Genomic DNA, 288,358 nt, shown 5'->3' on the forward strand with positions numbered 1-288,358 from the left:
AAATTCAGTCTGAACAACAGGCCAGGGAACCCAGCCCAACAACCAGGTGTTTCTCTGTGTGACAAACAACCTTTTGATATTTGTTTTGGTTTTCCCTCCAAGCTGTTGCTCTGTCCTGTTGAATGAAGTTGAGCCCATTTGGATATCTTATCCTTGAAAAATATGGCAACACAGAAATACACCAGCGCACTCCCCTGGGGTCTGCGAGCTCTCTTCCCCTTTACCTAGAAAGTAATGCAGGCTCGACCTCTAAAAAGGAAGGGATTTACCACCAAGACTGTCAAACAGGCTACCTGTGATTTCTGATTCCTGCAGTGATCCCAGCCCAGATCTCGCTGGCAACATGACACTGCCCTCTGTTTAGAAAGAGAATAAACAAGCCGAAGGCACGAAGGCACGAGGCAGCTCGTGTCTCCTTCGTGTTCATCGGGGAAAGGACGTGTTTTAGGAAGCCAGCTTAAAGGGAATAAGAAAACCCGAGGCTTCATTCTGTAATTCTCATTCGCTGCGAAAGCCATGAGGCCAGGATGTGTGTTTAAAGCCTCTTTAATTCAAAGACCTGTTATCTTTACTTGACCTTATTTCCTGTCATTGGCAAGATTCAAGCTGCTCCCATTCCCCTAATAGCCATATAGTATAACTCTTGCTGAGAACAGCCGCTGTGTGTGCCTTCCTTTGTGGCAGGCCGCAATCTTGGGCCGTAATATGTCTGTTTTGAAAAGACTCCTTTACAGCCTGCTGTTTGACCTAAGGGATCCAGGAGCCCACCCTTTTCTGGCCTCACACACTGTATTTCCGTCCTGGGTTTTTCGCAGGTTTAATGCAGCACAGGTGGTGGTGTGTTTCCAAACCAGGTGTCTGAGGCTAAAGACATTCGCTCAAATATCTGGCTTCGTGTTTTTCTTTTGGGCTTGGAATGTAGCACCATGAACTGCAGAGCCCTGGTGATGACTTCATTTTTTTATAACATTTTTGACTGTCCTTCACACAGCTTTTCCTCCCTGCAGTTTAACACTCTCTAGAGATGCTATAAAATCCCCACAGTTTACTGAACAACACTTTTCAATGTCACGTTGATCACACACACACACACACACACACACACACACACCCTGGCTGCTCTTCAATTGATTGGCTGTGAGGCTGGGGCTGCAGCTACCTGATCTGGTCACAGAAGGGCTGGCCACAGAGGAGAAACACCTGGATCGGTGTGGGCTGGAGACAGAGCAGGTCACTGTGCCGGTCACACTGTCTAGTGATCCTCCTACACATATCACCGTAAAGCATCCAAAGCCCAGATTTTTTAATATATATATTTTTTACTAATTTCAGAGAGAAAGGGAGAGGAAAAGAGAGATGGGAACATCAATGATGAGAGAGAATCATTGATCAGCTGCCTTCGGCACGCCCCACACTGGGATCGGGCATGAACCCTGACCCGGAATCGAACCATAACCGCTCAACCACTGAGCCACACCAACCTGGCTAGCGTTCATCTTTTGAAGCTATTTCCCATCCTTCTGGTAACAGCACCTCAATGTTTCTTGAGGGATCCTCCTGCCCCATATGATTTAAGTAGCCCAAGGTGGCTAATTAATATTCTGAATTCTCCTGGCCACGGCAATCAATTCAAAGCTGAGCATGCGGCCCACACTGGCCAATGAGGGTAGACGGAGGTGGCCTTCATTTCCCAGGAAGGTTGCTGGGCTGGTGGAGTGTAAGCCTAGAGTTGTTGGCGGCCACACCATGAGGAACATGTGCCAGACAAGGAAGCAGCGCAGACAATAGAACTGAGAAGTGGCAAGCATCCTGATGGTACTGCCTGGGTCCCTGGCCTGGAGCCAGATATATGCAGGGACTGCTTAAAGGTACTAAATTTCCCTGTTTGCACAAGCTAGTTTGACTTGGGTTCTGTCACTTGCCACTGAAGGAGGGCTGACTATAAAGAAGTGGTTGGATTAGAGCATTTCAGGGCTGGCATGTCAGGCTCCCCTGGAGAAATAAATTCACACATGCACACACGCACACACGCAGAATCACATATCGCTCCAGCCCCGCCGAGGAAACCCAGGCATTGCTCACCCAGGTCTCCCTTGGTTTGGTAATGCTTAGAAGAACATCAACCATTACCCGATCCAGTGGTTTCCTGACTGCTGCATGGAGACCTGGGTTCTAAAGATGCGTCTCAGTGTATGTCCTCAGCGGTGCCAGGGCAGGCATGAAAATTAGGGATAGACAAGGAGATGGGGGTGGGCTCAGCAGCTGTCCCCTTCTTCACCCAGGGGAACTCCACCGTTACCTGGCTTATATAGTAGAATTCGGCATGAGAGAGCATGTAAGGGAGATAAAAGAATTCCGTTGCTCTAAGAAGATTAAAAAAGTACTTATAGCATCAAAGCCTATCATTTTAAAGATACCAGAGTCCAGAGATAGTAATGGTCAGGCCGCCTCCCACCCTTATCCCTCCTCCCCTTCAAGCCCACCCCACACACTGTCACATATAATTGGTATGTGAGGGAAGACCTAAAGTTTGTCTGGTTCTCTTTGACATTGCAAATGGTTTCTTTGGTTTAACAGAAAACCTTTCACTTCACAATGTTATAAAGACCAAATGGAGTTGTATTTATATCATAAGCAATACATACCTATATGTTATGTAAATATAAGATAAGTAAAATTTCCTACCTGTTTGCTTGCTTAGTGTCTGGGCCCCTCACTGGATTCTAAGCTTGATATGTGCTAGAAGCAAGTGGATGAGAACCCAGCCCCTTAAACACAGTAGAAGCTCTTAAAATGTTTTTTTTTTTTAAAGTAAATAACCACTTTACATATGCTAAAGATATGTGGGAAAGAAATAATCAAAATCCAGATTGCAGGAAATTCTACAGGAAAAAAAACCACTTTTTTTTTTTCAACAAATAAATCTCAAGAAAAAAAATGAAGAAATTTATAGAATAAGAGAGATCCAAGGAATATACAAATCAATGCAATGTGCGGATTTGATTCAAACCAACCAAATGTTAAAATTATGAGATACTCTGGAAAATTGCAAAGACTGTATGAATGTTGATTCATTTTGTTATCTTATTTTAGGTGTAAGAGGGACTTACGTAAACACAACCACAATATCACTGTCTTTTATAAATACACACTAACATATTTACAGCTGAGATGATACAACACCAGGAATTTTGTGCAAATGATCTGCAGGCGGAGGGATGATTAGAGGTAGAGATGAAATAAGATTGGCCTCAAGTTGATTTTTTTTTCAAGTTGATTCTTTTTTGAAATTAAGAAAGCCTATCTGGGGGTTCATGAAAAAATATATATACTAGAGACCCAGTGCACGAAATTCGTGCACTTGGGGGGGGGGGGTCCCTCAGCCAAGCCTGTGCCCTCTCGCAGTCCAGGAGCCCTCGGGAGATGTCCAACTGATGACTTAGGCACACTCCCTGTCCTTAGTGCTGCCACGGAGGCAGGAAAAACTCCCGCCACCACCTCTGCGCTCACCAGCCATGAGCCCAGCTTCTGGCTGAGCAGTGCTCCCCCTGTGGGAGCACACTGACCACCAGGGGGCAGTTCCTGCGTTGAGCGTCTATCCCCTGGTGGTTAGTGCGCGTCATAGCAACCGGTCATTCCACTGTTCAGTTGATTTGCATATTAGCCTTTTATTATATAGGGTTTGAGATTTTTGTGTAAAATTTCAAAAGAAGAAAGCAAAAGAAAAGGAAAGGAAAGGAGAAAGCTTCTAGCCTTTGCAGTCAAACCAGGATTCAAATCTTGGCTCTTCCACTTTCCAGCTGTAAGACTCAAGGTTACCACTTATCATCAGTTTCCTTATCTATGATGGGACTTAAAATAGCATTTGTCTCCTAGTGTGAGTTGTAAAAATCAAATAAAACTGCATTTGTAAAGTGTGTCTAAAAAATGGTATGTAATAAATGGTAACTGCTATCATGAGCAAATGTTAAACATGTTATCCAAGTATAATTGGTGCTAAAAAATTAAACTTTAATAACAATAATAACTAAAATTGCAGAGTACTGGTCTATATGTTTTACATGTAAAAACTCATTTAATTATCATACTTAAAGTGAATCCTCTTTAAACATTATTAAAAAGTTCCTAGTAAATAATGACATAATAAAGAGTGACCATAACTGATTTTAAAAATAAAACTATGACCCTAGCTGGTTGGCTCAGTTGGTAGAGTATCAGCTTGTGGACTCAAGGGTCCTGGGTTCAATTCCAGTCAAGGGCACATGCCCAGGTTGCAGGCTCCATCCCTAATAGGGGGCGTGCAGGAGGCAAGCTGATCAATGATTCTCTCATCATTGATGTTTCTATCTCTCTCCCCCTCTCCCTTCCTCTCTGAAATCAAACTAAAAGAAATGAAACTATGAACCACATTTGTAAAATAATAATGTGTGCTCTAATTCATAGAGCAAACAACAAATGACTAAGTTTCAGGGGGTTGGGTGCATTTTTCTGACAACATGACACGATAGGATAGTGGTAATATCCTTCACATTTTATTTTGCAGCATAATCATTAAAAATAGTCATTCTCGTTCGGCCCGTGTGGCTCCGTGGTTGAGCATTGACCCATGCCCCAAGAGATTGCCAGTTCAATTCTTGGTTAGGGCACATGCTGGGGTTGTGGGCTCAACCCCCAGTAGGGGATGTGCAGGAGGTAGCCCATCAATGTTTCTATCTCTCTATTTCTCTCCCTCCCTCTAAAATCAATTTTAAAAAATTAGACACAACCAAGCTGCATTGCGCCAGTGCTGCCACCTGGTGACAGGTATGAAGAACTGGTCCTCTCTTTCCCCTGCAGGGGCTCAAACCCATACAGCAATCCCCCCTTTTTTCCTGTAACCACTTCCCCTTCTATTGCTAGGAACAGGCCTTGTCTTTCATGAAACCTCTCACTTCTCTTTCCTTTCTTTACTCAGAAACCTCTGAAAACTCTTCCTCTTACCTCCCCCATCACTCTCCATCTGTGTTCCATCTTGGTGCCAAAACCAACCTCAATAGAGGCTGATGAGCATAAGGGTAGCTCTAGGGGCTCTCCTAGCTGCAGCACAGAACAGAAAAGCCATCTGCTCCAAAGTGAAATTGGAATAAAACGCATTGCTATCAACCTGGGAAGTCTTGAAGGTGCCCAGAAGTTCTCTGCAGAATCGCTCCCGAAACTTTCTTAACCTTTAAGAAAAACTTTCTCAAATACCAACACTCACAATCAGTCACAAGCAATTTCTTTTTTCATTTTTTATTGCTGCTCTTGGAGAGAAAACACCCTTGTCCAGGCTCACGCTGGAACCCTTGAAGCCCACATATGGGAAGGCAGTGCTCTTTCCCCTCCTGCAAATTGCTTCTTGGCACCCCATTGTGGTGCTCTCTTCGGAGTGGAGAGAACCCTGCGGTTACTGATTACTGGCGCCTGCTCATACCCACATTGGGTTTCTCCCTTTTTTGTCTTTCTTTTCTCTCCTCCCAGTTATTGCTTTTCCTGCTCCCCAACTTAGCACCATCAGCTGTGGGTCTGAATTCTGACAGTACCACTAGGTGTGCGATATGGGGCACACTACCCTTTTGGGTCTTGGGATCCTCGTTTTAAAATGGGAGTCACAACAGTACCAACTTCATAAGATCACTGTGAGGATTAGATGCATCAACAAATTCAGGAGACGGGGGTGGGTGGTACATAACACCATGGCTGGTACAGAGCAGCACTCAATGTCAGCATTGCTTTTTCAGTCCCTTTCCGTCTTTCCCCTACACTAGTGTGGGCTGGCCAGCAGGCCTGGGGAGATACTCCGTGGCTCTTCAGCGCGGACTCTCCCACTGCCGCCAGAAGATGTGTGCGTAGCAGCAGAGAAGGAACAAGCCTTCACGGGGTTCAGAGCCCGCAGAGCTTTTCCTGAGGGAGATTCACTTTTCCCCTTTCCTTTTTTCCAAGCCTCGACAACTTCAGGTTAGGAACTAGCAGAGCAGTATAACCAGTGAACACATTTTTTAATAAACCTAAAACCAGGTTTTAAGTGTCTTTCTTCTGATTGAAATGATTATTGAGGATAATTTGGGAAAACACAAAAAGGTTTAAAGAAGATGAAAATCACCTGACTCCCTCCTCCCAGAGAACCACTAATAACATTTGCAATCTTTTCCATAGGCATAGATCCCTGTTTGTTAAAAAAAAAAAAAATACCATTTTTATTGTTTTTGTTATATTTTAATGTTTTGCATTTGAAACTGAACTTATACAGTGAACATTTACCAGGATTCGATATACATCAAAAATGTCCCATAGCCCACCAGCAAGCTGAGTGGTTGAGCATTGACCTATGAACAAGGAGGTCACAGTTCAATTCCTGGTGAGGACACATGACCGGCTTGTGGGCTTGATGCCCAGTAGGGGGCGTGCAGGAGGCAGCCAATCAATGATTTTCAATCATCATTGAGGTTTCTATCTCTTGCTTCCTCTCCCTTCCTATACGAAATCAATAAAAATATACGTATATTTTTAAATGTACCATAATCCATCATAAAAATATACCATAATTATTTACATAGTTCCCATTGTTTCCAATTTTATATCACTTAAACAATCCTGAAGTGAACATTTTTATCAGCAATCTTTTGTCCTCAATTCTGAGTATTTGGGGGGATTATTATCCAGAGGGAGATTGCTGGGCTCAGAAAGGATTGCCGTTAGACTCCTGGTAGATATTGGGAAACTTTAGCAAAAAGGTTGCACCACTTTACAATCGCATCAGTAAAATCTGAGGCACCAAAGAGGTCCATTTTTATCTCAGAGTTCTGGTGAAACCACCCCTTTGGTGTCGCAGTAGAGGTTGTGAAGGGGTACTTACCAGAGCATTGGAGGGATCAACACTGCTTCCTGCTGCTTACTTTCTTCAAGAGAAACTCCAGTGTGTTAAAGAGGCATCCTGCTTCAAATTACTCCTATGCACTGACATTACTCCACATTTCTCCATCGTTTCAGTAAAATTCCAAAGCCACGAGCACTGAAACTGGAGCAACATCCTGAAATCCACCATCACCACCCTCTTAGCTAACTGAGCTCCTCATGTGTTGCCTTTATAACTCTAATCACAAATAACAACTTTTTGCTCACGTGTTTCTAGTTTGTGTCCCCCACAATAATGAAAGCTCCAATAGGAACCATCCTGTCTTATTCATCATTGTAAGCCTAGCCCCTGGCCCTCTGCCTGGCACAGAGAGGGTGCAATAAATACTGTTGGATGACTGAATGACTTGTGTTTGTTCTTCAAAGAGTTTTCCAGACTACACCTATTCATAAACAGATATAAATTTTTAATAGTGGTTTACAATATAGCTACTTATATCACCAAAGAGATTGGAGTTTCTGGACTGATGTAGCCAACTTTGTCAACAAAGTCCACTGTTATTCGCAACGTGCCCAGGTTAGAAAGTCCCTCAGAGGAGTGCCACCAGCAAGGGGTGATAGCTTTATCGCTGCCTCCCTGGGCTGCAGTTCAGTGCTGGCTTACAGAGCTCATATCCGGCTAGGGGTCACCTCTGGGATTCCAACTCCCGTGGGACATCTTAGCCCAAGCACGTCAAACCCGCAGCAATGCTGGCCCGGGGGCCATTAGTGATTTACTCTGGACCACATGGGAAAGAGGGCAGAGCCTGAAACAGTCTTTCACGCTCGTGTTGTGAATTCAGATCCTGGCTTCAAAGATGGTGCCGAAATGTTGGTCACCCAAAGTCAAGGGGCCTAGGTTTTGTTTTCCAGGGCAAAGGGACACCATCACTGATGGGAGAGTTCTGTGGAGGTGCCCCAGGGGAGGCTTCCCAGCCATCACTCCCCTTGTCGGGTCTGTTGGCCTAGACAGAGTATGGGACATAAAAGATGTCAGTGGCCCCAATGCTCGGTCAATCACTGGATGTGAACCCAGCTTGTGTGGGTGACAGCCTTCAGGGAACCTTTCTCCTGGAGGCCAAGCCCAGCAGCCCCCACACTCAGTGCCCCATCGATGGGTCTCCAGCCGTGTGAGATCAGCCGGGCTGCTCAGTCACCAGAAGGGACTTTTTCCAGGGTTAGAAAGAGGTGACGGATGAAGAGTCCTCATTCCCCCAAAGAAATGGTCTCAACTATCTGATTGGGTGGAAATTGCAGGTGATAGAGCTTTCAAAAAGAACACCACATGCTGATGCTGACAATTTAATCATCTCCAGTGCTTCCCGGACCTCAGGCTTTATGCCAGGAATTGCACTACTGGGAAGGAAGGAAGGGAGGAAGAAAGAAAGGAAGGAAGGAAGGGAGGAAGGAAGGGAGGGAGGGAGGGAAGAAAGAAAGAGTAAGGAAGAAAACACTTATTTCAGAATTAAAAAGACCAAGGGGGCTTGGAGGGGAGTGGAGACTGTATTTGAAACCAACATTAAAGTCATCCATCAACATCTCCCATCTATTAAGGGAATACTTGATCCCATTATTTACATTGTGAGGTAAATATGATTAGAATTGGCATTTTACAGGAAAGCAAGTTCCAAAAATTCACCCACAATCTCATAACTAGCTGCACTTACTTCTTTTTAAAATATATTTTATTGATATTTTACAGAGAGGAAGGGAGAGGGATAGAGAGCCAGAAACATCGATGAGAGAGAAACACTGATCAGCTGCCTCCTGCACACCCCCCACTGGGGATGTGCCCACAATCAAGGCACATGCCCCTGACTGGAATCGAACCTGGGACCCCTCAGTCCGCAGGCTGACGCTCCATCCACCGAGCCAAACCAGTCAGGGCTTAAAAAGAGTTCTTAGTAGAGAAACAGTAAGTAAGACGTACTTATACCAAACATAGTACACAACAAACAACTTTATGCCTCAGTTGTACAATCTAAAAGTTAAAGGTCCCGGGAATGCAATCCTGAACTTGGAATGTATAACCTTCAGAGGTAGTTTCTGGCACAACATTTTGATCTTCCTCTTCCTGTACAGAAAAATATTTCTCAATCAAGTTTAGTGACGCTTTGTACACAGACTCATTTTCATGGTTTTGTAGAGCTTCAATTTTGTCCAAACCTCCACACTCTTCAATCATTATACTTAGTTTTTCAGTTTCACCTAGTTTCTCAGCAGCCTGAAATATATCTGAAATGGCTTCCAGAATAATCAGAATAAGTTTGGTATCTTTCGCGGTTAAGAGGTTCATCAGTGGTTCTACTACGCCACAATGTACGAGGTATACAATTTGTTCAACTGTTCCACCACTTGTATAGTTGGCCACAGCCCAAACAGCTTCCTTTTGTGTCTTAAAGTCTGCCTTAGCAAGAAGAACAATGAGGAATGGGACTAATCCATGATTCACAACTTGCTGTATCTGGTCCTGGCGGCCAGCTGTGATGTTTGACATTATCCATGTAGCTTCCTCCTGAATATTAGCTTTGGAGTTCATTAGTAGGCTGGGAAAGATGGCAAGTGCTCCTGCATCGATTACAACCTGCGTCTGTTCATATGTCCCAGCGGCAATATTTCCTATGGCTCTTAGCACAGGAGTCACAGTTGGCAATTCAGTAGCTCCTAGGAGCTTCACAAGTTGGGGTACAACTCCTGATTTCACAACCATTTCAATCCGTTCATTTGGACCACGAGTGAGGTAGAAAATGGCCCAGCAGCTTTCTGCTAATACTTCTGGATCATCATGATGCAGGAGACGAACTAAAGTAGGAAGAATCTGCTCAACAGCATCTAATGGGGGTACAGGATTCTTGTTGCGACAAAGGTTTGAAAGTGTCCAGGTCAGATTACGTAAGTAACCACATGCTAAAGATGACATATCAGGAACTGCAAGAAGAGCCAACAGTGGGCCAACAGCACCATACTTGATAACCAAGTCTCGGAAAACCGAACCGTCACCTGCAATATTTCCTAGAGCCCGTACGGCTTGTTCACGGATGTGAGCGTGGGGAGATGCCAACAGAGAAATGAATGCTGGAATCGCACCTCCATCTACTACAGCCTTGGTCTGTCCCAAAGTGCCGGAAGCAATGTTAGTGAGGGCCCAAGCAGATTCATACTGGATGGCACTACAATCAGTTCTGCCCAAGAAGTGCACAAATTTTGGGATCAAACCGGCCTGGATTATGTTGTCTATGGGAGGCTGTTTTTCCCTACACAGCAGCTCCCTTGCAGCCTGAGTAGCTTGGAGCTGGCTTCCCAAATTGTTGCTATTTATGCCTTTGACAATGTCCTCAACAGACCAATTTAAAGTGCCCTGCTTCTTGCGGTTTTCCTGCACTGGAGACGTAGCATCATCGGGAAAGGAGCTCAGATTTCTCCTTTTCAGCATCTGGTCATCCTTCTTAGCTTTCCTCAGCTCCACATTAACTTCTATTCGGCGCCGCCTCATTTCTATACTGTCTTTCCCCTTGTTCTTGAATCTGTTAAGGCGGACAGCTGGCCAATTAGCATTCTCGTCGGTGGACATGGTTGTGAGACAAAGGGAGAAGCTACACACGGCCACTCAGGCTTTCACAGGAGACCCGTGAGTGGAGGACAGGCTGCGGTTCGGTTGCTCCGAGAACGTCTACAGCGGCTCAGCTCTCAGACGGTGTGTTGGGGTCCAACCCCAGCAGGTCCAGGGGTTCCCAAAGGTGTGGACGGAATCAGCGAAGAATGAAAGACACAGGAATGAAGGACACAGAGACAGCGTTCAGTTGATCAGCAGCCTAGCCAGGATCTCCTGCCAGGTTCTGTGTTTTATTGTCTGGTTACATCTGTATTTATACCAGTTGATTTTAATCCTATCCATTTCTATTCCAAAGGTTAGGGTGTTTCTTATCTCCATTCCAGGGAGTAAAGATTATGTAGCTTAAGCGTGATTGTTCAGAGTTAAAGTGATTAACTACCCACCTGGCACTTAGTTAAGGGGTTTTATTCCCTCCCTAACTTCAGGGAAAATTCCCTACCTGGGGAAACAACCTTTCTTGGAGAGATGACCTTGGGTAAAACACATAGCCTCAAGATGTGGAACTATCGTATTAAGAACAGTAGGCCATATACACCAGGTCCCTTGAAACACTGCAACAAGTCCTGTTGCAGTGCGAGGGCAGCTGCTGTCAGCCAGTCTCTGTCTTTACCTGGGTCCCGATCTGAGCTGGGTGTGGGAAGTGAAGCAGTCATGGGGGCAGGAGACCTCCCTCAGAAGGGGTGAGGGTTCAGGTCTCTGCAAAGTTGGGGGGTGAGGGTCTGTGCCCCACCTCTGTTGACCCCCAAGTTGTCTCCTGATGGCCCCTCTGAGACTGTGCCTGTCTTAGGTTGTGCCTTCTCTGAGGAATCTTACCCGTCTCTGGCTAACCAGCCATCCTCTGGGGCCAAGCAGGGTGATGTGAGGTATGGGAATGAGGGAGGAGGCAGTGGCCCCCTACAAGAGGTTCAGTTCTATCTCCTTGGAAGCTGCACTTACTTTTATATTACACTGCCACATTAGCTTATATTTTATAAACTTAGAATTGGGTGTAGTGCCTTTACACTGAGTGATCAGGCATTTTCAGCAAAAAGAACAGGTGTTTTAACCATTTTTATACATTTAAAGAAATGTCGTTCTCTTTATTTTATTGGATGTAGTAGAGAAAAAAGGTTGCCACGACCTTCATCTTAAGCTAGGTACTTATTAAATGGGCCAAGTTACAAACCAGCTGGTGGCTCCAGGAGGCCCAGGGGAGTGGGAGGCCTGGGGTCATGTACCTGCTGGGTGACCTTAGTCAAGTCTCTTCCCCTTTCTGCAGGGATCTTCAGGTTCATCTTCCTAAGGTGAGGAGGCTTATCTCTCAGGCTCCCCTCACCCCAGCTCCAAAGTTTGGGTTTTCATTGGTGCACCGGGGAGGGTAGCCTGCCATATGGACACCTCCATATGGACACTCCCAGGTGAAGTTCTCCGGGACCCTTTATGCTTTATCTTGCCTCGCTGCCTGTGGAGCTAGTTTTGCGCTATATGGTGACTATAGAAGAGCCTTCAGTTTTATGTAGCACAAGCTTTGGTCACTCCATGGCCCTAATGCTCCAGTCCAGGGATGCCACATAGGTTTTATTTTGTTTGCATTATACCCATCAGGCTCCAGTTAGGGGACAGAAATCATACCAGCTGTTTTAATTGACAGAATTTCATATAAAGAATTGCTAACTGCCCAGCAGGTGTGGCTCACTGGTTGAGTGTTGACTCATGAACCAGGAGGTTACCAGTTTGATTCCTGGTAACATGCCCAGGTTGTGGGCTCAATCCCTAGTGGAGGGCATTCAGGAGGCAGCCAATCGATTATTCTCTCTCATCATTGATGTTTCTGTCTCTCTCTCTCTCCTTCCCTCACTAAAATCAATAAAATATATACTTTTAAAAAAGAATTGCTAACCAGGTAACCAAAAGGGTAAAAAAAAAAAAAGAACTCTAAGCTATCATGGAGGTAACAACTGGAGGAAGCAGCTACCACCCTGACAGGGAGGGCCCAAAGGGAATGATTAAAACATGGAAGCTTGGTCAAGGGGCCCACAGGGGCAAGTCTCCGACGTCTGAACAAGGGGCTGGCAGGCTGGTGCCCTGTCTCTTAAGGGGCACAAGGAAGCTGGGGTTACAAGTGTGTTGGAAAAACTACAAACTGTGTTTGGCTTTTGCTACAGGAAGAAACAGCTGCTGCCCAAGTGAAGGGATGCTCACACCACCAGCAGCAGGAAGGAGCAAGTCCCTTCCTTGTCCTCCAGCCTGGCAGCCTCCCTCTGGCTCCCCCTGGTGGGCAGAGTCTCAGCCCCAGCATCACAAAGCGGGTGTAGAAGGGTGCGGCTGGAGGTGAGACAGGCATTTGAGCTTATTAAGTGGCCCCCATCACCTTCAATAAGTTCAGTAATTGCTTCCTGGAAAGCAACATTGAGGTTTATGAGGCCTATTCTGGGCTCAGCAGAAAAAAATCTTGTGATTAATTGGTGATATCAGCCATACGACTAGAGAAGAGAAATGGTGGCATGAATGCCACATATTTGGCCTTTCCCTGGCAATTAAATTACCTGCACAGTGAACATGAGAAGTGAGCGCTGCTTCCCAGTTTCCAAAAGCAAGGACAGCTGAGCAGGCAAAGTGAGCTGCAGAGCCAAGATGAGAATCCACAGAACCCCACCCCACCCCATCCTAGCCAACAATCACTTGCCTAAAGTTCATAAATTAGGTGGTCATGTCTGGAATCTGAAAGTAACTGGCCCAGTAATTTCCAGGGAATTGTTGATTAGAGCATAGCGTGGGATGATTGAAAAGGATGCCCCTGTCTGCTGCCTTACCCCCAGCCAAGGATATTCTTCTCATAGGACCATGGAAGGGCAAGAGCGGGAGATGGGGGTAGAATCTCAGACAGCACAGGCCAAGCACCCCCCCCTCCCCCGACCACCACCACCACCACCCACCCAGTGCCTCAGCCTAGAGAATAGAGTCCATCAGAAGGCTAGCAAAGCCAGGTAACCCTGGGTTCAGATCCCAGGTCAGACATTTTCTTGGTGTTTAGATTAAGTAACAGATACAACTCTGTCCATAAATCAGGTGGGCAAGAAAAACAAATTAGAATGTGTTTTGAAGCACAATTTCTGGTCTTTCCAAGGGGATTTCTGGGAGGATTTCAGGGGTGTTTCAGAGCCAGCTCAAAGGATGCACACAGATCCTCCCAACTCTGCGTTTTGTGAGGTGACCTCACCTTGCTTGCTTGAAAGCAGCCCAGTGGGTGTAATTACACCACAGGATCAGCAAGTGCTATGACTCAGGGCTTCTTTTTTCCTTTTCCTTTTTATTTTTTTTACTAGAAGCCCATTGCATGAAGATTCACGCAATAGGCCTTCCTTCCCCTGGCTGCCGGCACTGGCTTTCCTCCAGCACCTGGGACCCAGGCCTTTGGTCCGGCCGCAGCGGAGAAGCCAAGCCTCTTCAATCTTCAGCCTTTAGTCTTCAGTCTTCACTCCACCCAGAGCCTTCAGTCTTTGCTCCTTGCCTGCGTATGCAAATTAATCGCCATCTTTGTTGGGTTAATTTGCATAGTTGCTGATTGGCTGGTGGGTGTAACAGAATGACACCAATTTGCATGTTTCTCTTTTATTAGTGTAGATTTTTTGCAAGCCACCTCAGCAGACACCACTGGTCCCTTTCCCTTCCTGGGGCCCATGTTGGAAGGAGAAGAAGATGGAGGGCAAATGTGGGAATGGAGTTGAGCCCATCAGTCTCAGTTGTGGTTCCACCCAGATCACCGGCTAATCCATGTTCTTGTCCACAAGATTATCTGCAGAATGCCTCTCCCTCCCCCTTCTGGGCCACCTTTGGAGCAGGGACCCACAGTAAGGCCCTTTCTTTGTAGCTCTGGTGGGAAAGAGTGCTACTTCCAACCTTGGGGCGTTCGGTTTCCTTGTAGGGTTTGTTGTAGTTGTTGTTTCTTTGTTTTTTTTGTTGAGGGTGTTTTTGGTTTATTTGTTTTTTGTGTGTGTGTTTTGTTTTGGGTTTTGCTTTTTTGTTTGTTTGGGTTTTAGTATGAATAAAACCCTTCCTTTCTCAAATCTCAAATACTGTTCTTAACGTTTTAAAGCTTTTGGAAACAAAAAACCAGAAAGCTCTGTCTCAAATCTACCTTAACCTCAGGAGCAAACGGCAGATTTTTTGTTTAAGTGGGAGAAAGAAGGGGGCAGAAATGCTAAAAAGGAGGTGGGTGGGGAAAGTTAATACGGAAAAGAATTTAGGCCACAAGCGCAATCCCTTAAATTAATTTTATGTCATCTCTGATGTACTTCTTGTAGGCTTCTTTGGTGAAGCTGGTTTCCTGTCAATGATGGTTCCTGACAACCTCAACACCAGTGATGACTGTGATTTCACCTTGTGGGTCTTCACTGGAGGCATTTTCACCAATGAGTCATCAAGGCTACCCTCTGTCCTACTGACCATCTTCCCTTCTACCTCCAGAAACGGCCCATCTGCGATCTCCCGATCTTGTAGATATCAGAGAACATCTCATCATCGCTGATGAGGTCCTTGTAGATGATCACGATGGCGGCTGGAAGGAGACAACCGCGGCCACAAGAGCCCGGAGCCAGGAGCCAGGAGCCAGCGTGGTGCAGCCCAGCGGCACTTGCGGGAAGAGAGGAGCAGGTGGAAAAAGCTTTTGTTTCTTAATAAATAAATGGCTTAAAATCAATATCCCCAAAAGCAAAACTTTTGGTCCCCTTCAGAATACTATCTAAGATGCCTTGAGGTATCTAAAGATGTCAGTTCTCCTCAGATTGATCTTTAAATTCAACACAATCGCCCTAACCGGTTTGGCTCAGTGGATTGAGTATCAGCCTGCGAACTGAGGGGTCCCAGGTTCAATTCCAGTCAAGGGCATGTACCTTGGTTTCGGGCACATCCCCAGCAATGGGTGTGCAGGAGGCAGCTGATAGATGTTTCTCTCTCATTGATGTTTCTAACTCTCCCTCTCCCTTCCTCTCTATAAAAAAATCAATAAAATATATTTTAAAAATAAATAAATAAATTCAACACAATCCCCATCAAAATCTCAGTAGACTTTCTCAGAAATTGAAAAGTTAATTCTAAAAGACATATAGAAATACAAAGGGCTTAAAATAATCAAAGCAACTTTGAAAAACAAAAACAATATTAGAGTACTACACTACCTGATTTCAAGACTTATTCTTAAACTCCACTAGTAAGATAGTGTGGTATTGGTGTAAAAACAGACAAATCGATTAATGGAATAGAATAGAGAATACAGAAATAGACTCACACATATATGGACAACTGATTTTTTTTTTTTTTAACAAAGGTGCAAAGGCAATTCAGGAAAGAAAAATGAAATTTGCCCCATATGTTATGCCACAAACAGACATTAATTAAATGTAGAACCTAACACTATAAAAATTCTAGAAGAAAATATAAAGAACACCTTATGACTAAGGGTTAAGCAAAGTTTTCATAGATAATGCACCAAAAGCCTGATCCATTCAAGAAAAACTTTATAATGTGGATGCCAACAAAATTAAAACTCCTCTCTTGCTCTTGCGCACTTGCTCTCTCTTGCTCTGTGACCCGCACGTGCCCATGTGTTTGCACATTCTCTCTCCATAGCCATGTGGCTTTAAGCAGACCATGGCCCTGCGGACCACACACGCAAAGAACTACAGCTGGAAACACAATGAATGGACTGTACTGTACTATGGAACAAAAATTCTGGGCAGTGGCCTTAATTCTGGCCCTGCTGAAGACAAGACTGGACTTCTTCCATGGCGAGATGGACAGAGATGGGCCCTTGGAGGGAAACTCCCTTAATTTTACATCATCAATAAAGCTTTCCACGAAACCCCATCCTCCCATGGGGGCCTCAGGAAATTATTTTCTTCAAATCATCCCCAAGAACTCCATTTCCACTGATAACAATGCCACTGCACATCTATCAGAATGTCTAAAATCAAAAAGAGTGACCATACCAAGTGTTGGAGAGGATGTGGAGCAAGTGGAATTCTCTTATACTTGCTGGTGGGAATGTAAAATGGAACACCACTTTGGAAGGTTGTTGTTGTTGTTGTTTTAGTTAAACATATGCTCACTATATTAACACAGGAGAGGGGTATGAGAATTATATAAATTAACTAAAATCAAAGACAGGGGCCTGCTCCGTGCTGCCTGACATGGAACCCAGCTGTCCAGAGATGCAAACAGACCACGAAGAGCCTCTGGACAAAGAAAATTCCTGCAAAGATTGATCAGTAGCTACTCAACCACCCCTTTAGCATTGACCCATATCATAAAGGGAAATCACAAGGCCACAAAATATCCCTTGTACATTTCCTGTAAAGGTTCATCTCAACCCTCTCCCAGTCTCTACTTCCCCATACCAGCAATTTTTCATGGAAATTACAAACAGACATAAGCTCAACTTCTAGAGATGATTGGGATCTCTCTTCCTTTTCTTGTGAGAGTCTCTACTCTGCCTGTGGAGTGACTTTTCTTGCTTGTCCCCTCAGCTCAATGAAACCTGCTTTTCCACTTTAACCTCTTGTCTGCCTCAAATCTTGAATTCTTTCCTGCCTCGGAACTCACCCCTCAGGCATCAATATGACCTAGCTATTCCACTGAAGGGACCAACAGTTTTGCCTTTGGGGATATTGATTTTAAGTTGGTTATTAAGAAACAAAGACTCAGAAAGAACCTTTGATTCCCTGCCCCCGCCCCCTGCCCTCTTCCTACCCAAGAGATGCAGATAGAAAAACAAGCTTCAGGAAGGAAATCTTAGGATGTTCCCCTTAGCCTAATTTGAATTAAGTATGATAAACAAGAGGCTTCAGACTGGGCCCATTAGCTAGATACCCCTAGTTCCATTGTTTGAGTCACCTAACAAGAATTTGCCTGACCTGATTCCCTCTTCCTCAACTACCTGTAAATCACCCATTCTCACTTCTGAAATCTAATATCCCCATCCTCCATTTTCCCCTTTGTCTAAAATGTCTTATATAATCAGTTACCTCAATGTCTTTGGAATTTTCATGCTTATGTAAATTCCCCATGTGCCTGCATTAAAACTTTTATTTTCTCCTGTTAATTGGATTATTAGTCGAGCCAGAATTTAGAAAGTGGGAGGAAAGGTATTATTTTTAGTATTTATCCAAGATACATGAAAGCGTATGTTCATACAAAGACTTATACATGAATGTTCATAGCATTTTTATTTTTAATGGCCAAAAACTGGAACCTAAATATCCATCAACAGGTGATTAAGTAAACAAATGGTGGTATATCCATATAATGGAGCAATACTCAGCAATAAAAAAGAACAAGTGATCACATAATAACACGACTGATCTCAAAATAATCATGAGACTGAAAGAAGCCAACAATAGAGAGAGTATACTGCATGAATCTATTTCTAGAAAATTCTAGACAATGCAAAGTAATCTACAATGATAGACTGGGGACCTCCTGGGAATGAGAAGAGCAGTGAGGAACAGACTGCAAAAGGTACAGGGAAACTTCTGTGGGTGACAGATCTGTTGTTCCCTCTCATGACTGTGGTGATGGTTTCGTGGGCGCATAAAAATGTCAACTTTTATGAAATTGTATATTTTTAATAGGTGCCATTTATTGTATGTGAGTTATTCCTGAAGTGTCAAAATAGTCAATATATACATAATATATTTTCAAAATCTGCCCAGAATCAGCATGCTCCCCTCAGAATTTCCTGTGGCACTGTTTCTGGGCTCTTCCCCTTCGTGCGCCTGGAGCAGCTGTGGTCAGCAGCAAACCAGGCTCCACCCCAACCCTGTCTCTTACCAATCCAGGCTCCAGCCCAATCCAGGCTCCGGTGCCTTTTCCGGTTCCTCCCACACAGCCTGCCCGCAGATTCACTGGAAAGGAAAAGCTGGCCCCTCATCTCTACTTTTGCCCCTGCCCTACCGCCCTTCACAGTGTGTGGCTCCAACTGCCCTCCCCAGCTTATCAGCTGTCCCCAACCAACCGCTGGAGTGTGGGCAGTGGGGACCCGCCCCCTTCACCTACTCAAGGCCCTTCTCTCACCTTTCTACCTGAGGACAGCACCTCCAGGACCCTCTCTGACCCCTCAAAGCCCCAACCCAGCCCCCTCTGTCAGTCAGTTCTGGGCAAGTCCCCTGCGGTCATTCCAAAGAGATTGAAACGCTTTGGTTCTGCTTAAAGCTTCTGTTTGCATTGAGGAGTTTGTCACACATGCTAACGAATAATCAGGCTGCAGGAGCAGACACAAGGGCAGAACAGGGGTGGGGTGGGGCCTGTGATGGCTTCTTCCTGGCTGCCAGGCTGATAAGATGCAGACAAACAAATGGCCTCTCCTGTCTCCTGGATTTAGGTCAGTTTACTTCCCTGAGCAGCTAAGCTCCCTGGCCTGTGCCCGTCTGGGGCCCTCCTAGGGAGGATGGTTGGACCCTCCAAGTGTGGCCAGTGGGTGGGTCTGGAGGGCTGGCAGGGCCCAATTCCTGCCCGTTCTCCCTACCCTGCCCAGTCTCAGGTGCTCCTGAGGAGTAGCTAAGCAACTTATCTGAAGGCATCAACAACCCAAAACAACTCTCTTCTCCCTCCTTTGTTCTCAATGACCCTTTTCCTATGAATTATAGAACAATCTGAAAATAAGGAAAGAGAAGAAAATTAAACCACATGTGATCCCATCATCCAGAGATAACCATTCTCATTTTGCTTTCATTTCTTCCTTACCTTTGTAAAGCATATTATGGGGGCAAAAAAAAAAAAAAAGAAGAAGAATTTTCCTCCCACTTTCTTAATTCTTCTGGCTGAGCTAATAATCAAATTGACAGATTAACAGGAGAAAAATCAAATTTTAATACATGTGCGTGGGCAATTCACATTAGCATGAAAATTCCAAAGACAGTGAGACAACATTGGATATAGAAGACATTTTGGACAAAGGAGCAAAGGGAGGGCGGGAATGGAATCTTAGATTTCAGAAGTGAGAAAGGGCAATTTACAGGTAGTTGAGGAAGAAGAAATGCGTAGGACAGGCAAATTCTTACTAGGCAACTCAGAAACAATGGGACACAGGGGGCATCGAGCCAACAGGCCCTTCCTAAAGCCCTCCTGTTTACCATTCTTTATGCAAATTAGGCTAAGGCAACACCCTAAGATTCCCTTCCTAGAGGAGGTTTTTCCATCTGAGTCTCTTAGGCAGGAAGGGAAAGGGCCAACGACTCTAAGTCTTTTGTTTTTTAATAAACAACTTCAAGTCAATATCCCAAAAGGCAGCTCCAGGGTAGCAAAACTTTGGGCCCTTCAATATGTCTTTAAAAGCAAAAGTGCTATCAAAATAATAATAATGTTTATTGAGCAAGTGCTGACTATTGTGCGGATCCAGAGAGTGGCCCCAAGATGTGCCTGTGTGGAACTAGGCCGTGCTAAGCACTTCATGTGGATTATCTCGTGTCATTTACACAATAACTCCGAGTGATGATGTAACTATTATCCCCGTTTAAGAAGTTAAGTAGCTCATCCAATGTCATCCAGCCAATGAACCAGTGGGGCTGGGATTCCAGCCCAGGAGATCTGATTTCAGAACCGACATTCTCACTGCTTTGAAACTAAATGTCCTGTAAATATCTTTCTGAGCTTTTCGCCTTCTGTGTCATTTTTAATGATTAGAATGATTCAAGTACTCCATTGTTCAGAACTACCTATCAGTGGACATTAGGTTATTTTCAATGTTTTCTATAAGTCATTCTCCAATGAACATTTTTATAGTTAAATATTTGCTCAAAAACTAAAATTAAAACTCCTGGGTCAAGCATATTTCTAATTTAAGGCTTTTGATACCTGGCTGCCAAGATTATCCTCCAAAAATAATGGACCAAATTATACTTCCTACATCCTCATCCGCACCAGACTACAAAGCATTCTTCATCCAAGTGACTAGATGCAGCTCAAGTTCTGCCACATGAATAAGACTTAGATTAATTAGGGGCTCAGATTAGCCCAATCTTTTCCAGTGGAAATTCCATCCTCTCTTTAGCAGAAGAACCAGCACCAGACATTGGACAAAAAAGAGTCTGAGGCAGAGGGCGGAAGACCAACTTCTGATTGATTGAATCAGCTCACTAATTCTACGTTTCTCAGAAATGCCCGGCTTTAATGATTGTCACTGAGTGGTCACTGTCAATGACCAAGAGAGAGGACAGGATGTGGAAGGCCTCTAAGTCCTGTCGGCCAGGGAAACAGCCCCCTTACCCCTTTCAGTGCTTCTGGCTGGTCGAATAATCCAAACAACATACAGCAGGTTAAGCGGACAAAATAAAAAAATTAACACATGCACACCGGGAATTCACATAAACATAACAATTCCAAAGACAGTGGGAACATCGGGTATATCAGACATTTGGGGACAAAGGAGAAAAGTGGAGGTGGCGTTTTAGATTTCAGAAGTGAGAATGGGCAATTTACAGGTAATCCAGGAAGAGGGAACACACAGGGCAGGCAAATTCTTGTTGGGCAACTCAGAAACAGGGGACCCAAAGGCGTGGGGGAGTATCTAGCTGGCTGCTTGGAGTCTTCCCGACTAGCTGGGGTATAAATTCTTAAGGTGATGTTGCCCAGGTTCCCTTCTGAGGCAGGTTTTGTTTTTTAAGCTGAAACTCTTTTTTTAAAAGGAGGAAGTAAACAAACAAAAAAAAACCTAGCCGAAACCGGTTTGGCTCAGTGGATTGAGCTTCGGCCTGCGGACTGAGAGGTCCCGGGTTCGATTCCGGTCAAGGGCATGTACCTGGGTTGCGGGCACATCCCCGGTGGGGATGTGCAGGAGGCAGCTGATCGATGTTTCTCTCTCATCGATGTTTCTAGCTCTCTCTATCTCTCTCCCTTCCTCTCTGTGAAAAATCAATAAAATATATTAAAAAAAAAACAAAAAAAAAAAAACCTCTTCCTGAGTTGGTTGGGCTCCAATTGCTTTCAGTTGGAAATAATCTGCCTGCCAGGGTGGCACATTCTGGGGATGCTTGCTCCCGACCCCCACAGTCCCACCCACAGTCCCGTGGCTACTGAGTCCAGCTGACGGCAGCTTGGAGCAGGGAGAGGCCAGAGACCCGGGCGTCAGGACCCACGTTCTCGCCCTGGCGCTGGCATTCTTATAAGCACCAACAAGACACACCAAGCCTCATTTTCTCCCTCTGCTGAGAGAGAGGGTGGAATAGGGACCTGGGATTCCCACCCACTCCGACTCCATATGTCCCAGAACAGGATATTAATAAACACCAGCCAACCTTTCCTGTGCTCCTACTAGATACCAGGCACAAACTAAGCCCTTGGCTGACGTTTTCCCATTTAATTCCCGCCCGCCCCCTCCCCCGAGTCTTTGTCGAATATTTGGTAGCACAACTTTTCCCCTTACTTGGCAGATGAGAAAACTGAGGCACAGGAAGCTTACGTCATTTGCCCAAGGTTGGACCGGGGGCAAAAGGCAGAGTCAGAATTTGAACCCGGGACAACCTGACTCCTGTCCGCTTGGCCTGCACTTCACACTGTGGGCACTGTCCCCTGATCAGAAAACAAGCTCCCTGGGGGAGAGCCGCGCCTGCGCTGTCTCTCATCTGTCCCCAGCTCCAAGCCCAAGTCCGCGGTGGGCAGTAAGGACTTGTGAGTTGTCTGTGGCTGCATAACAAATCATCAAAAACGTAGTGACTTGGAACAGCTCCCACATACTAGTTCACAGAAGTCCAGACGCAGTGAAGGGACCGAAGTTCTGCCACCCTAGAGCTACCTTTCTGAGATATTGATTTTTAAGCTGTTTATTAAGAAACACGACTCAAAGGGAGCCTTTGACCCTTCCCGCTTCGCAGAGACTCACAGGGGAAAACCTGCTTTAGGAAGGGAATCGGGAGGTCGCCTTAGCCTTAGCGCAGAGGAGGGGGAATAGAGGGCTTCAGGCAGGGGTCTGTTTACTAGATGACCCGCCGTGTCCCAGTGTTTCTGAGTCACTCCGCAAGAATGTGCCTGCCTTATGTCTTCCCCTCTTTCTCAACTGCCTGTAAATTGCCCATTCTCACTTCTGAGATCTGATACCCACTCCCCCTCTTTTGTCCAACTCGTCTTGTAGACCCAATGCTGCCTCACTGGCTTTGGAGTTTTCAGGCCTGTGCGAGTTCCCCATGGGCATGGGTTTTCTCCTGTTAATGTGTCTCTGTTACCTTGGTGGTTAGCCAGAAGAACTTAGAAGGCGGGAGAAAAGTATTAATAGTTTTTAGCCTCCACAGCAGCAGCACTAGGTGCTCGGCTCAGTGTGCTCACCTGGAGCTCAGGACCCTCGTTCAGGATCACTCAGACTATTGACAGAACTCAGTTTCTTGCTCTAGTGCAGTGATTCTCAACCTTCCTAATGCCGCGACCCTTTAATACAGTTCCTCAGGTTGTGGTGACCCCCAACCATAAAATTGTTTTTGTTGCTACTTCATAACTGTAATTTTGCTACTGTTATGAATCGTAATGTAAATATCTGATATGCAGGATGTATTTTCATTGTTACAAATTGAACATAATTAAAGCATAGTGATTAATCACAAAAACAATATGTAATTATATATGTGTTTTCTGATGGTCTTAGGCAGCCCCTGTGAAAGGGTCGTTCGACCCCCAGAGGGGTCGAGACCCACAGGTTGAGAACCGCTGCTCTAGTGTGACTGAGGTCCCCATCTTCTTCCTGTCAACCCAAGACCGCTCTCAGCTCCCAAGGGCTGCCCCTCAAGTCCTCCCCAGGTGCCCCCCTGCCCATGTGCCCTCTCACACTGTCATCCATCAACTCTCCTGTTGCAGGAATGGTCCGGTCCCTTTTAAGGGCCTTCCTGGTTAGGCCAGACCCACCCAGGATAATCTTTCTTTTAACTAAATCAAAGTCAGCCATATAATGTGATATAATTGCAAGAGTGATGGCTCATCATAATCACAAGTCCCTGTCACATTTGCAGATGAAAAGGGGGCCACACAGTAAACCTGATAAGCTCAGAGGAGGCCTACATGACGGCTTTACAAACTCAGAGCCCTACAGTAACCACGTAAGATGGCCTGAGATTAAACCTGCCTAACCAAAAGCAGTTCATAGCGGGTAGTCACGTCCTAGGGAAGTACTTTTCCCTAACAAAGGTCAGTCTTCACCGTAATTGAGCCTGTCCATTGTCTTTCCAGACCTGATAACATACCTTTGGAATATCCAAGTAATTTTCTCAATCCGTTGAGATTTTGCTACCCAGCAATTTGTCATCAGTTTGGCTCGAATAAACTCAGAAAAATTCTTACAGGTTTGGGTGTTTCTCACGTTGACACTTTCAAAGGGTGGGGATTATACAAAATGTGCACAACCAAAGTAGGAATCCCGGAACCTTTTTTGGATTCTGTTCACAAAGTGGATGGGAGAATAAGTGCTCAATGAGTTAATGCATAAATGAATCAATGCATAAGGAATGAAGTGCTCGCCTGTGCAGAGGGAAGTGGAGAGTGGGATATACCCTACACATCTTTGATAGGTCCCAGGCTCACTTCACTCTTTAAGAAGCAGGAACACACCTGGCCAGTGTGGCTCAGTGGTTGAGCATCAACCTAGGAACCAGGAGGTTATGGTTCCATTCCCGGTCAGGGCACATGCCAGGTTTGCAGGCTTGATCCCCAGTGCAGGGCATGCAGGAGGCAACCGATTAATGATCCTCTCTCATCATGGATGTTCCTATCTCTCCCTTTCCCTTCCTCTCTCTCTGAAATCAAGAAAAATATTTTTTTAAAAAGAAGCAGTGACTCCGCAGGATAAGTTTATATAGAAGTTGAATGTATGAACTGTTCTCTGAAGCTTGGAGCAGGGTTAAGTAATAATCCAGGAAACAGTAAAGACCAAAAGGCCCTGCTTTTCCATTGGAACGACAAACTTTCATTCCATTTCCCCTTCGCTTCCCATCTCTCACCTGTGGGTGTTTACACCCCCCCCCCCCCCCCCCCTCTGAGGCGCTCCCTTCACAGGGTCCCACTCAGCCTGCTCGCCTGCTCCGAGAAGGCGACCTGGGAAAGCTGAACACATTCACGAGGGATTAGTCTATCCAGGAAGCTGCCACTGCCAGGCCCCACACGAGCTGGGTCCATGAAGAAGGGCATGGACCTCAGCTCCATTTTCCCTGGTCTCCTCTTTCTAGCCCATAAAATCCCCCTAATGCATGACCACATGGGCCCAGCGAGTTGGACAGGAGCTCTTCCCAGAGGAGAGAGACTAAGACCATCTCCGTGTTCGGTTGCCTTCCAGCCTGAATTGATGAACTCAAGTCCTCCAGGGTCTGGCGGTGACCATCTCAGGTTCCCCAGTATATATATAACTCAGGACACTTCATCTGGGGGAGGAGGTAGATGGCCATCCGGCCTGCAACTGGCAAAAACTTCACCTCACTGCCACTTTAAGCATTCTACCAGAGGCAAAGGACTTCTGCCTGTTTCTGGGGTGCCTTTTGGCTGAAATGCAGACTCATTCTTTCTTTCTTCCTTCCTTTCTTTCTTTCTTTCTTTCTTTCTTTCTTTCATTCATTCAACAATGTTTTGAAGGCCTATAATGATCAGGGACTTTGTTCCAGGTGCCAAGGGTGCAGTGGTATATTAAAAAATTCTTATCCTTAAGGATCTTACATTCAGCGAGGAAGATAGACTGTATACAAGATAAATAAATAAATTATTTATCATATTAGATGGTGAGAAAGTGCTCTGGAGGAAAACAAGGCCAGGAATGGAAGGCGGGAAGGCCCAGGGAGGAAGGAAGCAATGTTAGATAGGGTAGGTGGGAAAACCCACTGAGAAGGTGGCATGTGAACCAAATTAAGAGTTAGTTGTGATAAAAGGGTGGGTCAGCTGGGTATTTGAGAAGTTGCAAGTGCAAAAAGCCTGGAGGCAGTCGTGTGACCTGTGTGTTTGCAGAACAGCAAGGGGCCATGCAGAGATGGAGCAAGAGGAAAAGAAATAGGAGATCAGGACCTAGGGGCAAGGAGGGCAGGGGCTGAGAATCATTCCAGCTGCTGCTGTGTGGAGAGGAAACTGTGGGGGTACATAGGGGTTGGCTGCCTCATTGGGCCAGAAACATCGAGTCAGGCCCATGGGGCCTTGGATATAAAATATTGGCCTTCAACGAACATCTCTTGAGTAAGTGAATTGAATGTCTGGGACTCGGGTCAGCTGACGGTCTGTGAAAAGATAAGGGAGAACGGGGACAAGGGGACATGGTCCTCAGGAAGTTGGGACTGTGGCTAATAGATCAGCCAGGTAGAAGGAAGAAGGGGGTGTGGTAGGGAATCTAGCTGGCGAGGAAGCCAGCAAAGCCCACTCAGGCGCCTGCCTTCAGGCAGATGGTGTTGGCCCTCCTCCCAAACACTTTCCACTCACCAAATCCTCACTGAGCTCCTATTGTGTAGCAGGGGCCTTGAACACGGGACAGTAAACAAGACAATCAAGAGCCTGCCACTTAGTGGGGCATATGGTCAAGCAATTATATAAATAAGAAATAAAGTAACCAGGGGTTATAGTAAGTGCTGTGAAGGGTAGTGCTAATATAAAATAATTGGAGCCCTGGCCGGTGTGGCTCAGTTGGTTGGATTGTCGTCTTGTACACGGAAAGGTCGTGGGTTTGAACTGAAAGGTCATGGGCTTGATTCCAGGTCAGGGCACATACTTAGGTTTGGGGTTCAGTCCCCAGTTGGGGCACATATGAGACATGAGAGGCAATAGATCCGTGTTTCTTTCTCTCTCAAAAAAAAAAAAAATTCAACGAATGTATTCTCAGACGAGGGAAGAGAAAAATAAAAATTGATTGATTGATTGGAAAGGTCTCTAAGGAGACGATAGTTCAGGTGAACCTGACCAAAGACCCAACCACCCAAAGCATGGTGGGAAGACAAGTATTTCAGACAGAGGAGGCCCGGAGTGGGGGAAATCCAAAGTGGGTCTAAGAACCAGAGGGAGAACCCCATGGGTTAGAAAGTTCATCAGGGGTCTTGGCCTTCCTGCCCTGTGGTCAGGACTGTGAAGGAAGGAGCGGGAGTGCAGCTGCCAGGATGCTGCGCGTAGCAGCTACAGGTGAGTCCTGAGCTCAGGGAATGCTCACTCCCCAGAGAGACCCCAGGTAACCAGCAGTTCCTGGACTCGCTCATAACTTCAAAGAGCACCCATAACCCTTGTTAAGTGGTCCAAGCTTTTAAATAAAGTTTATACCTGAGAATGTGATAGGAAGGCGGAGGGGCTTGCTTACTGTGTTAGTTCTTTGTGAGAATTTCATTTCAGCTTAAATACGGAAAGAGAGAATAAAAATACTGTATTCCTTCCAGGTATCTCCCCCTAAAATAAAGAATGCTATGCCCATATACCCATATTTTTAGCTCAATTCTTGGGTTAAAGTAGAAAACAGAAAAACAAAATCCATGCAAATACCCATTAAAATGCTTTGCCATACATTGTTTAAAATTACACAAACATGCCAGTTCAATTCCAGCTAATATGAAAAATGTATAATTGAATTTATAATATCCCACTAAGGGAAAGATCCTACTTCTTCTTCTCAAAAATAATAGGAAAAACATGCTAGAACTCTTGTAGATAATAAACGCAGGCAAACAAGAAAAATCAAATCCTCTCTTAATAATTCTGAAGTAACGTTGGCAGCATCTGCCCAACTCCCAATACTTCTGGGGTTTCTCCTCTAGAAACCCCAGAAGCCCCACTCCTACCATGTCCACAGGGGGACACCTGACCCCAGCTGGACCAATGAAACTTTCACCAGGAATTTGGATTTCAGCTGACAGACAGTTTGTGAGTCTTGCTGGTGGGTGGAATGAGGGCTAGATCTACCCAGTAGCTCCCACGCAGCCATGTCCTGCCATATGCCCCTCGGTGTCTGTTACTCTAATCACCTCGTCTGTGGTATTTTGTTATAGCAGCCACATTGACTAGGACACCACCTCTTCCTCAACACTGAGCAGAGGGGGCTCTTCTATGATGCCAGTGGCCCAGTAGCACCCCCTGAAAGCCTCCTGAACACGCACAGCATACTGCAGAGGACAGCAGTCACCAGCATCCCAAGAGATATGAGCAGGAAGGTTCTTTGGGACCCAAAACCTGACCAACTCTCAACCCTTAGCCACCTCACTACCAGGATCCAGAAGCTGACGGAATTCATGCCAGTCCCTCTGGGCATCCAGCCAGCCTCCTCTGGTGCATTCCTGCTGCTTTCTTGCTGGCCAGAGGAAGCCCCATTTGGCAAAAGGACAGCCTTGGCTGCAGGAGGCACAACCCAAGACTGAGTGGCCAAGGACAACTGGCCCCTCCTGACTTGTCCCCCAAGGCTGTCCTGCTGGGATATGAGGAAAGTGCCAGACAGGCCCCCATCGGTTGTTGGGGACTGGATGACCCCAGCCCCTTCCTCCAACCAGGCTGCAATCACCCAGGATAACACAGAGACTCCTCTCCTCTCTTTTCTCTTCCTTTATATCAGTTGACGCATTGCCTCCCTGAAGCTCACAAAATTCCATTGTGTTTCCATTCATGCGGGAAGACCGCCATGATCATTAAGATGGAAGATACAGACAGCAAAGCACATTTTCATCTTGTTTGCTTGTTTTAATAGTGAAAGCTTAGTTCCTCAAAATCTGATTTTTATGTGTTTTTAAAAATATTTTTTAATTGATTTCAGAGAGGAAGGGAAAAGGCGAAAGAGATAGAAGCATCAATGGTGAGAGAGAATCATTGATCAGCTGCCTCCTGCACACCCCACACTGGAGATTGAGCCCGCAACCTGGGCATGTGCCCTGACCAGGAATCAAACCGTGACCTCTTGGTTCATAGGTTGACACTCAACCACTGAGCCATGCCAGCTGGGCATATATATTTTTTAATGTCTGAAATTTATAGTTCTTTCTCTCTCTCTTAGAAATACATCATGCTCTGTGCCCTCTGGAGTTACCTCCTGAAGAGTCTTTAAGAAACTACAACAAAAAAACACCTTGGCTGGTTTTGCTCAGTGGTTAGAGTGTTGGTCCATGGATCAAGGGTCGCAGGTTTGATTTCCAGAAAAGAGCATGTATCTCAGTTGCAGGTTTGATCCCTGGCCTTGGTTGGGGCATGTATGGGAGGCAACCAATCGATGTGGTTCTCTCACATCTCTCTCTCTCTCTCTCTCTCTCTCAACCTCCCCCTCTCTCCAGTCTTCCTTCTACTCTCTCTAAAAATCAATGGAAAAAATATCATCAGATGGGGATTGAAACACACACATACAATCCTCTCTCTCTCTCCTTCTTGACTTCCTAGTTCCCTAGTGCATCTCTGACTCATCTCCCTCCTCCCAAGTCCTTAATACCCTCCCTTCCTACCCTCAGTACCCAACTGACATCATTTTCTCTCTTCACAAGCCAAGCTCTCCTGAGAAGCAGATCTGGGGCCAGCCTGGGGACACCTCCACCTGGTGTCCCATGGGTCTCCACACCACAAACCCAACCATCCCTTGCCCAAACCAATGCCTGGTCTCCTTCCCTCTCAGGAACCTCACATGTGGCTCCCAAGCTTGGGCTCCTCCTGGAGAGCATCACTGAGCCCTGTCACACCAACCTCCCCAACGTCTCTGGCTTCTGTCCCCTCCTTGACGCACCCAATCATGTCCTCACTTCCTCTTGTCTGAACTTGTCTGGGCCAAGTCACTCTACTTTCTCGAGCTTTAGTTATTCCCCCTGCAAGAATGGGTATAATAATGCTCACTGCTATGGGAGGATGAACTGTGGAAACATATAAATCACTTAGCACAGTGCTCAGCATGGACCAAACAAATGTTAATTCATCCCTCCTTCCCCCACTTCTTCAGCCCTGTTCTCCATCGTGTGGTTTATCCTCTCGAGACAAATCTGATTTCTAGAGCCATAGTTTGCCAAACACACCCTGCAATTTTCTGCTTCCAATCATCCAGCTGCAAGAGTATTGAGTGTCTTTTTTCCATCTTAAACCAAGTTGATACTGTATAAAATTATCTGCTTATTTTGATTTATCTAAAATATGCCGATCAGGAGGATACCTGAATTTTTAAAAATAATTATGATTTCTTAAGGCTTGTCTCAGGAAGTTTTTATAAAACAAAGTAGAAAGAACTCATTCCCTTTAGGCATTTTCCTTCCTTCCCACTTTGCTTTTGCAAGGATTTGCAATTCAGATTGAGGATAAACTGTATTTTCACTTAGAAAAACACATTTCCTCTAGCAATAAAATTCTCCTTTGAATAAATTGCCCAGAAAAGAGCTATATCTTTATACTTTATATGTGCAACAATTTAACAAGAAAATGCTATTGATCTCTTTTCCCTTCCTTATTATTTCCCATCATTTCTCTAGTGATGGAAATTTAGAACTGCACAATTACACACACACACCCACTCCTCCTTTGTCTTTTCAGACTTTCCCCCAACAAATCCTCACAAATGACAGTGGTCAGCTTTAATTTAAATTATTTTAGCTGACATCAGCTTGGGGCCAGATTCTCAGCATCAAGATGAAATGAAAAACTGAAATAAAACCCATGACTTCAGCTGAATTATCCTGAAGTTCTATATCCCCCAAGCGAACTGCTTTCAGATCAATCTAGAAGAAAAAGTATGTTGGTGTGTTGATAACTAGAAGGACAGATGGTTCTGGAGTGTTGAGTTGAGTGTGTGGGCTCTGGAGACAGACGCTCTGGGCTGGAACCCTGACTGAGCCCTTTCCCAGCTGAGGGACCCGGGGTGAACTGCTGATACCTCTGAGTTTCAGTTTTCTCATCTGGGGTTGTGAGAATTAAATTAATTATAGACGTATAGAAGTGAGGACAGTACCTGGCACATACTAAGTGATCAGTGACAGTAGGTACCATTATTATTCCAGATAAAATCAGTGCCACTTCTAGGTACTAAAATCCTGGAGGCAGTATAATGTAATGATCAGAACCTTTTCCACAGCCAGCCTGGGTTCCAATCCTGACTGTACAGCTTGCCAGCTGTGTGACTCTGGGCAAGTCACATAGCCATTCTGTTCCTCAGTGGCTCCATTTATAAAACGGGTATTAAAACTTGTACCTGCATCATCGAAATGTTGTCAGAGTGAAAGAAACAATGCGAAGTACTTAGCACGTACAGCAAATGCTCAGTGAACTTCGGCTGTTGCTTTTCCTTGCGCCCCACAAAAATACATGTAGTTAATGAACTCCGAACTGCTTCCCCAATCACTGGGAGGTTTTCAAAAGGCTGTGAGATTTCCCACTTCAGTTGCTGATAAGGGGTCAAGTTGCATCACAGCACACCTCCTATAAGGGGGCTTTCCCAGTAAGGTGGGTGGAAAGGCCCCTTAGACCAAAGCAGATCAGACGTACCCTCTCCTTGAACTCGGCAGCCAGAGCACCAGCAAGTGACCTGAGCTCAGCCAAACAGATGCTCACACCTGGCCACGGGGCCACTGTTTCCAAAGGCAGAGGAGCGGGGAGGCGGGCGGTGGGAAGGGCTGGAAGAAAGGGGAGAGCGGCCTGTGGGGGCCTCATTCCCTTCAGCCACGGCACATTCACTTTTTCTCTAAAATTCCTAATTACGAAATCAACGCTTCGTTTTAGAACTAGAAGACGCATCCATAAATGCACTCAGAATGTGGGGTAAATCTCTTTGCAAAATATTCCCCTCAATTCTCCTCCCCAATCAGCTAAGTCCCTCTGCAGCTCATTCTCCCTACTTAACAGTATATCAGAGCCATTTTCCAAGGTCGACGAATGTCTACTGTATCCACACCATCATGGCTCCACCATTTTCCATAGTATAAATGCACTACTATTTTTTTTTTTTTTTCAAACACTCGTCTTTGGACAGACACCTGTTTGGATATCCATTACAATTTTAAATGCACTTCCTTGCTGACCCAGCAACCTCACTTTTGAGAATCAATACAACAGAAATAAAGCACTAGTTTGTACGTATGGCTGCGCATACGAGGGTACGTACTTAGCACACATTGCTTCGGGTATCTTGAAACTGGAAATAACCTAAATGCCCAGCAGTCTCCCCTGATCTGTGCTGTTTATAGCATTTTGTTTGGGGAGTGGCTCTAGAAACCACCACTCAAGCCCAGGTGAGAATGGGACTTTTAGGTTCCTTCCAACAACGAAATTATAGACAGGTGCATTTTATTTGGGGAATCAGGGGAGGCAGGGAGAAAAAGTAAGATGTGCATATCAAGGTCAGATTGCTACAATAGAAGTGGGTCATTGTTACTCACGTGGACAGCAAATCTGAAGCTTCAGCAAGCCCACATCCAGGGTTTGCTCCAATCCAGAGACGCTCAGACTGCAATGTAGGTCAGGCTCACCTGGGACTCTTGTTAGACTGCAGGTTGATTCAGGTGGCCTGGGGTGGAGCCTGCGCTGTTACATCTCTCACAGGTGATGCAATTGCTGCTGGTTCATGGACCACACTTTGAGTTCTAAGGCTCTCATCCATTCACATCTGCTGTCTGAACTGAATTTTCCTCATTTGTCAAATACCATGGTTAATGAAGGTGACCGGGCATCTGAGTTTTCCCAGGACTGTCCCAGTTTTTCCACTGAAACCCCTGAGTCCCAGGAAACCAGGATGGTTGGGTTAGATTGGGGTCAGATACTCAGAGGCCTGAAAAGTAATATAAATGGGTGAAGTGGGCTAGTTGGAGACTTTGGCAAACTGGGGAGTTTGAACACCCAGTTTACCAGGCTCCACCCAACTTTTCCAACTTACAACTTGGTCCAGATGACCCCTCAGACTCTATCCACCCGAGAAATTCTGTAACAGATTTTTCTGATGTCAGCTGTAAATGCCCATAGGTGATAGGTCACAATGAAAATACTAGAAATTAGAAATTATTAATTTATTAGATAATATCATCTGATTATATTATTACTAGAGGCCCCATGCATGAAATTCGTGCAAGAGTAGGCCTTCCTTCCCCTAGCTGCCAGCACCGGCTTCCTCTGTCACCCGGGACCCGGGCTTCCCTCACAGGCCCGGCTTCATCCGGAGGGTTGTCCGGAAGGACATCCAGAAGGACGTCTGGTCTAATTAGCATATTACGCTTTTATTATTATAGATATAATGTTAGATAATATCAAATTTATTACATAATATTAGAGATACTTATTGGGTAGTATTAGAAAATATTACACTGCCCAGCAAAGAGATAAAAAGGTTTAAAGAGAGGGCAGGAAAAGAGTCTACCCATGTACTCAGGAACTGATATGGCAGCCAGCCTCCGAGATAAGCCCAAATAATTCTCGCCTCCTCGTATTCACATCCTCGTGTGGCTCTCCTTTACACTAGCTAGTGTAACCTGTGTAATCAATAGGATGTTGTGGGAATGATGGAGAACAACTCCAAGGCCAGGTCATAAAAGAAATTGAGGCCCTGGCCGGTGTGGCTCAGTTGATTGAGCACTGTCCCATGCACCAAGAGGTCAGGGTTCAATTCCCAGTCAGGGCACATGCCTGGGTTGCAGGCTCCAGCTCCAGTAAGGGGTGTGCAGGGGGCAGCCAATTGATGTTTCTCTCTCTCCCTCTCCCTCTCTCTCTCTCCCACTCTCAAATCAATAAAAGCATATTTTTTAAAAAGGAAGAAAAGAAATTGAGGCCTCTGTCTTACTGGTTTTGCAAACCACCTGCTCTAGGGGAAGCCAGTTGCCATGTTGTGAGGACACCCAAGCAGTCCTATAAAGAGATTCGTATAGCAAGGTCCTGAGGCCTCCAGCCAACAGCTGGGTGAGGGAGCCAACCTGGAAGTGGATCCTCTAGCTTCAGTCAAGCCTTCAGATGATGCAGCCCCAGCCACCATCCTGACTGCAACCTGATGAGAGACTCTGAGAAGGAACCACCCAGTGAAGCCACCCTCAGTCAAGCACTCTGGAAACTCCCCAATGATCAAAGACCCAAGAAGTTGACAGCCAGCAGGCCACAAACAAGTGTGGTGGTGTTGTGTTTTTTTGGCTGGATAATTTTTTAAAAACTGAATTAGTTTAGAAAACAAGATACTTCCATGTAAATCTGAATTTTCAGCATCTTCTAAACATTGGTAGGGCTTTCATTCTACAGGTCAAGGATAGGCAGGGGCCGACCAGCACCTGCCCCTTCAGAAGGGACTGGTACGCCCTGCATTAGCACACCCAGCACCTCCAGACGTCTCTCTCCCTGGCGCATGTCCCTTGTTAACATTACCTGCTGGCCCTCCTGAATCTGTGGTCCTTGACTTAGAGATAGGAAGCCTTTCCACCAGCGGTTCTCAAACTATGGTCTCAGGACCAGCCTCATTAGCATCAACATCACCTGGCAATGTGGTCTATCCAAAAACTCTGGAGGGGAACCCAGGGGATTCTGATACATGTTAAAGTTTGAGAATCACTGTTTCTCACAAATAAGGTTCCTTGCCTTTGGGAACTGAATTAGTTTCCTGTGGCTGCCATAAAAAAAGTACCATAAACTGGGAACCAACAACAGAAATGTATTGTCTCACAGTTCTGAGAGGTTCTGGGGGCTAAACAATCAAGGTGTTGGTTCCCTCTAAAACCTAGAGTGGAATCTTCCTTGACTCTTCCTGGTTTCCAGTGGTTTGTGGGGAACCTTGGCCCTCCTGGAATTGTAAATACAGCCCTGCAGCCCTCCATCTGCACATGGCGTTTTTCTTGTATGTCTTATCATCTTCCCTCTGTGCTTGTCTGTCCCTGTGTCCAGTTTCCCCTTTTTATAGGGAGTCCCGTCAGACCCTAAGAACTCAGTTTGACTTGATTACCTCTGTGAAGACCCTATTTCAAAATAAGGTCACATTCTGATGTGCCAAGGGTTAGGATGTCAACATATTGCAGGGGGGAGGGGGAGGGGGAGGGGGAGGGGAAACAATTGAACCCATAACAGAAATCATTTTTTCTGATGTTCAGCAGAAGGAGCTCTAAATGCCTGAGGGTCCAGCTCTACCAACATGCAGACCCAGCCCCAACCCCGCCAGAAATGCCATCAGTCTGTACCTCTCTCTGCCAGGCTTTGTATCAAATCCTGTGGTGGGCCCTAACCGGTTTGGCTCAGTGGATAGAGCGTCGGCCTGCGGACTGAAAGGTCCCAGGTTCGATTCCGGTCAAGAGCATGTACCTTGGTTACGGGCACATCCCTAGTGGGGGGTGTGCAGGAGGCAGCTGATCGATGTTTCTCTCTCATCGATGTTTCTAACTCTCTATCCCTCTCCCTTCCTCTCTGTAAAAAATCAATAAAAAATATATATGTATTTTTAAAAATCCTGTGGCGAGCTACACAACTCACAGGCACAGTGGGGAGCAAGAACCTGGAAGCAATCTGGTCTCAAATAATCTGCTCACCTGCCCATATTCTCCTGACACGTATATAAGTAAACAATATAGTGAGTTGTTGTTGTTTTTTTAAATTAAGGGCTAATCCTACAATGTATTGGACACCAGATAGCCAGTCCCGATGATTCTCCAATTTGACCTTAAATTTCTCTGAGCCTCAGATTTCTCAGGTGTAGACCACAGGGCATTGGTGATCTCTCTTCTAGTTCTAAAAGTCCGTGATTAATTGACACTAAACAAACTTTCCATTTCAGAATACGGAATCCCTCCTCTATCATTAAATAAGTCACTGTTACACTGGACTGGACTGAATAAATCAGTCAATGTGTTTAGTCAAATATCTATTATAAGCAAAACACCTTGTACTCTTTTGAAATGTATTTGAGTTAAGTGACCCCACTGGTGTCTTCAGGTAAAAATCTTGAAGCATCTATGGTCAGAAATGAGAACAGATTTCTAACCTCTCCATGGAGCAGCGAGGGGGTGGGCAGCGGTGAGAAACCGTACAGTGTGGCTCAGCTTCTGTGTTGTGGGTAGGTGGTTATGAACATTGCAACACGATAACTCTCACCCAGAAAACCCACCGCGTAACCCAGGGCTAAGTTTCCACCCTGTCCCAGGGTTCTAACTCAAGTTGACTCTACTTCAAACGAAGGAAATCTTGTTTGGCCAAATACCCATGGAGCATTGGTTTCAGGAATGTGACATGCTGTTAAACCACAGCCGTGTAAGCTTGCGGCCACTGAGATTTTCCAAGGGTGAAAGTTTCACTTTTCAAAGAAAAATATGGCACCGCAAAGCTGGAGACACATAAGCTGAATGGTGTGGCTGAGCCCAGGACTCTTTCTCTCTCAAAGAACACCTACTATGTGCGAGTCTGTCCAGGGAGAAGGCAGGGAGGCATGTGAGAATAGGCTGTTACAAGATTCCAATGATGAGATACAGTTCCTGCCTTTGAGTCTTTTCAGGAGGCGGACAGAAAGGACAGTCGGGATACGTCCAATGTCAACTTGTGGCATCTCAGAGACCGGGGAGCAGGAGCACTGGGAATGTTGCCGGGTGTTACCCCAGAAGCCAGGTCAAGTGGATGGTCAGTATGGCCCAGCTGGGGGGCGGGGGGGGGGGGGGGGGGGGGGCGCACAGAGTGGTGCTGGAGCAGATGCTGAAGCTGGAAGCCCCAGGGCACCAGGCAGGGAGAGGTTCCCTAGCAATCAACACAGGGACTTGGGCGTCTGAGGTCATGGGTCAGGCCCCTGGGCTCTCACCACACATCTGCCTGGGAGGTTTGGCAGAATGGTCACCAAGAACTGCTGAACACCGCCCAAAGAGGATGTGGGAATGTCCTGTCTCCCTAGATTGGAGTTGATTAGCATTTCAATGTAAAGGAGGTATGTGAGGGACTGAATTCATACAGAATCAGCTCTCAGAGAATCACAGTAATCATCCTAACCCAGCTCTCCCTCCGTGTCAGAGTCCCTGCGGCGGTTTAGTTATCCAGCTCCTATTCGGATGCCCCCAGTGACAGGGAGCTTGCTCTCTCACAGGTAGCTGTGCCACCACCGAAGGGCTCCAGTTTTTCTTTACATGGTGCTCACATCTCCTTCTTCTCACTGACCCTCCTAAGTGCATGCTCTGTCCTTCAGAACAGGCCCGAACCCAGATTTTCTGCAACAGCCCTTGATTTGAAGGTGGGGCCACCAAAATACTCCTAAACACCCCTAATTCTTCACACCATGTTTGGGGGGATAACTCCTCGACCTGGTTAATGTCACCTGAACACTGACTAGTGTGCTCATGTCCTTTGAAAAACATGCTTCCCGCCTCCCCCACACCGAGAGCCGTCTTCCAAGGGCAGTGAGAGCCACACAGGTCAGAGCATGGGCAGAATGTGGGCAACACTGGAAACAGGAGCCAGCTGACTCGGAGCCCCAGTGGACGGGGCTGAATGATGATCCAGAGCAGCGGTTCTCCCGATCCTGTGGGTCGGGACCCCTTTGGGAGTCGAACGACCCTTTCACAGGGGTCGCCTAAGACCTTCGGAAAACACATATATAATTACATATTGTTTTTGTGACTAATCACTATGCTTTAATTATGTTCAATTTGTAACAATGAAAATACATCCTGCATATAGATATTTACATTACGATTCATAACAGTAGCAAAATTACAGTTATGAAGTAGCAACAAAAATAATTTTATGGTTGGGGGTCACCACAACATGAGGAACTGTATTAAAGGGTCGCGGCATTAGGAAGGTTGAGAACCACTGATCCAGATCCACCCAGCCTGGGGTGACCCTTCCAGAGAGGCCAGGCAGCCTTGAGCAGACCTGAGGCGGAGTATTTGTTAAGCCCTAAGTGATCTGTAGCTTCTCACTGTCTCGGGTAAACGCAGGACCCTGGGCCAGAGTCTGTGGACGTCGGATTTCACGGACACTGGTGGGGAAAACCACTGGGACCTGCACTTGGCATAGAAGGGAGAAGCCCGCCCCCTTGTGGACCTCTGGAGGGTGGCAAGGTACGAAAAGCACCCTGAAACCTCTCAGGAGATTAGAGATCTGGGGGCGTAGCCACTCCCTGTCACTGCTCCCATTTCACCAGTTGCCTCTGGTGGCCTGTAAGAGAATTGATCAGGCTGTCACAGGGCAGGGGCCTGGTGGCAGGGGATATGAAGGGAAGTTAGGTGGTGTAGTTGTCCGCAACAGAAAGTTGGAGAGAAATTAGGCAGGTGTTATTAGCCGTTGAGAAAAAGAAAGGGCGGATGGGTGGGGAAGCAGCAGGAGGCCTGTCCTTGCTCTGCCACTCCCTGGTGGCCCCAGGCAAATCACAGTCCCTCTCTGGGCCTCCAAGGGCTCAGTGAGGTGAAGACTACAATCCCTCTGAATGCAAATTATAGACCCAGCTGAAGGCTTTCACAGGCCAGCCTGGACAATGGTCCATCATTGTTGGCACCACACCCCTGATTGCAGATCAGGGGATGAGAGGTGGCCAGCGCAAAGGGCATGTGTGAAGGGGAGGCAGAGGGCACCAACCTCACCAGCGTGGCCGATCCACCCGTCCCTGCCATGTGCCCTTCCATCGTGTGCCATACCCCTGGGAGCTCCAACGTGTCATTTTCCACAGTGGTCTCCCCGCCTCCCGCAACTTTGGCCAAGCCTAACTCTAGCAGCACGACCTCCTCCCAAAACACTTCTCCATGGGGTGGAGGTGCCTGTGCCATTAAACATGCGTGCCCCAGACAGATGTGACCCAGGCCCATTTAGTACACAATACGACAGCCCACCAGCATTGATTCTGCCTCACACTCTCAACTGCCTTGACTCAGCACTAAGCACATTAACACAGATTATATTTTTAACGTATTTTCAAGGTGAATTCTGCAGCGCTCTGTAATCAATGAGTGTAATTGGGCTTAATGTAGCCCTGAGAAATGCAAGCGAGAGCACTTTCCTCAAAGCTCTCCAGATAAAAAAATAAAGCTGGATTTTAAAAATTGAATTATATGCTAAAATGGTTCAAATTTTTTTCTACTCTCTGCTCTAAAGAGACAGGCAGTCATGGAGTCACCAAAAACGTTTTGAAAGGCTAACTGTATGCTGGCAAAATAAAAAGTATGGAAGCCCTTAACAACTGGCCTTGTATAAATTATCTGAGATAATGTCCTTCAGCCACTGTGCTCCTGGCTGGAATGATCCATGGCGACGGCTATCGGGGGAGGGGTCACCTCTGGGCAGCACAGTCTCTCCTTTTTGAATAAAGGTATTATAAGGTTATTGTGGGCACTATAAGTTATGTAAACACCCCTTAAAAATCAAAGGGTTCCAACAGTAAGTACAATAGAAGTTCTACCTAAAACCCTAAAGTCAGGTAGAACATGTAACTCTAATTGTAGACAGACCCTTTTCAAACACCTATTTAGACCACCCAGTTTCTGTAGCATTGCCAAATCCTAAAATTGCAATGAAAACTTTAAAGTCCAAAACCTACAAGCCATCAGAGGTTCAGTAAGCAGAATGTGCCATTTCAAAACGGAAAATGTGCTTGCATAAGCAAGTCACCGGGGCTAACCTTTCTGGATGGAGTCTGGCCTTCAGCTCAGAACATGGCTATGCCAGGGTCAGAAATGTGACAAAACTGTGCTTTCACGGGGGTTAGCCAAGGTTCACAGGGTCATGACTGGGCCATTTTATCAGTCATGTCAGGCTCACACCCTATTGCCCAGCATAGATAAAAACTTTATCTGTCAGTTTGCTAAATCTGCTCCTCCTGCCGTACTTTCAATAAAGAAAACCTGGACTCACTTATCTGAACCAGAGACTGGCCTTTCCCAATATGGCTTTTATGGCAACTTCTGAGTAAAGGAAACACACCGGTGATTTTTGGTCTCACTTTAGTCAATAACTGGAGTGACTGGCTTTGTTTTACCTAAAACCTTGACTTCAAGAACCAGTGACAACATGGAAACGTTATTAAACATGGAGTTTATGGCTGAAGGTGTTATATTAGAATATGGTTGTTCTCAAAAGTGTTATCTTTTCAAAGTCATCTTTCTCTAAAGTAAAACAAACCCCCCCAAATCTAAAATTAACTTTGATAGACAGGGAAAGTTACCTTTAGACTAACACACACAGCCACATAAATATTTTCTAATAACTGTTAAAAGAAAAAACAGCTAATGTGTCTTCCTCACAGAAAGCAGATATGCACAGATGACAAATAAAGCCATGCGTGTAGACATTTAGAAATCTGGTAAAAAATATAATACGTACAAATATTAAACCCATGAGTTTTCCCACACAAGAATCTTAAATAAAAGACAAGCACCTTCAAATTTTACTTTATTTGGAAACTATACAAAATTCATTATTTTAATATTTAAAGATTGTGGTACTGTAGTAGAGACACATAAATATTATAATATACATTTAGAATTAAATATAATAGAATCAACATGACACTATGTAAAAACTCATAGGTACATTTCCATTAAGGCCGAGGCCTAGGCATTCCCACCATCAGATTTCCCCCTGGAAACGGGTGAACCTTGCAGGGAGATTGTCCACAGGGTACACGGTGGGACAGGTTTTCATTGTAGGAGGTCCATTGAGAAGCCTCCAGTCACAATGCCTGGCCAGCTCCACTATAAATATTTTGAGAAGAATTTTTGCAAACTCCTTCCCTACACAGCTCCTAAGGCCTCCTCCAAATGGAATGAAGCTAAACCTGGATGCATCCTCAGGGTGTGGCAGCATAAATCGGTCAGGATTAAATTCCTCCTTGTTGGTGAAGATGTCTGCCACATCGTGGGTATCACAGATACTGTAGATAACATTCCAGCCCTTGGGAATCTGGTATCCCTGCAAAAGATGAAGAAGTCCTGAAGGGCTGGCAAACTGAAATCAAACTTTCAACAACAAAAAGTTATCACCGATATCTGGGAAAGAGCTATGAGTTAAAAGGAAAGGTGGGAGGGAAAGACAGGCAGACAAACATTCAGGTTGCTGAAATGTGTCCACTTGGGGCAGGACACTGTTATCAAAAGCATGAAGGAATTTAAGCCAATGCGCAGGGAAGCAAGGGGAGATGTAAAACCACAACAAAAGGGGGGGGAGAGAACTTTTAACTTACATTTAATTCAAAAGTCTTAAGGGCAACCCGAAACCCCCCTGGAACTGGGGGATTCAGTCGAAGGGTCTCTTTAATAACACACCCAGTGTATTTAAGCTCTTCCAAAGTTTCTATGTCCAACCTGTTGTCTTGATCGCTCTTGCAAAGTAAACCCTATCAAAACAGTCATGCAGAGGTGAACGGTTATTTTGTGCTCCAATAAAATCAGCTCAACAGACGTAAACAGGGCTTATGTGGAGACTAGACCCCAAGGGCCCCCTGATGGGAAAGGGGAGGGGGAAACACTGAGCAGCTAGTGACCATTTGCCTCCACCCCTTGGCCCAAATCCACTATCTATTTACAATTCCAAGAGACTGTTGCTCACCAGTTAGAACCACCAAGCTTCTTCCCCACCCCATCACCACCACCTGCTGCTACCTACCTAGAAGTCCCCTAATTCATGCCCTTGAACACACAAATCCAAGAAAGTGGAACCTATCTGAAAATCTCCAAGGTTCTGCAAGAGGTGGCGATAGGGTAGGAACACAAGGTCAAACCCTGCCTGAGCGGGATCAGAGCTCAAGATTCCTCCCTTCTTATTCACAAAGAGAATTCTCCCCCACCCCCTCACCCCCCACCCCTGTTCACCCACCACCCCTGGGACCCACACTTTACAATACTCAGCAAAGGCAGCACACTTACTTATTGGGAAGTTAGCTAGGGGGGCAGCAGGATTTCTTAAAGTAATAAGAACCCCCTAGAACCCCCTACCTTACTCTTCAGTTCCTCTCGCACTTTCTGGAGAACATGAGGGTAGAGCCCCAGGTAAGTGATCAGAGAAGTGGCTGCACTGGCGGTGGTTTCGTGTCCTCCAAAGAGGAGTTCGGTGGAAGATTGCTTTAGTGCCTGAAAGTGGATGGAATAAGATGAACATTTGTACACGTCTGCGTGTAATTGTACAGAGGGGTTAATTACTCAGAACCCAACTGAGGGTTCTGGAGGGAATCGGAGAAGGGCTAAGTTTTGCTGACAGAAAGTCAAGGAACGCAACATTTTTTTTTTTTTTAAAGAAAATGCAACATCCTATTAGTTTAGCTGAAGCAGGAAGGCCAGTAAAATCCCACTCTACCGGGAACTCTTGCATTAAAGCCTTAATTGTATTAAACTCGCCAAAGATTCTTTATTTACATTTGGCAAATTCCAACTTTCCCTTTAACACCTGGAAGGGTTAGGGGATGCTCCCTGTTCCTCTCCTACCCCGTGTCTCAACTTCCCCTACCCCATGGGGGGTGGGGGGTGTGTGTGCGTCTGTGAAGGCTGCCCACTCCAGGAAGCTGGGCCCCAGGCCAGCGCTTTGGGGGTCCCAGGAATCGCACTTGGAAAACCTGGAGCCCAAACTCCGCAGTGCTCCTTCCGAAGCTGCCACTCGCCTGCATGTCCAGCCTCTCTCCCCGCTCCCACGAGTGCTCAATCAACAGCTGCAGAGCATCTTTGTAGCCTGCGCCAGCCTCGGCCGCGCGCAGCCCGCAGATCTTGGCGCGAATGTTCTCCTCGATGCGCGCGTGGATGAGGTTCCGCGCCTTCAAGCCCTGCGCGCAGAGAGCGCACCGCGGTGAGCTAGGACGGGCACCCGCGCCCCCACCCCCTAGCTCCGCACCCTGCGTGCCGCCATTACCCGGTACAGCCCGCTGAAGGGCACGTCGATGGGCAATGAGAAGAGATTGCGGGTCATTTCCTCGAAGGCCTCCACGAGCTGCTGCTCGGCGTCCCCGCCGCTGGCCAGTCGGGACTCGCAGCCCAGCAGAATGCGCATGGCGATGCGGAACATTAGGCGCTTCACCTGGGGGTAGACCAGGAGGCCCCGCTCGCCGCAGCTCAGCCATTGCTCCAAGCAGTTGCCCACTTCTTCGGCGATCACCGGCACGTAGCACTGGAGCGCCTCACGACTGAAGGCCTGCATAATTACCTGAGCCCCAAGGAGGGGAGAATGTTAAAACCAGGTCCCATTCCTCTCATCTTCCGGGGACCCCTTCCAGACACCCCAGCTCCGCCAGACCCGAGGCACTTCCTGGCTGTGAAAGCTAAACTGGGCTGGAGAGGGTCTTAGCCGACGCCTCCTGCAGCTAGCGTTCGCCCAGCATCTCTCTGCAGGAGCCCCTCCGGCGACTGGGGTCCCCTTTCCAGTCCGGGAGCCTTCACCTCGACCCTCACCTTCTTGCGCTGCTTGTGCGAGGAGTCGTGTAGGTTGGAAAGGCAGCCGGAGCCCAGGATGGTGCGCACCGACGCGGGCCAGTGGACCGACACCAGCCGGTGCTCCCCGAGCAAGATGCGCCGCACGTTGTCTGCACCCATCACCCGAACCGTGGGCCGCCCAAACAGATGCGTCTTGTAGATGAAGCCGTATTTCCTGCGCTTCATCTGCAGGAACTTCCTTCGCTGCGAAAGGAAAGCGGTGGAGAGGCGGGCGTGAGGGGGCGCCGGGGAGCTCCGCGCCTCGGGCTCGCCCGGATCCCAGCCGTAATCACGTCCTCCCGTGCGCGCTTGCCCGGGCTTCGGTGGCAGAGAATCGCCCTGTCCCGCCCCAAGCTCCCTTACCTGTAGCACCATCTGCAATGTTTCCCCAAAGAAGGGAAAGCCCATGGTTCCGGGGGGCAAAGGGAGGGCGCAGCTGCGGTCGCGGCTGCTCACGCAGTACAGGTCCCAGAGCTTGATCGCCGCCAGGAAGAGCAGCAGCGGCAGCACGAAGGTGCAGAGAGCACTGGCCAGCAGCGCCGGGAGCCCCATAGCGCGCCGCGACCGCCCGCGCCACCTGCCGCCGCCGCCAGCACTCCGAGCCCAACCACGCGCCCGCTTTATAGGCGGCCCAGGTTGCTGCCCACGTTACCTTGGTCAGACAAATTAGTTCACCCAAAGTTCATCTTTAATTGCGGATTGGGTCCCTGGCTCCTCCCCCCGCGAGGCGCTGCCCAAAATCTTTAACCGTTTGTTCCGCGCGGAGGCGGCGAGGTGGCGGCTACCCCCGGCGCGGGCCTCCTGGGGCGCGGACTTAGGAGCAGCCCGCCTCCCCCATCCAAGGTGTGTGTAGCTCCGAGGTGGCGACTGGTGCCGACCCGAGCTCGGGGCGCGCGAACTCCAGCCCTGGGCTTCCTGGCAGTCCCTCTGGCATCCCTCCTGTCGGGTCCGACGGGCGGTCCCAGAACAGAGCTGCCTTCCCCGATTTTCCAATTACGGGCGCCACGTGGGCTCCCTCCCACCTGCTAGGGAAGCAAAGGGAAGTGCGTGCAGGGATCGTCAAGCTGCTTCATCCCACGGATGGGGAAACTGAGGTCCCTAAGCCAAGCAAAAACGGAGGCTTCCCTACTCTTCGGGAGATCCGGCCAGGACCCCCGGGAGAGCCTCGGGGAATCAGGCACAACCGCAGGATCCTGGATTCCGGTTACCCAAACCCCTCAAGGGGAGTCACGGAGGTCCCATTTAAGGGTACAAAACAGCCTCCAGGTCCCTCGGGTGCAAACCTGCACCAGTCAGCCCCACCCTGGGAGAGCGCAGGGCAATTCCTCCACGGCCCGGCGACCGGCGCTCTGCGATCTGGCCACAGCCGGCGGGATCCCGAGGACCCGAGGCGTGCAGCCCCGGCTGGGCAGAGGGGAATGGGGGCTTTAGCCCCAGCAGGATAACGAGACGGAGACGGTGGAAGGAAAGCCCAGGGGTCTGGACCCGAGGCCTGGCTCCATCTCTCGTTGCATCGCTTTGGGCAAGTCACCACACATCCCTGCGCCTGCTCCTCCTCCTTCATTTGGAGGCGATCACTCCCGACCGTTCCACACCTCGGGGTAGTTTGTGAGTTTCCCAAAGGGGCTTTGAGTTGCAAATACTGTTTCCAGCTCCAGACACGCTAGGCTACACAGGACACCGGTGACCTCGGCTACCGTCCCTGGAGCCTTCCTCGGCTCTGCGGGCTCCTACCCTGCGTAAAGCCACCCACCGGGTGAGATGGGTACTCTGCCGGCCGCGAATGGGAGTGTTGGAATCCCAACTGGGGAGCGAGTCTGCCGGGCTTTGCCCAAATACCTTGGTACCCAGTGCTGCCGATGCCTGGAGCTCCGACCCTGCGGGAAGCGCACGTGCGATCCCCACTTCCCACCCGGCCAAGCCGCACAGCTCCCCACTAGGCCGGGGCACACGCTCCATTGGTTTGGGAGCGGAACGCACCCAGCGGGGCCAAAAACAAAACAGAATATCGTACATTTCTTTAAAACTGAACACCGGCTCTCGCACGAGCCCACCTCACGCTTTGGAAAGCGTCCCAGGCAGATGAGAAACTTTATTCTTGAGAGCTGGGAAGTACGTGCCCCTCCCGCGGCGGTCCCCAGAGCCAGCGGGATCGGAAACCATCTGCGGACTCAGGGACCGCGCAGACCCCGCACCGCTCCAGGCCCGGGTCGCCGCGTGTTTGGAAGAGACAGCGTTTCCCCATCATCCTACTTGGCCATTTCAGAAGCTCTAGAAAAGGGTCTCTCCCACTGCCATTTCCTCTAACGACCTGGCGACTGTCCCTGGCGCGCCAGCCGACTTCTGGACTCTGGCAGGAGCCTAGATTTCTGGAGGTAACGCTGATATCTCGGGGCCGCCCCGTTCTGAACAGTGCCTGTGGCCGGTGAGCGACGCTGGCGAGCGGGGGCGTGACCAGGGGCCCAGCCCCAATCCTCAGGCCTGACCCGCCTGTGACCCCGGCAGGCCGGACCGTGACATCCGCGTGAACTCTGCTGGGCCGCCTCGCCAAGTTCAGCGAGCGCCGGGTCACAAGATGAGCAGAGCCTTCGGGCTGGAAATTGCCAGAGGGGTAGGGGAGTGTTTTAATCTATCTGCCCATCGAGAACCCTGGGGGCGTCAGGCGGGGCCGGTGATCCGGGCAGAAAGGATTCAATGGGAGAGTGAAGATCATTAAACAACATCTTGAAGGGGGGAAGGGCTCAATAAATTACCAGCCCAATAAGAACTTTGATCTAGGAACCTTGCCAGAGTTTCTTGGGTGGCGGTGGGCGGTTCGTTGGAAAACAAAATGTTTCCAAATTGTTTATAAAAGTCTCCCTGTGGCTCAGGGTTGGGGTGGGTGCGGGGAGTAGTTTTTGCTGGGGGAAGGGAGCCAGGTGAGGTAGGGCAGCAGAAGCACCCCTCCTTCCTCTTCTCCCTCAACCCCTTCTTCCCGTCTTTGAACATTCTGTCCTGTCTCAGGGTTCTACACCTGCTGTGCCCTCTGCCTGGGGTGCCCTCCTCCAGGTCACCACTGGCTGGTTCCTTGCAAAGTCCAATGGCCTCCCCTGAGAGAAGCCTTCCTGGCCCACCCTGGTGAGTGTAGCCCCCCAGGCACTCAGCATTACAGGCCTGATTTTCTTGCCAGCACTTATCACCATGGGACATATTCTTGCTCTTTTGTTTGCTAGTTTATTTACTGTCCACTTCCTTTGTGAGCATACCCATCCAGAAGGGCAAGATCCATGTCTGCTCCTTTCTTGGGGGAATCTGGAGCTACTAACAAAGGAGCTCAGGTATCCCGTGAAATTACTGAAAATAACGGGTTAATGGAAAATTAGAGTAAGATTGGAGCTGCCCCCTACAGGGGCTTGTAGTTAGTACAGAATCCAGAGCAGGTAAACCAGGTCTTTTGGCACCAGCTACACTCGCAGGGCTCCTGAGAACCCCCTGCCCCATATTTCTCTTCTCTCCCCAAATCAGAATCAACCCCCAAACCTGGTCCTCCTGCCACCTCACCCTGGTGGGGCTTCTCAGGCCCCGCTGTTGTCTCTGCAGCCTCTGAGCACCCTGAGGGCAGGCCTCAGTCCCTCTACATTTGCTGGCTCTGGTGCCTGCGGAGCCCACGGCCTGGCGCTGGCCCTGTGGTCAGCAGTGGGTGATGAATTGCCCTGAATGGGGTTATGGTGGTGTCAGCCTGACTCGGAAAGGCCCGCTGCGCTCTTGAGCTACTGGCCCTGCTCACGCCTGCTGCTTCCCCCTTTCCTCCTGGCCCAGGGATCCACCTTAAGCATAAGGTCAGGAGGGCACCAGCTTCCTTCTGGTTCACTAAGGGGTCAGCTGGGGCCTCAGCGGCAACTTTCCTGGCTCACCCATCCCGTCCAGCTGCCCCCGCCTGTCTGAAGATGAGTGGCAGATTGAGGCTGTTGGGAATGAAGACATTGGAGGCTCCTGGCTTTGGTTTAAACGCTGATAGGAACCTCTGTGTTGGAAAGGTCCAGAGAGAGTAAGTGCTTAAGCCAACCTAGGGATCACTATGAAAGGACCGAAGGGCTGAGTTCTACCTACATGGTGGCCACAGGCTCAGAAGCTGAAGGGGGAGGAAGGGTTGGAGGGAGGTGTGTGTGTGTGTGTAAGGGATGGGGTAAAGGAAAGCACTGGTCAGCAGTCCAGAGCTCATTGCTGGCTTCTCAAGGGGTCTTTCACCTCAGTTTCTAATCTATAATAAAGGAGGTGGAGGTGGTTTGGTTCAGTGGATAGACCATTGGCCTGCGAACTGAAGAGTCCCAGGTTCGATTCTGATCAAGGGCACATGCTTGGGTTGCAGGCTTGATCCCCAGTAGGATGGAGATTGGATGCAAGAGGCAGCCAATCAATGATTCTCTCTCATCATTGATGTTTCTATCTCTCCAAAATCAATAAAAATATTTTTTTTTTTAAAAAAAGGTGTTAGAGGTATTGACCCTGCAGCCATCTATCATGGAGCTAATTGGCAGCCCAGCTCCTGGGGCTATCCTATGCTCTGTCTGCAGTCTTGGCCCCAGATCCAGGCCCCTCTCTGGGTGTATGCTGGGATGGGTCATTGGGGGGGGGGGTGGTCTTTCCTGGGTGTCCCCCAACCTCTACTCCATACCTATCCACAGGGAGCAGCTAGCTGCCCAGCTAAGCCCTCGCCTCCTCACTCAACTGCTGCCAGGAAACTATTTCTTGGCCTTCCTGTTTTGGGTACAAATATCCCAAACCTGAGTATGTCTCAACCTCCCATGAAAATAATCCATTCTTAGAGAATAGGTGTGCCTATTCTCCCTTATAAATGGGAAGATTAAACAAGTTCTTGAAGAAGGAATTTTTCTTTTAAGAAGTCGCCAGCAGAATCCGGTGATGTTGAGCCGTTTAGAGCCCTGGAAACACCCGAAGAGTGGCCATGGCTGCCTGGGGGCCTTCCGTTGGACGCCTTCTCGGTGTCTTCCCATGGCCCAACGCCAGGGATGTGCTGCCGGCGTCCCCTTCTGCCCAAGGGTCGCAGGTCCAGCCGTGCCCGCCAAGTCTCTGGCAGGGTCCACAAGGCGGCCCCCCGATGCAATCACCCTCCCAGGGGTGGCACAGAAAGGTGAGACCGCGCAGCTCCAATGGAAATCCGTTCCTTCCATCCCTGCTTCGGGGTCCTGGGAAGGGCTTAAGGAGCGTGGCCCCCGACCGTTCCTTCCTAAGGGCGCGGAGCGCGCCAGAGGCGCCGCCTCACGGGCCTGAGCCTTCTCCGGGGCTGTGGCGGTGGCTCGCGCTCGCCCTCCCTCAGAGCCCCGCACAGAGCCTCATTCGGTGGCCGTTTGTTGAACGAGTATAAAGAGCGCACGACCTGGGAAGCGCAGATGGGTGTCGCCAAGCCACTGATCGTGTCCCACAGCGCAGCGGATCAGAGGCAGAGCCCATCTCGCGCCGCCGAATGCGCGAGCGGGTGGAAAAAGAGGCGCAGCCCGTCCACCGGGTGCACGATGGGCACGGTCTGCATGGCGGGGAAGGCAGGCGTGGCCAGTTCCCAGCGCGCCGTGCGCACCAGTTCCACCGCGAGCAGCTGGAGCACCGCCTGCGCCAGCTCCTGACCGAGGCAGCTGCGCGCACCGCCGCCGAAAGGGATGTAATGGAAGCGGCCGGATGCCCCCCGCGCCTCCTCGCCCGAGGCACCGAAGCGCTCGGGATCAAACCCCTCGGGCGGGCTGCGGTACACCGCGGCCGTCTCGTGCGTGTCCCGGATGCTATACATCACGCTCCAGCCCTTGGGGATCTGGTAGCCCTGCGGGGAGATGAGACCTGCCTGACTACGAGGCACCAGGGAACCGGGCCTGAACCGACCCTCCACCCCGGTGCATCACACAGAATTCTCAAAACTAGCAGGAACTTGGTGCTAGCCCAGAAGCTAGGAGACCCCTCTGTGTTCCAATCGCAGGTCCTTCTCTGGTGACCTTGGGCTAGCTTTTCAATCTCTCTGAGTCTCAATTTCTTAATTGTAAAATAAGAACAAAAATGCCCATTTTGTTGTGAGGATAAAATAAACGGGTCTGGCATATATGTTCGTGGTCAGTAAAAGTGATGTTATGTAAAAGTGTTATGTTTCAATGTTTTGTTTTTGTTTTTTCGTTTTTCTTCTGACATTAGATCAGGAAACCTAAATTCTAGTCCTGTACCTACCAGCTGCCTGGGCTGGAACAACGCAATGACAGGGACCCCCATTTCTCTATGATCAGCTCAATTATAAAGCTCTTCTTTGCACTGAACTAAAAAGTGCCTCCCTGTCCTTCCATCCATCAGCTGCACAATGATAATGTTCAGGCCTGGTAGTTACACTTTTAAAGGTGCACATGAGAATTAAACTGGAGAGCCCTTAAAATGTTGGAAACAGCTTTCATAGTCCCTCTGTGCACCTCTGGCTTTTACAACTGTCCTGCTTTTTGATATGTCTTTCTAGCATCATATGTCTGACTATCCTGCTTCCCTCGCCTGAACAGGCTCTAGGTGTCTACTAGGAGGCGCTCAGACAGGCAGGGAGAAACTCTTAAAATCGGGGCCGCCCCGTTCTGAACAGAGCTCTCTCTTTCTCCTCCCTGGGCCCTGCAGACTGGGGGATGGCTAAGAGCCCTGAGAGCTGCTCACCCTGGTGGGCCTGTGGTTTCCCTGTGGTCTTGTAGGGCACCCTGACACCTGCAGAATGAAGTCTGAGTTCCAAGATACAGCATCCAAGATCCTTCTAATCCACCCACCTTTGAGGGGGGCTGTCCTCTCTCTGTGGTGTGCTGTCCCCATCCTAACCCTTCACTTCTCCAGCTCAAATCCCAACCCTCCAAAATGTTTTGCTGTCATCCAGGACTAAAGATCACTCTCTTCCTCTCACCCCATTCGGGATGAGGTGTCTGTCGGGCGGCCCCCTTTCTCTCCATGATAATCTCCTCCAGGGCAGAATCCCAGTCCCCATGGTGCCTGGATTCCTGGTATGCAATGACCAGGGATGTCTGCAGTTTAAAGTAAGGGTCAGGAGAGGAGGTGCCCATTCCGCCTGCAGCCTCCGGGGACTGAGCTGGGGAAAGAGAGAACGGCAGCCACAGCTGGATCCCGCAAACACCCTGTTTGGCCAGGTAGGGCTCCACTCCTGGATGCTGCCACTGTGCAGCACAGCCCTGCCCACCTGGGGTGTAGGAGCAGGAAGAGATCGAGAGCGCTTCCTTCCAGAGAGTAGCCGGAAGCCTGGAGTGAGGTGGAAAGTGCCCAAGGTCTTGCAGAAATGGAGCCAGGCCTAGACCTTAAACTTCTTGCCCAGCCCAAGCCAGCCTGCTCAGACCATTAGGAGATGCCAACCCACATTTCCATTGTCCTGTTCTTCCGGAAACTGGCCTTAGCAGAGCCCTGGACAGGTAACAATGATGGTTCCTTAATCTTGTGAGGGAGTCAGAGGGGTGAGGTAGGGGACATTGTGGGGTGGGGTGTGGGACATTGTGTGTTGAGGGGGGGTCTCTTTGTTCTCCACCCAGATCCACTGGCTAAGGGGGGAAGGGAGCGGGTGCTGAGGGGGGGGGGGCGGGGAGGTTATTGTCAAACTTGGCTCTAATTTAGTTGACGGACCCATACAGCTGCCAAAAGCAGAGTATATGGGGTCCCTAACCTGTGGCTTCGCCAGGCACTAGGCTTGCGCCCCTTAAACGTGGATCTGGGGAAATGGAACAGAGCTCAGCCAACTTCACAGGTAGGAGAGTGGCAGGTCCGACAGGGGAAGGGTAGACCTAGCCGGCCTAATCTCCCCACCCTACCCCCACCCCCACTCCCCACCAGCCCCAGCACCGAAGCGGCAGGGGGCGGAGCAGGGGGAGGTGTGGGCGCACTTACGTCAAGCTCGAAGGTGCGCAGTGCAGTGCGGTAGCCCCCGGACACGGGCGGCAGGAGGCGCAGCACCTCCTTGACCACGCAGTCGACGTAGGGCAGACCGCCCAGCGCGGCGAGGCTGAGGTCTGGCGCGCAGCCACAGTCTGACCAGTGCCCCGCGCCATCCCCTGCGGCCCCCGGCCCGCAGCTGCACGCCCGCCCCAGCCCCTGGGCCTCCAGCTCCTGCCGGATCTTGGCGATGGCCGCCGGGTGCTGCAGCAACAGCAGGACCAGGGATGTGCTGGCGCTGGCGGTGGTGAAGAAGGCGGCGAAGAGGAGCTCCACAGCCGACTCCTGCAAGACAGCCCGGCGGCGCTGAGTCTCCGTCAGCGGCCCCGCCCTGGCCTCGCGGCGGATGAGGTGTGAAGGGCCCAAACTGACCTTTGAGCAAAGGCCAGGGAGCTGGGATGTGCCCCTGTGGCAGCTACGTGCGAGGGGCCGGGAGTCGATCCTGTCTGCCGCTTGGGCAAGCCGCAGTAGCAACTGGCAAAGCCAGGATCTAGCCACTTGCCTTGGAGGTTCCCAGAGATAATGCCAGGAACTGATTCCGTGCGCTGTTCTTAGTGCTTTAGGTATATTAGCTCATCCCATTCTCCCCTCCCTCCCGCCCACGTCCTGCGAGGAGGCACAATTGCTGCCCTCGTCTTCCCGGGTTGGATCGGTCCCTACAGCCCGGCATCCCAGTAGTAGGACTCGGAGCCCAGTGCTCTTAGCCGTGTGGGTGCTGCCTGCGGCCCAGCTGGGGCTCCTGAGAAGACCGCAGTGGAACTGGAGAAGGCGCCTGCAGCAGCAGCGCCAGCCTTGCACCAAAGCTGGCCTGGAGGTGTCTTCCTCCCGCTTAGTGGAGCGGTCCCAGGGAGGGACTACATCTCCTCCCGGTCTGCACTGCCGAGGAAAGCAGGAGGAGCCTGTGGTTTCACCCTCCAGATCTAGCCCTCGCTGCCTGCCTTCCCCTCCCAGCTCCCTGTCTTCCTTCCTGGCAGCACCCACAGTGTGCTGATACACTGATTTGTGTGATCACAAGATTAAGGTGGACTCCACCCCTCCTGCACCTCAAGGGCCAGGGCTGTGTTTTGATCGCTGCTAAATCCCGTCCTGGCAAAAGCCTGACACCGACGAGGTACATCACATTTGTGGAATGAATGATTCCACCCAAGGCTCACTGTCTGCCCTGAACAAGATGGAGAGCCAGGACAGAGACCTTGCAGCCCCAACCTCTTCCCTGGACAGGCCTAGCCTGGCTCACCTGCCCTGAATCCCAGACCAGAACGGAAGATCCTGGCAGAGGCAGCGGGTTTCTTCCAGAGAAGCTGAGACACCTCCTCCCCACCCCTGTCAAGGCAGTGGGACCATCACTCCTTTCCACACGCTCCGCTTCACTGCCCAGAACTGGCCCTACCCTTAGGTTCCCCAGGACTCGGGGCCCACTGCTCATCTATTTCTGACACCCTGGCTCTTCCAGACTTCACAGCCACCCAGGAGTCAGGGTGGGGATTATCGGCCCCACTTTCAGAGAAGAAACTTAAGGCTGGGACACACTCTGAGGCTGGAGGAAAGGGGCAATTGAGCCCCAGAGAAAGGATGGGAGTTGCTTTCAGAAGGGCTGAGGTGTTTCCATTTCTCACTGTCTCCTGCTCCCCGACCTCTCCACTCTTTGTGGGGGGCTGTCAAGCATGTCCTGGGGGCCATCCCCCCACCTCCACCGCATGCGCTGTATGGGTACATCCAGTTCACACAGTGGACATACAAAACAGGTAGTAGTGTCAGGTGCCAAGGTGCCTTATGGGAAGAGAGTATTGGTTTTTGGGAAGAGGGGAGCTTCCAGGAGGATGTGGAGTTTGACCCTGAGCCCTTAGGATTTGTAGAGAAAAGGAGTGAAGAGGGTTTGGTGGTCAGGACGACAGCGGAGGTAAAGGTAGGGAGTGACAGAGAACGGGGAGGGAAGTGGAGCTGTTTGTGTCCAGAAGAGCCTAGGACTCAAGCCTTCAAGGCTCCTACTGAGAGTGGGTAGGGTTGAGCCATGGCTGGAAGCCTGGTCTTTAACCCTTCACCCCGAAGAGTGATTGAGGCTTAAAGTGGAGACACACCCTCTAGGACTGCAAGAGGGGAGCAGAGACCGTGCCCCACCTACCTTCAGCTCCTGCACTGAGAGCTCACGGCCCAGCTCCCTAGTGCTGTGGATAATCATGGCCAGGGCATCACCTGGCTCCCCAGCCATGTCTTCATGGAGCTTCTCTGCAATGGCCTCCTCCAGGTGCCGATGTAGCTGGTCCCTTGCCCGGATGCCCTGATGGGCAGGGAGAGAGGGAGGTGGGGCAGGAAGGTTGAGGGGGCCAGGCCTGGGCACCTCCCCCGCCCCCAAATCTTCCCAAGGCTGCTCTGCTGAGTTCCTAACGTTAAGTGTCCCAGCTTAGTTTCATGCCTGGCACATAGTAGGTGCTTAATAAATACTCAAAGTTTGTTCACTTTTCCAATACATCATTCTCTCTTGTTTATCAGCTCCCTTTGAGGTAGGCAAACAGTTTCTTTGGTCCTTATGGGAGGATGCCGAGGTTCAGAGGGGTCAAGCAATTGCCTAGAGTCGCACAGCGGTCAGTGCCCATTCCTGGCACAAAGTTGTGGAGGTGGAACCAGCCCATTGCCTTTCCCCTGCATGGGTAGGGACACTGGGCACCAGTGCAGAGAGGAAGGGACAGACACCTTGATGCACCCAGAAAAGCTCTTGCTTAGAGGACACGATGGCTGTTTTAAGCATTAGCCTCTGTAAGGAGATAGGCAAGAGGGCCAGGGTGTCCCTTCAGAGTTCAGGGAGCAAGTACAGCAAAAGCACTTGAGCGCCTGAGTTTTGTAGTTAGACTAGATCAGGTTCAAATCCTGCCTCTCTGCCCCTCTCCTAGCTGTGTGATCTTGGGTAAATCATTTAACCTGTCTGAGCTTCAATTTCTTCATCAACAAAACGTGAGTAACACTTTGCAGGTTGAGAGGATTAAATCGGGAAATGTATCCAAGGTGACCAGCCAGTATAATGCCCCTTTATACATAACTATTATTTTCATTCAGGTGACTGAAAACCGCTGCATTGGCACAGGAGAAGCCCCAGCTCAGTGCGAAGGGAAAGGCGGGACGGGGATTCCTAACTGCTCCCTGGGCCTGGCCCTACGCTCTGAAGTCGGAAGAGGCCGCGGTTCTCTAATCCGGAAACTAGTGGGCCCGGGGCCGCGGGCGGGGAGCCGGCACCCACCCCTCTCCAACCCGGGCTGGCGCCGAGCTGGGCCAGGGGCGTGTCTGCGGCCCATCCGTTCCGCAGCCGTCCGGGCTTCTAAAGGGGGCTGGAGGCCCGGCCAGGAGGCGCCGCTCTGGGGAGGGGCTGAGCCGACTGGCCCGGCGCCTGCCACGGAGTATCCAAAGGGAGGCCCCGCGGCTGCTGGGACTGGAACACATCCCATCTGGCATGGCTCAGAGAGGGTGTGTGGCCCGCCGCGGGTCACACAGAGAGTCAGGGCAGACCGAGGGCACCACCACACCACGCTGCCTCCCCTTCCTGGGCGCACTGTGCCTCTGTCGCTCAACAGAAGTGACCTGTGGGGGCGTCTAGGGAGCCTCAAGAGGAAGGTCGGGGCTGGGTGGCAGTACCTTGCGCAGGCCGCTGAAGGGCACGTCCAAGGGCAGCGAGAAGAGGTTCTCCACAAACTGCTCGAAGGTTCGGGACAGTTCCGCGCATTGCGCCTCGTCCAGCCGCAGTCCCAATAGGATGCGCGCGGCCATGCGGAAGGTTAGGGCTTTGGCAGCATCGTAGACCGCCACGGGCCGGCGGGCTGTGCACCAGGAGCGCACCTCGCGCCGCAGCGCCCCCTGCAGGCGTGGCACGTAGCGCTCCAGCGCCGCGCGGCTGAACACTCGAGCCAGAACCTGTAGGGAGCGCGAGCGGTGAGCCCTGGCCGCGGTCCGGCCTCCTCTGCTCCGCAAGTGCAGAGGAGCCAAAAGGCCAATTTTGGGACCTTCCTCTTCTAAGTGGCCCGGACCTACATATGATGGTTCTTGCTCTCGCCATTCCCTCTAGTTCTTTTCTGATGTACAGTCCGCCCCTCCCCCACCCCCCACCCCCGCATGCATCCAGGCTCCCTCCAGCTGCCTCCCCCTCGAGGAAGTCGTCCCTAACTCCTCTCCAAGGCTGTTTCCAGCGCTTCTGGTATCTCAGTTACAGAAGATCGGAGATGAAAGGGCCTTGAAGTCCTAGTCCTGGCCTTAAAAACCGAAGTCAGAGAAGGTAAGGAATTGGTCCGAGGCCACCCCATGGTTGGCCAAGGGTTCGGGCTAGATTCGTAGTGCACCCCTAACAATTAGTCCGGGCCTACCCCACAACAGGTGCCCGAGGAACCGCGGACCTGAGGTCCCGACGGCCCCTTCTCTGGTTTTGGCTCACCTTGCGCCGCTGCCGGTGTGGCTCGCCAACCGCGCCGAGCAGTGTGTGCGAGCCCAGTAGGATGTGCGCGCTCTGTGGCCACTGGCTGCGCACAATGCGGTGTTCGCCCAGCAGTATTGTGCGCACATTCTCGGCGCCGCTCACGCGGATCACCGGCCTGCCCAGCAGGTGTGTCTTGAACACGGTCCCATAGCGCTCCCGGCGGGAGCTGTGGAAGCGCGAGCCCTGCAGCAGGCGCAGCGAAGAGGGCTGGGACCGCTGGGGACCTGGCCCAGACCTCCCAACCGCCCCTGGGTAACAAATCCCTGCTCCAGGCTGGTGCTTTACTTTCTAAAAAGTCTCAAATGGGCCTCGTGACTACCCTACAGGAGTTTAGATGCCCCTGCTCCCATTGGTGAAATGAGGAAGAACTTAGAATTCGGACGGTGAAAGCCAAAGGGCTCACGGCTGAGATGCCCCCTGACTCCTGATTCTATGCTTGCAGTTCATAGATGGCATGCTCCTCAGGCTCCTTCCTAGAACCCTTCTGTTCACCCCACGAGTGTAAGTAGCGTGATGGCAGTCCTTTCGAGGGAGCAGCTGGACGAAGGCGAGGACAATGTATGCTCCGTGGGCAACGGGAAGGACAGGCTACGAACCCTGGGAGGGTCCAGTGGGAGCCAGGGGAGAAGGGGCCATATCGGGGTGTGGGGAAAGCCAACTGCTCACCTGAACTAACCAGTGCAGCGTCTCGCCGAAGAAGGGCCAGCCCATAGAGCCCTTGGGCAGGGGCAGGGCGGAGGCCCGGTCCCGGCTCAGCATCCAGCGGAGGGTCCAGAGGTGCTGGGCCAGGCTGAGCAGGAGGCCGGCGCACAGGAGAGCGGTGCCAGCCGCCCCCAGCACAGACAGGCAGCTCAGACCGCAGGGGAACATGGTGAGCATGCAGGGGCCAGGCCGCTCTGAGCTCAGGGCGCAAGAGCTGGGGAGCAGGCAGCGCGCAGTGCTCACCAGTTCTGTCCGGAAAGGTCGCTTGGGGGCCAAGACCGAGAGCTATAACCTCGGACAAGGATTTCGCTCTCAAGCAGACGGGCAGTGTAAGGCAGCCGTGAGCACACGCCTTAGGGAATGTGCTTTCCCCAAGGCGCGCACACTCAGGACTTTTCCTCTCGGGATGCTCACGCCTAGCATCTGCGGGCACCTCCCACCTCCTCCCAAGGCCAGCACTCCCTCCTCTGATAGAAGCAGCAAGGGCGGGCAAAGAGGGGAGCAACTCACCGGTGTAGCCAACCTGGGCTTCAATCACCAGGGCTGTAGACCCCCTCCCCACCTCTCCCTCCCCCAGTCTGTTAACTCTTCTCGGCCCATCCCGGACACATTTATATAGACACTGGCTCCCTCCCTACGGACTGATCCAGAAACACACGACGTGACGCGCCCATGCATATTTAAAGCGCTCTATGCGGAGTACTGATTGGAGGCGGTGGGCTGCGGCGGGCTCGCCGGGGGCAAGGAGCAGGGCGTGGCAGCCGCAGCGGCACCACGGAGGGACCGGCCGAAATACTCGGGCGGGGTCTTCGGGTTCAAGCCAGAACTTGCCGGCGGGAGCTCAGCGGTGGGCAAACCGCGCGCACTGAGCTTTCGCGCTCTCTCTCTCTGGGGTCCGCACCCTCCAGCTTCTAAGTGCCCTTTCCCCTCCCAGTGCTCAAAGCTGAGGTCTGGATTTCTCCCATTTGCTGTTTCCCTTTCGGGAAATTGCGGACCTCGGACGTCAACCTAGGCTTCGCACGCGCCTACAAAGAAGATAGCCGGGGTCGAGATTCTCCGATATCCCCACTCCTTCCTGGTCTTTGATCTACCACTTCAGGAATCCTTCAAAAGATGGTCGGGTTTCTAGGTGGTTAGAGCCCATGCCCGCGCACCCAAGGGTCTCAGGTTAGATTCCCGGTCAAGGGCACAGACCAGGGTTTTAGGGGGCGTGTGGGAGGCAACCAGTTGATGTGTCTGTTTCACATCGATGTTTCTCTTTCTTTCTTTCTCCCTCTCTCCCTTCCACTCTCTAAAAATCAAAGGAAAAAATATTTTCGGGTGAGGATTAAAAAAAAAATGATGGTTGCGGCATTGTTGCCCATCATTGTTGCCCGAAGCCAAAGAGAAGCAGATGTCCGAGGGCTCCTTTCGGATCTCAGGGACCACATTCACCATCTCCTTCCCCTTTGGAGGGCCCCCGCCCCAGTCTACACAGTTGTTTTTGCTTTGCATCACAGGGCTTCAAATGCCCCAGGACGCGCGCGCACGTCCCTGTCCCGACAGCAACCAGAGGGTGGGGAGGTAAAGCACAGAGTTCCTGTGTTACTGAGAAGAGTGGGGTGAACTCCGAAAGCCTGTTCCGGCTGTGCACGGCAGCCGCTCTCCGAATTTGGGACACCTCGCCCAAGCCGATGCCCTGGAGGGCTGGGTAAGGCACACCAGCGACAACCACATTCCACAGTCTTCCAAGAGAGCTAGCTAGCTGTTCACCCTCCTGTAGCAACTTCTAAGAATTACCATGTTTTCCATGTAAAGTTTTAAAAGTGTGAAAAACCTTTGGATAAGAGATGGTCAAAAGAACGTTTATTTTCTTTGTTTTAGTGACACCCCATTTCAATAACTAGGGAATAATACCCTTTCTAAATGAAGCAGTTGTTTTAAATCAGGAAGCTCTGAATAGATGCTAGAGCAGCTTATTTTCAAGAACTTGCTCAACCTCTTTTATATTTCATCACAAAATCAAGAAATGTACATATAATTTTTTACACTTATTTTACAGAGTCAAGTAGTTTTTTACAGGCATAAATCCTGAAAATGCAAAAGGAGCATTCAGCATAAATACAATGAAGAGAACATAAGGATCAGACTGCTGTTTCCATTTGGACTGCAGTAATTTACACAAAGGAAAATGTACATTGTTCTAGGTTTTCCAGAGTTCGTTTGGTTTGGCTTGTTTCCAAGTGAGGGTACGGTAAGGGGCCTGCTATTTGAAGGAAGTAACCTGACCCCTGTGGTACCTCGTGTGCAGGAACATAGCTACTGTGGCACAAGCTGCACCTGAAGTGGTTACCCCACTTACTTCCTGTCCTCTCTTTTAACTTGACCCAAACCAAATAAATTCTAGAATAGGGTCAGCTACAAACAATATAGTTAGAAATATTACCCCTGCCGAACACAAACATTGCATCTTTAGAAAATCTAACACTTGTCTTCATATTCAGAATGGTTACATTAAACCACCCAAAGAGAACAAATAATTCACATTCTTATGGAGTTAAATCAAGGTTGATTTCAGGGACCTTTAAAGATTTACCTATTTCCCCTTCAGAGTCAGCAGAATTAGAAAATTTTTGTCTACTTAAATCATATTTAGGTGAAAGTAAAAGCTAAAAGTCAGAAAATGACAGTGAAATAGTCCCATATCAGACATGATTGCATTCCAAAACCAGATACTGATGAAAAAACAAAACCACCATTCAAGTCTGAATAAAAAAAGATATGTATAGGCATAAGTTTTTCTAATGTATTAACAATCAGTTTCATATACAATTTTTGACCTGATTTACATATATTTTTATAAGTGAAAAATTAATGTTACATTTTCCATATACAAAATAGTATTCAATTATTTAAAAATCCATACAAATGATATTTATTACTGTCTCTCATTTCAGCTCTCATCAGCGTCTTTCCTCTTTTGTGTTTTTTAATTCTGCAAACTGCCGCTACCATAGAGATAACTATTCAGTCACAAATTTGGTGTCACTGAGTGCATGGGACGTGAAGTCTATGTGTGCTGGGACATACCATTCACCAAACTTCGCAGCTGTTTCATGACTGTCTCTATCAACTTCTGTTTATCTCGATCATTCTTCCTGAACTGAGCAAATATATTGTTCTTTTTGCTAGTATCCTTCATCCTAGGAACATATGTGAATGAAGAAGCTTAGTAAAAGAAATTATAACTTATGCTGTCACAAGTAAAGAATCTTGGGGTGCTCTGAATTATCTAACATTAAGCCTATGCTTGAAAAATATATTTCAAAGAAAATAAGTACTAATAGAATTAGGGAAATAGGTACCACACAAAAAAATTAGCAGCTTTATTCTACATTCTCTTTAAAGGGGTATTTTTGCATTAGTATATAAATCTAAAGTATATTATTTTCTAATATCATTCCATAAGTATGTTAAAATACATACCCTCTATTAACTGCAAATTATATTCATAACAAGACAAGGTAAAAGGAAAAATAACATTAGAAAATTTAAAGCAGCAATTTTTTTTTTTTTTTGCCTCAGTGGTGTTTCATGGTATTGTAAAATAAATTTACATGTATTTTAAACAGTTCTTTTTCTTCCCAAGTAAAATACACAATAGACATTTTGAAATGTGGGGAAATAATATACACTTTTAATTTAACAATTAAAATTTTTAATAGTGATACTTAAAATGAAAAATGATTGAGTAAAAAAAATCTGGCACATAATTTGACAGAAACCAACACCTACACTTGTATTATTTTTAATTGGACAAGATACACCAGCAAGTGTCCTGTTATTCCAGTTTTTACTGTATTATTTTCTAAATCACATGCTTCTCTGCTACAAAGAACCCAGGCCCATAACGGTGGGGTTTGATAGCACTCGCTGGTGGCAGCCATTCCAATTCTGAGCCACATTTTACAAAATAACTTCTTTCCTATGTTACAGCATAAAATATAGTTCCAGTTCTCCCTTGTCTCAAGTAAACACATTTCTAAGGCCAATGAAGCCTGCTACTGAGAGTACAGTAGGAAAAATGTTTTGTTCCTATTAACATAAATAGCAATCTCATACACCAACACTGAAGGGCAAAAAAGAGGCTTATGTTTTGGTTATTAAAATGGACTGAGCCTTTAAGCTCCCTTTAGACATTTCTCTTTTGATGAAAATCTCTAGTTCTTTAATCACTGAATCACAAAATGCTAAAATATTATGTAAAAAAGTTTTCAGAATATACTCACTTCTCCAAAAGAGTAAGGGCTGTGTTTGGATTCACCCGGAGGTACTTAGAAGCTGGCAGTCCATAATCAGCTAGATAAGTAGACCAATCCCAAACCATAAACAGGTCAAGGAGCTGAGAAAAATGGGGAAATGTTAAACCAACTTTTAGCTACTTACCTACAGCTAATACATAAGTATATGCCACTCTAGATCCACTGTAACATGACCTGCTTCTTAGATAAAACAGAATAAGGAAATTCCTTTTTGAAACTTCATTAACTGCACTTTATAATTAAAATAGTATTTACTGTCTTTTTACTTTTGAAGTCATTAAAATTGTCAGGGGTTGCTTTTCTAATAAAATACTTGATTGCATTTTCAAATAAGTATAAAATGAAAACAGTTAATATTAACTATATTAGGTATAGAGATTTAAACTTTACATATTATTCAGTTCACAAATTTAATAAGGGTTGGTGCTACTAATTGAAGAATGTTAAAGAACTTAAATTTAACCTTTTCTCTTAAAGGTTAAGTATGTTTACCTTTCTAAGAAGCCATTTGCATCTAGACTTTCCCAAAGTAATTTAAACCAAAAGCTCGGATAATCTCAATTAAGTGCATTAAACAACCTCTGCTGGATTCTCCCTGGTGATAGATCCTCAGTAGTCTTATGAAAGGAGGGCTTCAGGACTCAGCATGTTAACTCTAGGCAATCATTTTGTATAAACAAACAACAACAAAAAAGAAACCCTCTTGTTTTCTGTAATGTTTTAAAATCGACTATTTGCTTTATAATCTCCAGTTAGAACTGTTGTCAAATATGGAAGTAATCTTTTAAAAGCAATGCCATGCCTAAACCAAAGCACCAAACTCCTTATCCAACTTTAAAACCCTAATCCCCTTTAAGCCATTTAAAACCAACTTCCTATCCCCATTTGAATTGTTTCAGAAAGCTAAATGCTTTACTTACTACCTTCCTTCAGTTTTTATATTATTCCTTCTTTTTTGTTTTAACTAAGAAGTATACTGCTTTTGCTTTCAAATGAATGAAGCATTTACATTTACTCATACGCTATTCGAGCCACTAAATGTGAAAGGAATAAAACTTCTGGGGTGGTTCAAACCTAAAGAAAGGTTACAAGAAACTAACTCTTCCTTTGGAAGATAATGGACTTGTTTGACTTTTCCCATCCAACAAACAGCTATTAATAGAGAATTTCTTTGTAAAAGGAGGAAAATTCTATCATGAAAATATTAAGTACCAATATTAAAAGCCACTCTATTTTTTTTTTCAGACAACATTCTAGGCCATACCAAAATTTAAAACATTGGTACAGAAACTACATTGACACAAAATTAAAATAATATACTATATTTTTTAAAAAAGGGAACTTATTTAAAGTTCTGTGTAATTTTTGACTGTTGCAGCAAGTATTTTTTTTCCTTCCTTTCACAAGGAGAAAAAGTTACTTTCATATTCTCCTGTGGTGAAAATGTAAATTTGTGACACTTCTCTGCAATGTGATTTTGTTATATGTTTAAGAACCTTATAAAAATGGTCATTCTCTTTGACTCAGTAATCATACTTATAGGAATCTAACTCCAGGAAACAATAATAAAGGTGGACAAAAAAGTATGAGCAAAGATATTAATCTCAAAAATGTTATTTGTGTTATCAAAAAACTGAAGAGAAAAAAAAAACCCGAAAATAGCCTAAATCTCAATATTAAGATAATGATTAAATAGGAAGATATATCTACAAGACTATTATGCTGTTATTAAAATTGGTCTACACAGAATTTTAAATAGCTTAGGAAGATGCTTATAATAACTGTTGCTACTGAAATTATATAAAAACCCATCAAAAAAGACTGGAAGAAAATTTGAGAAAATGTTCTGAATGGCTGTTATTTGTGTGATGGGATTATGGGTAATGTATTGTCTTCTTTATTTTCATAATATTTCACAATGGACATGTATTAACTCTAGAGTTAGAAATAAGGTTTGCATATTTATATATTAAATTTCGATAATGACTACTCCTCACAGAGTCGTTAACAAAAGCCTCATTTTGAAGGATTCCTCTTCAGGTTAGGTATGTGTTTGCACAAGTGTGTGTGGGCATGCGCACAGTCAGCAGAAAGTAACACTTAATAACTGTATACTGGCTGTAATCTCCTTTTCTTTCCAAAAGGCATTAGCAACATGACCTTTGGGATTTGCAAGAGGAAGAGGCCTTAACAAAAGTCTGTTTTTCTCTTGTGCAGATCTACCCCCAGGTGGGAAAGGAGGAGCCCACTTAATTAATTAAAAACCTACACCAACTCCAACTGTGAATATAGAACTGGTTCTTCTACGGCACCAACACAGACTTTCCTAGATAAAGAAATATTATGCTTACAATTTTCACATATGGCCAGACAATCCTATGCAAATCTCTTACCTCTAGACATTACAGGACCACAAAATTTAACCTACCTGCCCACATGTAGACAAATCTCATTGACATGCTTTCAATTTTACACTAATACTTTATAGAACTACATATAGTGCAGAGCTAACTTGAAGATAGCTATGGAATGCATTGCCAATGTGGATAAAAGGGCTAAGCACCTAGATAACATTCATTTATTCATTCAACAAATATTGACGGCTCACCTACAAGGAGGCAGCGAAGTAGCATCTGTATTAGGCACTAGGATATAGTATTGAACAAGACAAAGTCCCTGACCTCAAAGAGTTTACATTATAGGTGGAAAAGGTGGAGAGGCAGACAGATAACAAGGAAACAAGTAATATTTTGATGTTAACATGACAAAATTATCTTAAAAAAACTATTTACACAAAACCCTAGTATTTTAAACTACCATAACATATAAGGAAGCTACTATCAATTTAATATTAAGTAAGATAGAAACTAATGATTTATGTAGGAGCCAGTGACTGCTTGCTCATTGTTCTCAGCCCATGAATCCAGTGGCTGTAAACTTGAGCACCACTTCAGTGTCTATGTCCTAAAGTATACATGGACGTGGGTGGAGGAGATATGGGGCCAGCAAGCATGCCGATCTCATATTCTGATTTCTCATTTTCATGAGTGTAAGGATTTTTCAAATGCACCATACTGCATCAATAAGTAAATAGAAACAAACTTCACAAAACGAGACAGGAAAACGCATAAAATGTGTCCAACAGAAGTGTAACTACTCAGTAGATATTCAAGAAATAACTGGGTGATTGATGATCCCAGACCACTATTCCAAGTTTACTTAGGCTTTTTTCTTAGGCTTCATGAGTACAAAAAATGAGCACCCTCCAGATCCCTTTGGCTATGCTGACAGCTCTCTGAAAAAGGCCAATGTTGGCCTGCAGGCAAATGAGGGCCAGTGAACGCAGTCAACTGACTTCCCCCATCTCTCCCAGGATTTGACTGGAGCATTGGTAAAGCCAGATTCCCTCACAAGAAAGCACTGGGTCTAATGCTGAATGCATTAAACGTTCTTCCTAGAGAAAGAAGCACTAATATTTCTGAATGGTCTTCTGGTATCCCTTATCCATAATTATAAGGTCCTTTTTCATTTTTAAAAAATTTTAAACTGAAGTGAAAGATGTAACACAAAACGAGAATGTTATGGAACAAACACTATACCAGGCCGAGTGATGGACTGAACCCATTTCTGTAGGCTGCTACCCATGCCTGCTTTGACTAAGATGCATGATCTCTGATCTTTGGGATGGTTTAAAGAGAACATGACTGCTCTGGAGCCAGAGTGTGACAGGAAGAGATGAGGAAACTGGAGTGATGACAGGTACAACCACTGACACTCACCTTCACTCCACACAAACAGCCAGTGCCTTGGGACCTGCCTCTCACATTCGGTCAAGTTTCATGGGATGCTCTATGTCCTTAATAGTAAAACCTTATTATGGAAAACCTCATTTCTCTATCTCAAGTTTTGCTTCCTTAAGATGGCAATACATAAACAATACATTTACTATTAATCACACCAAATCTCTCTCAGTCTTTTAAATAAACAGTAAGACATAGTCTCAACAGGTGAATTTATTATTTAACATATATACCTAAAATTCAAAGATGTAGATCAAATATGAACAAAAACAAAAATCTTCCCTAGATTATCCAAGAGCAATTTTACAATTACTTATTAAAGGATAAAGTTAGGCATATTATAATGAAAATTGGTATTAAGTTCTATAAATGGGTTTGTTCCAATAGTCAAGTAAAGTAATCCACCTTAAATCCTTTTGGGAAGTAAGCAAAGTATGGATCATATAAAAATGAACAGCAAAATAATGTGCCTCAGTTCTATCTCATCATGATTTATAAGATTACCTAAAATTAGTATCCTAACTTTTTTTTCACCAAGGATTCAAAAATACCCTTCATAACTAATCTGATAACATAAAGTGGATTTATGCCAATATTTGTAAGTGAGTTGTAAAAGTTTCACTTCCTCAGCGTTCCCTGTGTGTGTCCACCAAACAAAAAGATTCAGCTTACGGAAAGAAATGGTTGCATGGGTGGTCCCATTTATATGCTCAAATAGTTGAATCACTGAAGAATTCATCTGTGTCATCACATTTAGCTTGCTGACAGTTTCCCATCCTAAGTCTCACTCTATATCTACACTCAAGAAACTTGGGGTCTCAGACCTGTTGAGATCACTTTGTGCAAATGACACAATGAATCTAGGCCGATTTAAAACCATTCTATGGAACTCGAAGTGACTTTTTGCCTTTGTAAAAGTGAACCCAGAGTGCAGGTCATTTTTTCCTTGAATCTGGTTTAGCTTTCTTTGTTTTGGGTCTTTTGGGTTTTGCTTTTGAAGCACCTCAGGGGCAGTGACCCAAGACAGAAGATAAATAAAGTTAAGCCAACCTCAAGAGAAAAGCAATTGGGGATACCAGGTTTGCTTTTGTAAATGTGAACAGTGACCTGGGGGCTCAGGGTCAACCTTAGTCCCCCAAAGTCCTTTTTTCCAAACACCAAATCCACCTGGGACCTAAGAGTTGATTTGCAGATTCCAAAAGTAAACCAGGAGATCATTTTTCCTTTGCCTCCAAAAAACAAAACCAAAGCAAGGGTTCCTAGAGGGCTTCTGAGATTTAAACAACACAAAAATCCTAACCCATAATACAGCTTTACGAAGAAATATGAGTAATTGGGCACGGGGGAGTCAAGAAAAATGGGTCTTATTAAATTAGCCACAGTGGGGAAAATACAAGCCCCTTTCTAAATAGATGTTGAAATCAAACGACAAGCTATATGATTTTTAAAGTACTTGGTTTTACCCACTTTCCAGCTCTCTGGAAACAGCACATTTGGAAAAATCCACATACAGCACGGAAGAGAATCTTAAGTAGCAGACAGAAAGGGCTAGGGCAACACTAGGAAAAAGCAGTATTGTGCCTCCCACCCCCTCACTTTTTGTCCTCCTCATGCCTTTTACTCTCTGATGCACCTGAGCCCTTGCCCACGCCTGCCTTTCCCAGCGGGCCTCTCCACTCCCCGCCGTGTGAGGACTAGGAGGAGCTCTGAGCACGTTGTGCTGTAGAGGTTAAAAGGCACCGGTCTCTTCAAGTCACCGCACCCAGGTGAACTACACACAGCAGAGGTAGACTGTTTACCTAAAGTGTTCTTGATGGTAAGCTATGTCGTAGTCCTAGATAACTACTTTCCATCCCTACTATTACTACTACTGTCCTAGTTCCAATATAGGAATCACCCCCTGAGGCCTTTGGTCTTGCCTATCCCCTTTGCTTCTCCCTTCCAATATGCCAGATCCATCAACCTTTACACACTGATGCCAGAGATCCAGCTAAAATACAAATTTGATCACACCATTCATTTGCTTAAAACCTTCAATGGCTTCCCGAGTCTTACATGATAAAGTTTTAGTTCTTTAACATGACATGAAAAGTTATTTTGCACCTGATCCAGGTCAACCTTACAGCTTCTTCTCCTGACTTGTAACTTAAACTCCTAAACGAGAAATACTCAGAACTTATAAACCATGAAATGATAAACCTGTATATTTATCACTTTCTTCTCTGTGTGGAGTCTCCTTCTCCTCTTCATCCAGGTAACTTACTTATTCCATAAAATTTAAGTCAGGATTCACCTCTCTCAGGAAGCCTTCCCAGACCAGGTGGTCTTGGTTGGGTTGGCTGTTCCTCTTTTATAGCACCCTCCATATATCTCGAGTAGTTTTCACAACATATTGGTATCATTGGTTAATTTCTGTCAATTCACTAAAGAATCAAGTATCAATTAATTCCTTTTGTAGTTGGGTGACTCATGGCTACCTCAGCCCTGTCTCTTTCCAATATCCCAATAGTTGAAGAGCCCTGTCTTCTTCCTAAAAATGACCTTTGTAAGTGCCTCAAAGCTGGTGACTTATTTTGCTTAATATCTGTATCTTCACATTTGGCCCACTTCCTGGTATAAATTAAATAAATGCATGTTGAGATGAACTTCACAGGTTACCTTTTGATACAGAATTTTAAGTCTACACTGAACCCACATCTTACATACTAATAGTTTACATGTAAACTATTAATAATTAAGACACCTCTGAATTTTTAGTAACATCTTATAATTACTATGAAAGCCACACTAGTCCTCTTATTGACTGATTTATTTTGTGCCATAGAACATACTAAAATATTTCACAACCAAAGTTCTGCTCTTGAGATTACCTTTTGTCAACCAGTGGTGACACCATCAAACATGTTAAACAGACATTCTTGGGTCATACATTTAATTTTCTGTCCAGATCCATTACAATATCTGCCACTCTTATATAGCAGGTAGTTATGTAATGACTTCACCATTGGAGCTCAGACTTCCAATATTAAGGAAATCAAACCCTGAAACTCATGATTAGAGATGTTTACTAGACTTTCAATTCTCCCTGATGAGTCATTTTGCTTCACTGAAGCAATGAAGAAATAAGATCTGCTTGTATGACTTGACTGTGGAAGAATTTGAACAATGAAGGAAGACAATTCGGATTAGCCAATGAAGAAAAATTGGATGCCAATGTATCTATACTCAAGGATATATTAGAGAGAGTAGGTGCTTCAATGAAGAAAGTTAGACTATCTGGGGTTTCTTTATGTACTCCTTCATAGCACAATTGTTAAGAAGTAAAAAAAAGGGGGCTCTAGCCAGTTTGGCTCAATGGATAGAGCATCGGCCTGTGGACTGAAGGGTCCCAGGTTCAATTCTGGTCAAGGGCACATGCCTGGGTTGCAGGCTTGATCCCCAGTAGAGGCCGTGCAGGAGGCAGCCAATCAATGGTTCTCTCTTATAATTAATGCTTCTATCTCTGTCTCCCTCTCTCTTCTTCCTTCCCCCCTTCCCTCCCTTTCACTCTCTCTAAAAATCAATGGAAAAAAAACATCTTCAGGTGAAGATTAACAACAACAAAACACACACAAAAAAGAATTTAAGGGGTTTTGTATCTTCACTCATTTTATTTCTTTCTAATCTTATAATAGATTTTATAATCTTTACTCAAACTATTTTTCAAGAAATATATTTTGGCCCTAGTTAGTTTGGCTCAGTGGATAGAACATCGGCCTGCAGACTGAAGGGTCCCAGATTCGATTCCAGTCAAGGGCACATGCCCGAGTTGTGGGCTCGGTCCCCAGTGGGGGGTGTGCAGGAGGCAGCCAATGGATGATTCTCTCTCATCATTGATGTTTCTATCTCTATCTCTCTCTCTCTCTCTCTCCCTTCCTCTCTGAAATCAATAAAAATATATTTTAAAAAAGAAATATATCTCATTTACTTTTCTAGAATCTAAAAGGTGCTTCTCTTATGCTAGACAATTTATTAACCCCTAGTTATCCTGTTACTTGCGGACCTGATTGTACATGTAATTACATTTTGTCAGGTATAATTTGCTCAATAAACATGTCAGAACACTTGCTGCTTAGTTTGTTTCAATGATAAATTTAGTTTTTCTACAACCTCATGGCATAATTAAATGTGAAAGAAGGGCAGTAATCAGACTATACCGAAGCTGATTCACTCAGGCGAGAGTGCCTAACATGTAGCCATGGCTTCCTGTGGGGCCTGACACTTTCCCGAGTGCTTAGTAACAAATTTCTGGGATAGGGATAGGCCAATGGTGACAACACTGTGACATTCTGGCCATGCAGGTATCCACATGAACTTCAAAATGGGCAATAAGTTTGAAGATGCAGCTTAGTTAAGAAGCAGCTATTGGTAAAGAGCTTCAGCTATGGCTATAAACTTTCACTACAGCTTAAAACAGCAAAACACAAAAAGAAAAACCAAATAAAAACAACAGGGGAAGGGCTTATTTTCTTATGGAGATAAATGCAGCCTGCGGAATCAAGTGGCTTGTGCCCTAAGCTCTACAGCGCTTGCCTGATGTGAATCTGCACTAAGGAGTGCCAGTGCAAAAAGAAATCCCTACCTGACCTCTGAGTAACCTGAACAGGAAATGAGGACATTTCTAAGCAAAACAGGCTGTGTCATCCTGCTAAACTAATGGTTTCCATTGACACTTTGCATAAACATCTTACATGAGGCCACCAGAAAAAACTCAAGCCATAGCATCTCTTCTTTGTTTTTGGGTTAATCCTCACCTGAGGATATTTTTCTATTGATTTTTAGAGAGAGTGGAAGGGAGGGGGAGAGACAGAGAGAAACATCAGAGACACATTGATTGGTTGCCTCCTACATGCGAACTGGGCCAGGGATTGAGCCAGCAACCAACGAGGTATGTGTCCTTGATGAGAATTGAACCCGGGACCCTTCAGTCCACAAGCTGATACTCTATGCACTGAGCCAAACTGGTTAGGGCAGCATCTCTTCTTTGTAACACATAAAACAGAGCCTGGCCCAGTACCTTCAACACAACTAAGGTAAAGCTTGTTGATAATTAGGAGGACAAAGAAGGGAGAGAGGATAACAGGTAAGAAAGTTGGAAGCATTCTTTAAAATACAGATTAGTTGAAAATCTTATATAATAAAAGCCCAATAGCCCTAACTGGTTTGGCTCAGTGGATAGAGCATCAGCCTATGGACTGAGGAGTCCCAGGTATGATTCCAGTCAAGGGCATGTACCTTGGTTGTGGGCACATCCCCAGTAAGGGGTGTGCAGGAGGCAGCTGATCGATGTTTCTCTCTCATCAATGTTTCTTTTTCTTTTTAAAAAAATATATTTTATTGATTTTACAGAGAAGAAGGGAGAGGGACAGAGAGTTAGAAACATCGATGAGAGAGAAACATCGATCAGCTGCCTCCTACACACACCCCCACTGGGGATGTGCCTGCAACCAAGGTACATGCCCTTGACCAGAATCGAACCCAGGACCCTTCAGTCTGCAGGCCAATGCTCTATCCACTGAGCCAAACTGGTCAGGGCCTCATCAATGTTTCTAACTCTCAATCCCTCTCCCTTCCTCTTTGTAAAAACTCAATAAAATATATTTTTTAAAAAAAAGCACAACCGCCCTGACCGGTTTGGCTCACTGGATAGAGCGTCGGCCTGGGGACTGAAGGGTCCCAGGTTCGATTCCGGTCAAGGGCATGTACCTTAGTTGCAGGCACATCCCCGGTGCGGGGTGTGCAGGAGGCAGCTGATCGATGCTTCTCTCTCATCGATATTTCTGACTCTCTATCCCTCTCCCTTCCTCTCTGTAAAAAATCAATAAAATAAAAAAAAAAGCACAACTGAAACGGCAGCTGGCCCCACCCCCCAGCGAGGACCCCCACCCTGATCCGGGGCCCCCATCAGGGCAGGTTGGCCGGCTCCCACCTGTGCACTGGACCTCTATCCTATATAATAAAAGGATAATATGCAAATTGACTCTAATGGCAGAACAACCACTCGACCAGTCACTATGAGGTGCACTGACCACCTCTCTGTTTTTTCCCCTGGCCGGCAGGCTCCGATCACCTGATGGCGGATGGGGAACCGGGGGTAGGTGGCGGGGGATGTGGGTGGCACCAGGCCAAGGCCCCTGCTCCACCAGTCACCCCACACACAGAAGGCAACCCACGGCGGGGGGCAGGGCCAGCGAGTGGCAGGAATGGCCAACCTCTCGGTCCCTTCCCGCAGCCATCAGGCTCCAATCACCTGATGGCAAATGGGTAACTGGGGTGGGTGGTGGTGTGAGGCGGGGCCAGCTGCGGGCAGCCAGGGAAGATGGCCCTGATCGCAGGCCAGGCCTAGGGACCATACCCGCACATGAATTTCGTGCGCAAGGCCTCTAGTCAATTAATAAAAGATTTTTTTAAAAAGGAATTTAATTCTTATCAAGAATTGAGTAATTAAGAGTATTCAATGGTTTTGAACTATTCAACAAAAACTACAATTTAAAAATAAGTCACGTTTTTCAGAATAATTAAAAAATATCTGGCCCTAGATGGTTTGTCACAGTGGATAGAGCGTTGGCCTGTGAACTGAATGGTCCCAGGTTTGATTCTGGCCAAGAGCACATGCCCGGGTTGCGGGCTCAATCCCCCCCAGTAGGGGGCGTACGGGAGACAGCCGATAGATGATTTTCTCTCTCATTGATGTTTCTATCTCTCTATCCCTCTCCCTTCCTCTCTGAAATCAATAAAAATATATTTTAGAAGAACTTGTATGCATGCATATAAGCATAACCAATGGACACAAGACACTGGGGTGTAGGGGAGGCCAGGGGAATGTCAAGGGGGGGAAAAAAGGAGACATATGTAATACTCTTTGTAATACTTTAAGCAATAATAATTTTAAAAAAGCCCTAGGGAAAACAAACTTGGGGAGAAAAAAAAAAAGATACTCTTCCTTTGCTAATCCTCTCAAAGTGTGGATTTTTTTTTAAATATATTTTATTGATTTCCTACAGAGAGGAAGGGAGAGGGACAGAGAGTCAGAAACATCGATGAGAGAGAAACATCTATCAGCTGCCTCCTGCACACTCCCCACTGGGGATGTGCCCGCAACCAAGGTACACACCCTTGACCGGAATCAAACCTGGGACCCCTGAGTCCGCAGGTCGATGCTCTATCCACTGAGCCAAACCGGCCAGGGCTCAAGTGTGGATTTCTATTGTTGCCTATAATAAACCATTCTTTTCTTAAAAAAAATAAATAAAAATAAAAATATATTTTAAAAAAATCTGACATTTGGTTATAGTGCTTCAGAATGTTGGAAACTGACACCATTTGGTTGGGAACAATCAAGCTCCTCCAATGTCTCACCTAATCAATATCCTATGGATATTATTTGCTTTCTAATTATAGTTCACTTGGATAAAAAGTGCTATTTCATGACACCAATATTACATTTATTCACAGGCCCTATTAAATTCCCCTCCAATTCAATTTTGAAAAATATCAAACTACAGTGGGGCCTTGACTTACGAGTTTAATTCGTTCCGTGACGGAGCTCGTAACTCAAATTACTCGTATGTCAAATCAACAGTGAACAAGTGAGACACTGATGCTGGGCTGATGTTGTGGCATTCACTGTGACATTCGCTGCGCCAACTAGCGGTGGGGTATCTGAAGTTGGCTCATAACCCAAATTTTAGCTCGCAACTCAAAGCAAAAAATCGGCCGAGAGACGGCTCGTATCTCGAAAAACTCGTTAGTCGGGACACTCGTAAGTCAAGGCCCCATTGTACTTTCATTTTGAATTAATCATTTATGAGTGTTGTAAACTTTGGGTCTTAAACTCCTCTTCTATTTGACATTAGCAATGAAATGATGATGCTAACCCAGTCTTTGGATACAAGGAGTTCATAAGTATAATGAAAGAGATATCCACACAATTATGAACGTGCTAATTACACTGATAGAATTATGTATAGGTTATTATTATTAGAGCGTTCAATCTTATCTGGGGGATGAGAAGTAAACACAAGATGGCATCTTAGGTAGAACGCAAACTGAGTCTTAAAAAGGAGTTAATCGAGGAAAGGGTAGTATTTCAAACTGATGGGACAGCATAAGAAAAGGTACAAAGAGGAGAAATAGCTGTGCTTATGGGGGGTGTTACGCACTTTAGGATTGCTAAACTGAAATATAAGTTAAGGAGTGGCACAAGTCAGGCTGGAGAAGGGCATGGGGAGCTGGGTCATTAAAGGACATTTATGCTGGGTTTAGAAACTTAGGGAAGCTTTTAAACAAGGGGAATCCCATGGTCAGATTCATCACTTAGATAAGTAATTCCAATAGCTCTGTGAAGAATGGATTTGAGGAGAAAACATTAAAAGTAGAAAAATAATTAGGAGACCATTGTGATAATCTTGAAATACACTAGGACAGACAGGTAGTTGGGATAGAGAGAAGACTATGGATAGGTAGTAGACAAGTATTCAGGATGGAAAGAATAGGATGGGTTTGAAAATATTTAGGAGGAATATGATGACTGACTGGATGGGGACATGGCAGAGCGATGCCATCAACCAAAATAGAGAACACAGAAAGATGATATGGTTTGAGAATGAGGGAAGATATGTGTTGACAGCTTTGGCCACATAGGATGTGAGACATACATCCCAGTGGAAACGTCTACCAAGCAACTGGTATGTATCTAGGGCATACAGCACTTATGCCAGAGAGAGATATGTGAGTAGGGGGTAGAAAAGGAATCCACAAAAGAGAAAACAAACGTTAGAGTACAGCCTTTGAACAAAAGAGAATTTTAAAGAGGACATGATTAACATTATCAAACGCAGTGAAAAGAAGCAGTAAGATTAGGGCTAAAACATCTACCAGCCTTCCCTAATGAGCTAAGCGAACAGTGTTTCAGCAGTGTGGCAAAGCAGAGAATAGTGGATGGAGGAATGGATGAGAGATGAGGAAATAAGGTTATAAAATTAATTATAAATCATTCTTTTAAGGAATCTGGGTACAAAGAAGAAAAGAGATTGAAAATAGCTAGAATGAGACTAGAGAAGGTATTTCCCCTCCCGTCCATATGCCCCCCCCTTCCCTCTCTCTCAGATAGGAAAGATTTGAACATGTTTTTAGGCTAAGGTAGTTAGGAAAATGATAAAGCAGAGGAAAGACAGATGAATAACAAAACAAAGTCCTATGAAAAGATGCAGTCAAGGGCATAGGAAGATGAGAGAGCCTTGACTAAAACAGCTACCTGTTATTTGAGTGTGAAGGAAAGGAAATGAGGGTGCATGTAAATATAGATACACTGATTACAAAAGCAACAATGAGAGATCAATGGTGATAGAGATGAATGAGGAAGCTCAAAGGGGCTGGAGCTTTCACTCAGGTGAAGGAACAATCCTATCTAATAAAAGAGTAGTATGCAAATTAACCATCACTCCATGACAAAGATGGTGGCACCCATAGTGGCTGGAGGGGAAGGGGGGAGACGCTGGCGGCAGCACCCCAGTGACGCGAGCCCAGCGTCCTGCGCCCTGGCCACACGGAGGGAGGGGCCTCTGGCCAGAGACTGGGTCACAGGACACTGGCATTGTTGCAGGCCAGGCTGAGGGACTGCCCCCGTGCCCCCGCACAAATTTTGTGCACCAGGCCTCTAGTGGTCTATGAATAGAAATGAAAAACTAGGAGAAAACCAAAGTCTCAATCACTCTGTGGAGCATATGAAAGAATGCATGGCTACCACTAGCGAGGGCTACACAGTTAGCAGTATCCTCAGAATTCTGTGACAAGGAGGTAAAGAAAAACCTTCTGTCCAATAATTAAAGCTGTAGGGCCATTTCCATTGGAATGAAGGTGTAAGAGGGTTAGAAGTGAACAGATAGTGCAAACAAACCAAGGAGTGACTAGACAGGAAAAAGGTTGGGAGGTGGGAAGGAATGCAGTAAGAAAATACTAAGTGCCTTATCCAGTTTAGCTCAGTGGATAGAGCGTTGTTCTGTGGACTGAAGGGTCCCAGGTTCAATTCCGGTCAAGGGCATATGCCCACATTGCATTTTGGGCTCGATCCCCAGTAGGTGTGTGCACAAGGCAGCAGATCAGTGGTTCTCTCTCATCATTGATGTTTCTATCTCTCTCTCCCTCTCCCTTCCTCTCTGAAATCAATGAAAAAAAATTTTTTTAAAAAGGTAGTGAGAAAAAAGAAAAGAAAGTACTGAGGAGGGAGAAAGTACTTAGCTCTCTTGAGAAATCAAATATTTTAATCTTCTAGAATGAGGGACAGTGCATGAGTTTCAGAAGGCTGTCATGAGGTTTTCAAAAGTGCAGAGAAGCCTCTATATTTGAATGTAGGTGATCTCAAGACATCTAGAGCAGCCGCAAGAGCCCTGGTTAAAGGGAGAGCTTCTAGGAGGTTTGGTTTGATTTTCTGAAGACCCTTCCAATTCTCAAGTCTTAGGATTTCAGGACTATGAAGATCATGGAGTCACAGACCACAGTAATTGAACGATGATTTGACATTTAAGAAAACACAAAAGAGACAAAGAAAAAAAAACCACTGAATTGTAAAACACTCCAAGAACTAACCTGTCACTTAACATTAAGTACTAAGTAAGTACTGTAATGTATACCTTAGGAGGAAGTTCAGGCAAAAAATACTATGAATGTTTAATTTTCAAATAAAATAATCCCTTCAGCACTTTCATCCTCTTGACATGTTAGTAAAAATTTTCATAATTATATATCCATTTGGATCTTAAGAGGTCATTATTGACCTAAAAGACACTAATCTAAATTTCTTTTAATATATGGTAAATATGGCAGAATGCACCACTTCAAAGTGCTAGCTGAATATTCGCAGTGTTTGGTTCTCTGAGCCACCCAAATTTGAGGAAGGGTGACTCTGTGGGCCACTGAGAACTTCCAAAAGCTTGGATTATGTACATATACCTAGTTTATTGGGTATGTTTGTTTTCACTTTTCCAACCAAGTTATGAGTCCTTCAAGGGCAGAGTACTAGCTCTTCCTTCTCCCTTAAGGTACTCAATAAAAGCTTGTTGAACTGAACTAAATTATATTACACACAACACTTTGAGAAGCAAAAGTTTGATTGTCTTTTCTCTGACAGAACACAGCCACAAAGGAAAAGCAGAGAGATTAATGCAGAAAATGAAGCTTTAAATTTATACCACTGGAAAAGCTTTGTAGAAATATAGTTTGAAACTATGCATCTTTCTCACATAGATTACCTACAGTGGATCCTAATTAACCCACTGTTAGTTTTTCTTTATCTCTATTTCAGGTCACTAGTTGTATCTGTGTATAACTTAACTTGCAAAACTCATTCTAGTGAAGTACAGGCTTTTCTATTCTTTATGAAAGGAGAAGCTGAGCTTCAGAAAGATTAAGTATCTTGTTCAAATTTATATATGAAGTAGGGTTAGAATCTAACTTCCTCAATTTATAAGTTAAGTGTTTGAACAACTATATTAGGATGGCTAATTTACATAGGTTTCCTTTTATTAGTGTGTATAACCAATCTGCTTTCAAAAGAATGCATGGTAAGGTTTTTTTTTGTTAATCCTCACCCGAGGACATTTTTCCATTGGTTTTTAGAGAGAGTGGAAGGCAGAGGAAGAGACAGAGAGAAACATTGATGTGAGTGAGACACATTGATTGGTTGCTTTCTGCACGCACCCCGACCAGGGCTGGGGAACCTGCAACCAAAGTACATGCCCTTGACCGGAACCGAACCCGGGACCCTTCAGTAAGAAGGCCAAGGCTCTGCTCACTGAGCCAAACTGGCTAGGGCATGTAAGGTTTTTTTAAACACTGTGGTAAGATTCACACTGGATATGATAAATATAACATAGACAGTCTCAGGAATTTTGTTTTATATAGCAAAAAGATCATAACAGTGAATATGATTTTTGGTTATAATACTCATTAGTATATGAAACAAACAGTGCATTATTGCTATTTTTCTGCCAAAGTATTCAAATATTTAAACTTCTCATAAACTATTCTCCCAATCCAAAATCTGTAATGGGAAGGAAAAAAAAAAAGTAGGAACATTTTTAGTCAATAAAAAAATAATTAGAGAAAAACATTATTTCTTATAAGCAAATAATAGAAAGTTTGGCAAAAATGCAAATTAATGTTGAGAGGAAGGATAAAGTTACCTGTTGGATAGTGTCAATGTTGCGATTATATCCAATAATTAATTTAATAGATGTATAATATTTATTAAAGGCCAGATTATCACTATCCTTTATTGTTGACAGGCTATTCTGAAAATTTTACCCTACCACTCTCAGTGAAAGAAATAGCAAGAATATTGATAATTAAAAACATTTAAGTTCGAGACTGACTCTCTTTACATTATGCAATGGCTTACAATTCCCAGTCTCTGGAGACAAAGGCTTACTCCTTGTGGAGCACACTTGAAAATTTACCTCAAAATTAATCACAGTACAAAAATGCTTATACTATAAATAAGGAATATTCCATATTTTGCTAAATGCACATTTACACAAATAATTTTTCCCATAAATCTGCTAATTTTTTTTGGTCATATAGCAAACTTAAGCACTTTTTAAAAAAATAATTCTGGTTGGTTTATTTCTTTGAGCATTATTTTGGCAATACCCAGTAAATTCTACTTCACAAAAAGCAGAGAGAAATACAACTGCTCAATATATAAGTCTAAGGATATTAACTGCAGCATTATTTAGATGTAGAAAAACTGGAGACCCCATAATGTCCAAAAAAAAGAGGACTTGTTTAATAAATTACGGTATATTTATTTTCCATAGGAAGACATGAAAAATAAAGCAGATTCATATTTACGAATATGAAATTCATGCAGTGCTGCATGAAAAATGTAAATTATAGCATAAATGACCCATTTCCTCCCCAAAAGTCAAGACCTCTACATGTGTTCACACAAGTGGGTGCATGTCTGTGTTTAAATGCACCTTATGAAAGGTCTGCAGGGAAACACAGTGATGGCTCCGAGAAACTGAAGCAGAGAGCTTTGTCTTTATACATTTCTACGTTTGCTTGTTGGTTTAAATAGTGAACATGCAATGTCAATCTCCTGATTTAATAATATAGTTATATAAAAAATGCCATGGGGGAGCTGAGCAAAGTGTACATAGGACCTCTCAACTATATTTGCAACATCTTGTGAGTCTCTAATTTTTATTACTTAAGAATAAAAAAATTTAAAAACCAGTGAGCATGTGTTATTTTTATGATTATTATGGTGTTTATCTGGTTTTCAAAAAAATCCTTTTAGAAGTAATTTTCTAAACTACAAACCAGCTCTAACCTTTTTTAAAAAAAACCTTCATTTATCCTTTCTCTAACAATTTTCTGTCTTTATGTAAATCAATTTTTATGACCAATATCATGTTCTTTCTCTCTGAAGAGCTTCTTTTAACATTTACTGGTGATAAATCCTCTCAGTTTTGTTAGTCTGAGCGTTATGTGTTAAATTGTGCTCCCCCCCCAAATTCATATTTTGAAGCCCTAACTCCCAATGTATCTATATTTGGAGACAGGGCCTCTCTAACCTGTACTCTTAAATGAATCACAAGAATCTATGAATTCCAAATTTATATCAATAACTGAAGGTTATGAGCATAAGTCACATTCATAGTTAAGCACATAAAGTGTAAAGTACCAGAATTATGACACTGGAACAAAAGAGGACAAAAAGGCTAAAGTCATTTAGGTTCAGATTAATCCTTTATAATCCAAGCTCTCCCAAAGGGCAGCATACTTTTCTAATATCTGGACCTTAAGGTAAACTTTGTGAGATGTCTGGTCTTGCTGTATTCAGGAGTAAACCCACATACATCTTCCTTTAATTCTTTGGCACTTCAAATGAATTGAGGATTGTCTAAGGGAAAAATACTTGCTGGAGGAGCTGTGTGAACAAGCTTGTTGTCCTGCTACTATATCTAGTCAAGCATTCAGATACTACAACTTTGGCAAATCCCATTAATACTTTAAGAAGTCAAAGACTTTAAAACTTCTAAAGAAAGTTCCTGTGAAATAGTCACAGGGCAAGTTTAAGCAAGCAGAGTGTGTATACAATATAGTAACAAATATAATGCAAACAAAAGAAGATTTGTTTAATTATAGTGGAAATAATTGTTATTTAAAAGTGCCTTCTTCCTCATAAAAGAATAAACTGGACTAGTGGCAAAAGAATTGTATGTTATGATGCCTTAAGATTAGAAACAGAAGGCAGAAATTTCAAAGTAAAGTGTTGGCAGACGCCCAGTCTCCATGGCAAGAATTATGGCCAAACAATTCCTTCACAACTTCCAAGGCTTGTTCATGTCCCTTTAGGTAGAATCCAAAGTTTTTCATTTTGAGTCAAATACAATCAGGCTCTCCTATCTTTCGATGTTGAAGCACATCTGAACTTCTTTCCTAAACTTTATCACCATGTGGAAGTATAGTAGAGAAGGATTATCAGACTAAAAAGGGCAGAAGAAGTAGGTGATGGGGATAATGAGAGCAAGGAGATGGGTGCCCAGAGTACTTCCCTTATGAAGCAATGCTTCTGGAAGGAACTATGCTTCTCATAGTTCGCCATGATGTAGACCAGGCACACCAGCCTTTCCATCCTGATGAAGTATGGTAAGTACAGGCAGATGGCAGCTGCTGACTTAATCAATTAATGGCCTCTTCAATGCAAGCTTCACACAATTCACTAATTTTATTTTTATTAAATATATTTTTATTGATTTCAGAGAGGAAGAGAGAGGGAGAGAAAGATATCGAAATATCAATGATGAGAGAGAATCATGGATCGGCTGCCTCTTGCATGCCCCCCTACTGGGGATTGAGCCTGCAACCTGGGCCTGTACCCTTGACTGGAATCAAACCCGGGACCCTTCAGTCCGCAGGCTGACACTCTACTCACTGAGCCAAACCAGCTAGGGCACAATTCACTAATTTTAGTGATGAAGATTAGGCATGTCATGTAAAAGACTTCTTCCAGAAATAAACTATAAGCATTTTCCCTCACACATTTCATTAAACCATTAATACATAGTTAAAACAGTTCAGGAAACAGTTTTGCAAGGTCATATAAAAGTTAATGAAAAGCAGGACTACTCCACTTTGTTTCCTGATTTCCTACACAATAGTGTCTTCTCAACATACCATTTGGACACTTCAGTGGCTTTCTTTTTACACACCTTAATTTCTATCGTTTAGCCAAGATATGTTTCTGAATCTAATAGTCTTTATCTTCATTGATTCCAACTCACTCCTGTCTCAAACTGTCTACCTCTTATTTTATTGTCTATTGTTCAATTTTGTGTCCCCAGTGGCTGACTATGGTAGGCACTCAATAAATATTTGTCAAATGAATGAATAAGTGAAGAAACAAATGAAAATCCATTCACACATAATTCTTTTTATTGCAAGCAGCTTTAGGATTCCACTAACAAGTGTTTACTTTATTTACACATTGCTAGTTCCAAAAGGATTTTAAAGCAACTTACAAAAATACATGCAAGACAAATTACAACTTAATAACTGAGAAAAGTTAAGGACAATATAAAGTAAAGGTGGCAGAGAAGATAAGATCTGTATACAAAATACATGTGATGCTATCCTATACATCGGAGCTTTGTAGCTCCCACATAAAAAAGACAATATAATTAGTTAGATAACTCACAGTATTCTTGAGATTAAAAAACAACAACAACTAGTAATTGCTCAGGATAAATTCAACTATTTCTTTTTAAAAAATATATTTTTATTGATTTCAGAGAGGAAGAGAGAGGGAGAGAGAATTATTAATCGGCTGCCCCTTGCATGCCCCACACTGGGGATTGAGCCCACAACCCAGGCATGTGCCCTGATTGGGAATTAAACCATAACCTCCTAGTTCAGTGATGGCGAACCTTTTGAGCTCGGCGTGTCAGTATTTTGAAAAACCCTAACTTAACTCTGGTGCCGTGTCACATATAGAAATTTTTTGATATTTGCAACAAAGACTTATATTTTTGCTATTTATTTTATATATTTAAATGCCATTTAACAAAGAAAAATCAACCAAAAAAATGAGTTCGCATGTCACCTCTGACACGCGTGTCATAGGTTCGCCATCACTGTCCTAGGTCATAGATTGACGCTCAATCACTGAGCCACGCTGGCTGGGTAAATTCAACTATTCCTAATATTAAAAAAAAAAACACACCACTGAAACGTCTGAGTCCATACAAAGAAGCCACTGTGAAATGTGGTGAACCACATGATCAGTAATTAATAGATTAATCAATCATCTGTAGCTTAGACTACCAAAATAATCACCTAATTGTTCTTCCTAATTATAATTTTGTCCCTTTTCAATCTATTCACCTTAGAGCGGCCAGAACAGCTACACTAATAAAAGACAAACACGCAAATTGACCGTACCTTTGCTATGCCTTAAGCCACGCCCACCAGCCAATCAGAGCGACTATATGCAAATTAACCTAACCAAGATGGCAGCCGGCAGCCATGGAGCTGGAGCAAGCAGGAGGCTTGGTTGCCCCAATGATGGAGGAAGCCAAGCTTCCCAGCTGCCGCAGCCGGCTCTGAGCTCCACTCAAAGCAACAAAGTTTCAATTATAGAAGGTAAATAACCCCAGATACCTGCTTTCAGCCGACCGTGGCCACAGAGCTGGAGCGAGCAGGAGTGGGTTGCCCCTGGCGATGGAGGAAGCCAAGCTTCCCTCCCGCCCGCCCTGGCCTGCTCTGAGCTCCTCTCAAGGCTACAAAGTTTCAGTTATAGAAGGTAAATAAATCCCAGAATAAAAAAAAAGAAAAAAAGAGAGGCTAGGAGCTTCTGTCGCCAGGGGGGTCTTGGCCAGCCTGAAAACGGCCCTCAGCCCCTCACCTAGACTGGCCAGGCACCCCAGTGGGGACCCCCCCACCCTAAAGGGAGTGTGGCCAGCCTGAAAACAGCCATCAGCCTCTCACCCAGGCTGGCCAGGCACCCCAGTGGGGACCCCCACCATGAAGGGGGTGTGACCAGCCTGCAAACACCCATCAGCCCCTCACGCTGGCTGGCCAGGCACCCCAGCGGGACCCCCACCCTGATCCAGGGCACCCTTCAGGGCAAACCAGCCGGCCCCCACCCATGCACCAGGCCTCTATCCTATATAATAAAAGGGTAATATGCAAACTGATCCTAACAGCAGAACGACTGGGAATGACTGGTCACTATGACACACACTGACCATCAGGGGGAAGATGCTCAATGCAGGAGCTGCCCCCTGGTGGTCAGTGTGTTCCCACAGGGGGAGCTCTGCTCAGCCACAAGCCAGGCTGACGGCTGCCAGTACAGTGGTGGTGGTGGGAGCCTCTCCCGCCACCTCAGCAGCGCTAAGGATGTCCGACTGCAGCTTAGGCCTGCTCACCGCTGGCAAGTGGATATCCCCCGAGGGCTGCCGGGCTGCCAGAGGGATGTCTGACTGCCAGCTTGGGCCCGATCCCCCAGGGAGCAGGCCTAAGCCAGCAGGTGGACATCCTCCGAGGGGTCCCAGAATGCAAGAGGGCATAGGCCGGGCTGAGGGACCGCCCCCCCCCCCCCCAGTGCACAAATTTTTGTGCACCAGGCCTCTAGTTTTAAAAATAAAATCATAATGATACTAACCTGCTTAAAACCCTGGAATGCTAAACTCCTTAACAAGGCCCTACATGATTTGGCTCTGATACTCTCCAATTTCCTCTGTACCTCTCTGCTCCTTGCTCACTGCACTGCAGCCACACTATTATCCGTTCTCTTCCTTGATAGCACCTCAGGACTTCGACTTGCTCTTCCCTCAGCCAGGCATGCTATCTCCCCATATCTTCCCATTTCATTCAGATATCTACTTACATGTTGCCTCCTTAAAGAGGTTTTCCTTGACAATCCAATCTGATGTGGTCCACCTCACCCCCAGTCACTATCACACTGACCTGCTTTATTTTTCTCATAGAACCTGAAGCTATTTGAAATGATCACTGTTTGTTGTGGATCTCCCTCTAACAAAATGAGATATGAGCAGGATCTTGGCTATCTTTGCTCACCACACCACTGTATCTGCAGCACTCAAATCAGTGCTCAGAGCAGGTGGTCAAATATTGGTCAAGTAAAGGAAGAAATATCTGAAAACAGAGCAGTTCTTGGTGATCTGGCTTGCCTGACAGCCTTCAGTTTTCCTAGAACAGTGGTGGTTAGAGAACTGCGGTTATGTCATATATGATGCCTCTGAAATCTTTTGAAAATGTTAGACCCTCTTCTTAGAAAAACACACACACAAGCAAAATTTTGCATAAATCTTTTAAAACCAACCCACAGCCCCCAAGGTGTAAAGGCATGTAAGAACATTTGTGCAATGCAATGCAATCTATGTCATAACCAATTCCATTCCACAGAGAGTTGATGGCTGAGGGGGGAAAGGGGTGTGGGGGGGGGGGGAGTGAACAAATAAAAAGCTGCAAATCACTCCTAACAGATTTCTCTATAAAATGTAGAATATAAAAGTGGCCAAATGAGTAATAGCCATGGCTAATGGCTGCTTAGTCTCTTCACATAGCATATTGTATCGAGAAGCCCCGACGTGGAATTTTTCATGAAAGGAAATGGCACATGTGTTGATGATATGCATGGTAAGAAAACAGATCTGAGAAGCTGCCTCTTTTAAAATGGCATAGACTATACTCTTGTTCTAACTGAATGAGATTGTACGGGACCAGGAGATGAAGAGAGCAAGTCAAGTTCCAGAAATGGATAAAGTTAAACACACACACACACACACACACACACACACACACACTAAAAATGATTGGCTTAATATTCCAAACAGGCCATGAACTCTCTAGAGGCAGAGAAACTTCCCTGGGTACCATTAATAAAAAGATGCATGTGTAGGGTCGCAAAATGACTTTCAAAATGTATTTTTTAAGTTATGTCAGATCAAAGAAATGATGGCAGAAAAAAGAATAGATTCAGGTGTAAAAGTCCTCCCTTGCCTGCTAGGGTGGACTTGGTGTCATCTAAGAGACCAATTGAACAAAGTCACTTTTGTTCTCCTTCTCCTTCTCTTTTAGTATCTGCAGGCGTGTAGGCTAAGTTAATGTGCAAAGTAAACCACCTGGGCAAAAAGTATCTGCAGGTTCTAAAGGACTTAGAACTTCCTCATCACATTTTAGTACCACTAAACTGTAAGAGCCACTATTTTCTTTGTGGATGTTTGGCTTTGTTTTAAGGTTCTTATTTTGGTATTAGATTTTTTGTCTTAAGGTGCCAATTATCTTGAAAAAAGTCACTTCAACTGTATTTCCTTTTTAATACTAGGAGACCCTCTTTACAACACACAGAAAATATAGAACTTACCTTGATTGTTTTACCAAAATATCTCTCCTTCAAACTCTTCCCATCTCATTTAGAGTGCATTAGTAAGGGGGGTGGGGAGGAGTAGTGAATATATTCTTTCTTTCTCTCAAAGTATGCACACTGTGGCTCAATAACAATAGCCTTGATGATTCACTAAGGAATCTGACAACTGTTCGGATCTGAACTCCACATAAGCTGGTATTTTAATTTCCCCACTTAAGTCTTTTCATTCTTCACAAGCAATCCTGTGTTACTGTTTCATGCTTCTGAAAAACAAGTTATTCTGTATGACTGACTGCCTGGTTCCCCGCATCTAAGCAGCATTAATCTTCTAGTAATTATCATCTTTCACACAATCATCTAAAAAAGGAAGTTCACCATTTTTTTTGGAAAACTTAACTACTATTTTTCATCATTTTTGTATTATTTGAATTTTAATATTTAAATTACACAGGTCTACTGAAAGGCTTATCTATTTGCTGCCATAGCGCTCTGTTTTATCCGGTCCAGCCCTAGGAATCCACACACTAATGTAATGCAACAGTGGTCCAGGTACCTCAGTACTTTCAAACTGTGTACTATATAACTGCTTTGCAGGATAGCAAGAACTTTTCATTTGTGAAAAGTATTCAGTAATCAGACAGGTTTTTGGAGAAAGAGATACACCTTTACTCTAGGATTTCTCAGAGCCTTTAATGTGTTGATGAAATTGTGAACTTATAAGAGAGGGACACAATATGCAGGATTTCCTAAACTTATTTGACCAGTTTACTTTCTTCATGATTCACTGTTTCAAACAATAGGAAATGCTGCTTGAAGTTCTGCTTTATATTCAGTCATTGTCAATCACTTAAAGTGTATATTGCCTTTGTCTAAATTCCTAAAATCCCCCTGTCCAAAATATTTATTTATTGATAGAAAATGAATTGGTTTTGGAGCAATGACAACATTTCTTAGAAATAAGTTATAGTACTATTTTAGTATCCATAATGGTGAACAAGATAAATCAAGAAATATTTACATTTGTTATACTTTTTACTTAAGAAGGCAGAGAAATGTGTCATGTATTTTTAGAAATACTTTCATAAAAAATAATTGAAATAGAAAAAATATTACCACCTTTAAAGAATGTTTGTTTATATGGAACATAACTTAAGTAGAATATGTCAATACCTAATAAGTAGTGCAAAAACACACACACACACACACAAAAAAACAACACACCAAAAACAGCAAAAAACCCAAAAAACAAACCCACAACAAAACACATTTTAATATAGCTAAAAAAATTGCATTCATTTATTTAACATTTGATTGTTTACTCTGTGCCAGGAACAGTGGTAAGCAATGGATGTACAGCAGTGAACAAAAAAAGGTGAGTCCTATCCTCCTGGGCTTGTAGTTTAGCTTTTTGCTTTTATATTGCTGATATTGTTATGAATACTTACTCTAGAATTGCTTTATTTGTAAATGTACCTTTGTTGTGGTAAGAGTACAGTTAGGCTGGAATTTAAGAAACCTCAACCCTATAACTAATTTGTGAATGAGGGATGACATAAACCATAAACTATAAGCATACAGTTAATTGAAAGACAATGGAAATCATTTTACTTTTACATTGGGGGCATATATCATTTATGTCTCACAGTTTTGTGTTTTACAATTATTTTACTTTAAAATACTAAGAGATTAAATTATTTTCAATAAATAATGCTGGGTCAACTAGACAACTATATAAAACAATATGAATCTTGAACCTTACACTCCACACTATGTATAAAAATCAATTTCAGATAGATTATAAACTTAAGTATGACTAGTAAAACAATAAAACTTTAGAATAAAAAATAGAAAAATATCTATAACTTTAGGGATAGGCAAAGACTTCTTAAAAGAACATTAAAAAGAACCATAAAGGGAAAATATGATGACCTGGATTTCATTAAAATTATGAACTTCTGCTCATTAAAAAGACATCACTAAGAATGAACAGACAAGCCACAGAGCAGAACATATTTGTAATATATATATTTGACAAAGGACTCATATTCAGAATATACAAAGAACTTACAAATCAGTAAAAGTAGAAATCCAATAGAAAAAAATGGCAAAAAAACCCAAAAACCCAACCCAAAACACACATACAAAAAAAACCCTGAATAGGTTATTCACAAAAGAGGATATTCAAATGGACAATAAATATATGAAACAGATTTCAATTTTATAAGTCATAAAGGAAATGTTGATTAAAACCACAATGTATGCATGCATATAAGCATAACCAATGGACACAGACACCAGGGGGGTGAGGGCATGAGCGGGGGGAGGGGGGGGTATTAATGGGGGGTTAAGGACACATATGTAATACCTTAAGCAATAAAGAAAAATAAAGTTAAAATAAAACACACCACAATGTAAAACTACTATCTACCCACTGGAATGGCTAAAATGGAAGAGACAGATAATACCAAGTGGTAACAAGGATATAGAGCAAAAAGAATTCTCCTACATTGCTGGCTGAAGTATGAACTAGCACTCTTGCTTTGGAAAACTGCTTCACAGTATCTATTCAAACTGATCACATACATATCACCCCCCTGACTCAGCAATCCCACTACTAGGTAAATACCTCAACAGAAATGTGAGCATATGTTCACCAAAAGACATGCAAAAAGAATGTCATGTTAGCATAATTTGTAACAGTAAAACTAGAATCAACTTATATGTCCATCAATAGTAGAATGTATAAATTATGGTTTATCGGTCTAAGAGCAGACTACCCAGCAAAGGGAATGAATGAACCACAACTACATTAACAACATGGATAAATCTCACACACAAAATATTGAATAAAAAAAGGCAGAACCAAAAAAGTTGATACTGCATGATTTCATGTATACAAAGTTCAAAATCAGCTAAATTTATCAGTTGTATTACAAGTCATGATAGTGGTTATGCTTTAAGAGGGAGAAGGGTAATTAATGATTGTGAGAAGTGAAGTGAGGGGTGGGGTATCTTTTGAGGTACCTATCAGTCAAGTTTTCTTTCTTGACTTGGGTGCTAAAGAGATATAATCAATTTGTGGAAAATCAGCAATGGTAAACCTATGATTTGCCTGAATGTATGTTATACTTTAATAAAACATTTATTTGAAAAGTTTTATGAGATACAGATATATTTTGCAAAATTCAAATTCTTTCTCAAATTGTCTACATATGGATCAGAGGAATGATCACTTCTCTTTCCCCTAGTTTGCCTAAAATCAAATACCTGAAAACAGGACCTAATCCTGGATGGGGAAAGGAGAATTAGAAGACATTTTTATAACTTAGGATTTTAACAGAAAAAATAAAATGGTATTGACTCATATCTAGTCTAATAAGAACCACATATGAGTTTCTCTACAAAGGTATACCTCTCTAAGGCTTTAGCCAAAATATTCCTAGATTTTTAAAAGACACTTCTAGGTATCTGAGCCCTCACTAGTCTTGTAATTCTCTTACGTGCTCTCCAGTGTGTGTGTCCATATCATGCAATACTTGAGACACAGTCTTAGCCCCAAAGTGCAGTGGTCTAACCCAAATACCACACGTTCATTAATGCAATCTAAGAAGTCCCAGCACAATGTTGGTGCATTCAGAGGTTAACTAAAACTACTAGATCTTTTCCATATTATGAGTCACACTTCCTACAGCCTATCACTTTTTAAAACTTAATTTTAAAAAGTTAAATACAGCACTTAATATTTCCCTTGCTAAATTTTACTTTGTTGGCTTTGGCTTATCACTCAAGCATACTGAAGGCATTTTGATTCTTCTATCATCTTAGGTAACTCTCCTAGCTTTAAGTAATCTATGCATATAATTCATATTTCTTCTATGTATTTATCCAAGTCACTATTTTAAAAATTTGTTGATCCCAAACTGTCAAAGATAGACATCTAGAGGAGGCTGCCAGAGTCTTGACTTGGAGCAACATTTCACTAAGTAAGTTTCATGTAACACAACCCAAAATGAGTGAGGGAAGTGTTATGAGTATGGGAAATGCTGGGTTACTGCAAAATTTCTCAGCCCTTACAATTCGAATGTACACGGTAAGTCTCTACGAGGGAATAAGAGTTTCTTAAACATACCTGACTTGAAACCTTTTTGAAAAAAGAAATATTTTCTCATCTTGAGAAATCAGTATTCCTAGAAAAACACTTTGGGAAACACTGCTCGAGGGTGATAACAGTACGTTAACCAACATTCTCTGGGTAAGATGTTGTTTTATTAGCTTCAATCCCACCTGCATTATCATCCAACCGACCTAAGATTCTTCATACAGCCTAAATGATAATCAAGATATTATCAAACGCAGCATGATATATCACTAGTCTAACTTATCACAAAGTGAAATAGGACCAGGTAAAGAGGATTTAGTATTAAGATTAGTGAGCCATGGGTGCTCAATTTACTGTCAGAATTATGCTCAATAAGAAGATATGAAGGCAAGAGATATATTTTAAAAGTTTCCTATTAAACTGGCTACATTTTAAAAGGTTTGGTGAAAAACTAATCTCAGTTATATGGGACACCTCATTTTCTAGTAATATTTAGTGAAATATTTCTATGTATTAAAAATGAGTTATTAAAATTATCACTAAGTACTATATATTATATAGAGTCTTATAATAAACATAATTTTAAAATGTTAAGGTTTTCATACACTGTCAAAAGAAGTTTACATATTTATCTGAAATCTATTTGAAAGATTGTAGTTAACAAAATAGATGCTCTTTGTTAAAATCAGACACACATAAGTATATCAAAGTCCTTTATCATTTAGTGACTTAATTTCAGAACTGAGTGTAGGAGGATGATAGGTTTTACTTAGAAAAAGTTTACACATACTAATCATGTTCAAGCAGCATGCTGAAAATTGACTGAGGCATTATATTCACATAAAGCAGTATCAGTACTGCGAATCCTCCTCATTGTCTTTTGGGGTAGTGAGCCTTAAGATATTGTTGAGATAACTGGCTTCCATTAGCAAGCATATGATTGGCAGGATGATAAAGTCTTTTCACTCACAGGTCAGCTATTTCCTTTTCTTGAGAAGAGGGCAATTCTGATGATCCATCTTTTAGCTACAGTCTCTCATTGAGTCCCAATTCTCTTGCCTTCAGCTTTGATATGGTTCTAACTTTCCTCTTGTATCAGCTCATACTTGTCATCAACTCCTCTATTCAGAACAGCAAATATCAGGAGTTTGACCTCAGGGCAAAGTCCGGGTGGGCAGGTAAAATTTGACCACTAGACCTACTTCCTAATCTTTCATACCCAGCAATTCACGAAGCAGTATCAAATTCAAACCAAAAAACAGAAGCATGACCCCTTATAAGTACTATGAAAAGGGCTCTTTTGCCTTTCTAAGTATACTTGAAAAGAACTGTCAGCCACCCTATTAAGACAGAAATGGATCACAGACTAGGGAAAAAAAAAGGAAAAGTGTAGAAACTCAACTGAAATGTAAATAAAAGTGTTAACACCCTCTTTATGTTTGGTGATAAGCTACTTCATATAAAAGTGTTAAAATAATATGCTATGAAATATCTTTATGAAGTCAGGAATGTAACACTATTGAAACTTGAAGGCATCCTTAGTTAAATAATCACTGACATCTGATACAAAAGCTTGTATCCCCTCATATAAGACTTTAGTTTTTAAGACTAACTCTATTTTTGGCCAATTCCCATACTTGACATTTCACCACTTAACTGTTTATAAATTAATTTGAAAAACAAATAGTATAGGTGAAACATAACTTTCCTTACCAAGTTATTAAATTCAGACCTCTGAAACCACAGAATTCAAGTTATATCGTCTAGCAGCTAACGAGAAGACTTACCTGCATCCTCTTGTTTTAGAATACAAAAGAATAAGAATAGAGTATGATTACATTTTAACATTAATAGGGGAAATAATTTAAGCCCCTTTTAAAAATAGAAAAATCAACACATAAAAAATTAGCTCATCAAAATTTTCTATCCACTAGTCACTTCCATTGCATATTAACTACTAATTATAATTACTAATCTAAAATTGTGTTTTATATTAGCTATTTTTATATAAATCTTTTAAAAGTTCTACATGTGTCACAATAGACTTCAGAATTCTAAATGTTTCATAATAGATTTTTTAATTCACTTAAAAGTCTCTTAAAGAAATTACATTGATGAGGAAAAGTCAACCAGGACTTAATGCCTCCAAGTGCACATACTTGAAGAGTAAATTCAGCCAAAAAGACTTGAGATGTTTATTAATATTTATAAGTATGACTTAATAATAATTCCCTAGGGAGCTATATGCTTGTAAAGAAGCCTTGCTGTCAAGTGATGATTGTCTTTGAAGGAAAAACGTACCTGGGATCAGAGTTTTAATCTGCATTAAACCAACCACTTATCTGGACAAATCAAGGAACAGAAGCTTCATCAACTAGTTCAATAAATGTGCGGTCCTATTCACAATCTTACAGTGAGATTATAAACTAGTTAACTCCATACAAATTCATATAAAACTGAGAAAATATCACAAAATAAATGTCAAGTTTCTGTGAACAGATTATTTGTATGTAATGGGAGCTATCTCCAAATCACATACTCAGCATTGAGGGACATTTCATGTTCTTGCAATAGGGAAGCGTACCCCAGTAAGTGTCCATAACCTAACTGGGAAATGAATATACAACCAAACCTATTTCCAACTTGCAAAAGGACTCAGTTTCCTATATTAGATCAGCAGTTTGTTCAGAGCAATAGGACTATAACAGAGAGAACTCCTTCTACAGGAAATGGGTCTACCTTCAACAGAAAGAACATATTCTGGTAAACTGTTGTGGAAATTCAGAGTTCACCTTCTTCATTTTCTACTATCTTCCCCTATTAGTAAGGCTAATCACATATAGATCTAGGTCATCCAAAGTACTCTTTGTTTGGCATAATACATGAGCATTGATTGCAAACAGAAATAAATACGAATATATTTTATATGTTCAGGTTTTACAAACACAATAGAGAGGAATGGCTTCTTCGCTTTCCTTCTAAACCAGAACTGAAGCTATACCATTTATTTCTGCAAGACTCACTGTCTTATAAGTATTCCTAACTAGTTCGTGGGAGTTTTGCTTCTCCAAGGGATTTTAAAGCTCCATAAAACGAAACCGTGTCTTATATTACCTTTGTGTCTATTTCAACCACATCTCCCCTCTCAAAATAACCAGTACATAATAGTTCATAAATACTTATCGAACACTGGTTTGGAATTAGAGCAAAAACAGCTCTACTCTTAAACACTTCCTTAAATCAGAGCTCCTTAACTGCTCAAGTTGGCCCTGCTCTAAACATCACTGGGGTAGTATCTACTCATACCAGTGGTGGAGCCCCATCTTGTCATCTCCATTCCCCAAAGGGGATGGGATCATAAACAGACCAAGAGCACAGCGTCTTTGTTTTAACTGCATCTCCACTTGGTTCTTCTTGCCAAGGGCAGCAGTCACGCCTGTTGTCAATTCTCCTGAGCCCTCTCACTTGGGTCCACCCTCCACACTCTTGTGCCTCCCAGCTTTATTAAACTCCTTAATCCTAGTATTAAGAAAGAGAAAGGAGGAGGAGGAAAGAAGAAGAAAGTAATAAGAAAAAAAGTTGCCCTGACCGGTGTGGCTCAGTAGATAGAGCGTCGGCCTGCGGACTCAAGGGTCCCGGATTCGATTCCGGTCAAGGGCATGTACCTTGGTTGCGGGCACATCCCCAGTGGGGGGTGTGCAGGAGGCAGCTGATCGATGTTTCTCTCTCATCCATGTTTCTAGCTCTCTATCCCTCTCCCTTCCTCTCTGTAAAGAATTCAATAAAATATATTTTTTTTAAAAAAGAAAGAAAAAAGAAAAAAGTTTGGGGGGGAAACGAAAAAGGAATAATAGGGAGAAAATAAAGAAAATGACAATAGAGTAGAGGTGTTCAAGAGTAATAAAATGAATAGATCTAAAAATTATCATATTTGTTACTATACTTAGAATTATGTACTAGAAAGAATTATATAAATATATAATTACCTCTTTAATTTTAACCTTCTTTTTGGAGACATACAAAAAATTTATGAAAATAGCATTCTTTCCCACTGACAAAATTTTAAGCAAGAGGCTCCTACATAGAATGTAATAATTTACCTTTAGTTTGGGTCCCGACACTAATGTTCTACACACCAATTTTCACATGTTATCATGAAATAATTAAGAAATAACTTAAAATTCAAGTGTCACTAAATCAAAGTATAAAATTGTTCTTTAGTCATGTGCTTAGCGGGTAATGATTATGTTAAATAATCACCAAAGAGAATTCTCCGTGAAGTTGAGACACTGAATGAATACTGGTTTAGAAAGAAGGGCCAAATACATGGTTATCAAAGAAGCACTTTTCTAAAGACAGGTTGTTTCAAGGCAAACAAGCATTCCTATAGCATTAAAAAGGGGGGAAAAGGCAATAAATGAGAAGGACATTATTACATCTTACTTGTCTGAGATCAATGAATGCTAGCTGCAGGGTATCCCCCTGGAATCCTGGCACCGGCTCAGAGCTGGCAAACACTATTTAAAAAATAAAAAAAGAAGAAAAACAAGATTGCAAAATATACAAGGGTTTTTAACCGCTAAATTAATTTCTACTCATTATAAATGTATTATAATATTTACACATAGCCATTTCAAATGAAGACTATTTATAGCCTTCAATTTCCACTACTGGGAGCATTCGCCACACCCATTACCACAAATATTTTAATAATTTTAAACTTCTAATCTACCATTTAATCACTATAATCCTTAATTACAATAAATTTAGAAGGGTTATTCTACATGAAGTTCAAGGTAGTAATATACTTCAATCAAGAGAAGTTTTCTGACTCTTTTTAGCCTTAGGTGAACGATTATAGAAGCATTTTGAAACTATACCAATTCCACAGCTGTCAGCATATTTCAAGCATCTGCTTTGTTATAGAATATGCTCCATAAAAATCCTACCTCTAACTAACAGCATTAACAGGCAGACATGCAAGAAGTCAGCTTTACATGTAGACAGACAACAGGTAAAATGTTCTAAGGAGCAAAATGGGGATGACGCAGGAATGTTTGTTCTGATCTTTTAATATTTTTTCCATAAAGGCATCATACCTTTTTAAGAATTAAAAGATATATTAACAAAAGACTGCAACTATATTTCAAAAGATTTTTTCCCACCTTTTTTTGGTATTAAAAAAAACTGTAATACATAGCTTGCTTAGTTAAGTTGAAGATAAGCCCAATGCCAGTAATTTTGAAGACAAAAGATTTGGCTCATAAAAAAGACCCTATCGTTTTATACTCAAGCTTCTCTGATAAGACTAAGACTGCTTGCAACCATTCTCCCTACCCATTAATATCTGGGTTTTCTTAGAGAACATTATAGATTTTCCATTTGTGAATTTATCTCAGCCAGTGTTTTAGAAATTATTTAAATTTTCAGCCTATATCGTTTTTGGAATAACAAAAATAAATCAACAATTAAAAATAATCTATATATATAAAAGCCTGTTCAACCGTTAGCTATGACATGCACTGACCACCAGGGGGCAGACACTCAACACAAAAGCATGGAAACATGAAACGGACTGATGAATCTCAGAGGGAAGGGAGGAGGGAGGAGGGCGAGAAGAGTTTAACCAAAGATCTTATATGCATACTAGAGGCCCCGTGCACCGATGGGGTCCCTCGGCCTAGTCTACAGGGATCAGGCTGAAACCGGCAGTCTGACATCACCCAAGGGGTCCTGTATTGCAAGAAGGTGCAGGCCAGGCCAAGGGACCCCACCGGTGCACAAATCGGTGCACTGGGCCTCTAGTAAATACATGAAAGCTTAGCACAGCTTGATTTATCTGGCATTTTTAAGGCATGAAGGATTCAAAATGTTTTTGTTGCTGTTGTTTTTAAGATAATAAATTTTCATTTAAGCATCAAAATTCTTTTTTTAATCTTAAGCATATTTTATAAAATTTTAAACTGTAACATAATACTTCCCTTTTTTGGAGTATACTAAATATTATTTGAACTTTTCTTAATTATCTGGATCACCATTAAAAATATTTATATATATACAAATATCAAATCATCCTGAAACTAATATAATGTATGTCAAGTATACCTCAATTAAAAAAAAACACCTATAGGGACCTGGCCAAGTGGCTCAGTTAATTGGAGCATAGTCCTGTATACCAGAGGTTTCAGGTTTGATCCCCAGCCAGGGTGTAACCGATTGATGTTTCTCTCTCAATCAATGTCTGTCTCTCTCTCTCTCTTTCTCTCTCTCTCTTGAATCAAAGGAATCATATCCTCTGGTGAGGATTAAAAAACAACAACACACATATAGAAAGCTAAAAAGAAAAGAAATAAAAAAGAACACTTTTTATTCTATAGAATACATTTCCAGGGTTGCAATGGTATTAAGAACTGTTTTCTATTACATTAAACAACTCAGAATGCTGTGTTGAGTTGTGTATAGATTTTTAAATTTTTCTTCCTTTTCTCTTGCAGTTTTAACATAAATTCTTACTCCTTGTTCTCTCATTCATCTCTTATTAATATGCTGCCTTTAATATTCTTGAGCTGTTGTCTAAAGTAAGAGCAAATACAGTCTGGGCAAGGACCCCTCCCACAAGTAAGGTGAATGGGTTTTATATATGCCTTTGAGGATACAATATGTACCTTTTGAGTATAAGTAACCTTTTGATTACTCAGAGGTACACCATTTCCACCCCCCGTCATTACTTCTTGGTTCTCTGCAGGTTCTAAGTAGTTATGCCCATTAGATAAGTAACTGCACTCACCTCTCTCAGGGCCCCTATTTCTAGAAAACTAAGATGTATTGAGCAAATCTAGCCACACTTTTCATTATTTAGTATAATTTACTCATATCACTGTTTTTTTCATACAAAGAAAAGTGGCATAATTTCATATTGTGGCAATCCTATTACTCCCTACCATGTCCCAGATAACTGAGTTGCCTTTCTCTAGTACCATCAGATTTTAATGAAAAAAAAAAAACACACAAAAAAACACACACACAAAAAACAAAAAGCAATAAGCAAAATTATAACAGCCTATTAAAAGTAAAGGTTTTTTTTAATTTAAAAAACCCTTTCTTAGGACTATTCAGCATATTGTTGGCTTTTCTGGCCATATGCCTAGGCTATATATAAAAGCCTAAGTGACTGAACGACCGGAACGACCAGAATGACTGGAACAGTCGGAACGACCAGAACAACCGGTCGCTATGACATGGGCTGACCACCAGGGGGCAGATGCTCAACACAGGAGCTGTCCCCTGGTGGTCAGTGTGCTCCCACAGTGGGAGCACCACTCAGCTGACAGACCTGTCCTGGCGGCCCACCAGCCCGGTGGCAGCCATTCCCTCAATAGTCCTATAGGTTCAATCTCTGGAGAATGGGCCAGGCACTGACGGACCAGCACCACCAGCACAATCCCGACAGTGTCACCAGCCTCCTGGAAGTCAGCCTCACACACTGCAGAAGAAAGGATATAAAAGTGGCTGCTAGGTGGATCTTGACAACCGGCGGAAACATCAGCAGGACGGATCTGGATCCTGGGCCGGCAAGGGCGTCCCAACGCCCACCCGGAGGTCTGATCACATCCTAACCCCTTCTCCCCCCTTGGGACCCTACCTGTGCACGAATTCGTTCACTGGGCCTCTAGTTTAACTATGAATCCCTAGTGGTTTCCAACCAAGACTGTAAATGTTACCTCAGCCTCTACTGTCACCACATATACATACACAATTCACACAAAAATAAGGACTTCCTATAATGCAGGGAGACTTACTTTATCTAGCAGGCGTAAAAATCAGTTTAATTTCGATTATATTTGCAATTATTACGTACTTATTCTCCCTAAATTTTTCTACGCTGAAAATAATGTCATTTTTCTCCTCCCTCAGTTCCTGTTTAAGATACTATAGTTTAAGCCCTATTGCTTGGCATTAAACCAAAGAGCTTAGTATCCAAATTATAAGTACTATAAATTTATATAGCACTTTAAGTTTACAAAGCACTTCTCACACACAATCTGCTTTGATCATCACAATAACTTATTTTAGTGAACAGGGCATAAGCTCTTGCAGCTAGAAAAGACATCCCCTTTGAAATACCTCCCTTAGTTACCCTCGCTTGATGATAGCTTTTAGGCTTTCTCTCTCTCTCTCTCTCTCTCTCTCTCTCTCTCTCTCGAATGGGAGGCTATTGAGCAGTTAGATAATCACCTGGCACAGAGGACATATGCTATTCAATTTATCAACAGCTTCATATTTTTTTCTTTCCAATGCAGGCAATCAATCTTGTTGCTTCTACCCTTTAAAATGTCTTGAGTCTGAATCTGTGTCTACCTTACTCAAACTATCCTCATTTCTTGCTTGGATTACTAAAACATACTTCGATCTTGTCTCTTTTTTCTTGTGTGCGATCTCTCCATCCACTTTTCCTAGCTTGACTTGTTTAAGATGTAAACGTGATTTGTGCCACTTCAGAGCTTCACATCTTTCAGTGGTTCCCCATCGTCTTCACAACAAATAAGACAATGAAGATCCTTTATACTCTGGCCTTTATCTGTCCCCCAGCCTCATCTTTTACCACTGCCCTAGGGGCACCTTAAACTCCATTCCAAACTACCTGCATTTCCTTACATATGCCACAGTCTCTTTCCACATTACCTTCAATACTTCCGCTTCTTTTCCATGGATCAACTTTTACTTATCCTTCCATTCAAGCATCATATTCTATGGAAGACTTCCAGTACCCTGCAGGCTGGGTTAGATCCCTCCACTGTGCCTTCACCGCAACTTCCTGTACACTGCCTAACTACACCACCCATTCTGTTATCTTATACTTGTTTATCTATCTGGGTCTAGTACCAGACCATAAACTCACCTAGGGTAGGGAATGTACTTCCACTCTTACATCTCTGTCACTTAGCCCAATGCCTAATAGTAATGGTGGTCAATGAGAATTTCTTAAATGAATGAAGAAAAACTGAATAAACAAATGAATTCTAAGGGGGTGCCATCCTGTCCTGGAAATTGATACACACATCTGGCTTGTTGATTACATCTAGAATGACACTGTCCAAGAGAACTTTCTGTAATAATGGTTCTATATCTGTGCTGAACTGAATTTGTAGCTTTATTTAATTAATTTAAATTTAATAGGTACATATGGCTATTGGACAGAGTAAATCTAGGACATTCTGTGCATATTTAATATATTTATTTCAAAATAATTGATGGTAGGTGAGAACACCCCTGATGTTTTCTTCAAAAAAAACTAAACTGTGACGCCCGGCTGGCATGGTGCAATGATTGAGCATCAACCTAAGAATTAGAACAGCGGTTCTCAACCTGTGGGTCATGACCCCTTTGGGGGTCGAACGACCCTTTCACAGGGGTCGCCTAAGACCATCGGAAAACACATATATAATTACATATTGTTTTTGTGATTAATCACTATGCTTTAATTATGTTCAATTTGTAACAATGAAAATACAGCCTGCATATCAGATATTTACATTACGATTCATAACAATAGCAAAATTACAGTTATGAAGTAGCAAAAAAAATAATTTTTTTAAATATATTTTTATTGATGTCAGAGAGGAAGGGAGAGGGAAAGAGAGATAGAAACATCAATGATGAGAGAGAATCATTGATTGGCTGCCTCCTGCATGCTCCCCACTGGGGATCAAGCCCGCAACCTGGGCATATGCCCTGACCAGGAATCGAACCGGCGACCTCTTGGTTCCTGGGTCGACGCTCAACTGCTGAGCTACACCCGGCTGGGCAGCAACGAAAATAATTTTATGGTTGGGGGTCACCACAACATGAGGAACTGTATTAAAGGGTCGCGGCATTAGGAAGGTTGAGAAGCACTGAACTAGAAGGTCACGGTTTGATTCCCGGTCAGGGCACATGCCCAGGTTGCAGGCTCGATCCCTAGTGTGGGGCGTGCAAGAGGCAGCCGACCGATGAGTCTCTCTCATCATTGGTGTTTCTAACTCTCTCTCCCTCTTCCTTCCTCTCTGAAATCAATAAAAATATCTTTAAAAAAAAGAAAAGAAACCTAGACTGTGTGTTCTTCTACTAAACAAGAAGCTTGTGGAAAAATTAGAGATAATTTCTTTTACCTTTATATCCACCCCCTGCTCAGTGTACAGAAAATATTCAATAAATGTGTTGAGCAAATTAATAATAATACAAATAATTCATTTCTACTAATATTGTCTAATAGATCCATTAATTCTGATGATATATCTCAACTTTCAAAGTTTTAAAAAATTGAGTAATAATTTTTTAGAATCATTCTGAGTACTGTCTTCAGATTCCTTCTTGGTTCATTCAGATTCTCGTTTTGTATACCTGTCGTATTTTGGGGTTTCTTTGTTCTCTTCCCTTGATTATCTTTCATTATCTTCATTTAATAAGCCTTCCCTCTCTTGATATCTCTGTCTTTGTCACTTAGCCATGCCATTAAGAATATTTTTTTGAAACACATTGATCCTGGTCTTCCAATAAAATACTTTAAAAGTTTCTAGGCTTTCTAAAGTTTGGGAGGTTTGTCTTTTTTTATTTTTTCTAAGCTCATCTAAATCTTTAGGTTTTTTTTCTCTTAATGTCTCAAATTTGATAATTTTCTTATAAAAAATAAATTAACTTCATAACGTATTCATTTCTTATTTTCTGCTAGAATATAGAACTTAATAACTGATTCTAACTTTAAAAATACTCTAAAAGAAAGACTAGAGAGCGAGATGTCAGATCTTACTGAGAGGTCTTTTGTAGCAATAGACTTTGCTATATCAGCCTAACTGGGAAGAAGACAAGTCTGAATTAATTTAGATGAAAATAAAAATGAAAAATAACATATATGTATGAACTGTGATTGTAATGATCAAAAAATGTCTTCCAAACTGGCATTCTAAGAACTTTAAGAGAATAAATAAAGAATACCTGTGGGCAAAAACATGAGTTATTTGTATATATAACAATCTCCCTCCCTCCCCCCATTAAGTAGGAAAATAGTATCAGCTTGAGGCTACTTTGTGCCCTCAGGAGCCAAATACAGATGTACAGGGTTTAGTATGAGGGGAACAAAGATTGCTAAGAAGTCCAACTGTGTAAGTACTTATCCTGGCATGAAAATATAAAACTTTTCCAAAAATTAAATGCAGAGGGAAGAAGTCCTTGGACAATTTTATCCTAGGCAGATAGTTATCTTTACTGTAAGCTAAAGAATGTGTATTATTTGGAAAACATCTACACAGGGTGGGAAGAATTGTCCAGGGTGGGGAAGGGGAAAGAAAGAGTGTCCATAAAGTAAAAAAAAGATTGACAAAAGACTGAAAGGCAGGGTGAGATGGCTAAACTAAAGTCTTAAGACTTCTTGTGGACGACAAGGTAGAAGCATAAAAAATGGAATAATTTTATAACTAAATAAATGACTGAATATAAATGCCAAATAGTCTGCATACTTAACAGATTTCTGATCATTCTTGCTAGATCTTAAGACTTAAAGCAGCTAGTTAGAACTCAGATTTTGGCTAGGAAAGGAAAGTATCTTATGTTTACCGGATGTGTCATTACAATGGGTGACTAAGAGCACCATCTAGTGGTCTTTCTGATGATGAAGAATTTATGCTGGGAATTAAGCAAGGGTCTTAGAGTTAAAATTCTTAGTTCTTAGACTTACATTCTGTTACGTGTGTTGGCAGCAGTGGGATGCAAGCCTCTCGGATCAACTGCCCCTCTATATTCATCACCCTACTTTTATATAAAGTCGTACCTAGTCCTCTCCTTTCTTGGAGATAAACATGGGCAAAGTAGCTTCAATCTGATACCTTAAATGCCATTAAAACCAGGAATAAATTCAGATAGCCAAAAAGTATAATACGGAAAGTAAGCAGCCAACTCCAACTTACTTCTAAAAAATACATTTAGGCCCTGGCTTGTTTTGCTCAGTGGATAGAGCAGTGATGGCGAACCTTTTGAGCTCAGCATGTCAGCATTTTGAAAAACCCTAACTTAACTCTGGTGCCGTGTCACATATCGAAATTTTTTGATATTTGCAACCATAGTAAAACAAAGACTTATATTTTTGATATTTATTTTACATATTTAAATGCCATTTAACAAAGAAAAATCAACCAAAAAAATGAGTTCACGTGTCACCTCTGACACACGTGTCATAGGTTCGCCATCACTGGGATAGAGCATCAGCCTGTGGACTGAAGGGTTTCAGGTTCGATTCTGGTCAAGGGCACATGCCTGGGTTGCGGGCTCAATCCCGAGTAAGGGGCATGCAGGAGGCAGCCAATCAATGATTCTCTCTCATCACTGATGTTTCTAACTCTTTTCTTCTCTCCCTTCCTCTCTGAAATCAATAAAATTATAATAATAATTTTTAAAAAGACATTTAGGCCCAGGCCAGGTAGCTCAGTTGGTTAGAGCACCGTCCCGATACACCAAGGTTGTGGATTTGAACTCTAGTCAGGGCACATGCTAGAAACAACCAATGAATGCATAAATAAGTGGAGCAACAAATCAATCGCTCTCTCTCAAATCAATTTTTAAAAGGCATTTAAATTTCTTCTTATGTCATTCACACGATTTTTCCTGGGGACATGAATCTTTATTTTTGTTTGGGACATGAATCTTTTCCAAGGCTAGAATTAGAGGCCCAGTGGCTATTGCCACACACACAAAAATCTATAAACAAACTTTATCTTTTTTTTTTTGAGGTAGATTAAGACTTTATCCAAAATGAATAAAGACCAAGGCTTCACACCTAGAGATTCATCAATTCCTCAATAACTCTCCACTGAAACAGGTGCCTGTACTCTTTAATCTGGAGCTCTTCTAATGCCCATAGATTTAAGATATTAAACTCTTAGGAGCTGATTAGCTCACTTAGGTATTTCTGTAGGATGCATGAAAAAGTACATTCTAGACTTATCCTGGATACTTCAAATCTTTCTGATTCCTGATACTTTGAAAATATTTTGTACTTTATTAGTGATGCGAAGCGTCTCTGAGATACCTTTATAGGGACTTAAGATGACATTTTAATCTTTTCCTCTATACCAGGGGGGACCTTCTGGCCCTCAGGCTGTATAGGCCTGCAAAATCATTTGGTCTGGTCCTGCCAAGGCATTAGGGGTGAGTTAGTTAAATGTCTGACCAAATATAGCAGGCTAATTTTTAAGTTGATAATTTTGTATGGCCCCAGAATGATGTTATAAATATCCAAATAGCCCTTGGCAGAATAAAGGTTCCCCACCCTTGCTCTATACAGTTGCATTTGTAAGGAAGGTACCCATATTGTGGCCCAATGCATAACAGGTGTTTAATAAATATAAAACAAAACACATACACAGATTTAGAACATCATCTTCATGCCAACCTTTGCAAATGTTCCTCTATCTAGGAAGTGATTTCTCTTGAACTTACACAGAATCTGTAATAGCATCAAACTTTCAGAGTATTTGGAACACATACTTGCAATTCCAAAGTATATGTTCCTTGATAACTTCCTGACTTCTCCAACCACATAATTATAAAAGTATCATGTTTATGGTCAAGTTAACCACAAGTATTCATTCATTCATCCATAGGCTCTACTTAATATTTTCAACCTATACAACTTTTTATCTAAATTATATCTGCTAATTATACTTTCTCACAGTACCAAATACTTTTCTTTTATAGAATTAACAATTTACCAATTTCTTTATTACTTCAATTATTTAATGACTGCCCCCCCACTGGGCTTAATCCCCAAGAGGGTTAGGACCCTAAACAGCAACGGTCCTAAGCATCGAGCACATAGTATATATGAAGGAATTCATTAATGTATGACTCCACACTCTCCTTTGCCTTAAATTTTGCTGCATCTGAATCTTAGAAGAAGGATATATCTTGAAAATTACCAATTCCAAATACAATATTTCAAGGAAAAATTGAGGCCTCTATATTGTTGAATGGTTTACCCAAAGCCACTTGTCCCAAATATAGGCAGAGCCACAACTGAAACCATGGTCTCAACTTCCTGACATGTGCTCAGACTATGTTAAGACTGATTTGAAAGCACTTTAAAGTTCTATATAATTTCATATGATTCTACATTCCTGAACTCAGACATTTTATCAAGTTTGACCTAGTATGGGTTAAAAAAATTTTTAAAAAGATCCAAAGACAAATGACAACTTCAGCCTAGAGGTGCTATTTGTTTCTACCTGTGGACTGACATTCTGAGGCCTGAAAAATATATGTACAATGTTTTTACAAAGTAAGAGGATGGAAAGATAAATATTCTGCTTTTTGATCAAACCAAATACAAGGAAATATAACTCAGAATAAAGGTCATTCTTTTTTTTTTTTTATATTTTATTGATTTTCTACAGAGAGGAAGGAAGAGAGAGATAGAGAGTTAGAAACATCGATGAGAGAGAAACATCGATCAGCTGCCTCCTGCACATCTCCCACTGGGGATGTGCCCGCAACCCAGGTACATGCCCCTGATCGGAATCGAACCTGGGACCTTTCAGTCCGCAGGCCGACGCTCTATCCACTGAGCCAAACCGGTTTCGGCTCTTTTTTAAAATATATTTTTATTGATATCAGAAAGGGAGAGAGATATAGAAACACCAATGATGAGAGAGAATCATTGATCAGCTGCTTCCTGCACACCCCCTACTGGGGATTGAGCCCGCAACCCAGGCATGTGCCCTTTACTGGAATCGAACCCAAGACCCTTCAGTCTGCAGGCCAGCGCTCTATCTAACTGGCTAGGGCAAGGTCATTCTTCATGCTTATATTTCATGCTCACCTCCTATTGCTTAAATTCTTTGATTTAAACCTTTCTGAAGTTGCCCAGGATCTTGGTGGTTCATGGGCTCCAGTTCCTGATCCCTATGCTACCTGACTTCCTTGAACTCTGGATCTCTTGCTAGTGTAAAACAGACTAGTAGGATTTTATATTAATCCCAAGAACCAGTCACAGACTTTTAAGTAATGGTTTCTAAGCCTCCTGAAAAGAAAGTAATTACTATGAGTCAATATGGATTTATGAAATAGAGTAGTATAATTTTCTTCTTTGAAAGACTAATTATACTGGTAGATGAGGAAAATTCAATGGTCATTATCCCTATCTGCCAGAAAGGTATCTGACAAAGTTGCTCATAACTGAGCAAAACTATTAGTTATATTCAATTAGGGAATTAGTAAATGGCTGACAAAATCTTAAGGCACCCATAAAATTCTGAAGAATGGATCTAAGTCAATATGAATGTAATATGGTTCTCACACGTCATTGTGCATCAGAATCACATATTAAGGTGGACCTATTCAAAGACAAATTGCTGGGTCCTGTGCACAGAATTCCCAATTCAGCAGGTGGGGCCCCAGAATTTGCATTTCTTTTTTTAAAATATATGTTTTTATTTATTTTTAGAGAGAGAGGAAGGAGAGTGACAGAGAGATAGAAACATCAATGATGCGAGAAAGACATTGATTAGCTGCCTCCTACATGTCCCTCTACTGGGGATCCAGCCTGCATCTCAGGCATGTGCCCTGACTGGGAATCCAACAAGTGACCTCTTGGTTCCTAGGTTGATGCTCAGTCACTAAACCACACCAGGCAGGTGAGAATTTGCTTTTCTAACAAGTTCCCAGATAGATGATGCTGATGCTGCTCCTGGGGCCATGTTTTGAGGGCTACTCAGGTTCGTTCAACATTAAGCTAATGATTTTAAAGATGTAAAAAGCATGAGCACAACCTGCAGATTATATTAAATTGTGATATAAAAAGATCTCAATTGGCTAGTTATGGGACAAATCTTACCTAATAATAGGCAAACATGTAAATTATCTGTCCCTCCACTATGCTCACCAGCCAATCAGGAGAGTATGCAAATTAACCCAACAAAGATGGCGGTTAATTTGCATACGTAGGGGCGAAGTGGTGGAGCAAAGGCTGAAGGCTCTGGCCGGAGTGAAGGCCTGGGTCCCGGGTGCCAGAGGAAAACCGGTGCCAGCAGCCAGGGGAAGGGAAGGCCTATTGCACAAATCTCTTTGTGCAACGGGCCTCTAGTCTTAAAATAAAATTTAATAAGGATAATCTTAAAATCCTAAAACAAAAAGCAATATACAAGTATAGGATAAGGAAAACAGAGTTTAACAATAACAAAAAGAGAGAAAGATACAGATATTTTAGAATGATGTGAGAGTATGCTCTGGCAAACAAAAAAGATAACAGTTTGGGCTCTACTAATAAAGTTCAGAATATGGAACAATGTATTTGATAGTCCAATTTCATATTATACTGGTTCCCCCATACCTGAGTATTCATGTATTCAACTTTAGGTATCAGACTTTAAACAGAAGGTAGTCAAACAAATTTGTTCAAAGAGCTTTGTATCTAAAATCATATTACATGAGAACAGTAAGAGGAATTCTTGATTTCTGGCTTTTAGAAGATTCAAAAGGCTATAGGAGAAGTTTTCATATAATGGGCTTGTGGATGAAGATTTGTGTTTTTCTGTATGACTCTAAACAGAACTGCCACAGATAGTGGTCAGACTGATTATTACACATGGTTGCCCAGCTACGGCGAGGAGGGGGAGAGGGAAGACTGAAATCTAGCTCACAATTCATTTGATAAGCCATGTGTCTTGGTTAGGCAAAAGGGTAAACTTTTTCTAATTCATATAAAGGGGAAAACTCTAGAGGCTTTTTTCCTTTTCTAATTTGCACAAAGGCAGAATGTGGACTCATGGTGACTCTGGCCCTAAGGTAGAACTAGTTCCATTAAGAGAAGTTTAGAGAAAGTGATTTCGGCTCAATGTAAGAAATAGTAAGAGTAATGTAGTATCTGGTAACTCATTTTCTGAGAGTAGTTAATTCCCCAAATTGGATGTTCAAGAATATCTAGGAGGGGGAAAAAAAGTATCTGGACAACTACTTGGTAGGGTTATTTTAGAGAGGATTTCAAGGTAGATTGAGGTGTGTGTGTGTGTGTGTGTGAGAGAGAGAAAGAGAGACAGAGAGAGATAGGGAGAGAGAGAGATATTAGTCCTTTAAGAAAACATAAGCATTTTAAAAGGAGCCTTCAGTAACTCCACCCAAAGTAACAAAAGGTAGAAACTATCCTATGACAGGACAGAGAGGCAAAGATTGATTTTTTTATGTGCCTTTCTCTAAACATAGTTAGACTAGCCCTTCACAGAGGGAGATAAGAGAACAGAAAGATCTAGATAGCTAAAGTTGCCTAGCCAAACAATAATTTCCATTTTTGGACAAAAACATCTAATTGAGAAGATACAACCAAATGCTAATAAACAGTTCAACCACCTAATTATTCAAATCCACATTAAAGATGTAATAATACAAAATGCCTCAAGCAGTATTTCTATAAGATGTTTATATGAGCAAAGTCATACAGGAATAATCTCATGGACAACTTTTAATGAACTTTAGGAAATCAGTTTTAAACCATTTGTAGAATAGAATAATAAAAATGACATTGAGCTTAGAAACTTGTAAAAAATGTGTTTTTTTGTAAGTGCAAAATAAATATCATTTTGTAAATATAATAGTTTTATTTTGAAAAATAAATATCATAAAGGTTTTCTAATTATAGCAAAGTATGAATGCTTTTTAGAAAAGAAAATGAACCCTCCTATTCCCTAGGGAAAGACTATCTTTCTTTTGCTTTTTGATAAAGATCTCTCTCTCTCTCTCTTTTAAGAAAATAGGTTTTTAAAATCTTTGAATTTATGTGTGTGTGTGTGTGTGTGTGTGTGTGACAGATAAACAACTGATCTTGATCAAAGAGCTTACATACTTTTTCTTTTTAATATTAATTATGGCTTTTTCTAGAAGAATGCGCAAATATTTGATATTTGTTTGAAAAAAAATCTGTTACTTTTGCTTCAGTTGCAATCTGCTAACATTTAATTTTTTAATGTCTTTCACACAGAATATATTATTGCAAACCTTGTCTCAGAGAAATAGTTTTTAACCCTTCTTGTGCCCCACTGATTTTCAATTTATTAACAATGGTGCCTGACTGAACCGTCAACCAGGGATTTTCATCATTTAATCAGTGTAGCATTCATTTGAAAGTGCTGCTTAAACACTGCTCTGTATGCTCATTCCCTGCATTTAATTTAACGTAGGTTTTATCACATCCAGAAGCATATATGGCAAGGCTAATAACCAAATAGCATATCTGGTTATGAAGCCGACTGGCTAATGTCAACATTAGATTATGGAATATGCCAACCTCATTACCTAAAGAAAACAAAGTGGAAAACAATGAAAATGGTAAAGGCTTGAGAAATTCTTTGGGGAAGAGAACAAAACATTCGGTATATAAAAGAAGCTTCATTTGGAACATAGAGTCCTAAGATCATACTTCTAGCAAATATCTAAAAAGTTACTTACAGGGAAAATAAGAATGGCAAACTTAGAATAATTTTATTCATTTGTGACAAACATTTGGAGAGTCCTGGCAAGAATGACCAGAAGAAGAATAAGGGGGAAACAGAATCATCTCTGCAATGATCCCTGTTTAGACTGCCATTCCAGTGCCTCTCTCTCTCGACCCTAAAAGTGAAGTTGTAAGAGTTTTCTCTTCCTGGAAGGAAGCTGCTTCTAAGGCTGCTGAAGGTGTAGCTCAATCAGGCCTCATCCCTCCTTTCTGAACTATCCTACTATAGGCCCTTTGTTTCATATAATTTAAACGTAGATTCCTAGAAATGCATGAGATTTAACCAACAAGGTACTTACATTCACATTGTATGACATCTAAGTTAAATTGCTGAATGGCTCCCATGCTTATCTGTTTTAACTCACTGTCCAGTAGCATCTGCATTAAGGATGTTGACAGATGCTGGCAGGCTGACATGCAAGCTGTCTGGGCAACTTTCCCCTGTTTAAAACAAATATCCAAACCAAAAAATAAGCAAATAAAGAAACAAACCGAAATATCGCATAAAGTATCAGAAATATTATATACCTGGCATTCTTTTGTTCCCTTTTTTGGGGTACAAGAGCAACTACTGGTCTTTCTATCTCTGCATTTGGAGTGGCTACGCCTTTTAGCATTGGAATTAATATTCTTGTTCACTTATCCTTCTCAGGACATAAATATCATTAAAACTCTTATTCCACGCAGGAAAATTAAAATACAAGTAAAAAATTATTTCAGATCTCTTGAAATGTCTCAAGTATTTTAAAACACATTAAAATATGATAGTTATGACATAAAATTAACTTATATTGACATTTTATTTATATCATGCTCGTTAAGCTCTTCTTTATGTAATTAACCATGCCAGAATAAAGGAAGTTAATAAACAGTATAATTTAAGTTATTATCATTTTAACTAAGTTAAAAATATACTTTGTCATAAGTTCTAATCACAACATTAGTTTGTACTATAGTTTCAATTATCGGGAAATAAAAGGCTTGCCTACCAATGACTTCAAAATCACCTACAGATCCACATTGAGGTTTAAAAATAAGTTTCTAAATCATCTGATAATTAAGAAATATGTAGTTAAGTAAAACTACAAGTACTTGTGGTTTTCTTTCACTAAATATACATAGCATTAGACAAGTTTCTACTAAAATAAGTTGCTAAAACACTACATGAACTTTAATTGATAGCTTTAATTAAGGCTCTATTTTCTCAAAATGATTTTTTAAATGATAATTTTAAATGTTTAGCCTTTAGATTACATAGCTGAATCACAATACAATGTCACTTTTAGTACAAATTGTTTCTTTACACAGGCTTTATTTTTCAACTAGAAGCTTAAAATAATGTAAAGACTCAAAGTTTTCTAGTGTAATACTGCTCCTAAAATGGCTATCTTCAACCTACATTTATGTGATTTGGTGGTGGACCAATTCCCAAAATAAGATTCAAAGACTATAAATATGGTTGGAAATAATGACTTTTGGAAGATGTACCATGTTTTGCTTCATTTGCATTAACTAATATTTACCCACTGATATTTACTAATTATTTTTCCTACTTACCACAAAAACTCTTTAGCTACAAAATATCTTCCAAACATATATGATACAATATATTTACACAAAAATATTTACATAGAGTTGATGTGTTAGAAAAGAAATAACATAAATATATCTTCGTGATATTTACTAGAACTACATTTGTTCAAGTTACACATTTAAAGTCAGATGAGAAACAAGCAACTTTTATGAATGAGTATTTAGCATGTAGATATTATGCACAGTGAAAAACTGTGTATCTGAAATGGAATGTCAATTTCTCAATCAGAAACTTTAGGGATTAAAGCCGATGCAAACAATATATTTGACAGATACTGATGAACTGCCAAAAAGGAATGTAACAAACAATGCAAAACCCAGCATGCTTCCAGATCCCTCAAACCCGAGAGGAATTAGTCTGGGAGGCATGCAGCTCCATTCCCAAAGCAGAATAATATCAATATGAATGGGGGGGGGGGAATAGAAAAGGAGAAATCAATGTCATGTAATTTAATTACAATGTAATAGGCTCAAGAATACTTAATGGAAATGTCATTTTGACATAATGGAACAACTCGTGCATTTTAGTTTAATGTACTTCTCTATTAAATCAGCTCCATGTCCTACTTATGTTGCTATTATAATATACTAACTACAAAAGCAGATTAATAAATTGCCAAGACAAAATTACTATTATATTCATCTCATAACCAAACACACTGCACAATGTAAGTGGTATTATTTTAAGGTGATCTTTAAAATTTAACATGAGTTCAGATGCTACAAATGACTATAAAGCAATAGTACTGGAGCCAAAAATGATGGTAAGAATACAGAAGTACAGGCTATTCTATAAATCTAGTGGAAAGAGGTAATGAGAACACAAACATACACATGCACACACACGAATTTAGCCTTTGTTTAAATGACATATGCATTAATAAAATTCTATATTAAATTTCTTTAATTATGCATATTAAGTAAAGACTTATTGTTCTTAAATGAAATAAATTCATTCTTTGCATAGCTCAAAATTGAAGTTAATATCAAGGGCTCAGATTCTTAATTTTTTAACAGATTATGTATTATTTTTTAAAATGGCTACTTCCTAACTATAAAAGGTAAACAAAATTCTTACATTTCATCTAATACTTATTTTTAGATATAGATAGGAAACTTTAATTTTCCAAATATTTTGTACACCCAAAAAATATCTTTAGCAATTCATTTCTGATGCCTGTAGCCCTTAGCATACTTTGATATAATCAAAACATCCCTTTCTGAACACTATTATTGCTATTATTGTTGATGTTCTTAATAACATATCATTCTAGGACAAAAATAATTTAAATAGTCTTACAATTACCTTTAGAAATAGAGATGCTCTGTTTTTGGTTTTTAACATTATAACAAACAAAGCCAAAATAGTTAAGTGAAATGACTGAGAAAATATAGCACATTTAACAAATTTCAAGTACCTAGAAATTTCTGCTCCCCTCATCTGAAAAATTAATTGCAACTATTACTAACATTTTCTTTCCCTTTAACAACACAAAGTTCAATAAATAAGTAAAAACACCTGCCAACTTTTAAAGGTAACTACTTTTTTACCCAGCTCTAACATTTTGCTGAAAAACAACTTGCAAAGAGAGAACACCCTTAGACAAACTTCTTATATTTCAAAGGAACTTGTAAAAGAGAATCTGCTGACATATTAGAGCCTTTTTGCATTACCCAAAAGCTTTTCTTTTAAGAACAATTGTGGTAAAGAGACATTTGGCTCCTAGGAAATTCCCAGAGGGTCAACCATATGCATCCTTCCATGGCACCTTCACAGTGCTGCTTTCTAGATCCATGTCTCAAAAGCAGCTTTCATCATTTACTTGTGTGTCAGTCAATATGATTTATGGACTGCATTCAACAAAGTCAAAGCATATAGAATGAGAAATATGACTACAATCTGCTAATTTGTTTTGTATTGAGCCACTTAAGAGTCAAAGACCTGATGTCAGACTGAGACCAGCAACACAATTAACCAGTCGGTGACAGATTCATCCATCCTCCCTGCCAGGCTGTGCCAATCAAAGACAGCATGAGGCGACATTTGGTGAAATCAGTAAGAAAACTCATTCTCTAAGTAACCTATGTGAGACCTTGATTGACACTTTTTGAATTTAGTTTGTGGAACACAGCCACTCTTTACCCAATAGTCCCTTGCTGCAAGCTGTGAAATAAGGCTTTTAATGCCAATCACAGGAACAATAAACCACAAACCACCAACCCTCAGTTTAAAAGGAGTCAAGAAAACACATCTGCTTGTATGTCAAGCCAAATTTCCAAAATAATTTACTATTATAGATTAGGCTAAAGATACTGTTTCCTTTGAAATATCATAAAATGACATGATAACAACAATACAACACATTTTATTAATTATGACTCAAACTGTTTTAGTTTCAAAGTAATGTTTTGATAGATCTACTCCAATATAATAGTAGGAGAAATGTAGAATGCTTAAAAACTAATTTGACACACTTAAATTTTCATTGAAGCTTTCATTTCTGTCTCACCATTCTCTTATTTCAAAGATCTAATAAAAAAGGTTTGATTTCAACAGTAATTATTTAAAAGCATTTTTCAATACTGCTTTCATTCTCTCAAGTATATTTAAGATAAAAACGTGCTCTTGAAATCACAAACCATTCTGTATTGTTCTACTTTCCTTAATGATCCCAAGAGAGCCCATTTTCCTTTATATCCCTATAAAAGGTCAACTTCGCACAATAAACTACTTTTTTATTTAAGTAAAAAAGAATATATAGACTTGGAAATATTCTGCTGTATTTATTATTCTTTAAATTGATGGCAGGTTTTGTTTTAAAAGGTTATGTAATTCTTGCCAGAAAATAGTGAGAAAACGAAATCAAATTGTGATCAACTTGAAAATTAAATCTAACAAGGGAAAATGAATTTATTAATTCTGATTTTGTATGGCTGTCTAAAGTTATTGTTTTCAAAGTTATTTAAATTAAAGCAATAAAATACTACAGTATTCAAACTCACTGCCTCTCAGTTTGCTATATAAATTTAGTTATGAGATTGTGAAATAGTCTTTCAGAAGGAAGGCAAAAGAGGAAGGAAAGTATTTTAATGAATCAGTCTCCTAAAGAGCCACAACTTATTTCAGTTCTTTGAAAACACACAGACTGAAAGAGTGAGGACTTTCATCAAATGTGGAGTAAACACTAAAATTAGAAACAAATTCTCAAATGAAATATGAGAAAAGATGCCTCGTTAAAAAATAGACATTAATTTAAGAAATCTATTATTCTTCCTTCTATTTTATATAAGAACCACTAATCTAAAGTTTTACTGTATGAAACTACATTTTGCTCTAATGGAAAGAATGTTATTAAATCAGGGGGAAAAAACATACCTATAACATTAGTCTAAAACATGAAAATTTCCCCATGATGATTTTAAAAATGCACAATAATTCCTCTATATAGTAAGATAGGTTTTGATCTATTTTCTGGCTGAAGACTCTGTATAACACTGTAATGTATAACACTGAAATGTCTCAGATTCCCAATAATAGAGAATAGATGAGTTATAAGGTTTAAATATCAAGATGAATTCCTTTAGTGAGTTTTAATAATAACTTTAACACCATCTTGAAGACAGATTTTTGAAATTATGCCAAAAACATTCATAGGCTTATCAAAATATACTCACTCTAACACCCCCAAAATTCTCCAAAATACTTCTTTTGCACTTCTATATTCCTCTCATGCTCTCATTCCTATCTAAATAGCTATAGCCCCAAAAGAACTGGTTATATCAGTTAACCACAATCCCCACAACTATGAATTCTCCCTTCTTAAGCTTTTCTCCTCCTAACAAATTCTAATCATAGTGAGACATAGACACACACACACACACACACACACACACACACACACACAGCTTACATAGAATGCAATTACTATCCTAAAGTTAGGAAATTCCACAAACTGGGAAAATCTCAGGACACCTGTAATTTATGGCATATTTTTATTTCAATTAAAATTTCCTTATCCCAACCAAAGGCTCATCAAACTTTGATGGCCTTTTTCTGTTTTGTTTTGTTTTGTTTTGTTTTAAGCAACCTTTTGAACATGGTCTTAGATGATACATAATTCCCAAATTCTTAGCTTTCTGCAAGTATCATTGCTGTCATGGTAGTCCCATGATAGCATCCAACTAATTTTAATAGGCAGAAAGATAATGCAAGGACAAGCAGAGCAGTAAAAGTCTAGAAGAGGTCAAGGTTTTGAAGAAATGCCTCTGCTTCCAGCTACTGATACTATCAGAAATCTAGATAGAATGGTGAAAGCTGCATGCACTGTGGCCAAGGAGGAGGAGGAGGAGGACGCTAGTCTGTGCTGACTGAGAGCTGACAGAGGTTAGTCAAAACTCTTAAATCTACTTGGTAACAGCAAAGTGGGAGTCAGGCATCTGTTTCAGTAAGGAATTGTTAAAAATATGAAGGCCCTATAATTTCTCTCACTCGCAAATATAAGAAAAGCAAGGGAATTTAGAGAGATGTAATTTCCCGTGTGGTGACTGAGTAGATAGCCAAGCCACAGAATTCAGGTTGAAAAACTGAAGCATTCCAGGAACTATTATTAAAGCAACAGCTTTGTGATAGCACAGTCATCCTCATTTCTTTACCTAAGAATCCAGCTAAGAGTATCAAGGTTATATCATCATTAAAATGTACTATTTTGCAACCCAAGCATGACTTAAAATTTGCAAAGAACTTCCCAGATTAGATAATGTAGGTGGTTTCCACATTGTTAGTAAAATGGACAAATGTCACCCAAGCCAAATGACTCTATCTTAATACATGTAGGTTTGTAGCTGATATATTATAAACACAGCCATATATATAAATACTAGAGGCCCGGTGCAGGGCTGATTGGGCGATTGGGCCATCTCATCCAGTCCCAGGGGAGGGACCAAGGGAGGTTGGCTGGCTGAGGGAGGTTGGCTGTGGGAGCGCACTGACCACCAGGGGGAAGCTCCTGCATCGAGCATCTGCCCCCTGGCGGTCAGTGCGCATCACAGCGACCAGTCGACCTGGTGCAATGGTCACTTAGGCTTTTATACATAGAGATAGTACAGAGTAATAGGCCTTTGTCATTCAAGGATTTATACTTAGGTTTCAAACTTTTAAGATGACTCCAGAGTCTAGTAGGGCTTCATTTGGTGAGAGGCACACATATGATTAACATGCTCTGTGAAATGGGTATGCAGGGGGAGGTGGAAAATAACTCAGACTGGATGCAGAGTTTATTGTGAAACACAGGTTAAAGGGAAGATACCATTTGTTTTCCTAAAACTGCATTGTTCCTCTCTGCAAAAACTCAAGTAACTTTCTAAACATGAATTCTTTGTCACCATCTGGCCAAAAACTGCCAGATGGTACATTTTTGTTTGCTTTTTGGTACTCAATCTTCCTGTTCAAGATGGTATTTTACTTATAAAACCTGCACTAAGGATCTAGTCTATTTAATCTACAGCTGTTAAAAAGTAAAGTTAAAGGATATTTGTAAGTGTGCATACGTATGTATGTATGTATATATGTACATAAATACTATACTTATATTTAGTTTATAGGCTCAGAAGAGACCATTTTAATGTTTCCATTTATATTTCCCAGGCATGGTGTGGTGGTAATGGAAAGAGAGGCAGGGAAAGTTACATAATTTGTGGAATTCAGTGCAAAGTAAAAATGTGGGTTTCTTGCTTAAAAATTATTAAGAATTTCAAGACAATAAGAATGAAGCATCGAGTCACATGCAGGACCTTCCTAAACTGCACATCCATGAAGTAGGTCCCAAAGAGAGGAGACCACAACTCCATGGCTAGTTCCACACCTGCTCACCCTAGGCAAAATGCCCCCAAAATTTATATTAAAAATTCCCAGTCAGATTTCTACTCAAGGGGAAAGTCTATTTAAAAAAAAAAATAGAGTAAATAGAGTATTGCCCAGCTGGTGTGGCTCAGTGATTGAGTGTCGACCTATGAACCAGGAGATCATGGTTTGATTCCCGATCAGGGCATATGCCCAGGTTATGGGCTAGATCCCCAGTGTGGGGCATGCATGAGGCAGCCGATTAATGATTCTCTCTCATCATTGATGTTTCTAGCCCTCTCTCTCTCTCCCTCTCCCTTCCTCTCTAAAATCAATAAAAATCTATATACTAGTATTTTTAAAAATAGGGTATTTACACAGTAGCTGAGTAAACTCATATAAGCTCTTGAGGACTTCCTTACTAAAAGAAAATGAGCACAATAAAATTTTCAAAACCTATTTAAGCATAACAGAAATAATTCAAGAAACAGAAAATGTCTTTAAGAAACCTCTAATACTCAGATATCTGAAAGATAATATATCTATTTTTAAAAAGAAACAGTATTCTATGAAAAAATCCTTAAAAACAGAAGTAATTCCTAGGAAATTAAAAGTATAATTAATAATATAGTCTACAGAAGAACTGAAAAATAAAATTGAGAAAATCTCTCAAAACAAAGAAGTATAAATAAGAAATGAAGAGAAGGATAAAAGACATAGAGGACCAATCTGGGAATTTTAACATCTAACTAATGAGAGTTCAGGAAAGAGAGAACAGAAAAATGGAGGGAACAAAGTTATCTTAAAAATAATAGAAGGGATTCCCTGTACTCTATAAAAGATACAAAATTTTTTAGATAAAGGGGCCACTGAGTGAAGAGCTAAGTAAATGAAATAAAAGCTATCTCCCACATGTTCCTATCACACTTCAGAATGTTAAGGATTCAAAAACAGATCCTAAAATGTGGAGGCCAAACACAATAGAGGAATATAAAGGAAATTACCAGAGTAAAAGCTCTTCAACCTAGAATTATATAACCAGCTAAACTATCTTTTCCCCCTGTCCACGTACTTATTTATTAATAGCTGAGTTAAGTCAAACTATCCTATATAATAAAAGTGTAGTATGCAAATTGTCCCTTTGACCGGGAGTTCCTCCAGGAGTTCACTAGTGGGTGGTGCTGGCCAGGGGAAGGGAGGCCCCAGCCAGCAGCCACTAGGGACCCTACCAGTGCACGAATTTCATGCACTGGGCCTCTAGTTAGAAATAAAGTGACATTTGTGAAATTTTATGTAGAATATAAAATCAAAGATAAGTGTGCACTGAGCTTTGATTCATACTTACAATATCTTTAAGCCAGACAAGACATCATGAGACACATGTGAGCCTAACAACTGCTATTTGCAACAAACTAACCAGCTAAACTATTAATCAAACATGAGGGGGTAAGAAGGTATTCTAGGATATGCAAGGACTTAAAAAGTGAACTTCCCTCTTTGGAGGAAGTTATTGAGGCAGTTCAACAAAACCAACCAGTGAGATAATAAAAACACAAAGAATCCAGGAAACAGTTCTCAACCCAGAGAGTAGAGAAGGAAAGTTCCAGGGTAACAGCTATGCATGATCTAAAAATTCCAGAGAGCAACTGGTACACATTAGAGACAAAGGCCTCTGGAGCTGTCAGAAGACAGTAAGCCAACAACTGATTGAGCATCTGTTTATTCCTGAGGATTGCTTTTGGCTAGAAGCATGGAGATTTACACTGACAAAATGAATTCAAATTAATTCAACAATTACTTAATGCATTTTATGAGGAACACTTTTAGAAATTAGTTGATATAAAAATAAAATATATATAAAGGTTCCCCTTTTTAACTCAAGTACAGCAGTTAAAAATATATCATCCCTGAGTAAGCTTCTCTAAGTTCTTTAGCACAGACCCACCATTGTAATCTCTTTGAAGATATTCTTTTAGCCCAGTTGGCGTGGCTCAATGGTTGAGCATCGATCTACTGGTATCAACCAGGAGATCATGGTTTGATTCCCAGTCAGGGTACATGCACCTGTTGCAGGCTTGGCCCCCATCAATGATTCTCTTTCATTATTAATATTTCAATCTCTCTCCCTTCCTCTTTGAAACCAATATATATATATATATATATATATATACACACATTTTTTTAAGATATCCTTTTAAAATATTTTTTAGTAACATCTTTCTTAAACTAGTCTAATGGGCCCTTGGAGCAACTCCTGGTAGGGCAAGAGTAAAAGATGAGGAGAATAACTTTTTCCTCCCCATTTTAAACAAGGGAAACAGTTGGAGGCAGTTAGGCAGGCTTCAAATTAAATACTTTATTTTTGCATTCAGCTGTATCTTATCAAGAGATAAAAAGATCAATACTTTTTTCTATTTTTTTATTATTTTATTTTTATTATTTTATTTGTACAAACACTATTCCATTCACATTTTAACAGTTCTATTACTTTTGAATATACCTAAAGAGAGCATGCTCATTCCACAATTATCTCTTTGGTCTTAGTATTCCTCAGCTGAAGAACCCAATGTTTTAGCTTATTCACATTTAAATGTCCCTGTTAAATGTTTTTTGGGGGGTAATGTTTCATCAATTGATTGTTCAAGATTTAGATGAACTATGACTATATATCAGGATAGAACAATGCTCCTATTTTACTTTTAATCTCTGGCCTAAAAATATCCAATAATTTCTTGGCCTTTTCTAACTGGAAAAGCCATTGATTACATTGACTTTTATGAAAACTGCTTCTATTAGAGTTTATTTCTATTTAAGTCTAACTGTCAATTTCACAGTTTTATTTTGGTTTTGATGGGAAGAGAGTTATAGATATTTTGGTTAAAAAGTAAAACAAATTAAAACTTCAAACAATTGGGTAAGTTAGGATTCTTCACAAGTAATTTATAATAATGGAAGAGGAAATATATTATAGCTGGGAAGTTGACTTAAACAAGTAAACATCAAACTAAAATTGAATTCTAAAATATACTTCAGTAAGCAAAATTATAATTTTTTGAAAAAAATTTATACTTACAGGCAAATGAGTAAACACTTGAAAGATGCTTCTCAAAAAATTAATAAGATCCATTAAATAACCACTAGCTCTTCCATCTGGCTCAGACATTGTCCAGTCATAATCAGCAAGCTGAACAAATTCATCAATTTTTTGATTAAGTTTGGTATATATTTCTCCTTCTGCTGCATGTCGGGCATCCTGACAGGGGACAAAATAACAACCAACAAGAAACGGTTATAAAAACAGATAATAAAATAAGTTTTCTTAAATTCTAAATTTTGTTTCATATTTTTCTGTGGTGTAATATTTTAGTCATTTATGCAAATATTTGTGGCCAGGTGCACAAAATTCGTGCACGGGGGGGGGGGGGGGTGTCCCCCTCAGCCCAGCCTACACCCTCTCCAATTGGGGACCCCTTGGGGGATGTCCAACTGCTGGTCCATAGGGATCGGGCCTAAAATGGCAGTTGGACATCCCTCTCGCAATCTGGGACTGCTGGCTCCTAACCACTCACCTGCCTGCCTGCCCAATCGCCCCTACCTGCCTTTGCCTGCCTGCCTGATTGCCCCTAACCCCTCTGCCTGCCTGCCTGCCTGATCGCCCCTAACTGCCCTCTCCTGCCGGCCTGATTGCCCCTAACCCCCTGCCGGCCTGATCTTGCCCCCAACTGCCTCTACCTCAGGCCCCACCACCATGGCTTTGTCCGGAGGAAGTCAGACGTCCGGAAGATGGCAGGTCAACCCGGTCTAATTAGCATATTATCCTTTTATTAGCATAGATTAGGCTATTTACTAGTCTAATATTTTAGTCATTTATTCAAAGTACTGCCTGTTGGCTGGCAGTACTCTCTTGTGTCTTTTAATGTATTTTTATTGATTTCAGGCATGTGCTCTTGACCGGAACCAAACCTGGGACCTTTCAGTCCACAGGCCGATGCTCTATCCACTGAGCCAAACTGGCTAGGGCTCTTGTTTTGTTTTTTTCAAACTTCACTATCACCTTTTTTGTCTTTGTGTCACAAGATAATTATGAGCTATTAATTCTGAATTGTTCTCATAGCTCTAAGAAGACCTTTAAAAGAAAAAGAAGTAGAAAAACAGAAGTTGTCAAGAATGCAAAGACCACCCCAATCCACTGACTCATTGAAGGGAATTAAGTTGGACTACCACAGAAGAAATAAAATGGTTACTGGTGTTTTAAGTTGAAGGGGAAAAGTTAACTTCTCAGAGGAGGAAAAAAAGAAATAAAGGGAGTGATGCAAAAACAGCAGAACAAGGATCTCTACACGTTCTCTTCTCCACAAAGCAACTAAAAACTAGCAAAAATGGTCAAACTAACTTTTCCAGAATTCTAAAAATTAACTCAAACCTTGTAGCAATGCAGGCAGCATTTATTTTTTAAAAAATAGTTGAATCTTGGTAAGAAAGCAAGTTTTGTAGCATTTTAACATGCCCTGTTTCCATCTCCCTCCCCTGCTCCAGTTCTACAGTGCCCTTGAAAATCTACATCTCACAACTGGTGAAAGCCAGCAGCCTGTCAGCCACCCAAGGGAGCAGAATGGGTTGGAGTTCCTTCATAGCCATATCCCCAGAGAATTATCATTTGACCTACTTTGTGGTTCTTGGAAGACCCCACTTTCAGGGATGTCTTTATAGACATAGGGCAGAGGGATGTCCTAGGCAGAGGGATGTCCAACTGCCATTTTAGGCCCGATTCTTACACTGAATAATCCAAATTACCTGAATTGGGGCTTGTCCAGGGCAAAAAGCCTATTCCCTGGGGACATTTGTTGACAACAATTAGAAACAATTGTTTAACATCGCAAATACCTTAAGCAGTGGATAATAGGGCACACAACAGGCTAACCAAAAAGCTTAAAAGGGAAAACTGAGGAATGAGATGTCAATAGATGGCTCTGAAAAGCTCTGACATATCCCTGGGAATCTAGAAGGCTATGTACATCTAGAAGGCCATGTAGGGCTGTGTGCATGCTCAGGAAAGACCTAAGCTCTCATCTATGGTTGACCTTGAAACTCTTTGCAAGCAGGAAGTGAAGGTTAAAGCAGATGAGCACTGAAGCATGCCCTAATGCACACAGAGTCCTTCGCAAAGACTCGGGGATTTATTGGTCCCAGGCTTTTAAGAAATTTTTAATGATTGTGTCCAATCATAAGCTGGCCACTAAGCTAACCAATAAATTTCTGTGGCCACATGTGATAAAGAGTACAGACTTTCTAAAATTAATTCAGAAAAGTCACAAAACAAGCAACCACCAGGAATACACAATAAATCTCAGCATTACTACTCTTGTGCTTTAGGGGAATTATTAAGTAAAGTAAAAGATACTTAAACATAACCACTGTGATACTGCGACAGACAGGCAACCTGATAACAGAGTCGACTACAGCATGGAAATGCTGAACAAAGGGATGATTCACATTCCGGCCAGGACAGAACAAGATTTCATCTCGCAATTTAAAATTTATTCATTGTTTCTTTCCAAAATTTTTCATTTAATACTTTTAGACTGCAGTAAACTGAAACCACGGAAAGCAAAATTAAGGATAAGGGGGGACTACTGTATGACCATAAAAACAGATAGAAAGAGGAGTCAATTTAAGACTGAGTTTTTATTTCTCTACTTTAGACATCAGTGTAAGAATCAAGAAAATTATTTTATTCTTATATTTGGTACCTAAAATCAATCAAAAAATTAAAAATATTTGCTTGCTTATGCTTCAAATTAATTTAGTGACATGGCTACTTTCACTAGATTTTTTCATTATATTACATTAATGTGATTTTTAAAAAGTTTTAGGATATGTGCCTTATACAAATACCCAAATGCCATCAGGGTCCAGGCAGGTAACATGAAGTAGTATGGCAGACAAGGTGACTGGGGGCGGGGGGGAGGCGGGCACAGGATGACTGTAAAGCATAAATCTAAAGGTATTCAAACTCAAAATGGTACAAAACCAAATCAAATATGTCTATAGGATGACATTTATCTACTTATTATACACTGTACTTGTTTATTTAGTTATCTGCCCTTTTAGATTAAAAAATCCTAATGGTTCAGAACCATTCCACATGTTCTCAGCAACTAGCACAGAAATATATTTTTGCAAAATAAACATAATTTAATATATCCTCCCAGGCCAAAACTGACTGCCAGTATAGATGAAAAGTTCCAACCAATTATTGTCTATTCACAGAAATGTCTTTGGGGACACAATCAAAACCTTACTTTTGACAAAACAAAATATTTCATTTATTGCTCCCTATCAAAGTAGCCTGTCCTGGAAACACCTAAGTCCTTCACACAGTCATTTGCTAGCTACTCTACTTTTAGCCATTTGCAGAAAAGGGCAATATAGGTTTTGAGCTAGAATCAAAGTCCAGAATGATTCAAAATCCATTTTCTGGATTATCTACTATTATTATAAGCCATTATAAATTAAATAATTTTCTACTTCTCAAATTACCTTAACTACTTCCTTTTCTTTTTTAAAAGGTCAGTGCCACATCTTTGCCTTTCCAGTTTTCAGGGACTTTTGTACCTCAAAAGTGTTAAAGAATGGCTAGGGGCTTTATAGTAGCATCTGCCTCTTCTTAGGTAATCTAGGTTGTTTGTCATCAGGTCTGCAAATCATCTGATATAAATAGATTTTTAAAGTACTCCTCAATCATTTCCTTCCTACCCTATTTCTGCTTCCTACAACCTTTATAAGAGGTACTTGCTATATAATTAACTGATTACTGATGATAAGTTACAGAAAAACAGAAAGCTGAGCACTTTTCATGTATCCATGGGGGTTGAAGGGTCCATAAATTTTGTTGATCTTCCCCTTTACTTATAGAACGAAAAAAAATGCTGTTGCTTTTTCTGTTAGCTTTTATGTTTTTGGTAAAGTATTATTCTCACTATTTACTTTTCTGTTTAATTGGCATAATTGTTTATTCTATTCAATAAATATTTAAGTTTTGCTTTTCTCTGATCTACTTTTTGGATTTTATATAATTAAAAAATGTATTAAATTAGCTGCAAGCATAAAACTGCTTTATGCAGCCCTCTCTAATGGGGAAAGATAAGAGAAGAAGCTTATGGTAACAAGTAACAGAAGAAATAAATGTTACATGCATTCCTTTTATATTTTTTAAATATATTTTTATTGATTTCAGAGAGAAAGGGAGAAGGAGAGATAGAAGCATCAAGGACGAGAGAGAATCACTGTTGAGCTTCCTCCTGCATAACACACCCCCTACTGGGGATCAAGCCCGAAACCTGGGCATGTGCCCGGATCAGGAATCAAACCGTGACCTCCTGGTTCACAGGCCAATGCTCAACCACTGAGCCACACTGGTCAGGCTACAGGCATTGCTTTTAAAAGATGACAATCAAGCTGTACAACAAAACAAGAAAATATACAAAAGAACACTTGACCAATAACACAAAAAAAACTATGCACAAGGCATATAAACCATCAGAGGTTGAAATGTAACTAATCAGTCAAGAATATTGCAAGTGTGACAGCAATACAATAATAAATCAACTGTCTATTTGTAAAATAATTGAAAAATTATAATTTAAATAAGAAATTTTTAAAACTCTTACTAAAAAAGGTACAGAGCCCTAACCAGTTTGGCTCAGTGGATAGAGCGTCGGCCTGCGGACTGAAAGGTTCCAGGTTCGATTCCAGTCAAGGGCATGTACCTTGGTTGTGGGCACATCCCCAGTAGGAGGTGTGCAGGAGGCAGTGATTGATGCTTCTCTCTCATCGATGTTTCTAACTCTCTATCCCTTTCCCTTCCTCTCTGTAAAAAATCAATAAAGTATTTTTTTTTAAAAAAAGGTACAGAGATATCCCATGTGCCACCTGCCCCCACATTTGCAGTCTCCTCCACTATTAAAATGCCCTACCTGAGTGGTACATTTTTTACAATCAATAAACCTACATCATTATCACCCAAATTCATAGTTTACATTTGGGTTCATTATTGTGCTATACATTCTGTGGATTTGAACAAATGTACAATGACATGTAGCCACCACTATTGTATTATACAGAGTAGTTTAATTGCCCTAAAAATCCTCTGTGCTGGATCCATTCACCTCTCCCCACCTCTAATCCATGGCCACCATTGATCTTTTTACTCTGTTTTGCCTTTTCCAGGATATCACATAATTGGAATCATACAATATGTAGCCTTTTCAGATTGGCTTCTTTGATTTAGTAATATGTCATTTAAAATTCCTCCATGTCTTTTCATGGCTTGATACCTCATTGCTTTTTAGTGCTGAATAACATTCCATTGTCTGAATGTACCACAGTTTATCCATTCACTTATGAAGCACATCTTGGTTGTTTCCAAGTTTTGACAATTAAGATAAAAGCAGCTATAAACGCACATGTGTGAATTTGTGTGTGGACATTTTTAACTCACCTTGGTAAATAACAAGGAGTATATCTACTAGACTGCATGGTAAGAGTATGTTCAGTTTTATATGAAATTGTTAAACTCTTTTCCAAAGTGGCTGTATCACTTTACATTCCCACCAGCAATGAATGAGAATCCCTATCAGTCCACATCTTCACCAGCACTTGGTGATGTCAGTGTTTTGGATTTTGGCAATTCAAGTATATATGCAGTGGTATCTCACTGTTAACTTGTAATTCCCTAATAATATGTTATGAGGAGCATCTTTTCAGATACGTGCTTGCCATCCATATATCTTCTTTAGTGAGTTGTCTGATCAGGCCTTTTGCCCATTTTAAAACTGAATTGTTCATTTTCTTATTGTCGGATTTTAAGAGTTCTTTGTATGTATAGTTTGAATAACAGTCTTTTAACGAATAATTTTCTTGCAAATATTTTCGCCTAATCTGTAGCTTGTTTTCTTATTCTCTGATGATGTCTTTTTGCAGAACAAGTTTTTAACAAAATCCAATTGATAATTATGTCCTTCATGGATCATGCCTTAGGTGTGATAGCTAAAAAGTCATTGCCACTCAAGGTCATCCAGATATTCTCTAATGTTAATTTCTTGGAATTTTATAATTTTGCACTTTACATATAGGTTTATGACTCACTTTGACTTAATTTTTGTGAATGGTATAAGGTCTGTATCTAGATTCATTTCTTTGCATGTGAATAACCAGTTGCTTCAGCACCATTTGTTGAAAAGACTATCTTTGGTCCATTGTGCTGCCTTTGTTGCTTTGTCAAAGATCAATTAAATATATTTATTTGGGTCTATGTCTGGGCTCTCTATTTGATCCCATTGATCTATTGTCTATTTTTGGCCAGTACCACACTGTCTTTATAATAAATCTTAAAGTCAGATAATATCAGTCTTCCAACTTGGTTCTTCTTCTTCAATATTGTGTTGGCTCTTCTGGGGCTTTTGCCTTTCCATATAAACTTTAGAATTACTTTGTTGATATCCACAAAATAACTTGCTGAGATTCTGATGAGGAATGCATTGAATCTGTGCTTTTATAAATTATATATATATATATATATATATATATATATATATACACACACATGACAGTTCAATGAAAAACATCTTTTTAAAGTACATGGACTATGTCCCTACCTCCACAGGAAGAGAATTTTACGTCCTTAAAGACAATTTACCACTGTCACTTTAGCCATAGTCCTAAAAAAAATGTTGTTACATAGTAATCAACAGTTTTAAAAAGGCAAACTAGAAAAAGAATCAGAAGCATATGCCTTCTTAGCTCTCACAGTTGTAATCACTGCCAGTACTCAAAGGGAAAGGACTCTTCTGAGTGGCAGGTTGGAAAAGCTCCCTGGAGCCAAGTTAAAGAGCTCTGATGCCAAAGAAAAAGAAGGGTTCATTTCTCTACTACACAGATTAAAAAGGGAATGGTATTTCTGTTTCCCTCCTCTATTCTGATGCAAATCTTTTCAGTTAGAAGTCTTATATTAGTCTCGAATAGCTCTCAGTGTGGGTCCAGATTAATTTTAAAAAGCTGCGGTACTGCTTGAGGGCAGAAACTACTTACTTTACCTCTTTTGTATCCCTCATAGATTTAGCAAAATGAAAAGGCAAATTTACAAGATAATCTATATATTTCATAAGATAAATATAACATAAATCAAGCACTTTGTGCATGTGTGCTTTTTGGAGGGGAAGCAAAAAAGGAGCAGAGGTAAAAGGATCCTGTAAGTGCTTATTCCCATAATCATTAAGCAACTAAATAAGAATATGTTTGGTAGAGTCACTAGACTGAAAAGCATTTGGCTAAGAGGTTAATAACTAAGCAATCCATGCTAATGTCTGCAATCAAGACCGTACTTTAATCTTCTCTGTCAAAGAGGCAACAGACTGACGATTCACTATGAATGAAAATTCCCCCATCTCCCTCTGCAATTCACTTTAATACTGATTTAACAATTCTTGATGTTTAATTGCTTCTTCATATCATAGGTTATAACAAATTCCTCTTGAAATAGACCAAAGGTAGAACTAAAGAATACTTTCCCTTCATATACTGAGCTTGAAACAGTTCTTGTTCTCATAAAACAGAAAGGTTTCCTGAGTTCTATGTGAAAATAAAACAAACTACAAAAATAACTAGGATGCTCTACTATTTATAAAGGCTCAACTTGATTTCTGGATTTCCAAGAAAATCAAGGAATATTCTATGGCAATTGTGGTTTCAACCAAATATTTACAACTTAAGAGAACACTGGGATGATGGACCAAAGCTAACATTTCTAAACATTCCCTCCCAATAGGAAGATTCTGAGAAGTGTTGTTCCAAGATCCCTCAGTCTAAGATATCACGTTGCAGTATCTTTGGTTCTTTGAGTCATAACTGATAAGGAAATTGCTTGAAGAATCCTAGATGCACCAGATGTCAAGGCAATTCATGTTTTAATCAGAGTACAGAGTAAGCCTATTAAATTTAATGTTAACAGTTAAATATGCTTACAACTCTAGTCCTTAGTGAATCCCTTCTTGAAAGCCTATGAGTAACACGTGGACATAAAGACGGCAATCAATAAAGAAAAAGAAAGATTGTATAAAATCTGATATAAAAGCAAATAATCAATTTGTCCTTGGATAAATAAGTGTTCAAAACCTTGTGGAGTGTTCTCCTATGTTATGGTACTTATCACACCATATCGTCAAGTATCTTTTTATAGTTTACTAGAGGCCCAATGCATGAATTCGTGCACCAGTGGGGTCCCTTGGCCTGGCCTGCAGGATCAGGCCAAAACCGGCTCTCCAACATCCCCCAAGGAATCCCATATTGCGAGAGGGCGCAGGCCAGACCAAGGGACCCTACCGGTGCACAATCAGGGCTGGAGAGGTTGGCCAGCCAGGGAGGGACCATGGGAGGGCTCCAGGGCGTGTCCAGACCATCTCGCTCAGTCCTGATCGACCAGACCACAGCAGCAAGCTCACCTACCGGTTAGAGCGTCTGCCCCCTGATGGTCAGTGCACGTCATAGCAAGCGGTTGAGTGGCCTTAGCATATCATTAGCATATTATGCTTTGATTGGTTGGACGGCCAACTGGTCGACCAGACACTTAGCATATTATGCTTTTATTATATACTAGAGGCCTGGTGGTGCACGAAAATTCATGAACTGGGGGGCGGTTCCCTCAACTCGGCCTGCCCCCTCTCACAGTCTGGGAGTCCTCAGGGGATGTCCTACTGACAGCTTAGGCCCGCTCCCAATGGGAAGCGGAACCCCAGGCCAAGGGACCCCACTGGTGCACGAATTCATGCATTGGGCCTCTAGTAAACTATTTATCCAATGGGGAGCGGGCCTAAGCTGCAGTCTGGCCTCCCTCTGCGGGAGGCAACCAGGAGGATCAGGGGAAGGCGCTGCCCCCATCACCCTGCTGCTGCTGCCAAAGCCGGCCGCTGCCAGGGCTGCTGACCCTCAGCCCCCACTTCTTAGCGCTGGCCCCGCCCCCTGCCCACTTGTGTGTGTGCAGGGGGAAATCTGGGGCCAGGCCGGCTGGGGGAGGGGCTGTGGGAGGTTGAGGCACCTCGGTCGCACCCACCCCATCCAGCCTTTGCCGAGGCTCCAGGACCACGGGGCACCCAGCCTCTCCCAGCGCTCGCCTCTGCGGACAGAGGGGTTGCGCAGCACCCATGGGACTGGCCCGGGCCCCTCGGTGCTGCTGCCTCTCCTGTGCCACTGGCCCTTGGCCCTCACAGCTGCTGCAGCTTTGTCCGGAAGGACATCTGGAAGATGTCTGGTCTAATTAGCATATTACCCTTTTATTAGTATAGAGCAGGGGTGGGCAAACTTTTTGACTCAAGGGCCACAATGGGTTCTTAAACTGGACCGGAGGGCCGGAACAAAAGCATGGATGGAGTGTTTGTGTGAACTAATATAAATTCAAAGTAAACATCATTACATAAAAGGGTACGGTCTTTTTTTTTTTTTTTTAGTTTTATTCATTTCAAACGGGCCGGATCCGACCCGCAGGCCATAGTTTGCCCACGACTGGTAAGGAGGCTTCTTCTATGAGCTTCTTGAAGGGCAGGGATACATTTTTACATTCTTATTACCTAATAGTGTGCTCAGAGCATAGACGATGTACAACACTGGAACTGTGCTAAGTATCCCCTTTAATCCTCATAACAATTGGATGAGGTCGATAATATAGGGTATCCCAAAAAATGCATACACATACTTTAAATAGTTATAAAGGCAGTGTTTATTAAAAAAATTTCATTTTCAAAATTGAGCTATCAGCTGTTAAAGTATATATACATTTTTCAGACACCTTGTATATTGCTATTCTAATTTTAAAGACAACAAAACTAGGAATCATTAAAATTAAAAAATGTGCCCAAGTCATACAGCTGTCTAACTCCAGAGTAAATGCCCTTAATCACTGTACTTATCCTATCTAGATAAGTGAATGTCTGTTTTATCCAGCTTCTGTCTCCGTTTTAATAACTAATTCTACAAAAGTGCTCACTCAGGTATTATCTGCATTTGTGCTTTCTGAATCAGGATGACTACATGAGCTCCAGAATCACCAAAGGAGGATAGGATTTGGGGGCCATGCAGATAATCTGAGGAACCAAACATCATTTCTGAACTTTCAAAATCTGGTTACTATTAATTAGGTATTTCTAAATACAAGTAGACTGAATTTTCAAAGTGTAAGTGATTATACCATAATTTTAGCAGATAAATTGGGTAATTTATAATATAGCAAGAGTTGAAAGATAAGAGTTCTTTTTAATAGAAAACTTAGAAAGGGCTGTGAGGTTAAACTAGCAAGCACATTTTACAGATAAGGGATCAGTAAGTGGTTTATATTAGTTTAGTAAAATACTTAGTGCAAGGAGATTTATATTTCAAGACTATTCCAGTGTCTCATCTATATGACCCCAAATCAATACAACCTAAAACAGTTTATAAAACAAATTTATGAAAGTATTTAATCTTCCATTCTGTTTAAAACAACCATTAATTTATCTTTCAGTATGTCCCATGGTACTATACAAACAGAAATCTTTTCATTCACATAAAAGCAGGACTTTAATAATATGTAATGTATTTCTTTTTCTTCACATCAGAGCCAATTAAGGATGTAAAGCAAATCTTACACTTAGCTAATTCATCTTACATTTTTAATTTCTAACCACATACATATACACATTACATTAAAAAATTATTTATTGGACTGTGAGACATTAATGGAAATCCAGTGAGACCAAATTAGCACTACTATAAGTCTTCAAAACATAAACAAATCAATATACTTTTCTCCATATTAACAAGATGTTTAAAATGCCAAAAGGGAACTGACATTAATCTGCTTACTGCTGACAATAATTAACTCTAATTTTCAAGTGTTAGGAATATAATCAAATCATGTATATAATAAAGACTGTCTTTAATTTCTAAAAGTTTGCTTACAGTGATTGAAATAAAAACTTTGGTCAGATTTTTACATACCTTAAAGGTAGAAAGTCCATAAAGTCTTGTGGTATGAACAGTTTCTTGAGAAATATTTGTAATGTTAGTTATAAAGTCCTCAAGGTATTTGCAAGCTTGTTCCAGGTGTGTTGTGTTTATGATGATTTGCACTAGCTAAAAAATACAAAATACATCCGGTAAAATGATGTTACATGTACACAAAGCCATTTGATTTTTTAAACCAGGATTATTACTTCCAGTAACTGTATCATTTATGCATAATTATAGCATTACAGGATACAACTGATTATGTGATTTCAAGTCTACTACAAATACTGCTTATGAATGCTATCATTAAAAAAAAAGTCTAACTGCAAATTATGTTTCAAAGTACTTTTTCAAATTTTATACATTTACCACATAAAAAGTTTTTTCATTTTTCATGTAAGGTCTGGCAATCATATATCTGCATATACATTCCAACATCTTCAATTACAGTAGTCACCCCTTATTTGCAGGGCATATGTTCCAATACCCCAGTGGATTCCTGAAACCATAAATAGTACTGAACCCTATATATACTATGTTTTTTTCCTATACATACATACCTGTGATAAAGTTTAATTTATAAATTAGGCACAATAAGACATTAATATCAGTAATAATAAAATAGAACAATTATGCCCTAGCCGATTTGGCTCAGTGGAAAGAGCATCAGCCTGCGGATTGAAGGGTCCTGGGTTCGAATGCAGTCAAGGGCATGTACCTCCTTGCAGGCTCGATCCCTGGCCCTGGTTGGGGCATGTGCAGAAGCAACCCATCGATGTGTCTCTCTCACATCGATGTTTCTCTCTCTGTGTCTCTCTCTCCCTTCCACTCTCTCTAAAAATCAATGGAAAAATATCCTCAGGTGAGGATTAACAAAATAAAAATAAAAATAGAAAAATTGTAACAATACTGTAATAAAAGTTATGTGAATGTGGTCACTCATTTCAGGGGATCCCTTGCTGAAGTCTTCTTATAGGTTCAATATTTTCTGGCACAAACATTGCTGTCAATTGGAATGTGTTTTCTGTTCATGCTTTCCATCCACAAATTTAATGCCCTGTCCATCTTAACTTACTAGTATCAAGCATTGTGGCCTCAATTTTTGCAGTTTAAGGTGCAACAGCAAAACTAGCACAGATTTCTTTCTCCTTCTTCACAATTTCACAGACAGAAGATTGGTTCTTACCTTAGAGCTTAGCAACCTCAGCATGCGATTGTTTTTCTTTCCTCATTAATTCAAGCACGCTCTCCTTTTCATTTAAAGGAAGCACTTTATGGCTTTTCTTTGGCATACCTGAATTGCCAGCATCTCCACTCAAAACAGTGTGCAATTTAAAACTTAGGAATTGATTATGGAATAATTTTGGGAATTATCCATTTAATATTTTTGAACTGCAGTTGATCATAGGTAACTGAAACTGTGAATGTGGGGAGACTATTGTATCTATTCCCTGTGTAAAAATCCTTTTTCTTCACATTGCTTAAATTTACATTGACGTTTTTATTTTAAAACAAATCCACTTCATTAATAAATTTAAAACAGAAAGCTAGTTTTACAGGATGTTCCATGTAGTGAAACATTTGGATATAAACCTACCTCTGTCAAACCTATATGAGGTTTCCTAATAAGGTTCAGTAAACAGCTATTCAAAGTTCTGGTCAGCAGCAGATTTGTAGATTTTCTAAGCATATCATCTATTTCTGTTGAGCTAAAAACAAAATTTCATATTATTAAGCTTTCTGACAGGGTACATATAGTCACAGCACTATTGACATTTTAGGCCAGTAATTATTTGTTGTAGGCTGTGCTGTGCATTGCAGGATATTCAGCAGCATCCCTGGCCTTTACTCACTAGATGTAAACAGCATCCTTCCCCCTAGTTGTGACAACCCAAAATGCCTCTACACATTGCTAGATGCCTCCTAGGGAGCAAAGTTACCCCATTTGAGAACCACTGCCTTAAACATAGGCTAACATTTTAGCACTACTTTACTTTTTATTTTAGTAAAATATTACTCTTACAAATCTATACAGCACAAATGTTTACACTAGTTTATTTTTAAAATACAAATAGAGCAAGATTTGATAACGCATAGGTACTTCTCACTACTCTATAATGTTCTCCATTCTAATGCAAGCACTCTTTTCAATTTCTGCCAACCCAAATTCTGGCAGATCTGAGTATTTTCCTCTAATTCTTTATATCTAAAATCAAAGTGAATGTGCCACCAGAAGAGCTTCAGGGTGATTTGACATCAGACTCTCAGAAAACTCTAATATGTCAGTATTGCCCCTAAACAAGCAATGTACTCACCCTGATTAAAAAAAAAAAAAAAAAAAAAAAAAGAGGTAGTTGCCAATTCCTCACTCAAATTATACTTAGAGAAATCCTGTATAACATTCTTCTCAGATAAAATATTTGTAAATGAAAGGGAGAAATAGTTAATCTATCATGATAGATAATGTCTTTCCTTTAATTTCCCTGAACTTCCTTGAATGCTAAGTCAGTGCATGCTTTTTCTTCCATAAGTAGAAGAAGAGAAAGAAAATCTATCGGTATCTATTGTCCTATCTGTGCCAGCAAGATTTACCTGACAATAACCAGTATTTCCCCCACGCGGTTTTTATCCTATTTGACAATTTTTTCCCTTAACCCCTTGTCCTTTGAGCCTATAAACTGTACTCCTCCTAATTTTTAAAGAATACTTCACAATAATGAAATCTTAATATGTAGTAAAACTCCTAAAATATTTTACAGTTTAACCTCTGATGAAAAGGGAAAATTTCTTAAAGATCATATTAGTTTCAGATGTTTCCTCTACAACTAAATAATCGGGACTTTGTATGTCTATTCATAAAGTCACTTCATTCTCTGGCCTGCTTTTATTCATATACTAGAGGCCTGGTGCACAAAAATTTGTGCACTGGCGGGGGGGGGGGGGGTGTCCCTCAGCCCCACTTGTGCCCTCTCACAGTCTGGGACCCCTCAGGAGATAACGACGTGCTGGTTTAGGCCCGCTCCCGGGTGGCAGAGGGCAGGCCCAATCCCTACGTGCAGTCCCTGGTCGGGCTCAGAGCAGGGCCGATTGGGGGGTTGGGGCGCCGCCCTCTGTCACATTCAAGGCAGGGTCGATGGGGAGGTTGCCACACCACCCCCTGTCACGCACAGAGCATGGGCCGATCAGGGGGTTGGGGAGCTCCCCCCTGTCACGCATAGAGTAGGGCCGATAGGGGAGTTGGGGCACTGCCCCCTGTCACACACAGAGCAGGGCCCATCAGGGGTTTGGGGCACCGCCCCGTCACCCACAGAGCAGGACCGATCAGGGGGTTGGGACACTCCCCCCGTCACACTCAGGGCAGGGCCAATGGGGAGGTTTCGGCTCCACCCCGTCACACACAGAGCAGGGCCCTTGGGGGGTTTGGGGCACCACACCCTGTCACACACAGAGCAGGGCTGATCAGGGGGTTGGGGAGCTCCCCCCTATCAGGCACAGAGCAGGGCCGATCAGGGGGTTGGGGCGCCTTCCCCTGTCATAAACAGAGCAGGGCAGATAGGGAGGTTGTGGCCCCGCCCCGTCACACACAGAGCCGCAGGGCGATCAGGGGGTTTGGGCTCTGCCCCGTCACGCTGTTCCAGGGGCCAGGAGGCCTCGCGGCTCTGCTGATCCCAGTGCTGGGAGGCCTCGCTGCTCCGCTGATCCCGGGTTCGGGAGGCCTCGCGGCTCCACTGATCCCAGTGCTGGGAGGCATATTACCCTTTTACTATATAGGATAGAGGCCTGGTGCACGGGTGGGGGCCGGCTGGTTTGCCCTGAAGGTTGTCCTCGATCAGGGTGGGAGTCCCACTTGGGTGCCTGGCCAGCCTGGGTGAGGGGATGATGGCTGTTTGCAGCTGGTCACACCCCCTTCAGGGTGGGGTCCCCACTGGGTGCCTGGCCAGCCTGGGTGTGGGGATGATGGCTGTTTGCAGCTGGTCACACCCCCTTCAGGGTGGGGTCCCCACTGGGGTGCCTGGCCAGCCTGGGTGAGGGGATGATGGCTGTTTGCAGCTGGTCACACCCCCTTCAGGGTGGGGGTCCCCACTGGGGTGCCTGGCCAGTCTGGGTGAGGGGCTGAGGGCCGTTTTCAGGCTGGCGGGCAACTGAAGCTCCCAACCTGTCCTTTTTTTCTTTTTTCTTTTATTCTAGGATTTATTTACCTTCTATGGCTGTCACTGGTACTGAGAGCCGGCTTTCTCTCTGAGGCTCAGCTCCAGCTCTGAGACCTCAGCTGCTGAAAGCAGGTATCTGGTTTGTTTGGGTTCTATAATCAAAACACTGTTTCAACTCCAGCTCTGAGGCCCGGCTGGCTGAAAGCAGGTTTCTGGGGTTTTTTTAGCTTCTATAATTCTAACAATGTTTCTTAGAGTGCAAGCTCAGAGCCCAGCAGTGGCAGGCAGGGAACGTTGGCTTCCTCCGTCACTGAAGCAAGCAAGCCTCCTGTTCGCTTCAAGCTGCTTGGCTGCCGGCCGCCATCTTGGTTGGCAGTTAATTTGCATATCTTACTGATTAGCCAATGGGAAGGGTAGCTAAGTTATGGTTAATTACCATGTTTCTCTATTATTATATAGGATAGTACATATGGTATATAGTACATTTGTACTATAAAAGCTCTGAAGTATCTTCTAGTTCTAAAAATCTAACTCCAAAATATGTTTAAACATAGTAAGAAAGCTTTAAACACAGAAAGTAATTTTTCCATAACCCTTTAATGACAAATAAAAAAACAAACACAAAGCATCTCTAAGCTTTGTTAAATGAATAGCATTGTTACAGAGTTAACTAGACAACTGAATAGTGAATTAACAAAAGTGATTAATATTTTCATCAAAGATAGAAGGAAAAAATTGACAATCTTTTCTGTTATAGCATTAGTATACAACATTCACCATTTAGAATGTTAGGAGTTGATAACAGATGAATGCGTGAATTACTGTTTTCAAAGATGACTAACTATAACCAGAATCTATTTGAGAGTATATAAACAAATTCAATCCTACCCGTGTGTAAGTCTAGTTGTTCCCTATCCCTTAATTTCCTCATCTAATTCTTCCCAAACACTCTAATTTCAAGCTCTTGAAACTTCTTGAATATGTTCCTTCCTCTTCATCATCGCTGATCCTGATTATTTCAGGATCCTTTTCTTGAACCACTGCCTTCACTTTTTCAATGTGATTGACTATTGTTTTAATCCCCTCCAATCTATCATCCACATTGAGGCCAGAGTAAATTTTCTACAATAGAACGCTAATCATGTCATTCCTTAGTTAAAAAGTCTTCAATAGTTCCCCCAGGCTTATAAAACAAAACACTCCAAGCACCAGTTTTACATCTAATATTGTAGTATCCCATCCTCTCCTAAATCCAATGTTTCTAGCATGTACCAGGCACTATACTGAGCTCTTTATACACATATATTACCTTATTTAATTGTTACAACCACCCTCTGAATTATTTCCCTCATTTTACAGATGAGGAAACTGCAAGTTAAACAGATTAAGTCACTTGCCCAAGGCCCTACTACGGCTAGTGGGTATCAGCCTCAAGACTCAAACTAAGAGAGATCAACCAAAGGACTTGTATGCATGCATATAAGCATAACCAATAGACACAGACAGTAGGTGGGTGAGGGCATGTGCTGGGGGGTGGGAGCAGCCAAGGAGAGGTCAATGGGGTAAAAAGGAGACATATGTGATACTTTCAACAATAAAGAATTTAAATTTAAAATAATAATAATAATAATAAAGACTTAAACTAAGGTCTAACTCTGAAGGTTATATTCTTAACCACTGCATTATACTGTCTCTGTATCAGATCAGAACTTCAGAATGTTAAAGGAAAAACAAGATAGGCATAACCGACTGGTGGCTCTCACAGTTCAAACTCCACTAGTGAAAACTACCACTGTAATAGCTTGTTATTCCTTTTCAGTTAAGACTCATTTGTGTCCACTATTTTCAAATGCCAGATTCTACTGTGTGATTCTGCATGTTGTGCTGTATAGAGAATACGTTACCTCTAGTGAGTTTTATGACTGAATATAAAAACTAATGTCTTTAAAATACATCTTTAGAGACTTTGGAATAAGCGGCTAGGTATGTGATGAAGTTTAAGGCAGTGGTTCTTCAACCTTCAAGTGCATCAGAATCACCCAGAGAACTTGGCACAACCCAGGGCCCCACCCTCAGGGTCTCTAATTCAGTATGTGTGAGGCTGCATTTCTAAGTTTCCCATGTGACACTAATGCTACTGGTCTGGGGATCCCGCGTTGAGAATCACTGGCTTGTAAGAAACACACAGCACAACAGATGCTATGCATTAGGCATTTGTCTTCCTTTCTTCTTCTTTCCTCTCCAACTCATATTATTCAAGAACAAAAATTAAGAAATTCTATAAAGCCTTAACCAGTTTCACTCAGTGGATAGAGCGTCGGCCTGCAGACTAAATGATCCCAGGTTTGATTTCGGTCAAGGGCACATGCCTGGGTTGCGGTCTCGATCCCCAGTAGGGGGCGTGCAGGAGGCAGCCGATCAATGATTCTCTCTCATCATTGATGTTTCTATCTCTCTCTCCCTCTCTCTTCCTCTCTGAAATCAATAAAAACATTTTTTAAATTAAGAAATCCTTTAAAGAATCCCTACTTACAGGAAAAAGCAGTGTAAGACCTAAAACCAGATACCCTTTTACCCTGGCAGAATACACATTTCTTTTTTCCATTTATTTAGACGTTGTTTAAATCCAAAACAATAATAATTACAATAAGAGGCACAGGTGCAACAAATTATAATTTAGAAACTGTCATTGTTCTCACTGTTTCAACTTGAAAAATAAGTAACTCATATCTGAACTGCCTTTATGGCTTTTTCCAACTTAAAATTCAAAAGCATTTAACACTGAAGGGTATTTCCTGCTATTCAGTATACAAATTCAAAAGAATGGATTTCAGGGAGGGAGACATTATGAAAGCCAGCATCACCACGCTCTCCTCCAGAGAGTATTCACTGAAATATATCATATGTTCGTTCCTTTTATGTCAGAAATTTTCACTGATATATCAGATTTATAACAACTTAATCCCATGTGTCACTAAAATATGGTAGCCTTTCCAATGAGATAACAATCCACTAAAGAGTCATGGCCTGGAAATCAAGTGTTAATGTTTCACATAAATAGCTATGATAAGGATACATTTCTTACTAGTTAGTAAACTTACCTCCGATGCAGTGACTCTGAAAATTTAAGGCTGGCATAAATAAATTCTTTAACTTGAATGTAAATATGAGGCACTGACTGAGACATGGGGAATTTCTTTGGGAAAGATTGCTGGAGAAAGAAAAAATTAATGTTGTTTTCAAAATTTTAGAAAAAGACATTTTAATCACATAAAAATATAAAAATTAAATTGACTGCACATTTGAATTAATAGTAAATACCTGCACCTTAAAGTCTACTGTTATATTTTTACATTATTTTTGATATTTTAAAGAAAACCAAAATATTTCTGAAGAAAATAATATAGCAATTTACCTGTTTCTCAAATCATATTATCAGACTTCTCTCAATCCCTTTCTGTTCTGATAAATATCCTGCAGATGATGCCTAGCTGTCAGCTGTCTGCTTCTCTACATCCACAATAAAGTACAGAGTCAAGTTAGTCTTGAAGGTTATGGGCCAGCTTCCTGGCTCAAAGTCATCCAACAATTCTAAGACTCCCTTCACGCACCAATTCAAGAAGAAATCCATATCATTCCCTAACTCCTAGAATACCTTACAATAGCTTTCTAACTATCATACCATCAAACACTGGTATGCAGCCAATGGTTTACAAACTGCTTTATCAGCCAACATCCATTAGCAAATTCTTCGTTTCCAAAAGGTAAACCCTCTCCAAGATTTTTAACAAAAGCCACTAATCATCTTCAAGAAGTCTAATCTACACTTCTGTCTCTATATTCATTGCAATCTAGTTATATCAGTAAAAGTATCCTCACATGGTCACTAATGACCTTGTGAATGTTAAATCCAATGGACTTTTCCAGCTCTATGTTACTTGATTTATCTGAAGTATCTGACACAGTTGGCTCCCTCCAGCTTCTTAAATGATCTCTCCTTCCTTCGAATTCATTTCCTTGGTATCCACTTCCTCTTATTTCTCTATCTTCTCTATCTCTTCCTCTAGCCATTCCTTAATTATTGCTATGCCTTAGGGTCTATCCTACATCTTCTCCTTTTTCCATACATACTGTCCTTAGATGATCTTGTCTATTCTCATGACTTCAATCACCATGCAAGTGCCAATATCTCCCAAATCTATAAATTCAGGCCAAATCTTTTTCCTGAAGTCCAAATCCATATATCGAACCACCACTTGGACACTTCCATTTGGCTGCAACACTTAAAATATAACACCCGTGTTTGATGTTATTTGAGACATACTCATAGATCCAAAAATGTAATTATCGTCCACTCCTCCTAAATCTGCTCCTCTTGTGTTTCCTATTTTGGTCAATGTTACCACCATCCAAGGCAGAAACTTGGTTATCATACTTGACCCCTCTATCTTCATCATCTCTCAAATGCAAACAATCACCAACTGCTATTGTTTCGACCCCCTAAACATCTCTTAAATTCCATGGCCATAACTCTCACTCAAGTCACCGATTTCTTATCAAGATCCCCTGCAATAAACCCTTAGCTGACCTCCCTGCCACCGGTGTAAGGCTTTTTCCAATCCATTCTCCACACATTAGCCAGAGAGATCTATTTGGAAGATATTTCAGCTTTAAGAATTTATTTTAATGACGTTAAAGATAGAATATAAATATGTCCTTATTTTAGCCAAAGGGTTCTAATCAAATTATCAAAAGACTGACTTTTGCACATATGTTCAGTCTTACTCTTTTCTCATTCATAATTTACACTGAAAATAACTCATCATTTGAGAGAGTTTCACATCTTTCCTAATAATTTTAATTAAAAAATACTTAAATTAGGAAAATAATTAAATATATACACACACACACACACACACACACACACACACAACCAAGAGATTATTACTAAATAATTTATGGGATTTCTTTATAAGCTGTCAAGTTTAAATTTTCCACATTGCCTTTATCTTAACAGTACAACTTCTTCTTAATGATAATATATGGACCAATAAATACAAATCCTAACAAATTTAATCCTACTATATATTTTGGAAGCACCCTACAAGCTAAGTCAAACATCCTTTTAACTATAAACCTATTTAGAATACTTTAGTGTAATTAGAAGGAACATTAGAGATTATTTAGTTTAACCTCCTCACTTCACAGATGAGCCACAAATGCCCCAATAGGGTAAGTCACTTGCCCATAATAAGCCACAGGCAGAGCTGGTATATGAACCCAGACCATTGAGATACTACAGCCTGAATAAACTTTATTACCAATAACCAAAACTAAACAAAACCAAGCCATGAGATGGAGAATATTTTGTTCATTGTAAAGGGATAACATTGTAAAGGAACAACTTTGATTGGGACTTTAAAAATATTGATTGAGCCTGGCTGGCATGGCTCAGTGGTTGAACGTTGAGCTATGAACCAAAAGGTCACGGTTAGATTTTGGTCAGGGCACATTCCCAGGTTGTGAGCTCAATCCCCAGTGTGGGGGTGCAGGAAGCAGCCGACCAATGATTCTCTCTCATCATTGATGTTTCTATCTCTCTCTCTCCCTCTCCTTTCCTCTCTGAAGTCAATAAAAATGTAAAAAAAATAATAAAATAAAAATACAATCTTAAAAAATGTATCGACTGAGAATAATTATTCTGGTCTTGTGTGTGCATTAGAATCTAGCTATTAGGCTTATGCAATGGCAGTGTTAGCTGTAATCTAAAGCTATGCATTTAATTACTTGGTCCTATATTTAGTGACTATTACACATAATATGCTTAATTTATATATATATATGACATAAAATTTACAATCACCATTCACACATTTTACTTAGAATTCACTTCTGTTCATTGTAAAGGGATAAGAACAAAGAAAATGACTAAATTATAAAGAGCTGAAAAAATAATAAAGAATGGTAAGGAGAAAAAAACAAGAATAAAGGGAATAAAAAGGTGACAATTATAGAAAATATGATACCCTTTTCCCATGGGTTCTGATTCTACCTAGAAATACTAGATAGGTACAAGTATGTGTGTTCGTATGTATACACACACGTGTGCAATCATAGGTAGTCCGAGAATACTCTACATGGTGTGTATTTCCTTTCTGTATCCTGTCTTTTATTCACACATTTGATTTCAAAAGTACATATTCCTACTTCAGGAAAGAAATCAACAGGTGGCTACTGCCTTCACTCTTACTTAACCAAGATAAATTTTTTTGTAGAAGTACATTTCTAGAAAAAAAGCCACAAAAGATCTTCAACAGTGATAGACATTTCAAAGAAATACTCCCCTTTTTCCCTAGACTATACTTATTCCTATAATTTACTCAACATTTAGTATATCTAATTTGGAATCCACACAACATTAGCAACACCTGCCCAAAGAAACCACCTAACATTTGGGACAACTGTTGCTAGTATCCCCAGGAAAGTCCCTTCTTAACTTCACCAAAACAGTAACAGTCATAGTAGTAACATAATCTTTAACAAAACATAATTAATTTTCTTAAATAACACAACAAAAAATTGCCTCAAAAAAAGACATTCTCACTTACAGTGTCAGATTAATATTATGTAGCAATAAATACCCTAAGTTTATTTTCAACAAAATTCTTGAATTTAAAAACTAGCTTGTACCTTTTCAAGGTCTGGATCTTGAAAGGGAAATTTACTGATGACTATTTTATATTCTTCTTCATTAGTAATAGGGATGGGGCTATAATTATCTTCTTCAAAAATGTCCCTGTTAAAAAAAAAGAGGGAATTGAACTATCATTAGAGTCCTGAAGGACAATATATTTTTTAAAAATTTACAACTATTACCAAAGCATTTTTAAAATTGATTTCAGAGAGAGGAAAGGAGGAGAGAGAGAGAGAAAAACATCAATGATGAGAGAGAATAATCAATCGGCTGCCCCCTGCACTAGCTCTATTTCTAAAATACTAAATATAAAAAATTGTTGATACTTATATATGATTCATCAAGACTGTCATATCCTTGGGACAACATTGTTCCAACATCACTCCTAAGAAATGTTATTACAAAAAGCTTAAATGAGGATTTTTTAGTGAGTGTTAATAGAAGTGCATCACCTTGTTCACTTAGATATTATAGAAAGAAAGACTTCTATCATAGTATTCATAAGGTCTGCCCTCTAGTTTTAAAAATTGATGGGGTAAATGCCAAGCTGGGGTAAATCGCTTAACATATTTTCTAATTTAATTTCATCAAATATTATTGCCACGTAACTTCTATCATATTACAGATGACATAGATCTAAGATTTCATGATTGACTTTTTTTTCCAAATGAAGGAAGAAAAGGAGGGCAGGAGAGAGGGAGAAAGGGCGGAAGGAAGGGAAGTTTTTAGAATTTAAAAAGAAGGGAGATTTCTTTTTTTCATGGCAATAGAAAATTATATAGATATTAAAATAATTTGTCTATGCCCTATAGGCAAGTGGTTAAAGCAAAAATAATTTTCCTTACTAGATGCTTTTAAGATTTTAATCTAATTATGTTGTTTATAAAAATGGCACTTCCCCCCCCAAACAAAATTTAAAAGCATACATTTCTAACACTAAATAAATACCTTTGAATACCTACAGCCTTTGACCCAATCATTTACTAGGAAAACAAACTACAGAGATTAAAACTAAAAGTAGTACATTTAAAAATTAATTACAAGTGGTGCAGCTACTGTGAAAAATAATGTGGCAATTCCTCAAAATATTAAACATATATTTATATATAATTCAGCAATTCCACTTCTGGGTATATACCCAAAAGAAGTGAAAACCGGGATTCAAACAGATATTTGTACAACAATGTTCACAGCATCATTATCCACAATAGCCAAAAGGTGGAAACAATTGAAATATCCATAGATGGATCAATTATAAATAAAATGTGGTATATACATACAATAGAATATTATTCAGCCTTTTAAAAATGAAATTTTGAAAGTCACTGCAACACGGATGAACCTTAAAGACATTATTCCAACTTAAATAATCCAGACACAAAAAAGTACAAATATGTATTTAAATATGTATCCCACATTTATGAAGTACTGAGAGCATAGAGACAAAGTAAAATGGTGATCACCAGGGGCTAGAAGAAGGGCATGGGAGTTCTTGTTTAATTGGTATAGAGTTTAAGTTTGGGAAGGAAAAAGTTCTGGAGAAAGATAGTGGTGATAGTTACAATGTAAATGTACTTTATGCCACTAAACTGTACATTTCTAAAAGGTTAAAATGGTAAATTTTATGTTATATATATTTTACTACAATAAAAATTATTATGAGCATTTTTATTGCTAAACACAAAATCAACTACTTTAGCATTTGACAAACTTTTTCACCACATTAAGGCACCGTGGCTCAGACTAACCTGAAAACTGTAGCCCATTTCTTAAGCAGTGTTTCATTGTATTGATCTCTTATTTCAAATAAAAGGTCAAAAAGTCGGTTCACTGGAAAACCATAACCCTAAAACACACACATAAAAAACAGATAAACGTTCATTTTTAAAATGTTCATTTTTAAATGAAACTATTCATTTTTAAAATGTTGGAAATACTGGAGAATTGTTTGAAAGTAACCACTTACTATATCACATTATATGCCATTCCAACAGTATGAAAAAAAAGATATTCTTTTGACTTTCTATTATGTTGCATTAAGTAAGAATCTAGAAAGAGTTTTATGAAGCTGGAATAATTTTGCCATTTCTTCCCTCTCTCTTTACTCTGGATTTCTTGGTTAGCCTTAAAAAGTATCAGAAGTCAGACTGGTGAAAAAGTTCAAGATTGATTATCTAAATAACTGTCTTGAGAAGGGGTCCCTAAATAGAATACAAGAAAAGGGAATGTGCTCTCTAAAACACGCTAGCTTCCTTTTGCACCTTCAATGTTAGAGTGACTTTGTTGTATAGGGAAATTTTACATCTTTTCCTCAAACATACTTTATTTCCAAAACTTTCTTTCTTTCCAACTCCAAATTCATTGAAATCTTACCCATATCAGGACCAAACATTTTCACTCATCTCACAGGTCTGTCAAGGTTTACCTCTTCATCTTAGTTCTTGATCCTATCTCATCCTGTTAGAACCACTCCACGGATTATCTATTCACTCTACTGTGCTCCTTTCTTTGGCTAAATAAATATGCTAAATCACCTCTCATCTTTAAGTCAAGAACAAAAGAAAAAAGCCCTCCCTCAATTTTCTGTACCCAGCCAGCTGCCTCCCTGTTACTCCTTTCATAGCCAAACCCTACAATAATCTAATTCCCATTCCCATTTCTGTATTAAAACTGCTCTCAACAATGACACAGATTACCTCCCAAATATGAAATTAAATGATCTCACTCTACCTTGCCTCTTTTTCTTGAAACGCTGCTTTGAATTCTACAATACTCTCTCTCTTTGTTTTCTTAGCTATAAATAATATAACCAGTTTGCTTTTTCTCCTCTCTCCATACCTCAATCTTTTCTTCTAACTTTCTAGGGCATCTCAAGTCTACTGACTTCAAACACTAGTTTATTATTCTAAATCTGTATCTCTGACTATACCTCTGTAAATTCTAATTATTTAATTCTAACACCTATTAGACATCTCCAGTCAGTCTGCCAGAGAGTACACTCAAGTTAACGTATCTCCTCCCATTCCAACTAAACCAAGTGTTTTTCTTATTTCCTATCTCTGTTAATAATTCTATCATCAGTCCAGTTTATCAGGGAAAAAAACTTGAAAAGAAACATCTAATCAGTTACCAAATTCTTTTGATTTCACCTCCTTTACGAATCTCTTTCAAATCTATCATTCTTCTCCATCATTTACTACCTTTCTTTCAGAAATATTCCCAGTGCCACTGCTTTATTTCATTTTTTTAACATCTCTTGCCTAGACCATTGTAAGAGCTTCCTAAACTGAAATTCCATCCATGTGTCTCAACTCAATCTATTGCCCAAACTCTCAAAGTTATCATTTAAAAGTGTAAATCTGATCATGCCATTCCCCTGGTTAAAAACTATAGAAGGCTTACTAAAGTCCCACAAGATGTGCCACAGTCTGGGTCAAACTACATTATCAGTTTCAGGACCACTATTTTGCCCTTCTTTGCTCATACCCATATGCTATATATAATTTCTGACACCATCAAGCTGTTCAACCCACTTCATGCTTACCACATCATACCTCTATCTACAGCTTACACGTGCTATTTTCTCTGCCACTAATGCTCCTTCCTTCAAATCTACTTGAACTCATCCTTCAAAATCCAGCCCACATATCAACAATTTGTATAAGCCTTTCCCAATTCATGAAATTAGTTATTCCATCTTCTGTGAGCCCAAAGCTCTGTAATATATTGCTCTAATAATATATTATACTCCTTTTTTTACAACTAAATTTCTTGAATCCAGGAATTTTTATATCCATACCATACTACTAATTTTTATGTCTCTATCATTATATGCACCATCTAGCTGCCAGCATTTAGTGAGTGCTCAAAATGTTAGTGAATAAATCAGTAAATGTTTACTTTTGATCTGCTTAATAGGCAGAACTATTAATACGCTGGTATTACATTTTTACTTCATTGTTTAGTCAGCTTTAAGTGATAAAATAATGACATTAAAAATAATGACATTTAAAAATTGCATAATAAACCAAATAATATGCAATATCCTTTAATCAGTTTTTATGAAAATACCTTCCCCAATTCTTCAACTAATGGGTATAACTTGAAAAGCCAGTGTTTACTAATTCAGTAAAAGACCCACCTAATGCTCAGCTTGTCAATTTTCAATTAAATGAAAATACTGCAGGATTTCTGAATAAGTAAGGACTAGTATGTTTTCCTCAATCTTATTTCAAAGCTGTAAGATTAGAAAGGTATACTTACGAGGGTTTATACACCCATCGCTGTGACTTTTTAGTGCCTCTATTACCTGAATGTTTTCTATTACTCTTCTTTGATTATCTGAAGAGTTCCTTGGAACCACATCAAATACTCTCTAGATTCAGCTGTACTCAAAGTGCCAGTCTAAAATCAGTTTGTTATGGTTTACAAAGAGATAAGGAGCTTGCACCAGCACCTAAATCAATTGGGGAATTCAATGAGCTATCACCTCATGTCTGTTAGAATAGCCATTCTAAAAAACACAAGATATAAAAAATGCTGGAGTGGATGTGAAGAAAAGGGAACCTTGTACACAGTTGAAGGGATTATAATTTGGTACAGCCACTATGGAAAACAGTATGGAGGTTCCTCAAAAAAAACCTAAAAATAGAACTACCGTATGATCCAGAAATTCTGCAACCAGGAAATGAAAACACTAATTTGAAAAGATATCTGCATCCCTATGTTCATAGCAGCAGCATTTACAATAGCCAAAAAATGGAAACAACCTAAATGTCCATCGATAGATGAATGGATTATGAAGTTTCGGTGTACATATATACAATGGAATATTATTCAGCCATAAAATAATGCAGAAATCCTACCATTTGCAACAAGAGGGATAGACCTGAAAGTATTATGCTAAGTGAAATAAGACAGACAGACAAAGACAAATACTGTATGATCTAACTTATATGTGGAATCTAAAAAAAAAAAAAAAAAAACACCACAAAAATAAAACTCATAGAGAAAGAGATCAGACTTGTGGTTAACAGAAATAGAGGGTAGGATGAAGAGAAACTAGAGGAAGGTAGTCAAAAGGTACAAACTTCCAGTTATAAGTACAACATGATGACTATAGCTAACACTGCTGTATGATATACAGAAAAGTTAAGAGCATGACTGAGGGTGGCATCGCAACCTCCCGATCCACCCTGCTCTGTGCATGACAGGGGGCGATGCCCCAACTCCCCAATCGGCCCTGCTCTGAGCCTGAGGGCTGCACCTAGGGATTGGGCCTGCCCTCTGCCACCCGGGAGCAGGCCTAAGCCAGCAGGTGGTTATCTCCCGAGGGGTCCCAGACTGCGAGAGGGCACAGGCCGGGCTGGGGGACGCCCCCCACCCCCACCCCAGGCCTCTAGTAGATGTTATAAGGGGAAAAAAAATTCAAGGGTCAAATATATTGGGAAAATGCTGCATAATCACTTTCCTTTTGGAAATGCATGGTATAAATTTGCTGAGAAAAGCTTTTCATGTAAAAGTCTGTTTTATTTTACTTAGCATTTCCCAAACATTTTTGACCAGAGAAATTTTATGTAGGTAATATCTATTATCACACTTTGGAAAATGCTAGTCTATTTTTCATAAAACATTATTTCAACCACAAAAAAATCCCATAAGTTTAAGCCTGAAAACAATATGCAATCGATTTTTTATGATCAGTGACAAAGGAGGAGGGATGAGCTTAAAACCTTGATACTGAAAAATCACAAAGATACTGATTTTTCAGATAATTCAGTTTTAATCTTAGTTTTTAAAAAAGACTCGAAGAAGTAAAGTGATTTGCTCACAGTCATAGCACATCTGAAATTAGGAAGGAAATGAGTGAATACAACTGTCAAACTATGCGTTTTCATAATTATCACATTTAAAACAAAACAATTCTGAAAACTAGTAATAAATCTGTTTTCACAAATGAGGGTATAAAGTTTAGAAAACTAGTACTAGTAAATATACAATTATTCAACATCAGAGGCAGAAAATTAACTCAGTGTCTGTGTGACTTCCAGGGCCCACGATCACTGTCCTAAGGCAGAACTTGTAACTCCTAATTTCTAGTACAGAGTTCTTTTTATTGCACCATGTTTTTTTGTTTGTTTGTTTAGAAATAAAGTTGCTAGGTTGTTTTATTTTTTGAAGATTTTTAAAAGTGATTTTGAGGGGGGGCGGGAGAGAGAGAGAGAAAGAGAAACATTGCTGTGAGAGCAAAACATTGATGGGCTGCCTCCAGTATGCCCCCTACTGGGGATCAAGCCTGCAAACCAGGCATTTGCCCTGACCAGGAATCGAACAGGCAACTTTTGGGTGCATGGGATGGCGCCCAATCAACTACAAAAATACTTTTTCTATTCTAACTGAATGACCAATATTTAAAAAGATGGTAATATTCCATGAGCTCTGTCCAAAGTTCATAATAAGGCAGGACGCTGTATGAAAAATCCTGGGTAAATGCTAATATATAAGTAAACATTTGGTTACTACTATTTTACTACCATTAATCCACAATAAATTAAATGAGCATAGCTTATTATTTTGTAAATCTTTAATTGCTTAAAATAGTCATTAACTGAATGTTAGAGTATCACCCACCTGCAAAGTATCTGCAAATATTACAATGAGATTCTTCAGCTCCAGAACAAGATCAGGATCAGTGCAATAAGACTGTGGTGGTGGTGGTGGTGGGGGTGGGTGTAGATATAGGAGTGGAAACAAACAAATAGAAAAACCCAGCGTCATTAGGTTAAAAACTAAGAATTAAAACCTGAATTTTTTCCCTTTAATCTGCCAGACTTACAATAAATTTTGAATCTTGGTTATTAGTTAGATCCACAGCTGGCTTTCTCTAATTAGTAAAATTTCTTAGGGAAAGATCATTAAAATAATGTATCTACATATCTGTATTAAAAGATTTTCCTAAAATGTGCACATAGTAAACTTTGGTTAAAGCAATGACACTCATATTTCTACTAGTTATTTTCAAATGAAAAAATGGGTTTTAAATATATATATTTATATATGTATATAAATATATAACTCACATTTTTAGTTCTCAAATATTTACCTTATAAGAGACACAAGTACATTACTTTTTTCCAACATAAGAATGACAATTTAAGTATTTTATTAATAATGTACCAAAAGAAAATAATTAATTTCAAAGGAATAGTGAAATTCACTGTCCTCTTAAGAGTATTTAATAAAAATTTGAGTGTGATACATTGCATTCAACATATTATGACCTTGTAATGATGTCATGGAATTAATAGGAAGTATATTATAATTTTACATATTCAGAGCTGGTCTGAATATAAACCATAAAACATATTGTTTTTTATTAATATGTTAGGAAAATTAGTTCACTGGACAAATAGTGTATTAAGAATCTGTATTACAGATAAATAAAAATGCAGTGTATTTATAATATAAATATCACATAAGCTAATAATCCTCTTTTAAAATGTTTTCAATATTCTCAATAAAATTATAAATAAGGTTATAAAATTTTAAGTATGAAGAGATTTTACTGAAGGTAAACTACTGAAATTGTCTTAAGAAAAAGTCTACACTGAACAATCATTAATTTCAGTAGTCTTTATAATACTAACATATTTATTATTTCCACAAGAAGCATATTATATAAATACTTAATCATTTTACTTTTATTCATTAAAAATATCTCATTACATAAAGTTTCTTTATTCAAATGAGTTCAAAATTTGACATTGCATATTTTAAAGAAATTTATTATTGCATTACTGCAAACAAATTATGAACATTGAAGAACAAGTTCTATTGTGTTTTGGGTTGTTGTTGTTTTAGTTTTAATGGTGGAATTTATTTTGGAAGCAAAGAATTTGGAATGATAATTAAAAACCCTTTATTCATGGTGCTTTCAGTGATCTAATGAAGAGGTCAGTTGAGATTAATGAGACCAGCTTAATTCTTCGTTTTCTATAATACTGGACTAAAAATGTCTTGGGAAGCCCTAGTCAGTTGCAAAATCACAGCCCAGTATTACCAAATGAAAGCCTGACAGTACTACTTCCAAATCTGAGCAATAACTAAATATATACAGAACGATGGAAGTACAGTTTTCTTCTGACAATATCTGTCTCAGAAGTTCTCAAAGTAAATTAAAAATTTAGTAACATAAATTGTCTGACTTACTGAATGAGCTCTAAGGACAGCAATTATCTTTGAGAGGGCCATGTTCCAAAGTTCATCAGTGTATGCCCTGGTTACTAATCCTTGGGTCACATGCAAAATATGATCTTCAACCACAAAGAACCTAAAAACAGTAATTACCGATATAACATGTGTTAAAAAAATTCAAACCCAAATACAAAATTATTAGTTCTGACATTTAACATAATATAAAAATAATATTTATTTCCATATTAGATACATACCCTACAATTTGAGTGAAATATCTTCTATAGCCATCAACTGTTTCATGCTTTAAATGAAAAATAAAAATCAATTTAAACCAATACATACCAGAACAAAAAAGTCACTACATTTATTAACAAATATTTATTGAGAGCCTACTATATGCTGCATACATTTTAAAGCACCAGGGGATACACTGATAAATAACAAAAAGTCCTTACCCTCATGAAACTTGCATTAAAAATAAGACAGACAATAAACAAGTTAAAAAGTAAATATGACTTCAGAACTGCCCACCCTCTCAGCATTTAATTCAAGCCACCACCATCTCTCACTTGGGATATTACATCATTCTCCTACTAGTCTCCCTAGCTTTCAGGCTTGATCCTTAGTCTATTCTCCAGATACCTGCAAAAATGATACTTCCAAATAGTAATGAGATCACATATCTTCTGCTAAAAACCTCCCAATGACTTTTCATCTGATTCACAATAAATGTCAAACTCTTTACAAATGGTCTACAATTGCATATTGTTTATAATTATTTATAGTTTTGCATATAGATAATGATCTTGTGGTCAGAAGACATACTCTGTATGATTTCAACGCTTTTATATTTGTTGAGATGTATTTAATGGCTCAGAATATGATCTATCTTGGTGAACATTCCAAGTCTAATTGAAAACCGTGCGTAGTCTGCTGTTTTGGGTAAAGTATTCAGTCAACATCAATTAATCAAGTCAGCTGATAATGTTTTTCAGGTTTTCTATTTTCTCTATCTTTAGTATTCTGAAGTTTCACTGTAAGGTCTTTAAGAGTAAATCCTTTTTATTTAACCAACTTGGTATTCCTTAGGCTTAACCTATAGGTTTCTATTTTTCATCTGTCCTGGCAAATTCTCAGCCATTATATCCTCAAATACTCCTCTGTCCCATTTGTTTTATCTTTTCTTTCTGAAACTCCAACTAGAAATATGTTAGACCTTCTCCCTGTATACCCTTGCTCTTATCTATTTTTATCATTTTGTCTCTCTGTGATTCTTTCTAGATAATTTCTTCAGATCAACTGAAGAGAATTCATCAACTGTTAAACCTATCAAAAAATTTTAAATTTTGGTTAATATATCTTTAATATCTAGGTATTCTACCTGATTTTCCTTCACATTTTTTGGACATTCTCTATAGTTTCTTATCCCCTAATTATATCAGCAAGCTTATATAAATGCTTACACTAATCTCAATTTCTGCCTTCATTTAGGTTTTCCTGTTTTCTTGTCAGATCTAATGAGGTATATGTTATATACAATAAAACTCACTCTTTTTCATGCACTACAAGTTTTCAAAAATATATCTGGTCATGTAACTATCACCAAAACCAATATATGAAACAGTTCCATATTCACTACATTTTTGTCCTGACTATACTTTTGTCCTGACTACACTCTCTCTAAAAAAAAAAAAAAAAAAAAAAATCAATTTAAAAAAATACTTTTTAAAAAAAATTAATCAAGGTAGAGTCCACCATGTTGTAAGAAACTAATGATTACTCCCAACAGCTCATATGTTTACTTGTTTATCCTTTTATTTACTCACTGTCTATTTTATTTGTTTACTGTCTACCTTTGCCAATAGAATGTAAGTTCATGAGAAAAGGGACTTATCTGTTTTGCTCACTGTTGTACCATCAGCACCCAAATCAATTACTGGAAATAGTAGGTGTTCAATAAATATTTATAGTTAAATGAATAGCGATGCAAGCTCTGAAGAAATTAAAGCAGGTAAGGAGATAAAAAGTGATAACATGACCGATTCAAAAATTTTATATACTTACCATATTTGACTGGGGCTGCAAAACCAGTCTTGCTTGTTTCTTTCTTTGTTTTCGATAATAATTTTCAAATGTTTCCTCATCACCCTAAAATCAAATCAACAGAGTAATGAAAACACGTACACACACACACACACACACACACACACACACACACACAAAGATACTTACCAAAGCAGAATAAATGTGCAAACATCTGTAAACTGGAGAAAAATCAACGAGCTCTTGAACAGTTAAGACCTGGAAAAAAATACCATTTTTAAAAAATCAGAGGTCAAACTACTAGTCCACTCTTGGATAATGTAAAGTTAAAGATAGACAAAGAGATTCATTAACTTCATGTTACAACATTTATCACCTATAAAAAACAGACTATCAATGTAATGCCCTTTTTACATTCTTTTGGCATTTGTTCAGTAGTTCATTCTGTGTATATTTATCATCACTGGCTATTTTAGATTATCCTATACTAGAGGCCCGATGCATGAATTCGTGCACGGGGGGCAGGAGGGGACTGCGGGAGGCTGGCTGGCAGGCCCTGATCTAGTTGTGTAGATGTGCTGAGGTAGCGGCAAGCAAAGCCCACAGAGAGCCCCAAAACGCCTGAACACCAGCTACACTCTGAGGTGGAAATACAGCTCTACTTGGCTGCCCGAGCTCCAGCCACCTCACTCCCTTGGGCGGAGTTGCAGACAGACAGACAGGTAGTCTCTCCTACCTCAGCCACAGGAGCGATAGCCAATCAGCGGTTGGGAACCTGGAAAGGCATGGGGCCAAGCTAGAAGTGGCTAATGGGGGCAGAAGGGCGAGTGGCATGGTGCGGTGGCAGAGGTAAGATGGCGGTGGTGCTTATTTTACGTCTTTCCAGTTAGGCTGCTGTCTTGCCCCTTCTGGCCCCTCCGAGCTGCTACTCTGTCTCAATCAGCGTTGGGGTTGCTCTCCTTCTACAGGCTTCCCGGACCCAGATTGTATGGTGCCCACTGCCCAGAGCCTTAGCCAGGGCAGGGACCAGCTGGGGGAGGGACTGCGGGAGGTTGGCCAGCCACCAGCCATGGGAGGTTGGCTGTGGGAGCACACTGACCACCAGGGAGCAGCTCCTGTGTTGAGCGTCTGCCCACCCCGGGTCAACAGTGCACATCATAGCAACCAGTCGTTTTAGTCATTCCGGTTGTTCGGTCATAATGGTCACTTAGGCTTTTATAGATAGATAGATAGATAGATAGATAGATAGATAGATAAATAGATAGATAGATAGATAGATAATAAAAGCCTAACATGCTAAGTGTCCGACTGTTCAACCAGTTGCTATGACGTGCACTGACCACCAGGGGGCAGACACTCCAACTATAGGTTAGCTTGTTGCTGGGGCCCAGCTGATCAGGACTGGGCGAGATGGGCTGGACATGCCCCGGAGCCCTCCCACGATCCCTCCCCAGCCCCGAATGTGCACTGGTGAGGTCCCTCGGTGTGGCTTGCGCCCTCTCACAATCCGGGACCCCTCGGGGGATGTCGGAGAGCTGGTTTCAGCCTGATCCCCACAGGCCAGGCCGAGGGACCCCACCAGTGCATGAATCCATGCACTGGGCCTCTAGTAAGGTAATAAAGGAGAGAGACTTATGTCTTCAAATAGTTGGTAGGGTGCCAGAAAAACTGTTACAGATAAGAGGCTATATCATTATTGCCATTTTTAATTTTTGTGCCTGTGTTCTTTTTTCCCTTTTTATTTCTTCTTTTTACACCAGTCCCTTTAGCATTTCTTGCATTGGATTTATGGTATAACTATAGACAAAGTTCCTACTCTTATGCAGCTAAGTCATATGATCTACTATTTCATCAAATTGAAGACATAATCACTATTTTATAAAACACTAAGAAAGAAAAAAAACACTAGCACTTGAAACTATATCAATTTAAGATGTATCCCAACTCTGAGAAGTTGCACCTCAGAATAGATGAAATAGAGTAGTATAAAATTACTCAAACTTGAGATATAAATTATTTTTTTATTTTTTAAATACATATTTTTATTTATCTCAGAGAGGAAAGGAGAGAGAGAGAGAGAGAAGAACATCCATGATGAGAGAGAATCATGGATCGGCTGCCTCCTGCACGCCCCCCACTGGGGATGGAGCCCACAACCCGGACATGTGCCCTGACCAGGAATCGAACAGTGACCTCCTGGTTCAGAGGTCAACGCTCAATCACTGAGCCACGCCGGCCAGGCTAAATTATTTTTAAAGAAACATACTTCTGTGCTCATGAGTCCCCAGAGTAGACTTATTTTTTATTATAAAGTTACTTATTAGGGGAAATGATAGAAACAAATACAAGTAATAATAAAATAGATCTGTAAAAACAGGGAAACAACCAAGTTTTTCTTACAGTATGGATTTAGTAGTAGGGCATGATGGTAATACTCTCAGCAGTTAAAGATACAAAACATCCCTGGCTGGTGTTGCTCATTGTTTAGAGCAGTGGTCGGCAAACTGTGGCTCACGAGCCACATGCGGCTCTTTGGCCCCTTGAGTGTGGCTCTTCTTAAGCCTTAGGAATACCCTAATTAAGTTAATAACAATGTACCTACCTATATAGTTTAAGTTTAAAAATTTTGGCTCTCAAAAGAAATTTCAATCGTTGTACTGTTGATATTTGGCTCTGTTGACTAATGAGTTTGCCGACCACTAGTTTAGAGTATCCACCCGAGCACCAAAGGGTCACAGGTTCGATTGGTGTTTCTCTTTCTCTCTCTCTCTCTCCTTTCTCTCTCTCTCTCTTTCTCCCTCTCCTCCTCTCTCTCTCGTCCCCCCCCCTCTCTCTAAATAAGTAATCTTTTAAAATAACAATTTTAAGGTTTCTAAATTAAAATTTTTCAAGAAATAAAAAACTTTTAAAAAAGAAATAAAAACTTTAATCATATTAAAATTATTTTATAGTATCTCAGCACCAACTTTTTTTAAAGGCAGGCTATCCAGAATTAGTCTAAATTTTAAGGTCAAGCTATCATGAAATTAAATGCTTACCACAGATAAAGAAATATATTTTTTAAAAAAAAGATAATTAAAATGTAACCGATCACTTCAAAAAATTAGATTTACACTTTTGCTGCTAATTGTGGCAGAACAACTAAGTTGAACTATCTCTGATTTACAAGTATAAACTATAATATTTCGTGTTTATCAGTTAATTATGCAATCTAATACTTCAGATCATTCTATTGTCCTACTATCACTAACTAGTCTACATAAATTTAATTTGCACATGGTAAGAATAAGAATCACAGTCATACATTACAACTTAAAAGAAAAAAATTCATACAAAGAAAGAAAATATAAAAATATTAGAGGAATCCACAGGCAACAAAATCTCAGACATATGCCGAAGCAATATCTTCACCGATACAACTCCTAGAGCAGTGGAAACTAAAGAGAAAATAAACAAATGGGACTTCATCAAAATAAAAAGCTTCTGCACAGCAGAAGAAACCACCAACAAAACAACAAAAAAGCCCACTGCATGGGAGAACATATTTGCCAATGTTATCACCAATAAGCGTTTAATCTCCAACATTTACAGGGAACTCATACAACTTAGCAAAAGGAAGATAAACAACCCAATCAAAAAATGGGCAATGGACCTAAATAGATACTTTTCAAAAGATGACATAAGGAAGGCCAAGAGACATATGAAAACATGCTCAAAGTCACTAATCATCCGAGAGATGCAAATCAAAACAACAATGAGGTACCATCTCACACCTGTCAGAATGGCTATCATCAACGAATCAACAAATGACAAGTGCTGGCGAGGATGCGGAGAAAAAGGAACCCTCATGCACTGCTGGTGGGAATGCAGACTGGTGCAGCCACTGTGGAGAACAGTATGGAGTTTCCTCAAAAAACTAAAAATGGAACTCCCATTTGACCCAGTGATCCCACTTCTAGGAATATATCCCAAGAAACTAGAAACACCAATCAGAAAGAACACATGCACCCCTATGTTCATTGCAGCACAATTTACCATAGCTAAGATTTGGAAACAGCCTAAGTGCCCATCAGCAGATGAGTGGATTAGAAAACAGTGGTACATCTACACAGTGGAATACTACACTTCGGTAAAAAAAGAAGGAATTCTTACCATTTGCAACAGCATGGATGGAACTGGAGAGCATTATGCTAAGCGAAATAAGTCAGTCAGAGAAAGATAAATATCACATGATCTCACTCATTTGTGGAATATAATGAACAACATAAACTGATGAACAAAAACAAATCCAGAGACAGAGAAGCATCGATCAGACTGTCAAACCTCAGAGGGAAGGTAGGGGAGGGTGGGGGTAAGGAGGAGACATCAACCAAAGGACTTATATGCATTCATTTATATTAGGCTTATGCCTAACCAATGGACACAGACACCAGGGGGGTGAGGGCATGAGTGGAGGGAGGGTGGTAGGGGGCAATGGGGAAATAAGGACACATATGTAATACCTTAATCAATAAATAAAAAAAGAAAAAAGAAAGGAAAGAAAAAAGGAAAGAAAAGAAAGAAGACAGAGATAAAGTAACTCTAGTCACCTCCTCTTCATTCTCATCCTCTTCCTCAAATGTATGTTTCAACACAATTTCATTCCTTTCTTCTGTAATTCTATCATTTATATACATGTGCCTCCCAAATTTTACATTATTTTGCTTCTGCAGAGCAACACTGAAGGTTTTCTGCTGTTGTGCCTATTTGGGAAAAAGAAAAATTCAGATTATTTCAAAATTTATTATGGTCAAAATTGGTTCAAGAATTCATTCATATTTTCTTATATTTTTGTCTGCAGGTATAGGATGTGAAGTAATATCCCATTTTTAATTTATGATCTGTGGTCTTTCTCTTCTTTTTTGAACAGTCCTGCAAGGGTTTATAATTTTATTTTAAAAGATTAAGACCCAACTTTTAACTCTGTTGATTCTCCCTAGTGTTTTGTTTTCTATTCTTACCTTTATTATTTCCTTCTACTTACTTTTTAAAAAATTGTATTTTATTGTGGTAAGCATACTTAAGATGAAATCTACCATAAATTTTAAGTGTACATAGATTATTATTATTTCAATATATTAATATTAACATTATGTTAATATATTAATACATTATTTTTCACTATAAGTACAATATTGTACAGCAGACCTCCAAAGTTTATCCATCTTGCTTAACTGAAACATTATACCTGTTGATTAGTAACACCTCTTTCCCTGCTCCTTCCAGCCCCTGGTAACCACCATCCCACTCTTCAATTCTATGAATTTGACTATTTTAGGTTATTTTCCTTTTTATAGACTGGGTGTAGTATTCCCTTGTATGTACATACCACAATTTCTTAAACCATTCATCTGGCAACTACTATGTGGTTGGGGTTGATCCTTATAGTTAGCCAGCCTGAACAAACGGGCCAATAGCAATCAACACTCAATTACAACAGGAGGGCCCACATAAACCACACAAGAGTCGGTCATTCCTAGAGCACCCAGCTCTGCCTCCACCTACCAGCCGCCTATTAGGCTCACTCACTTCAGTGGAGCCTCTGGAGGTACTAAGGCACAGAGTTCTTCTTTGATCTCTTTGATAACCCAATCATTGTTTAATAGCATGCTATTCAGCTTCCAAGTGTTTGAATTTTTTTATTGTAGTTTATTTCTAATATTATGCCATTGCGGTCTGAGAAGATGCTTGATATGATTTCAATCTTCTTGAATTTGGAGAGACTTTGCCTGTGACCCAATATGTGGTCTATCTTTAAAAATGTCCTTGCCCTGGCTGGTTTTGCTCAGTGGATAGAGCGTCGGCCTGCGGACTGAAGGGTCCCAGGTTTGATTCCGGTCAAGGGCACATGCCTGGGTTGCGGGCTCAATCCCCAGTGGGGGGCCTGCAGGAGGCAGCCAATCAGTGATTCTCTCTTATCATTGATATTTCTATCTCTCTCTCCCTCTCCCTTCCTCTCTGAAATCAATAAAAATATATTAAAAATAAAAATAAAAATGTCCCATGTGCACTTGAGAAGAACGTATATTCCGTGGCTTTGGGGTGAAATGTTCTGAAGATGTCAATTAAGTCCATCTGATCTAGTGAGTCATTTAGGACTGCTGTTTCTTTGCTGATTTTTTGTCTAGAGGATTTATCCAGTGATGTCAGTGGGGTATTAAAGTCCCCTACTATGATTGTATTGTTGTTGATCTCCCCCTGGATATCTTACAGAATTTTTTTTATGTATTTGGATGCTCCCGCATTGGGTGCATATACATTTACCAGGGTTATATCCTCTTGTTGTATTGATCCCTTTAGTATTATGATGTGGCCTTCCTTATCTCTTGTTATGGCCTTCACTTTGAAGACTATTTTGTCAGATATGAGTATTGCTACCCCAGCTTTTTTTTTTTTTTTTCATTTCTATTTGCCTGGAAGATATTTTTCCATCCCTTCACTTTCAGTCTCTGTGAGTCCCTTGTTCTGAGGTGGGTCTCTTATAGACAGCACATACATGGGTCATGTTTTCTTATCCATTCAGCCACTTGATGTCTTTTGATTGGAGCATTTAGTCTACTTATGTTTAAAGTTATTATCGATAGGTACTTGTTCGTAGCCATTTTTATTTTTTGTGCCTGTGTTCTTTCTTCTTTCTTCTTCTTTTTACACCAGTCCCTTTAGCATTTCTTGCATTGCTGGCTTGGTGGTGATAAACTTCTTTAGCCTTTTTTTGTCTGTGAAGCTCCTTGTTTCCCCTTCAATTTTGAATGATAGCATTGCTGGATAAAGTATTCTTGGATTCAGTCCCTTGCTTTGCATCACTTTGTAAACTTCCTTCCATTCCTTTTTGGCCTGATGTGTTTCTGTTGAAAAATCATTTGATAATCTAATGGGAGATCCCTTGTACATAACTTTCTGTCTCTCTCTTGCAGCCTTTAAGATTCTCTCTTTGTCCTGAACATTTGCCATCATAATTATGACATGTCTTGGTGTGGGTCTTTTCAGGCTCATCTTGTTTGGGACTCTCTGTGCTTGTGTGACTTTTTTCTTCCCAACATCAGGGAATTTTCTGACGTTATTTCATCAAATAGGTTTTCTAACCCTTGTTCTTCTTCCTTTCATTCTGGCACCCTTATTATTCATATGTTGCTTTGTTTCATGTTGTCCCAAAGCTCCCTTAGGCTCTCCTCCTGTCTTTTAATTTTTTTCTCCAATTGCAATTCAGTTTGGGTGTGTTTTGCTTCCCTATCTTCTAATTTGCTAATTCAGTCCTCTGCTTCTCCTAGTCTACTGTTGAAACTTGGCATAGTGTTTTTTATTGCAGCCATATCACTCTTTATCTCTTCTTGATTCTTACATAAGTTGTTGATTTTTTTCATCCATCCAGTTGTTGAAATGTATGACCCTTATTCTGAATTCTTTTTCTGATATATTGCATGCCTCCGTTTCACTTAGCTCCTTTTCTGGCGATTCCTCCTTTTCTTTCCTTTAGGGGTTTCTTTGCCTTCCCATTTTTGCTCTCACTGAAGGATCTAGGTGTCGAGTCGTACGGGGGCTGCTCCTCGGGTGGTAGTGGCTCCTTGGGCGGCAGCTGCTCCTTGGGTAGTCATGGCAGAAGCTGCTCCTCAATTGTTGGCGGCTCCTCTGGTGGGCGCTGCTCACAGCAGTAATGGCTCCTCTGGCTGGCGAGGCGGGCTGCTCTCACGGCTTCTGCTCTTCAGATTGGGGCGGGCTGCTCACAAGGCTGCTGCTCCTCAGGCGGGGGCAGGCTCTGCGCAGCTGTCCATGCGCAGCTGTCTGTGCGCAGCTGCTCCTTGGACGGGGGTGGGCTGTGCGCAGTTTCTGCTTCTCGTACAGGGGCGGGCTGCTGGTGAGGCTGCTGCTTCTCATACGGGGACGGGCTGCACGCGGCTGTTGCTCCTTGGAGGGGGACCGGCTGCTCGCAAGGCTGCTGCTCCTCGAATGGAGGCGGGCTGTGCGTGACTGCTGCTCAGAAGTTTATTGCTATGAGGATGTGTTCCACCCAAGAAAGATGATGTCTGGGGTGTGGGAGAGTGACTCAGCATAAGGATCCTGGCAGCTGTCCCTTCTGCTCTCTCCCGAGAGCCATAAACCCCAGTCTCTTCTCATGTAACTCTAGTCTGCTCCAGCTTCCCCTCTGCCAGAGCTCAGGGTGAATGGCTGCAAAAGAGTTTTTGCGCACTGACCCTTTAAGAGGGTGCCTGTGTCTCTAGCAGACTCCCATCTCTCCCTGGCATGGATAATCACTGATTTTCACAGCCAGATGTTATGTGGTCACCTCTTCATGGCTCTGGTGCTCTGGGCTGGAAAGCCCAACATGGGGTTGAGACCCCACGCTCCTCAGGGAGAGCCTTTGCAGCTGAGATATCCCACCGAGATCTCATCTACTGCCCTGGGGAGCTAGCCCTTTTCATCTCCCTGCCCTTCCTACCAGTCTGCTGTGGCTTCTTCTATAAATCCTTGACTATAAGATTTCTGTTCAGCTATTCTTCAATTGGTTATTCAAGTTGATTGTTCTATATTTTTAGCTGTAATTTCAGTTTGGTCCTGGGAAGAGGTGAGTGTAGCTTCCACTTACTCCACTGCCATCTTGTATCTCTTGCCAATTTCTTTACATTCTTTCCAACACTTGTTTCTCTCTCTCTCTCTCTCTCTCTCTCTCTCTCTCTCTCTCTCTCTCTTTATAATAGCCATCCTGACAGGTGTGAGGTGACATCCCATTGTGATTTTGTTTTGCATTTCCCTGAGGTTAGTGATGCTGACATGTTCTCATATACCTGTTGGCCATTTGTATGTATACTTTAAAAAAAACACATCAATTGCCCTGGCCAGTTTGGCTCAGTAGTTAGAGTGTCAACCCAAGGACCAAAGTTTCACGGTTTTTGATTCCCCGTCAAGAGTATACACCTCAGCTACAGATTTGATCCCTGGCCCTGGTTGAGATGCAAGCAGGAGGCAACCAATCAATGTGTCTCTCTCATGTTGATGTCTCTCTCTCTCTCTCTCTCTCTCTCTCTCTTCCTCCCTCCCTCCCTCCCTTCCTCCTCCCTCCCTTCCACTCTGTCTAAAAATCAATGGAAAAAATATCCTCAGATGAGGATTTAAAAAAGAGTCTATTCAAGTCCTTACACCATTTTTAAAATCAGATGATTAGATTCTTTACTCTTGAGTTGTAAGAGTTCCTTACATATTTTGGAGATGAATCCCTAATGAAATATATAGGTTGCAAACATTTTCTTCCATTCTGTAGATGGCCTTTTCATTCTGATAATTGTTTCCTTTGCTGTACAGAAGCATAATGGCTGGGAGGTTTATATATGCTGTCACACATGTCAGTAATGCATTCTTTTATTGCTAAGTAATATTCCATTTTATGAGTATAGCACAATTTGTTTATCCATTCTCCTTAGGCTGTTGCCAGTTTTTAGCCAACTATAAATAAAGATACTATGAGCATCATGAGAACATGTTTTCATTTCTCATTGGTAAATAACTAGGAGAGGAAATGCTGACTCAAAGGTAGGTACATTAACTTTTTAACTGCCAAATCTTTTCCCATTGCTTGTCTTTTTATTATTGAGCTGTAGGAGTTAATTCCAGATAATACTTTCAATTTGTTTTAAAGAGAGAGCAATTTAGAACCTTAACATAAAAAGGCTGCCACTTTTCAGCTAATTTTATACCAAATTTGACTGGTGACAAAATTTAATGTAATACCACATAGTTGGGGAACACTGCTAAGGAATCAGATAGTACATCAAGTTAAATAAGGAATAACCACAATTCAAAAGAAGACTCTAGTGAATCCATTCTAAACAGGAACCAGGAAAAATGACAAAAGGGTAAAACTAAACAAAAATAAGCATGTCATGGATGTAAAGAAAGTAAACTTTGAATATATTCTATAACCTAGATTATTAAATAATTAAATTAAATTTAAAAAAAATTTAACCTCACCTGTTTCATTGCTGCTTCACCTATTTTATTAGAATGTTTTCGAATGCTTTCCAAAAAGTCTTTGAGATCAGACATAGAGATTTCTTTAATATCCTCACGGAGTTTAGGAAGATTTTCTATCATTAGCTGACAAAACCGGTATTGACTAACCCGGGGAAAATAAACATTCTCTAATTGTTCCATAGTTTTTAGAGCAGAGTAATACCTGTGAGAAGTTAAAAAGAAAACTCTATAAATTTCTTATTACATTAATTTTACAAATAATCAATCTAACACTCCCATCAAAAAAGTCAGGTATAAGTAAAACAAACATTTATTTTTATTTACTAATAAGCACAAACTATAAATCATAAGAATAAGCTACAAGCTGAAAATTCATGGCTTATACACTAACATACAACTTCATTTCACTTCATCCAAATTATATAACATCACAAGCATTATAGTCATCACTATATCTAAATGTATAATAATTATAAATTTTTAAATTAGAATATTTAGTTGATAGGTGATTTCATTAATATCTCTCTCATCAACACACCATCACCATCCAAAAATACAAAGCACAGATTTAATTTAAAGTAAAATATATTTTAAGGAATTAAAAAAAAAGTAACTAAGACAATTAGAAATAATATTGTGTCACACAAAAAATAAAAAACCACTGGCAGAGTGATTTTTTTTTCCATTTCAACAAATACTGAATGCCTATTACTTAGTAGACACTGGTGACATGCTGGATATGCAGCAATTAATAAAGTATAGCTTATGCCCTAGAAAAACTAATATATAATTTCATATACATCAATTTTCTCTAGACTTCTATAAGACAGATATCTAAGGCAGATTATTACTATTAATCTATAGATGAGAAAACTGAAACACAGAAAAAGGATATATAATTTGGTCAAGATACTAAATTTAATAATAGGACTTGAACTTTCCAAAAGTGTCAATATCCTGCAATAATATTCACCACCAAAATCCATTTAAGAGTAGGTAGAGGATTTTTAAATTAATTAATTAATATTCTATGCCTTTCCAGTGATTTAGATATTAAAATGAGAAAAGGCACTATCGAAAAACAAACCAGAGCCGAAACCGGTTTGGCTCAGTGGATAGAGCGTCGGCCTGCGGACTGAAGGGTCCCGGGTTCGATTCTGGTCAAGGGCATATACGTTGGTTGCGGGCACACCCCCAGTAGGAGATGTGCGGGAGGCAGCTGGTCGATGTTTCTCTCTCATCGATGTTTCTAACTCTCTATCCCTCTCTCTTCCTCTCTGTAAAAAATCAATAAAATATATTTAAAAAAAAAAAAAAAACACCAGAAAGTAATATATATGCAAACTAAAAAAAACAGAAGGTTGAAAAGCTACTTAAAGATATTTATTGGTTTTTTTAGCTTATACATTCTCAAAGCTAGAGTATATTTTGCAAATTATCACAAAATTGTACCACTAATTTAAAAATCACACCTAAATTTTATTGTAGTAATTTAAAATCACTAGAATTGTTATAATATAAATAATATTACTTAAATATATATATGTATGTGTGTGTTTGTATATATAGGTGTGTGTGTGTGTGTGTGTGTGTGTGTATATATTTGGCCCTAGCTGGTTTGCCTCAGTGAACAGAGTGTTGGCCTGTGGACCAAAGGATCCAAGGTTCAATTCCAGTCAAGGGCACGTACCTTAGTTGCAAGCTCCTCCCGAGTCTGGGCCCTGGTCAAGGCTTACACAGGAGGCAACCATTGTGCAGGAGGCAACCAAACAATGTGTTTCTCTCACATTGATGTTTCTCCCTGTCTTTCCCTCTTTCTTCCACTCTCCCTAAAAATCAATGGAAATATATCCCTGGTTGAGGATTAACAACAACAAAGAAACCAAACAAACTTTAGAGGCTCGGTGCATGAATTCGTGCATGGGTGGGGCCCCTCGGCCTGGCTGGCGATCAGGGCCGATTGGGGCCATCTCGCCCAGTCCCAATTGGGGCCGGCCGGAGGAAGGGACCGCAGGAGGCTGGCTGGCCACGGGAGGTTGGCTGTGGGAGCGCACTGACCACCAGGGGGCAGCTCCTGCGTTGAGCGTCTGCCCCCTGGTGGTCAGTGCACATCATAGCTACCAACAGGTCATCCGGTCAAAACAGTCACTTAGGCTTTTATGTATATTTATAGATATATAGATATATTTGGTCAGAAATTAACACATTTAGGTGAAGGTATTAAGAAGTAACAATTGGTATGGGGATGTAAAATATACCATAAGGAATATAGTCAATAATATTGTAATAACTATATATGGTGTCAGATGGTGATTTATTAGGGTGATCACTCCATTAGTTAGATAAATGTCTAATCACTATTCTGTACAGCTGAAACTAATATAATATTGCATGCCAACTGTAATTAAAAAAATTAAAAAATATTTAAAAATAAATTTTTCATCTTTAAAACAGGTTAACAGTACACCTAATGTTTCTATGGCAATTAATAAACTACTTCAAATTATTTTTACTTTTCATTTGTCATTTATGCATTTGTGTTATAAAACAGAACATGAACTACACTAGCCCAGATTGTCAAAATATAACTACCCATACTTTGCTTTCATCTGTGGACTTACAATACATACTTAGTCTTTGATCTTATGCAATGTCAATGTTGGTAAATTAATCAATATTTTTTCATTCCTGTTCCCAGTTGTCTATTTATCCCTTATCAATATGATCAATCTTTCATATCATTTACATAGGGTAAGGATCCACAAATGAATGGCTAAGAACTGCTTTATTGAATGATCCTGATGAGCAAACTGGATGAACAAAGCATAGAAGCAAACTTCACATGATCCACTATAATTTACAGTAAGTTTAAACATGCCTTCAAGTAATTAAAAAAAAGGGATTCTTATTAAAAGCAATTAGGAAAGAAACCAACTCACCTTTTTGCACTCATCTGTTCTTTTAGCTTAGTGTACATTTCCAGCACTGCAGTTAAAAATATAACTCATTTTAGCTTTCAAATTAAAAATAATTTTTGAGAGATGAAAATAATAAAGGAAGGCATCAGCATATTATAAATTCATTAATTTTTTTCTATAGTTTGATTTAGGCTTACATTTTCAAATAAAATTTTATACTTAGAGTAAATAAAAACATTTTAATTTCTACATATGTTAAACATTATATGTATTACTACATTTTATTAAACTTGGAACATTTGCATATGCTGACACCTATACACAAATACCCTATTCAGAAACTTACTAATATAATATCTCTTCCCTGCAGGGGAACAGAAAGTTTGGACTTTAGTTATTTGAGAGAGAAAGCTGAATGACAGTGAGATTGATTTTCATTCAATATACCAAATAAGATAGCACAACTGTGTTATACCTCATTAAACAAAATTTTACAACAAATCCACAAAGAAAGAGACACCTCAAAAGCTTATAGCAGACAATGAATTATGACAAAGGCATAAATAAACATAAAGCATCTTCCTTTGTTTTATCATTTCTATCAAAGGTTCAGAAATGCAGTTATTCAATAAAGCTGTTATAAGCTTCAGCAAGATGACATACCATTCATCCTTAATAGAATTTCCAAGTATAAAGTGAGTGAATATATTATTATTAGCTCATCAAGCCACCTCCAAATTTCCTAGACCAAAGAGATAGACATTTTTTTCCAGATTTTTCTATAGTTTTATAGCTACCCTCAGGAATCTTTAAGTTTATAAAAGATATTGTTTACCTCTCTGAAACCCATAAAAACTGCAAGGGTGGCTATAGTGAACCTGTCCTAATTCTACAGACTCTATGTATATTACTATCATAGCCCCTATACATAATGCAATATTTTTTACATTTCCAACCAAAACATATACCTGGGAAAGAGCCTAAAACTGCTGCTACAAGTATAAACTTGCTTTGAAATCTGTTTCATCTCAACAATTTAGGTAAACTTCATATCTACCTTCTAATATTTCTATATTCTTTTCATATAAAATAATACTTTTCCTCAAATATAATCAAGTAAAACTAGTGCACCAGAAAAATGCATTGTTTAACCTGTGACTTCTTATATCCTCTTATACTTCTAATCTAAGGAGGAGGTAAGCAATTGTACAGTAATTGATGGCTTGTCTTTATTCAGATAAATTATCACATCCTTTAGTGCTGAGACTATGTCACTTTCAACTTTATATTTCCAATATCTACCATAATTCCTGACACAAAAAAGTATTTGTAAGAAGATAATTAGATAAAAGGATAGATGGAGGAAAGGAGGTAGTTCTAGACATGGCTATTAGGAATGCAATGTTTATACAACTCAGATTATACAACTCAGGAAAAGCACTGAAAGCAAAGACAGTAGCAGTAACAAAATTTTAACTTCCACTTCCCTTTACTTCTCTATTTCAAATAGCCCACTAGGTGAATAAACTGAATTCAGTTCTTTTCCATTCCATCAGTACAAATTTTTTAGGCTTATTACAATTCAGAGACAAAGCATTTAAACTTAGAGACTGTCTTCATGGCCATTTCAGTGTATCTGATGGTGACAAAGAGGTATTACTAAACATTACTATAAAGGAAATAGGTTTTTTAACCCTGAAACCTCACATAATGAGCAGACATTATATTTACTCAAAGTTAATGTGCACATAGCCCTGGTCCATCAGAGATTAAACTAATTAGAATTTCAGTGATTCTATTTTTTAAAAAGCTATTCTCACAAGTCAGAAAACAATAATTGTTTAGCTAATAAGATCTGCTGACATTTTTAACATATAATTAGTATTCTAAGCTAACTTCATATTATGTATAAGGTGGAGCAAGAGTCGGTTTACAGTTGTTTATATGGAAAAATCATACAATCCTATATAATAAAAGCCTAATATGCTAAGTGTCTGGTCAACCAGTCGGCTGTTCAACCAAAGTATAATATGCTAATGATATGCTAAGGCTGCTCAACTGCTCACTATGATGTGCACTGACAACCAGGGGGCAGATGCTCCGACCGGTAGGTTAGCTTGCTGCTAGGGTCTGGCGGATCAGGATTGAGCAAGATGGGCCGGACACACCCTGGAGTCCTCCTATGGTCCCTCTCCAGCTGGCCAACCTCTCACATCCCTTTGCACTGGTGGGGTCCTTCAGCCTGGCCTGTGCCCTCTTGCAATCTGGGACCCCTCGGGGGATGTTGGAGAGCTGGTTTCAGCCCGATCCCTCAGGCCAGGCAGAGGGACCACACTGGTGCACGAATTAGTGCACCAGGCCTCTAGTAATTAATAAATAAGAATAAATTCAGTGTTTTGCATACTCACTATTATAAACCTATTTTTGACCCACCCTGTATAATTATTATATACAAAGCATCTCATTCTATTTCCCAGGATATGAAGGTTTCAGTTCCTTCCTGAAAAAAATAAAAATAAAAAATGCAACATTGCATTGGATTTAATTTACTATATTAAGAAAAAGATGACATATACCTGCTTCCTTTTGTTTAAACAGGATACATCCAGGTAAAGAGAATACTAGTTAGTTTCTTTGAAATTTATTGATGTCCTGGTAATATCTGAGCCCTTACAGAGAGGCAGAACCTCAGAAACCTAAAAAGTCAGTCTTTCCAAAATATAGGTGGAAAGGCAAGAATGAAGAAGGGAGAAGACCTAGCATTTTGGGATGTTTTCTTACCTGATCAGCAAAATGAGATTGTGAGCAAAGCAAAACCAAGCTACTTAAGTATCAAATGGAAAACTATAGGTAAAATGATAGGCAAATTAGGACAAGGCAAGAAAATGTAATCTAAAGACACTCCCCATGGGAAAGTATTCTGAAGAATCACAAAGTTGAGGAGGGGAAAGTGAGGCAGAAAGGAAACGGAAAGATTATAGGAGACAGACGTGACAGATCACCAAACGGGGATTTACATTATAGGAAAACTCAGGGAACAAAGTGGATAAGAAAGATAACCATAGGCTTTTGGGGGGAACAATCACCAAATACCTGTAATTCCCATAATGAATAATGACTATATGTTATCATTAAATTATAATTTTACCAAGCCAACATTACATTATAGACAAATTTAACTCACCTGGAAGGCACAACTGCAATTTTTCTACTACAGTTGTAATATTCCTCTGCTGAATTCTACATCGAATAATATCTTCTGTTTGGACTACCACCTTAGGAAAAGAAATGTTCATATGTTTAAACGAACAGTTAAATCATATCCACATAGTGGTACACAACAAATGTATCATTTTCTCACCTCCTTTCCAGCATCTTGAAATCTTCGGTTGGTATCAGTAACTTGTACCTTAAAAATAATTTCACCTTAGTTAGACAAATATGAATAAAACTGCTCTGATGTAACTGCTCACCCTTGTAATCAGATCATGCTTCATGAGAAACTTAGAACAAAGAAATGCAAATTCAAATTGACTCTACAGCTTGAACTTGAACTTTTGATTGAAAGGGGCTTTTAACTTCAATTACTTATGACAGTTCTTTTTAACAGATTCTGTGGCAAACTTCTCAAATTTACTCAAGATTTTTGAACTTTACTTGCTTCTCTAAGTCTGTCAAACAATTCAAATCACTGACCCAATTGACCACTGGTCCCTTTTTGATAACTTCAATGAGGTCTATGTGCCATTCATTGTCTGTAGGAAATGGTGATTACATTTTACGGTAATTAAACATTCATACTTTGCTGAATGCAAACACTGGGTGGTTGATTAACATCAAACACAGAAATCTCAATCCACAGCAACATTTTAATGCTGCAGGTGCAGGCAAAGCTCAACCTCAAATTTTCCCACATATTAAGTGACTCATTAGGTCATCATAGTAAGGAAGCACATTCTGGTTTATTAAAAATCTCATTAATTTTTTAACAAAGATGCTCAGTGACCTCATTGATGCTGTATTTGGTCATTCGTTGTCTGAACATCCTTTATATAATGGTTTTCTAATCATAACCTTTGGTAACAGGGTCATTCTGTCTGCTAAGCTCTCCAAATGTAAAGAAAGAGAAGTAGGACATTTCTTATAACTATATATTTTGTATTCTGACTGAACAAATCCAGGTCTCATTTAATAAATAATGTTTTTTCTGTGTGGCCGAAAAGGTAGACCAATTTTCTTTAAGAAAATTATACATTGCTATTAAACTAAAAAAAAGTTTCAATATTATTAAATAACTTTGAGAATATAATTACACATGGTAGTTTTTAAAGATTTTTATATTTGTACTAATTGTCATTTTAAAAATTCTAAAACTGCCAATGGGGCCTGTCATTGTATGAAGTTTTTTAGTTTATTTCCCTGCATGGAAATAAATCCTGTTAAGTCAATGCATTACTTACTTTACCAAAAAAGGGATTACTCCTGTCATTAGCATGACAACTGTGTTAACAAAGCATGAAGAGCATTCCCAATTATATACACTGATGCACTTCTTGAAAGTAGTACATTTAATAAAGGTTTGTACCATGCACTATAAACTAATACTTGAGTAATTTTTTAAAATATATTTTTATTGATTTCAGAGAGGAAGGGAGAGGGAGACAGAGACAGAAACATCAATGATGAGAGATAATTACCAACTGGCTGCCTCCCACACACCCCCCGCTGGGGATCAAGCCGGCAACCAGGGCTTGTGCCCTGACCAGGAATCAAACATTGACTATCTGGTTCACAGATCAATGCTCAACCACTGTGTCACGCTGGCCAGGCAACACTTGAGTAATTTAATGACAGCAAAGATAAACTGAATTTTAACATATTTCTTACCTTCAGTTTTTCTGCATCAGTCCTTACTTTAAGGAGTTCTGTAATAGCATCTACAAAACCCTGATGATGAAAATTACACATCTTTTCAATTTCCTTGTCATGATTACGGATACAATTATCTAACTTTTCCATAAACTTTTTGTGTGCATTTGGTTGATCATCATACACAGACCTGTATGTATATAAAAAGAAAGCCAACATTAATTTCCCAATTCACCAAAATGTATTCTTTGAAACAGCTGATATCTTAACACATATCTAAATCTTTTAACAGATAAACTAGGGCGATAGTACTGCCAGTAGTAGAAATAATTTGAGTGAAAAATATTTAATTTCTTTTTGAACATGTAAAAGAGCCGCAGCCCTCTAGATATATCACTAGGCATCTGGAAATAAAGATATGAATCTCAGGAGGAGTCTTTACATACAAATGTTCAAGAAAGAGTGAACGATTAAGGAATGAATGAACAAACTCCTTATTTCTACAGCATTTGCTATGTGTCATGACATATTCTAAATGTTTTATATGGTAACCTTCTAATCCTCACAACAAGCTTATAATGTAGGTATTATTACCCTTGCTGTGTATATATAAGTGACAGATTATATAACTGCCACATATTCTACAACTAGCAAGTGACAGCTGGGATATGAATCCTGGTGATCTGGCTCCAGGAGTTCATATTCTCAAGTACAAGGCCATATTGCAGTCACCACAATGTTCTCTAAATATGACATACACATTCCTACTGTATCTAAGCTCATGCTGTCTCCACCTAGAGGGCAGCCTGCCCTCACCTCGCCATGCAAGAAAGGATTAACCTTGTCCAAAAAAGGTTTGGCCCTTGCCCCCAGATCCTGGGAGGTAAGCCTTTGGAATGTCCTGCCTGATAGATGCCTTTTTTTCCTTGGGGGCCGTAAGCAATGCCAAACAGTCTATGTTAACAATATGATTTACAGTGAGTGAAGACCATGGCATCTGCTCTGGAGGGCTGGGGACTATGGTCTGCAACACAGGCAGTGAGCCATGCCTATGTGACCAGCCCCAGTAAAAATCCTGGATACCATGGCTGGGGTAAGCTTCCTTGGTTGGCAACACTCCATAAGTGCTGACACACATCATTGCTGGGAGATGTAAATGCTGTCCAGACTGCTCCACTGGAACAAACAACTGGAAGCTCCTGCCTGGAACTCTCCACCCTGCCTTATAAGGCTGTTCTTGTGGTGAATTTTAGTCTGTATCCTTTTGCTGTTAACAAAGAGTAACTGTGAGTATAGCAGCTTTGCTAAATTCTGTGAGTCCTCCTGGTGAACTACTGAACCCAAGGGTAGTCTTGGCACCTTCCCCAAAATGCACCTCCCCCAATCTGTTGACCATAGTTTGAGGTTTAGTTCAAGTCCCATTTCCTCCAATAGGCTTTTGTCAATCATTTCAATGCCAAGTAATCTTTTCACGGGCAGGACAACTAAACATATAGTCCTTTCCATTCATTCTGACATGTAATCATATATGACTTTGCATTGTAATTTAAATGTTTCAATTATATGTCATATATTTTGTTTCTCCACATAGAACATAAGCTTCTTGAGGGCAGCCTCCATGGCTTAGGTTTTTAATACGTACCTATAATAATACTAGAGAGGACAATATAGGATAGCAATTGTAAGTACTTGGGCTGTTAAAGAGCTAAGCTAGAACTAGGCTCTGATCTTGGGCATCTCTTTTCTACCTATACTACTCTCTTTCTCTAATCTAGACTTGGAGCTTTAAATTTCATAAACACAGTGACACCTTCCAGGTGTGTATTTCCAGCCCTGACCTCTCTTCTGAAATTCATTTCTCTCCAAGTGGGTATCTGATAAGCATCTCAAATATGTATAAAATAAATTACTTTCCTATTCTCTGAAACTTGCTCCTCTCAGTTTTCTCCCATCTCAGTAATTGCTCTAGTTCTTCTAGTTGATCAGGCAAAAAACTTTGAAATCATCACTGATTGTCCTCTTTCTCTTCCCCTCACCAAAACAATACAGCAAATCAACCTTCACTACCTCCACTGGTACCTCCCTGGGACTAAGCAGTCAACATGCCTTGCCTTCAGTTTGTTCTCAACACAGTAGACAGAATGATCCCATTAAAACATAATTCGGATCCCATGTCTCTCCTGCTCAAAACCCCATTTTTCTTACAACAGTCCATAAAGCTCTACATAATTTTTCCCCATGTTATCTCATTGACCTCATTTCCAACTACTTATTCTTCACTTTACTTATTTCATATTAGCAACACTGGCCTCCTTGTGGTTCCTGAAACACACCAGGCACATTCCTGTCCTATGCTTTGCCCATAGTTTTCCTCTACCTGGATCACATTTCTCATGTGTGGCTGCCTCCCTCTCCTCTTCCTTGTAAGTCTGTTACCCCCTTCTTTTTCAAAAATATATTTTTTTATTGATTTCAGAGAGGAAGGGAGAGGGAGAGAGAGATAGAAACATCAATGAGAGAGAATCACTGATTGGCTGCCTCCTGCATGCTCCCTACTGGGGATCAAGCCCACAACCCAGGCATGTGCCCTGACCGGGAATCAAACTATATCCTCCTGGTTCATAGGTCAACTCTCAATTACTGAGCCACCGTGGCCAGGCTGTTACCCTCTTCTTGATAAGGCCCTTTCTGGCTACAATATCTACATCACACACACACACACACACACACACACACACACACACACACACACTTCCCTGCTTTATTTTCTCTCTTTTTATTTTCTAAAATAAAGGAGTTACTTTGTCACTGCAACATTCTTATGACTGGAGAAATACTTTCTACTTCACACTTTATTTTCTGTCTTCCCCTACTAGAATGTAAGTTGCAGAGGGCACAGAATGTTTGTCTGTTTTGTTCTCTGTTGTATATCCAGCCCTAGAATACTGCCTATTATATAGCAGATGCCCAATAAAAAATAATAATTTATGAATAGATGGGTTCATGGATGGATGGATGATAGATAGAATCAGAAAGAATACTTACTAGTTGTTCAACCTCAGGCAAGCTACCTGACTTCTCTAAATCTTAATTCTTTCAACAATAAAATAGTGATAAAAAATGCTGTTATGAGGATTATTATCAGACTACTACATGGATTACAGTAAACACATGAAAAATTCTTAGCACAATAACTGACACATTGTATGTAAGTGCTCATATATATTGGCTACTAGCACAGTATGCACTTAAGAGACAACCAAATCCTTGTAAAATGAGTGAACCCTGCTGAATAATTGAGTACTAGCTGCAAGTATCAAATATGTTTAACACTCAATTATCCATTGTTAAATGAGCTGACTACCACTATCACCTAACATTTGTATGGGGCCTTTTGCATTTTTAACATCTAATACTTCATTTCTTTCTTATACCACACCAGAGAAAGTATCACTGCCTCCTTTTCACAAGTGAAGAAACAGGCATAGAAATGGTAAATGACTAATGTAACCTAGTGAGTGACCAAGGCAGGACTAGAATTCCCACCTTGCACTTTTCCTACCATTAGTACATGTAAAAAGAACTCTTAATTAAACAAACAATGTTGTTCCAAAGAAAAATCCATGTGCAAGAGGAAGTTTATCTAACTGACCTTGGCATGCCATAAACAAATTTTTATTTCATAATTGTGAGCAAGTATAATAGTCTTTAAGTAATAAATATATGCATTTCTGAGATTTTAAAAACATCTAATCTAATAAAAGAGAAACATGCAAATTGACTGTACCTCCACCACACCCACCAGCCATGCCTACCAGCCAATCAGGAGCAAATATGCAAATTAACCCAACTAAGATGGCAGCAGCCATGGAGCTGGAGTGAGCAGGAGGCTTGGGTTGTCCCGGGCAATGGAGGAAGCCAAGCTTCCCACCTGCCCTGCTGGCCCTGAGCTCCGCTCAACGCTACAAAGTTTCAATTATAGAAAATAAATAAATCCCAGATACCTGCTTCCAGCCCGCGGCCGTGGCCACCCTGAAGGGGCTGTGGGCAGCCTGAAAATGGCCCTCAGCCCCTCACCCAGGCTGGCCACACCCCCATGGGGTGAGGGTCCCCGCTGGGGGGCTTGGCCAGCCTGCAAACAGCCATCAGCCCCTCACCCAGGCTGGCCAGGCACCCCAGTGGAGACCCCCACCCTGAAGGGGGTGTGGCCAGCCTGAAAACAGCCCTCAGCCCTTCACCCAGGCTGGCCAGGCACCCCAGCAGGACCCCCACCCTGATCCAGGACACTCTTCAGGGCAAACCAGCTGGCCCCCACCCATGCACCAGGCCTCTATCCTATATAATAAAAGGGTAATATGCAAATTGACACTAACAGCAGAACAACTGGGAATGACTGGTCACTATGACACACACTGACCACCAGGAGGCAGACGCTCAATGCAGGAGCTGCCCCCTGGTGGTCAGTGCACTCCCACAGGGGGAGCTCTGCTCAGCTACAAGGCAGGCTGATGGCTGCCAGCACAGCGGTGATGGCGGGAGCCTCTCGCGCCTCTTCAGCAGCGCTAAGTATGTCCGACTGCAGCTTAGGCCTGCTCGCCGCTGGCAAGTGGACATCCCCCGAGGGCTCCCGGGCTGCCAGTAGGATGTCTGACTGTCAGCTTAGGCCCAATCCCCCAGGGAGCGGGCCTAAGCCAGCAGGTGGACATCCCCAGACTGCGAGAGGGCACAGGCCAGGCTGAGGGACCCCTCCAAGTGCACAAATTTTTGTGCACTAGGCCTCTAGTATTTAATAAAACAGTTTGGTAGTTCTCTGGCTCTTAAAATACCAGGCAGTAAACAAAACATACCAAAGCACTGGCTTTTCCCCTTACAACAGTTTTAACATTGCAGCAAAATCTAGCAAGAGATATTTCAGGACTGCCCTACTATAGTGTCCCTCCAAGGGAGGTTTCACTCCGTTCTTGAGTGCAAAGGCAATACTGTTATCTCTTTTCAATTTAATAGTAACACATAAATAGACAGGAAGATAAATACTTATTTCCCAAAAGTCTATTTTATTTTAGAAAGTTCTTAAAAAATCCATCCTTTGGTGTGTCTTTCCAATTTCTTCTCCAGAGTTTTAAAAAGAAAACTAGTATTGTTTTATAGTAATTCAGGACAATGCCAGTGGATCTATTACAGCATACAGTTGAACTCCTCTTTTCCTATTGATGCTATTAGAATGGAGGAAAACAATATCAGAACATAACACCCTCCATTCACAGAAAACCAGAGCCTGAAATGGATGAACTATTTATATTCCATGCCTTCTGCCTGTCAAGTAAAACTGTCAAGTCTCAATGAAGGAAATAAAAATAACATTAAGGAATTAGTGTTATAAATGAGAGAGAGTAGGTCGTGATCTACCTATTACTAAGTTCTCGTCTCTCCTGACCCTTGATAATCATGAACAGAAGGTGCATCCCAAACTGATACAATCACTTGTCACCCACAGCCATAGCAATGAGAGCATTCTTAGCAGAGTACACAGAAATAAACAGGTTGAGGTGAAAAAAACATTCTAAATTACAGAAATCCTATCTAATAATAGACAAACATGATAATTGATCGTACCTTTGCTACACTTCCCATTGGCTAATCAGAGCGATATGCAAATTAACTGCCAACAAAGATGGCGGTTAATTTGCATATGAAGGCGCAATACTGGGAGGCGAAAGGGGAAGGATGGAAGAAGCCGCCTGCCGCTGACGGTGATCGGAAACCCAGGCGGCAGGCAAGAGCCAGGGGGCAGGGCAAAGGCAGCCCCGGGGCCGCCTTTGCCCTGCCCCCCCGGCCCATGATCAGAAAACCGGGGCCACCTTTCCTGCCCCCCTGCCAGTAATCAGAAAAGCCGGGTGGGGCAGGGAAGAGGCGGCCACCAGCGAAAGCCTGCGTGCACTTCCTGGAGACGAGCCTGGAAGCCAAGAACGCCTGTATCCTACTGTCGCAGAGCCAGCTGTTTGAGGAGCCCGAGCTGACCCAACGCTGCTGGGAGGTCACTGACGAGCAGGTGGAGATGGCTCTGCAGTCCGAGGGCGTCTGCGAGATTGACTGGCAGACCCTGGAGGTTGTCGTCACCCAGGAGGCCCTCAACACCAAGGAGTTGGTGGTCTTCGAAGCTGTGCTCAACTGGGCTGAGGCCGAGGCCGAGTGCAAGCAGCAGAGCCTGCTCGCCACCCCGCGCAACAAGAGGCACATCCTGGGGCCGGCCCTCTACCTGATTCGCATTCCGACCAAGACCCTGGAGGAGTTTGCCAACGGCGCTGCCCAGTCGGACATCCTGATGCTGGAGGAGACCCACAACATCTTCCTGTGGTACACGGCAGCCAACAAGCCCCTGCTCGACTTTCCGCTGACCAAGAGGAAAGGCCTGGCCCCACAGAGGTGCCACCGCTTCCAGTCCTTGGCCTACCGCAACAACCAGTGGCGCTATTGGGGGCGCTGCGACAGCATCCAGTTTGCGGAAGACAGGAGGGTGTTTGTGGCGGGGCTGGGCCTGTATGGGTCCAGCTCCGGGGAAGCCAAGTACAGTGTGAAGATGGAGCTCAAGCGCCTGGGGGTGGTCCTCACCCAGAACCTGACCAGGTTCGTGTCTGACGGCTCCAGCAGCACCTTCCCGGTCTGGTTCGAGCACCCGGTGCAGGTGGAGCAGGACACCTTCTACACGGCCAGCGCCGTGCTGGACCGCAGCGAGCTCAGCTACTTCAGGCAGAAGGGCCTGACGGAGGTGCAGTGCAGGAAGGTGACCTTCCAGTTCCAGTGCTCCTCCAACAGCACCAACGGCACCAGGGTGCAGGGCGGGCAGATCCCCAAGCTCATCTTCTACGCCTGAGCCGTGGGCATGCGGGCGCTATGGTTTTGACTTGCCAGCAGATTTCCACATACACACGTGTACACGCCTATGTTTGCATGCACACACATATACACATAACTGACTGCCCTCCCTGGAAGCACAGAAGAAGAAGAAGCCATCAGAAGAAGCAGCCGCCCACCTTTGGTCCAGGTGCCAGCGCCTGTGGCTGGCTGCAGCCCAGGAGATGGACAAGCCACCCGCCCGAGGTCCCAGGCTGCAGCCACCTGGAGAAGCTGCCAGCCCTGTGGTCCAGGGCGCCAGCACCTGTGGCCAGGGAAATAGGTTCCCTCTTTTCCTACTGCAGTCATTACTTCAATATTCCCCTCCTGAATTTCTCTTCTGTGCTGCAACCCAACTCCACTTTTTATCGGAAGGATACGGAACAGAGAGAGCAGTGTTAAAAGCTTACATTTTTCAGCAGGTAAGGTTGGTACTTAAACATATAAATGGAAAACTAGAGTCCTTAAGGTAACAAAGGCTACAAAGGACAGGGACAGCACATGACCTATTATATCCAGCAATCCATATGGGGACTGAAAACTTTGCAATGATGACAATTAGTGAAGATATGAATCAACTAAAATAGCTGACAGGGACAATTCTTCCATCTTTGAAAATATCTACATCAAATCTGTTTAAATAGATTTTCATCTGCATAATATAACACAGTTTGACAAGACCACCACCACCACCAAGTGTTGTGCTGATAAATGTTTAATAACTGAGGGACACCCCCCCCACACCCCGAATGCACAAATTTTTGTGCACCGGGCTACTAGTAAATTATATTTTTAAAAAGTACTGAAGGATCAGACAAGTGCCAGAATCCAAAATTTATCAAAAGATAGAATGTTGGCCCTGGAAAGGACACTAGAAAGTTCCTAGTTCTGACTTTCTCAATGTAATAGATCTAGCAAAAATCTAAAATCCAGCACACAGCCCAGCTAGCATGGCCCAGTGGTTGAGCATTGACCTATGAACCAGGAAGTAATAGTTCGATTCCCGGTCGGGGCACATGCCCTGGTTTCAGGCTCAATTCCCCAGTGTGGGGCATGCAGGAGGCAGCCGATCAATGATGCTCTCTGATCATTGATGTTTCTATCACTCCCTCTCCCTTCCTCTCTGAAATCAACAAAAAAATATATTTCTAAAAATATAATAAAATCCAGCATGCAAGCACTCAAATGAAACTAATCATTGCATGTGGTTGAGTTAATCCTCTACCCACTCTGATGAAAAGTAATATTTAAAGTAACTATTCTAAAAATGTGCTTTAAAAGGCAATAATAACTATCTGACTGGATAGAGAGCAGCAAAAAAGGAGAAAGGGTGGATATGTGTAAGAACACTAGGAAAGGGAAGAAAGCAAAAGCAACTCTTATCCCAAGAATTTCTTGACACCATAGCAGGACTTTCACTCTTTTCTCTGAAGGGACCTATGTTTAATTATAGAGACAATTTGGGGAGATAGTGAAGGGAGAGGATACAAAGAAAAGCTGAGAAGATGGACATTCCCTGTCAACAATTCTCCACAGTGACTTAACAGACTAAAGAAGAATCATATTGGGGGGTTGCAGGGCTGAGTGAAAAAGGTGAAGGGATTAAGCAAAAAGAATTAAATAAATAAATAAATAAATGCCAAAAAAAGAGGAGTCATATCTGCTACTTCTGGCTTAATGTGGTGAAGGTTTTTTTTAAAAGCAGTAACGCATAATGAAGTACTTAAGTGCTTTACATTCATTATCTCATTAATATACACTACAGCTTTACGATGTACATTCTGTTAGCATCCCAATTTACAGATGAGGTATGGAAAGATTAAGATTTTAAATCCAAAGCTGGCCAAGATTTAACCCCAGGCCGGCCTGACTCCAAAGCCACTGCTCCTAATCATTATGTCATACAGACTCTCCAATCAGAAATGGTGAGAAGCAGCAGGGAATGCAGAGAAGTTACCAGCACAGCAACTAACCAGATCACCTTTGAAGACCAACAATTGAGAATGACTCAATAGGGAATCCCTGATGTGCACTGCTGCATCCATCAGGTGAAATCATCCGATGGACAGAAAAGAGGATGAGAACTGAGGCATAGCTAATTGTTAGGCAGCTGTAAATTACAAATGCAACAAAATAAGGAAGACCAAAATATGAAGCAGAGAAAACTGAGGGCCCTGTACTCATCTGACCTCAGCTGAAGAAACTCTGAAAAATATACTTTTCTTTTATCCTTTCTTTGGTCTTTGAATGATAATCATTATTCTTTAAATATTTAATTTGCAGGACAAGAAAGGAAATAGCATTCAGCACTATTCATTCTTTGAACCCTAAGTTGGTTAACAGTTGTATCCATCTAATAATCAGTGGTTCTCAACCTTCCTAATGCCCCAACCCTTTAATGCAGTTCCTCATGTTGTGGTGACCCCCAACCATAAAATTATTTTTGTTGCTACTTCATAACTGTAATTTTGCTACTGTTATGAATCGTAATGTAAATATCTGATATGCAGGATGTATTTTCATTGTTCGCGACCCACAGGTTGAGAACCGCTGAAATACTAATGTGCCAGATATACGACTATCCTAAATTTTCAACAAATATACAATTTTAATAAAATAATTTTTTCTTCTTTCAAAATGCCCCCCCCCCACATTTTATAATGTTTACTGGCGAATTAATTACATTCCTATAAATAAATACACACAGATAAATATGACAAAACCAGAAAGAGCAAACATACTATTCTAAAAAAAACAAAATTTTCCACTATTCCACATACACTCAGGTTGTTCCTTAATGCTCCATATACAGATAATGAGTTCAATGTAAGAGTTTAATCATCCCTTCTAAAAGTTTAGCACAATAAAATCGTACTTCTTCTGGCAAAATGTATTACTAATCAGACAAAAATGCAGATGCAAAATAAATTTTAAAAGAATAGCTAACTTTAAAATTTCATCTGAATAGAAAACAAAGACGTACTATGCTACACTAAAGATCCTATTTACATATTTTAATTTTGGCAACTAGGAACACATAAAAACAAAGTATATATCTTTATAACTAAAAAATTTAAAATACAAACAAATTTCCTATCTTTATTATATCAAATCTTCCACATAAAAGCAGTGTTGAAATGTAAGTTATCACACAGTATTTGATTATCTGATATATCAGACTTATAGAATTTAAATGATCTTTCAGAAAAGCCTTCTTGAAGTCTATGTATAGGTCGCCACCTAGTGGATATAAATATAAGAAAACTAAGATGTCATTAAAATGTTAAAATTGGTTCATTGAAAATTAATGCTTTGATCACCAAATCAAATGCCTTAGGAATTCAGGCTACTTCAACTTTTGAACACATGCTATATTTTGCTAAGGTAAGTGATTTATTAGTCATATTCCATTGTTGTTTTTTAAGGGAAACATCTTTTTCTGATGGAAAACAACATTCACAAGATACTATGTAAGAAAGGACCCTTTTTTTTTATTACTGGTAACATATTAGGATTATTTTTTTGTCAAAAAGCACATTGTATCCCTATACTATTTTAAGTATTTTTCACTGTATCTTCATTGTTTAAAAAAAAAAATCCATCACAATATCTATGGAGAAAATAACATGCATGTTTCCTAAGAAAGATTTTTTAACTTTTTTTTTTTCTTATATCTTTTATTGATCCCCCACAGAGAGAAAGGGAGAGGGATAGAGAGTCAGAAACATCGATGAGAAACATCGACCAGCTGCCTCCTGCACACCCCCCACTGGGGATGTGCCCGCAACCAAGGTACATGCCCTTGACCGGAATCGAACCTAGGACCCTTCAGTCTGCAGGCCGATGCTCCATCCACTGAGCCAAACTGGCCAGGGCAAGATTTTTTAACTTTTACTAAAATAATGTGTACACTTTGAGAAAATTTCTCCAAATTTTCCATATTTACTAGAGTACTATACTTCCTTTTCTAAACAAAATAAAATGGCCTTTCTCTATCATAGAATCCATTGTTCTCCAATAGAATGGATATACTGTTGCATAACCACAAAAGAGCAAAGCTAAGGCCCAGGTAGAATACTGTGAAAGGATAATCCCCTACAGTGACTGCCATGATAATACTAGTCATTAGCAGACTTTCCTATAAATGTTATGAAATGTCAATCAGCTGCTTTTAAGAAAAAGCAATGACTCTAGCAAGGATATGGACTTTTAAAATACTGGAAAACTAAAGGCAGAAATACTGTCCAGAACTGCCTGGGCACTGACACTGTTTTACCTTCTGGTGTCAATACTTCCTACAAACCTTTATCAGAAAACAAAATTTCACTGTTTTATCTGACAAAATTGTATCAGCTACGTCTGACTTCCACTGGATGCTTTTTAATATTATTTTCTACTTTTTCAAACCCTAACTACATTTACCTAAAATGAGACATTAGTCTTAATTCTGGTTTTCTAGAATAAAAAAAAATTGCTTTCGCATCCTTTTGAGCATTCTTTATTTATTCTTCCAGTCTACAAACATTTTTACTATTCTTTCACCAATGTTTCAAATGATATATAAAGCTTATTTTTGTATTTCTTACAATTAATAATTAAGATTTGGTATTTCATAATTAAGAGACTGCTTATTATATCCTTCAGCAATTTCATTTTTACACTGAATGCTTTTCAGATTCCAGGTACTAATATTAATGATTAGTACTGATATTTTGGTTACTAACTATAAAATATATTTTGCTGAATATTAAATATATCTATAAGACAATTAACTACCCTATGATTATCAACTTTTGACAAATTAAACATTTCTAAAAAAAATACTATGAAGACAATGAATGTTAAAAGTAATCACACACAAAAACTGGTCAGAAATTTTCAAAACTATTAAAACCATCTTATCCAATACAAATTGTTTGCTATTAACCTCAAAAATAGTTTTCAAAACAGGTTTTTGGTTTATTAGTAAATTTGATAAATTCACCAAGTTGGTCATGCAACAAATTAGTCATTTTGGCAATTAAACTAAAGCCAAGATTTTAAACATGTCCTTATATAAAAGCCCCAAATATAAAAGGGCAGTACACAGAAAAAATTAAGCTTCTGAGATCCAGTAGGACCCCATTTTGCCCAGGTAAAGTCATTAGCAATTCTCTGTACCCCCCGTATGAATCCTGGAAACGAAGGAAAGCTACATTGAGATGTTCTATCTGTTTCTATCAGAGTGACCACTTGGTGTTTGTACTGTTGGCTATGTAAATTGAAATTTTAATCTAATCTTTCAGTGGAACAGTCTCTTCAATACCAGTTTATAACCCACCTGAAACCCTGCAACTAGTCAGAAGTGGGACTCCCTTCTTTAGATATACTTAAGGTGCCCAAAATTTCAGTAATACCCATCCAGTGAGCTAATATATTATTCAAAGATAGTGAATAAGTTATTATTATTTGGGAGTAGGGCTTCTTTTCCCATAAAGTCACATGATTTGAAAATATTTTTGTTCCAGAAGTATGACTGCCCTAAGAATTTTGTGAGATTCCCCAGTAACCTTCCCCTACTTTTTTCATTTTTTCTTAACTCGAGTTGAAGTGTTACCTACAATTAAAACCAAAAAATAAAAATAAAATTTAAAAATCCTTGAGTAAAACACACATACACACACAAACCCACATACACATTTGTTACCATAATATGGGATTTACAAATCCCCCTATCTGACCAATACATTACAGCACATCTTCCCAATTGAATAGGTTACAGGCATACCGCAATAATGATCTCAGCCTTCAATCTAACTTTCTGTTTGAGCCATGACATAAAACATGCTGGGAAGCACTATTACAAAATAATCCAGAAATAAGGGTCTAAAGGTATAGTTTAAGTGAATGGAGTTCTGAGGAAAAGAGCATGTTAAGCAGGCCTCTAAAAAAAATCCTATATAATAAAAGACTAATATGCAAATCGCTGAATGGCAGAACAATGTTCCATGGGGAGTGGGCCTAAGCCAGCCGTGGGCAAACTACGGCCCGCGGGCCGGATCCGGCCCGTTTGAAATGAATAAAACTAAAAAAAAAAAAAAAGACCGTACCCTTTTATGTAATGATGTTTACTTTGAATTTATATTAGTTCACACAAATACTCCATCCATGCTTTTGTTCTGGCCCTCCAGTCCAGTTTAAGAACCCATTGTGGCCCTCGAGTCAAAAAGTTTGCCCACCCCTGGCCTAAGCCGTCAGTCAGATATCTCCCAAGGGCTCCCAGACTGCGAGAGGGCGCAGGCGGGCTGAGAAACCCTTCCCACCACTACCCCTCCCCCAGTGCACCAGGCCTCTAGAAATAATATAATTCTATCTAGCTTTTATACAACACTTTTGTATTTTTTTAAATATCCACAATACTGTACAGCTAAGTAAAGAATACAGGGTAAGATAAGTGTCCTAAATTACCACTGTGGGGTATCTAAACCAAGTAGGTATCCTATAGTTACAGAGGAACTGGGAGTTCCTAGCAACTCCAGGAAGAAAAAAACATATACATAGAGAATCCAATCTCTCTCATTATAGACTACTGAAAAAGATGTTTCTATTTATAAAATATTCACTTTCTGTGTGTTTGCCCATGAAATATTTCTTCTAGTTAGCCACATGCACTCTTAGAATGTTTTATAAAATAATGCCCAGGTGCTTCCTTTAATTCAACTGAAGACATTCTGCCAAACAATTTTTTAAATAATAGAGTTGACATATCCTAATTTCTTTAAAAAGGGTACAATTATATCTTTTTCATAAATCATTTTATTTTATCTTTATTTTTAGTTTCTTAAATATGTTTTTATAGATTTCAGAAACAGGAAGGGAGAGGGAGAGAGGGATAAAAACATCAATGATGCCCTAACCAGTTTGGCATCATTTTCTAACTCTATCCCCCTCTCTTCCTCTCTGTAAAAAATCAATAAAATATATATATTTTTTTAAAAAATCAATGATGAGAGACAACCATTGATCGTCTGCCTCCTGCACGCCCTCTACCAGGATGGAACCCGAAAGCCAGGCATGCACCCCACCTGGAAGAAATCGTGACCTCGTGGTTCATAGGTCCACGCTCAAGCACTGAGAAACAGCATATCTTAAAGGATCATACATTCTGTCAAAGCATCAAGATCAAGCAAAGCCCAAAAAAAAGGATGATTTTCCCTATGTTTCTGATGCTGAATTTTACTTGACTTGTTTGCCTCTATGTGCAAATTCTGTGACTTGTTTTCACTAACAGTATCCTGTTTCCATAGGAAAGTGCAGTTTGTTAGTTAACATTAATTACTTCCTATAACTAAGGTTGATATTCTGTAATATTCACATTAACACTCACTGTAATTCTGGATAACAACACAGTACAATGATAATCGTTAATGGACATCCACTATGGTGAAACCTGAATCGACAATCAGCTAACACAGATTGGCAATAGACTTCCTCCTTCCTGTTTTTACACTCCTAACCAAGGAGACAATGCTTCCTGTTGACTTTGTGCTACTTGTTAAAATGAAAAATATGAGAAATGGAAACATCCAAAACATAAAAATGTATCTGTCTTCTAGGATAATAAACTGAATTGCTAGATAAAATTTAATTTTAAAAACAAACCATTAAACAGATTAATGAATGCAGATGTAGACTAATTCCCCAGAAGATTTTAGAAAATTAAACAAGAATATTAAATTGTCTAAAGTAGATCTAATGTGCAGTTTGCCTAATAGCTTAAGAGATGATCTATATATTCTACCAAAGTCCTTTACAGGAGTATTAATCTACAATTAAAGGAGAAATTCTCTTAAGAATTGACTTTTCAGCAAAACAACAGTTAAAAACAAACAAAAAAACCCCACTATTCACCATGGAAAATAAAACAGAAAATTAATCAATATTTATATACCCATTACTTTAGTGACAAACTTTCACAGAACAGAAACTACAAAAGATGAGACAAATTAATAAAAAAGGACTTCAAAACACCATTCAGTCCAAGAAAGAGCAGATGAAAAACAATATGAGGCCTTAGAAGATATAACCAACTTCATAAAGAGAGAGAAATGAATAAAACTGAGTCCTAATAAAAAAGAATCTGCTTTTTTAGGGTGAAAATTAATCACATATAAAGCCACAAATAAAACCTCAATGAATTCCAAAGAATAGGAATAATACAGATTAATCTAGCTATAATGTAATAAAACTAAAAATTATTAGCAAAATTTTAAAAATAAAAAAACCCTTCACATCTGGAATTTTTTTTAAAGCCTATTTAAAAAATTGTTGTTGGATCCCCTGGACAGAGTCACTCAACTGGTTGGAGTGTCACCCCATGCACTGAAAGGTTGCCAGTTTAACTCCAAGTCAAGGCACATACCTGGGTTGCAGGTTGGATTTCCAATCGAGGTGGGTACAGAAGTCAACCTATTGATGTTTATCTGTCTCTGTCTCCTTCTCTCTCCCCTTCCTCCCTCCTTTCCTCCCTCCCTCCCTCCCTCTCTCCTCATTCCTCTCTCTAAGCATGTCCTCAGGCGAGGATTTTTTTTTTTAAACTGTTGGATAAAAGGAAAATACAAAAATAAAATAGCAGAATTTCTTTAAAATTCAAATTAAAAAACATGTCAGAATATGTGAAATAAAGCTAGCGTAATCATCAGAGGAAAACTTATAGCATTAAATAATTACATCAATAAAATAAATGAACCAAATACAAAAAGCTGGAAAAGAATAAAATAAATCAGAAGAAATAAATCATTAAAGATAAATGCAGTACAGAATGTCTTAGAAAACAGAAAATTAATGGAATAAATAAATTTAAAAATCAACAAAACAGACAAACCACCATCTAATCTTAAAACAAAGGAAGGAAAATGAGTAAAATCACAAATACCCATCATCAGAACTGACAAGGGGGATGAAGCGATTATAACATAAGACTATTATTTGCATAACTGTACTCTAATAAATTTGAAAGTCTAAAAGAGAACATTATCACAGAAGAACTAAAGAAAAGTTACAAGGCACTCCCACACAAAGAAAAGGCATAGGCCCAATTGATTTCATGGGGTAACTCTAACAAACCTTTAAATATCAGATAAGCCCTGGAGGATGTGCTCAGTGATTAGAGTGTCAGCCCACACACCGAAGGGCCTTAGCTTTGATTCCCAGTTAAGAGCACATACCTGGGTTTCAGAATTGTTTCCTGCCCCCTAGTTGGGGCATGTGAGGAGGCAAACAATCCATGTGTCTGTTTCACATGGATATTTCTCTCCCTCTCCCCCTCCTTCCTCCCTTTCACTATCTCTGAAAAGCAATGGAAAAAATAGACTCTGGTGAGGATTAACAAAAGAAATAAAAATAAAAATCAATAATACAGTGCTATTTATAGTATTTCCAGGGTAGTAAAAGAGAACTTCCATTTCCTTTCATGAAACGAGCATAACATTTATTTGAAGACCTGAAAAAGACTGCACCAAAAAAGAAAACTACAAACCAATCTCACTTACATCAACGCAAAAAATAAATAAATAAAAATCTTTAAAAGCAAATTCCCTATCAGAGTCCAACAGCACACTAAAAGAGCAATTCATCATTACCAAGTGGGATTTATTCTATGAATACAGAAACAATTCAATAATAGGAAATGCATTAATAAACTCAATCACAGAAGGCAAAGAAGAAAAATTGTATGACCATCTCCACAGATGCAGAAAATACATCTGAAAAAAATTCAGTAGTCTTTCATGTTAAAAACACTAAATAAAATAGGTATTAAAGGATATTTCCTCAGCAAAACAAAATATAAATACCTCAGCCCAAACACCAGAGTTCTCTTTAATGAGGAAACACTAACGGCTTTCCTGTTAAAGTCAGGAAAAAGATAAAGATGCCGTCTCAACTATTGTGTTGCAATTAAGCTATGAAGTTAAACTAGACAAAGCAATCTACAGTGTAAGAAGTGGAAAGGAAGAAATAAAGTTATTTCTAAATACAGATTATACAATTACATTTCTGGAGACCCATAGGAACCAACGGGAAAAAATTACTACAGGTAAGAAAATTTAATAAAAGGCTAAAAAAAATAAACAAAGATAAATCAACATTCATATATATAAGCAAAAAACAATTAGAAGACATAATGTAAGAAAAGATCCAATTAAAAATAACAACAAAAAATACACAAAATCTTATGAAATTCTAAAATTTATTTGTGGAAAATTAACTCTCCTGAAAGACATAACATGCTCTTAGATATGAAGACTGCATCATCAAGAGGTCTGTTCCCCCTAATTATTTATAAATTTAACTCAATACAATAAAGTATCATGAGAATTTGTCTAGAGCAAGACAAGTTTATTAAGCTCATTTGGAAGAACAAGGAAGGTCATCAAGAAACCATGACAGAAAAAATACAACTAAAAGACAAAACGGACACCATCCAGAACCACAGGAAGGCTGGCTGAGTGGAAATTCTACAATTAAAAAGAAAGAGAAAAGCACACTAAGACTCAGAGGAGGTGCGGAAGTAAAGTGCAGGGGTACAGAGGCGCACGAGGAAAGGGCTAGCAACTGAAGACGCGGTTGTCTTTTTCAATCGGGAGGGAGTCTCAAGCTCCCGCTGCTCTGAACTCCAGTTCTGGGCGAGTCTCTGGGGACCCAGACTCATACAGGGAGAAACTGGACTGTCTGGCATCGGGTGGAACTTGAAGGTGGCTTTCTCTCAGAGGCTCTTGCAGCGATTACCGGGACACTGAGACCTGGGGCCTCTTAGGGCAAGGCTGAGGATCGGCCATAGCTGTTTGGTCCGCCCTGTTGATTTCCTGAGACCGCGCCCCACCCAAGCTGTGTGCAGAGGCTTTTGCATACGAATGCCCTCGCCCTTTGCAATCTGAAAATTACCTAACAAACTGCGGCTGGGTCAGAGAGACCCAGAACATCTAAAAGAAGGCCAAGGCCCCACAGCAGCTTGCATTGCTTCACAGCTGGGCCTCATCTGGGCACCTCCAAACCCCAAACAAAGAAGAGGAATCTGCAGATCTCTCCGTAGCTCCTGCAGGGTAGCCTCAGGCAGAGGCTAAATTAGCACCTCCTTAGAGATCCAAGAGCCAGTGTACCCAGTGGTCAGAGTGGGACCATTCAGATTACAACTCCTGAAATCCATAAGGGACACACTCAGGGGGCAGACTCAGTGAGCACCAAAGCCCCACTGAAGCAAGTCTTGCCCCAGAAGGGCGTCTCCAGCACAGAAGTTCTCCCACCGTAGACACAGCTGATTCTCACAGCCAACTGGCCTGGAGGTCAATTCCTCCCAGTGATACCTACAACAATCAAGGCTTAACTACAACAAGACTGTGCACATAGCCCACAAAAGGATGCACCAAGAGTGTCCACCTCCGGTAATTGGGGAGGCTGAGCCACTGGGCCCTTTAGGACACCTAGCACAGAAAGCCACTCTATCAACACAGGGAAGCATAAAAAATGCGGAGACAAAAAAACAGATCACAAATGAAAGAAATGGAGGAAAGCGAACTACTGGATATAGAGTTCAAAACCACAGTTATAAGGTTACTCAAGAATCTTCTAGAAGCCACCGATAAATTTAGTGAGACCCTCCATAAATCTAGTGAGACCCTCGAGGATATGAAAAAGGACCAATTAGAAATTAAGCATACACTGACTGAAATAAAGAATATTATACAGAGATCCAACAGCAGACTAGAGGATCCCAAGAATCAAGTCAAAGATTTGAAATACGAAGAAGAAAAAACAACCAACCAGAAAAGCAAAAAGAAAAAAGAATCCAAAAATATGAAGATGGTGTAAGGAGCCTCTGGGACAACTTCAAGCGTACCAACATCCAAATTATGGGGGTGCCAGAAGAAGAGAGAGAGCAAGATACTGAAAACCTATTTGAAGAAATAATGACAGAAAACTTCCCCTACCTAGTGAAAGAAATAGACTTACAAGTCCAGGAAGAGCAGAGAACCCCACACAAAAGGAATCCAAAGAGGACCACACCAAGACACATCATAATTAAAATGCCAAGAGCAAAAGACAAAGAGAGAATCTTAAAAGCAGCAAGAGAAAAACAGTCAGTTACCTACAAGGGAGTACCCATACGACTATCAGCTGATTTCTCAACAGAAACTTTGCAGGCCAGAAAAGAGTGGCAAGAAATATTCAAAGTGATGAATAGCAAGAACCTACAACCAAGATTACTTTATCCAGCAAAGCTATCATTCAGAATTGAAGGTCAGATAAAGAGCTTCACAGATAGGAAAAAGCTAAAGGAGTTCATCACCACCAAACCAGTATTATATGAAATGCTGAAAGGTGTCCTTTAAGAAGAGGAAGAAGAAGAAAAAGGTAAAGATAAAAATTATGAACAACAAATACATATCTATCAACAAGTGAATCTAAAAATCAAGTGAATAAATAATCTGCTGAACAGAATACACTGGTGAATATTATAGACTCAGGGGCATAGAAAGGGAGTGGACTGACAATTCTTCGGGGGGAAAGGGGTGTGGGGAGTGCGGGAAGAGACTGGAAAAAAATCGTATACCTATGGATGAGGACAGTGCGGGGGGGGGGGGAGGGTGTAAGGGCAGAGGGTGTGGTGGGAACCGGGTGGAGGGGAGCTATGGGGGGGGTGGGGAAGAGGAACAACTGTAATAATCTGAAGAATAAAGATTTAATTTAAAAAAAAAGAAACCATGACAAAAAGATGAGCAATGGGGTGAGGGTAACCCTACTAGATATAGGGTATAATACAATAAAACCTCTATAATTAAAAGCAGGGAATAGCATGCAAATAGACATATAGACAATGAATAGAATAGAAAAACCAGAGATAGACCCACTGCATACAAAAATTTAATAAACGATAATGACAGCATTTCAAATTAATGTGAAAGTAATCTACTTATTAATGTTAGGATAGCTGGATTGCCATATTTAATAAAAATAAAACTGGAGCCATTCATCACCACTATACACCAGGAAAATTCAAAAAGGTACAGAAATATAAAAGTAAAAAAAATAAAACCATACAAGTACCAAAAGAAAATGTGGGTATGTTCCCCTATAACCTGGTAATATGGAAGACTTTCCTGTGACTCAAAATCCAGAAGCAAAAAGGGGAAAGACTGATGAATATTTTGTTGATAAAAATGAAAAACTTTTGCATGGCCAAAAAAAAAGGGGGTGGGGGTAAGCATCATAAAAGATAAAGTAAAAAAGAAAAAAAAAAGCTTGCAACAAGAAAAATTGTGAAAATCTTTTAAATGGACAAAAGTGATTATTGAATGTTCCATCTAGCACAGTGGTTCTCAACCTTCCTAATGCTGCGACCCTTTAATACAGTTCCTCATGTTGTGGTGATCCCCAACCATAAAATTACTTTCGTTGCTACTTCATAACTGTAATTTTGCTACTGTTATGAATCGTAATGTAAATATCTGATATGCAGGATGTATTTTCATTGTTGCAAATTGAACATAATTAAAGCATAGTGATTAATCACAAAAACAATATGTAATTATATATGTGTTTTCCGATGGTCTTAGGCGACCCCTGTGAAAGGGTCGTTCGACCCCCAAAGGGGTCCCGACCCACAGGTTGAGAACCCCTGATCTAGCATATCCTTGTAGGTCAGTGGTCGGCAAACCGCGGCTCGGGAGCCACATGCGGCTCTTTGGCCCTTTGAGTGTGGCTCTTCCACAAAATACCACGTGCGGGCGTGCACGTACAGTGCGAAGTTGACTTAAAACTTTAAGTAAAGTTTATTAAGTTAATTTTAGGGAACGTTGTGGAGTGAAAGAAGATGTAGTGTCGAGGATTGAGAAAGGTATGTTGAGATGGTTTGGACATATAGAGAGGATGAACGAAAGGAGATAGAACGAAACAAGTATACAAGACGAGTGTGGATGGGAGAGTGGAAGGGGTCGACCTCAGCGAATGTACCTCAATCAGATTGAGGACGTTTTTAGCAAAGGCCAGCTTAGGAGTACCCTAATTAAGTTAATAACAATGTACCTACCTATATAGTTTAAGTTTTAAAAATTTGGCTCTCAAAAGAAATTTCAATCGTTGTACTGTTGATATTTGGCTCTGTTGACTAATGAGTTTGCCAACCACTGTTCTAGGTTATCTGTGCCTTGCATTATCTTTGGGCTATTTTACAACTCTATAAATTATAGAAAACTGATGTGTTATTCTTTTCTATAGAAATACAAACATTTTGGCCTATGGAATGAAATTATTACCCTGGTGATACTGACCAATTATGTGCCTATTACAAATCTATTTCAGCATTCCCAAATGTCTATATTGTTTTTTGCCATTACCTTTGAAAGAGTTGTAACATCTTTCGGGTTACCTCATTAATTAATAAGTTAAATAAAATCTTAGGCATGCATTAATTTTATATTTGTATGAGGGTCATGATTTTCCTTTTTTGAAAATTATCTTTTAATAGTTTTGTAGGTTTCACTAAGATGCCCAGCAGATTCACCTGACAAAGCCAAGAAACTGCATTGCTAGAGAATTGTACCTCATGGACTACTTAAGCTTAGGCACTTGGCTCCCAGAAGTAAAACCCAAGTGGCAATATACATTTAACTTTACTGACTATTTCTCTGAGGGGTTTTTTCCCTCTCTACAGATTGTATGTTTTGGCTTGGTTTCTAAGAATGTGGTTTTATGGTTTGACCATTTATTTAATGATCCCTCTACATCAGGGGTGGGGATCCTTTTTTCTGCCAAGGGCCATTTGGATATTTATGACATCATTCATGGGCCATACAAAATTATAAACTTAAAAAATAGCCTGCTGTATTTGGTTAAACATTTAATTAACTCATCCCTAATGCCTTGGCAGGGCCAGACCAAATGATTTCTTGGGCTTTATATGGCCTGCGGGCCAGATGTTCCCCACCCCTGCTCTACATGGATGACAGAGATCTCTTGGATAAAAGATAAAAGACACTTTGGTTTGTTAATCTTTTTTGTTTGTCTTTTTGTCTATCTTGAGCTCAAATCAGTTAAGAATTTCATAACTACCAAGAACAGGTCTTTGATATCTGAACAAATGAGGTTATTTTTTTTTTAATCTTTACAACTCATGTCTCTTGACCTGTGGGTGAAATGAAAAAAAAACCACAAAGTTATAATGCTCTGTATCAGTAACTCAGAAAGACTTTTACCTCTTATTGTGTGTGACAAATCAAATAACTTATCTCCAGAGGGTATTAGTAATTTAGATTTTAAAGTCTCTTAGTTAAAAGAACTGTTCTAACTGGCTTATTGGTTAAAAAAAAAAAAAAAAAAAAGTACGCCTATGACTGGCCAAAGGTCAATTTCCGGTCAGGGCACTTGCCCGGGTTAACGGCTTCATCCCTAGTGTGGGGCGTACAGAAGGCAGCCAAGTCAATGATTCTGTCTCATCACTAATGTTTCTCTCTCTCTCCCTCTACTTTCCTCTCTGAAATCAATAAAAATATATTTTTTAGGTACGCATATAAATGGAATATTTATAAAATTCCCAGAAAATAAGAAAATTGATCTTCTAATACCTTAAATATGCTAGACTTTTTAAAAAAATATTCTTCTTACAGGAATTAAGGAACATTTTAAAAATCCAACTTCACATAATTAATGATTAAAAATGTAAATTTGTGTTCAACTAAGTTGAATCATTATCCTGACAAACTTTTTATTTGAACAGGTATTAAAGACAATTTCCAAGATTTTTAGGTAACTTAAAACCTTGACATTAAATTAATAATCTTAGAAGACTGATTACTAAGCATAATTAAGTTTATATACTTTTGCTTCTTATTTTTATACTAGAGGCCCGATGTACGAAATTCATGCAAGGGGCTCGGCCCCCACCACCATGGCGGCTGCCTCTGCCTCAGCCCCCACCGCTGCGGCTTCATCCGGAAGGTCATCGGAAGGATGTCCGGAAGGACATCAGTCTAATTAGCATATTATGCTTTTGTTACTATAGATACTATAGAGAAGCTACAGTTTGGGATATATTGAGAGAGTTCATATTTGCCACTTTAAGAACATGTAAATGGGATGTTTGTGTTTGTAGAAAGATGAATTATGTAGCTCATGAGTTTTGCTAGTCTGATAAAATGTTTGTGTACAACGGACATTTCTCAATGTTCTATCTCAGTGTTTCAATGTGAATATAAATTAGTTACTTTGGTTAAAAGTTTAAATCATTACCAGTGGTTAAAATTATACTAGGAAAAATAGTGACAGAGAAAGACAATTGTGTGTGTGCTTTTGTTTTTCAAGGAAAAAGAGTAGTTCTGTCCTAAAACAGTCATTCTCAATTTTTTAAATCTCTTTTACCCTCTCAAAACTTATTAAGAATTCCTAAGAGCTTTTTTATTCATGTGGATTATAACTATCAATATTTACATTAAAAACTAAAACTGAGATTTTTTTTTAATTATTGATTCATTCAATTGAAAGCATTATTTGAAAATACTTCCAATCTCACAGATCTCTAAGAAAGAGCCAGTGATCTAAAGCTAACTGTTTATTTCAGAATATGAAAGAACACAATAAAGGACAAAATATGGAAAATGAATTGTATTTGCCTTGGTTTACAATACCGGAGTCATTTCAATAGCTGCAGAAAAAGGACCTGACAAAATTCAACACTCTTTCATAATAAAAATACTCAACAAACTAGAAGAGAAGGGAACTTCCTCAACCTGATAAGTAGCATCTATGAAATTCCCACAGCAGTGTATAAGAGTGCCAGTTGTCCCACATTCCAATCAAACAGTCCAATATCAAGGTAGTTTAATGTTGTAGTTTTAATTTGCATTTTTCTAACAACTATTGATGTTAAGCATTTTTTCATATGCTTATTTGCCCTCTGTGTACCTTTTATTGTGACATATCTGTTCAAATCAGTTTCCTATTTTTAATAAGGTTTTCTTATGTCTTAAAGACTTATACATTCTGGACTCCATTTTTTTAAATCAGATATGTGATTTGCAAACATTTTTCTCGCCATTTGTGGCTTGTCTTTTCATTCCCTTAGGAGTCTCTTTGAAAACCAGATATTCTCAATTTTGAGGAAACACAATTTATTAATTTTTCTTTTATGTATTATGCTTTTGGAATAGTATCTAAGAAATCTTTGCCAAACCCACATTTTCTCCTATGGTTTCTAAGAGTTTTATAGTTTTGCATTTTATATTTGAAATGCATTTTGAGTTAATTTTTAAATATGATGCAAAGTTCACTATTTTATATATGGATATCCAATTATTCCACCACCATTATTTTTAAAAACTATCTTTTTCTAATTAATTACCTTTGCTTCTTTGTCAAAAATTAACTGACTAGCCCTAGCCGATTTGGCTCAGTTGATAGAGCATCCACTTGCGGACTGAAGGGTCCCGGGTTCAATTAGGGTAAAGGGCACGTACCTCAGTTGCAGGCTCCTCCCCAGCCCAGGCCCTGGTCAGGGCACGTGCAGGAGGCAACAAATTGATGTGTTTCTCTCGCATTGATATTTCTGTCTTTCCCTCTCTCTTCCACTCTCTCTAAAAATCAATAGAAAAATATCCTCAGATGAGGATTTTTAAAAAAAATTAACTGACCAATCGTATGAATCTATTTATGGAGTCTCTATTCAGTTTCTACTTGTCTATATTGATGCTAGTACTATATACTGCCTTGATTACTCTAGCTTTATAGTAAGTCTTTCAACCAGGCAGTATACATCTTCCAGCTCTGTTAGGGGGTTGTTGTTTTTTTCCATGTTACTTAGGCTATCCTAGATCCTTCGCATGTCCTTGTGAACTTTAGAATCAGCTTGTCAATTTGTATACACAAATACAAAAAAATCCTCCTGGATTTTTATTGCAATTTCCTTGAATCTAAAGATCAATTTGGAGAAAACTGACATCTTAACAATATTGAGTCTTCTGATACATGAATTCAGCATATGTGTGCACTTATGTATTTAGGTCCTCTTTAGTGTCTACCAGCAACATTTTATAGTTTTCATGTACAAGTCTTTCACATCTTTTGTCAGATTTATCTTATAAGTATTTCATATTTTTTATATCAATTTTGAATTTCAATTTCATTGTTCCTTGCTAGCATATAGAAACACAACTGGTTTTTGCACATTAATATTGTATCCTACATCCTTGCTAAATTCACTTATCAGTTCTAGTAGCTTTTCTAGATTGTATATGATTTTCTCTAGAAATAATCACATTGTCTAATCTACTTTTTGTCTTATTATACTGGCAAAGACCTTTAGCACAGTAGTGAATGAAAGCGGTGCAAATGAACATCCTTGCTTTAGTCTAGTCCTCCATCATTAAGTACAATGTTAGTTATAAGTTTTTCATAGATGCCCTTTTTCAGGCTGAGAATTTCCAACCCTAGTGTCTGATGGGTTTTATCAAAAATGAATGTTAAATTTCTAGATGCTTTCTCTGCTTCTACAAATTTTCTTTTTTTTGCTTAATATGGTGAATTACATTGATTGGTTTTTCAAATGTTAAGCCAACGTGCTTTCTTGAACTAAATCCCATTTGATCACAATGTATTATTCTTTCTATATATTGCTGGATTTAACTTGCTAAAATTTTGTTTCGAGTATTTTTATCTGTGTTTATATTGGTCCATAGTTTCCTTTTCTAGAACTGTCTCTCTTTAGTTTTGTATCAGGTTAATGTTGACCTCAAAATGAATTGAGAAATAATCCCTCCTCTTCCATTTTTCTGGAAGAATTTTAATAGAATTGGTATCAATTTTTCCTTAAATGTTGTAAAATTCACCAGTAAAGCCATTTGGGCCCGGATGGCTTGGGGGGAAGTTTTTATTTATTTATTTTTTAAATATATTTTATTGATTTTTTACAGAGAGGAAGGGAGAAGGATAGTTAGAAACATCCATGAGAGAGAAACATCGATCAGCTGCCTCCTGCACACCCTCTACTGGGGATGTGCCTGCAACCAAGGTACATGCCCTTGACCGGAATTGAACCTGGGACTCTTCAGTCCACAGGCCGACGCTCTAGCCCAGTGATGGCGAACCTATGACACGCGTGTCAGAGGTGACACGCGAACTCATTTTTTGGTTGATCTTTCTTTGTTAGATGGCATTTAAATATATAAAATAAATATCAAAAATGTAAATCTTTGTTTTACTATGGTTGCAAATATCAAAAAATTTCTATGTGACATGGCACCAGAGTTAAGTTAGGGTTTTTCAAAATGCTGACACGCCAAGCTCAAATGGTTCGCCATCACTGCTCTAGCCACTGAGCCAAACTGGTCAGGGCTGGGGGAAGGTTTTATACAGCAAATTCAACTTATTTAATCGATATAGGTCTATTCAGTAATTTATTCTTAAGTGAGCTTTGTTTTTTAAATGTTTTTATTGACTTTTAGAGAGAGAGGAAGAGAGAGGGAGAAAGAGAGAAACAGAAACATTAATGTGATAGAATATTGGTTGGTTGCCTCTCATACACAACCTGACCAGGGAGTGAACCCACAACTTGGGCATGTGCCCTGAGCAGGAATCAAACCGGCAACCTTTCAATGCATGGGACATGCTCAACAAACTGAGACACACCAGCCAGGCTTACGTGAACTGTGATGGTTTGCATCTGTCAAGGAATGTCTTCCAAGTTATCAAATGTACTGACATGAAGTTGTTCATAATATTCCTTTATTCTCTTTTTTAATATCTGTAGAATCTGTAGTGATGTAATCTCTCTCATTCCTGACATTCCTATTGGGAATTTGTAATTCTTGATCACTGGTATCTTCTCATTTTCTTCCCTAAAGTTTCATCAATTTTACTGACCTCAAAGACCCAGGTTTTGGTTTCAATGATTTTCTCAAATGTTTCTTCTATTTTCTGTTTCATTGATTTCCACTCTAATGTTTATCATCTCCTTTCTTTGGCTTTTTTGGATTTCATTTGCTCTTCTTTTTCTAGGACAGGTGTTCAGTGCTTAAATTTCTCTCTAAGTATTGCTTTAGTTGTATCACACAAATTCCAATATGTTGCATTTTCATTTTATTCAATTCAAAATACTTTCTAATTTCTCTTCTGATTTCTTCTTTCACCCATGGGTCATTTAGATTGTTATTCAGTGTCCAAATATTTGGGGATATTCCAGAGTTTTCTATGATTGACTTCTAATTGAATTCCATTGTGGTCAAATAACCATAATATATGCAAGGCACTGTGAAGAGTGTATACATGCTTTTCATTTAATCATCTGGCTTCCCCCACAAAGCCAGATCTATAAAAAAAAAAAAAAAATGAATAAAGAAAAGGTCAGGCTAAAAAAGTCTGCCACAGAGAAAAATAAGAACAACATAAGCCTACAGGCCAGATAACAGATAACTAGGAAATAACAACAAAAATTAATCTTAATGCTGAAATATTTATGAATTAATTTATGTCTAAGATTTGCTTCAAAATAAGCCAGAGTAAGGGAGAATGGATAGGAGGAAAGATCAAAGGAGATTGGCTACAAACCCAGCTGGTGTGGCTCAGTGATTGAGCATTGACCCAGGAACCAAGAGGTGGCTGGTTCGATCCCCAGTCATGGTACATGCCTGGGTTGCAGGCTCAATCCCAGTGGCAGCCATGCAGGAGGCAGCCGATCGATGATTTCCTCTCATCAATGTTTCTATCTCCTTCTCCTTCTCCTTTTATCTCCCTCTAAAAATCAATACAAATATATTTTAAAAAACAAGAGACTGGCCACTTGAACTGAAGCAAATGGGTTCATGGTGCTTCATTACACTATTTTACTTTTAAAACATTTCAATTTTACTATAATAAAAGATTTGTTATAATTTAATATTAGTACTTCACTCAAAAAAACCTAGGTGAAAATAGTAGTAGCTTAAATGCTTTTCAAGAAAAAGAACTGGTAGCAGTGGCTTCTATGTGTGTGGAGAGAGCTTATAAATGAGAGATGACAAGTGTATAAATAGAATAAGTATGAGTCACTGGAGTTAAAGAAAAGAGCGTGGGCTGCAACAAAGTGAGCAGGTGACACAATTGTCCAGCAAAACAGAACAGAGTAACATATAAATATAAATATTCTATTGTGACACAAAAGTTTCTCAATATACTTCAAAATTTTCTTCTAAGTTCATTTCATCTTTTTTCACGGATACTGCTTCGCACAATTCCCCAAGATGAAGCATCTCCTTCATAACCAACACTGTTTTCAAAAATGGGCTGCTGTGTTAACTATACCACATAATGTATTCTTTCAGTTTCACCAGGCAATAAAGAAAACAAAGCTTCCTTTTAATGTGTGATTTCTTCTTTCATTGCCAGATGTAGTTTTATGAAAAGAATGAAGTTGGAAAATTAAGGAAATGCACTAACCATGCTTATCATATCACAGGAAGAACACCATGAGAACAAAATGTACCGGGTGCCTGCCATCCCAGTGAGCTCGGTGTTGGGGATACAGCAGTGAATAAACAAGCCCCTGATGCCCTGGCCTTTCTGGGCATCTAAACCTCCACCCCCACCCAGGCTATGAATAAGGAAACGGAGGTCCAGAAAGGTTACGTGCTTCCTGCCCGTGACTGCACACTTTGTGATGGGATGAGGGCAAAACCCGGGTCTCCGGACACACTCGCAGCGCAAGGTGCGTTTGCAGTATGACTTGAACCGGTTTCACTTTACATTACATCCACGGGTCCACAAACCATAAGTCCACTCCACTCCTAGCAAGTGCATCCCTTAGAAAACAATCATGATAAAGCACAACCCGCCCTAGGTCCCCGAAGGGAGTCATCACTTCACTGTCATCGCTGCAAAAGACAAGCCTTGCATGTAAAAGGCACTTATTCTTGACGAGGGTGCCTAACCTCATCGAATAGATCGGTACGGTGTCCGGCTGAATATTCTACTATCAGGGCAGCAGGTAGTCCGTCTGGAATAGTCCCTACCTGGTAACTATTTTTAAAAGGTATCCTTTTGTAAAAAAATAAAAATAAAATAAACGGAAAATGTCATGCAAAATTAATGACACTTCCGTAAATAAGTAAGAGCGTGGCCGGGTGAACCCACGGTCACCGCAGCGCGTGCCCGAGCACCGGCTCCTCCTCTCTAGCCCACGCGCCCTCGCGCCCACTCTGGGATGAGGACGCCGGCGTCTCCCGCTCAATTTCAACGCTCCCCCGCCCCGGGCAGCCGGCCGCCGGGGTTCCCAGCAGCGCGCGCCTCCGCGCATCAGTCACGCCCGCCAGCAGAGGTGAACCTTCGCTCCCGGCCCGCCCGCGCCCTCCGCCGGGCAGGCCCGAGGCCGGGAGGCAAACGCAGGGCGGCAAACGCAAGACGACCCCGCGGCTCGCAGGGTCCGAGGCACTGCGACAGCCACACCCACCGCCTGCGCGGTCACAGCTCCCGCGGCTGAGGCCCGCCGCGCCTACAGGTGCAGCCGCCAGTTCGGCCCCGCCCCAGCCGGGCCGGGGTCCCAGACCTCCGCCTGCGCGCGCACCACCTGTCGGGCGACCCGCCCCGCGCCTGACGAGAGGCCGGCGGGGGCCGCTCGGGGTCCCGCGGGGATGAGAGCTTTACCGGAGAGTGGGCCCCACGCAGGCGGTGTCGGTGCTCTCGATCTCCTGCAAGATGCGCTCATGCTCCGGGACGTTGCCTATCCCCTCGCCGCTCTCCGCCATCTTGGCTGGCAGCTGGGGAGCCGGCGAGGCGCGCCCCCGGGCGGGCGGCGGGAGCTAGCGGCGCGCGGCCCGAGCGCGAGGGGCGGGGCAAGGGGCGGGGCGGGAGCGGGGGCGCGCGTGCGCACCGCCCAGCCGGGGATCCGCGCACCTGCACGTTCCCCAGGCCACGAGGCTGCGCGGACGGCGAGGACGGGAGGCGGGTGCCCTCGTGCTCAGCCCCGCCACTTGCCCCAGTGACGGTCTGTGACCAGCCCGCCTTTAACACAGTTAACATCTATCCTTGTTCTCTGTGTGCCGGACCCGCTGCTGCGGCAAATAGTCACCCTCAACCTGCAGGAAAAGCGACGGAAAAGTTTAACCAGGAGACCTGATGGGCTCTGGGCGGTGGAGAGTCAGAAAAGGGAAAAACGTGCACTCATGAAAAGCAAAACTGTGTTCGGGCATAATGTTTATTTTAGGAATGACCCGGGAAAATCCCAGCGGAGACCAGGACGGCCGCTCTGGTTGGATTTACGTCCCGGCCCACAGGAAGTTGGCAGAGGCCACTCAACTTGGAAGTAAATTATAAGCGCCAGGAAAATTAAATGACGGAGAACTGTGACACTTGATGGCAAAGATGCAAGAGGCGCCCAGGGGCAATGCTTGATTTCCTGCCAAAGCCCTTGAATCCGAGTGCCCCCCGTTGCTGGGATGAGGATGGTGGAAGTCTTTGAGAGGAGAGGTCATCGGAGACAGGAGAAGAGAGGAGGGTGGCTTGCGCGAAGGTGCTAGAGTCTAAGAGTCCTGTTTAATGACGTTTGTGGGACGCTGAGTAAACCAGTTGGTCATGACTAAAGCAGAGACTGAGGAAGTTTAATCAGGAAGAGTGCAAACCTAGCCCTGAAGGACAACTGTTTTCTGGCCTCCATTAATCCAGGGCGCTGAACTTCCCTTTGAGGCAACGAAGCCCTTTACTATCCAGCTGGGTAACGCAGCCCCGTCAGTGAGCTTTTCCTAGAAGCCTATCTCGTCCTCCCCCCGACAAAAATCCTGGGAGGTGGTATATTGTATAACAGTTAAAAGCATGAGCTCTGAAGACAGGCATCCTCAGTGTAATTCCTTGCACCTTCACACTTCACAGCGGGGTGGCCTTGGACAAGAACCTAATCTCTTTATATTCCAGTCTCCCCATCTGTAAATGACACTAGATGCAATTTGGCACATTTATCCATTCCACCAACAACTGTTTTAAGAGTTTGCACTTGTTTTGAGAACATACATTTGGGAATTTTATTTGTTTTTGTACACTTGGCACCCAGGGAACCAAAATACCACTGACTCAGCACATGCAGGCTTGGAAGACCAAGGAAGCGCTACTATTGCCAGCTGCTCATTGTACCAGAAACCCCATCCCAAGCCTGTTTCCATGGTCTTGATGGCACAGAAGTCAGATCATCTCTGAGAAATCCCACTTTCTTTGAGCTGCAAGAATATGCAGAAACAAACAAAAATCTCTTCCTAAGTTCACCAACAGTCACACCATGTTAAGGTCCTTACGTTCAGGGAGACTTTTTTTTTAATTTTGCAATTCCCTATAGTTCCTCATAGAGTTCTGCACATAGCTAAGAGAAAACTGGAAGGGTTTTGAAACCAGACAATACTGAAGCTCTGAAGCCGTTGGAAAGAGGTCAGGATGGGTTGGAAAGGAGCATTCCAAACAGGTCTGAGCATAAGTCAAGAGTTTGACTAATCTGTAATTGGTAACAATTAGAAAGTAGGACAATATCAAATTGTAAAAAGTTAATTTCCTCAAACTTGTTCTTTATACATTGACATTAAATATAATATCATATAATGTGGCTGTATTCAGTTACCTTAATAGAAATCCATAGCACTAATAGAAAATATTGCCTCAAATTCCCTAATGCCCGCTTTTATAAAGAGCTTCAATGCAAGAAACAATATTTAAAGACTTTGGTCAGAAGATATCAACTTCATCCATTCCTCTGCTTATTTAAAATTTTACCCTTGGGTCAAGCCAAATCCCTCTATCCCAGTGTTTTGGCCCTTCCTGCCACTAAATTTTGTTATTTAGTAAAAAACAAAATTTTTTTCTTAGCTGATTGCCTTTCCAATTACTGGGGCACCATCGCCTGGTGTTAGCACATCTGAATTGCAGGTTCAGCTCTTGAGAGAGCAAAATAAACTGTTTGAAAATTGAAACTGAAACACAAGAAATGAAGACAAATTTTGTGCCTTGCTATAAAGAGAATAGAAAGCCAGTTGCCTCTGCAGGAAATGGCAGACTATCCTAGCTAAGTTGATATGCACAGCCAAAATTCATGGCTCTGAAGAGGAAAGCAAGGTGAGAAGAGGGGGGCATATGGCACGGGGCAGCTTCTTATTTGGCACCTGTCTCCTGACAGGGCATTCCTTTCCTGGGCATTCATTACCCAGACCACACCCCCTTCTCTTCACCAATCCTGCCACCATCTACCCAGCTCCAGATGCCCCTGTCCTGGGAAGCCAGCCCTGCTCATGCACTCCTCACTCCTAGCCTGTTTCAACACCTACCCATAGAGATTGCCTCACCATAAGCAGCAGTATTTTCCCTGCAATTCAAGAAGGGAGGAAGTCCATATACCACTTCTCCTTCTGAAGCAGCTTTTGCTGGTTCACTTTGTGACTTCTGACAGTTCCGTTAGTACCTGAAGATTTTTGCTAAGATTAAAGCTGAATATCCTAAATAACTGTGTAAATTTTAACCATGGACATAGATATAACAAATGTGTTCCCCTCTCCCCCAAAAAAAGCCTGTTCTAAAGTGATACATTTCTAAAGACTCTAAAGTTAAGTATTTCAGCTATAGGCCAAAATAAATGCCATAATAGCTATTTATTGAGCACTATTTGCTAAGCCCTAAGACCTTTATATTATCTAATTTAGTCTTTGCTAATTGAATTAGTACTTTAATTGGTAATTAAGTTAGTACTAGTTTTACTAAAATCTAATTTAAATCCTGTGGGTTTGGTACTTTTACTATCTCCAATTCAATCTGAAGTAACTGAGACTTACAGAAATTAAGCCACTTGTCCAAAGCCACACAGCAGTGAGTTGGAAAAGATGGACCTATTAACCAGTTCCTGTTTTTCTCTTTAGTTAAAAAGTGAGCCCAGAAGAATGTTCCGAAGTTGTTTTACCCGAGGAATAGCTGACTTAATCAGTCTGGTCGGAGGAGGTTGGACAGTAGGAGGGCACACACGGGCAGACTGCACCTGCGTGTTGAGTTCTTTTTCAGACAGTGGGTGCTGACTTCCAGAGATCCACCCCAAATCTCTCCTCAGGACTCTGGCAGGGGAAAGACACACCAGGAAGACTGGCAGGGCAGGAGATGCATTCTGTGTCCAGTATGAAACTAACCAGTGAATTAAAGATTTCACCTGCCAATTAACTCTTAGTCATGAAGTCGCTTGTCTTCAGACTAATAACCAACCTTGGGAAGGCCCTTCCCTAAGAAGGGGGCTGTAGAAGGCAGCTGCCCTGGCATTTAACTGCTTGGGTTGGAATTCCAACTCATCTTTTACTAGATGTTGGGCCTTTGGAGAGTTACTTAACTTTTGTAAGCCTCAGTTTCTTCAAATATGAATTAGGGACAATAATAGTTCTTGGTGCACCAAGCTGTGTAGTGATTAAAGGAGGTAATATATGTGTAACGTTTAGCCCAGAGCTCAATCAACATTAGCACTGAAGACTAGGATGATCAGGCACTTATTATTAAACCAGGAAGCCCAGAATTTAGCTTCCTCTTGATAAAATAAAAATAAAACCAACACATAAATGTTCTTTTTTTAATCATTAACAAAATATCCTAACTTTGTGTCAGGGTTCTTTGAACCTGAACCTCATTTTTGCTGCATGCTCAACTGGTAGAAACTGCCTGAAATTTGTTTTCTATTGTGGAGGAGGAAATGGGTCATGTCTTTGGGTTAGACTCTTGGTTCCTGATCCACTTTAGTGAACCTCCCAGATCTTGCTTCTAATTCAAGCACCTCTTTGTTGTCCTTAGAAGTAGCGCTTATCCTTTGAGGCACATGTGGTGGTAAATAAATCACGGGTCTGACTCCATGACCAGGCACAGAAACAGCATCTGTATTGTTTACCGCCCAGCCCCGCTAATAGCTGTTAAATGAATGATCTAAATGCAGATACTTCTGACGTTAAGCTCAATGTTGCAAACGCATGTTTCATGAGGTAGGGTGCAACTCTACAGAAACATTCCCTTCCCCATTCCTGGAAACCCTGTAGCTGACTTCCTGATCTTCAGCTTCTCAACACTGCTAATATCCTTCAGATGTTTCCTAAATGGTTTCAGAGCCCTCATTGTATAATTGTAAAACTGTGCCAAAATGCTAATACTAGTAAGCTAACCCTTTCTGCGGCCTTTTAGCCACTCTTTGGGGATGTCTTGACAGCAGCACTCCTCAGCTTCTGCCTTGTTGGTGCAGTGACACCAAGTGGCCACACTCTGCAAGTGCAAGAGAGTATCTGCAGAGTCCAGGGCAGGCCTGGGAGGACTCCTGCTATAAAATTATATCCAGGAATCTGTTGTCCCACAAAGATCTGGATCCCACGGTGGAGAACAATAAAAGGAAATTTGAAATTGAAGCCAAATAAATTCAGTTTCTCTTAAATATGAGCCAGACTCAGAGAAGTTCAAATATAATTAGCCCCTGATCTGTTTATTCAGCAACCATTTCGTTGAATGATTTCTTTGTGGCAGGCTCTGTGCTAAGCTCAGACAGGGCTGGCTCATTTTTGTGGGACCTATGCAGTTGCATTGGCTTAATGCTGTGGGTGCTTGTTTACATCAATATTCTAAAGGATATATTTATTAAAGTATACTGGAATATATTTCCCAGATGTAAATTAGGCATAACAATGAGAGCTAATATTTATTAACCATTTACTATATACTAGGCAGGTGCTGTGCTAAGCTTTTCATATACATTAACCATTTGAGATTAGTTTTATTATAATCCCCATTTCAGAGTTTCAGAATCTAAGGCCCAAATCAAATAACTTAATAAAACCTAGGCCTTTGATCTTAACCAATATACTTAGCGAAATATGATTTAATAGAAATCTTACATGTTTGAAGATATAAAGAGCAAGAGCATTTTAGAACATCTACAGTTGAATTTGACCAGTTATATTTTTTAGTATGTCATCCTAAAATTTTATTGTGTATACAGTTTAGGTTGTTAGTTGCTTTTTTCTTTTTTAAATAAATGTTTTCTGTCATTTCCTAAAGGTATGTTATCTCCATTCCTAAAAACATTAAAGTCAAAGAAATAACAATATCCTGTTTGCCCTTAAACTGGTAAAACTTCACGGTCAGCTTTTGGAAAAGTGCCCGAGAGAGTCTGTGAATACAAATGTAAAACAATCATGTTATCATGAAACAATTACAAAAATTTCTTCTGGTACGTCATCTGTACAATTCCCTTTTCCTCCTATTTTCCCCACCATCTGCAGGGCTTTCTTTGGATATGTCCCCTTTCTCTACCTCCTACTAACTTCACATGCCCTTCAATGTGTCCATGATTTGCTTATCTTGGGCCCAGCTATATCAACAAGACACACTGGAACTTTTGAACCCAAATTGGTTTAGATATGCTGTAGTTTTGGAACATCCTGTAACAAGAAGGTAACAATACCCCTGCAGCACCCCACGTGGCATAATGGCTACATCCAGGTTGGTCTGGATTCATTGGAGAGCAGGTCAAATGGGTGAGGCCTGGCAGCAGGGAGTTCTAGGGTAGATCTGATAAATATTATGAACACTGCTACTGCCCTGTCCTAATACCATCGCTGCCATGACTAATTTATCAGAATCACTCTCAGCATGGGATTCAGACAACCACTACCAATGCATTGGAATTGGTGTGCTAGGTGAGACCTATTGACCATCCTTATTCAAAGAAGTTGGTAATGTTAAATGAAACTGGTACCAACAGTTTTCTTTAGTGTAGTTCCAAACGGCCATGAAGCTTACAGGGACAGCCCCGTAAAGGGAAGACCTGATAAGGAACTGAATGCCTCTAGGCCAAATGGAGGAACTGGAGGGAAAAATTAGAAAACCCAAAGAAAATGAGAAAATCCAATGGAAATTAGCATGCCGTGGCAACGCTATGAAAACAATGATGCCCAGGGCAAAAGGATTAGGGCAGCAAAACTAACTCCAGACCTCACCTGCTAGTGAGTTTCAGCCTACCAACAGGCTGACAGCCAGGAGATTTTGAATGACCAAAGCAGAGCCATGCTAGTACAATGCAAGCACTAGTAGTAGGCCTTTCTTCATATGTCTCCCTTTTAAATTCATTCACCATCTGTATGGCTAATATCCAGTTCCACTGTCCACCCTGGAATGTTACTCCTCAATTCAATTGCTATAGCTGCCTGTGATGTCTTTAATGGGTATTTTATTGGCAACATAAATAAACCAGTGGGCCCTCCAGGTCCACTGGTGGTGGTGACAGGGCAGCACCTGGGAAAAATATGTGAGCAGTCTCTACCCTTGAGGGTGATGCCGGGACAGTGCTGCGACTGCAGATCTACACTGATTTTTTTTCTCTAGGAAAACCAGGTAAAGATTGGGGATATTTGCCCTAAGAACAGAGGGTAGAGCAGATCCAAGAACCTTATAGGAAGTCAGGTCCAATGCCAGAGAAAGACTGGCTGATAGTTCCAGGGATAGAAGAAGTCTGTAGATACCGACCAGAGTGTAGGACCAGGGGAGAGATGAAGAGGGTCCAGGGTTGAGGCCAAGGCTCTGAAGCAGCCATGGCAGCAGCGGCCAAAGTAACTAACACACGTGCAGGCTCCCTTCACCCCCTACTCTTGTTTCTCTTTAGACTTCTGACCTAGCCATCAGGCAATGCACACGTTTTAGAAGGTGCTGGTATCATATAAAGTATGTTCCATGTGAAAAAAAAATTGAGTTTTCCATTAGTAAAAAGCTCTGGTTTCTTCTACCTTTGAATCAGGACATTAAAATTACTTGCCCTCCTCCACATGATGCTCAAAAAAATAAAAGTATAAAGAATAGTTATAATGGAGTTGTAAGGATTTTGCAACTGACCTACATATTGATAATCCAAGAAACAACCAATATATGTCAATGCCTACAACACTACCCTAGGCCTTTGGAAGAGATTCAAAATATACTTAATGCAAAATCAAATTTGAATACTTGGTAGAAATATATTCAGATTTAAACTGTAGTGAATTTCAAAGCACCTGGCCCTGGGACCTTTCTGAGAATGAAGAGACAACATCCCCTGGGGAAAAAAAAATCTTTTCACTTAATCTACAAATATTAGTCAACAAATATTTATTGACTGTCATGCTCACATTCAGTGATTGCCATCCCATTCTCACACAGATAGATACAGGCAGACAGGCAGAAAGAATTGAATGTTAAAAGGTGCCCTTCTAACACAAAGAAACATTGCTATTATTTCAAATCCTGTTCTTGAACTCTGCAAATTAATCCCCATATTACCAAAGAAGCTATTTTTAAGTCTTAAGTGTAAATTAAAAAATACATATCTGAGAGGTCACCAGATACTTGATCAGAAACAATACAAATAAATAGTCTGCATTTTTTTCTACAACTCACATCCACCAAACATAAATTGGTTTCATTGACATGTCTAATTTTTTTTCCATCCTTTTCACTAAGAAATAGTTTAGAGAAAACAATGGCAACTTCATAGAAATGAGATGGAATATCTATTTGGAGATGGTATGAGGCCCTTTTTGATCACTTGAAAGTCACTTCTATTTTATAAACTTGTTGTGATGAATCAGGAAACAAATATAATGCCAAAAAAAGGTGGATTACTTATTTATTGTAATTTCTCTAAGGATAAGGAAACTTTGAGATTAGGTGCACACAGAATTGTAACTATTTCTTAAAACTATTTTTTATTCTGTTATAGAGAAACGTGTAAAAAGAAGTGAATAAGACTACCTTATTGTCACTAAGGAAGAAACAATAAATTATATAGGAGCCCTACCTTAAAGTAGCTTCAATGGGTAGCTCGAAGGACTGAATCTCAGCCAGGACATTCTCGTAGGTTTGATCTGAGTCTTCTTCCAACATTGCTCCACATGCCCCTGATTTTCCAGTTGCAGACATCAGATTTCGAGTGCAATACAGTTGTAATTTATAAAAGAAAGGCAGTTTTCCTTATAATTATCATAAGGGTTCTCTGTTCAGCCAGAGTAGCCACAAAACTGAGCTCACTGTCTGACTTCAAGCTATCAAAAGCCCTGCTTCCAAGAATGTTGCACAGCTGTTGCTGTCCTGTCTCTACTTATAACATTTTACTTATTATTAACCTTGACACAGTTCAGAAAGTTCCTGCCTGATGCTTGCTATATTTACTCACTTGTTTTTCAAAGATAGTAACTACACACTTGGTTGGAATCAAAACCATTATACTATAAAAAGTTATTAAATGCAGTGGACTCGTTAGGGCACATTTTTTTGGCACATATTTTAATATTAGAGGCCCAGTGCACGAAATTCATGCACTCGGGGTGGGGGGGGTGTCCCTCAGCCCGGCCTGTGCCCTCTCATAGTCTGGGAGCCCTCGGGGGCCTAAGTCAGCAGTTGGACATCCTTAGTGCTGCCACGGAGGCAGGAGAGGCTCCAGCCACTGCCACTGTGCTCACCAGCCATGACCCCGGCTTCTGGCTGAGCAGTGCTCCCCCGGTGGGAGTGCACTGACCACCAGGGGGCAGCTCCTGCATTGAGCATCTGCCCCCTGGTGGTCGGTGCGCGTCATAGTGACCAGTCATTCTGCCATTCAGTCAACTTGCATATTAGCCTTTTATCATATAGGATCATTTTTGCTACTTATATAATTAAAGCCTTGCTCCCAGTTATTCCTGCAACTATACCATTGCCCACAAACCCAAGCATGAGGCTTGTCCAGGAAAAATGTAGCATCTAATAGGATAGGATTTTGAGATCACTGGGCTACTTACTTGGTTACCCCTCTCCGCTTCTCCACCCTACTCACTGCTTAATGTTTCTCCATTATAGAATCTTCCCTTCTTTGTCCCCTGTCCAAATGCAAATGCTCCTGGAAGCAGTTAGATTTTAGTAACTTATGCTCTGCAGACTAGGTTTTGATGGAGAGGGAGAAGATGCCAGGATATAAAAGGAGACTGGTTGCCCCTGAGAGGAAGAAAGAGTGCAGGAGGTAGAGGCCTGGAATATCGAGGGAAAGTGTGGCCTGCAGCCAGCTCTAAGTACACCTAAAAAATTAGATGGGCACATATTTCCCATTACCATTTGCTCTAGATCTTCCTCAGCTATAAGTTTAACCTCAGGTGGGCATTGAAAGAGATGAATAGTGATATTCTTCCATATGAACCTATTTTTTATAGTTTTTATAAGATTTTTAAATATTGCTCTAAAAAAATGAAGTTCTCTTAAAAATAGAAGGCATTGCCAAAACCGGTTTGGCTCAGTGGATAGAGCGTCAGCCTGCGGACTGAAAGGTCCCAGGTTCGATTCCGGTCAAGGGCATGTACCTGGGTTGCGGGCACATCCGCAGTGGGAGATGTGCAGGAGGCAGCTGATCGATGTTTCTCTCTCATCGATGTTTCTAACTCTCTATCTCTCTCCCTTTCTCTCTGTAAAAACTCAATAAAAAATATATATAAAAAAAAATAGAAGGCATAGAAGGCATATGTCATAAATTCACTTCTCCCTGTATTAGACCCTTGCTAGTGCCTCGCTGCGGGCACATCCTGCCTCTGTGCCCCCTGACTTTGGTCTTAGCCATGTGACTTCTACTGCCTACTGAGATATGAGCTCAAGTGGCAGACTGTGAGCTCCAAGCCTAGGCTTTGTAAGGCCTCGCATATTTCTGTTTGCTCTTGCACCTCTATCATCACCTAAGGAATCATGCCCTAGCTAACTTGCTGGTCCAAGAAGGAAGCAGAGTCATCCCTGCTGACCACAAATCTGCAGGAGGAAGCATACGGTATATCCAGTCTCGCTGCAGCAGCCTAAAGCAGAGCTGCCCACCACGCCCAGGCTGGATCAGCCATGCCCCACATGATCTACAGGCACAGGAGCAACAATAAGTGATTACTGTTTTCAGCCACCGAATGATGCAGCAATAGCAAAGCAATGCAGCATCCTGCATGTCAATCCCACCAATAGGCTCAGTTCTCAGCTCTAGCACTCCTCCAGTGCAGGGTGGAAGAAACGCTACAGACGTATGCCTAACACCATTTCCCCCAAGACGAAGGGATGATGACCTCCTTTAAGACTTGACACAAAACAGTGTTTTTCTATCTTGTGTTAAAGTCATGTATGTGCAAAGCTTTTAATTTACATCCAAGTTATCAGATTATTTAAGAACAGAATGTCAATTGGATTCATATTTGTATTCCTCATGACACTTAACACATCGCCCTATATACAGTGGGCGCTCAATAAATGCTTACTCAATGAATGAGTGAATGATGGCGAAAGCTACACATTAAGAGCTGTCGCTGACTTGTGAGAAAATGTTGGTCCAAATTAGGCAAAAATCTGACAATTCCAGATTGACTTTATCAGAATCTGAGAATACATAAGTGCAAGATGACAAATTACTCTGCTCATAAGAGAGCTTTGGTCTCATATGCTACATCATAGAGGACAAATTCATAGGCAATGTCACATACCCCTGAACATGTAATAGTGATGACCCAACCTTACATATCACATAGTTAAAAAGCAACAACTGACTCTTCTCCATACATACCCCAAATTTTTATTTTTTTAATTTTCAAACTTACAGAAGAGTTACAAGGTGAATACAATGCACAGCCATATACCAGTTGTTAAAAATTTGCCACATTTACTTTCTCTTTTTCTCTCTTCTTAGTCAAGGGGATTGTGTAATGTAGGCATATGCTTGTAATATATAGTGAGAAATTTGCATTAATTCAAATAGAGTATGTTTAGAATAACATAACACTATACTACAAAGTAGAATCATAAGCAGATCACAATAGCTTTGACTCCTTCTTCTTACAGGACCCTGTTCTTACGACGCAGCCCTTCATCCTTTTCGGGGACAGTAGTCCCACCAGGAGATTCAAGGCTCTCCAAGGTAGTGGCCTGATCGCCTCATCTGTTCCTCAGCTCTCCCCACCCCTCCTCTATTCCTACGCTCGCTCCCTGCTCCTCCCACTTCTGTTAAGTGAATTTTCTCTCTGCCTCTTACTTTCTTCTAAACTGTAGAAGACACAGGCAACAACTTCCTGTTTCCACTGCCTAACCAGCATCTTCCTTTTATTCAAAACTTTCCTGGAGTGCCATTTCCTGCCGGAAGTCCACACAGATTGAACCAACAGGAGATGATCTCCTCCCGAAAGTAGCATTTAAGAAAAACAACCTTCCCTATCCCGTAATGCTGACCACAGATTCACCAAATAAGGAAAAGAAAAGGAGGAAATGGAAAAATTTTTTAAACAGCCATATTCCAAGATGCCCATAAAAGTGAATAGTGTGTGTGATGAGAATGTTCCCTCTGTTCCTCCCAGCTGCAGCTCAAAATGATTGACTACTTCCTAGATCAAACCTGACTGCTGTCAGATGGTTAAGTGGCCCTAGGCCAGTGGTTCTTGTCCCCCCCCCCCCCGCCCCCCCCCAACCCCAGTGCAACGTTGGGGTACATTTTTTATTGCTACAACTGGAGGTGAGTGATACTGACATCTAGTGGGCAGAGGCGGGAGATGCTGCTGAGTGACCTACAATGCACAGCACAACCCCTCCCCCCCACCCCCCCAATTATCCAGCCCAAAATGCAAATGGTGCAAAGGTTGGGAATTCCTGCCCTAAGCTGATCTTTGGGACACAGAATCAGACTATGTGTGGTATTGATAAGGCCCTGTTCCTGGGGCCCCTTTCTGGGCCTCTTTTTTTCTTCTGCATAGCTGAGTCTATGTCTTAATAGTCTGCTAGGAATCTTAGTCCCTAAGATTACAAACAAACGTCTGTGTTTTTAATTGTTATAGTTTCTTTGAGCCAAACTGATGACATATGCCGGGGAGCAGGATTTCAAATACTCCCCAGCTTCCTTTTTAAGTTTGTTAATCGAGTAAAACTCGGTCAGTCTTTCACCTTCCTCCCTCCCCAAGACTAGAATCCCAGCCTCCTCACTCTGTACTGGAACCGCTAGTGGAAGCGTCATGTGCATGTGTTTTCCTGGCACAGGGGCCCTCCCTGCTATTTGAGGTCTCTAGGAAACATAGAGCCTGGGAGCAAGGCATGGGTGGCCAGAAGGTAGGGGGAGGGTACCAACAGGAGGTGGCCCAACCTAACAATTACCACCTGTTGTTCACTATGGTCAGAGCCCTGGTATAGTCTCAGTTTCACCCACCTACCACTACCTCATACCTTCCTGTGGGAGTAATTCTCTCACATTTATAGGTAGTTCTCGTATTTCTATATGTTTTGTTGTGTCACTGAAAAAAAAATCAGTAACCTAGGAATATAGGAGAATTTCCTAATATAATAAAGGAAATCTGCCCCCCCCCCAAAAAAAAAGAAAAACCCATGCTAACATCTCACTAGTTGAAAAAATGTCATTGGCCTCCTCAGCTCGGGAAAACATCACTAACTCTATTTGAATTTGACCTGGAAGGCCTAGCCAATGCAATAAGGCAAGATAAAGAAATAAAACATATAAAGGTCAGTAAGAAAAAAGTAGTTTTGGATCAACAAACAGAATTAATGAGTGAATTTAGCAAGGTCTCTAGATGAAAAAAATTAAATATGTCTATATATTAGTAACAATTAGGGAATGAAATCCAAAATCAATACCATATATGATAGCATCAAAATACATAAAATATTTAGAAATTTTCTAAAAAAGCATGCCAGGCATGCTCCACCTCTTGCTCACCCCTCTTTTGGAAATACTCTTGTTCTGATATCCACTTGGCTCTCACTCCATCACTTCCTTCAGGACTTTAACCAAAAGTTATCACCTCAAATGAAGTAAAACCTAAACATTATATTTAAAGATGCAGATGCTAATGAATTATAATAAAAACTTTAAAAATATTGTACTGCAATGGCAACTCAAAAAAAAGTCATCACCTCAGTGACGCCTTCACTGGAAACAAAATCCAATATTTAAAATCTGATCTGGAATTTTGTATCCCCACCCCACTCCTCTATTTTTATCCCTTAATACTTATCCCCTTCAGCATATTGTTCACTTATTTACCTTGTGTATTATTTGTCTCTCCTCTTAGGATGCAAGTTTAATGAGGACAGGAAATTTTTTCTGGTTTGTTCACTGATGTATCTCCAGTGCACAGAACTGTGCCTGGCAAATAGGGAACACACAGTAAATATTTGTTGACTGGATGGATGGATGGATAAAAAAGAAACATAAAAATGAGAAAGCAGAAAAATAAATACCTAAATAATTTTAATATAAGAGAGCAAAAAAAAATAGTACTAGAAAAGAAGGAGGAGTAAAAATGCCAGGAAGGGCATCCCAACTATGTATTGAAAGATAAATGGGTAAACAACATGTAGCACAAACATGCAGTGGAATATTATTCAGCCTTTAAAAGAAAGGACATCCTGTCTCATGTTCCAACATGGATGAAGCTTGAGGACAATATATTAAGGGAAATAAGTCAGTCACTCACACACACACACACACACACACACACTGTATGATTCCACTTACATGAAGTATCTAAAGGAGACAAATTCATGGAAACAAAAAGTAGAATGTTGGTTGTCAGGGGTTGAGGGTAGAGCAGAACAGGGAGTTGTTTAATGGGTATAGAGTTTTATAGGGTTTTTTCCTTTATTCTTGAATTTATTGGGACCTTGATTAATAAAATCATATAGGTCTCAGGTGTACAAATCTACAGTACATCATCTGTGTTCATCACCCCAAGTCAAGTTTCCTTCCAACACTATTTATCCCCCCTAACACATACCTCTTCCACCTGCCCGGGGTATAGAGTTTTAATTTGCAAGACGAAAAAGTTCTGGAGGTTTACTTCACAACAATGTAAATATACTTAACCCTACGGAACTGCACACTTAAAAATGGTTAACACAGTTTTTAAAAATTACAAGAAAGGCTCAGAAGAGAACAAAATATCAATGTAGGAAGAGCACTGGGACTGAGAATTGAAGAATGGATAATATTTGGAAATTCTAGGATGGTGAGGGCACCCACGGCTAATTCATATGCAAAGCAGGTGGGAACAGGGCCCCTTAATGTAGAAAGAGGTCATGGCCAGGGAAGTGAGTGTGACTGGGGTGGTGAACAAGGGTTGCCGCTGGAGACGAGTGTGGAGATGCAGAGGGAGCAGAGATTGGGCCCTTACTGTTGTTTTGCTGCTACTGTTACTATACCCACAGCTGCTAGCACAATGGGTGGCACAAGTTAAGTGCTCAATAAATATTTGTTCAATAAATAATCTTGACACAGCAGTGCAGTGCTTTGTAAGTAACGGACAACCAATCAATATTTAATCATGATATCACAGAGTTTGACTTGCAAAGGCTATCTAAAATAAAATAGTTAAAAGTTGTTTTAGTTATATTAGTAGTATTATTTCAACATTAGACATGGATATTCAGTTAAATCTTAAAATTGTAGCATTATTATTTTCAGGAGACTCACAGCGATATGGTTCGTTATTTGAAAGTTAGTTTTTTAAAAATATCTATGTTATTCAAAATTGTGATCCAGCAGGGCCATTCTATATTTTTGTCTTACCACCTTCAAAATTTAGGATGTGATATTTTATTGTAGAAAGCATTTTGGTCTTTCAATGGATCTGTGTTTCCTCAATAAAACTATATTCCTACTGTTCTTTGAGTGATTAAGAAAAGTTTTAAGGGATTAAGAAAATGGTTTATAAAAATCTGTTCTAAATTTCTGATATAACTCAGCACATTTTTCTGTTTATAAAGTTATAGAGGATATGGTGTTTTTGTGAGTATCATAATATCATTACTGTTACCCGAGCTACTATTCCCCAGAACAGGCTGTGGTTCTGTACATCTCTGAACCCTATACAATGCCTTCCCCAAACTTGTCTTCTTATCTGTAACATGGGGATAATAATAGCATTACCTACCTCATGTGGTTGTTGTGAAGATTACACGACTTTTAAGCATTTATGAGGCACAGCACTCTGGAGAGTGTTCAGCACAGGAAGAGCGTAAGTAAGAGTTAGCTGTTATAAATACTCATCTTTTAAGGCCATGTTCAAATGCCACCTCCTTGTGGGGAGTGATTTTCTTCTATCTCCCATAACTCTTCTGAACACATCTTTAGCGAAGATCTATCCCTTGAAATTATTGTTTCTGTTATACATTTATCTACCTCCCTGGACAATGAGCAATAAATCTGCCTTATGCCTCTCTAGACTCAAAGCATCCAGCATAATGTTAGGCGCACGGTGGGTGTATATGAATGACTGCTGAGTGAATGAAAGACTTACATAGGAAGGATGGAAACGATAATGATCCTCCGAAACAAATATCACTGCTGTTGACGCTTAATTAAATTGGCACTTTCCCAATTTGACAAGAAAATTCTGGACTAGTTGTTTTATGATTATTCCTTTTATCTTTGTGCAAATCTGTGGTTTCATTAAGAGAAGACAGGGTAAAATCTCTCCAACCACCTACATTGTCTGTTTTTCTGAGTTCTCCAACGTAATTGCTATAGGAGAAATACCTTCACCAAGGAAGTACTTGAATCTTATGCCTCTTTTGTTTGTTATATTAGAGTTCTTCGACTGAGAAACTTTAGGGCACCCTTGTTGATCTTTTCCCAGGTGTAAATCTTAAACATTTTCATCCTGGCTGATACAGAATCAAGTCAACCCTATTGTCAGAGAGCTAGATGGTGCTACCTAGTGGTCAGCTTTTGCCACATATTTTATTGAAAGTGGCTCGTGCTCTTCTAGGTTTTCATTTTATCTTTTATATTGGCCATTGTAAAATGTCATTAGAAATCACTAAATATCTTGCTCTTTTTTTTTTTTTCTAGAATGTTTGGCAGCTGTTCTATGTGTAATTTATCCTCTGGTCATCTAGTTCAGATCTCTTCAGCAGAACTGAGAATTTCAAGATAGGCTACAAGGCCTATTATCAAGAAGCCAAAGATATCCTTTACTCTCACAGGAAAGCCAGGATCTTTACCGTCAGAATGCAGGACACTAACTTTTGGGGGCCATGCTATGAAAGGATAGGCTGCCGGTGCCCCATTTGAGTCCACACATGCCTGGCAGGCTGCCCACAGCAAGTGCACCCCTCCTTGGCACACATTCTTCTAAACAATCATTCTCTTTTGCCTCTTTTGAAACCAAACAATTCCCTCCAAAATATGGTTTCAGGCATCAAATCGGAAATAGCACTAAACAAACGGAAATGTTTTGCTTTAAATACCCAAGCCATTTGTTTACATTAAGAAATAGTTTGCATTCAGAGCCCATAATTGAAAAGAAACATGAATCATCAATCAAAGAGGACTTTATAGATAAGAAATAAGCACTGGCCTGAACAATTGTATTAAACACATAGAACTCTTCTTGGGAGCTTTTGCTGAGTCATTTTTCAGGAAGAGGGCTGTCCAGGGAGATTTCCCCGGGAGGAACAATTGACAATATTTTCATATTAATAGCCCCCAGTTAGTTTATTGTTCTCAAAACTTTTGTTAATGAGTATTTTCCTGTTCGGTTAAAAAAGACATTAATCAAAAGACAAAGCCTAATCTGATTTATTTTTATGCATTTTTCTTCTGTGATATTAAATATATTTAAGAAGTTGTAAAACATCCTTACTGGGCAAAATATTAAAAAATATTTTGTTCCCAATTGTTTTCTTAAAATATAAGTGCTGTAGTATATGTTGGATTCATTTATTAGAGTGATTCCAAATACTCATTTTGTAGTCAGTTCCCAACGAGGCAGCAGAAATGTTTCTACTTGATGGTTTGGAGCCTCTTCCGCGCAACTCCCTCCGAGATTTCTCTCAGTTACCCCTCAGATAAGGAAGGGACCATCAGTGTGGGCTCCTGGACACCAACTAAAAGATTAGGCCCTCGCCGTAACCGGTTTGGCTCAGTGGATAGAGTGTCAGCCTGCGGACTCAAGGATCCCAGGTTTGATTCTGGTCAAGGGCATGTACCTTGGTTGCGGGCTCATCCCCAGTGGGGGTTGTGCAGGAGGCGGCTGGTCGATGTTTCTCTCTTATCGATGTTTCTGGCTCTCTATCCCTCTCCCTTCCTCTCTGTAAAAAAAAAAAAAAAAAAAAAAAAAGATTAGGCCCTTCACACAAGGGCCCCTCAGAAAATGCTTCTTCAGGATCTCAGAGGAAAGCAGGGTCAGTGTGTTCCCTGGAGACTCCTACCACACACACTTTGGGCCCTGTCCTGTCCACAAGCGCTGAGCCTCTCTCTCCCTTAGCTTGTGAATCAGGGTTTGTCACAAGGGGCTGAAGTCACCTGCCAATGGTACGGAAGGAGGTAAATTGTGAAATAAGATCACTGTGTGATTATGATTGCAGTTAATATAAATAATTATCATGGTTGTTGTCTTGATTTAACTCAAATATATCTCTCATCACCTACCGGCACCCCACCCTACCCCTTCAGTCCCTGTGCCAACCGAAGCTCTGGTGAGAAAGCCTCACTTTGCATGCCCAATGTAGCCTTCCTTCTGTACTAGTGATAAACAATAGTGGTCCCAGATAAATAGTCAGGTACCAAAGCTAAAGTGTCCTGAGTAATGTAGCAGTTGCATGCAGATCCTGGAGTTGGACTGCCTAGGTTCAAATCCTACCTCTGCTACTTATTAGCTATGTGACCCTGGCCACTTTTCTGTGCCTGGAGTTTTCTAATCTACATAATAGACAAGCTTCTATCTCATAGATTTGTTGGGGATATTAAACTAATTAAATGCGAATAAGGTCTTTAGAACAGTGCCAAGAAATAAAAAGCACTATAGATTCATTTATGTCCTTGTTTAATAAGGAATAAGGTTATGAACCACTGAGGATAATATTCTAAAAAATCAACTGCTTTATAATTTTGTTATGGTAAGATTGTTCTTCTGTTTCTTTTCAAATGGACACATATAGATGTGTCTCTCATGCTCAATGGTCAGAGTTTTGAAAATGTCAGTGACCCATAAAAATGTTATGGGACTATAGTGCTCATACACTTATTATAAAGTCATTTCCTATGTACTGATTTTTACTTTTTGTTAATTTACTCATTCATCTTTTAAAAGAAATCAATATATGTAAGCGCTTCATGTGTACCAAGCCCTTGAAAAGTCCACAGGTCAGTGGAGAAATTTCTCCTTTATCCCAACTGGACTGAGAGTGGGTGGGATCTGGGAACGAGGCACCTGCAGTCCACACCCAGGATGGCACACGCCTGCCAGGAGGGTTCACCTCTAGACTTGAGGGCCAGGCTTTGAATGCAGATCAGTCTAATGCTAGAGCTCATAACCACTGTGTGATACTGCCTTCCTGGCTCAATGGAGCTTCATAACCCAGGACCATTGCTTTTTACATGAGTCCTAGAACCTTCCATTCTCCAGGCTCTAGGCTCCTGGAGTTCATTTTTGGATGAGAAGAAAAGAATTAATATTAGAAAAAGAATGCCAAATCCCTAGAAAGAACCTCAAAAGAAAAAAAAAAAAAAAAACGATCTGATTAAATGCACCTTTAGTGGATATGGTTTTTTTTTTTCTGCTTTGACATTCTCCAACCATCATTAAAGAAGGACTCTACTGTGGGGGGAGGGGGAAGCTGAAGTTTTCTTGTGGTTTTTCATCAGATCTCCCTGACTTTTCCTTCTCAACCTCCTTCCCAGATTTCTTTTCTAATCTGTCCCTTTAATGTAGTTGTTTCCCAGGAACCTGTCCTCAATTTTTTCTTCTTGTGCTAGACTCTTATGAGTTCATCCTCCACTGTGTATTGATGGGTCCCAAATCTAGATCTTTAATTGCATTTCTCTCCTAAGCTCCAAACTTTATTTCTAACAATCTACAATAACATCCCACCAGAATATCCTGTCCCACTGACATTCAACATATCCAAAACTGAATTCATTAACTTTCTTCTCTTAGTCCATTTGGGCTGCTCTTATGGACTGCCATACACTGGGTGCTTAACAGCGAACATTTATTTCTCACAGGATGGGAAGTCCAAGATCAAAGCATCAGCAGATTCATTGTCTGGTGAGAGTCTGCACCCTGGTCCAGTAATGGCCATCTTCTCACTGGGTCCTCACATGGTAGAAGGGGCAAGGGAGCTTTCTGGGGTCTCTTTTTATAAGGATGCTAATTTCATTCATGAGGGTTCCACCCTCGGGACCTAATCACCTCCCAAGGGCCCCACCTCCAAATACAATCACACTGGGGATTAGGTTTGAGGGTCCTCCAACATTCAGTCCATAGCATTTCCTTCCCACTTTAAGCCTGTCTCTATACCAAACACCCACATACTAATAATGATATCCCCAACATAGACATTCTTACTCTGCTCTTATTCTCCAGATCAATCTCTGCCTACCTCTGATCCATTAACTCTGAGCCTGGTCACCGCTGGGCCTTTGTAGATGCTGTTCCTTTTGTCTACCTGGTAAACTAATTTCTATGTATTTTTTAAAATGTCTCAACATAGACATCTCCCTCCTCAAAGCCACCTTAGGTCCTGAATTTTACTGCACATAGGACATAATTTAGGTAGAGGACATATATATTTTATTTCCAATACTAAGCTATGAATGCTTTGAAGCCCACCTCTGGCCCTGATTCACCTTCAGAGTTTTCAGAGCACTTCGTACAAGATGTCATATATAGACCACCTCAATAAGTGTTTGCTAAAATAATCAATTAACCAGTGTAGTAAAAAGGAGCCAGTGTGTTTTAGAGTGGTGACTTATTTCTTCCTCCACTCATTCTTTACCTTCAAATTTCCATTTACCTACAATCACTTTTCTAGATTGGCCACCACTCAGAAATGTTGATGTTGTAAAAACACTCTATCTCACAAAACATTTTGGGGTATATTTGGTTCACAAGGCTTGACACAATTGGTCCCCTTACAAGGACATCTATCATAGACTAAAAACTGAGCGAATGAGTAATGTGAATTCCTTCACTTCAAACACACTATGATAAAAAGAAAAGTTTCCATTTATATCAGGTTTTACAGGGTTATGGTTCAATAGGTGATCAGTATGCTTCCTTTTTACTTCTAAACACATGTGTTCCTTTGTTTCTCAGGAAGCAATTATCATGTAGCCATGGAAATCAACAAGTGCAAAGGAAATGTTGCAGGGGAATAGTGAAGCCAACTAACTCAACTCCACAAAAGTTGGTCACATCCTAAAGTAATTAAAATACAACCATCCAAAAGCTCTTAGATGAGGTGTTCATTGGTGCTTGGTATTTTGACAGTAACTGTATAGAATGTAAAAACATTTTTAAAATTCTAAAGCATTTATCAAATGTAATATATTATGAAGACAAATGACCAAATATTTATTGAGTGCTACTTTGAACTAGGCCCTTTCACATATATTCTCTCATTTTATCATCTCAAATAGCCCTATGGAATAGCTACTATATATATATATATATATATATATATATATATATATATATATATTTGATTTTTTACAGAGAGGAAGGGAGAGGGATAGAGAGCTAGGAATATTGATCAGCTGCCTCCTGCATACCCCCACTGGGGATGTGCCCGCAACCAAGGCACATGCCCTTGACTGGAATCGAACCTAAGACCTTTCAGTCTGCAGGCCGACGCTCTATTCACTGAGCCAAACCGGTTAGGGCTGGAATAGCTATTTTTGGTATCTATTCTACAGATAAACACAATAATAAATAACTTGTCCAGACACTAGTGAAATATAGGGCTTGAAGGACATGCTCTATCAATCAAAATTCATCTTAGAGATAAATGATATCTGGATCCTATAGCCTGAATTTCAAGAGGGACTCTACACAGAACCACCTTCCAACCAACTTTCCACATTTGTAAGATTCAACTGCTTCTCTGCTTTAATAGGCCTACAATTCATAGCCTTGAGGTAGATTTGTGATTTGGAGATTTAAGATATCTCAATAACAGGAAAGATCAAGACTATAAGTTGTTTTCTTTTATAAGTCGTAAACATTACATAAAATCCTGATACAATAGACAATCTTATTAATGTCTTCTTATCCTAGATTTTGTAATGTCAAAATTGTTCTAGGTTCTGTAAAAGATCCAGAAGAAATATGTAACAAGGTAAATTAACAAAAATTATGTTAAGCTTTAAGTCACAGAGAAGAGACTACAGTGGCCTTTGTCCACATGAAAGAGTGCAGATATGGACCAGCACAGTCTAGGGCTGTTGTGCAACTCCATAAAGTCATGAGGCACCAAGACTGCTTCTACATGTCTGCTTTTCAGCAAGTGGCTTCTATACATACTCAAGGTCATCTCCGAATACAAAAACACTGCTGGAGCTCCAGCCACCAAGTCCTCAATTCAGGCAGCAGAAAGAAGGGTAGGGGAAAAGCAAAAAGGGTGTGGACCAGCTGTGTATTTCCCTTACTTAGTAATTATTCTGGAAGTTCCACCAAGCAACATCTGCTTTTATCTCATTGGTCAGGACTTAGTCACATGGTCAATCTATCTGTACATGAAGCTGAGAGGGATAGTCTTTATTTGGTCACAGTGTCATTTTGAATGTAGTAAGATTCCATTACTAAGGAGAAATGGAAAGAATGGGAAAGGATATAGGAAAGGTTCCTACATTTGCAGCCACCAAGGTAAAGAGGCAGAGAGACAGCAGAGCCCAGACAAAATGGAATAACTGGGTTTGAATCTCAGCTTTGATATTTACCAGATATAGCAGACGTGGGATCAGCTACAAGGTAGTTTGGATCAGGGTGGTAATAATGGAGATGATGATAAGTGGTCATATTTTTAATATATTTTTAAAGATTTGTTAATGAATTAGAATGTGCAGTGTTAAAGAGTTAGGGTGATGCCAAGATTTGTTTGTTTCTTTGTTTCTTTGTTTCTTTGTTTAAGCAATTGGAAGAATGAAGCTGCCACTAACTGAGAAGGGCAACATTATGGGAATTTCTCTGGATGAAGGTGGGCTATCAGATTCTCAAATATTTGTTTAGATATCCAAGTGGAGACATTACATTGGAAGTTGGATGTATGGTCTGGAGCACAGGGAACTGGCACAGACTGGAGATATAAATTTAGAAGTAATATATAACATTTACAGCCCTGAGACTGGATGAGATTGAGGTAGTAAGTATAAATGGAAAAGAGAAGAGATCCTAGGACTGAATGAATCCTAGAGCACTCCAACACAGAGAGATCAAGGAAACTGAAAGAACCAAGCAAGAAGGATGAGAAGCAATGAGGCAGGTGAAAAATCAAGAGTTCATGGAAACCAGGTAAGGGAAATATTTATATGAGAAGAGAGTGACTGTTTCAGATGCTACTGATAGGTCAAGTAAGATGAGGACTAAAAATCAACCACTGGATTTGCTGTGGTTGCCTTATAAGAGTAGTTTCAGTGGATAGTTAGTAAAGAAGAAGAAATGAGAGAATTGTCGACAGCAAGAAGATACAACTTTTTTGAGGAATTTTGCTATAAAGGAAAGGAGAGAAACATGGGGAAGGATAAATTGCAAGAAGAGGGATCAAAAGAGATTTGGGTTTGGGGGGTTATATTGTTTTTTATGATGAGAGAATGCTTATATGGTACTGGAAAAGAGAGGGGGAAATTCATGATGTAGTAGAGAGAGGAGGATTACCTGCAGCACTACACTTGACTGATTGGGGGGTGGAGATGTTGGCCTTTGTAAAGAGTGTGGAGAGTTCACTTAGAACAGAGGTCCTCAAACTACAGCCCGCGGGCCACACGCAAATACAAATATTGTATTTGTTCCCGTTTTGTTTTTTTACTTCAAAATAAGATATGTGCAGTGTGCACAGGAATTTGTTCATAGTTCTTTTTTTAAACTATAGTCCGGCCCTCCAACAGTCTGAAGGACAGTGAACTGGCCCCCTGTTTAAAAAGTTTGAGGACCCCTGACCTAGAAGAACAAGAGGGAAGGCAGAGTATGAACCCAGATGCTGGTAGGTGGGTAGATGTGGTTCTGGGAGCTTGTGCAAGTTTTCTTCTGATGGCTTCCATTTTCTCAGTATATAGGAAGCAAAGTCTTCCAGTAGAGTGAACAAATGCATGGCCTAGGGAAATAGAGTATGATTGCTGGGCAGCTTGAAGGTTCCTCTAGAGATGAGTAATCAGAAATGTAAAAGGAGACCAGTCAGCTTGGTAGTATGCTTTTTTCCTTTTTTTTTTTTTTGCAGCTTAGTTCAACCATGTGGATAAAGTAGGGGAAAGTTGAATTTAACAAAGGTTATAGTCTAGCCAAGTCAGTCAACAAAATGAGAGAGGCACAAGGGAGGTATGAGTATATTCAACAGCATTATTAAAACGTTTGACCACAGATTTAAACTGAGTTAGGAAGAAAGTGAGGACATGAAAGGAGTGAGGGGCAATGAAAATATACTTGAATCAATGGATTTTAGGTTCCAATGGAATCAAAGGATTGTTGGAGCTTGTCGACATAAGAATGTCCAAACTGTGGAGAATTTTTACAAAAATGTATTTGAGCCAAACAGAGGATACACCTGGAAGCAAGATCTCAACAGACTGAGATAAGTGCTTCCAAAAACAACAGTTTTTAGTTTCTTTTATGCATTTGAAATTAGGAAGGGAACCTAAGAAAGATTACATGAAGGTGAAAGAAAGCAAGACAATGATTGGATTACAGGATAATTAATATTATGTATTCTCGTGCCTGCTTTAGAATGAGGGGTTTGAAAGCAGAGCAGTTCGAAGGTGTATTAACCCAGAGTCACAAAAACAATGGACAGGGCTTGTTTAAGGCAAAGATAAGCCTTTTAGTAAAGAAGTTATATTCCTGGGGCATGATTACCTACCATGACATGCCCAGTTAGGAATTTATGATCAGATAGATCCTCCTGTGAGATTACTTTCCATAGAAATCTCCCCCCTTTTTTTCGTCCACAAGTTCACAGAGTATTTGTATGTCCACTAACAAAAAAGCCTGAAATTCTTAAATCTAAGCCTTGCTGATGACCAAAGATGCTAGAATTAGGGGCTTGCCCATGTGAGTTCCCCCACTCACCCACCCCAAAGTAAACAAACCAGCCTCCTCCCTCTCAATCACCGACCTGATACAGAGAGAGAGTGACCTCATAACGTGGCATGATTCAATCCTGTTCCTGGATTCCAGATTTTCATAGACTTCCAGCCATTTCCTGCAAATAACAAAGTCGAGATTCCAGTGGGCTCTCGGACATGGCAGAATGCCAGGTCAGCCAAACAATCTCTCGTTTCTACAGCCTGCAGAGCATTGAACATCAGGCCTCAGGCACTCTATTGTGTTAGACAATTTCCAAGGCAAGGCCGCATCTGTTTTGAAAGTGGTTCATCAAAGCTGTTCCACCAGCAGCAACGGTACTCTTTCTAGAATCCCACTCTTGTCCCAGGTGTGGAATGGAGCAATAAATCAGAACCTCTCTGACCAGACTCTTTAAACAGGAACACACAGAATGGCGTACAAGAAAAGAAAAAATATAGTGCACAATTATAGAAAACATCTCAGGAAAACCACTTTCTGAGTGGAATGTCAGGGCTCACTTTTTCCAGCCAGTAACTAACAAATGCACTCCCAAATATCATCATATGCTTGACTAACAACACAAAAACATCATCAAGACCAGCTGGTGTGGCTCAGAGGTTGAGCGTCGACCAAGAGGTCACCAGTTCAATTCCTGGTCAGGGCACATACCCGGGTTGTGGGCTCCATCCCCAGTAGGGGGGTGCGGGAGGCAACCAATTGATGTTGCTGTTTCTCTCTCATCGACATTTCTATCTCTCTCTCTCCCTTTTTCTCTTTCTAAAATCAATAAAAACATTTATAAAATCTATTCGGAAGGGTATTTATACAAGTCATGCTGAAATTCTTCTTTCTTCTCTGGCACTGAAAACCCAAAGTTTCTCTTAGTATCCAAATTGATGGCTGGATAGTCAGGAATTCTCGACTTCCCTTATGCAAACCTCTTGTCAGGATTTTAGAATTTTTAGACCTTTATCTTCATTGGGTTACACAGGCCTAGGAAAGAGAAAATGGGTAATTAATAGAACTTTTTTTTTTTTCTTTCAGCATCTTTTTAAAAAGAAAGCAGCAATAAATATAGCACCAACTATCCAGGAGTTCTGAGTTAATGTGAGTTTACTTGGTGATAGCAAACAAAACCAGCAAGTAATGTGTTTTACTTTCTTGAAATCTAAAAAAAAAAAAGAGGGCATTTTAAAGGTTTAAAATAAGTGTCAAATACCACTCCTCTTTCCCATTTTAGTCAAGTCCTACAATACTTACAATACATGTCACCATTCACAAATCACAGATGTTGAACTTAGATTATAAACTAAAGATTTGCCATCAGAAAATGGAACTGAAATCAGAATGTCCCTCTTCTGTGAGTTTAAGAGAAAGCCTTAATGGTTCTTTTTAGTGTGGGGTTTGGGGTTGAGTAGTATTTAAAGCACTAAACTGTCTCTCCAGTATTTGAGAGGATTAGGTTTAGAGTTCATTGTGTTGACTGTCTTTTGAAAGATTAGATAGTTTAGTTAGGCTCCTACTGACCATGTAAATGTCTCAGTGTTTATTGACTGTCTGCCGTCATTATCAAAGGCTCTGAACACCTTGTAAACAGAAATGCCATTATTTTTGTGGTACTGATAAGATTTACCGAGGATTTAATTTTTGTATGATTGACTGGCCAGTTAAAGATATTAATACATACAGGAAAACATGATAAATGAATATAAATTCAGTCAACAAACACCCTTTTATTTAGTTTGGAAACTACAATCTCATTTTTGCTTTGTAGATAGTAGAAATAATATCTGTACAGTGCTCTGTTTAAAATACTTCTCAAGTACATTTGAGTGTGTTATATACATTTCTACTAACCCTCAGTTATCTACAAAGAGATTTACTTTTTTAGAAAGATGTCTTAAATCTTTCAGGATATAGAAAGAAAATTTTCATAAAGAGTGTATTAATTTCGTTGTGGAACATTATAAAGATTTATTTGTTGGGTGGTTTGGGCCTACATTTTAAAATGCTTTAATCAAAACAAAATCTGGAAAGGCATGTAACAGACATGTTGTATTTGCTCACAGGTAAAAATCTTCGGGATCAACATGATTTTGATTCTGAATTTGGTGCTCTCTGCCAGCGGTTGCTATCAAGCTTCCCTCCCTGCCCTCCATTAAGACGTGTAAAAGATCAGGAAGGCCTTCCCTGAGGACCCATATGGCATGGCTTCAAGAGATGATGGCTTGACAGCATTCAGCGTTTAATGAAAGTAAGAAAGCGCCCGTGCCTCAGAAAGTATTGGAACAAGGCTAATGTTCAAGAGACAGCAAAAAGATAGAACTGAGATTAGATGGTTTTGCCTAAGACAAGTGGAAAAGGTGGTCCACCCTTTGATTGCCTTAATGCAAAACACAAAGCCTTCACAATGAAGCCCCAACACACCTTAACAGCCTCAGCTCCCAGCCTTTGATCCCAGCCTGCATGACCCTGGCCTTTGCTTTTGCGGTACCTGCTTCCTCACCTCTTCCTGACCTGAAACATCACCTGCTTCCTCACCTCAACGTCAGTTCTTCTGTGATGTCTTCACAAACTCAGAAAAGTATCTTATTTGCTCTTCTATATTCATGGATTTCTTGTCATTTCTTTGTGTGTCCAGCTTCTCCACACCACTAAGCTCCCAGAGGGCAGCACTCAATCTTACCCTTTTTTTATTTTTATAACCCCAGGGTCTAGCATCATCATGTGTGCCTGATAAATGTATTGGGCAGGAAGAGAAAGGGAAGAAGAAAGACACATATCTATGCCTTTGCTCACACACACACACCCCATTCTCTCTACCAATATGACGCTTGCCCAGTGAAAAACCAACTGCTTTTTGAAGACTTCCCTGACCGATAATCTCCCACTTCTTTAAACTTCCATGGCACCTACGTGAGAATTACACAACTGGTACTTAACAGGCATGTGTGGTCACCACAGTTGCGTTTTTACATGTGTGCTACTTCCCCAACCACAGTCAAAGAGCCCTTTGCACCACCCACAATGCCTAGTGGTGTTCTGCATAAGGTTGTTACCTAGCAAGTGTTTGCTGATTAAGGAGGAGAGGGGGAAGGTCTGAAAGGTAGACCAGGAAGGTGATTTTGAAGGAGGGCACATTCAGGAGAGCCCAGGCCACCACAGAAGTCAAGCAATAAGGAACAGCAGGCAGACTGCCCCCGAATCCTAAAGTGCCTGTAAAGGAGACAAAGTCAGTCCACCAGGTGTTTAACCAGGGCAAAAAGAGAGCCTGTACTTAAGTTAATGAAAAGCCAGGGCATTGCAAGTAGGAGCAAATGTTCACAATCAATTGTTGGAGTCAAACCAGGCAAAGAGGAAAAAGTCAGAACAGTGAGAAGTTATTGAGTACCAATTATGTGCTAAACCTTTGACATACATTTTTAAAAAAAATCTTTGGGCAGTGCCCTCGGCGTCCCGGATCTGTCTCTTGCTTCAACAGTGTTTGGACGGAACAGACACAGGGACGCCCATTCTTCCAGCCTCCGACCACCTTCCAGCGTCTTATCCCCTCACCACCTTCAGAGCCACCTTCGAGACCAGCCAACACACCGGGTGTTTTTCTACCTTAACTCCTATTGTCGAACAACCATGAGCTCCCAAACCCGTCAGAATTATTCCACCCAGTGGGAGGCTGCCGTCAACCGTCAACCGCCTGGCCTGCATCTGCAGGGCTCCCACCTACCTCTCTCTGAGCTTCTTGTTCCAACACGATGATGTGGCTCTCCTAGAGTTGGAGGACAAGAAGCGCAAGGGCGCTGAGTGGCTCTTAAAGTTGCAAAACCAGCACGGTGGCCACATTCTCTACAGGACGTGCTGAGCCTCCCCAAGATGAGTGGGTGAAACTCAGGGCCATGGAAGGCGCCCTGGCCTTGGAAAGGAACCTGGCCAGGCCCTTTGGAGCTGCAGGCCCTGGTTCTACCCGCGCAGCCCCTCAGCTCTGTGACTTCCGGGAGAACCACTTCCTGGGCGAGGAGGTGAAGCTCATCAAGAAGATGACCTGACTAACATCCACAGGCTGGCCGGCCCCCAGGCTGGGCTGGGCGAGTATCTCTTAGAAAGGCTCACCCTCAAGCACAACTAGGAGCCTTTGGAGCCCAGAGGCCTTTGAGGGGCCCCCTCTGCATCCCCTGGTGTCAGGCTTTTACCTGATCCTCACCCCGAAACTACTAGCCATTCTTTTAACCACCCTGAAGCCCTCTCCCATGCATTGGACCAAATGAAACAATAAAGCTTTTTTCAGGAAGAAAAAAAAAATCTTTGATGAGCTATCATTCACATACCGAATAATTTACCCATTTAAAGTGTTTGATTTAATGGGTTTTTTAAATGTATCCACAGAGTGTGCACGATCAGTTTTAGAATATTCTCACTCCTCCAACAAGAAACACTGTACCTATTAGCAGTCACTGCAATTCCTCTCACACCATTACTTCTCCCACCCCACCTCCAGCCCCAGGCAACCACTAATCAACGTTCTGTGTCTACAGATTTGCCTATTCTGGATATTTCATATACATGGAATCATACATGTGGTCTTTTATCTTTCACTTAGCATAATGATTTCAAGGTCATCCATGTTGTAGAGTGCATCAGAACGCCATTGCTTTTAGTTGCCAAATGGTATTTTCAGTCAGTGTTTGGGAATCTTGAGTTTGCAGAGAGCCAGCTAGGAGATATATGAAAATTTTCAACCTTGTGAGTGTCCACACCCCTACCCCCCTATCAAGGGTCAACTGTATTCCAATATGTGAATACTAGAGGCGCAGTGCAGGAATTCATGCACCAGTGGGGTCCCTCAGCCTGGCCTGCAGGATGGGGCTGAAACCAGCTCTCTGACATCCCCCGAGGGGTCCCAGATTGAAAGAGGGCACAGGCCAGGCCGAGGGACCGCACCAGTGCACTATCGGGGCCAGGGAGGGACACGGGAGGTTGGCCAGCTGGGGAGGGACTGTGGGAGGGCTCCAGGGCATGTCCAGCCCATCTTGCTCAGTCCCGATCAGCTGGACCCCAGCAGCAAGCTAACCTACCGGTTGGAGCATCTACCCCCTGGTGGTCAGTGCACATCATAGTGAGTGGTTGAGCAGTCTTAGCATATCATTAGCATATTATACTTTGATTGGTTGAACAGACGACCAGATAACCAGACACTTAGCATATTAGGCTTTTATTATATAGGATATAACATTTTGTTTATCTATTCATCACTTGATGGAGATTCCAGTTGATTCTAGATGTATATTCTTTCATTTATTCTTCCCAATACTCCTGGAAGATAGGTGTGAGTGTCCTCATTTCACAGATGAGTAAACTGAGCCTTAGAAAGGTTAACTACCCTGCCCTCTCATGTAAATAATGGCACTGAGATTGAACCCAGGTCTGCCTAAGTCCAAAGGCACTGAGATTGAACCCATGTCTGCCCTCTATGTTTAATCACCATCTGTTATTTGGCAAACATTGTGAATGGAGGGATGTGTAGGTCATGCCAAAATCCAAGGACTCATGGAAATCATTGATGTTCCCATCTTTCAAGGAATTTAGCTATTAATTTTAAAATGTTATAGTTGTGTGACATAGCATAAGGAACTTGAGATTTGGGATTCAATCTTGAATTTGAATCTCACATAACTAGCTTTGTGATTTGGGACAGATTAACTTCTCTGAGCCTGTTTCTTTACCTATAAAAAGGCAGATAAGTCTGACCTTACAGGGTTGTTATGAGGATTAAATAACCTGATGGATAATAGGTAATAAGAATATGGTTGTTATTATTATTATTATTATTATTATTATTATTATTACTGTTTGCAGTAGTACCAAAGCAAGTAAAATATACCCCCCACATACACACATACATTTTCCCCAGAGGGAAAATGTAATCTGAAGAAGTTGGTTTGGGATACATGGTAGTGGGAAATCCAAGCAGAAGTCTCCAATAGTAAGCAGACAGAGATAACAGGCCAGAGCTCAGGTGATAGGTCAGGGCCAGAGATATAGATTTGGGGGTTATCAGCATGGTGGTGAGGGTTGAAGCTCTGACAACTATTCAGGTAGAACTAGAGAGAAAATAAAGAATGAGTCCAGTGTCTGAGCCTTGGGATGTCCACAGTTAAAGCCAGGAGAAGAAATAAGAACCAGTAAAGGATGTAGAATTAAGTATTTGGTGGGGTTGTGGTTATGCCAGAATAGCATTTTATTTTGAAAGCCAAAGGAGAAAATATATTTAAGAAAGAGATAAGAGGCAGGGGAGAAAGTTGAGAAGGTTATGTTCTGGAAAGGTTTGCAATAATGAGAACTGAGAATAGGTCATTACATTTGGCAGTCAAGAAGTCAAGGGTGGTCTTAAATGCTGGCCATCTATCCTTACATGCATGCATTCATCCATGCGCCCATTCATTCGTTCTCTTGTTCATTTAACATTCATTGAACACCTAGAGTGCATCAGTACTGTGCTATGGCAGAGCAACACATGGGAAAAACACAATTCCTTGCCACACTGAGGATGACATATTACAGAAGGAAAGTTCAATGTTGTTTTTCTTAAAGGTCTCACACATTTATTACTGAACCAACCTACTACTGCAGACAGAAAATCAACAGAGCAAAAGCATGAGTCCAATAATTTCCCAATTAAAATGCCCAACTGTCCAGACAGTAGTGATCTTTTTAATCATTTAAAGATGCAGGCAACCTGGATATCGCATAAATATGTGAGCCATCTCTCATGTGTGATTCCTCATAGACCCAGTTTGGTTCTTCTCCAATGTCTCCCCTTCGAGCTGTACCTGATTTCATTACCAGTTTTCATCTGAAACCACTGGGGAATGAGCCTATTCTGCTTTTGTTTCTTGGCCAGGAACCTCTTGATCCTGAAAGTCCTGTGGGAAGAAATGGTGAAGGAGAATCAAACACATGCACTTCAATGGCAGAGAAAGAGAGAGAAGGAATGGAAGTTCAGTGTTTTAAGACCCATACTTTTGTCTATGAGCTGGGCCCAGGAGGAGAAACTGATGCTTCATGGGACAATTGTTATGGAAAGACAGAAAATTAGCAAGTCAAGAGGAAACCGAAGGGATTGTCAAAGGCAAGCCTGAATGAGAGAGGGCCTTTTTAATTTTAAAGGGGGTATTAAAAAGGGGAAAGAGAAGGCAGAAGCCTTTGGGTTAACAAATTTGACACAAATATCATCTGGACACTTCTCACTGGTTTACAATGGAGATGTTGCTACACTGAGTCTATCAATTTTTGAAGCTTGGGATGATTTTTTTAAAGTTGACAGCACTTTTCATATTGATAATTTCTCTCCAAGGATCTGAATTTTCCCCCTCCCAGAACTTTGAGTAAAATGGATCCTTCAAGAAAATGCACCATATTCATCCTTTAGCTCCAGTTCCCTTTTACCCACTAAAGAAACTACAGACTCCTCCCCTTCTCTCAGCCTTCAAACTCTAATCAAGGTACTCCTAGTCAGAGAAGCACATTAGGTAATGGATGCCAGGATACCTTGGCATCACACGTGTGGCCATACTTCCACATTAAAGCAAATAGATAAAGAGCAGTGAATACAAATCAATTCAGATATTTAGATAGAAAACAAAACATAAGCAAAAGTAATAAAACCAGAAATCCAAAAACCAAAAGAAGAAAATTATGACATACTAGAGGCCCGGTGCACGGATTCGTGCACTGGTGGGGTCCCTCAGCCTGGCCTGTGGGGTTCAGGCCGAAACTGGCTCTCTGACATCCCCTGAGGGGGTCCCAGATTGTGAGAAGGCAGTTCTCGGGTGACACACCCGGGAATTGGGCTTCTTCCTCTCTGGTTACAGGTGCATCACCCGAGAACCACAGCTGCGAAGTCACCGAGCAAGGCAGCTCCTGCATTGAGGTTCTGCCCCCTGGTGATCATTGTGCATCATAGCTACCAGCCAGTTGGCCGATCAACTGGTCGCTTAGGTTTTTATATATATATAGATTGACTATTAAAGGGCAAAAGAAATTAACACTGAAAAAGTTAAATAAAAAAAATTTAAGAATGAACTTTGAAAAAAACTTAAAACTTAAGTAAACTTAACATAAATAAACTTGAAAAATGAAACAAATTAAAACCACAAGAATCAAAAAGAATAGTGACAAGCTAAATTTATAATAAAACTTTTAAAAGAAGTAGGTTTTAAAAATCTAATCACAAGATTAAAGGTTATAGCCCTAGCCAGTTTGGCTCAGTGGATAGAGCCTCAGCCTGTGGACTGAAGGGTCCCAGGTCAAGGGCACATGCTTGGTTTGCAGGCTCGATCCCCAGTGGGGGCATGCAGGAGGCAGCCAATCAATGATTCTCTCTCATCTTTGATGTTTCTATCTCTCCCTCTCTCTTCCTCTCTGCAATCAATAAAAATATATTTGAGGCCAGACTTCAACCAAAACAACATATCTCAACAGATTCAATGTAGAAACAGAAAAGAGAATTCATCTGTCCTTAACTAAAGCTAGATATTAACGAGGTTTGAAAAAATATAAAATAATACCACTCTTCTCACAAAAGTATTTGTTGTTTTGGAAAATATAATTATTTTTCATGAGATATGTATGTTAGCATGTAATGATTTTATTATTGTTATTTTAAATTACATTGATAAATATTTAAAATTTTTAAACAAAAAAATCAGAATCCAAGTCTTCCAACACCTCCCCCACACCCCCTACACACACACACACACACACACACACACACACACACACTCCCGCCACCACTACCACCACCAGCACAAAGGTTTCTGGTTCAGTAGGAATCAGGTTGGGCCTAGGAGTGCTCATTCATGGTAATTCCCTCAAGGTGATTCTGATGCAAGTGGTCCTCCCATACTTTGGATGGCATCTCTTTATAAGTCCTTCCTATCCCTAATTGGACATAGGAAACAAGGGAAGAGAAGTACATTATTACAGGGTCAATGGAGAGAATTCCAAATGGTATTTTGGTTCCTCTGGATAAATTTCAGGGCCAGTCATGTAACCTCACCAAAGACAAGTTTTTTGAGTTAATGCCTCAAAGTGTCATGGCTTCCTCACCTGTCCTTAAACCTGCCCTTCTGGCCAGTGCATTTAGCTGTTTGAACTCAAGTTTCCTTTGGTAAAGCTTTTCCCCATTATAGTCATTTCTCAAAGGATTTATAACCTTCCAAATAAAGGTCCCTGAAACAGGCCTGGAAGGATGATCGCTACCATGGGTTCATTAAGAGCACTTCAGGTACATTAATGTCCTTGGCCCCTGGATTTATTGCAACATGCCCAAGCCTCCTTTTAGAAAGCGTACTCTTAGTTCCATTTATCCAGCAGGCTTTTCCAGAAAGAGATTAGAAGTAAATGATTTGAGATAGAATCAAAGAATTCCATCTTTTTAATTAGTGTGTTAAACACAGGAACACCTAATACAAATATTTGACTATGTGGTCGAGCGTTGGCTCTGAGGTCACCAGGGGAAATTTATAGGGAACTCTAAAGGCCCTCACAATAATTGTCTTGGGTTATGGCTTCTCGAATTGCTCTTCATTGCCAATAGTACTGCATTTGGACCTAAATAAAATTTGCTGAATTAGGGCACTGTTCTTGTTAAAATGTTTAATCTTCACTTTAAATGAGTTGTGGTCATTCAGGCCTTTTTGTTTCATGGAAGAGGGGGTACCTTTTGCACAAGGTAAGCTCTTTTTACACAGCCTCACTAATATAAAATCCTTTTTGGGTCCATGCCAGGCCTATCTGGTCAACATGGGGGGAAGGGAGGAAGCAGAAACCTATTGTAAACATATTTTAGGTTAGTATAATTCTACAGTGCGTAATTCACTATTAAACATAGTATGTTAAAGATTTTATTAAGAACTTCAGTGGGGAAGAAGTTACTCATCACCTACTTAAGCAGTATATGCTTGGCATGCAAATCTGTCTCACACATGAGATTTAATAGTTCATCACAGGATGCCTTTGCACCATGGGCTCTTGGACTGCCCCAGAGGTGCCAGATTTGTTCCTTACCTGAAATGAGAGGCAGCAGTGCTGTGGAGAGAGAAGCAAAGGAACTTCCACAGCCAGGACATGGGGACCAAAAGGAAGGGGGAGGAAACCTAGGGACGGTGTGGAGTGGAAGAGTGTATGGTCCATTTCAGAACACCTTTACAAGGACTTTTATCTCCCTACTATCTTTAAATACTGTGTTGGGTAGAACCTTGAGATGGCTCCCTTTTATAACACACTCCTCCCAGGCCACCCCAAAGATTACTGCCTCCGCTGACAGTATCAGAAGACCTTATTTCATCTTTGCAACTCCAGGACCTAAACCAGTGCTTTGTACTTGGTAGATAGTCACTAAATGTTTGTTGAATGAATGAATAGATGGATAAAGAGATAGAAAAATCATCAGTTTAACACATCTTTTAAAGTATGGGTCTCCTATTATAAACTTATGAACAAAAATAGATACAGAGGCAGAGCTGCCTCGAACAGACTGTCAAACTACAGCAGGAAAGCCGGGGAGGATTGAGAGGCGGGAGCAGGGGGCGGTAAGAGATCAACCGAAGGACTGTATGCATGCATATAAGCATAACCAATGGACATAAGACACTGGGGGGTAGGGGAGGCCGGGGAATTGTTAAGGGAGGGAAAAAAAGGAGACATATGTAATACTCTTTGTAATATTTTAAGCAATAAAACAATTAAAAAATAAAATAAAATAAAGTATGGGTCTCCTTATGAAGGTTAGAGGACTCTTGGTAATTGTCATAATTGTATATGGATTAAATATTAAATTAATTAATTTAATCCCTCGGGAGGATTACAGTGATGAAGAATGTTGGAACATGGGGCACTAGCGGGGAAGAGAGGAGAAGGTAGGCCTGGGTCAGGACACCGGAGAGCAGCCAGAAGCAATGTGAGGGCTTTGAGGACCTGGAGGACAAAGGTCAGGATGTGAAGAATCCCAGTGAATTTTCTAAACTGGAATCACACTGTTGTTCTGGCTGGAGACTTTACCTATTCTGGGCTTTAATTATTTTGTTTCTATTCATTCTCTATCCCAGTTCCAAAACCTTGAAAAATGGAGGTATCCTCTAGCAAAGAAACACTTGCAATAACTTATTTTGAACATCTGAGGGAAATGGTGTAGCTTTAAGAGAGGGCTTGGGGAAGTCAAAGAGGCATTGTCAGTGGCCCTCAATCACACAGTTTGAACAATTTGTTTAATTTCTCAGTCTCTACAGACTTGCCGTACTCCTCTCTGAAAATGATGGTATTTTCACCATCAACGAGAGGCCACTATATCCATTGCTGTTCTAATAACAACAATAGTAAATTAGGAAGAGCCCATCCATTGATGAGGAAATGGTTAAATAAATTATAGGCTCCTATGCAACAGTTTAAAAGAATGAGGTTGATAAACCTACCAACATGAAGAGTTCTCAAAGCCATTTTGCTAAATGAGAAAAGCAAATTGGGAAACAATGTATGTGCTATTTCACCAATTTTTTGAAAACAATCATGTCAATAAAATATTTCTGAATGTATGCAGGTATGTAAACGCATACAAATCTACCTAGAAGCATGACACTGCTAACAGTAGCTGCTCCAGAGAGGGGTTTAGGACCAGTCAGAGGCCATTGGATCAAACATGATTTTTGCTTTATATGTATCAGTGCTGGGGACTAAATAAATAAATAAGTTAATAAATTAACAAATAAATAATCAAATTATGGCCTTTCCTCTGGAAAAGCAAAAAAGGAGGTATTCACCATTCACCCATTCACATCCTGATGGGCCTCATACTTGTGGTCTCCTGGGTCATTTATCTCCAAAACTTAGAACCAGTGTACTTAGCCTGATATGTGTTCCAGTGTACTTCACGTAGTCTGATATGTCTGTTGTCCAATGAGGTTGCTCCATGTGGCTACTGAACACTTGAAATGTGGCTAGTCCAAACTGAAATAGTCTGAATCTAACAGCAGAATTCAAAGACTTAATATAAAAAAAGTAAAATAGCTCATTAATAATTTTGTATATTGCTTACATGTTGAAATGATATATTAAATAAAATATATTATTTAAATTGTTCCTTTTGCTTTTAAAAATGTGACTACTAGAAGATTTTAAATCATATTATGTGTCTCACATTACATTTCTATTGGGCAGTGCTGATCTAGGTGACGAAAATTTTAAACATGCCAATTACCTGAATAACTCTACTTAATTTAAACAGTAAACACATTTTTTCTATATAAGGAAATTTAGATAATTGCTTGAACAACTTTGGATCCATTTGATTTATAGTAAAAAAATTATTCTGAGTAGATATCTCCAGGACTTCATACTGAGCTTCAGTTTCTCTAGCTGTAATATCACCCATCTTGTAGGATTATAGTGAGGATTAAAAGGGATCACCTATTACGTATATGTGGAATCTAATGAACAAAATAAATCCAGAGACATGGAAGCATGCAACAGACTGATGAATCTCAGAGGGAAGTTGTGAGGGGAGAGGGGGAGGGTGAGAAGAGATTAACCAAAGAACTTATATGCATATATGCATAAATAACCCTTGGACACAGACAACTATGGTGAAGCCTGAGGGGTGGAGGGGGTGAATGGGGGGCGGGTAGGGAATACTGTAATACTTTCAATAATAAAGATAATTTTTTTAAGGGGATGGATCGCCTATTTAATTAAGGTCCTTAGTTTGGAACTGTTTAAATGTGAAGTCGTCTTTGGGCTGGAGGCCTAAACCAAGTTATCCTTTTACTCTTCCCAGCCATTCAATGACCCTAGTAAGTCCCAATAAATGTTAGTGCCTTCCTCCTCCTTCCTCAATTCAGTACTAAAAGGGCACTCATTCAACTATCGATTGCTCCACACAGATTTTTTTTTTAATGATTTTTTTCAAGTTAACTCCACTTAATATATTATCTATTTCAGTTTATTTTTTTCCTTCTGGATTTGTTCAGCCTTTTCATCATATTCTTTCCCAAAGCTCCTCATTCTCCAAGCAACCGCCCCCAGGTGCCCACCTCCTCCCCTTTGCCCTCCCACTGTGTTCCCTGCAAACACAGACTTCCTAGGGAACCATTTCATCTAGTTTTAGTGATTTGGACACAGCTGATTAGTTGAATCAACCATTTCCTTATATGTTCTCATTTCACTTTCAAGTTCCATTTTCTTGGCTATTTGATTCTTGGAGTACAGATCACTTTTTCCAGAAAGTAGGTGAACATAACTTTAGCATATATCGTAGCATTGAAGCATTTTCCCCAGTCCTTTAAGCTCAACTACGTGTATGATAACATTAAAGTAGTTGAGCTTCAACTATACATTTAAGATCTGCTCAATTTCCTGCAGGCAAATAAGGCTTCAGTTTTGTTTTGTTTTTAAGTAATTGAGCCAGGCATTTTTCTTTCTCTAAAGAAAACAAAAGTTTCGCACTAGTCCTCAGCTGATAGTCCTAACAGGAGACCTTGATAGACAAGAAAAGAGTAACAATAAAGTGCTTCTTATAAGCCAAGCACTGTTCCATGCACTTGACATTTAATGTTTTTCACAATGATTCCTCAGCCTGCTCAAGAGGAAAACGGCTAGGTAAAAGTAACAGTTCATTACCTTGCCTTCTGTTTGTTCTTTTTCTGCTGTGTACCCAGGAAAACCTCTGGTCCCAGATTTCACAATCCCTGGTTTTGAATATTCACACCCAAAGTCACTAATCTTTCTTGTTAACACCTTGTAGTTTGGCCCTTGATTAATTCAATCAGTGATTAGCACTTTTACAATAAGTGTTAATCTCTCTTTTAAAATAGCTCACAGCTCAGCCCTTTATTGAGGTTTTCTGCCCCAATCACAAGTCTACAGGAGAGGATTTCCCTATTGTGAGCCATATCTACAAGGCATTTCCCATGCACGCCACCAGCCTGGGAAAGGCCTGCTTCAAAGTCCTGTCGTACAATTAAAGCGTGGAATTGCAACCTGTGGTTTGCACCCACCACATGCTAGACTTTTAACTGTGTACAGCTACTAATTCTGTTAAAAGCAGGAGCCAGATACTTCAAAAGCGAATAAACCTCCAGAGGGCACCCTCAGCAGTTGGGTCTGGGAGGAGAGAATTCCAGGCCTGACAGAGCCTTGCTAGGCACCACTTTCTGGTTCCCAGCGGCCCAGATGCTAAGTGCTCCATGTGAGAAATGGGGCCTTCTCGGAAGTAGCCTGAGCAGCCTCAAGAGTCTCACCTGGCAGCTGTGAAGGCCTCCAGTTCCCCAAGAACAGTTTTCTCCCGGACACTAACACATCATTTGGGGGGATCCTTTCAATTTCACAAGCGAGAATCTTGGTTTTTATCTTAAAGGCATTGGCTCCCACTCTCAAAGTAGCAAGCCCTGAGAAGGCACCCCACGTGAAGAAAGACAAACATAAGTTACCTTTTCTTTTTTCATTTAAAAGAGAACAGCTTTGATCTTGGCTTCATGGTAGGTTGTCAGCTTTCGTAGGAGCCCTTTTAAACATTTTGTAAAAAGGCAAACTACTCCGTGCTCCCCACTACTTATAGACCCCTGCATGGGGGTTAGGTTCTCTCAACATAAAAGAATGTTCTAAAAGATCATTCCAACTAATTTGAATATTTTCTTTTACCAGAAATGTCACAACCTTCCCCTTAGGGTGCATCATTAGCCCATTCTTTCCACTCATTAACTCTTTGACATAAGTGTAGCAAATATCCTCATTCTATTTTACAAAGTGGAGGCCTGTCCTAACTGGTTTGGCTCAGTGGATAGAGCGTCGGCCTGTGAACTGAAGGGTCCCAGGTTCAATTCCAGTCAAGGGCATGTACCTTGGTTGTAGGCACATCCCCAGTAGGGGGTGTGCAGGAGGCAGCTGACGAGGTTTCTCTCTCATCGACGTTTCTAACTTTCTATCCTTCTCCCTTCCTCTCTGTAAAAAATCAATAAAATATATAGAAAGAAAGAAAGAAAGAAAGAAAGAAAGAAAGAAAGAAAGAAAGAAAGAGGAGGCCCAAAGAGATCTGGTATCTGACTAAGTCACATAATCATGTTACTGAGTGGAGTTGAGATTTAAAGTCAGGTCCCCCAAATTTGCATGGCCCAGAGCATAAGCACCATGTGCTATTGGGCTCCTCCCAATCAGTGGGGTCAGAACTTGGTGTGAGCTAATTATTAGCAGTGAAGCAAGGGCTAGAAAAAAATGATAAACAACACAGCTACACTGGGATAAAGTGAATATGTAGGCCAAGGGGCTGGGAGAGCCCTAAAGCCAGGCATCATGGTAGCAGCCAGTTATGCAAAGACCCATGGAACTGGGGTAGAGAGGGAATAAGAATGCCAAAGGAGGAGTCAAGGGTAACCAGGAGTGAGGGTGTGCTTTCATTATGCTTTACCCTCACACTCTCCTAGACCAGATGGGCCTGTACCACTGAATGGTTCTTGGAATTTTTTTTTTTCCTGTAAAGAAAACTTTATTTTATATATCACTAGCCACGTGTGTTTGTCATTAGTTATTACGTAAATGCTGCCTGATGCCATTATCCAAGTGGCATGATCATTTTATGTCCACAATTCACTCAGTACTTATAGAGTTCTCATGATCTACATAAGTACCTCTATCAGTGAAGGTTTAATATTGACATGCAATCTAGCATCCATAATACCTGATGTTTTGCAGATAGCAATGTGGAAGACATGTATTTTTAATCACCTTTTCATTTGAGTTACCTTATGTAAAAAATAAATCAATAGATGCTCTAAGTCTCTAAAGGAGATTTTCCAACGCACTCATAGAAATGGTGAAACAGTGATATTGTCAGAAACAACTTCCATGTCCACATGCTCTTGTGGTTTTGTCCCATTTTGTCTTCCAGCTGCTTTCTTTTGCATGCAAAGGGGGCCCGGATGAGGTAAATGTTTTGCTTGACTTCTTTGATGTCCTGAGCTTTCTGTAGTTCTTTATTTTTCTTCAACCTGTTCATTACAAATTTAGCTTGACGTTTCTGTTTGATCTCTTTGACTCTCTTCATTGCATCAATCGTTTTATTCCACAGCTCTCGCTGGTCTTTGACACGTTCATTTCTACATTTTTCAAATTCAAGTGACTTATCCACTGTAAGCTCTTTACCAGCTGCTTTATGGGATGCGTTAGTCCATCTGACCTTGGAGGATTGTGCTTCTTTTTAAAGTTTTTAATGACACTTGGATTTACAGAACCTGAACACCTTGTAATCGTTGCAAATGAACATCATGCCGTGGCCAGGGTTTATTTGGTTCTTGGAATTTAAAGTAAGATCTCTGGTCCAGCCAGTGTGGCTCAGCGGTTGAGCATTGACCTATGAACCAGAAGGTTGCTAGTTCTATTCTGTTCAGGGCACATGCCCGGGTTTCGGGCTTGATCCCCAGTGGGTGGCGTGTAGGAGGCAGCCGATCAATGTTTCTATCTCCCTCCCTTCACCTTTCTCTAAAAATCAATAAGAACATATTTAAAGTAAGATCTCTGAGGGAGAAGGGGTATTAAAACACAGATTCCTTATTCCACCTATTCCTATGAATCAAAATCCATGAAAGTGATAATAGGGAATGTGCATTTAAACAAGCTACCAAGGGATTCTGACCACACTTGGAGAGCAAGCGCCAGATTACAGGGGTAAATCTGCAGGTGTCTGTGGCTTCCTGCAGCAAAGACAATGTGGCTTGCTCTTGCACTGAATGTGAGCAGATGAGCATGAGAAAGCTTTTCCGTGAGCTGAAACAGGAGAAGACAGTTATTATAAGAAGTGTGAGAACAGGAGGAGAGGAGCGAATGTCCTGACCTTTTCCACAGAGGGCTCCAGCACTGCAGAGGTGCAGGTGTGGTGAGGTCAAAGGGAAGGGCTGGTTACCTGGCCATCTACTACCAAACCCAGGCTGCAGACTAACCAATAGCATCCTACTATAGTGGAGAAGGGAAGTAGAGAGAGAGCAATGCCAAGGAAGAGACTTTTTATACACTATACTTCAGCTTTTATGCTCAATGCTGCTTACACAAATACATAAAACATTTTTTTTTAAATGTAATAGGAGCAAAAGAAACCTTCACAGTCTAGAAAAGGACAAGCAAACTTAAAGAAAGGATATACATGTGTTATCATTTGTTGAGACAAGTAAGCAGTGACAGGGCTCAGCCTTAGGCACTAAAGGAAGATGTTTGTCAAAGGCAGTGTGGGGACACTAGGGATTGTTTTGGAAAATCAACAGGAAAACAAGACTATAGTTGATACATTACATGCCCTTACTAAGCCTCAGATCAATCATCTGTAAAGTGGGGATAACAACATTACCTTTCACATAGGGTTGTTGAGAGAATTAAATAAGATAATGTATATAATAATGTTTGTGATGAGTTTAAGAGGTATATAGTAAGTGCTAGTTATTATAACTCTTATCATAGAATTATGAAATGGACTAAGTAAGATAATAAATGTAACACTCTTGGCACAGCACCTGCACATACTCAATAAATTGTAAATATAAACATTATTATAATATTTAAAATAACATTAGGTACCCTGACTGGTGTTGCTCAGTGGTTGAGCATTGATCTATGAACCAGGAGGTCATGCTTCATTTCCCAGTCAGGGCACATGCCCAGGTTGGGGGTGTGCAGGAGGCAGCTGATCAATGATTCTCTCTCGTCATTGATGTTTCTATTTTTTTCTCCCTCTCCCTTCCTCTCTGAAATCAATAAAAATATATTTTTTAAAATAAAATTAGATAGTGGAAGAACAAATAACAAGGGCAATCAATAGAAAACTAGCAAATAAAGTAATCCAACTATATCAATAATAATTTTAAAAATCAATAGTATAAAGAGACCAAGGAAAAGAAAAAGATTGTCAGAGTAGATAAAAAACAAGACCCAACTTTATGTTGTCTACAAGAAACCCACTTTAAATAGAAGACAAAAACAGATTTAAGGTAAATGGATGGAAAAAAAAATACCAGGCTCCCAGCAAGATGGCAGGATAGGTAATACAATTCTCACATCCTCCCACAACCACATCAAAATTACAACTAAACGACAGAACTACCATCATTCAGAATCACCTGAAATCTAGCTGAATGGAAGTCCTACAACTAAGGATTTAAGAAGGAGCTTCTTCATTGAGACTGGTAGGAGGGGTAGAGATGTGGCATGGACCTGTCCCACACCCACATGTATTGGGGGAAATTGGGAGGAATACCTCGACTGGGGAGGTCTCCCCTAAGATACAAGAGGTCCCAGCCCCATATCAGGCTACCCAGCCAAGGGTTCCAGTGCCAGGAAGAGAAGCACCACTCAACCACCTCCACAAGAAACACACTCAAGTGGCAAACTCAGCAGGTACCAGAGTCCCACTGAAGTAAGTCCTGCTCTGTGGGATGGGCCCCTGCACAACTGATCCTCCACGGTTGTTGGTGGTCAGATCCAGTCCTTGCAGCCAATCAGCATGGGGGTAAATCAGCACAGGGTAAATCTCTCCCATTGACATTACAACAACAATCAAGGCTCAACTACAACAGAAAGGAGTACACAACCTACACAGCAGAGAGGGGGCCACACCTAGAGTGCCCAGCTTAGGTGATCAGGGAGGCTGTGCCACTGCACCCTACAGAACATCTACTACATAAGGCCACTCTACCAAGCTTGGGAGACACAGCAGCTCTACCTAATACATAGAAACAAACACAGGATGGCTGCCAATATGAGGAGACAAAGAAACATGTCCCAAATGAAAGAACAGAACACAACTCAAGAAAGATAACTAAAAAAAATGAAAACAAACAATCTATTAGATGCAGAGTTCAAAACACTAATTATAAGGATGCTCAATGAACTTAAAATTTCAACAGCATAAAAAAATGACATGGAAACCATAAAAAAGAACCAGTCAGAAATGAAGGATGCATTAACTGAAATAAAGAATAATTTACAGGGAATCAATAGTAGAGTACATGAAGCCAATAATCATATCAGTAATTTGGAATATACAGAAGCAAAAAAACATCCAATTAGAACAGAAAAAAAAAGAAGAAGAAAAAATGAGGCTAGTGTAAAGAGCTTTTGGGACAACTTCAAGCATACCAACATTTGCATCATAGGGGTGCCAGAAGGAGAAGAAAGAGAGCAAGAAATTTAAAACCTATTTAAAAAAATAATGACAGACAACTTCCCTAACTTGGTGAAGGAAATAGACATACAAGTACAGGAAGCATAGAGAGTCCCAAACAAGATGAACCCAAAGAGACTCTCACAAAGACAAATCATAACTAAAATGCAAAATGTTAAAGACAAAGAATCTTAAAAGCAGCAAGAGAAAAGCAGTTAATTACCTCTTTTGGATAATTAAGTTCCCATAAGACTGTCAGCTGATTTCTCAACAGAAACTTTGCAGGCCAGAAGGGAGTGGCAAAAAATATTCAAAGTGATGAATAGCAAGGGCCTACCACCAAGATTACTCTACCCAGCAAAGCTATCATTTAGAATCGAAGGACATATAAGGAGCTTCTCAGACACGAAAAGGCTAAAGGAGATTATCACCACCAAACCAGCATTGCATGAAATGTTAAAGAATCTTCTTTATGAAGAAGAAGAAAATAAGAAAGGTAAAAATATGAATAATAAAATGGCAATAAATACATATCTATCAACAATTGAATCACAAAAACAAAATGGATGAATGGGCAGAATGAAAGCAGATTCATAGATGCAGAGAACATTTTAACAGATGACCGGTGGGAGTGGGGTTTTGAGATGGGAGGCTGACTTTTTGATGTTTTTCCCCAGAGTAAATGACTTCCAAGTTTAGGAATAATGTGTTTTTTTCTGGGAAAACACAAAGCAATGGCAACATCTTCTAACCTGGTCTCAAAACATTCCAATATGATACTGAATCTAATGACTTTGGGGAGAGGTAGGAAGATTGGCTTATTTTTTTTTTCTTTATAAACAAGTGTGTCCCAACTCATGAGAAAGATAATTTTGAGAAATTTTTGAGGTTAGAGATTTAGGGGTGCAGAGTGATGAAACTATCAAAGTTGAGCATGGAGTTACGTGTTCATTTATTGATTTCTGAAAGAGGAAGGGAGAAGGAGAGAAAGATAAAAACATCAATGATGAGAGAGAATCATTGATCAGCTGCCTCCTGCATGCCCCCTACTGGGGATTGAGCCTGCCACCCAGGTATGTGGCCTGACCAAGAATCAAACCATGACCTCCTCGTTCATGGGTTGACCACTGATCCACACCGGCTGGGCACATGTTCATTTTTTATCATGCAAAGGAGTTTGGGCTCATCTTTAATGGTACTCCTCTACTTCGAACTCCTTTGCAAACTAAAAGAACAATGTGAGACCACTACACACCTACCCAAATGGTCAAAACAATACCAAATGCCCGTGAGGAGACAGAGCAACAGGGACTCTCATTCATTGCTTCTGGGAATACAAAATGGTATAGCTACTTGGGAGGACAGTTTGGCAGTTTCTTACAAAATTCAACATATTTTTACCATATGATCCAGCAATTGTATTCTTTGATGTTTATCCAAGTTGGAAACATACGTCTACACGAAAACCTGTGCACAAATGGTGGTAGCCACTTTTTTCATAATTGCCAAAACTTGGAAGCAACCAAAATTTCCTTCATAATTGAATGAATTACTTCACAACAGTAATGCAGACAATGAAAAAGTATTCCACACTATAAAGAAATGAGCAATTGAGGAGACTATGACTGTCGAAGCGGGAGGTATAAGAGAAATCTCTGCACTTTCAATTCTGTTGTGAAACTAAAATGCTCTAAAAACTAAAGTTTATTTTTTAAAAAGAATGATATTAGATAAATAAAATGTCATACTTATTATACCACACTTGGTTTTCAAATTCATACTAAAGATTTTAAAAAGATTCACATGGTGACTATGTTATAAAAGAAAAAGAAAAAATACCAGTAATCTTAACTTTAGTGCCCAAGGAAATACTGGGTAAAAAAAAATTAATACAACCAATGTTCAAACCTCACAAGAAAACAGAGTACATGATATTGACTTTATTAAGAAAACTCCGGTCAGGCTAACAAGACAGGTTGTACAGAGCAACAGCAGCAGAGCAGAATCGATCTGGCTAATTATAGTGTGACTTTTGTCCCACATCCTTGAGTTTTCTGAAAGGTCAGGAAACAGGAGTTCGGTGACATTGTTCTTGGTTGGAAAGGCAAAGATTCTCATTAATTAAGGGACTGAGGAAAGCTTTAAGAGGTCAGTCCTAGGTCCAGTGGTATTTAAACCCACTGAGGAAGAGTCTTCAACAAGGAAAAAGGAGGGCGCTGCCAAGGTTGTGGAGAGGTCATTAGGGAAGAGGTTAAACTAAAAGGCACCCCACCTTGGCAGGTCTTCGCCCAGCTCCCTCAGAACTTCCCTGGGAAGGCCCTCTCCCAGCTGGAGTAACATTCGTCTGGAATGTTCCCATCTTGTTGAAGTAAGAGCCATGTGAAGCAGAAACAAAGACCAGATATGTACTTTTCCTCTTGCCTCCCTGAATATTCATTCATTCCGTCTTTCATATATATATATATATATATATATATATATATATATATATATATACATATAAATGTATCTTTATTGTTGAAAGTATTACACATGCTCCCCTGTTTTCCCCATTGAGCCCCCCCCTCATCAATATATATATTTATAGAGTGTCTTCCATATGCTCAGCTGTGTGCTAGGCATCAGGGATATAGCAATAAACAAAGTCCTTGCAGACAATATAGTAAACAGATCTGTAATAACATGTCAGATATGAGAGATGCTATGAGGAAAAATATATCAGGTAAGGGAATAAATAGTAATGGAGTATTGGGGTACTATTTTACATGAAGGAGGGCTTCTCTGAGGGGGCAAAGTTTGAGCAGAGATTTAACTGAAGGGATTTTTTTAAAAGTAGATTCAGCTGAAACCCAAGTTGTATGAGTGATATACTCCTTTTAAAAGAAATGAAAAAACTATGCAATCTGAGCCTATGTAACTGAACAAGATTTAGAATGAACAAAATATTACTATGAAATTTACAAACTTATCAAAGACTAATATATGTCAACCATTCATCCTTTAATGCATCTCTTTCTGCAGAGGAAACACCAACCTAAAGTTAACTTCTACCATTGCCTGTATGTTTTTCTACTTTCACTATGTACATTAAATATTCATAACCAAATTTTCTTGCATATTTTCAAACTCTATATAAATAGAATTAAGCTATAAGAATACTTCCGTATCTTAGGGGGTTTTTTTGCTCATCTTTTCTTTGAGATTTATCTATGTAAATGAATAATTTTAACTGTAATACAGTATTCAATTTTATGAACATATTTTAAATAACTAAAGAATATTTATGTAAACTAAAAAATTAATCTTGATATAATTCTATTAACTAAAAAACAGAATTTATTCAGATTTTACCAATTTTTTTTCACTTCTTAAGGACAAATGCATATATCAACTGTAGCATGAAAACAGTGTAATCTCAGAGTTCCTAACCCATATCCCTGAGAAACAAATTTGCCAACTACAGTTCAGTGTTTGTATACAAATCATTTGTCGTTAGCCTTACAGTGTTTCAGTCAAAACACTATTTCCTAAAGTTACGTACTTCCATCAGCTCCTTGCCTTCCATTCCCTTCAGTTTTGTTTTGTTCTGTTTTTTATCTGCTGTATTCCATTGTTAGAAGCAAGTTGCTGATCCAGCCCTTAGGGAATAAGGTGCAACCTCCCCCGCAAAAATGTTAAGAATATATGATTCATTCATTCATTTTTGTTGTTGTTAGATGGACATTTAGGTACTTTCTAATTGTTTACTATTAATATCTAACATTCCTTTGTGCACATTTGCTAGAACTTCTCTAAAATATATACTCGGGAGTAGCATTAGGTCATCGGGTAGGCATTTGTCAGGCAGGAAAACTAGTTTTTGCTGCAATACAAACAACCATAGAATGTCGGTAGTTTAAAAGACTTCTTTTAGTCCATTGTGGGTGTAGGTGACTCTCCAGGGCAGCTGGCCTCCACCTGCTAGCTCCTGTTTCTAGACTGCTTCAGTCTACGACATCTCCATACACACATTCCCAAGATGATAACAGTAGGAAAATGACAGCATGGAGACCAAGCACACCAGCTGCTAGAGCTGCCCAGAAGTGACGCACATTACTTACACTCACATTTCATTGGTTAAAGCAAATGACATGGCCAACCCATCTTCAAGGAATTGGGGAGAAGTCTTTCTGTGCTCCTGGAAGGAGAGAAAAATTCAGGAATATTGAAGAACAAAACTTACCATAGGCATCTTCCATTTTCCTAAAAACCGCTGGCAGGAATGAGGTGCAAGGAAAGAGCACTATTTCTCTCCATAGTGATTTTATCAAGTTTCCCTCTCATCAAAGTACTAAAAAAGTTCATTGCTATACACCTGTTCGGGCTGCTAAACAAAATACTACAGACTGGGTGGCATACAAACACAAACATTTATTTCTCACCGTTTTGGAGGCTGGAAATCCAAGATCAGGGTACCAGCATGGCTGGGTTCTGGTAAGAGGCCTCTTCCCGGTTGCAGACTTCTCACTGTATCCTCACAGGTGGAAGGGGTGAGGGATCTCTTCGGAGCCTCTTTATAAGACACTACCATTGAACCTTGAACACAGGTGTGAACTGCTCTGGTCCGCTTAACTCAGATTTTTTTCAATAAATACAGTTGGCCCTTTGAATCCACAGGTTTCACACCCAGGTATTCAACCAAACACACGTGGAAAACAGTATTTCTGCATTCCCAACAGTGGATTCCCAATCGTTGAATCTGCAGATGCGAAGGGCCAACTGTAGAGTCAAAAGTTATACGTGAATTTTTGGTTATGTGGGGGATTGGCACCCCTAACCTCTGTGTGGTTCAAGGGTCAACTGTAATTCCATTCCTGAGGGCTCCACTCTCATGACTTAAGCATGTCCCAAAGGTCTCACCTCCTCATACCATCACCTGTGATGAATTTTATGGGGATGCAAACATTCAGTCCACAGCATACTTTAATCAACATCTGGATTTGTAGACTTTTTAAAGTTTTGCCAGTTTTATATGTGTGAAAAACTACTTGTTGATTTCATTTGATTTCCTGATTACAGGTGAGATTTAGCATCTTCGGATTTGCTTAATAGCTATTTGTATTTCCTCTTCTGCCTGTATAGATTCTTTGTCAATTTTCTACTGGGTCATTTGTATTTTTCTTACTCGTTTATAGGAGTTCTACAAATATTTTCACTATTAATCATTGAGTATTTATTGCACTGCAAATATCTTTGTCCAATGTGCACCTCTTTTCACTTTATAGTATTCTATTGACAAACAAGTTTTACATCTTAAAATAGTCAGATTTGTCCATTTTTTTCTTTATTGCCCAGCCAGTGTTGCTCAGTGGTTGAGCATTGACCCAGGAACCAAGAGGCCACAGGTTCAATTCCCAGGCAGGACACATGCCTGAGTTATAGGCTCGACCCCCAGTGAGAGGCATGTAGGAGACAGCTGACGGATGATTCTCTCTCACCATTGATGTTTCTATCTCTCTCTCACTCTCCCTTCCTTTCTCTGAAATGAACAAAAACATTTTTTAAAAATTTTTTCTTTATTGTTGGTGCTTTTATTTTCATGTCTAGGTCTTTAATCCACATGGAATTTATTTTTGTTTATGATATGTGGTTGAAGTAAAAAAAAAAATTTTCTGTATGAATAAATAGTTGGTTCAACTACATCTATTTTTTTAATATATTTTATTGATTTTTTACAGAGAGGAAGGGAGAGGAATAGAGAGTCAGAAACATCTATGAGAGAGAAACATCGATCAACTGCCTCTTGCACACCCCCTACTGGGGATATGCCCGCAACCAAGGCACATACCCTTGACCGGAATCAAACCTGGGACCCTTGAGTCCGCAGGCCAACTCTCTATCCACTGAGCCAAACCGGTTAGGGCTCAGCTACATCTATTGACTGGTCCATTCTTTCCCCACTGATTATACTGTCTCCTTTATCCTATATCACATTTTTTATGTGCATGGGTCTATTTCTGGGTTCTCAATCCTATTTCATTTGTCTGTCTCTGGGCAAACATGATATCATCTTAATTTCTATAGCTTTATAACAAGTCTTCACATCTAATAAGACAAGTCCCTCTAAGTTATTCTTCAATATTGTCTTGGTGAATCTTGGATATTTGTTCTTTCATATAAATTTTTGAACTCCTCAAGATCTATGAAAAGCCTGCTGGAATTTTTATTAGAATTACATTAAATTTATAGATTAAATTAGAAAGAATTAATATTTTTATTATACTCATTCCTCCCATTTATGAGTATGACATATCTTTCATTTTATTTAGGTCTACTCTGATATACTTTGGGAAGATTCACAATTTTTGTGATGAGGGTCTTACACATTTTCTGTACATTTTTATTCCTAGGTACTTTTTATTTCCTCCATTTTTGTGTGAAAAAGTAGTAAGTTACACCATTCCCTTGCTGATTCATATTTTCTCATGTATTATTCCAATAAATAATAAGAAGGCCTAAACTTTGAATAATATCTTTCATAATGAGAATATTAAATATGCTTGATAGGAAAGGGAAAGGGTGTTACCTGGCTGTCGTCTAAACATAAAATGAATCACAATGGGAATTAGAACACTGAATAAAAAGATGATGTAAAATGTGTACCCAGGAAATAGTGTAACCTGAACCTTTATACCTAGAAACCACACTCTTTTTCTAAGTTTCACTATCCTTTCAATCATTCATATTTATTTACTCATGCCTCATTAATTGTACCTCTCCTGTGATATTTTATATCCTCATGAGCAATTTGATCACTGGTTCAATCACAGGAAACTTACCATATATTTTCTAACCACTTGTATACTCAGTAAATGTCACCTACTAAATGCAATGCCCCACATAAATGTAACTTTCATTCCAAAGCTAGCTTTTTGGTCAGTCTTGTCCACCACCATATCCCCAACATATAGACTAGTGCTTGGCATATATTGGGCACTCAATAAATATTTTTGATTTGTTGAATAAATGAATGAATCTTTACCTCTGTTGAATTTCTCTGATAGGTAGATTTTCTTCTGATTTGAATCTTCCTACTTCCCTAAGTATGTTGAAATCTGTTCATTTCCTGAGGTTCATTCACATGAGGCTTAAAATTGCAAAAAAAGGGAAGGATGCCTGCTGACTTCAGTCACCTTAAGAGAAGTGGTAACACACAAAAAAATGACACAAGTGACAGTTCAGCCTAGGTTTTATCAGATGGACATAGACCAAAGATTTAGTCATTCTGAATTGCCACATCTTTTTAAGACAGCAAAGTAATAATGGTCAGGCACTGTGCTAAATGCATTACATATATGATCTCATGTACTCCTGCTAACAACTGTAAAAGACAGGTGTCATTACCTCATTTTACAGATGAAGAAACTGGGACATAGAAAAGATCATTTATTTAAGATCAGTCACTCAGAGAATAAGTAGTGGAGCCAAGATTCAAACTCAGGTCTGTCCAACTCCTAGAAAATGCTCTGAACCACTTTGCCTCATTGCTTTATCTGCAAGCCAAAACCCCTGAATAGGAAATAGACCTGTACAGATGGGTCATGAGGTGCAGGACCAACCAAATCTTCTAATTGTGGAGTAATCTTGATTCATGTGTTAGAGATGGCCAATGCCTGAAGCTTTAGATTATTATTTATAGGCATCCAACTTTACTGGTCCATGTCCAAATTTCTTCTTCTTCTAATGGCACCAGTCTTATTGAATTAGGGACCTTCCTAATGACCTTCCTAATGACCTATTTTAACTTAATTACCCTTTACAGGTCCTCTCTCCAAATACAGTCACTTCCAAGGTACTGAGGGTTAGGACGCAACATTGAGTTTGAGGGGACACAACTCAGAATTCAGCCTATCACAGTAAGTAATAAACAACTGTAAAATAAATAAACACCATTCATACATAACATGCAAGATAATGAGAGCTCAGTGTACCTACCCAAAGAGGAAGAAAGATAGGGGTAATGCACTTCTTGGAAACATCTTATACTCAACCTACACTTAAAAATAGGCTATGGCAGTGGTCGGCAAACTCTTAGTCAACAGAGCCAAATATCAACAGTACGATTGAAATTTCTTTTGAGAGCCAAATTTTTTTTTAATATATTTTATTGATTTTTTACAGAGAGGAAGGAAGAGAGATAGAGAGAAACATCGATGAGAGAGAAACATCGATCAGCTGCCTCCTGCATACCTCCCACTGGGGATGTGCCCGCAACCCAGGTACATGCCCTTGACTGGAATCGAACCTGGGACCCCCCCAGTCCGCAGGCCGACGCTCTATCCACTGAGCCAAACCGGTTTCGGCGAGAGCCAAATTTTTAAAACTTAAACTATATAGGTAGGTACATTGTTATTAACTTAATTAGGGTACTCCTAAGCTGGCCTTTGCTAAAAACATCCTCAACCTGAGGGGTCGACCTCAGCGAACGTACCCCCACTTCTTCTAACGCCACTTCTTCAAAATAGACTCGCCCAGGCCGAAAACCAACTTCTGCACATGGGCCACGAAGTTTCAATCGCACTGTACGTGTGCTCCCGCACGTGGTATTTTATGGAAGAGCCACACTCAAGGGGCCAAAGAGCCGAATGTGGCTCGCGAGCCGCGGTTTGCCGACCACTGGGCTATGGCATAGAAAGCCACCTGTGGAAGAAAAAAAGGTTACATGTGAAAAGAGTGCATGTATGGAACAAACGAAAGAGTTGTTGATGGCACTACATCTTCATCTCTCTCTTGCAAAGCAAATTGTTTTGGGTTCATCCAAACAAGGCAGGCAATTCAAATTTGTCCCATATGATATTCTCTGACCAGAAAGTGTTGCTGAGTAAATGGGCATGTCTTGGCCTAAAACCATAATGTTGAATAGCACTTCTTAAGGTGTATTTATTTAGAGTGTGTTAGAATGAAAAGTCATTATACCACAAGAAAGGGAGTCATCACCCAAAAGTGGGGTAACTTCTCAAGAGCCACGATGGTGAAAGGTCATCGACTGAGTAGTTATATATAAGTCTGTCCAACGAGCTTTCGTGCTTCAAGTCACCCAGCTTCAATTATAAACCGATGGCCAATTATGTTCCACCTATTCCCTCACCCAGTTTATCTTGCCCCCAAGAATATTTTAATTTGTTTTTTTTATATTTTATTGATTTTTTACAGAGAGAAAGGGAAAAGGATAGAGAGTTAGAAACATAGATGAGAGAGAAACATCGATCAGCTGCCTCCTGCACACTCCCCACTGGGGATGTGCCCACAGCCAAGGTACATGCCCTTGACCAGAATCGAACCTGGGACCCTTGAGTCCACAGGCTGACGCTCTATCCACTGAGCCAAACCGGTTAGGGCTTAATTTGTTTTTTAACCCTCACCCAAGGACATGTTTTTATTGATTTTAGAGAGAGAGGAAGGGAGTGGGAGAAAGAGAAAAAGAAAAAGACAGAGGAACATAGATGTGAGAGAGAAATATCTTTTCTGAGGATATGTTCTGTCTTGGGCATGAGTGTGGCTTTTTAAAATCCTCAGTAAACATGGGCTTTTTTGAATGGCCTAATTTCTCAGAGAAAGTCTCTCCAGCTCCTCCATCCAGGGTTTGGGCAGTTTGGTGTATGTCTCAACTATAATCTTTTGCCCAGGCAGCTGCAGAGTTGTTGCTGTTGCTGTTGTTGTTTTGTTCACCTTATAATATTTCAAGCAATATTCACCACTTCTCTGCCCTGAATAAGTTTAGAGTAGGCGAAACAGAGACATACCTTGCGCTAGTCCTTCAGGTAACCTCCAGACAGGTTAGAACAAACACAGTGATTTTTGAATAAAGTCTGCTCTACTCCCTCTGGAATGAGGGCCAGGGTCCCACACTGGGAATGCAGGCTGCTGTCTTCAAGACCACTACTCTGCCAAGAAGCGGGTGAGTCAAGGGCAAGTGAAAATAGCACAAAAAGGTCCTGCCTTTTCTAGGTTGCCCTTGTCTTGATTCAGCATCTCCCTGGCTGTTCTGAATATTTTACTATTTTTCAGAGTTCTGACAAAGTTTGTTTTGACAATTATTTATTTTTTTAATGTTTCTGTGGAGGGGTGTTTGGAGCTGCCTACACCATTTTGATGATGTCAACTTTTAGTATGTGTTTTAATTTTGTATTTTGAAATAATTTCAGACTTTTTTAAAAGTTGCAAAAACAGTAGAAAGAATTCCTGTATACTTTTCTATAGCTTCTCCAAATCTTAACGTATTTTATGACCGCAGAACAATTATTAAAACCTGGAAATTGATATTGATGCAATACTACTGGCAAATCTATAGTTCTTATCCAAATGGCTCCAATTACCTCACTAATGGTCTTTTTTGGGGGGTCAAGGATGGAATCCAGGATCATACATTGCATTTTCACGTCTCCTAAGTTTCCCAAATCTGAGCGATAGCCTGTCTTTCTTTGTCCTTTACAACTTTGACATTTTTGAAGGACGTCATCTAGTCATTTATAGAATGTCTCTCAATATTTCCTCATGGTTAAGTTCCTCTTGGTTAAAGTCAGGTCTATATTTTTTTAAATGTTGTGCCCATCTCATTGAAGCATATCTGGGAGCATAAAATGTTGATATTGCAAAGATAGTTTAGGGAATTCTCACCCAGCTTCCCTTAACGTTATCATTGTCAACTGATGGTCAGTGGCGCTAATTCGACACCAATAGGAATCCCCAATTTGGGGTGGGGGAAGAAGGAAACTTTATTCAGTGCAAACAGTGATACAGCATGGCTGTGAAAACATCACTGCTGTGGAACAGCTCAGTAGTGCTACACGCAGCTGTGAAAACAGCATGGCTCTGGAACAGGGAAACGTATTCTTTGGTCTTGGTGGAAAGGGCGCTCCCCAAGCCAGATGGAAGCTGGCTTGTATGAACAGAAGTCCCTGTCCATGGCCCCTGATTGGTTCCTCCTCATGCAAATGAGGAGGCCAAATCCTTGAAGTTTGACTGGCCCTAAAAGTCACTGTCCTGATTTGGTCAGAATAGAGCTGCTCTATTGGTCAGAGCTGCACAGCTCTGATTGGCTGGGGAAACCTCTATAAGGGCTCACTCAGATGGCAGAAACACAGTGCAGAGGTAGGCGGTTCAGCACAGAAACAGGCAGTTTAGCACAGAGGCTTCTCAGTGAAGTGCAGTTTGGTGAGAGGCCCCTGTGCAGAAATGGCCTCTAGGCTCTGTGGTGTGTGTGTGTGTGTGTGTGTGTGTGTGTGTGTGTGTCTGTGTGTCTGTGTTTCTTAACCCAGTTAGCCACCAGGAACCCTTCTTAGTCCTCAGGGTTCATATCATGTACATAGCCATGGCATCTTTGTTAACACTAAAAACTTAACATTGTCATATACTATTACCCAACTACAGACTTTATGAGCACATGGATCACCAGTTTTTTCCACTGTCCTTTTTCTGTTCTGGAATACAATCTAGGATACCACACTGCACTCAGACGTCGCTCCTTTTTTATGTGATTACTCCACCATTAACCCATAGCACAGGAGTCCTGCCCTTGCCCTCTCCATATTAGAACCTCAATACGCTGATAATATGGTTACCAATGGCTACCAAGTTTCACTTCTCACATCTCCTAACCACAAGAGAGGAACTGCCCATACTTTCTGTGGTTCATATTCAAAAATCTTAAAGAATTATTTTAATTGGATTGGCTTGTAACAATAATTCAGATATAGCTGAGACAGGAGGGTCACATAACATATGGTTACTGAGGGCCTACGCTAATGAAGCAGAGCTATTCCCACAGAAGGGAAAGCATTGTAACTTGAGCAGTGACCTCAGTTGAAGTCACTATATTAATGACTAACTAATTGAAGTCATGATATTAGTGATTAACTAGCCCATTCACCTCATTTCACAGATGAGGAAACTGAAGTCCAAAGAGGTAAGTAACTTTTCAAAGGCTCAGAGCTAGTCCTTAGCAAAACGAAGGAGAAACCCAGGCCTTCTAACACCCAGGCCTAGACATTTGCTTCTATGTCCCTATCACTACCATGATTTTTACATTAATCCCAAGAATCAAAGAATCTGAAATTAGAAACAATCTCAAAGCTTATCTAGTTCTTACTTATGCATGAATTCCCCAGTGCATCCAAGCTGATCCCAGGGAAACAGAAGCCATTCCTGTCTGTTTGTTTCCAATACTGGGATTTCAAAATAATTCACATTCGGCAGGTTAGGATATAAACTATTTTACTTAGCAAGGAATTGGGTGGAGTGGGGTGAGGGGAAGAAGGATGTTCATCAGCAGATTTGTTAAGCAACCTAGACTTACCATGTGATGAAACACCAGACAATCAATAAAAGAGAGTGAAGAGATCTGTATGTGTCAATCCAGGAAGCTGTTTCAATCATAGTGTTAAGCGAAAAAACAAATTCAAGTAAAAGATGTGAACAGTGTAAACTTATTCATGTGGAAGACAGGGGGAAAAGCAACTATCACCACATTGTTAATAGTCGTCTTCAATGGCAGGTGGGATTACAGAATATTTTCTATTTTCTTCATTAAACTGTCTATAATGTTTGAATTTTTAAACAGTGAACATGAACTGAAAACATTATGATAGTGAAATAAGATCACACAGTGTGTGATTCCCTTTGTATGAAATATCTATAATAGACATCTCCATAAAGACGGAAAGCAGATTAGTGATTAACAGGTGTGAGGGAGCATGGGGAGTGACTACTTAATGAATGCAAGAAGGTAAAAATGTTTTGGGACTAGATAAAGGTCATGGATGCACATTGTGAATGTACTAACTGCCACTGAATTGTACATTTTTAAATGGTTCATTTATGTTATATGAGTTTTGCCTCAAAAAATTATTTTCCTGAAATAAGGAAATCTCAATATCTACATATACTTTCTTATGGGTTTTGGGAAAATTATTTATCTTTGCTACATCAGTTAGTTCATCTGTAAATAAAGAGTTGAAGCAGCTGGCCTCTAACATGCATTCAGGTTCTAATACTATGATTCAGGATACAGTCAATTTACGTTCACTCCCTTGTAATTCAGGCTAAGATGGCACAAGCTATATTTTTGAGCAGATTCATCACACTGTTGACCTAAAATTAAGGGGAAATAAGAGGTAAACTACTACTTTCAAAGATCATAAATGTATAGATTCATTCACGCCCAATAATGAATGACAAGTGATTACAGAAAGAGTATGGGTGTAAGAAAGTCGGAGGCAAAAAGGTAATAATCATAGGTAATATGTACTGAGTACCTGCCATATACTATGCTAGATGCCTAATGAATGTTATTTATATTTTTAAAGGCAATCTTTAGAAGAAAACAATGAAGCTCAGAAAGGGTAAGTAACTTGCCCAAGGACCCACAGCTAGTAAGAGGCAGAAGTGATGTTGAAACTCAGGTCTATTTATACTCTAAAGTCCACATTCCTTCCACTTACTCATGCTGTTTTCCAGTTTAAAAAAAAAAAAGGATTCAAGGAAACTGACATGGTGTTAGAGACAGGAAATGCAAAAGGAAACGAAAAAAAAGTGAAAAGAGAACAATCAATAAAAATCCAGGTTTATTGCTGTGCTTGAGTGGACCCTCCCTGGGTCAATTTCTCTCCTTATCTTCTGGTAAGCCTTCTGTATACCTATGACAAATTGTGTTTTTTCATCATAATCTGCTAAAAACAAAGTTCCACTGATTTTAAGGTAGCTTATAACTACACTTCCATGAAGGAAATCTAAAAATGATTGCACTGGATATTATTGACTGAATATTATGACTTACTGAGTGTGGTCAGATATTCAGGGGCTGGACTGCCCACGCTCAGTCACACATTGAGCCTTTAAAGATATGTTACTGAGAGCCAAGGACAGTCTTATATTATAGCATTTGACCCTAAATTCAAATTGTTGCATTATAATCAAGTTGCATTTCCCTGCTTCAATGAATTCAGGAGACAACATGGAGACTAATAGGGAAAATCTCATTAAAAATGGCAGCACGCCGTAGGTGGTTTGGCTTAGTGGATAGAACGTTGGCCTGCGGACTAAAGGGGCCCAGGTTTGATTCCGGTCAAGGCACATGCCCAGGTTTCGGGCTCAAACCCCAGTTGAGGGTGTGTGGGAGGCAGCCAATCAATGATTCTCTCTCATCATTGATAAAGAAAAAAAAAATGGCAGCAATGTGGGCAGCTCAGCCTGGAAAGGGACATGTGACCCAATCCTGGCCAATGGGACCTGGGTTGGGGGGAGATGCCTATAGCTGAGCTGCCAGGAGGAGTTTTTCTCTATGATCAAAAGGGAAGCTTTTGGGGGGCTAGGGGAGCTTGCGGGGGGGAGCTTTGAAGACAATTGTCTAGAATGTGATGACTGGAACTATGGCAACCATCATGAAACCCCAAGAGGATAAGTTGAGAACAACACAGCAGAAAAAGAATCTGTGCCAAGATTCCTAAGCCACTGCCCAACGCTGGAATGCTCTGCCTCCAGGTTGTATTAAAGAATATAGTAAATAATAGATGTAAGCCACCTATTACTAAGCAATCTGTAATTATAGCCCCAAACATTCCAACTGATGCACAGGTCAATTAAAAAAAAAATGACTGGACAGAAAACCGAATAAAGGATACAAACAGAAAACTCACATAGGAGGAAATACAGAGAGCCAAAAACCATCTTAAAAGCTATTCAACTTCACTAGTAATAAGAGAAACACAAATGAATGAGATTCCTATTGCCCATTAGATTTATAAAATCTGGTAATACTGCAGTTGATAAGTATTTAAGGAAACAGGACTTCTCAGTATTTGGGTAGATTGCAGACTGGTACACTGGTATACAATTTGGTAATGTTTATTAAAATTTTAAATGTGCATACCCTTTAACCCAAAAATTCTAAACAAATACTCACATGATCACAAAGCTATTTACAGAAGGATGTTCAGTACTACACTGTTTGTTAAGCCAAAAAACAAGCAAAAAAATCTAAAATAGTCCAAGGTCCACCAGTAAGGAATTGAGTAAATAAATTATAGTCCGCTCTACTGTGGAATAGCTACCGTCATACAAAATAATGGGATAAATTTGTGCCTACTGACCTTTGCATCTAAGATATAGAGTTAAGGATAACATGTAAGTTTCAGAAGGATATACATTGCCCTAACTGGTTTGGCTCAGTGGATAGAGTGTTGGCCTATGGACTGAAAGGTCCCAGGTTCAATTCTAGTCAAGGGCACATGCCTGGGTTGCAGACTCAACCCCCAGTGGGGGCTTGCAGGAGGCAGCCAATCAATGATTCTCATCATGGAAGTTTCTATCTCTCCCTCTCCCTTCCTCTCTGAAATCAATAAAAATGTATTTTAAAAAAAGAATATACATTATATTCTCTTGTTTTTTATGTAAAATACTTTTATGTGCACTGAAATAACTCTAGAACACTCTATAGCGAAGAATAACCTCAGGGAGGTTGATATGAGGGCCTTCAATTTTAAATTTTGTACAGTTCTCTGTGTTTAGGAGTATGTGTGTGCACAATTAGAAAAAAGGAATTGATTTTTAATCTTATCAATCTACGGAAAGAGCTGGTCTTCCCTTAGTATTCACAACTCTCCTCAGAGGACTGTAGCCAAATGTCTTAACTCTTCCCAGATAACATGGAGCCCAAGGTGCCGATCTTGCTTGGGGACATGTCTCCTGTGTAGGGCTTGAAGGTGAGGTGAGACCGCCCTGTGGCCATGAAGGGGAGTTCTGAGACACAGCAACCGGGGACAAAGCTAAAGGGATAGCCAAAGAACTCAACCCCAGGGGCCAGGCAGAGAGGCAGACTTCACTGGAGAGGAAACTCCGACACCAACTCAAAGCCAGCTGGCACTGAATGGAGGGTGGCTGGTGCCTCTGAAGTGATTCTCTGAACAGCTGAGGCAAAGTGGCTCACAGGGCATCAGCACCGCAGAGGCTAGAAAGGAGGAAGCAATGAAGATAGGGAACCACCCGTGAATAACCCGAGTATAAAGAAGCAATAAAGCACTGGGCTTGTTTCCATTTCCTATTTAAAATTGTTTCAGTTTAAAAAAAAAGAAAGAAAGAAAAGAAACAACCTGTACCTTCTTAAAGCATACAGTTTTTTAGGTGTAGCTTAATTTCTTTCCGGTCATAGTCCTGTGAAAATTTGCATACTGCCTTAATGCAAATAATTTTTAAAAAGAGTGCCTCATTAGATTCTGTTGGCTCAAAGGGATTTTATAGAATCAAGCCCCATCTCTCTTCCTCTGACATCTGATTTTGGTTAATGAGCATCATATGGGAAAGTTGCTGCAAGATGGTACCCCCAAACTCCTGAACATTGAGCAGGGAGGAAGCTCCTTCGCCACTTCTATCCTCCGAAAGCTGTTGCTGTTCTGAAGCCTCTGGGGCAGTCAGCCATTTCCCTGGGCAGTCGAGCTGGGTGATAAGTCCTTTTTAGGCAAGGCATTAGAAGGAGTTGGCTGAGCTGATTGAAAGAAGAAAAAAAAAAAAAAACCTTGGTCAACAGGGCGGAGCCAGCCCTGGGGCAGAAGTATTACTTCACAGTTGCATTGGCTTCCTGTGGCTGCCAATACAGGCACCATCTGGCTGCCAGCCCACCACCGAGAAGAGGGAACTCCAGGGAGAAGAAAATAGCCACGAGGCCCCAGAGGTGGAAGTGCAGCCTGAGAAACTTCAGCCAGGCTGGGACCCTGCCAGCTGGTCATGCCGCTCTGCAGAGTGTGGCTGACAGCGCTGCTATCCCTCCTGCGGTGAGCGCAGTGTGTTCCATAAGCACTTTTCACATATTATTTCATTCCTACCACTTAGTCCCTATCGTAAGACTAGGGGGCAGGTGTCCTTATTTCCTCCATTATCCGATGGGGAAAGTGAAGCTCTGAGAGGTGAAGTCACCTGCCCCAGGACACGCAACCAGGGAACAGAGGAAGGAGCCCAGAGTCAAACCCCTGGCATGGCCAGCTCCAAGGGCCAGGCTGTGACAGCAGCAACTGGAATTCTCAAGTGAAAATCAAGAGGATGCGGGGAAGGTACGTGCTGCCTCCAGCTGACGCTGTGGATTGCAGCAGTCTTGTCTCCTCGCTTGTAGGTAATATTTGGGATCTTCCTTCCTTGCACACAACCAGGCAAATGACTGCAATTCTAAAAAGAGATAAATATAAAAACAAGAAGTGAAACACTGCAGACACCTGAAACCGGACCATTTCTGCAAGCTCGAGCTAGCGGAGCTGCCGCACAACAGAAATAGTTCTGTCCTGTTTAGATAGGCTTTGTTTTGCTACATGGCTGCATATGCAGTGAAGTGATATGAAGTCCTGAGGGTCCACTCCTTTGATGAGTTAAACACACAAAGGCCTACATTTTGATGTAATCTGATAGCATGTAGTTAAGTCCTAGACAAACTGCGACTGTGAGGAAGTGATAAACCCAACTTCCTGCACAAAGCTGCCTGAGATAACACTTTCCATGGACTGGAAGGAGAAAAAAAAAGAGAGACATGACTGCTACAGAATTAAAAGGAACTATTCCGTTCTTAATAAATAACCCCTTTTTCATGTGGTCCCAGCAACAGCTAAGCAAATCTGACTGCAGTCAGCAGTCAGCTGGCTGTGTAGGACAGTAATTCTAAACAGAACTTAATTCTGATTTTTATTCATGGACAAAATCAGTCACTTGAGATTCACGTGATTTTTCCTCTCTTTAGGATATTTTAGCTCAAACTCAAACTCTCAGGTATCTTCTTGGCCAGGAGAACTTCCCTGCAGTTTACCAAGCACTCAGATTGAGAGAACTGAGGTTGCATTAACTGGCTCAATGGTGTTCCCACTGAGTCATTAAAGAGGTCCATTGAGTCTAAATAAACACACCATCAGAATAGTTGCCAATTTACGGAAGGACCAATAGGGATTTCCACAATCAAAACAGAGTGACAATTTTACTAAGTGTTCTCATAAATTGTGTCATAATTAAACAACCAATAAGAGCTGACTGTACTGGGAATTTCCTATGAATGCATTCATTCATTCACTAATTTAGCACATATGTATTGAGTGCCTACTATGCGCTAGGAAATACAATAGTGAACAAAGAAAAAGAAAGCCCCTACTTTCTCTTTCCAGTCTAGTTCAGGAGGGTAAACATTGAAGTAAGCATGTAAATATATGTAAATCACAAATTATACTGGGTGCTGTAAGGAGAAAAGCACAGGGTGGGCTGAATTCAGTTTAGATGGGGTGGTCAGGGAAGAGTTCCCTGATGATGTGATATTTAGGCCAGGATCATCCAAGCAGACCAAGAGTGAGGACAGGGGAGCTCCAGCAGAGAAAACAGCCCAGATCAAGGTCCCGAGTTGGGGAAGAGCTCAGTGCCTTCAAGGAACTAATGCAAGGCCTGTGTGGCCAGAATAAATTAAATCAGAAGAGAGAGGGCCCAGCCAGCGTGGCTCAGTGGTTGAACATCAACCTATGAACCAGGAGGTCATGGTTTGATTCCCTGTCAGGCCATATGCCCAGATAATGGGCTCAATCCCCAGTGTGGGGCATACAGGAGACAGCTGATCAATGATTCTCTCTCATCATTGTTTCTCTCCCTCTCTGAAATCAATAACAATATATTTTTTAAGAGAAGAAGAAGAAGACGACGACGACGACGATGGAGGAGGAGAGGAGGAGGAGGAAGAGAGTGTGATACAAGCCTGGAAAGTACAGAGGAGCCAGATCAGGCGAGGCCTTGAGTTTGGATTTATTCTGAGCACATTGGGGAACATTCCATGAACACTGCTGACCTCTAATAGTGCTCTGCTTCCAGATGGTTTGCTGGTCAAGGATCTCAAAGAGAATGCAGCAGCCCTAACATTCTTTGGGGAAAATTGTGAGATAATATATGCATCACCCATGGACATAGATAATAGTGTGGTGAAGGCCTGGGGTTGGGGAAGGGAGCAGACTAGAAGAAGTCAATGCGGAAAAAGGGGGTATATCTGTATAACTTCCAACAATAAAGATAAAAAAATTTTAATGTGAGATGAAATTCTTACAAGTAATTTGGAGCATAAAGTATTCCCCTAAGTTCAGTCAGGTCAGCCAAGCCACAAACTGGAATAGGGAAAAAATCTGGGTGATGAAAAATTAAAAAGCAATTGAATCACATGTCATTTTATTATTTTAATATGATTATAATCACACGGTTCTTACATATAGATATGGACCAATTCTCTTGTTTTACAAGAGAAGAAACTAAGGCCCAGAAATGGACTTTGGCGGTTCCTTTGCCCAGTCACTCAAATGGAAAAATCGATGTCCAGGTGTTCAGAACCTCACCAGCCTGTCACTGAGGATGGTGGGTCTGGAAACCTTGGCTTCCAAAGTACAAAACCAGTTTCAAGTTTTCCCTCTTTAAGTCTTGGTCTTATTCCACAATCAAGTGGCTTCAAAGAGTTTTGAGGCACAGGTTAATAAAATTTGTTTCCTCCTCTTGTACGAATTTCCAGGTCCTGACCCCTTGTGTCTCTGACAAGCTATTCTGTATAAGCCCCACTGGCTATCTGACCCTCAACTCCAGGGATTTTGAAGTGCAGAGTATGATTATAAATTTGCTTTTCATCCTGAGGCTCCTGGTAATGGATCCTGACCTCCTTCAAATGAAGCTGGGGATCTCGCTGGTTTGAGGTTGAATTAAGTTATTAAAAAAAGGTTGGCACCTCCAGAGCCAGCCAGCCAGTGCCTTTGCTTTTCGGATGGCTTTGCACTTGGGGTTGATTGCACTCTTGCTATGTGGTAGCCTTCTGACCTGGGTGTGGTTTCATTTAGCTGACCGCAGATAAAATCCTCAGCCTCTCTCACCTCCACGTCTCTTCAGATGATGCCAAAGGCCCTTGCATTTCCAACATTCTACATGTCCAAGACAAATCAAAAAGAGTATGGAACCTCAGCACACAATGGCTTTAACACCTGACTTTCTAGAGTAGGAAGGATGGGAGGAAGGAAGGAAAGAAGGCAGGGAAGAAATCATTCGTGAACCAACTAAGGAAGGAAAAGAGGAAAAAAGCTATGCTTTTCAAACCTCTCTGCAGCCTTCATAGAAATATGAAGGACTTCAGTTGTGAATAAGTTATTGCTTATTTAACTATCCAAACACAGCCAGTGGCGTATACCTAGGCATCCTTTGCAGACCTGACTCTAGAGATGGAGAATGGCTTGTGCGTCAGCAACTTCTATTTAAGAAAACAAATAGAAGCTTCAAGAAAAAAATTGTCAGAGAAGAGTGATTTTTTTTGGTCTTAAATTTGAAATACTTTATATTGCAAGGGTTTTGTGAACTGTTGGCATTTATGAAAAGTACTTGCCCAGAGCCTAGCACTTAGCAAGTGCTCAGTAAATTATAATGCTGTAATTCATACTATTGGTCCAGGCATCAGAAAGCCTGAAATCTAGACTTCTGAATAGCTATGGTTTAAGCAAGTGTCTCTGCCTCTCTGAGTCTTTTTTTTTTTTTTTAATTTGTAGGGGGAATGAATTGGGTGGAATTAGGTGGCATATGGTCTGTTCCAGTTAGCATTCTCCAAGTCCGTTTCTCATGGGTTAGTGCCTCCAGGTTTGAGTTGAACACTAATATCATTATAATGGAAGGAATTTCTCACATCATATTATAAAGCACTTACATAACTTCACAGAACACTTCTCTTTCCTTCCATAATTCGGTAGATTTTGGAGTATTAAAATTAAAGAGAAGTAAATGGGATTAACAATTACCTAAAGGGCCAATTGTGGGGGCAAATTTTGAGCAAATAATTAAAATGTAAATCCTCTTTTTAAATGCCAAGTTAGGGAGTTTGTTCCTAATACTGCATTGTGATGCGTGGAGGACTGTCAGCTTTGCTGACTCCTGATCCAATCACAAAGTCCACTGAAGGCTCATGATTTCCTAAAACTGGATCTCACACACCCCTGGGAGACTGTCATTTCTCTGAGGGCTTCTCTTCAAGTAGAATTGTTTTTACCTTCCCAAACTGAGTCAACACATCTGTTCTTACCTATCTTAAAAGCTTCATCCACTCAACAATTGTCCAAAAGGAAGAGGGGGGGGAAGCTATTGTGCGATGAAAAATTTTGGCAAATCTTATGAAAACACATTCTGAAAACATCTCTCATTTCTGAGAAACAAAGTAAAATGTATGAATTGTTTTTTGTCTCATGACTAACAAAATAATTCATTGCTACAATGAGGTATTTTGACCATATTTACATAAAGCAAGTACAAACATTCAATTGAAAAAATAAAAATTTCAGTTTCTTCTTAAGTGAAGAAAACTCTTTGTAAATGTCCTAGAGAAATATAGTAGCTTTCTGTTCACACTTTGCAAGTAAAAAGGGTGGATCGTTCCACTACTGACATATTAAAAAAGAAAGAAAGAAAGAAAGAAAGAAAAAATAAAAATAATTCAATTGGAAAAATAAACTTTGAGTACCTTCTTTCTAAGAGGCATTGAACTTGGCCTCCAAAAACTAGGCAGGCTGTCAAGAGCAATTTTAAGCTATTGGGGTGTTAGTTGTAGCTTCTATGCACTGGGAAGTTTCTTTACACCTACTAATCTGTGCTGTTCAATACAGTAGCTATTAACCACATGTGGCAATTGAGCACTTGAAATGTGGCTAGTCAAACTGAGATGTGCTGTGAGTGTAACATACACACTGGGTTTAGAAGACTTAGAACAAAAAGAGAATGTAAAATGTCTCATTAAAAATTTTATATTGATTATATATTGAAATAATACTATTTCAACTCTATTGGGTTAAAATATATTACTGAATTAAACTTATCTGTTTCTTTTCACTTTTTAAAAATATATTTTATTGATTTTTTACATAGAGGAAGACAGAGGGATAGAAAGTCAGAAATATCAATGAGAGAGAAACATGGGTCAGCTGCCTCCTGCACACCTCCTACTGGGGATGTGCCCGCAATCAAGGTATATGCCCTTGACCGGAATCGAACCTGGGACCCTTCAGTTCGAAGGCCGACGCTCTATCCACTAAGCCAAACCAGTTAGGGCTCTTTTCATTTTTTTGATGTGGCTGTTAGAAAATCTAAAATTACATATGTATCTTGCATTTATGGTTCACATTATATTGTTTTGGCTTTGACACTTGGCTTCTTGTTTATTCTAGGGCTGAGAATCCACCTAAGAATTCTGTCAGAAACACCTTAATTTTATTTTAAAAAATATCCTGTCTGATCATAGTGTGGTATTATAGGTTTGTAACTAGAAATAAACCAAAGGTACATCTGGAATAATGAATATTTATTTAAATGAAAAGATGATCATGTTAAACTCAGTGGGGGGGGGAATACATTTAAGATAAAATACAGCAAATTCTTAAAAGTTTTATAATACCCACTGTTGGTGCTGATGAGGGGAAACAGGCATTTTCATACTTGTGGGAGTATAGGCTTTTTGGAGGGCAACTTAGCAATAGCTATCAAAATTTAAAATGTACATACCCTTTGATCTGGGATTTCCATTTCAGGGATTTACCCAACAGTTATACTGGAACAGTTATGCAAAGATGTATCAAAAAGATTTTGTGATAGCAAAAGACTGCAAATGATCTAAAGTTTCATAAATAGGAAACTGGCTAAAATATGTGATACATTCATATATTGAAATACTATGCTGCCAAGAAAAATGGTGGTGATGGTCTCAATAGCAGCAGCCGTAGAAGTAGCAGCAGCAGCAACAATAGTAGTAAGAAGAATTATATTAAGAAATTATAAAGGAAAAAGCACAGTGTAGGAATTATTTACTCAGAATTATCTGAGATTATGTTTTCTGCCATTAAATGAAATGAAAGCTTAAAATAATCATTACGTGGAATTATAGAGGAAAAAAAATATTATTCTTGATCATATGAATTTTAGGGACTAAGTACTTATACCTGCTACGTTTGTGTTTATAAAGGTTGTTCTGGAATCAGGATGGTTTAGAGCAATAAGACTAGAACGGATCTTATAGAAGGGCCTGGCACACAGTAAGCACAATAAATGCTTGTTATTGTCATTATTATTTACTTATTTTGGATTTTTAATGACTGAAACAAAACAAAAAAACGATCTAAACACATAGCTTCTGGAGAAACCATTTGTTCCTGTGGCCTCACATCAGGCCTTACCTTTCAGAGCAGGGTCTTTGAAGATGTCTTTGTTGATTATAGTTTTGTCCAAGGAGATATCCACAGAGCACCTTGTGGGCATGAGGTGACTGTAGTTGTAGACTTTCACAAAAGACTTGACCTTTGACCTCTTGGCAATTTCCTTCTTGCCTATGGCGGCTGTCAATTCCAGTCACCAGAGCATAGTTGTAGTGGGGATCTGAGGTGCCATCATCGATGTTCTTCATGATGAGCATTTTGTGTCTGGAGTAGTGTCCAGCCGGGTCCAGGACCACCTTCCCAGTTTTCATAAACTTGCCCATTTCAACAGCAGAAAGGTTATTGTCATTATTAATCATAGTAATTCAAGTTAAAAGAGATGTAAACTAAGCCAAGGAAATGGTAGGAGGGGACAGAAACAAGCTATGCAATAGCTATGGAAGAAGTAGAATTGACAGGCCTTGGTGACTGAAAGGGGGTAGGAGATGGTAAGCTAGAGAAAGCCTCAGGGTAATTTCCAGGGTGGGTTAGAGGAGCCAGATGGATGATGGAGCCCGTCTCTGAGACAGGAAACTCAGGAGAAGGAGTAGCTTTGAGGAAAAGATAAATTTAATTTGAGACACTATAAATTTAACAAGACCTGTGAATCTCCAAATATGTCCACTGGGTAATTGGACCCATCCCTCCAGAATTCAGTGGGAAAGGATTGGCTTAAAGCAGTGATTTTCAACTTTTTTTTTATCTCACAGCACATATAAACTAATTACTAAAATTCTGTGGCACATCAAAAAAATATATACTATATTTTTTGTTGATCTGACAAAAAAAAATGGTATCATTTTGATTCATTCAAACTTTTTGTGAAGTCATTCTTCATTCTCTTCACCTGAAAGTCCATTCCTCCCCTCATCTACCTCACTTTATTCTAGCACCCTAACAAAGATGCTCTTGAATGTTTCTCTATGAAACAGTTTCTGATCCCTTCAACTGGTTAGTATTCCTTTCTCTGAAGGCCTCATTTATGGCACTGGTAGGATACAAGTCCTTTTCTGTCTATACTGCAATTACATATGTGTGTAGCTCATCACCTCTACCAAGTCATGAGCTTCCTGAGATTGGGAACTAGGTTATTCAACTTTATATCAACTTGGTCCCGGTGTCCAGCCAGCTCAGCCAAGGGTTCGAAAGCCTGAGTGAGGGTGAGGAAGGATGAAGAAATGACAGCCAAAGAGAATAAGCTGGGTCTAGATGGATCTTCCTGTGCCTGGCTAAGGCCACAGAGAGAGATCCAGAGGCAAGCTGAGCCTTTATTTTATAGCCAGAGGTAAACAAGGTAGTGGTCACCATAGTTACAATGTTCTTGTGAGTTTCACTTGTTTTGGCAGCACTTGCTACATCTCCCTCAGCCCATAAGCTACCCAGAGAAGATCTAGACAGAGTCATAAGGTCAAGCTTAATTATGCTAAGAGGGCTGTGCCCTCTAAGCTGGGACTTGTTTGCGGCTTTGCCAATAGGTCAGTCCAAGGCTTAACCCTATAGCTGAGCCCTACAGGTCCCAATGTCTCTTCTCTTTCCCCTCTGTCCTCTCTCCTTATATAATCTTATGAGCTATAACTTCACTCACCATCCAAAGGCTGATGCCTGCAGCCCAGACCTTTCCTTTGAGTGTCAGACCTCTACTCACACTTGCCTATGTGACATACCATATGGATGTCTCAAGTTTCCTCACACTCAACGTGTTCAGTGGAAACTCACTGTAATGACCCCCACCCAACTTAGGCCTTCTCTAAGTTTCCTTTTTTTTTTTTTGGTAAATGCTACCATCACAACCCCATCTGACCCCACCTTTGCCAACCAGCCATCTAATTCTGTAAGCCATAATCTAGTAGTCCTGCTTGCACTCTCTCACCCATCAACCTCTGTGTCTAATCTATCACCAGGATTTACTGATTTTACCTTCTAGATCTTATTCAAACTCCACAACTTGCTTCCATCTCCACTGTCCACCCCCGCCCCCCGCCCCCGAATCCAGACTATCATCATCTCTCACCTTGCACTCTATCTGGTATTCCAACCAGGCTCCCCACATCAACTCAAGCCTCATATCTCCTATGCAGTCTATGAATCCCTTGCATTCTTAGTTATTCTTTTTTATTTTTTTAATATATTTTATTGATTTTTTACAGAGAGGAAGGGAGAGAGATAGAGAGTTAGAAACATCGATGAGAAGGAAACATCGATCAGCTGCCTCCTGCACATCTCCTACTGGGGATGTGCCTGCAACCCAGGTACATGCCCTTGACCGGAATCGAACCCGGGACCTTTCAGTCCGCAGGCCGACGCTCTATCCACTGAGCCAAACCGGTTTCGGCTCTTAGTTATTCTTACCTAGTCTTCTGATTTCCTAGTTCTTAGCTACAGCTGAGTTGACCACATGCATATTTTACATTTTTAGAATAAGCTAAAGTTTGTGTGTATGTGGAAGAGAGGGTGACATGATACAGCAGTGATTGAAGAAGACTTCTCTGGTTTCCCATTTAGGGTTCACTGGAGAGGACAGATGCTGGAGGCAAGGAGACCCCAGGATAGAATGGCATTTGGGTTTTTAAACTCCAAAATGGCTAGGTCATTACTTAAGATTTAGGATCTTCAACGACTTTTAGGATGAAGACCCAAACCCTTAATATAAACTGACTACAGGTCTCTACAGCATCTGGCCCATTTGTCTCTCCAGCCTAATTTTGTGCTAGTCTTTATTCTCAGTATTTTAGTCACAGGTGACTACTTTCAGTTCCTCAAAAGTGCATGCTCTCTACAGCTTTGGGGCCTTTACACACGCTGTTTCTTCTTCTCACTCCATCTACCCCCTTTGCCTAATATATTCCTGTTCATCTTGGCCAGTTCATCAGTGGTAGAGCGTCAATCTATGAATCAGGATGTCATGGTTCGATTCTCGGAGAGGGCACATGCCCGTGTTGCAGGTTCAGTCCCCAGTGTGGGGTGTGCAGGAGATAGCCGATCAATGATTCTCTCTCTTCATTGATGTTTCTATCTCTCTCTCCCTCTCCCTTCTTCTCTGAAATCAATAAAAATATATATTTTTTTAAATTCCTGGTCATCCTTCCAGTCTCAGCTCAGAATTCAGCTCCTCAGACAAACCTCCCCAGACCAGATCTGTTTGTTTGTTTTTTTCATTTTTATGTTCACATTCTCCCCTATATTTCTTTTCATTGTATTTGTATTGTTTTATAATTATATACTTGCATGGTTATTTGAGGGCAGAAATCATGCCTGTTTTGCTCACCATTTTATCTCCAGCACATAGATAGCATAGGAGCTGCTCAACAAAATCTGTTTTACTAGTAAAAGGGAAGGAAGAAGCAAAACAAATAAGGAAAAAGGGAGGAAGGAAGGAAGATGGGAAGGAAGGAAAAAGAAAGGGAGGGAGGGAGGGAGGGAGAGAGAGAGAGAGAGAGAGAGAGAGAGAGAGAGAGAAGGAGAGAAAAGAGGGGAAAGATTCAAGCAATCACTGACAAGATATGGATAGACCAAAGTTCAGCAAAATATATTTATGGCCTGGTGCATCTGATTGCCAATTTCTTCAGGATATGTAAAGTTTTTCTTGAAGCCTAATACTTTCATATTTTTCTTTATTTTACGTTTGTATCAGTTAGGATCTCACTGGGCTGAAAGTAACTGGCCATAGAGCTTCACCAAACGGAGGTGTTTTTTTCTCTCAAGACGGAATTTTGAGGCAGGGCTGAGGCAGCTGTCTAAGGTGGTCAACAAGATCCCAGGGTCCTTCTAACTTCTTTCTCTGCCATGCTTAGTGCCTAACTTTCTTCCTCAGAATTGAAAAGCTGGGCTGCCGCCCCTCCAACATGGCATCCATACTCCAGGCAGAGAGAAGGAAAAGAGTAAAGGGCAGAATGCATGTGCCAATTGGACTCATCTCTTTTTTTTTTTTATCAAGAAAACAATGGTTTTCCTGGAAGCCCCACTCGGGAAACATCTATATCTCTTTGGTCAGATCTGGGTTGTGGCCACTCTCGCTTCCAGGGAAGCTAGAAAGGTGCGTGCTCTTAAATGGGCACTGCCGCCCCCCACACAACTGGAGCTCTGTTCGTGAGAAATAACAGGAGGCTGGAGGTCAGGAGGCCAACCAGGAGTGTCTGCCACGGCACTGCCCAAACAACCAGGTCAACTGGATTCCAGGGTTCTGACTCAGTCTCAGAAGCCCGGGTGGAAGTGATCTACTTCGAGTTGGAATTTTGAGCAGACAGATTCAGGCTTTGCTTACACAGGGCTAAGTCATGTGGATGGAAAGTGAAAAATTCCATCAAATACATGGTTGTTCTATCTACATAATACTAAATATATCTGCTTGAAACAGATATTGGGAGAATCTTTCCTCCTTGGAATGTTATTCTTGTCACTTGTACTTACTTAATTTTAAATATCAACCTCAAAATCTGAGCCTGCAATTAAAGCATGCTGCCATTCGGTGACGCTCTTCCAACCATGTGGTTTTATTCACGTTCTCATACACATATTTGTTCCGCTACCAAAGAAGCAAATGATACTCTCCACACATCCGTTGCATGAAAAATGTAGAATGAGCACGTAGCCAATTCCACAGAAGCTAAGGACTAGATAATTAGGTGACAATGTAAGAATAATTAAGAATGCAAGGGATTCACACAGTAATTGATCCCATTCTAGATGCAGTTTAGAATGAGGGAAGCAGAGTGGTTTGTGGGGAGAAGTTTCCTCAACAAGGAAATGACAAGTTTGATAGCTCAGAGGCAAGAGAGATGAAGTATAAAACATAAGTAACAAAACTATAGCAAACGGGACATGCCTACTATGTGGAGGAATCTGTTTTACAATTAGTAATTGTCTTTAATTAGTTCAGTTCAACAAAAATTTATTGACCATCATCTATGTGCCAGACATGCTGGGAAAGACTGGTAGTCTTCCTTGCCCTGCAGGGGAGGAGAAAAAATATTATTGCTAGAAGGAAGTCTGGAGGGCATATATTCTACTTCCTCATGTTAGACATAAGAATATTAAGGTCCAGAAAAATTAAATGACTCCCATTGCCATTGATTGGTTAACAGAAAGCCATGGGGAGATCCAGGGCCTTCAGAGTCTTTTTTTTTTTTTAATATATTTTATTGATTTTTTTTTTTTTTTTTACAGAGAGGAAGGGAGAGGGATAGCGAGTTAGAAACATCGATGAGAGAGAAACATCGATTCAGCTGCCTCTTGCACACCCCCTACTGGGGATGTGCCCGCAACCCAGGTACATGCCCTTGACCGGAATCGAACCTGGGACCCTTGAGTCCGCAGGCCGACGCTCTATCCGCTGAGCCAAACCAGCTAGGGCGCCTTGGGAGTCTTGAATGCGTTGATCACCCAAACAAAATCCTCAAGACCTGGATGGAGCCCATCACCTTGCCATGGCAGTTCTCACTTTCAGAGCGGTGGGCTTTTGTTTATTTTTTACAACTGACTTCCCATGTGTAAAAACATGCTCTTCAAAAATTATCTCCGATTCTCAAACTTGCCATATTATTTTTCTTCACCATCGTCAAGCATGTATCAGCTGAAATGTAGCTGAAAATTTTTCTCCATGAAGCCTGGGGGAACCTATCACTCTGCCACCCCTTTCTCACCTACACCTCTTCCTCTGGCCTCCCCCGCCACCCCACATCAGCACAACCATGCACACCCACCAGGTTTATCTACACTTGTTAATTAATGGTTTCAAGGTGCTCTGATGTCATATCAGAGGCTATATCTCTCAATTACTTTTGTAAACTCTGGAAAAACAAAGGCAGTACTTCTCAGGAGCTAAAGGTTTGGCATGAGAAGAACCTGGATTACAACTGGAACTCTGCCACTTACTCTGTGGCCTTGGACAATAATTTAGCATTATTGAACCTCAGGCTCTTTGTGTATGTAATGAACAAACGATGCCTGCTTTATAAAGGTGATGCAAGGATTTAATGAGGTAATGCACAAAGCACTGAATGGTGTAAAGTTACACATTGGTATAAAATCAGGGATCAGTACCTGTTTATTATCACTTTTGTATTTGTTCCCATTCTTCCTTCTCTCCAAGAATGCCTAATCTGTGGCACTGGCCAGACCTGCACTCACTTTCTAGTTCTTCCGCTGACCAGCTATGCAACCTCGAGCAATTCGCATTATCTTGCTGAGCCTCCTGGAGCAAAGCCTGGACTGTGGGCCACACCCAGTATCTATTGAGTGAGTAAATACAGTTTCCTTATGAATAACACCAGGATAATAAATCCCACCGCACCTGAAAGTTACAGGAGTTAAATGAAATCATGTAAGCAAGGTACCTGCTAGGTTTCCATTCTTTGGCTTAACTGATGAACTGGTTATCTTGGAAGGGGATGGATTTTTTGGATGTTAGACCAAGAACCTTTAATTCATGTGATATACTTACCTGTATACCTTTATTTCCCTCTAGAGCTCTTGGAAGAGGGGGCGGTGAGGATGCATAACACCCTCTTCTCCATCTCAGTTCTAGATCAACTGAGAGAGAAGACCACTAATCAAATAGGGGGCCAAAGTATCCCCTTTGTGAAGCTGATTTGGAGATTGTGGCTTAGATGGAGCAAGGAGTCTCCATACCAAACCCCATATACAGGCAGACTTATATACTCTGGATCACTGGACCACCAAAGGCCTGCCCACCCCCACCCACATGGCAGCCCTACCCCTGGAGGAACAGATGAAAAATGTGCCATCTCTGTAGGCAGTTTCCATCCTAAGGAGGCAATGAGAGAAAGAAGAAAGGCCATGCAGGTTCCTTTTCTCTTCTACTCAGGTAATTTATTCAATCTTAGAAGAGGAGTGAAGGTGGGACAGAAGCCAAGAGCATTCTGATGGGAAACCTATTATCCTTTATAATAAAAGGTATAATAAAACCCTAATATGCAAATCAACCAAACAGCTGAATGACCGGTTGCTATGACACGCACTGACCACCAGGGGGCAGACGCTCAATGCAGGAGCTGCACTCAGCCAGAAGCTGGGCTCACGGATGGTGAGAGCAGTGGCAGTGGCAGGAGCCTCTCCCACCTCTGCTGCAGTGCTAATGCCGCAGGCAGACATCCCCCCCAAGGGGTCTTGGACTGTGAGAGGGACACAGTCCCTGCTGGGCTGAGGGACACCCCCTCCCCCTCAGTGCACAAATATCATGCACCGGGCCTCTAGTCTATACTAATAAAAGCATAATATGCTAATTAGACTAGATGTCCTTCCAGGCAACCTTCCAGGCGGAGCCGGGGCTGCAAGGGAAGCCTAGGTCCAGAGTGCCAGAGGGAAGCCAGTGCCAGCAGCAGGGGGAAGGAAGGCCTACTCTTGCACAAATTTCATGCATTGGGCCTCTAGTTAGAAATAAAAAGTAAGCAAAAAGCATTCTAAACTGCCTAACAAACTCTATACACAAAATGGATTACATAAGCATTCTTAATTTCCCCACAAGAATTTAGAGGGTACATCAAACAGTGGTTAAGAGTCCAGGCTCTGCAACTTTCTGGCTCTGTAAGCTTGAGCAAGTTATTTATCCTTCCTGGGCCTCCTTCTTGTCATCTGTAAAATGCGGTAATGACAGTACCTCCCTCACAGGATGATTGTGAGGATTAAATGAAAGAAGATCCAAAAAGTGCCTAAGACGGTCAAGGGTAAAGGCAAAACAAATATGAGTTATTATTACTGGTGATTTTGTCTTTTAAAAAAATATGGATCCTGAGATTCAAAGGTGAAATATAATACCATCCTGACCAAGAATTCCAAACCAACTATCTCACTTGAATCCAACGCAAAAAATAATTAAAATCAACTCCTGATCATACTTGTGATCTTAGGACCAAGAAAACCATCTCTCACTACACCACCTCTTGCTCCATCTTCCTACAGAATTACATTCTTCATCCTGTTAAACTGAAGTATCTTTGACCCCCCTAAATTCCATTACATACAATTTTCTTGTTTTAGTCCTCTTTTATGAACAGCTATGTGTCAAACACAAAAATTCTTATGAGCTTTTGCATATTTTTTTAAATAATTCTTTATTGTTGAAAGTATAACATATGTCAGCTATTGTATATCCTTATATCAGCTGTTCAGCTGAGCAATGAGGTTGGCAGAGATAAAAGACCGTGGTTGGTTTGGGGCTTGTGACAGAAGTGTGAATTGCAGTTATACTAAGAAGGAATGGTCAGTTGACCACACTACCCAAGAAGGATTACTGATTGTCGGTTATACTTGAGGGCAACCGGTATTAACAAAGGGAAAGCTGAGAACTTTTAATCTCCTCCAAGTTTGGAAGCTTTGCTTTGTTTTGTTTTGTTTTTGAGACTGGAAGTATTTTATGGAAGTCTGCAATGTGTGCAATGGATGCCCACGTCAGGATAGAGACCTCAAAACTAAAGAGACTTCTCCTCCCAAAACATAAGATAGTGGTTATATGTGTAGGTTCTAGAAACAAATAGAGCAGGGTTCAAGCCCCACTTTTACCACTTCTTTGTTGTATAATCTTGGGTAAGTCAAATAAATGTCAATGTCCCTACATCAAAATCTGATATAATAATACCTATTTTATAGGACTATGAAGAGAATTAAATAAAACAACATGGGAGAAATTCTCAATACAATGTCCTGCACACAGGTGTGCTCACTAAATTAAATTCATTAATACTATTATACAAAATAAACTCAGATAAGGGGTTATTATCCAAAATAGATATAGAACCCATACAACTCAACAAAACAATAGCAACCTCATTAAAATATAAGCAAACAAACTAAATAGATATTTTTCCCAAAAAAATCCAAATGGCCAACAAGTACATGAAAAAAAAAAAAAGCTCAACCTCACTAATCGTTAGGGAAATGCAAATTAAAACCACAATGAGATAGCGCCTCACACCTGTTAGAATGGTTATAATCAAGAAGACGAAAGGTAAGTGTTGACGTGGATGTGGAGTAAAGAGAAGTTTTGCGCACTGTTCCTGGGAATGTAAATTGGTTGGGCCACTATGGAAAGCAGTACGTAGGCTCCTCAAAAACTTAAAAGAACTATCATGGGATCCGGCAATTCCACTTCTAGGTATGTATCCAAAGGAAATGAAAACAGGATATGCAAGAGACAGATGCACTCCCATGCTTACTGCAGCATTATCCATGATAGCCAAGATATGGAAACAATTTAAGTGTCCGTCAGAGATGAAGGTGTTCCAAGTGGAAAAATCCTGGGTTTATTCATAGAGGGCTATGTGGTTGTTTCTATTTTCTTCATCATTGTGATGAAATATCAACTTAACTCTAGAAATTAAGTCTAAGAAATGAACCCCTCGGAAGTATCAGCAATTCTTCCTGCTATTTCCAGGTACAGGCCGGCAGGCAGTTTCTTAATGCGTACTCTGAAGCTTGTGTTTTTAACGCCATGCACTTTTCCTGTGTTGAACCAATACTTGCATTCTTACTGCCATCAAAACCTTAGGGGCTTTGGGTGATAATGATGTGCTAATGTAGGTTCATCAGTTGTAATGAATGTACCACTCTCCTGGGATGTTGATAATGGGGGAGGTCATGGGGTGGGGGGGGGGAGGTAGGTATATGGAAAATCTCTGTACCATCTATTCAGTTTTGCTGTGAACCTAAAATTGCTTTTTAAAATTATATCTATTATCCTAGCTGGGTAGCTCAGTTGATTAGAGTGTCGTCCTAATATGCCAAGGTTGTGGGTTCAATCCCCATCAGGGCTCATACAACAAACAGCCAATGAATGCATAAATAAGTGGGACAACAAATCAATGTCCCTCCCTCCCTCCCTCATCCCCCCCTCTCTCTCCCTTCCTCCCTCCCTCCCTCATTCCTCTCTCCCTCTCTCTCCCCTCTTCCTCTCTCTTTCTAAAAATCAATAAATAAATTGTTTCTTAAAATAATAATGACTAGCCCTGGCTGGTGTGGGTCAGTGGTTAGATCATTGGCCCTTGCACCGAAGCATTGCAGGTTCAATTCCCAGTCAAGGCCACATACCTAGGTTGCAAGTTTGTTCCCTGCTCCAGTTGGGATGAGTGTGGGAGGCAACCAGTTGATGTGTCTCTCTCACATAGATGTTTCTCTCTCGCTCGCTCCCTCTCACTCCCTCTCTTCCACTCTCTCTCTGAAAAGCAATGGAGAAAATATCCTCTAGTGAGGATTAACAAAAAAATAATAATAATAATAATTTTTAATAATAATAACTATTAAAAACACATCCTCAAAGGAAAAAAAATATCTAGATCTCACATCATGAGCACACCCATGGATGTGTGCACGGGTGCATATACACACAATCTTGCATTGTGTAGCAATAGAGCAGAATCTCAGATCTCAGCCCAAATCAAAGCCCCCCAGTGACTGCTGGACTTCATCTGCCCCTGCCTTCCAGGGGTACAGCCTCCTGAAGGCCCAGCAGGGTTGTTTCCAGAGAGAACGCTGGGGTTTGAGAGACTTTTAAGGCAGTGGCTCTTGGAGCACCGGGCAGGAGAGAGTGCGGGCGGAGCATGTGTAGGCGCACACAGGTGACTAGCTCCTGAAGGGCTCTCTAGGGGTGCAGGGGTTTTTGAGGCCTCTCAAGAAGCCTTGGTCCAGGCTGGGGAGGGCGATTACAGCAAAGTAGAGGTGATGCCTATGGTCAGTAGTGAAGTGGGGGCCTCACCGATGCCCCATCTTTAGGAAGTGACATCCTGCTCCCTGCAAAGTGTATGAGGCTTCTTACAGCAGTCAGATGCAGCTGACAAAAGGGGGTCGACTTTGTTAACGTTGCCTTCACTAGGGCCTCTTCTCCCCCTTCCCCTGCTCCCCACTTCCCGCCCCCCAATCATTTGATTACAATTCACTTGAAGACTTTCTTTTTGCCTCTCAAGAGTATGGTTCATGCCAGAACCGGTTTGGCTCAGTGGATAAAGCGTCGGCCTGCGAACTGAAGGGTCCCAGGTTCGATTCCAGTCAAGGGCATGTACCTGGGTTGTGGGCACATGCCCAGTGGGAGGTGTGCAGGAGGCAGCTGATCGATGTTTCTCTCTCATCGATGTTTCTAACTCTCTGTCTCTCTCCCTTCCTCTCTGTAAAAAATCAATAAAATATATTTTTTTAAAAAAAGAGTATGGTTCATAATACGTAAACAGTGGATTTTGTTATGTGATAGGATTGTCAGTTATATTTTTATTCTTTCTTGTTTCTAAATTTTCTGCAGTAAACATGTTTACTTTTATGGTATAGAAGGGCATAGGGAAATGTTTTTCAATGTTTGCATACTATTTTGCCACCAAGAGACTGGAAACTACAACTATCCCTTTGTGCTTTTGTATCAGAAATACAAAATGAACAAAAGTACTGGTAGGGTGTATTTTTTTTTAGGGATAGATGTTGCCCAGGCTTTGGCCCTATGTTCATACTTTTTCCCCCTCCCACATTCTTCAAAGGTCAAAGTTTCAATTTATTTCTCGATTCTCCACCCTACAATCACTGCCCCCACCCTGTTCCCACAACACCTGCTAGCTGGGGCACCCTCTTAAACCATATTCTTCACTTCAGCTGCCTTTATAAATTAACTTTCTAAACTGGGAAAGCAATACTCCACACCGCTAAGCAGAGGCAGTTTCACTAAGACAGATGGAAACAAAGAAATGGGACCACATTCACTTGAAGATTTGCATAGGCCCAGACACGGAACGCTGGGGCCTCTAGAATCAGCCCACTTGTTCTCGAAGCTCCTGAAAAGCCGCCCCTCCGCCTGGTCCCCACTCAGTGACCCTCCACCCTTCAGGACCGCAGCTGTTTAAATAGGGGCTGAGTGCCAGCCCAGAGTCATGCTGCCTGCGTTCAAATCCACATGCTGCCACTTCAGCTCTGGGGATTGAAAACAAAGCACTTCACCAAATCTCTATTTCCTCATCTGTGAAATGGGGATAACACCTGAATTAGATCAGACACTGTGTGTGTGGCACCTAGTAAGCGTTGCATAGATGTGAGCTATTTTTAATTTCAGTAATTCTGCCACTTCTTCCTGCTGTCTCTCCCCCCAGTTAAATGCTGTCACTGGATGCCTATTTTGAATGAAAGAATCTTCATTTTATCTCTGGATAATTTGGGGGATTTCTGTATGGGCTGCCTCTGAAGGGTCACAAACCTAAGGGAGAAAGAATTCCCCGCTTATATAAACAAATAAATAAATAAACAAACAAACAAACATTTCCCTGGTTAATTAGCCAGCTGCTATTGAATATCAGCTTAGAACAGGGTTCTGTGTATGGAGGAGAAGGAGGAAGAGGAAGAAGCGAAGGAGGAGCAGGAGGAGGAGACACTACACTGCAGGTCTCCGTGTAGAGAGACCAGATGAAGAGCCCCCTGGAAGAATTAAATGCTTAGATTTGTCTTCAATATTATGATGGAATGGGATCAGCAGAGAGTCATAATAGGTTATTTGAGATTTTAGAACTTTACTTCTAGAAGAATGGTCTCAACTGAAGACCTTTTTGGTTGCCACAAAAGGATGGGGGCGGGGGGGGCGGGGCGGACTATTAGCATCTACTGGGTAGGGGCTGAGCATCCTACAATGCACAGGACAGCTCCCCACAACAAAGAATTGCCCAACTCAAATGCCAACAGTGGCTGGATTAAGAGCCCTGTTCTGAATTTTCACATTTTGAGAGAAATGCATACTTGTCTCCCTTTGCCTGTAAGAGATGAGTGTCCACTGAAGTTATTAATAGTGCTTTCAAATACTTTTAATCCTGACAATAAGACAATGTTTTCAGATACAGCTAATAACAGCATCTTCCTTTTCTTTCACGTTTCTGGGGATCATCCTCACTTACCTTATGCCCTCACCCTAAAAACGCTCTCTTCATTTCAAGAAAGGAACCAAAACGCAGGGAAGCAGTAGCCACATGCGTTAATGATTATGTGCTCTCACAATAAAGTTCCAGGCCCAGTAGCCTTCTCATCAATGCCTCTTTAGATAAGTCAGGACACTTCACCAGAATGGGCTGCTGTCCAAGCAGGTTCAATTAAAAGAGCTGGTAGTGCCCTACAAAAAACTTATCAACATGATTAATCAGAAGGAGTTTCACTGGCTGTTTGTTCATGCATTTCGCCAATCAAACAACTGAGGAATGTGACTGCTGGCTATTGACCTTGCAACCCAACACCACCATGCTGTGTTAAATTGATAAATTAGTGGAAAAGAATGTTTACCGCCCTTTACTGTATGACTCTGCCTGGCTTCCTTTTAGACGAGGATGAGCCTGGCTTCAAGAATCTAGTGTGGAAGGCAAAGAAAGACTCACACAGAGACTCTGAACTCACCATGAATGCATTGCCTACTGCTCAGGATGACAGGGCCACTCCAAAGCCCCTTGAGGGCTAAAGGCCATCTCCCTTCTTAGAAGCTGCCCCTCTATTCGTATCCTCTATGGGGGAAAAACAAAGGTCTCCCCAGGAAGCTATGAGCCTCTCAGGTGGGAACACTAGTTCGTGCCCTCCAATCACACTCCTTTTCCGAGCTACTTGACTTTGGGGGCTAATTCAGGTCTGAGATGTACCATGCAAACACAAATGGCATTCCAGACAATCAACCATCACTGACCAAGAATTTAAGTGAACCAATCGCTTGTTGGCGTTTGTAAGAGCCAGTAAATGCATGTCACAATGGTTAAGGGGGTGGCTTAAGAGCTGAGTGTTTGAGAGTAGGTGGCACTGGGGTCAGACTTCATGTCTTAATGGCTAACATTATTGCTATGGCTTCTATAGCCATTGTTATAGCCATTGTGCAAGGCACATTCTCTTCATTGGATCACTGAATCCTTGCAAAAGTCTGTGAGACCAGTGTGATTGCACTTCCTCCATTCCCAGATGAGGAAATGGAGGCTGCAAGAGTCTACGCTGTCGGCCTTCCTTGGAATTATTTGGAGGTAGGGGTTAGGAAAACTACTCCCTGGGCAAAATTTACCTCTGTGCAGACTTGAAGAAGTGGTGGGTGAGGCAAGATACAAAGGCCCTGGGAGAGATAAGACACTCAAAGCTAACAAGGGAGGGTGGCTTGGGCGTCAGAGTTAAGGCCAGGATAGAATCAGGTAGTCTGATGAGAAGACCATCTGCAAGCGTCCAGAGCTCCCAAGTGTGGGACGTATCTACCTGTGGTATAAAGAATTGTTGTAGGCATTCACAAGTGTTTGCTGAAAGAACAGGTTATTAGCTTTTCAGTTCAAGATTGGTCATTAGAATTTAAATCTGGGGGGGGAGGGGATCTGAATTTGGTGCTAATGTGCTTTAAAATTACTACTTCCTTTTTTTAAACATAGAGAAACAAGTTTTAGACTGAGATTCTTACTAGGGAATTCAGCTAGAATTTAGAAACATCGTTTCATTTTCCATTGTATTTATTTTTATAGTTGTTTTCCATTTACAGCAAGTAATACTAGTTTCCCACTTATGATCATAATTTCAAGTTCCCTTTAATGGTGATTTTATCTTGTGATTTGATAGAAAGAAAACTGGTTAAATGATAGAAAAATCTCTCTCAATAAACTATTTTTTTTTCAGAAAGGCATCTCATCTTTCTTTTTTTCATCCAACTGACTGACAGGCAACACACACACACACACACATACACACACACACACACACACCACACAGATGCCTGAAGTGAGTTGTTTTGGCATCATTCCGAGCTGCTCTGTGCAGGACACAATATCATGACAAGGAGACAGGACTGACCTCTCCCTGTAACAAGTGAGCAGCCCTGTCCCCAGGGCAGTTTCAGGGGCAGTGTGCCACCTTCATCCTCCAGGAAAATGTCCTCACCAGCCTCTCCCCTCACGGGCCTGAGTCTGACACGCATGCCTTTTGGTTTATGAGCAGAAGCAGGAATTGAAATTAAGCCACCACCAGCGGTTCACACCTCAGCTCCAACCAGTCTCACGGTGAGATTGGCAACCCTGGAGAAGGCAGCCCTTGAAGAGCGGACGTGGATGGCTGAAGAACTTGGCAAGTCAGGGGGATCGCAAAGGGAAGAGGGGATGCAGTCACCCAGCCGGAAGGCTACTAAAGGCTGTTTTGCCTGCTTCCCCATTCTGATCGGGGTCATGCCAGCTGGGATTAGCATGAACCGATCAGCTGGCACCAGCTTGTTGCTGCTGTTAAAGATTTCAAAAAGTACAGGAAATTGAAGAAATATTCCAACAGCCATTTATGTATTCATCTCCCAGACTGAATAAATATTAACATTTTTTAGCCGAATTCCATGAGCCGTCTTTGTAAAATGTGTTGGAAGTGTGATTCCTCAGGGGCCTCAGGGAAAATCATCCAGTGAACAGCGTTTCGATGATGTCATCCCGGGCAACCCCTCTCTACAAATGGGGGAGGAAAGAAGGCCAGGAGTGGTCAAGTGACTTACTTACCCACAGTCTGGCACACGCAGAGCCACCCTAGACTCATGTCTCCTGACTGCCTCTCTGTGGCCCTTCCATCCCACCAGCGGCCCACAGGTCTCTGGCTGCTGCCTGCATCTCCTTCTGCCTTTTTAGAATTCCCAGGCCCAACCCAAAATGTAGCTCCTCTTTCTCTTTTCAAAAATTTATTTTTCTAAGTCAGAATAAGATCTACTGGCCTCCTCTGAGAAGGACTCTGTGGAATAGGGCTAGTCCCTGACACACTGGTCAGGGAGCCTTCACGCCTCTTTATAAGTCTTATCAGTGACCATAATGACAATGACATTCGTTAAATGCTCACTCTGTGCCCAGCCCTCTGCCAAGTGCTCTGTGGGCATTGTCTATTTAACCTTCACGTGAGTGCTCCAAGGTCCTGCCATTAGTCCCATTTTAGGGATAAGGTAACTGAGGCTTTGAGATGTTCAGACTCACCCATGGGCACAGCTAGAAAGAGCTGGGACAACACATATTGCAACCTCCAGTGGAACGTGGGTGAACCTGATGTGCTTTGCCAATTAGTCTCCACTAATCTCTTCTAATTCCCCATGACCTAAACCAATGGGATTCCCAAACCCTGCTGTGCCCAAGAACCCCCTGGGGAGTGCATTAAAAACAAGATGCTCATGCCCGGCCAGTGTGGCTCAGTGGTTGAACATCGACCTATGAACCAGGAGGTCATGACTCGATTCCCGGTCGGGGCACATGCCCAGGTTTCGGACTTGATCCCCATTGGGGGCATGCAGGAGGCAGGAGGCAGCCAATCAGTGGTTCTCTCTCATCATTGATGTTTCTATCTCTCCCTCTCCCTTCCTCTCTGAAATCAATAAAATATATTTAAAAACAAAAAAACAACATGCTCAGGCCCACTGTTCATCTACTGAATCAGAGTGTTCTAGTCGATAGCCCACAAACCTGTCTTAAAATAAGCTCTCCGAGTGCTCCTGCGTACAATGGGCTTGGGAACCTCTGGTGGAGGCTGTTGACTTTTCTGGCTGGCTGGAGCCAAAGAGTCTAGGCTGCAAGACCTCCTGCCCTTCTCTTCCCTTCGCAGGGACTGTTATGTGGGGCCCTGAGAGCAAGGGTGCTGTGTCGGGGCAAGGATCCTGTCAGGTGCCTGGTGGCTTAACAAAGATCAGTCATCTGGGTCCTTCTGCCACTTGTCTGCTGCAGAGGGAGAGTTGTTACTTGCAAGCTGAGCCAGGAGGCCAGGAAAGGTGGGAAGGCATCCTCATCGTCAGTTGCCCTGCCCTCTCCTTTCTCAGGAGTAACTCAGGAGAAAACCCTGCAGGCAGCTGGCCCCCTGCAGGGAGAGAGACGGTCCTTCCCTGTGTGTCCATTAACTCTCCTAGTCAGCTGGAATCCTGCAGAGTCTGGGGTCAGGAAGTTCCCAACAGCTTGGTCAATAAATTGACTTCACAGCATCCCAGGGAAGGCAGAGCCACAGAAGATTGGCCAGCCTGATCGCTGGATGGGTAGGAAACTGAGACTCAGAGAGGGAAACAGAGGAGGGGTATTCGTATTTTGACCCATCCTATATAATAAAAGGCTAATAATATGCACATTGACCAAATGGTGGAACTACCAGTTGCTATGATGTGCACTGACCACCAGGGGGCAGATGCTCAATGCAGGAACTTTTCCCTGGTGGTCAGTGAACTCCCACAGGGAGATCGCCGCTCAGCCAGAAGCTGGGCTCACAGCTGGCAAGTGTAGTGGCGGTGGTGGGAGCCTCTCCCACCTCCACGGCAGCGCTAAGCACCCCTCCCCTCAGGGGATTTCCACCTGCTGGCTTAGGCCCATGCCGGCAGGTGGACATCCCCCGAGGGGTCCTGGACTGTGAGAGGGCACAGGCCTGGCTGAAGGACCCCCCCCCACACACACACACACACACACAGTGCACAAATTTGTGCACTGGACCTCTAGTAGTTATATATGAGAAGACTTAAGTTCAAAGAGATGTTGAGAGGCTTACTGTGAGTCAAATAGTGCTGAACATGCCCTGGCCAGTATGGCTCAGTTGATTGGGCGTTGTCCTGTGCACCAAAAGATTGCAAGTTCAATTCCCAGTCAGAACACATGCCCCTGGTGCTGGCTCCATCCCCGGTAGGGGACATGCAGGAGGCAGCTAATTGATGTTTCTCTCTCCCTCTCCCTTCCTCTCTCTCTCACTAAAAGTCATTTTAAAAAAAATAGTGTTGAACAGGTAAGTAGATTAGTTAGTTCTCCAGAACAAGGGTCCTCTGGGTTTACCAAATTAGCTCTCTGTACTCTGTGAACATCTCTCTCTCTCTCTATGTCTGTCCCTGGTACATATTGATTAGGTAAGTTTGGAAAATATGACACCTGTGTCAGTGAGTACACAATTATTCTTAGAAAGCATTACACATATTGCCTACACTTTTTCCTTCCATAAATCTCGTGCCCACATCCAGGACTGGAATTGAGAAGGACACTGTGTGTCTAAGCACATGATAAACCCAGGCCTTGTCAAAATTTGAGCCTTCTTACTCATTTGTCTTTCCATAATCTTATCTAATTGGTTATCATTAAGTGGTTCTTCAGCTTTGTCAGTTCAGCTATTACTCAATCCCATACCCCTTTCTTTTATTTATTTATTTACTTTTTTGTTAATCCTCACTCCAGGATATTTTTCCCATTGATTTTAGAGAGAATGCAAGAGAGGAAGGGAGGGAGGGAGGGAGGGAGGTAAGGAGGGAGGGAGGGAGGGAGGTAAGGAGGGAGGGAGGGAGGGAGGTAAGGAGGGAGGGAGGGAGGGAGGGAGAGCGGAAGGGAGGGAGGGAGGGAAGGAGGGAGGAAGGGAAACATTGATGTGAGAGACCATTGATTGGTCGCCTTCTGCACACGCCCTCAACCAAGGCTGGGGATCAAACACACAACCAGGTATATGCCCTTGACCAGGAATCAAACCTGCGGCCCTTCGGTGAGCGGGCCAACATTCTAACCACTTAGCAACACCAGGCAGAGCAATCCCCCTTTTTTTAGATTTTAAAATTGTAGAAAAATCAAGTGCTACATAGTTTCTTGCTGAAGCCAAAAAACCTTCAGTTTTCAGGAAAATAATAGTCAATGTTCACTGAGCATTTTCTGTATGTATAGGCACTATTCCAAGCACTATACATACCTTATCTTATTGAACTTTTTGCAAGACCCTTCTGAGGTAGGTACTATTATCATCCCCACTTCACACAGTAAGGAATCTGAATCTCAGAGAAGCTTGCCCGAGGTCATGCAGCTGGGATTCAAATCCAGGGAGACTTACTGCAGGACCTACCCCTCCACCCTAGTGTTCCTCATAATTCTAGAAATAGGATTTGAGATACTGAGACCCATCTATTTTATAAAGACATCAACAAATATTTTTGTGCCTTTGACAGGGAAGGTCCTACAGTGTTTACAAAAGTGATTTAAAAAATAGCCCTTCCTCTCACAGGGAGTCAGACAGGTATTTAATTAATATAATAAAAAGCAGAATGTCCTAAGGGCTACATTGGAGGCACAGGTAAAGTGTGATAACAACACATAAGAATAGTCAACAAGCAGGCAACCAGCAATGACTTCCTGGAGGAGGTGGCAGATGTAATCTCCTTGAATGACAAATCCTGCAGTCCTGGTAGAGATGGGGGGGTGTACTTCCTAGCAGGCAGGCAGTGAGTGTGGTATAATGAGTGGGCTCACCTGCATGTACCATCACTTGCTAGCTGTGCAGCTTTATCTGTGAGCCCTAATTTCCTCATCTGACCAAGTGGAGGTCGTTACATGGACTTCTCAGGGCTGTGTTTGTTGTTGTATGAATGATGCATGTGAAAATCTAGAACATGTCACAGGAGAGGCCCACTGATGTTCTGTTCCCTGTTGGGTTCACTGAGTCACTTCAGAACCTATTGTGCTGGGACCACTGTCCAACAAAGCCTAGTCTGTGCTGACAAGAGTGGCTCTGAGAAAACGCTCTTGTCCAGGCTGGACTTGAGTCAAATGTTCAAAAACAGGCCACTTCAACTCACAACAGAGTTTGTAAAGGAAATGAGCAGTGAGGCCTAACTTCAGCGGTGTGGCTAGGAGCTACTGCAATAGAACAAATGGATTGTTTATCAGCTTTCTATCTGTCCCTAACAAAACCATGTGAAATGAGGCATTAAACTCCCAGTTTTTTAAAAAGATGACAAACACTGGCTAATTTACTGGAGTAGAACATATTGAGCCAAATGTTTAGTTTTGCATTAAATCTATATCTAGCATTTTCATTAACAGGGGCCAAATGTAGACTTTATTGATGCTTCAGTGCCCATTTCAGATTAATGCTTACCATTTAAAACTGTGCATGAAATTGCAAATGTATCAGCAAACACATAAGAAGGACCAGATTAAGTGCTATGTGCTTATTCATAGCCAGCCATTTCCGAGGCTGCCAGTGTGTTATTGCGGGGTTATTTGCCCACACTTGCCAAGGCTGTGAATAGCTAATATCCCTAATTGCTTAGTTAAATACCTTTTTAGACTGAGAGAAAGAGAAGATATGGAAGAAATAGGGGAATCATATAATTTTGTGCAATGAACAATTAAATCATGACACTTCTTGATTCATATTTCTAGGGTAATTAAGCTGGTATTTTTCTGGGGAATAAAGCTTTTAACTTCCTTCATCGTCATTTGTGGCCACAGTGTAGCTGAAGTAGATAAGGAATAAAATGGACTAAATACCTTACAGTAAAAATAAGTATTTTTCACAAAGAGAATCTAACTTGTGCCACCACCAAAACTAACAAGATGAAAATTTTCCTCAGTATGAGATGAGAACTTTTATTTACTTATTTTTATAATCTTAAATCTTGACTCAGATATGTGGTTATCCAAATGGCTGGGGAGAAACTCTGTAATATACAGTACTAATAAGATACAGCAGGTCCTCAAATAACATCATTTTGTTCAACATCATTTCATTATAAAATTAATGATAAAAAAAATCAATTTCTGACAGGAGCTACGCTCTGCGTGGTGTGCACACGTTCTCCCCACATCCGCGTGGGTTTTCTCCGGGGTCTCCGGTTTCCTCCCACATCCCAAAGACGTGCAGGTGAGGTGAATTGGTTTGTCCACATTGTCCCAATCTGAGTGAGTGTGGGTGTTGGTGTGCATGCGCCTCGAGTCCTGTCCAGGGTTGGTTCCCACCTTGCACCCTGAGCTGCTGGGACAGGCTCTGTCACTATGACCCTGAACTGGAATAAGGAGGTTGGAAAATAATGATGACTTGCTCTTACTCATCTTTCTTAAATGTCTGTATAGACATTTACTTCAATGTTTAATATTAGAAGTGTTTGGGTCTCTTTTTTTTATAACAGAGGTTCTTTTTTTAAATATATTTTTGTTAATTTTAGAGAGGAAGGGAAGGGAGAGAGCGAAAGAAACCTCAACAATGAGAGAGAATCATTATCAGCTGTCTCCTGCACACCCTCTACTGGGGATTGAGCCTGCAACCCAGGCATGTGCCCTGATCAAGAATCAAACTGTGACCTCCTGATTCATAGGTTGACCCTCAGTCACTGAGCCATACCAGCCGGGCTGTTTGGGTCTTTATTTAGAAGTTTAGTGAAGTTTTTGTGACCAGAAATATGCCATTAGAAATAACTCTTGTTTATATGCATTAGCCTATGGCCGTGGTCGACAAACCGCGGCTCGCGAGCCACATGTGGCTCTTTGGCCCCTTGAGTGTAGCTCTTCCACAAAATACCACGTACAGTGCGATTGAAACTTCGTGGCCCATGCACAGAAGTCGGTATTTTGTGGAAGAGCCACACTCAAGGGGCCAAAGAGCTGCATGTGCCTCATGAGCCGCGGAAATCGAGTTTCCAAGAACCACTCAACAATGTTAAGTGAGGACTTAGTGTACTCTACTGCTTAGAGTAACAGAAAGCAAATGCTATATAAGTGAAAAGTGATGCCATTCAGAACTAGGAAACAGTCTAGCGTAATTTTTATGGAAGTAGATTTTAGAGTCAGACTCTTAGGCCCTAATTCCAGCTTTGGTCCTTGCCAGCAATTACCCACTGGCAGATCCACCTAAATATCGACTGGAAAATAGTTCTTCAAAGGGAGAGAGGTGGTGTTCCAAGAGAAGAAACAAAAGGGATACAAGGAATTATCTAGGCCATTGCAAAGAATGGTAATGTGGAGGGCAGGGACCAAGGGCCCCTCTCAATCCACAGTACAGGGCCCAGAAGTTAAAGAATTAAAAGTTGAGGCTGACAATTCATTTCAATCTTCTTCATTTCAAACTAGGATGAGGGCCCACAAAATAGGTTCACATCCAGCTCTGTTACACAACTAGAGGCCTAGTGCATGAAATTCATGCACTGGCAGGGGAAGGGTCCCTCAGCCTGGCCTGCACCTTCTAACAGTCTGGGAGCCCTCGGGGGGGGATGTCCAACTGCCACGGAGGCAGGAGAGGCTCCCACCACCACTGCTGCACTTGCCAGCCTTGAGTCTGGCTCAGGGCTTCTGGCCGAGTGGCGCTCCCCCTGTGGGAGTGCACTGACCACCAGGGGGCAGCTCCTGTGTTGAGCGTCTGCCCCCTGGTGGTCAGTGCACAACATAGCAACTGGTCGTTCTGCCATTCGGTCAATTTGCATATTAGCCTTTTATTATATAGGATAATAGCTCCATATTCAGGGTGTGCCCCAAGCACAGCAGGAATGGTGTCCACCAGCCATCTGAGCAAGCTGTATAAACCCAGTGCCAGGAAGAGATTTAGGATTGGTTTTAGAGAGTGAGGTGGGGTGTGTCAGAGAAGAGAACCAGTGGAATGGTCTATAAACTGCCAGACATTTTATTTTAACTTTGTGTTTCATGCATTCAGGTATCCTCTGTGAAGTCACAGCCTGCAAGATTAGACACTAACTACTGACTGAGGCCATCGCTGAGTGCCTCAGTACCACCCAGCACCCCTACTCAATCATCAGGATGGCTTTTGATTCCAGAAATATCCTCCAGATTCTGGCACTGTCTTGAGGGATCTCTGATTTCTATTTTGATTCCAGGTGCCCAGAAAATAAAGCATCAATATTTAGGCCTATATTTTCCAAGATGTGTGCACAGAATAGCAATTCTCAGAGAAATAATGGTGTTACCCAAGCAAAGGGTTTTATGATCAAAAACAATTTAAAATTTAAGGATATTTTAAACAAAGTTAAAGTTATGTCTTTATTTGGCAGGACTGCTCAGAGCCTTTAAGATGTTGGTGTGCAATGTACATATCCAAAAGACAATAAGATACGCTAAATTTCCCAAGCTTATTTGTCCCCAGAATCTTTTTTTCTCCATATCCTACACTCTGTGAAGCTGGTATTTTTCTAACAATTACTTTGCAAACTATTTTTCTAAGCTTGGAACTGGAAAGTTCTACTTCCACCTGAGATGTAGAAGGTCTCAAGGGAATGTTGCTTACACACTAACAAGAAAACTATAATCTACAAAATTATTATTTTTTTGAGACCATCAGAGAACTGAGTAGCAAAGCAACCAAGGGAACTAAATTGCAAAGAATGGCAAGCCCTTCTGAAAAGACAAGATACAGCAACTGTTTCTCTTGTGGCAAAGAATGAGAAGAACAGGTAATCACCACAAAAATGGGTGAGAAGAAAAATTCTTAACGGATGAGTGTGAGCTAGCATGGCAGTTTAGAATCCCTACCTGCTTGAGACACAAGAGAAATCCCTACCTGCTTATCATCTCTTTCTCTTGGCCTCCACGTGGTGACATGAGAAAGATTGGAAGCAGGACAGCAGACCTGAGAGATCCTTCTCTTGGTGGTACAGTCCTGCGGCACCTGCCAAGGCCTGAGGATGGAACAGGAGTACCCGTTCATACGCCAAGCCCTGCATGAGGACAAGATAGTGGTTGTCTGCCCCTGGGGGAGGGGCAAGAGACACATTTGTGCCCAGGATTCATCTCTAATACAAAACAGAGGCCTACTAGCCCTAGCTGATTTGGCTCAGTGGTTAGAGCATCAGCCCGGACTGAAGGGTTACAGGTTTGATTCCAGCCAAGGGCATGTACCTCGGTTGCTGGATCAATCCCCTGCCTAGTCAGGCTGTGTGTGGGAGGCAACCAATTGATGCATCTCTCTCATACTGATGTGTCTTTTCTCTGTCTCTCCTTCTCCCTTCCATTCTCTCTTAAAAAATCAATGGGAAAAAATATCCTTGGGTGAGGATTAACAACAACAACAACAGAAAGAGGCCTACTGATGCTGGGTGAGGGACAGAAAACACTGTTGGGCCCAAGATCTCCCACCAGTTTCTTAGGGATAAAGAGCAGGAGGGTGGCAGAGGTTGTCTGCCAGTGGGGAAAGGGCTGAAATGCTGAAAAATCACCACCCCCAAGGATTTTCCCATGTCGATAACAGAGTCCGTTAAGGGCAGACTGGCTAGTTGGCAGACCGGGGAGAAGTAACAGGATACCATAATGGTTATAAGGGTGAGCAATGAAGTCAGACAGACCTGGCTTGGGATCCAGGGTCCATCATCTAATAGCTATGTGACCATGGGCATGTTATCCAAAGTAACTGAGCTTTAGTTTCCCTATATAAAATAAGGGTGAGAGTAATAGTATCTTCCCCAGAGAATTGTTGGGAAAATTAGATTCCTGTACAACACTTGGCACAGTGCCTGGCACATGGAAAACAATAAAGAGTAGCTGTTGCTTTGATTGCAGCAGTTGATGGAAAATGATAAAGAGCAGTGGAGTATTAATCTGCTAGGATTGGCATAACAATATGCTAGACTGGGTGGCTTTAACAACAGAAATGTATTTTGTCACAGTTCTGGAGGCTAGAACTCCGAGATCCTGGTTCTAGCACAGTCAGGTCCTGGTGACAGCTCTCTTCCTGGTTTTCAGATTGCCACCTTCTCTTATACTGCAGGTGGGAATGCCACTTGGTACAGCCACTGCGGTGGATTGAAAAGTGTCCTCCCAAAATGCATATCACTCTGAACCTCAGAATGTGACCTGATTTGGAACTAATGTTTTTGCAGATCTAATTAATTCGATGAGGTCGTAACTGATTAGGGTGGGTCCTAAATCCAATGACTAGTCTCGTTAAAAGAAGAAGAGAGAACACAGAGAAGCACATGAGAGAAGACCACTGAAGACTGAGACAGGGATTGAAGTGTTGCAGCTGCAAGCCAAGAGTGCCAAGGACTTCCAGGAGCCATCAAAGCTAGGAAGAGGCCAAGAAGGACTCTCCCCGGAGCCTTCAGAGGGAGCATGGGCCCTGCCAGCGCCTTGATTTCAGACATCTAGCCTCCAGAACTTTGAGAGACCAGACTTCTGTTGCTTTAAGCCATCAAGTTTGTGGTAATTTGTTACACAGTTCTAAGAAACTGAAAAATAGTTGGCAGTTTCTCATTAAGTTAAACCTGCATTTATCATGTAACTCAGGAAGCCCATTCCTCGACATCTACCCGAGAGAAATGAAAACTTACATGCACACAAAACCTTTAGATGAACTGCTTATAGCAGCTTTATATGTAATCACCAAAAACTGGAAACAATTCAAATGTGTTTCAAGTGGTGAAGGGATAAACAAACTGTGGCACATTTATACTATGGTGTATGACTCAACAATAGGAGGAACTGACTATTACTAAATGTAAGAACATGGATGAATCACAAATGCATTCTGCTAAATGAAAAAAAAAGCCACATTTAAAAGGCTGTGTACTATAGGATTCTATTTATGTGACATGCTAGTAAAGGCAAAACTATAGGGACAAAAAACAAATTAGTGGCTTCCAGGGATTGGAGTAAGGAAAGAGGTTGACTACTAGTACAAAGGGACAGCAGGAAGAGGAGGGAATTTTGGAGGTGATGGAATTGTTCTCCGTCCTGAGTGTGGTAGTGGTTACAGAACTCTATGCATGAGTTCCTTTTACTGAAAGTAAATTATAAATAACTAGGTAGATGACAGATTGATAGAAACTACATCAAAGACATAGAAACAGCTTGCCAATATAATATGTATTGTGTGTTTGCTTTCAATACCATGCACACTTATGATAGCAAAACCTTCATTTGTATTTATGCACTGATACACTTAAGAAGGTTAAGAATTCTTTCTACAATGTTTTAGTTCAAAACACATTATTGAGCATCAGTCATACTCAAGTCATTTCCTGGCCAGCAA

The 288,358-nt window shown here is 41.1% G+C and overlaps 4 protein-coding genes, 1 non-coding gene and 1 pseudogene across 9 annotated transcripts; 2 read left to right on the top strand and 4 right to left on the bottom strand.

Moving 5' to 3' along the window:
• Positions 1-8,893: 8,893 nt before the first annotated feature.
• On the bottom strand, positions 8,894-10,483 carry LOC139021493 (importin subunit alpha-1 pseudogene; annotated as a pseudogene).
• A 29,251-nt stretch (positions 10,484-39,734) lies between these two features.
• On the bottom strand, positions 39,735-43,419 carry CYP26A1 (cytochrome P450 family 26 subfamily A member 1). The gene is made up of 7 exons (XM_070431882.1): positions 43,111-43,419; positions 42,727-42,951; positions 42,191-42,481; positions 41,946-42,104; positions 41,287-41,421; positions 40,536-40,688; positions 39,735-40,264 (listed from the first exon to the last, which is right to left on the bottom strand). Exons 1-7 carry the CDS (start codon positions 43,297-43,299, stop codon positions 39,923-39,925), a joined length of 1,494 nt encoding a protein of 497 aa, XP_070287983.1. The 5' UTR covers positions 43,300-43,419; the 3' UTR covers positions 39,735-39,922.
• Positions 43,420-48,181: 4,762 nt separating this feature from the next.
• On the bottom strand, positions 48,182-56,011 carry CYP26C1 (cytochrome P450 family 26 subfamily C member 1). Its single transcript, XM_070431884.1, has 6 exons — positions 55,808-56,011; positions 55,100-55,324; positions 54,310-54,585; positions 52,808-52,963; positions 50,641-50,970; positions 48,182-48,559 (listed from the first exon to the last, which is right to left on the bottom strand). The coding sequence occupies exons 1-6, from the start codon at positions 56,009-56,011 to the stop codon at positions 48,182-48,184; spliced, it is 1,569 nt and encodes a 522-aa protein (XP_070287985.1).
• A 1,655-nt stretch (positions 56,012-57,666) lies between these two features.
• Positions 57,667-204,221, bottom strand: EXOC6 (exocyst complex component 6). 5 transcript variants are annotated; one of them, XM_070432693.1, is made up of 24 exons: positions 195,858-195,945; positions 193,868-193,973; positions 192,883-193,548; positions 166,344-166,515; positions 164,818-164,865; positions 164,641-164,731; positions 161,478-161,523; positions 158,536-158,740; positions 153,126-153,278; positions 148,726-148,794; positions 148,558-148,641; positions 146,748-146,794; positions 146,506-146,626; positions 144,928-144,999; positions 140,046-140,143; positions 138,294-138,399; positions 134,705-134,814; positions 129,050-129,161; positions 127,444-127,578; positions 116,492-116,671; positions 106,286-106,427; positions 91,922-91,995; positions 60,112-60,224; positions 57,667-59,025 (listed from the first exon to the last, which is right to left on the bottom strand). In XM_070432693.1, the coding sequence occupies exons 3-24, from the start codon at positions 192,954-192,956 to the stop codon at positions 58,893-58,895; spliced, it is 2,385 nt and encodes a 794-aa protein (XP_070288794.1). In that variant the 5' UTR covers positions 192,957-193,548; positions 193,868-193,973; positions 195,858-195,945; the 3' UTR covers positions 57,667-58,892. The 5 variants fall into 5 exon arrangements, with proteins under 5 accessions (XP_070288794.1, XP_070288793.1, XP_070288795.1 ...); XM_070432692.1 differs by having other exon boundaries at positions 193,788-193,973; XM_070432694.1 differs by lacking the exon at positions 193,868-193,973 and having other exon boundaries at positions 195,858-195,944.
• Positions 167,316-173,196, top strand: LOC139022128 (BTB/POZ domain-containing protein 6-like). The gene is made up of 2 exons (XM_070433221.1): positions 167,316-167,418; positions 172,211-173,196. Exons 1-2 carry the CDS (start codon positions 167,316-167,318, stop codon positions 173,194-173,196), a joined length of 1,089 nt encoding a protein of 362 aa, XP_070289322.1.
• A 56,541-nt stretch (positions 204,222-260,762) lies between the features above and the next one.
• Positions 260,763-260,890, top strand: LOC139022297 (small Cajal body-specific RNA 24). The gene has a single exon (XR_011473669.1). It is a non-coding gene; the product is annotated as a small Cajal body-specific RNA 24 (non-coding RNA).
• Positions 260,891-288,358: the final 27,468 nt, after the last annotated feature.

The sequence above is a fragment of the Myotis yumanensis genome, unplaced genomic scaffold (assembly GCF_028538775.1).
Source record: "Myotis yumanensis isolate MYYU_CA2020_CCGP unplaced genomic scaffold, mMyoYum1.0.hap1 SCAF_13, whole genome shotgun sequence".
Lineage (NCBI taxonomy): Eukaryota > Metazoa > Chordata > Mammalia > Chiroptera > Vespertilionidae > Myotis > Myotis yumanensis.

What these genes read in the sequence shown, in the direction of transcription:
- CYP26A1 (XM_070431882.1), bottom strand. Translation starts at nt 43,299, where the DNA reads ATGGGGCTCCCGGCGCTGCTGGCCAGTGCTCTCTGCACCTTCGTGCTG. An exon ending in GAGAGGAACTGAAGAGTAAG is followed by an intron (nt 40,689 to 41,286) that starts GTAGGGGGTTCT and finishes CTGTTTTGATAG; the next exon opens with GGTTTACTTTGCAAGAGCGA. An exon ending in TTAAGACTTTTGAATTAAAT is followed by an intron (nt 40,265 to 40,535) that starts GTAAGTTAAAAG and finishes CATCTTTTGCAG; the next exon opens with GGATACCAGATTCCCAAGGG.
- CYP26C1 (XM_070431884.1), bottom strand. Translation starts at nt 56,011, where the DNA reads ATGTTCCCCTGCGGTCTGAGCTGCCTGTCTGTGCTGGGGGCGGCTGGC. An exon ending in CACACCGGCAGCGGCGCAAG is followed by an intron (nt 54,586 to 55,099) that starts GTGAGCCAAAAC and finishes CGCTCCCTACAG; the next exon opens with GTTCTGGCTCGAGTGTTCAG. An exon ending in TCTCAGTGCAGGAGCTGAAG is followed by an intron (nt 50,971 to 52,807) that starts GTAGGTGGGGCA and finishes GCTGTCTTGCAG; the next exon opens with GAGTCGGCTGTGGAGCTCCT.
- LOC139022128 (XM_070433221.1), top strand. Translation starts at nt 167,316, where the DNA reads ATGGCATCTGCTCTGGAGGGCTGGGGACTATGGTCTGCAACACAGGCA. An exon ending in TCCTGGATACCATGGCTGGG is followed by an intron (nt 167,419 to 172,210) that starts GTAAGCTTCCTT and finishes GCCAGTAATCAG; the next exon opens with AAAAGCCGGGTGGGGCAGGG.
- EXOC6 (XM_070432696.1), bottom strand. Translation starts at nt 204,140, where the DNA reads ATGTCTGCAACTGGAAAATCAGGGGCATGTGGAGCAATGTTGGAAGAA. An exon ending in TATTTCACTCAAATTGTAGG is followed by an intron (nt 146,627 to 146,747) that starts GTATGTATCTAA and finishes TACTGTTTTTAG; the next exon opens with GTTCTTTGTGGTTGAAGATC. An exon ending in TATTTGCAGATACTTTGCAG is followed by an intron (nt 140,144 to 144,927) that starts GTGGGTGATACT and finishes TGTGTGTTTTAG; the next exon opens with GGTTATGGTTTTCCAGTGAA.